Source organism: Lissotriton helveticus, chromosome 3_1, assembly GCF_964261635.1.
Source record: "Lissotriton helveticus chromosome 3_1, aLisHel1.1, whole genome shotgun sequence".
Taxonomy (NCBI): domain Eukaryota; kingdom Metazoa; phylum Chordata; class Amphibia; order Caudata; family Salamandridae; genus Lissotriton; species Lissotriton helveticus.
In genome coordinates, this window is record NC_136061.1 from 396,394,335 (window position 1) to 396,682,692 (window position 288,358).

At 45.3% G+C, this 288,358-nt stretch overlaps 1 protein-coding gene across 2 annotated transcripts; it reads right to left on the reverse strand.

Annotated features, from left to right (window-relative positions):
- Positions 1–200: 200 nt before the first annotated feature.
- SERPINF2 (serpin family F member 2) lies at positions 201–204,139 on the reverse strand. Of its 2 annotated transcripts, none has more exons than XM_078680150.1 (10): positions 204,105–204,139; positions 156,170–156,236; positions 124,126–124,188; positions 102,594–102,665; positions 56,372–56,828; positions 55,490–55,633; positions 38,985–39,188; positions 38,325–38,467; positions 34,867–35,071; positions 201–2,017 (listed from the first exon to the last, which is right to left on the reverse strand). In XM_078680150.1, the coding sequence occupies exons 1-10, from the start codon at positions 204,122–204,124 to the stop codon at positions 1,692–1,694; spliced, it is 1,701 nt and encodes a 566-aa protein (XP_078536276.1). In that variant the 5' UTR covers positions 204,125–204,139; the 3' UTR covers positions 201–1,691. The 2 variants fall into 2 exon arrangements, with proteins under 2 accessions (XP_078536276.1, XP_078536277.1); XM_078680151.1 differs by lacking the exon at positions 204,105–204,139 and adding an exon at positions 203,721–203,950.
- Positions 204,140–288,358: the final 84,219 nt, after the last annotated feature.

Below are 288,358 nucleotides of genomic sequence, written 5' to 3' on the forward strand. Positions count from 1 at the left end.
TCTTACACGAGGGTGTTTATGTGGTTTTATTAATGTTTACCAAAGCTAAGAAGATCAAAACACACACACACACACACACACCTCTAGACCTACCCGTCTCCCCATCTCCCGGCCCCTTAGGTGGCATGGCCTGCTGGATACAAAAGGCTAAAGCTACACATCAAAGCCATGAAAAGCAAAGCCTGCTGTATTGACATCAATTCATCCCATGAAAAGGCACAGCTTTATTTATTAGAAAACATTTTTACAAAACCTCCAAAAACTTAAAATGTGAGCATGAATGGGAAATATTCTGAGTCATAATGCAAGGCATGAACAGAAAACAAACAAATGCATAACATAGCTAACGTTGATGCTGGAACAGGCTCATGCTTTTAATGAAAAAATTAACCGCTGAAACTTGGACTACTCAGGAGAGATTGAATAAAAGAGCATGACAATCACTGTGGGGCCAGAAAGAGAGGGTGGTAGAGTGGTAACATTAGCCTAGCAGATATCCCTAAAAAAGAGAGAAGAATATATTTGTACTGCAACAAAGTCTACGGTCCAGCAAACAATTAGGAAAGTATGAGATAGAGACTAGGGTCCTGCAAAGGTTTAGGGAAAGATAAGACAGAACCTAGCGTTTAGGAAAAGCCTTATACAGGGTGGGAAAGACTCTAGGATTCAGCAAAGGTTAGGCAAGAAAGAAATAGAGCCTACGTTACGGTGAACCACCTGTAAAGGAAAACATAATTTGTGGGTCCAGCGAGTGCAAAGAAAGTATCCTTCTATTGAAATTCCAGGAACGTCTTAGATAACCTTGGATCCTATTGACAGGTCAGGTTCTTTAACGCCAGATCCCAGAAGAGAAAATGAGTGTGAAGCCTAGTGAGGTGTAACAGAAGAAGGAGACAGAGCATGAGGACAGAGAATAGGAAACACTATGGAGACAAGTGAAGAGCCACAAAACGAGGTGGCAGAGTCCACAGGCCATAACAGGGTTAGGGAACTAGGGTACAGATCCTGGTCTGAAAGGGGAAAGGCACGGTTGGCGGCCAGTGATTGGCCAATAGAGGATGAGACAGGATGAGGACCACAGTGAAAGGACCAGGAAGGAGGAAACAGGATCTTGGACCCAGTTACGGCCCAGGAAAGGGCAGCCCTCTTGACTTTTAAGGGTGGGCCACCAGAAAATAACATACAGCTAAAAAGCAACGTTGGTCTCCAGTGGGGAGTCAAGAGACACATAACGAAAGAGTGTTAGGGGTCGGTAAAGAAAAGCAGAGAGTTTGAGGCTCAGAGAAAATCTAGAAACGAAGAAGAGACAAATATTAGTGATTACGTGGACGCTTAGCCAAGAGTGGAGGCAACAACGTGGAAAACACGTGGAACATAATAGGGAAATCAGAGGAGGCAGAGCAAGGAAGACAGCAGAGTCACAGCAAAGAGCAGAAGTTGAGCAGACAGTATGTAAAAGATAGGATATCTCACAGTTGGGTCAAGCGGAACAAAGACGCTGGCCTCAACGAACTGAGACAGAGTTGAGAAAGGGATTTCAGTGCCAGACACCTTGTGCTACACTTGGCCCAATCAGGTCTTCTGACTATGATTCCATGTCTGTCCGTGCATTACCTTTCTGTAAAATGTTCTTCACCCCTCTCTAAACCCCAGCAGCATGGAGGGTGGTCTTTTCAGGCCCACATTTCATATTATTTTGGGTCATATCCCTTCATTACGAATTTGGTGTCTGGAGAGTCGTTCTGGGTTCTATTCAGCACCGGGGCACTTGGGTTGGGGTTCCCTACTTTGCCCAGAAACAGTGGCATCCTTGTGAGGTCATCCATGACAAAGAAGATGAAGGGACGGTTGACCGAGAAGGAAGTGTAGGAGCGTGATATCTGGATTGACGTAGCGGCCGAGGCCTCCACTCCCTCTTCATTTAGTTGCAGCGTGGACTGATGTTGGATGCTCGACACCGCCAGAGGCTCTTCAGATATTCCGTGCAGATCTGGGCTTGAAAAGAGCTCCCCAAGACCTGCAAACAAATCAGAAATTTAGTGAAGGTATGAGAAAAAGCGCACACTCTGGAATAAATGATCATCCAATGCTGCTAGTTTAGCTCACTAATTGCAGAGCCAAAGCGAAGTCACCTGGGCGAGTCACTCATATGTACAGGAGAGAAGTGAAACAGGACTGTAAGTCAAGCTGGACCATCTTTGTCTGATAAATTCAAATCTGCGGGTCACTTGGTACCGCAACCTTACCCCAACTGGTTCCCTCTGTTTACGATGGTCTAGCTCACAGAAATATAAAGCTTAAGGTTGCAGATCACTCCTATTGTGACTTTCCAGACTTTCTGCACCATAGAAAAGTTAAACTTTCAACATTTTATGGAGAGTAAGGGCCATGAAGAATAAGTTATTTACCTTTGGTAACGCCTTATCTGGTAGAGACAGGATCTAGCTGCAGATTCCGGACTGGATCTGGATTTATTTTTACAGCAATACCCCTGCACGTCAGTAGAGGGCATCGAGCGACTCCATAGCGACATCATCCACTGGATATGACAATGGCGGAGTCCATATAAGCCCTCCACTGACACGCTGATGTCGGTTTCTTCAGTGACTATTTCCCGCACCAAAAACAGGAAGCCACTCATAGAAACTGTCTATGGAAACAGTGCAGCCTATAAAGAGGCATCATTATGTCAAACAATTAAAAAGTTCAATTTAAAGGCATTAAAATACCCAGAAGGGATCTTGTAGGCGAAAGGAACAACCAGTTCACAGAACGGGGAGGATGGGAGAGTCTGTAAGGAATCTGCGGCTAGATCCTGTCTCTACCAGATAAGGCATTACTGAACGTAAGTAACTTATCCATCTGATAGAGAAGAGACATCTAGCTGCAGATTCCTTACCTTTGAGTTAGATACCCAAGCAATACCATCCCCAAAGGAAGGTCTGCGAAATAGTCACACTAAAGATCCCTGAATAGACCAACCCAGCTGTAATAAGTGCCAGGCTGTCTAGGAATGTAGCTGATGAACAGAGACGTTCCACCAGAAGGACTGTGGAAACCCCATAGGGATCTGAAATCTGTAAGCCATGGAAAATCATGGTGATACGTCACCCATGGCAGTGGAATAAAGAAATGTTGGAAAAGAACACTTCATAGAAGCATAATACTACGTAGCTCACCCAATGGTATCCGGACCATTAGTGGACAGCAATTATTGACATACTCGTGGTTAGAGAAAACACTTCTAGAGAGACAGGAGCCCTCTGGGACTATCTAACATAGAAGCCACAGAGGAGGAAGGATAAGGAAACGCATATGCAACAACTAAGCGAAGGGACACAAGGAAAGGCGCAGCTACGTAAGCATAAACGTACACCCTCCAGAATGACTTGCAGCACATACACATATACAAACAGATGCATAAAATATATATATATGTATGAATAGGTATAGGTATATCTGTGTTCTACATATATATACATACATATGTATATATGTATTTATATATATATATATATATATATGTAGAACACAGATATCAGCAATTCATATAGAAAGGTATATATAATTATACACAAACATCGGTTATGGACGGAAGATGTAACAACGACGAAGTAAATGTTATAGATATATTAGGAATGAACTGACAATGAGCAACATGGTACCGTGTAAGAGGATTGAGGGAGTGGAAGATATCACACACACCAGAAAAATAATGGCAGTCGAACATAAAACAACACTACTGACTGAATGGCTACAATCAGGCAGCCAGGGAAAAACTGAAAAAGAAAACAGCAGGTTTGAAAAACCACTATCTGGGTCTGTAAAAAGATCAAGTTCAACAAAGGCCAACAAACTGAAGGCCTATACAGTTAACCAGCTCCACCGCAATAAAAAGAAAATCAGACAGAAAAGGGAAGCATCCTTTACCTCACAGTCAGAACAATGATCTGCCTTTACAACGCAGTCACTACCCCAACTGCAACAATGCCACACGTTTGGGGTAAATGCATGTGGTGATCCGTCATACAATTGGCAGAAAAGGAATCTGGCTAAAGCAACGGATAAAAGTAAACAGACATGTAAAGACCAAGTGCCAAGAAGTGGAGGTCTGAGAACAAAAGATCAGTATGAAAAAACTGAAGTAACAGATGGAGTTGCAGTGCATAAAAGCACACGTGTTGAGGCCAGGAAGAAATGTCTTTACAGGAGACAGGGCCCATAAAATGATTGGAAGGTATAATTTAATGCACAGCAAAAAATCTTTATTGTACCGTGACTATGGTGGAGAAAAGACCCCACATCTTCCAAAGGAAGATAAGGGAGAGAAAGAAAAAAAACACAAGCAAAAGGAATCTCCAAATAAGGAGTAAGTGGCATAACGAATCCCAAGAGTTGAAACGTTATCACAGCCTGTGAGGATTGAGAGAAACTCTCAGGAAAAAAATCCGAAAGGATCACCAAACCTCTTACGAACCCAAGAGAGATGGTGGTCTAGGAACACATGTTCGAGAAGAAAACATAAATGAAAAACAGCCATGAATCCTGAAAAAAGAAGAAAGCGACATCTGAAGAACAACCAGTTCAGTAACTAAGTGTCGCGGTTGGTATCCGAACTGTCAAAGGAGTATTTCCTGTAGGAACAAAGGTACAAGGCAGTACCCAAAGCGAAAAGCAAATAACAGCTTAATGCAGGTTAAATACAGCAAAGGCGGTGGCACAGGAAAGAAAGGATCGGAAGAGTAATCCACTCATAGCCAAGATATGGACAAGATACTCCAAGAAGGAACCTTGAGAAATAGAGAAGTGGCAGGAGTCCTTTTTGCCAATGCATAGCGAGAGCGGGCATGAAAAGAAGCCCCCAATCCCTGAAAAAGAATGCAAGAGGGAACACTGCCTAAACCTAGAGCAGACAATATACCGTAGGCCAAGGACTACGCCCCCTGTCCACCCGCATCTGCTAGAGAAGGCAGGGTGCCAGGTAGAGTGTAATGGAAAAAAACAGGGTGAGGAACAATACAAAACAGGGAAGGAGTTGGGGGTACAGGTGCAAAGCAGAAACCCCCCTGAATTATCTCATGAAACGCACATAATTTAAAGTCCCGTATAGGGGTACTAAAGTGCTAGAAACATATGTAGGAATGCCTAGAAGGCATACAGACAATGTTCCCTGTGGGACAGGGACTGAAGACTGAATCCCACAACGTGTGAGAAAACCGGCTAAGAACATAAGTGGTATTAAGTGACCTCAAGGATGAATTGGTTGCAGAAAAAATATGCCAATCAAAAGTATCGAGACTCCTGGACTCCGTGTCAGGAGGGGCGTTAGAAAGGGCGCTGATGTCAGGGGAGGCTGTAGCATTCTATACCACAAAAGTGCATGGAGTAGGTTGCCGGAGTAGGCAGGCTGGGTCCCCGGGGGCAGGACTATGTCTATGTACTGTAGACCGGTCCACTGGTGCCCCATTAGTGGGCTTAGCCCAAGATCCCAGCATAATATCATCTAGGGGTTTACTGTAGGGGAGCACAGGCTCAACTCCTGTTTGGCCCTGATGAAGCACATCAATTAATGGGTCAATGGCCACTTCCACAGAAGGCAGCTATTGTAGCTCCAGAACCACAGCTGCCCTCCTCAAAATCTCAGTAAAGGCAGGACTTACCTCTTTAGCGAGGTCAGAGGAGAGAAGGGGCTTGAGGATAGGGAGGAGTCAAGGCCAGTAGTCTTATCCAGCTCAGTTATCCAACTAACCTCCAGAGGAGGCAGGACAGTGTCAGTCATTGGATGAATAAACCCCATTTCCGCTTCTTCTTCACCAAAAACCTGTGCTCCCAGCAGAAAAACAACAAGGTTCTCCTCAGAAGGAGGAAGGGTGCAAAAGGCGAACTGCACCATCGACTCTGCGACCCGACACCGGTTGACGTCAATGTGGGGACACCATTGATGTGGTAAAGCCTCAGAGGAGAGATGACGTAGTGTTGATCCGCGCAACCAAGGTCGCCAACGGTACCGGCTGATCAGGCATCGCAGGTGAGAACCCAGAAGGGCTGTGCACCTGAGCCGACATGGATCCGACTACAGATCCAGGGGGCCTAACTGAAGTCAAGGGAGCCCCCCAGCATGGATTCAGTCAAGGCTCCTCTGACCTCCTTGGGACTGAAAAGGGCATCAGAAGGAGGTGGAGACCCAAAGACGCCATGAAGGGAGGAACAGTACTCCTGCATCTGCTCTAGAGTCGCCCTGGCTCCAGGTAATACTGGGAGGCGTGGGGTAGATTTTTGCCCGACTCCTCAATTGGAGGATGAAGAGGGGCATCCGAGACATTGCGCGTGCGAGCCAAAGTCAGGGAATGCTGTGACTTTGGCCGCTTATGTCGCAATTTATCTTAGGATGTCAAGATGTCCTGATGAGACACAGGTATCACATTAAGGGTCGAAACATTGTTGACAAATGCTGACTGACACACAATTTCATTTTTGATATTCTTCCCTACTATCTCATTCTATTGAGTCTTCATTTGTTCATTTTTGTAGAAAGAAGGATACTTGTCCGTCAACTAGTAGAGTGTGTTCTGGTATTACAGATCCCTGACCATATTCTGGTAAAAACTACTGTTGACCAAAAAAAGTGTAAAAAATATTGGTCAATATTTTTTGAGTATTTATGTATATATATATATATATATATATATATATATATATATATATACACACCAATATATGTGTATATATACATATATATATATATATATATTTATTTTGTTTTTCAAGTATTCATTAAAATAGGTATTTTACATTATCTAAAATTTGTTTTAATTCTTTTTGATGTAATACTATAACAGAAAGGAAAGTGCTGGACTACGGAGGGATTACATTTAATATTCCACCTCCAGTCTAATCAACAGCAGGAAAAACAATAGACTTCAGAGGGATTAAATTTACTATTCCCATTCCAAACAGCACAACAATATGGAAAGTGTTGGAACTCGGGGGAGTTAAATTTCCTATTCTTAATCCCACTTCAGTCACCGCACCAGTAGGGAAAGTCCTGGAATTCAAAAAGGTTACATTTACTACTCCCACTTCAGTGTAAGCAACAGTAGGGAAAGAGTTAGACTTGGAGGGGTTAAATTTCCTATTCAGACTACAGTCAGCGCAACAGTAGGGAAAGGGTTGGATTTTAGAGTGGTTACATTGCTATTACCACTTAAAAAAGTGTAACAGTAGAGAAAGTGTTGAACTTTGGACAAGTTAGATTCATTATTCCTACCCCAGTCTAAGCAACAGTAAGGAAAGTAGTTTTTCAAACGCATTACACATCACCCTATTAATGTAGAAAAAATATTAAACTCTTAATGTAAACATTATTAATTAACATTAACATAAATATAATATATATAAATGTACATAAATATATTTATGTGTATGTGTAAATATATGTATATTAAAAAATTACATATATAAATGAAAAGGGAAAAAATCTAAGTACATATGATACATTCAAATTCCTTATCTACCAAAAAGATGATAAAATAATTAATAATAGAGTTCATTTCAATTAATACATAAAAACAATCCAGTGAGACACAGACGCACTGCATTGAGCCCCGGACGGGAGCCTTACAAGGAGGACATTGTCTCCCTCAGCACGGAACCTTTGTTACTCCTGTGGGTGCCGGGGAACTACAGCGACCCGAGGGCTGAGAGGCTGAGAGATACAGCCGCACTGCATTGAGCCCCGGGTGTGAGCTTTAAAAGGAGGACATTGTCTTCCGCAGCGCAAGACTCACCCAGGCCTGGGCAAGGCCAAGGGAAGCCCATAACCCTCGGACTCCCCCATACCGTGGGAAGTATTTACCTCAAGACAAGTACCCCTGTCATCCCAATATACTTAGCCAACAAGGTTGTATTTGTTGTGGTGGTTGTTGGCCGCAGTTTTATTGGGATCATAAATCATATCTGGGTCATATACACGTCAACACCATAGCCAATAAATCATATCTGGGTCATAAACATGACATCCTCATAATCATAAATCATATCTGGGTCATAAATCATACATGCCATCGCCATAGTCATAGATCATATCTGGGTCATAAACATGTCATCATCATATTCATAAATCATATCTGGGTCATAAATCATGCATGTCCTAACCCTAGTCATAAATCATATCTAGGTCATAAACATGTCATCATCATCGTCATAAATCATATCTGGGTCATAAACATGTAATCATCATCGTCATAAATTATATCTGGGTCATAAACATGTCAATCATCATATTGTGCAGATCATATCGTGGTACATTCAGTTCGTAGATGGCACGCCTACCAAAACAGTTCTTTTGTTAGTCCTTGGTAGTCCTCTTTGTCATGTTACCTCTGGGACCACCATTTGGCTGGTCACCCACGCCCTTTGCGTGTAGGGAGGGGTAGCTTCTCCAAGGAGTTAGGCCCAACTCGCTACCTTTTTGTGCCCTGCCGTCCGGCCAGGTCTGGGCCGCGAGCGCCGCCTCCGTTTGCTACTCCCCTCCTTGGCCCGGCCACCTCACCCTGCCGTGCGGCATCCCAAAATGAGTGGCCTACTTCTACACACCGCCCTGTTGGTGTGTCTCCTTACCCATCCGTTGTAACAATTTCTCCCCCCAGCTCTCGTGATTTTTTTTTTTTTGTTGTGGCCTGCCTGCGCCATTGTGGCACCGAAAGGCATTCCACCGCCTCTCATCCTTCCTTCTGCCAGCTAGACTCCGTCGTGGCCGAATGGCTCTGGGCGATCAGGGCAAATCCAAGGCGAACCCCGCCTGACGTATTCTGTGCCGGACTTGTGAACCTATGTGCGGCTGTGCTCTTTTCTTATTCGCGAGGCAGGCCCAATACCCACACCAGGGTGGGCGCGGGATCTGCGCTCGGGGCCACTCGCACCCAGAGCAACCATCATTCCCCTTGGCCAGGGGGACCAAGTGATTTGCCCAGAATCACAGGATGTTTGAGCCTCCCTGTCGAGGCTGGAACGTGGTCTAGGGTCTATCTGGTGTTCGCAGGACTGTGCCTGCGTGTGAAATCGCTTACCTTCGCCGCGCGGTTACTAACTCATTCCCCTTTTTTCTGCTCACCTTCTGACTGGCATGCGCGGGATTTCGCCTCCCACTGAAACATTTGCTGTCAATTGCCGGGAACCTGGGTGCCGGCCCTGATGGATACTTGCTTTGCCTGCTAAGTTTCTTTGGGCTTGGCTCCCCAGAACTGGGGAACACCCCCGCGCTGGCTGTCGGTGCCTTAGCGCCCTGCCCCAAAATTCCACTGGGTGCGTGCGGCGGGGTCAACCTCCTGCGGTTGCCTTATGCCGGCGTCCTGTAACCGGGGGTCCTAGCCCTGACTCGTTGCCGTAAACTGACGTTACTCCCTTTTTTTTGTTTTTTGTATACTTCTGAAGTTTCTCACTATGTCCACCAGCATCCGCTGCATGTGGGCTGGTCGCCTAGCGACCTGATCCAGACGGCTGTCTCCCTGTTAGCTACAGGTCATTGGGGCTGGTCTGGGTTGTATTGATCTGACTTATCAAAAAGGAATGGTTTTATCAATGCTTGTTTAAGCTTTTTTCCACCCTTTGACCGGCCGATACCCGACTGCCCGGGCTCCCGGCCGTTTTTTGCATGCCCCCGTATCTGAATGTTCGGTATCCCGTATCCGCGCTGTTTCCTGGGAGGAGCGAGCTAGGGGGGAGAGGATCTTGGAGCAGATTAGGGAGGCCAGGCGGGCTGAACAGTCCGGGGCCGGGGTGAGTGCGATCTGGCACCGTGAGTATGATGAGTGCCCCTCCCCGACCTCTGAGGAGGAACGGGAGGCTGAGAAAGAGGAGGAACTCAGGAGGGTTAGGGCCAGGAGGTCTGTAGAGCCCGTGGGTGCCTGGCGGAGCGCAAGACGGCTCCGAAACGCAGGACTGAAGTAGCAGGGCAGTCTGCGGCGGCTGTCCCTCCACCGAGGGCTCGGGCCCCTGTGGCGCGCGTGGATGTGGCTGTGCAAGTTCGGAAGGGTGTGCAGAAAGGTGTGAAGAGAGCGGTGAAGGAGGTTGAGACTGTGCGTGTGGATCAGGAACCGGTGCTTGAGTTGGATTATGGCACGGAGAGTGATGATTTGGAGGAAGGGGAGGTGCGGGATGACTTGGTAGGCTTAGGGAGCGCTGCGGACAACGGCGACCTTGGTGTTTTACAGGCCCCGGCGTCGACGCGGACGAAGACTCGGACGACGGTGGCCCAGGTGCCGGTGCCCAGAGGTCGGCCCGAGGGACGGACGGAGACACTCACAGGTGAGGGTGCATGGTGGGCTGCCTGGGGTGATGGTCCCCGGAGCGGGGAGGGGCGCAAGAGGCCTTGCAGGTCTGTGGGGGTTGGTGATGGGTCTGTGCGGGGGGGGGGAGAAGCCATCGGGCAGTCCTCCTGCGGAGGGTAAACAGGTGGACGGTAAGTTGGTGACGTTGGGGGTGCAGACGGACAAGGCGGGGGAGAAGGAGGACAAAGGGGTGAAGGTCCCGAAAAAGCTGCCACACATGGGGCTGGCTATGCCGCTGGGGTCGCACATCTCGGAGAAGTTGAAGGAGAAGATTTGGAAGCATGAGTTTGTGGACGTTTTTAAGTTGCTCCATAGGGAGGTGCAGGCGAAGGAGGGGTCCAAAGAGGAGGAGTGGGAGCTGACTCGGCGCCCTAGGGTGCCGGTGACGATGGAGAATTGGACGTCGGCTTTTTTGATCTTTGCCAGTGTCTATTGTCAGAAGTATTTGGACAGGGCGATTGCGCTGTTCAAGTACATGGATGTAGTTCGTAAGGCCCAGATGCAGTTCGGGGGGTTTGCGTGGCTTAGCTACGATGAGGAGTTTCGGGCCAGGGTGAGTGCGAATCCGGAGAAGTGCTGGGGGGAAGTGGACCAGGAGCTTTGGATGCAGTGGATGGCGTCGTCGCATCCACGGCGTCCACACATACGGCCAGTGGTCTGCCGGTGGTGTATCGGTCCTTTCAGCCGCGTCCCGCCCAGGGTGGGGGGGGGGAGGCTCTGTGCCCAGCACCATCGTCTCTGGGCAACAGTCCAAGCCGGGAGGTGTTTCCTCGGGAGTCTGTTGGAGCTACAGCAGAGGGTATTGTTCCCGGTACCCCTGTAAATTCAAACATGAGTGCTCCAAATGCGGGGGGAAGCATTCCCTTACCCAGTGTCTTACCCTTACCACGCCCTCGGAGCAGTGGAGGAACGCTAGGGGGCGTGGGCACCCTGGACAGAAGGGCGCCTACTCCGGTTAGGGTGGAGGCGATGGCCCCTTGGCTCTCTTGTTACCCGGATCGGGAGGCTGCTGCGCGGCTTTTCTGGGGGTTCACGGAGGGTTTTAGAGTGGGCTATCAGGGTCCTATGGAGCGACGTTGGGCCGACAATTTGAGATCAGCGAAGGAATTGCCGAGTGTTGTGGCTGAGAAACTGCGGAAGGAGGTGTTGGAGGGCAGGGTGGCTGGCCCGCTTCCTGACTGGCCTTTGAGCGATCTGATCGTCGTCCTTCGTGCATTGGGCATCCAAATATGCGGAGCGACAGGTTTACGGCCGTAACCTGGGACTAAAAGGACATTTGCACGAGGTACAATGGTGGGGCAAGGGTGGCATGCGATGGGGGGCACTACTGCCCTGGCTCGCGAAGATGGTCCCACAGAGGGGATGCCCTGATTTGTTGATCATACATCTGGGGGAGAACGACCTTGTGCAGCTGTCCGGTTTGGCTCTTTTGCAACTCATGCAACGGGATCTGGATGTGTTGAAAAGCAGGCTTGCAGGGACCTGCATTGCCTGGACGGAGTTGGTCCCCAGAAAAGTGTGGAGAGGGGCTATGAAGCATGGGGCGATCGAGAAGGCTCGAAGGAAGCTCAACAGGGCCATGAGACTTTACTGTGGTGACAAGGACATTAAAGTAATTGCGCATGAAGGGATTCGACTTGCGGAGCCGTTAGTTTTTAGGGACGACGGGGTGCACTTGTCACAGTTGGGCAATGCTTACTACATGATGGAGATGAGGGATGTGGTGAGCAAGTTGTGGAACGAGGCTATCTGGTGTCCCAGAGTGTGACTGCTGGCGTGCGTGGCGGACCGGGACCCCTTGGAGGGGGGGGGTGGGGCAGTGAACTGCCCTACAGGGGGTTCACTGGTTGGCGGTACTTGAAGGGACAAGGGGGTCAAGAGCGGGCACACCCATCCCTTGGGGGGGAGTTCTTAGGGGGGATAGAAGCGTGAATGGCAGGACGCAATGAGTGGGCTGGATGACAAAGGATTGAGGGGCAGGAAGAAAGCATGGTATGGAGCCTCTAGGGCTTTGTGATGAGGTGGAACGAGTGAAACGAGTGAGAGGGGAGTGTGAGTGGGGGTTTTGATGTTATTACCTGTTTATGTTTACTGTTTTGTACAGATTACGCAGTTTCTGGTCTAATAAAATGGCCTTTTACGCTGACACTGCGTGGTCTGTTTATTGCGCGATGCCGGGCCCCGGGGGAAGCGAAGTCGCAGACTAGTCTTCCCCCGGGGTCATTCGCGCTGATAGGCCAGGTAGGGGAAAGGGAGGAGTTAGGGGTTGGGGATATAGGCGCAGGGGAGGAAGGGAACTTCCTCTTCCTGCGCCTGGCACCATCGGGAGGGTCACAAAAGGCCGCCCACCCACCCGGCAGTTGGAGGTGGTTTGTTGGGCTGGTCGTTTGGCGTTGCCAGTTTAGGCCAGAGCTGCGTTAGGCGGTACTTGAAGGGACAAGGGGGTCAAGAGCGGGCACACCCATCCCTTGGGGGGGAGTTCTTAGGGGGGATAGAAGCGTGAATGGCAGGACGCAATGAGTGGGCTGGATGACAAAGGATTGAGGGGCAGGAAGAAAGCATGGTATGGAGCCTCTAGGGCTTTGTGATGAGGTGGAACGAGTGAAACGAGTGAGAGGGGAGTGTGAGTGGGGGTTTTGATGTTATTACCTGTTTATGTTTACTGTTTTGTACAGATTACGCAGTTTCTGGTCTAATAAAATGGCCTTTTACGCTGACACTGCGTGGTCTGTTTATTGCGCGAAGAGTGCATGCACTCAAAGTTGTTCAAACGAGGGTGGCTTCAAAGTATGTCCCGCCCAGGGGCCCGTAAATTCGACCGATATCTGATGATATCTCGGATGAGAGCCGGTGCCGTCTCTAGTCCCGTGAGGGGCTCGCCCGTGGGCGTCTCTTGATTTTGTGGCCAAAATCTCGCTATTGCAGCCGCTTGCAGTGTTTCTTACTTAGAGAGTTGTTCGGAGCACCGTGAAACACGGTCGCGCTTCTGATCTGCCTCCCTGTCATGAAATTTGGTTGAATGCCACCGCGCTGAGCAGCGGCCTAACCTCTTACATTCGCTATGCTTCTCCAATCCAGGGAAAGCGAATATTCAAGAACCCTTTTGCGGTTGTACGATTAGTGGCCCCTGTCCCCTGTTATGACCGCATTGCCAACTTCAAAATGATGACCGCTCCCGAAACCTTCAAGGGTGGTGTCTTCGCTGCCTTGCTCTCTCTCTAATGATTAAAAAAAGGGGGTGGTGATGAACAGAGTGCCTGAATTAAGCAGACCACTCTTACCCAGTCCAAAGATCAGGGCTTGATCCATCACCGTTTTTTAGCTCAGTGCACCATCCCAGCTCAGAACTTGGCTATATGCAAATTAGTCTGTTCCTGTCCCAGTGCATGATGGGAACAGGGCAAACCAAACTACCAAGCCAATTCTTATACTGGGAAGGAAACAAGCTACCGGGGACCGGTTTCTGGCATTTCAGCCTCGTCGGCCCGGCTTGCTTGAATCCTGATGGTGCAATGAGCAAGGGACTCACATCTGAGTATACCCTTCCACGCTTATGGTGGACAAAATGATTAAAAAAAGGGGGTGGTGATGAACAGAGTGCCTGAATTAAGCAGACCACTCTTACCCAGTCCAAAGATCAGGGCTTGATCCATCACCGTTTTTTAGCTCAGTGCACCATCCCAGCTCAGAACTTGGCTATATGCAAATTAGTCTGTTCCTGTCCCAGTGCATGATGGGAACAGGGCAAACCAAACTACCAAGCCAATTCTTATAATGGGAAGGAAACAAGCTACCGGGGACCGGTTTCTGGCATTTCAGCCTCGTCGGCCCGGCTTGCTTGAATCCTGATGGTGCAATGAGCAAGGGACTCACATCTGAGTATACCCTTCCACGCTTATGGTGGACAAAATGATTAAAAAAAGGGGGTGGTGATGAACAGAGTGCCTGAATTAAGCAGACCACTCTTACCCAGTCCAAAGATCAGGGCTTGATCCATCACCGTTTTTTAGCTCAGTGCACCATCCCAGCTCAGAACTTGGCTATATGCAAATTAGTCTGTTCCTGTCCCAGTGCATGATGGGAACAGGGCAAACCAAACTACCAAGCCAATTCTTATACTGGGAAGGAAACAAGCTACCGGGGACCGGTTTCTGGCATTTCAGCCTCGTCGGCCCGGCTTGCTTGAATCCTGATGGTGCAATGAGCAAGGGACTCACATCTGAGTATACCCTTCCACGCTTATGGTGGACAAAATGATTAAAAAAAGGGGGTGGTGATGAACAGAGTGCCTGAATTAAGCAGACCACTCTTACCCAGTCCAAAGATCAGGGCTTGATCCATCACCGTTTTTTAGCTCAGTGCACCATCCCAGCTCAGAACTTGGCTATATGCAAATTAGTCTGTTCCTGTCCCAGTGCATGATGGGAACAGGGCAAACCAAACTACCAAGCCAATTCTTATACTGGGAAGGAAACAAGCTACCGGGGACCGGTTTCTGGCATTTCAGCCTCGTCGGCCCGGCTTGCTTGAATCCTGATGGTGCAATGAGCAAGGGACTCACATCTGAGTATACCCTTCCACGCTTATGGTGGACAAAATGATTAAAAAAAGGGGGTGGTGATGAACAGAGTGCCTGAATTAAGCAGACCACTCTTACCCAGTCCAAAGATCAGGGCTTGATCCATCACCGTTTTTTAGCTCAGTGCACCATCCCAGCTCAGAACTTGGCTATATGCAAATTAGTCTGTTCCTGTCCCAGTGCATGATGGGAACAGGGCAAACCAAACTACCAAGCCAATTCTTATACTGGGAAGGAAACAAGCTACCGGGGACCGGTTTCTGGCATTTCAGCCTCGTCGGCCCAGCTTGCTTGAATCCTGATGGTGCAATGAGCAAGGGACTCACATCTGAGTATACCCTTCCACGCTTATGGTGGACAAAATGATTAAAAAAAGGGGGTGGTGATGAACAGAGTGCCTGAATTAAGCAGACCACTCTTACCCAGTCCAAAGATCAGGGCTTGATCCATCACCGTTTTTTAGCTCAGTGCACCATCCCAGCTCAGAACTTGGCTATATGCAAATTAGTCTGTTCCTGTCCCAGTGCATGATGGGAACAGGGCAAACCAAAGTCCCTTGCTCACTGCTCCATCAGGATTCAAGCAAGCCGGGCCGACGAGGCTGAAATGCCAGAAACCGGTCCCCGGTAGCTTGTATCCTTTCTGGTGAAGAATTGGCTTGGTAGTTTGGTCTGCCCTGTTCCCATGATGCACTGGGCCAGGGACAGACTAATTTGCATATAGCCAGGTTCTGAGCTGGGATGGGGCAGTGAGCTAAATAACGGTGATGGATCAAGCCCTGATCTTTGGACTGGGTAAGAGTGGTCTGCTTAATTCAGACACTCTGTTCATCACCACCCCCTTTTCTGAATCATTGCTCTCTCTCTAACCGCTATTGTTCCATGCTTATTTTACTGAAGAATTTGACCAAGCAGTAAGCCTGTACTTAATGAGTCCAAACGTGTAACTGCCGATGCGCAGAAATGCCGTACGTTAAAGCCATAACAGTTGACTTTGCCAATGCACGTTTGTTAAATTTGGGGGGGGGGCACGGTTGTTGGTGGTCAGTACCCATGAATGGATTCCCCACTTGTCAACAGGCATCCACCATCACACAAAAGAAATGCCTTACTCAAGACCGGTGTTGCACCTCTTTCGAAAGAAATGCGCACCAAGTCGTTCATTTGGTCTACCCCTGGCTCGATGGGAGTTTGCAACAGTGGAAGCTCATCTCCCAACAGTGTTTACTTATGGCCAGGCGCGTGCTCCGGCTTCACCAACAGTGCTTCACCGGTTACCATGCCAGTGGGCCTTTCACTTACATTGCCGAAAGGCAGTGCATGCTTGGCACGCCAAAGTTGTGGGCCGGCTCACTGGCACACAAGTCGAGTTTACTCCGTACAGAGAGACGGCAACCGGGAACTATAGGAGGAGGGATTCCATAACAGAGGTAAGCGGCAACTATCTCCCGTGATCACCCCCATTTGATGTGAAGCCCAGAGTACTGGGCTTTTAGAGCTAACCCGCGCTCTTGTTTCCCGTTTTTTAGCGCATCGCCCTGTTGAGAGACACACTCGTCTCGAGCCAGTCCAGTAATAGACGGATCCCCTCCCGGCTTATCTCCTGACACACCAGGAGTCAGGTATTTTCTTAATTCAGTCCTAGAGATCTTATCTCTTTCCAAGGAGCAATATGTCCTCATATAAGAATACGCTATTATGCGTGTTAAATGTCCAATACCTAACACACCAGGAGTCTAGTATTTTCTCCTTAACGGAATGCTCTATAGACCCATAATTATTTCGAAAAGAAACAATGCAATATGTCCTTTTGTTAAACGTGGCGCTAACTCGCGCATTAATTTGACTCTTTTTCTGTATTCTTCTTTCTGTGATCCCCGTTTACACAGAGTGGATAAATACGAAGATTTTGGCCTTTCTTGAATACAGAATACCAAGTAATTAGTACCTTCCTACGTGACTATCATAAAGGGACAGACCGTTTCTTTCTAGTCACATTTAGACTCGTGGTAAGAATACCGCACTTTTTGTTCGCCGTCTATTCAACTGAGTAGATGTCCTTTTTCCCCTACCTTAGAATGCTTCTTCTAATGATTCCTTTTTGCATATACTCTCTCCTCTAGTCTCTCTCCGGCAAGTACCGTCCAGTACTCGGATATTAGCCCAGACCTATTACCAAACACCACGAACGTATTATTCCTCAAGGTAAACAATCCATAATGGCGAGAGACAGTGACTTGTCCTATCCTATCCAATCACACGTTCTTAAGGGGCGCAATAACAGAACTCCCTGAGTACCCCTAAACAACACGGATAAAGACAACACCGGCCAACCACGTCATGTTACTGTTATGGTCCCTCACCCACACCTCCTCACACAGGCTCACTTAGTTTTATTCGGATTAATCCACAACTGCATGAACCCTCGAAATGCAAGATCTCTGTGTATGTGTTAAACACGATCACACACTAAAGCGTTATGTCACGAAATTTCATGTCTATGCACCACCACCCGAGGGCTACCACTCACAGCCTTTGAGTGACACATGTACTAATGTGTTGATGTCACCACTACACAACACTATCACGTGCGAACCCATACGTACGGCACCACTGCATGTTGGCTGCAGTTTGTCACCATTTGCAGTATTTAACAACGGCAGTACTGACTTGATGTATGTTATTCTTGTATCATCAGCCCTGAAGAGTCGTGTTGACTCAACTGTACACGACGAAACACGTGTCGGCTTTTCATTACATCTCTTGAGTCTGGAGAGAATAAATCATCTTTTTGCTGTATCAAGAACACACCAAAGATTCTGCTTCTGTTTCCTTATATATGTTCCAGTCATTGCACTGTTTGTGATACTTTGTTGTAGTAGCGAGAGCACACTTGTATATACATTGTTTAGTCCCTTGACTTTTTAGACGGTTAAGGGTGTTTTTCCGCCTGCTCTTTACGCACTACATGTCTGATTGTCAATCAATACCCTGTAACGTATATCCTAGGCAGTGCGCCAGAGTAATCTGATTTTCTAAAAACCCCACTGAAGTGTTTCTTGAGTTTGCAGATTGGGCGCCTCCACGTTACATTTTTGAACCACTAGACCTTATCTCAGGCTTCTTACTGTCCACCACACTATGGACAGGGCTAAAGCGGCAGCAGATCTTTTTGAGAATCTGGCCAAGGGCATGCCCACACACCAGGCATCAGCCACGGCAGGTCCTGCACGTATAGAGGGTTTAAGAGACAAGTTCTTCAAACTTGAAAAACTAAAGAAACAAGAAAACTCCCGTTGGTGGGACGGAGCAACTTTGAAACACTACCTGAAACTCAAACTAGTTCCTAGAGGACTACGGTCCAACATCTTCCCGACCTATGACGATCTAGACCGGGATCTCATGAGTAAATGGGAAGACTCTCTGAACCTAAACTCGATCACACTGATAGACATTCTCATTGAGAGTGCTGATCGGAAGACTGCCCTACTACAATCTGAAATCTCTGTGGTAGAACAAGAGATCAAAGATCTGAACAAACCTGAGGCCACTGTTAAAAATTACACCATTCTGGACGAAATTCTTTTGAAACACCAATCCGAAATCCAGAGCAGAAAGGCACGTCAAATCAAAAGGGATGAGGCAGACTATAAAAATGGCAGGATATACACTTTTGATCGCAAGTATGACTCCTTAATCCCGAAACCTAAGGCAGGCTCACAAACCGGCAGGTCTACCATCACCAACTCTGCTAGTTCTAGCACCACCTCTCTGAGTTCTACTGGACTCAGCGACATAGAGAATGAAATTCTGGCCAATTCAGAACCTCATAATTCAACCTTTTTTTTAGAGATGCAACGAGTAAGGAGAGGCAACAGAACTCAGCCACCCAGGGCCGCTACAGACCCAGAACCCACAGGGGGAAACGTAGGGACAAGCGAGGAATATCGCAGGAAATTGAGGTCAGGCACACAGAGGAACCAACCACACTAGGTGATACAGTTCAAGTCATAAACCTTTCCTCATTTCCTCTAACGTCCGAGATGACATCCTTACTTGGCAGAGGCTTGAATTTCAATCCCTATTCCACCGGCGATATATGTCAAACCAAGATTGATATCTTCAAGTTCATACGCAATCTCAAACTCAAGAAACATTTTGCTGGATCACAAGATGTGCCGAAACAACCTAGACACATCCCGACTGTATTTGTCAATGTACCTTTGACCATTAAAGATGTGCAAGCTACACACCTGCTTCTTTCTTTGACAGATAGGGAAGATAGCCCACTTGAAATGGAAAGACTCCTTGAAGAGTTGGATGTCGAGACCGATTACAGTATTACGAGTGGCCTTAAGAGTAGATCCAAATGGACTCCTACACTAGCAGGGGGCAACAATATTGACAAATTTTACAGACACGTCCTTGAGGATCTTAACAGCACTAACATTAAGAACCTTGACACGAAATTTAGATATAGAGACAATTTGACCAAGGGTGAACGGTCAGCACTCTCTATTCTTAGCGACAACCACAATATTATCATCAGGGAAGCGGACAAAGGGGGGAATGTGGTGGTCATGGATCTCAATGACTACAACAATGAGGTCCTTGGCCAACTGAGTGATGACTCTTGTTATGAGCGTATTGACTATAACCCTATGGGACCATTAACAACACTACTTAATGGACTCCTACTGAATTGGAAGCAACCTGGTCTACTTGATGACAATGAATATTTGTATCTTAAAGTCTTCAGACCCACATATCCGTGGCTGTATACCCTACCCAAAGTCCACAAGGACTTACCTTTCCCACCAGGCAGACCGATAGTATCGGGGATTGGGGGCCCCACCGAAAGAATCGCAGAGTATGTGGATCTTTTTCTGGGACCTCTAGTCAAGAACGTTCCATCTTTTATACAAGATTCAAAACACATACTGAACATCATGTCAGACCTGGAGTGGCAGCAAGGGACTAGACTAGTAACTTTGGATGTGGTGTCCCTATACACCAGCATTAATCCTGAAATAGGTATCAGTGCTATTACCAAACTTCTTTCTAATAGACCTGCTTCGCTATGGGCACACACCAACATGCTGCTACACATGATGAAGATCATCCTGGACAATAACTTTTTCATTTTTAATCGTAATTGGTACAGACAGAAGAAGGGAGTAGCCATGGGCTCGAAATTTTCACCATCCTTCGCAAATCTCTTTATGGGGGCCTTGGAAACTGACCTAATCTGGGGTATCAAAGGCAAACCATACATTGACGCCATAGTCTACTGGGGGCGGTACATTGACGACTGTTTTCTCTTATGGTCAGGATCCGAGGAACTTCTCCAATCCTTCTTTGAATATCTAAACGATAACCTATGGGAAATCAACTTCACTATGCGCCACAGCCTCACCAACATTGAATTTCTAGATCTAGAATTCTATGTTAAGAATAACCAATTGCATTCTAAACTATTCAGGAAACCTACCTCCTGCAATTCCATTCTTCACGCTTCGAGCTTTCACCCTGAACATCAGTTGCGGTCCATCCCGTATGGAGAGTTCCTTAGGGCTAAACGCAACTGCAGTGAAGCAATGGAATTCGATAACTGTATCATGACCATGAAAAACAGATTTCAAAAGAGAGGTTATTCGAGCTCATCGCTTCTGAAAGCAGAACGTAAATCCAGAGTCATCTCTAGACCAGATTGTCTGAAAGCACGTACGGAGGTTGAGTCCTCCAAACAACCAATCAGACTGATTACTGAATTCAATGCACTCAACTATCATGTCAAGAAGAGCTTCAACAAACACTGGAAAATCTTAACAGATGACCCTGTTCTTAAAGAGTTTCTTCCAAATAGACCTTCCATCACATACAGAAAGGGCTTTACACTGAGAAACAAATTAAGCCCTACAGTCCCCCACAACACACTGGCTCAAGACTGGCTATCCACACGAGGTCTGGGTTTCCACAAATGTGGGTTTTGTTCCATGTGCATTTGGGGCAAACATGGTACCAAGACTTTCGAAGGCCCTGATGGAGCCGTCTACAAAATTAGACACAACATCACGTGTTTGACTAAATTTGTGGTATACATAATTGAATGCCAGTGTGGAAAAATCTATGTGGGCAGTACCATCAGGGCTTTCAAGGAAAGAATTTCCGAACATATAAGAGCCATACAGAGGAGAGACCCCAAATACCCTGTGGCTCTACACGTTGCTGAATGTCAACCATTGGTAGATGATATCAAAGTACGTGTTTTCGGCATAGATGTAATTCCCCTCGACATTAGAGGGGGCAACCGCGAATTGAAGCTCAGACGTAGGGAGGCGACCTGGATCATGCGTCTTAGATGCGTGGAACAGGGGCTCAACTACGATCCTGAGCTTCAATTCTTCTTAGGCGACTAGGCAGCCGTCTGGGGGACCCTTCTTCTACAGAGACCTACTGAAACTTTTAATGCATGATCAGCAAGGAACTCATAGTGTCAAATATAGACATTTCTAGAGATACCTACCATGTACTATAATATCAAAGAAGATAACTATTATGTATAGTATGGAAATACATGATCTCATTAGTGATTGTACCATGTGATATCTCTGACCAATACCTAGGTCCAATATTGTATTATGATCATAATGTCTTAGTAACCAATTGCAATATGTTTTGAACTTGTTGATTTAAATGTTATGTCCACTAATGAGAGGTGCGGGGGGGCACTTTCACACATAATTACTTAGGTCACTGAGCTTTACGAGTTTTGCCTCGATTGTGTCGTGGAACCCCAACACTCTCTTGCGCACCAACCACCTTCACGCGCCTCTAATCTATTACTATGCGAGCCTCCTCTTTGTATGCAGGCCAAGACATCAAGAGTTCCTTTTTGAAACGTTTTTTTCGCTCATCCGAATCAAAACTACTTTTGCACAGAACTGAGTGCATATATATTTTTTGATATATTCTCTGATGCACTCAGGCCATTCAAAGATGGCGAATCCTCTCGTCCTCAACACTGACAACGGGGACATCTTCGATCTCTACCTTTGTCTATAAGACAATCCCTCCCACCAGGTCACGTGTCCGTACAGAGAGACGGCAACCGGGAACTATAGGAGGAGGGATTCCATAACAGAGGTAAGCGGCAACTATCTCCCGTGATCACCCCCATTTGATGTGAAGCCCAGAGTACTGGGCTTTTAGAGCTAACCCGCGCTCTTGTTTCCCGTTTTTTAGCGCATCGCCCTGTTGAGAGACACACTCGTCTCGAGCCAGTCCAGTAATAGACGGATCCCCTCCCGGCTTATCTCCTGACACACCAGGAGTCAGGTATTTTCTTAATTCAGTCCTAGAGATCTTATCTCTTTCCAAGGAGCAATATGTCCTCATATAAGAATACGCTATTATGCGTGTTAAATGTCCAATACCTAACACACCAGGAGTCTAGTATTTTCTCCTTAACGGAATGCTCTATAGACCCATAATTATTTCGAAAAGAAACAATGCAATATGTCCTTTTGTTAAACGTGGCGCTAACTCGCGCATTAATTTGACTCTTTTTCTGTATTCTTCTTTCTGTGATCCCCGTTTACACAGAGTGGATAAATACGAAGATTTTGGCCTTTCTTGAATACAGAATACCAAGTAATTAGTACCTTCCTACGTGACTATCATAAAGGGACAGACCGTTTCTTTCTAGTCACATTTAGACTCGTGGTAAGAATACCGCACTTTTTGTTCGCCGTCTATTCAACTGAGTAGATGTCCTTTTTCCCCTACCTTAGAATGCTTCTTCTAATGATTCCTTTTTGCATATACTCTCTCCTCTAGTCTCTCTCCGGCAAGTACCGTCCAGTACTCGGATATTAGCCCAGACCTATTACCAAACACCACGAACGTATTATTCCTCAAGGTAAATAATCCATAATGGCGAGAGACAGTGACTTGTCCTATCCTATCCAATCACACGTTCTTAAGGGGCGCAATAACAGAACTCCCTGAGTACCCCTAAACAACACGGATAAAGACAACACCGGCCAACCACGTCATGTTACTGTTATGGTCCCTCACCCACACCTCCTCACACAGGCTCACTTAGTTTTATTCGGATTAATCCACAACTGCATGAACCCTCGAAATGCAAGATCTCTGTGTATGTGTTAAACACGATCACACACTAAAGCGTTATGTCACGAAATTTCATGTCTATGCACCACCACCCGAGGGCTACCACTCACAGCCTTTGAGTGACACATGTACTAATGTGTTGATGTCACCACTACACAACACTATCACGTGCGAACCCATACGTACGGCACCACTGCATGTTGGCTGCAGTTTGTCACCATTTGCAGTATTTAACAACGGCAGTACTGACTTGATGTATGTTATTCTTGTATCATCAGCCCTGAAGAGTCGCGTTGACTCAACTGTACACGACGAAACACGTGTCGGCTTTTCATTACATCTCTTGAGTCTGGAGAGAATAAATCATCTTTTTGCTGTATCAAGAACACACCAAAGATTCTGCTTCTGTTTCCTTATATATGTTCCAGTCATTGCACTGTTTGTGATACTTTGTTGTAGTAGCGAGAGCACACTTGTATATACATTGTTTAGTCCCTTGACTTTTTAGACGGTTAAGGGTGTTTTTCCGCCTGCTCTTTACGCACTACATGTCTGATTGTCAATCAATACCCTGTAACGTATATCCTAGGCAGTGCGCCAGAGTAATCTGATTTTCTAAAAACCCCACTGAAGTGTTTCTCAAGTCGAGTTTACCGACGGACATAGGACTGTCTTGTGGATGTGTTACCCTTTATATCGAGTCTCGTTTCTTTAATACACCGTTAAGGTTTATGCTTTTTAAGACCTGTGTCGTGCGGATTGTTGCCTTATGTTCTAGTAACGTACCGGTGGAAATTTACGGCTCTCATCTCATGCGACACACACCTCCTCCGGACCCTCATTAGGCCCCATTTGATGCGACGCGAATTGGCCGCATGTGTGCCGCGTATATGAGAGACTCCAAAAGCATCACTTTACGACCACGTCATTTGACACGGGTTTGCTCGTAAGGCAGCGCAGGGGGGGTTAAGTCAGATTTGCGAGTAATTTTAAGGGTACGGTTTAAATTTCTGAATTGCAAAGGGTTCCTGCACTTTGTTTTTAAGTTCGAATAATAAGAACCGCTGAGGTCGATTATGCTATCCGTGTGAAAGTGGCAAGAGAAATAATCCATTTGTGGCCCCAGTTCTGGAAATGGCTAGTATTATTAAAACTCTCGGACAGATTTATCTCCGTTGGTCTTAACTATAACGATGTATGGCCTTTTATAAATACTGCACTCTGGGAGTTCGAAGGTCATCGCCTTCCATTCGTAGACATTTTCCTTATACATGTATTGACGTCAGTGCACTTTGTGATGATTCAATAACCAGTTGTTAATGACTGTGGTTAGACAGGATTGAGAGTCCTTGTGTGTGAAGTTCAGTCTGCTGGCAAGGTTGCTCAGTGGATCAATGCGCTTGCTGAGCAGAGCTGCAGGTCATAGATACAGCTTTTGAACTGGTTGTCTGGGCCAGTGGCGGTGCCAAGCTGCACCGGTACCCAACTGCCTTACCGAGGTTCAGTGTATGTAATCCGATTCTTTGGCCTTGGGGACTCTGAACGCAACGTGACCATCGTGGTACATTGGTGCTTCTCATTCATTTCTATGCCCTTGCCTTATGTAGCAGTTGCCCTATCCCGCGCAAATTATTGCGCGGTGCCCTGCGAGGTTATGCCAGGTCAGTGTTTCTGCCTGCCCGGCCTAACGTGCCTGTCCGACCATCCAATCTATCGTATGTGCCTCTACGATACATCTAGCATGATAACCTGGATTCCTTCCCTACCTACTTGCGATCAAACACGGCCCTATAGCGGGTCTTAATTACCTATTGAATTAACGCGACAGTTTTTTTTTTTTTTTTTTTTTTTTAAATATGAAAGTGTTTCCTGCCGGTTCCGAACCGGGGACCTTTCGCGTGTGGGGCGAACGTGCTAACCACTACGCCTCTTCTGTACTGTCGGGCTTGCTGTTATGCGTTCTGCTTAAAACTTACTCCCTCGCAATTGTAGCCCAAAGCTGGCCCCTTGCGGCGCCGGGATCTGGACCCGCATCCACAGAGACTGGGGCTTTACACGAGCTCCATGGACCGCACGGCCACGCTACCCGGGCGGGCTTGGCCTTGGATCCGTCAACAACTTTCTTGTTATAGCAGCGCCATTCCCCCCACGCTGACGAGCGGTGACACCTATTTCGCTTGTGAGCGGGTAAACACACTAGGCACCTATCGCTAGTAGTTTTTTTTTTTTTTTTTACTGCAACCTTTGGAACTCAAAAAACCTTTACTCACACGGCATCGCTTGCCTCCTTGCGATACCGACTTGGGCCTTCCCCTGGCACACCGCAACGCAGCTGCTTCACCCTCGGTCGGAGCTACCGCTTACCAGTATGAGCTCGCATTCGAGCATCGCAGCCTCGGGGCCAATTTCTGGCCTTCCCCCACGACTTGTTCGCAGCGTCTTGCTCCGTATGGCCGCTCACCCCTGGGTCCTGCTATTCAGTCGGTCAGGTCCGTCTTCTCTCTCCTTACGCCTCATGCGAGAAGGAGATCGAGTTCTCCCGACCCCGGCCGTTCTGGCTCTAGGTGCTTCGCTAGCAGTTCGGGTTCCCCTCGATCGCCCTGCTGCCCAGCTGCACGTCGGTCCCGACCTCCCAGGTTCTGGTTCCAGCGGGCGAGGAGCAGGCGCACCTCCATTGCTTTTTCCGGATTTTCTTGGGCCTCTGACTGGCAGGGGTTCGCCTCCTCGTCTTTTCTTCCTTCTCCTCCGGCAGCGCTTCGCGCTTTCCTCCTTCTCCTCCGGCGGAGCTTGCCTCGTACCAACAAACAAGGTACCGTCTTCCAAAAATTCAGGTGCGCCGCTTCCCCCGCTCCACGAAATTAGGAGCTATCTGGGGGAGCGGCGGCTTATATCCCCCCTTCTGCTCGTCCACTACGCACAGCTGCCCCCCCATTGGGGGGTTCGTACCAAGCGGTCCCCCCTATTGGCTAGGGGGTTCCTTGGTGCCAACCGGATGTTCCCTTGGGAGGTGTTGATCCTTCCTGCCGCTTCTGGGCGCCCAGAACCGGTTCTTCCACTGGGGCTCGGCGTGGGTTATGGCGCCAGCCCTTGAGCCTCCCCCCCCCCCCCTTCGGGGGGGGGGGTGCGGCGGCCTCTGCAATACATGCCGGTTGGAGCCTAGGCTGGGCTATCCCTCTTGGCCCCTTCATGAAGGAAGTGTGGATTCTGGTTGGGACATTATTTGAAGTTAGATTTCTTTTGCCATCTAGTTTCTGATCACCCCACTTGAAGCTAACCCTTGTCTGTGCTTTATCTTCCTGGGGTGTTAGGTCGCTCACTTACTTCACTTTGCAATGTTAAAGAAAAAAACACTGGGATCCAAATGGCATCCACCCCACCAGTGAAAAGTATTTCAATCGATTGTATGCTGGAAAAGGCCAGGGAGTAATAAGCACGGACATTGTGCTCACAAAGAGGAGGCTTTAGTTGTTACTGTCACAGAGGGGAACTTAGGATATTCCCTTCTTGTGGTTTCGGGGAATAGTCCGCTCAGTAATGGTGCAAGTGGCGGTAAAGCATCTTCCGTCTCTGTTGGTACCTCTGATACTACCAATTTATTCCCAGACGAAGCATCTAGTTCCCCTCTTCCAGCCAATATGAGAACAAAAGCGAGTAATCCATAAACAAAATACATTACCAGCTACAGCAACACAGGCCAGTCAAACTGAGGGTGATGATGCAGTCCCTTTTAGAAACTTACTTTCCACTGCGTTTTCTCCCCTGATAGGGGCTTTGGGGTCCACTGCTTCAGGTCAACATTGTGCTGAAAGGGTCATGGACATTTAGGGGTCTATTATCATATCGGGCGGATCGCCACAGCACGTATGGCAGTGGCGATCATCCCGCCATTTTCCACCGCCCGCTTCCCATTCCCCCCCGCCATGTTAAAATGGCGGGGGGGACCCCGGCGGACGGAAGGACCGTTCGCCACTTTTCCGCCCGTCGTCGAGTCGACCGGGCGGAAAAGGGGCTGAATATGGTGGCGGTGTCTGCAAGACACCGCCATCCATATTACAATACAGGCGGAGAAGTGCCTTTACATGGCGGCGTTGCCGCCATGGAAAGGCATGCAGTTTCTGAACGGGCCCCCATGGTGTTGGAGGATGGGGGTGCACATGGGCATTTCCATGCACAACGTGGCAGGCACCGCGCGGTGCCTGCCACGTTGTGCATGCAAATGCACAATATGCCTTTTTTGCATTGTGGCGGGTGCTGCTGAAAGCACCGCCCGCCGCAATGTAAAAAATGCGGGATGCACCCGCCAAAGTGGCGGCGCATCCTAATTTGCCTCACGGGACCGCCGCACATATGGAGGGCGGTCCCTTTTGCCGATAGGGTGGCATCGAAATAGACCCCTTAGTGTTATAAAATCTAGGAGCTTCGCATGGTGGCATTTTCCCCTCTTATTGAGCAGCTGAAATCTGTTGAGTTACAAATTGCACCTTGGTCTGACAAATACAGTGAAGCGGAGTTTGGCAGCCACAGGACACATTTTCATAAGTCTTTTTCTATACCTCAGCTCTTACATGGCAGGTCTGGGATTCTGCCCACTCCAAAAGCATCTGAAGGGACTTCTTCTGTTTGGCCTGCCAACAGTCTGCCTACCGTGAAGCCAAGGGATATTGCCTACTTGGGGCTATGATCTCATGCATCAGGCAGGCCTAGAACAAACTTAATGGGGAGTGGTGTTTCAGCAAGTACGTGTTTGCAGGGGGATTCGCGTAATGAGTTGCAACCAGGTGCAAATCATCCCAAAATTTTTCTCCCACAAGCAGCGTACGCCAATGTGGCTATTCTGACCGGAGCACACTATTGTGTAGGGGACAGACTTAGTCCAACGAAGGGAGTATCTCACTTTCTTTGTACCTGAGGCGTCAGTAAATTATTTTTCATTTCCGTCCTCTTCAATGGGAGAGATCTTTATTGTTTCATTTTACGCACAGTGGTGTGGCTTTTGAACTTCCCAGGTACTGGTGGCTCCTCAGGGTCAACGATACCGGGTTGTCCCTGTGATGGACTATCTGACCAGGCCATAATGCATTTCTTTTTGCCAATTTTATAACATATATTTTCTTCTCTTTATTAAGCCAATTTTAAAATTGCTAAGACTATGCTAGTGCAGGAATGCTTTGTATTTCCTTCAATTTTTAAATGTCTTGATAAGTTTTACAGTGTTTACTCATTTTTAAAGCAGCGGTAAGGTGCAGGAAGTAGATGGATTGCTATGTGCAATAAGACTTTTTTCCTTTTTAGGGCCAGATTATGAGTTTCATGGTGTTGGAGTGGGCCGCCATGCCACCACCCCGCTTCCACACCACCAAACTCATTTGCACACCGATCGCCAGATTACGAGTTAATTCATGGTTTGGTGCGCGGTGCTTTTGACAGTCCCAAGCTGGTGCCTGCTTCAAAGGCACTGCAATGGGAGTGCCAAAGCACGTTCCTGCATGGCATGGATTATGTAGTCCATGCCATGCAGGAACTGTGGGTGCATGCAGACAGGGGGCACATCATGTCAACCCCTGTATGCATTCCCTGGCCCAGAGGCAACGAAGGGCCCTGCAGGACCCCTTTAGTTTTCGCACAGCCATGAAAACTGTGGCTGCGAGGAAACACATAATATGCTTGGTGGTGCCGCAGCAGTGTCACCAGGATATTGCTGGGGCAGCCCACCGCACAACAGCTGAGGGATCAAGAATACCCAGTGGTTGCGGCGGTCCTGTGGCGGTGGGAACACTGCATTCGTAATGCGACTGTCGGAGTGCCAGTGCAGCGGTTCCTGCCACGCCACTGTGAGTTTGGCTGTCCGATGGCCCGCCAAACTCGTAATCAGCCCCTTAGTCTTAAATGATATCAAATGTGGGAGGTGCTTTGAGAAGCTATGTTTATTCTGGGGGGATTGGGGCAGGACAAGTAGCCAGTTTAGTGTATATGGTGGATTTTTATTGCTGTTTTTTATTGTTGATTGGTTATTTTATATATGATCATATGTGAATGTATTATATGAACGTTTTTATTTATGAATAATGTCTGGCCTGTTTTTTTTGCTTAATTTCAATTAATACATAAAAAACAAATTAAATAACAAATATAGGACAGATACCATAAAATAAATGTTAAAAAAATAAAATAAAAAAATATATACATTACCAATTAATAAATTACTTTTGATTATAAATTATAATTAAAAAAATATATATATATATTTTCTTCCAAAGCAACCCACCCCAAAAACGTAGCACAGCAATTAAAAATACTTATGTAATATGCATAACGTACATGTTACAGTAGAACAATTGCACAATTATTGATAACGTAATTCATTTACAGTAAGCAATCAAATAACAATGTAACACAAAAAATCAACATTAAACACAGCAGCCCATACTTAAAATATAACAAAAATAAATCAGTATTAAACATTTTACATAATTGATAATCAATTAGGTAATTAACAATTAATAAATAATAGTACATTATTACTTAATTACCTTGCCAACCTTTGCCTGTATAAACCCAATAGCCCGCACCTAAAATATAGCTAAAATAAATCAGTATTGTTTCATAATTAATAATACAATAAATATTTATTTAACAATAATAAATTGTTAATTATGACTTAACATCCCACCCCATACCTATACGAACCCAGCAGCCCACGCCTAAAATATAATAAAAATAAATCAGTGCTAAAAATTTACTTAATTAATAAATTCAATTATTCATTAATAATTATTCATTCTTAATTAATTACTTAATTAACTTCCCATCCTATACCCTTACAAACAGTAGCCCGCATCTAAAATATAGCAAAAATAAATCAGTATTAAACTACTTAGACAATTAATAATCAATGACATAATTAACAATTAATAATTGTTAATTATTACTTAATTAACTTCCCACCCTATGCCTGTACAAACCCAGCAGCCAGCACCTAATATATAACAAAAATAAATCAGTGCTAAGCAATTTACATAATTAATACATTAAATAATTAATTAACAATTGTTAATTATTACTTAATTAAATTCCCACCCTATCCACCTACAAACCCAACACAACACTATAAATTACTTATAATGAATAAAAACTTCTAATCACTTAAAATTACAAACTTATATAAAAATAATAATAACATTATACAAACAGTAGTAATACATAAAATAAATATATTAACTAAAACAAAATAAAATAATTAAATAAAAAACGTTATTTTTTCAGATATATTACTGAAAACGATCTCAAAAACAATATTCTTAATTACAAACAATGTAACTCGCCCAAAATAAAAGTCTTGACTAAAATATTTTTGCATTACAATATTTTTGAATCATGATATTTTCCTTTCAATTTTCTATCTTCTGAATTTTTTATCTCGATATTTTGTCTAAATATTAGTATTACAGAACTAGGGCTGCCTCCTAGTTGGGGCTGGGGGAAGAGGTTGAAAAGGAGGAGGGAGGAAGAGGAAGGGCTTGTGTTCTTCCCGATTACTGCCTCTTTGCTGTCTCTAGAGTGGATCAGACTGTACGTGCGGCTGCAGGTTGTATTCCTGTGCACCTCGAAAAGAAGACTCACGGCTGAAGCCTTGAAATATTCTGTATTGTCTGTAATTTTTCAGTTGAGTTTGAAATCCTTAGGATCTAGCTGCTGCTTCACTGTTCTGAAATTTTTCAAGAGCCGAGTCAGCCTTCTCACCAAAAAGGCGGGAACCATCAAAAAGAAGGTCAATTTCAGTAGATTGGACATCCTAGGTGGAGTTCCTGAACCAAGCATGTTGACAAATTGATACAGATGTATCCATATCTCTGGCTATCGAACTGTCTGTAAAAAAGTCTGATTGGATAATGTGCTTGTCCGCATGTAACCAACTCTGAAAAGTGTACTCTAAGATCTTCCTAGAGTTTAGGAGGGACTATGTGGGCAACATGTAATCATCCACAAGCTTATCTTCCGAGTAAGTGGCGTTGAGAGATTTTTTTTTTTTCAAAACTGTAGGCGTTGAGAGATTTTAATGCAATGCTGCCTGCTGAGAAGGTTTCTTTGTGAAATGCTACATCTTTTTAGCACCCTGACGTGGTAGACAGAAATTACCATGAGGTCATTTTCGATGAGCAGGAGGCCTGAACCACAATACTTTCGGGAGATGGATGGGCTGATAGGAAGGTAGGTTTAAGTATTCTTCCAACTAATCTAGAGACTGCTGTAGAGGTGGTTGGTTTCTCCCAGACCGCCATAATAGGTTCAGTGAGTGTCTCTTTGAATGGGAGAAGAGGGTCTGTAATGGACATTTGGCCCTCACAATCTCTGCATGGTTTGAACCCGGATTTTTTCGGTTGAGACATTTTGACGAGAACTGCACCTAAATGTGAATAAAGTCAGAGAAATCATCGAATAACAGTTCCTTTTCCTGATGAGAGTTAGTCCGGAATGCGTTAATTGCGTGGAAAAAAAGGAATCAGAGGTCAGCATGCCAAGGGGGTGCTTTATGGCTCGGCTGATGTCATGTGGTGCCTCGTGCACAGCCAACCTGGAACAGGCACCCCCTACCTGCGTGGGAGACCTATTGGAAATAAGGTTCTGGATCAGGTCAGGTACCAGGGATATTCAAAATGTGAGGCGTATGCAGATAGATTTATGCATCAGAAATTTATTTATATTGACCCCTGAGATCCACTGTTGAAATACGAAATTACCCAAGTTCAATATCTAAGGCATATGGGTTGCTCTTGTTGTATGAGTATAAGTAGTAGGCAGGAAGGCATAGTCTAGGGTGACTGTGGAAGCTATAGGTTGCTCTTGTTGTGCAAGTAGCAGGCAAAATTGCACAGTCTAGGGTAACAATGGAAGCTATGGGTCACTAGGCAGTCTAGAGTGACATAAGTACTATGTCTCAGTCTAGGGTGGCCTTTGAAATTATAGTCCTCTCAGCAGGCTAGAGTGACAATGCAGCAGGTATTCTCTTTAGGATGTTCATGGGGGTATGAAACTCTGGTTGTCACAGTCTGGCGTGACTATGGAGCTATTTGGCAGGCTATATTGTAGGATAAACAAGGGACTACGGAAAGTCAATACCAATAATTTCTCGTCCAGATGCATCTTCTTGTTATTCTCAGCCCATTGGTCAACTTGATGTCCCATTTGCTAAGAATGTCTGCACTGAAAGCTATGCAGTCCACTTTGTAATATGCATTGCAGAAATGCAGACAAACTCAAACAAGTATAGGGCAATACCATGGTGTATCCTTTAATATACTTTCATACACACACCTTCACATATATATGCTGTAAGAAATTGGATTATTATTTGCAATAGGTGGCTACCTGTCTCAAGGAATAATCCCAACCCTTGTCACAGTGCACCCTTAAAGTTACTAAAATAACCTGAACTCAAACTCCTAGTAGCTATGGCACACAGAAGACAGGCTAAACTTAGGGCAATGTGTTAAGTATTTATGCAGAGCCAAAACAGTGATGAAAAAAACAATAAACATCCCAAATTAAATTAGAAAAAAAGAGTAAAAATCAAGTACACAAAATAACACCAAATTTACAAAAATCCAAGGGAAACCAAAGATAAGATAAGATATGATTGTTTTACTGTTTTTAAGTCAGAATAACACCAGGTAACACAACTGCCAATGACAGTCAATGGTTGCAGTAGACTGAGACCTAGGCACAATTTGGCACCAACCGCCATGAAGCACGGGTGGGATACACCAACCGTGCTTGTCCTGGTTAAAGTTTTACTTTCTGACCCAGTCCACCACAGGAGTCCACTTCTGAAGCCCCCAAGAACCTAGGCGAGGCACTTAGAGACCCACAACATGTCATGCAAAGGCCAACAGCAGGGTCCCGTCGATTAGTAGGCCAGCTTTATGACTCATGGAGTCCTTGTCTATGTCCGGGGTAATACAGAGAGCAGGTCCAGTCATTCAGGGCTCCTCTCAGGTCACAGAAAGCAGGTCCAGTCCTCTTTTGATTTTCAACAAGTCCAGGAAGTGTACTGAAGTGGGTGCCCGGAGATGCCACATTTATGTCTGGCATAAGCTAGTCTGTAAGAATGACTCCTGGGCATGCCCTAACCATTATGGAAAAAGTGCACAGGGCTAACCCTACCCACTTTGGGCATTTTCAAGATGGCAAAAGTCGTCGGCCACGCCAGATCTTGGCTCTGAGGGCTAAGCATGTGTGGGTGGGAAGTGTACTATGGTAATCCTAGGGTCCTCCCACATTTAACACCAAAATCCAGTTTAATGCAGATCTTTACCCCCCCAAAAACCCAGAAACATAAGTCTGATTGAACAAAAGCAGGGTTTTCCAACATCCAGACAGTGGATAAGCACGAATCATCTTGGCATCCTATTCCTGTGCTTTTCAAGTGCGCCCCTGGTGTTATATATAAAACCAGCTGACCTGGAGTGCAGGATTTCACACTGAAGCACAATTTGACACTGTCCATCAGAAAGAATGCTCACAGCCCACACCCTTCTGCTGACCTCAAAGGAGTCATCCCTCCCAATCACAGTGACCTATTGTGTTGCTCCTGTGAGGAATTTCACACTTCATTCACACCAATTCAGATGCTAGTTACTGCCTGGAAGAAGTTGGAGAGCAAAGGAAAATTAGTCTCAAGGAACTTCAGCCAGGGAAAAGGCATTTTTCTAAAAGTTATATCCTTAATAGTTATAATAAATTCAACTTCAACTTTGAATTAGATTTATAACAACTATTAAAGATGACAAGTGACATTTAACTTACAAGCCCTGGATACATTTTGTACCATATACTAGGAACTTATAGGTAAGTTAAATATACCAATTAATAATATGCCAATTCAACCATGCTTAACCCCTTCGACGCTCATGATGAGCTCAGCTCGTCATGAGGTACACCTCTCGTACGCTCATGACGAGCTGAGCTCATCATGAACCGCGGGTTTTTTAAAACTTCAACGCACAGCGGGAAAATGAGCCGCACGCATGGAGTTAAACAAGGAGCACAGCACTTTACTACTGGTTAGCAGAGTTAAAGTGCACAGACTTCTAAAGCCAGCAAAAATATAGGGTCCAGGTAAAGGCAAAAAATACGGAGTGACCACACAAAAAAGGTTGATTTCCTACACATTCACACAATATGCTATCTCATACACACTCCTATATACATTCTCCATACAGCTTCATTTATAGCTTCAGACCTTATCACACTAACACACTTCTATACACACAAATAGTGCTTACTTGGTCAAATAAGTGCTTTGGTGCAAACGTTGGCTCAAAGGCCATGACCGACATTATTGAAAGTTGGGAGTCCAAATATCAATGCTGCGTAGTCTTAAATCCACTTCATGACTCTTTAATCTACTACCCTGCACTCCCTGTCCATTTATCTCACTCTTGCAGGTTCTTTTTCACCCCTGCTTTCCTCTTTTGTCACAGGTTTACTTATTTTTCTCTTCTTTCTCTCCCACCCTTTTGTGTTTTTATTTCCTTTGCTTTGGATTAAAGTCTATTGAGGAAAAATAAGTGCCCGTGGACCCTACCTGCAACCACCAACTCAAATGAAGCACTGCACACGGGCCAATACACAACACTTCACACACCCACATTCTTCACTGCCCACAGGCCTTTCACAACATCTCACACACCCACATTCTTCTATACAGAGACTGCCTGCAAGTACTCAATCTCTCTTTCGCTCACACACACACACATGGGCGCAATTAACATGCTAACCCACCTACACAAATACTACACACATTAGCTCTGACACATGGCTTTACCTAGTCTGGTGAGTGCTTGGGTCAACTCTAGCTTGAAGTCCAGTAGGAGTCGAGGGACCTTCAGCAGAGTTGGGGTCTCCCTTCCGAAGAGGCTGTACAGCTCTGTTTGGTTGAATTCATCAAGAAACTTGGAGATTTGCAAATCAAAACTGTTCGGCAGGATGACAATAAGGCTCATGTTCCCTTTGAAGGGCAAGCGGGCAACCTGGAAAAGCACAAGATGAGAAAGGTTATCTTCATCTACTTTGTCTGAAAGTATAAATACCCAGTCAATGTCCACATGTGGAGCTATGATTTAAATAATGAACTGCATTTTAGTGGGTATCACCAACTGCACTGCATGTCATGGGTATTTAATTCTAAGATTCGTGTGAATGGATTTCTCCATAAGCACCTTGTGCAAAGCGGTATCTGCACCATAACTGCAGATAAAGGGGGCTCTGAATTGCATATGACAAGATAAATAAGTCAAAACTGAATTACACCACCTCCCAAAATGCAACAGAGAAGCTCAGATCCAAGCATTGGTATGAGACACGAAGTTGAAGGAATGGACATCTCACCCCAACCAGAAGGCCACGTCATTTGGGTTTCCACTTGACGTTGAACTTGTCTTCAAGACACACATTGGCAGGAAAACCCAGCATTTCACAACAGTAGAACAATAGACCCTTCCTCTATGAATCTGACTCTTTAAAGTGACTGTTGAAGCCATGGTACTCTCCTACCAGAATGGGGAACATGGTGCCACCTGATACATCAACTATGACTACATTCCTCCTACCATGAAGGATACTACTGATTGTGTTACTTCTGACAATGATGGCAACAGGCAATAGTTAAAATGTTGAGGTTTGAAGATGCCTGGAAACAGTCTCAGCGAATGGGGTACAGCGCCCTATGTTGGATACAGGGAAAGGGGCCGTTCGCAATGCCTTTGCCCTCTCTTGAGCTGCTGTTTACATTGAGACAAAGACAGACACCTTGCACAACCACCATTCTCCCGTCATGAGTTGATGTTTATAGCAAGATGCAGTGAGGAGCCTTGTACACCTGCCATGCATCCTTTTGAGTAGCTGTCAAAAGCAAGACACAAAGACAAGGACCTTGTGCAACCTTCTTTGCCTCCTTTGAAGCCCCTGTTTACAGCGAGATACAATCTTGGATTGTATTAATAACAACACTCAGAGACAGGGACCTCACACTATGATCATGCTCTCTCTTGACTCTCAGTCTAGAGTTCCTGCTAAAACGATGATTGATGCTTTAATCAAGCCTCACTGTATATAATATGTCCTCTAGCATGGCGGTCATTTGGATTAAATAATATATGTAAATAATACTTTTTAGGTCTCGCCTGTCAATGCGCATGCGCATTGAGCGGAGCGAGACTATAGTGGCTTAAACAGATTTTAACTAGACTGGCGATTTGATGCTGTGCCCGTGCGCTTTTAGGTCAATGCGCAAGCGCATTGAGCTAAAATGCGCGTGCACAGCATCAAATCGCCAGCCATCTGTTCCCGAGCTTGGCGCCTCTGCTCCTGCTCTCTCCTGGCTGCTCCTCCCCTAATTATTCACGGCCGGCCGGCCGGCCGTACTTTCACTGGCCGCGTCTCTCGTTTCTGCCACGCTGCGCATTGGGTCACATGTTCGTTCCTTGTCTGAAACCATTTACCACACTGACCATGTTGTACATCTCTCCCCACCAACTGCGTTCCTGCAGCCCTTCCACTGGCTGACAGGCTTTTTTCTCCATTCAGTGGCTCAATTGTCTAACTTATCTTGTACCCCGGTTTCGTTTTGTTTTGCTTGAGAACATTGGCTCAGACCTCCTCTTTGCCTTGATCCCTCGTCTGAGACATCCTCCGGCCCTCCCAGCTCCCTCCCACTCAGCACTTACACCCCCCCCGATCACGCCCATTCCCACACGTCATAACCATTCTTCTCCACTCCCACCGCCGTGCCAAACGCGGAAGTCGTTTCCAGCCCGATTAGCTGCTGGGATCGCATACTGGATTCACTCCATACAGTGACAACTATTGAACCAGGTATGCTTAATGCACCCCCTTTGCCCACCAACCCTACTCGTACCGCTCCGTTTTCCCTCGTACACTAATCACCCCCTGTCTTCCACCCGCAGGTCCTGTTCGCTCAACTCCACGATCAACCCGATCGCCATCGTATTCAGAGACGTCCGAATCCGGCGCTCCGATCTACATACCCATAAGTTAGTACCCCTGCCGCGACCCCTGCGCCCCACTCCCTGCCCCACTCTTCGTACTTTTTGCCGACCAGCACCTTTCTCATTCCAGATCTCCCCAGGAAGACGCTTGCTCGCTTCCCTTTTTCGGATCCATTTTGCCGATCCACTACCCCGCATTGACTTCCTACCTCCAGGTATGATAGTTCCCGCATCCCTTCAAACCCTTCCCTGCCGTCCCGCTTTCTCATCCGTTGCTACTGACCGATCACGTACACGGCACCCCTCGGTCTCTTAATCTGCCAGCCTGCCTCCCTCCTCCACCCATTTGCACGCACGCCACCTCACTGCCCTCCAGCCTCCTTGCCTGCCGCACCATCACTTCACCCAGTAGCCTCCTTGTATAGATGACACGCCACCCATACTCCATTAGCAGCCCCCTAGCACTTGGCATTTTGTCACCCCGTTGCCCCTGTGCGCTACCCCCTTGCGCCATCTGCTCCCTTCCACCTCTCTCGCCCCACTCTCCCAGTCCATCTCTGCTTCTGCTCTCCCGGGGATTGCTCCAGATTCCCCCCCCACCCCCTTCCGGGCATAGCCATCATTTATCCCCAACCCAAACGGCCTCAGAAGGATGAAAGGCCCCTGCTGCGACCACCCCCTTAATGCAATGTCTCTCCCCTCCTGTACCCATCCCCTTTTCACCTCCTCCCAAGCCATGTGACCCCCCACCTCCCTCACCCATCCAAACTGCGAGCCCAACTCCGCCCCACTGAAACCTCAGGCCCTTTCCCCACTCTCACCAATTAGCCCCCCACAATGCCAAAAGCTTGTTTTTAGTGGGTGGCAAAAATGCAGCTCGTCCCCTGCTGCTTTGACTGTTGTCACACAGCTCTTCTCTCTTAGCACGGTGGCTCCTTAACTCAGTTCCTTGGCTGCTCCACCTTTACAGACACCAACCCTGCTTGCCATTGTACCTCTCGGCAAATGACGAGCGCTGTCAAAGGCAGTAGGGTCTGGATTGTATGTATCGTTGACATTACAAATGCTAAAGGTGTCACATTTGAAAAAGTATAAAGTATTGCCATTGTAAATGACAAAGCTATTACTTTTGCACGTTTCAAGACCCACACATTAAAATAAATTTGTCAATTACAAAACCAATAGCTCCAACTTTTCTATTGCGAGACCTATTGCATTTCCAATGCTTGTTCTTGTTTGTTTCCTTCACCCTTGCCCAAGTCCCCAACTCAGTTACCTGAGCATCCGCATGATCCCATTCGAAGTAGCTGAGCGGATACTTTGAGGCTCTCATCATCTGCACCGGGACCATTAATTGGTCACTGAGGTAGAATCTCTCCTCAGAGGTCTGATTGGGGTCAAATTTGTTGATCCAAAACCCTATGAAGAGAAAGTCAAAGAAAGTTATTTACATAACTACTGCTCACAATATGGAAGCCCAGGAATGGCCATGCATATACATATCCCATTTTCTATTTCTGCACACATTGCACTTCATACTTAAAGACCGGGGTAGACAACCTTATTTCACAAGTGCCGCATTAATACTGGATTTTCAGCCTATAGAATATTTTTATGTCCCATTAATCAAAATTGAAATAATTTTACATAATCAGTGTTTATCCTGAAAATCGTTGGCCCCTGGTTCACTTTTGTCTTATTTTCTGTCCACTGTTCTTTTTACTCTGCCCTTATCTGAGCCCTGGCTCCGGCTACTAACCTCTTCCATATTTCACCTTCTGCCACATTGTTTCCTTTCCTTTACTTCAAAACACCAAAAGGTGCTCAGGTCTGATTTCGGATCACTTCTGCGTGACCTTGCTCCAAATCGACAGGCTGGATGAGTGAGGGACCAATGAGAAGAATAAATACAATTTCCTGAGCAGACATTACGTACCCTTGAAGTGCATAGCATTGAGGAGCAGCAGCACCAAATCCTCTGGGACCTGTGAGAGGAAGTTTGGGATCTGGCCTTCTGTCACTTCCTTCACCCAGCCATTGATCATGTTAAGATTATCTTCGGAGTTTAGACCAAGCGTCACTGGCTTTGCCCCGTAGAAATAATTGGAGCGTTTCTGGAACCCTTCCTTCACCTGGAAACCTTTGGACAAAACATATCTGTTAGCAGACCTTTCATGTGCCACAAGATTTGCCGAGCATCAACAATTTGCTGAGAGGCTCAACCATATGTTCACAAATTAAGACTTGTTTCCTGTAATCTCATTCTCAGAAAAAAAGGTGCAATGTGTAATGTGTTCAAGTCGCATACATCCCTGTCGATTTGGCCGACATTTTCTAATGTGATTTGCCCCTGGGGAATGCTTGCTAAATCACTTGCCAAGGGATTCGAAGATTTAACAACCCCCTTGGAGCCACAAATACTGTATTTCATCAGCCATGTACCAATGTCTTCCTCTTTGAAAATGGAAGAGGGATGCTGCGCAGCAATATTTTCGAAATTATAGAAATCTCTTTCACAGTGCATTGGAGATATCATTCAGGTTACACAATTGTCCTTTAAACCAAAACTCTGTTGCATGCGTGTGCATTATTGTTGATTAGTTGTTGGCTCTTAACTTTGTCCCACACCTTGTAATGCCTGTCTTTACACTAAGAAGGATTAGTAAAGCCAATAAATTCAGCTTTTGCCAAGATTGGAGAGACGCAAACAAACCGGTACACCTACAAGCACCCATTGTCATGAATTCTAACAAGCATCCATGGACAATGATCAACATACTTGCAGGCATCAGTGCTTGTAGACGAACAGTCATACACAAACCTACTCATCAGGAAGTATCAGTGGAGCACAGGATGAAGTGCCGGAAGAAGTGTAATGTGATGTGTATAAGGGGCACATGATACTATATCAAGAGGGGGGGGGGGCACAAGAGGAGCACACGAGATGCACCTGAGAAACACTAGCAGGGCACATCAGAGAAGTCCTAGGTGATAAGCCTCGGGTTAGGGCTCAGTGATGTACCTCCTGAGAGCACTTGGCAATGTGTACCGTGTGAATATTGATGTTGTGCATCAAATGAGCCCTGGGTTTTGTGCATGAGGTGAGCACAGGGTGTTGTGCATCAGGGGAGTACTGGGTAATATGTAATTCATGGGCAAAGAGCTGTGCACATTATGGCAGAGTGGTGCTATGTTCATCTGGAGCACAGGTGCAAGTACAATAGGGGCACATGGTGTTGTTCAATGGGGATACGTTGCACAGCAGGTGGACACAGTGATATCAGAGATTTCTCATGTTGTATTTGAACACAGTGATATTAAAGAAGTCTCAAGTTGTAGGTGGGTACAGGTGTATCAGAGAATTCTCATGCTGTAGGTGGGCACAGTGGTATCAGAGAATACTCATGTTGTGGTTGGACACAAAGATATCAGAGAATTATTATGTTCTCAGTACGCACAGTGGTATCAGAGAATTCTCATGTTGTAGTTGGACACAGTGATATTGAAGAAGCCTCATGTTGTAGGTGGGCACAGTGATATTAGAGAATTCCCGTGTTGTCGGTGGGCACAGTGGTATCAGATAATTCTCATGTTGTAGGTGGGCACAGTGATCAGAGAATTATCATGTTTTAAGTGGGCACAGTGGTATCAAATAATTCTCATGTAGTAGTTGGACACATTGATATTAAAGAAATTTTGTGTTGTAGGTGGGCACAGTGATATCAGGGAATCCTCATGGTGTCGGTGGGCACAGTGGTATCAGAGAATTCTCATGTTGTAGGTGAGCACAGTGCTATCAGAGAATTCTCATGTTGTAGGTGAGCACAGCAGTATCAGAGAATTCTCACGTTGTAGATGGGCACAGTGATATTAAAGAAGTCTCATGTTGTAGATGAGTACAGTGGTACAGAGGATTCTCCTGTTGTAGGTGGGCACAGTGATATTGAAGAAGTCTCATGTTCTAGGTGGGCACAGTGGTATAAGATAATTCTCATGTTGTAGGGGAGTACAGTGGTATCAGAGGATTCTCCTGTTGTAGATGGACACAGTGATATTGAAGAGGTCTCAAGTTCTAGGTGGGCACAGTGGTATATGAGAAGTCTCATGTTGAAAGTGGACACACTGATATCAAAGAATTCTCATGTTGAAAGTGGATACAGTGATATTAGAGAAGTCTCAAGTTGTAGGTGGACAAATTGATATAGTGAGAAGTCTCAGGTTGTTCCATTTCTGGCATAAGCAAGTCATTCAATTGTGTTTTCAAATTATTAATGCAGAACTACAAGGATGAGATTAAAAAGAAAATCAAGACGGGCTAAGCTACTCATGCCTGATATCACCGCATCCAAATATTGCACATTGAGAGAGACCCTTACTGAACATCACCATGTGTCCCAATTGTTAAAGAAAAATAAGCGCATCTTCAGACTATTTGTAAAGCATTTGCGTGATCCCTTTAGAGCGTAGAAGTCTATTGGGGGGGATATCAGATCAAGGGCCAGATGTACAACCATTCAGTTAAGCGAGTTGCAAATTGTGCAGAATTGCGACTCACAATTTGCGACTCGCTAAGCTGAATGTACAACAGTGTCTCAGAAACTGTTTGCGATTCCCAATGGGGTCAAAAATTGCATGCCTCATCAATATTCACGAGGAAAGCCCAATTTGCGACTCCATTGAGAACGGCTGGCACTCACAGGGATGGTGGCCTGCTGGGGTCGGCAGACCACAATGTCTGTGACTGCTTTTGACTGCTTTTCAATAAAGACGTTTTTTTTTAAATGCAACCCGTTTTCCTTAAAGGAAAACGGGAGGCATTTAAAAAAGAAAAATGTAACTTTTCAGTTTCATTTTTTAAGGGCTGGCGGTGGTCCTTGGGACCACGGCATACTCTTAAAAAATATTTTCACACCCATTCAAAAAGAGTATAGGGTCCCCTGGGGACCCTTCCCGTTTGCGAGGGGTTTAACACCTACTATTAGGAAGGGACGCCCTTGGCACGCCCCTTCCTAATACTGAGTGGCAAACCATATTTTGAGAGTCCCTAATAGGTTAACGACTCGCAAAATCTGGTTGGTGCATGAGGCAGACCAATTTCGCAGTCGCAAACTGGCCGAATTCCCGTTTGCAACCGCAAAAAACGGTTGTACATCTGCCCCTTAAAGCCAATACACCTTGGTATATATATTTAAGACACAAGCTTTTTAGAAGCACTCACAGTCACTGGATGAAGTCATCACTGATGTCATCAGTAATGTCATTTGTGATGTCATGAGTGATGTCACTAACTATGTCATGAACGATGTAATATGGGAGGTCATAAGCAGTGCACTGCGGGGGTGCCAGTTATAGTTAACTCAGGTAACTATGAAGGCAGAATTTCTCTGTTTTTGTATGAGTAAAATCTGACCCTAACTATAACGTCGTGTAACCTTTGTTTTTTTTTTGTGAATTTCTAAGTTTTTTTTTAAATTTGTTTGTTAACTATAACGTCCTTGTAACCTTTGTTTTTTTCAGTGAATTTCAAATGTTTTTTAAATGCTAATTCCTCACTATAACGTCCCTGTAACCTTTTGTTTTTTGGGTGAATTTATAAGGTTTTTTACTTAGCAGTCATGTTTACAGAGTGGTGGAGAAAGAGGGCTGGGCCTCTAACCAGCTCTCAGGAATTACGCTGTGTAGGACTTACAAGGGGTACCAGGAGGGCTTCTTGGACTTCAAGGTCCCTCTGAAGCCAAAGGGATTTTATCTCCCAACTAGTAGTAGGCTGGGAGGCACATTTGCAGAGTGGTGAAGAATGGGGGGTGGGAGGGGGTTGACCTCTGATAACTTCTCAGCAATCCTGCTGTGTGGGACTTACTGAAGGAAACAGGAGGGGTAGTTGGCCGTCTGAAATCTGATAGCTGCCACGCTCCCTTTCTCCACCACTCTGCAAACACACCTCCTGATGAACTACTAGTGGGGGGATGAGGTCCCCTTGGCTATTGAGGGTCCTTGGGGGCCCACTACCCCTCCTGTTACCTCCAGCAAGTCCCACACAGTAGGTTTACAGAGAGGTTTACGGTGGCCACGCCTTCTTTCTCCTCCACTCTGCAAACGCGCCTACTGGTGCACTGTTAATTGGGGGATGCAGTCCGCTTGGCTCTTGAGGGTCCTTGAGGGCAAACTAGCCCTCCTGTTCCCTCCAGTAAGCCCCACACAGCTAGATTGCTGAGAGGTGGTCAGAGGCTACGCTCCCTTTCTCCACCACTCTGCAAACGCACCTCCTGGCGCACTGCTGCTTTGGGGATGAAGTCCACTTCAGTCCTGAGGCCCTCAGGAGGAAAGGGGACCTCATCCCCCCACCAGCAGTGCACTGAGAGGCGCGTTTGCAGAGTGGTGGAGAAAGGGGTGTGGCCTGAGGAGGGCGGGTCACATGTGAATCTGTGAAAGATGCCAATACTGGGGAACTACAGTAACAGGTAAGTAATTTATTTTAATCTCCAGTGTTGGACCTTTCTTAGATTCACATGCTTGAACCAGAATAGTTAACAGTTAGAACACATGCACAGTAACATAACATAACGTGTATTTGAAAAAGCACATGTTCACCACGAAGGCTATCTTGGCCCTGAATAACAGATGTTTATTGTCATACATGATTGTGGTATCATCTCTGGCTTTCGCAATAATTTCTCTCCAGTCTTGAGGAATATTCATGTTTGCAAACTCATTATATTCAGGAGCCAGGCCAACAAATGCAAGGATGTCAGATCCAGATGGAGTACTTGGTTGTGGTCCATTGGCAGCAATGTAGGTAGAAGTTTCCGCTGAATGTGAGTCTTCTCTGATAGGAGTAGTAGTTTGGTGAACCAATGCTGTCTGCCTCATCTTTGGGCAATTAGAATTATTCGGCATGGTTTCCTCTACATTTTGCTGAGAAGCCTTGAAAGTAACGAGATCAAGGGAAAAGAGTAAGCAAAGATCTCTGACCATATGATCGAAAATGCATTCCCTCACAATCCCTGCTGTGGTGTCAACTTGCGTAAAACCGGCATTTTCGGTGTTCCTGCATCACAAACAGATCTTGATTTGACAGCTGTTACTGGTTCTGCTCAATGCATCTGCCAGAACATTGCTTGTCCCTGGTACATGTTCCATACTGATTGTTATTGGTTGTTATAGAGCCTACTCCCAAAGTTATTGCGCTAGAGATTTTGTGCCCCTAGCTTGTTTATACAATACATACTGGTGGTGGTGTCCGTATGAATCTATACTGACAGAGCTTTTATCCTTGGTATGAATGATTGTTAGAGTTCAAAGCCATAGCATTGAGTCTGCAAATTTATATGCAGTTTCATTTGACAAGGAGTCAATTACACACTTATTCTTTAATCATATAGGTTAACGCCCCACCCCTCTAGGGAAACACCTGTGGTAATAACAAATTCAGGGATCTGTGGTAGAAAAGTTAATCCTGTCGACAGTTTAGCATCTTTTGTCTACCAAGGGAAAGATGCTGTCATTTTCGGAGTGATTTGGATTACGTCATCGAATGATCCTTGAGTCTGAAGTCATTCCTTGTCTAACTCTTCCGTAAATGCTGCATTCTCAGGCAGCAAAACAGCAATAAAGAAAAGGCTGAGAACATCATCCCCAGAAGTGACGTGAACAGGCAAACTGCAAAGGACTTTTTCAGTAAACTTTACACCAAGAATTCTGTCTTGAATTGTATCCAGAACTGCTCCCAGGAACATTATTTTCATTGAAAGATTGATCAACAATTTCTGTTGATTGATGTCAAGACCTAGGTTATTGAAAAGTGTTAGTCTGGCTCTATTTGCTTTCACTGCCTGATGAGAAGCTGGTACCTTTATCATCCAACCGTAAAGGTATGGGAATAACTTAATACCTATTTGTCTCAAATGATCTATTACCACAGCTAAACATTTTATAAAAATACAGGAAGTTGATTTCAGCCCAAAAGAGAGAACCCTGAGTTGGTAATGAGTGCCGGAGACTCAGTCTCAAGAACTTGAGATGTTTTGGGTGAATCGGGATATGAAAGTAGGCATTCTGTAAATCTAAGGTTGACATGTAATCCCCGTGATGGAGAAGATGCAGGATGTCTCGAAGAGTAACCATGCAAAAAGATTGTTTTCTTAGGTATTTTTTAGCTTCCACAGATCCAAAATGGTTTGCCATTCTCCTGTTTTCTTTCTTTTAAAAAATAATAGAAATCCACTACTTTCTGGGAGGGAGGTACTCTTTCTATTGCTCCTTTGCTAAGCATGGTTAGTATTTCCTGCTGGAACAGATGTAGATGAGTCAAGGGTGCTCTCTTTGGAGGAGCATTTAGTGGTTTTTGAGTAAATTCCAAGGTATAAGCGTAGGTGATTAAATCTAAAACCCACCTGTCTGATGTTTTTCGTTTCCATTGATGTAAATAATTTGAGATTATGGCTCCATTTGGTTGGTGGGGTAGCGAGGGTGTAACCAGCACCATCAATTCATCGCTGTTTTTGACCAGTGTGACTTCCTTGAGACATTTGCTTCCCTCTCTGTGCTTTTTTGTTATAAGCTGCTGTTGATGGTTGTCTTAATTGTTGTTGAGGATATGAAGACTGACACTTCTGTTGAAAGGGCTGCTATTAATGATATGTATATGGTTGATACCCTCCTCTACACGAAAATAACTCTGTTCCTCTTGCTGCTCGAAAATTTATTTTTCTCATCTTCAAGGTACCTAAGGATTTTGTGGTATCCATGTCCCCCTTAATGGCATGTAAGGGATCGTCCACTGACTTGCCAAACAATGCTTCCCCATCATATGTTATGGCCAGAATGTTCCTCTAAATTTTTATTTTTTTTGCAGAGTTTTATATAGCGCGAACTAGAACCGAACCAAATCAGTTATCAGAGCGCTTTACATAGCACCAGTTACGTTACATGAGGACACACTTTCATTTTAGGAACGGGGAGATTAAGTGATTTGCCCAGAATCACAGGGGGTTTTTGGCGTCGTTACCGAGACTCGAACCGAGTTCCCCAGGTCCGAGGTCGAGCGCCTTAGCCGTTAGGCCAACCCCTCTCAAATTTCCAAACTGAACGATGTAGCTTTTAACCCTCCTTGCCTTTTGTGAACAGCAGCTTCTACTAGCTCACAAAACCTTCTTGCACGATCTTTTTTGCTTTTCCTCTTATGTCTTCCAACAATAGATCTATGTAGGCAGCGATGTCTGACCACATTTGCCTGTCATAATGGCCAAGAACAGCTAATTAATTGGCAACTCGAACAGTAGTTGCTGATATAGTGAAAAAGCATTTCCCTATGTCATCTAATCACCAACCTTCTCTATCGGGTGATGTTGAGAATGGTGTGGACAGATTCTTGGATCGACGTTGGGCTGCTTGTGTTATTACATAATCTGGATTTGGCTGATCAATCAAGCATGCCGGTGAGTTTTCTGGTGCTTTATATTTTTTATCTAATCTAGGTAAATGCTTAGTGACTGTGGCTGGATTCTTCATTATTTTAACAACTTCCTCCCAAATAAAATCTACTTTAGGGATTGCCTTCACTGATTTTGTTAACAGGTCCCTTAAAATCATATAAAAAACAAATTGTTTGATAGTCAATGTAATTGAAACTTTTCATGGTTCTTTCCATCAAATTATGAAATCCTGTGATGTCATCAGGTGGAGAATCCACCGGTTGTAGTGCCGGCAGAGATGGTGCTGAAATTTGGTAATCATCCCACTCATTGGGTGTGGATTGATTGTCAGGGATTTTCCTTTCTTCTCTATCCTCATCCAAGGAAACTTCCTCATCTGTAGGCAGCACTGCAATGTTCAAAGTTGGTGTTCTCTTAGGTGTCAGAGTCGTAGGAAAAGCACACTCAGTGGGGGGTTTGTATTTGAGGGGATTTCGGCGGTCACATTAGCTGTGATGGAGGTGAAGCCTTTGTAGATTCCAGAAACCTCCTAAAGTTATCTCACAGCAAGCCTTGGAGGTCTTGTACTAAAGTAATTTGCACCTGAACCATGCCCTCTTGAAGTTGATGGTGAGCATAATGTTGGAATTGATATTGAGAATGGGCCATCACAAATGGTCCTTCATCATCCGAATCCTCTTCATCTAATAAGTGGCTTGGCACGAGAGAAGAAACTTTTCTTGGGGAGGTATGCGCCGCCCTTAAAGTATCCAATTGTATTTTTTTCTCTCTAAGTTCCACTTGCAACCTTAATTATTAGCAGAGACCTCTTTCCCGTCGCCAAGAATGTCATCAATAGTTTTTTCATCAACAGTGCTACCATCGTCCACGGTGCTATCATCTACATCTCTGTCGTCGACGGTATCATGGTCATCAATGTAGTAGTCGTTGTCTCTGCGGATGTCGACTTCGTCATTGGTGTTAATGTCGACAACAATGTTGATGTTGATTTGCCAATTCCTGTCGCCGGCAGTGAGGAGAGGTTTTTGCAATGTTCTGCCAAACTAGGGGAGGGAGTGGTAGGCTCAGATTTTATTTTTTTCTGAGGAAACTGTCTCTTTTTTCCGTTTGTGAGAGTACTCTCCCGATGTCCTTTGCTCACTTGAAGACTCATGATGGGTCTTTTTTAATGCTTTTTTGGTGACTATGAACACCTCTGATCAAGTGATCTTTATTTTTCGTAAGCTCATTTCTGTTTTTGACGAATCCTCACTATACTCCTCTGAAATCAAAGCCTCTCTAGATTTAAATTTTTTGAGCCATACAAGAAGCCTTCCCTCTCTAGCTTTAATATTCTTGGAAGATAACATATGTCATATTTGAAAATCCTTTACGTTGTATGAAGGATATAGACAATACATACACTCCTTATGTGGGTTTTCTGAGTGAAGTCTTTTCTTCCCACAGAGTCTGAAAAGTCCTTTCTTTGTTGTGTCTGACATTGTAAGTAGTCAGATCTTGGCAGGTGCAAGTGTGAACTGTCTTTCCTGATGAATAACCCTCTATAATGAGATAAAACTGGTAATAAACTGAGCAGAGCTTAGGGAGACTCTCATCACAAGACATGCTGTAGAAGGAATGAAGCCTCTGTGGGGAGTGTTCTAGAGGGTGCTGTTGTCTGATTGACTGAAGTTTGGTTCTTAATAAATGAATGTGGATAAGTTACTAAAGTGAATGTTTTCTAGCCATTGCAGGCTATGTGTATTATACTGTACTGCTTTATAACTATACTGTAGCAATCCATCATAGACGATGGGGAATTGTTCAATACAGGAAAGACCCAATACTGGAGAACTACTTTTTAGGTCTCGCCTACGCAGCACGCATGCGCTGCATAGGTAAATTACCTTTTCCTCTCGCCATGGCTTTTCAGCCTAAGATGTGCGCGCATTCCATTGCCTTCAATGGCAGCACGTTCACGTGTGGAGATTCACTTGCAGTAGCGCGCACCACCATATGGTAGCAATTATTGCTCCCGCAAGTGAATTGCACAAACCCTCCTCCCACCTGCTGCGGCGCGAGGCGCGCGTGCGTGCTCGTTACAGGTCTGTTACTGCTGTTCTCTTAATGAAAAGCAAAGTGTCACTCACGCTTCAATCCTTTTATCTGCTTTTCTGTACCGTTGACATTGCAGTCCAGCTGGCACTCGATTCTCAATCCCAACCCGCTAAAAGATTCCTACTTCGCCGCGTTCCTTTGGCTCCGCCTTCTACCGAGTAAGCTTCGCCATCTCCAGGCAACCGATACGAAATCCCACCAACCGCAGTGCTCGTTTTTCCTGGCATGCCACGGGTGGGACTTCCGGCGTACACTGGTTGCTAGGTGAGAGTTTACTAAAATTGGCAATCCCAGCAGATTGTGCAAACTGTGAGTAAAGCAAGTGGGGTTACATTTATCAGACACAGCTACAACCATGCGGGAACTTTCATTATTAGACATTGAGCATATATTTCACCCATGCACTAAGTTAAGCCCACCGGACTCGCTCCTCCAGGGAGTGGCGCACAGATACTGCAAATGCCTACACATTACCAAACCGACTCTCCCGTACGCCCCAGGACTGGCACTGTGGGGCACTCCTAGGACAGCAAGCTTGACAACGACAGCAGAACTAGAAGCATGGCATGCAGCGGGAATAAGTAACTTTGGCGACTTATACAGGGCGCGTTAGCACCTTTTGACAGCCTAATGGAAGAGGATGAATTACCTTAGGGTCAGTTTTTACTCCAGCAGTCACTGCTAGGTGCATTACGGAAGCCATTGGCGGACAAGACATCTGCACCTCATGATTAAGTACTTGCAGGTGATGGGATGGGGTAGGCACCTTACGCTGGTTTCTTGACTCCATGTGTTATACACACTACCTTACAACTTCTCACCCTGCGGACTTGTTTTTAGGTGGCTTAGCTTCAACCATTTTTTGGCGTGCACGTTAAACTTTAAATGTGATTTTTTTCAGTGCCTACATTTTTTGTTACATTGCGCTCACTTTTCTCACATCGTCAGTTTTTTTGACTGCTGTGTTTTATACATTGTACGCGTATCTTCCTTCTGTGCGCGCATTGTATATGCATTGTACAACATATTTGTATATATTGTTCTATATATGTGCCTCACCACTAATCTGTGTCTTTCCAACATCAAACATGTATCCTCTTACAAACTTAGCTTTTACGCCCACCTATATGTAATCCAAACGGCCATATGTGCTTTGTATATCCTTTTACATTCTATTGGTCATGAGCGCATTTTACTTCACATATGATGCATATGTGTTCAGTTAGCTGCAGTTTATTTTTCTTTGTTGTCTATCAGTTAAAGTACATAAAAACGTGAGTCTATTACTATTTGCGTGTATATTAATTTGAACGGCAACTTCCCACTCAGTGCACGTAGTCTAGGCAGCTGCAGTTACTTTAGTGGTGCCCTTTGTTGCCTTAACGATCTCAGCGTCCGGCTGCCATTATTTGCATCCCACAGATGAATGCTGCAGACAAATAGATTCCTATCTTTCTCGGTTGGCTTGGCTTGGCTTGGTTGGCTTGGCTTGGCTTGTTTACGCTTAATTAGCCCGGCCTGGTTTCCTTTTTCAAGTGTCAGGAATATCACAGCGCACACCAACACGGAGCTAAGAGGGATTTACAGACCTAGGTCGCCCTCCACTCAAGAAGTCACAACTACAATAGTGACCTAGGTCCAGGGCATTCAATTTCAGTCGAGCTGGGGTATCACATGTCGTAATCCATTACAAACAACCTCCCAATCCTTATAAATGTAGGGTAGGGTGTACACCAGTCGATAGCCCACCTTTAAAAAGCCCGTCCCCTTATCTAGACAGAGGAGAAACCCACACCAACATGTGGTTTAGAAAAAATGTGTGCAGTAGCAAGATAGCACCTCACGGGCGCACCACCAATGGGACCTGGTAGGTACTCACCAGGACGGCCCTATTATCATCATTGGTGCCATCGAGCTTGAAGAAAAGTGTCCAAGTGAGAACGACTGTGTTATCAGTGATAAGTGCAGTGGAGACGAAACAAGTAACATATAAAGTGATGTCACACAACATACAACATAAACCCACGCAAACAGCACGAACAGATAACTTTATTCTTGTTCTTTTATGCTGGTTGCGTATATTAAAAAAGTGAATATGGCCACTACCTATAGAGCCATGTTCTACTTGCCAACATGTTTCATTGCCATGGTACTTGTCAGGCAATTTCTTCAGGGCATATACTTTTTACGCCACTGCATTGGACACCAGGGTTTCAAAAACTGTCACAAAACAAAATAAAATAAAATCGAGTTTTACTTCATTGCCAAACGTGTATACTCTAGTATGCCACTCCGAGAGCCAAATAAACATTGCCATATTTACCCTTTAACGGCACATATCTCTCATACCGGCCGAGAGGTCGTAAAAACAGGTTAACTCCTTATGTGAGTCCCGTGACACCTCCTTCCGTTATTCTTAACTGTAAAACATCATCACAAGTCTATGAGTACTTCTCCCTTACCTTGTCCCTTTGTCTAAATATCTACTCCTCTTAGACCCGTTTCGTTAGCCCCTCTTACTCTACTTTACCGATATTTGGAGTGTTGTCGGCCTTCTCTCGTACCTCGAACACAGTCCCCATCGGTTTCTCTGTATTTACGTATTTCCGAACTTGGATAATCCCCCCGGACAGGCTTGGCTACTCTCGCGCTATTTGGCGGCCATCTTGGATAGGCATAAACCACATTGAGCAATGATGAGGCTGTGGTGTATTATGATCTTATCGCGAGGGTTTATGTTGTATGTTGTGTGACATCACTTTATATGTTACTTGTTTCGTCTCCACTGCACTTATCACTGATAACACAGTCGTTCTCACTTGGACACTTTTCTTCAAGCTCGATGGCACCAATGATGATAATAGGGCAGTCCTGGTGAGTACCTACCAGGGGTCCCATTGGTGGTGCGCCCGTGAGGAGCTATGTTGCTTCTGCACACATTTTTTCTAAACCACATGTTGGTGTGGGTTTCTCCTCTGTCTAGATAAGGGGACGGGCTTTTTAAAGGTGGGCTATTGACTGGTGAAACACCCTACCCTACATTTATAAGGATTGGGAGGTTGTTTGTAATGGATTACGACATGTGATACCCCAGCTCGACTGAAATTGAATGCCCTGGACCTAGGTCACTATTGTAGTTGTGTCAGGAATTTCACAGCCTTTTGCTCAGACTCCTGCTGTCCCCTGTGTTCATGGGACTTAAGATGTAGCACAATTATTTATATATTGTTTTCATTGTAAGCTTAGTCGCTTCTATGCGCTCGGTTTTTTTGTCCACGTGTACAGTTTATTTATAGCACATGAAGGTAATATAAACTGTCTACGCTGCGGGGTCCCCGCACCGCCTGTCTTTGTGCCACAGGTCCTCATCCTGTTTACGTTTTAACAGTCCAGTGTCTCTAAAAGTGGGTCACGTTCTTCACCCGGTGTATATGCTTAGAACTCCTCACCCGGTCTGTAACCATGCCTCGTGCTCGCTTCTCTTTTTATGTATACCTGAGGCGCCTCACCCTATCCGTCTGTGCCTAAAGCACCTCACCCTTTCTGTACACACCTCAAACTTCTAACCCACCAGTCTATATGCCTCAGGCTCCTCACTCTGTGTATATATCCCGCATACCTCCTCATCCTCTCTTTGTATAACCCGGCTGTGCTCGAGCTCCTCACCTCTCGGCATATACCTCAAGCGCTTCCTCACCCTGTGTACATGCCTCGAGTTCCAGCTCACCCTGTGTATATATTCCTCAAACTGATCCTTATTGTATAAACCAGCTGCAGCTGCCTGAAGCTCCTCACCCTGTATATATGCCTCGAGCTCCTAACTTGTACCACCACCACCAGTACCACAACCACCACCACTAGTACCAGAACCACCAGTACCAGTACCACCACCACCAGGACCACCACCAGTACCACCACCAGTACCACCAGAACCACCAGCACCAATACCAGTACCAAAACCACCACCAGTAACATCACCGCCACCAGTACCATCACCAGTACCAACAGCACCAATACCAGTACCAGGACCACCACCAGTACCATCACTGCCACCAGTACCACCAACACCACCAGTACCAACTCCACCGGTACCAGCAGTACCAATACTACCAACAGTACCAGTACCACAACTAATACCACCACAAATACCACCAGTACCACCAATACCACCCGTACCACTATCACCACCAAAAGTACCACCAGCAGCAGTACCACCACCAATACCACCTTTACCATCACCACCAGTACCACCACCACCACCAGTACCACCAGCAACACCACCAGTACCACCAACACTACCACCACCAATACCACCAGTACCACCAGCAGTACCACCACCGAATCTACCACCACCAGTACCACCACTAAAATCACCAGTACCACTACAAGTTCCACCACCACCACACCAGTACTACCACCAGTACACCACCAGTACCAACACCAACACCAGTACCACCACCACCACCACCACCAGTACTACCACTACCAGTACCACCACACCACCACCACCACTACCACCAGTACCACCACCAATAACACCACCACTACCACCACCAGTACAAACACCATCACCCGTACCACCAATACCACCACCAGTACCATCACCAGTACCACACCACCTGTACCACACCACCAGTACCAGTACCACCACCAGTCCACCACCACCACCAGTACCAACACCACCACCAATACCACCAGTATCAATACTACCACCAGTACCACCACCAATAACACCACCACTACCACCACCAGTACAAACACCATCACCCGTACCACCAATACCAGTACCATCACCAGTACCACACCACCTGTACCACACCACCAGTACCAGTACCACCACCAGTCCACCACCACCACCAGTACCAACACCACCACCAATACCACCAGTATCAATACTACCACCAGTACCACCACCATCACCACTAGCAGTACCACCACCACCAATAACACCACCACCACCAGTACCACCAGTACCACCACCTCCAGATCATACGTAACTCTCACTTCACACTTTATGTCTGTGTAATTTACAACACTTACACATCATATTCACTGCACTATTTTCACTATTTTGAAAATGCCGCAAGCCTGTCTCTTCCTCTGATATTTACAATCTAACAAGCGGTCAAGAAGGCCCTTTATTGCAATGCAATAAGTCTTGCATTTGGAAAAGTTTAGGTATTATTATTGTAAATAACAATGCATTTTGTTTATGTTTTAGAACACAAAACATAAATAAAAGGCATTGTCATTTGCAATGGCAATAGCTCAAACTCGCGTAAATGCGAGACCTATTGCATTGCAAATGCTTGTGTTGTTGAAGCACTACATGAGAGTGCAGATGATTTCCTGCTCTATCCATTGTGTGCTTGTATCCTCCCTCGCTCTCTGTCTCCTACCACGCACACTTGTAGTGCCCTCTCGCCCTTGTGCTTCTGCCCCTGCACCTCATGTTGCTCTGGCACTGTGTGTTTCTGTCCCCACACTCCATGTTACATTCTTTCATCGTGGGCTTCTGACCCCCACACTTCACGTTGTTCTCCTTTGACGAATTCTCTTCTACCTGTTGCTTCTCCCCAACCGCCGTGTTACTTCACCCCATCCCACTCTTGTAACCAGCTCATCTGTTATATATATATATTTTTTTTTTAAGCACTATGAACTCAATTTTAAAACAGCATTTTTGTGGTACTCTTTTTGTATTTACCGATCCATCTTGGATCTGTAAATAAAAAGACAAAACAGTGCCCTTCGTAAGTTGGGCATATGTGTTGCCTACAAAATGATGACAGTTTTGTCATTAGGTATTATTTTCACCCTGGTGTGCAGCAGACGTAATGCTGTTTAGCATGGCTAAAAACATTAACAAAGCCAATAGGTCTTATAGGTAAGACCTATTTGCTTTGCCAATGCTTGTTTTGCTGTGCCACGGTCTGGCCGCTGGCACGCCCCGGCCTATTTAGAGTACTGCTAATACCCATTCACTCACACACCATCATAGATCACAGTGAGACCCAATGTGACTTTGATTATTCTAACTCTCTGACACTGACACTCATACTAAGGCTCACGCACCGACTCCTTCACACACATACTCACTGACTAATGTTATGTCCTGCAAGACACGTTCTAGTGTCTCGAGAGACACAGAGTTAGTAGCCACTCCCCTATGGGAGTGGGCACACTTACACCCCCACACGCATCCCTCACAGGCGTCACGAGTGACGTGAGCCTGTCAATAAAAGGGCCTGGGTGCATCATCGGATTGGTAGCGCGGGCACTCGGGCAATGCCCGAGGGGCCGGTATCGGAATTCCACCTGTGGCCTGACTTGTGGAGCTGCCTAGGGGCCAATTTGGGCGGTTTCCGCTTTGTTCGATGCCGCCAGCGGCCCAGTAGGAATCAAAGTGGCCTTTCTGGAGGAAGATGGGCGTCCATTACCTCCCTTTTATCAAGGGTAGAGGTGTCACTCTCTTTCTCTCGCTGGGCCGGCCCATTAATATATGCATATTGAGCGGGGGCAGGGGGCCTGAGCAAAAGTGGCTTCACTTGTTTTCAGGTGTGTTTCACCAGTGTAAACTAATCTGTGTAATTTTTTTTACCCCACCCCTTTTTTTTTTTTTTTAAATAAAATTTCGCCGAAGCAGTGTTTTGCAGAGAGGCAATATGCAAATATGGGCCACTTTTTTTGCGTGCCCGGGCCGATTTTTAATCCCAATCCAACCCTGCCCGGGTGCACATGCTCGTGGCCAGTTGAATAACCATAACCATAACCACCGTGTCTGTGTCAGTCCTTACCAGCATGTAGGCCTAGAGCCCACAACATAACAACTAACACACGTTCATACTTCAACTCACTGAGATGAAGGACCCTGCTCGGGTGAGCTCGGCGCACAACCAATGGGCCTCACCTTTCCCGATGTACATGCGCGTGGCAAGACGAAGCAGTCGCGAGCCCAGCTCCTTGCGCACAGTTTTCAGTGTGCGGTGGAGACATTTAGCCGACTCCACGTTAAGGGTCCGTAAGAGCTTCTTCTCAGTCTCAGATCCTGCCCCTGTGAGGCAAAGAATAGACAGTGGTTGACACACTCTAAAACAACAATTCCCAATCTCACATAACTTTCCAAGGATTAAGATTTACACAAGCTTTAGTCACACAAATGTACTATTTATAAATGGCTGTTGACTTCTGAACACATTCCGAAAAGACAATGCACGTGCACACAAAACCATTTTCCAGTCTCACAGTGCTTTAGAGTATTTGCAATTGTGTGCTTCTAGTGAGTGTATGTGAGTGTGTTTATGAAAGAGTACAGGTAAGTGTATGAATAGTAACTTATATACTTGTATCTGGGGTGTGTGTATAATTGCATGTGAGTATAATCAAGGAATGAAATGAATGTGTTTATTTAAGACTGTGGTGGTGTGTTTGAACCACTCGTGTATATACGTATGTAAAGGAGTGTGTACATAATTGTGCATTTACCAATGGAAAGTAGTGTGTGTGTGGGGGGGTGGTACATTTGTGGGCATATAACCTTACAGTGCCAGTGGAGCCCTCTACCTTCTTACCCTCTTTCACAGGATTCCATCACCGACCAGAGTCTGTTGTTTGTGAGCTGTAATATGCATATATTAATGGGAATATAGTTGATATTGTGTTGTTGATAATTTGATGAGTTGTAAGTATGTAGTGTGCAGCAATAGTTGTTGTCAAGATGTGTGCACTAGCTATTTGGCATGTGTATTGCGTGTAAAAGTATTTATAAGTGCTTGCAGGAAAGCCACCTGACCTAGTGCGAGCTGAGAGAGTCCCAGAGAAATGCTGAGCGGGGACAGCACTATGTTGGGCTCCTTGGAGTCCTGGTCCACCAGCTTGAAAAGGTCAACACTGAAGGCCATCATGCTCTCAGAGAGCCTGCGCATGCCTTCCAGGGAAGCATCCTGATCACAGCTGTCCTCTTCCCCGTCCACCTCACCAGACCTGGAGGGGTCTCCTTCCAGCTCGAGCTCTTCCTTGGAGCTGGTGGGGGTCTGACTGTGTCCTTGGTCAGCACCAGTGACCTCCGGTGGTGGTGCTGTGCTTGAATGGGGGGTGAGGTTGACTGTTTCCGGCTCTGGTTGAGGCACCTCCGATTGTTCCGAGACAACATCTGTGGCCTCTGGGTGCTCTTCGACGGTGGTAGTGATAAATGTTGATTCGTACACTGGTTCTTCGACGGATTCAGCCTTTTCAGCTTCTTCTGGGCTCTGTTAAAGTACAGGACAGACAGGAAATAATGAAAACCTAGGCGGACTGAGTATCAATACCAAGCTTCCTCAGAGACTGCAATAAATAAATGTACTCATCTCACCAGGGTGCGACGAGTATGAGTACTTGTTTGTTGCAAGGTACAGTGTGAACCCCTGTTCAGCTATCACACAGAGTCAGCTGAGTAGGATTATTCACTTCCCACAGATCACAATGAGCAACAATGCTCAGGTCTCACAAGACACGAAGGGGCATATTTACAAGCCCTTTTCACCACCACAACGTCACTTTTCACGACGTCGTGGTAGCGATAGGGGCTTTGCATTATTTACAAGACAGCGTTAAGCCACTTAAGGTAACTTAACACTGCCTTGTAAATAAGGCACCCTTTCACGCTATACTTAGCGTGAAAGGGGAGGGCAATGGTTGTTGCATGGGGCGTTATACCACAACACCCATTGATTTTCACGCTGCCCCATATTTACAAAGGTGGCAGAAAAATGGGGCAGCGCCAAAATTAAGACCAGTGAAAACCTGGTCTTACCCTGGCGCAAAGGGGAGAAATTTTCAATTTCTCCTCGTTTTTGCTGTTTCCATGTGTGGGCATTGTGCAGCACACATTGAAACAGCAAAATGCCATTGATTGTTTATGTACAGGAAGGTGACCCTTCCTGCACTTAAACAATCATTTAAAAAATAATGTTTGGCAACCTCTATGTAAGCTGCGTTATGCAGCACACATAGAAGTTACAAATCGCCATTTAAAGATTGTTTATGTGCAGGAATGGACACCAGGAAGGGACACCTTCCTGGACATAAACAATCTTCTCCTGCAATTCATACACCCTTGCATTATGGAGGAAAAGTGACTGCATTGGCGCTAGGCACCTAAATTTAGCACCAGCACAGGGGGAAATGCAGGGCTGTACCATATTGTTGCAAATATGGTGCAGCCCTGCGTTTCAGAAGTGGCCGAATGCGGCTTTAAGTCAAGAAGGCTAACGCCGCGCTTTGTCACTTCTATTGCAAATATGCCCCAAAATGTGTCAGTAGTCCCCTCTTACACAGTGAAAAGGATTATCAGTACTATCCACATACACGAATAAGCTAGTATCAGTGCTTGCCTGTCACCCGGGGGAATTGCAATTAGGGGTCAATTTACATAGAGCACCTGAGAATCAACACTTCCCTCAAAGAGTGGACAAGGATTATCAGTAATACTCCAGCACATGGAGAAACAAGCATAAAGATTAGCCTTTCATACAGGGCCATGAATGTCAGTATACCCTCTTCTTACACAATCGCAATGAGTATAAGCGCTCATCTTAGGTACCTGTATTCTCATCTAAAAGAGAGTGACTATGCCTTAATCCTCAAGTCACATACAGTGCAGTGGGAATACATACCCACTTCTTACATGATGGGCAAGTCAGGGTTGTATGTCAGAAAACTACGTTTTTTATATCAACCTTCAAAAATATTGAGTCCAGAATATCAGTTCAGTTTCTGTTCAGAAAGATTTTATTAAGTTTTAAGACAAAATGAAAAAGAACAAATACAATACAAAAAAGAGGAAGGAAGTTACAAGCATAAGCGATCAAATAATCAATATGAAATGCATTAAACCAAAATACGCAATATTAACATAGAATAATAAAAGAGAATCTCAATTAAAGAGGAATGGAAAGGAGGAAAGGGAGGGAGAGGGGAAGGAAAGAACATGTCATAGGACCATAAATGCATAAACTACAGAGTTACAATTAAAGTGTAATGTAAAAATAGAACATAAGAAAATGTATAACAATATCATTGCAAAACATATGAATCAATAGGAGACCAAAACGACTGAAATGATTGTGAATTATGAGTAACGCCTTTAAGAGATAGCTGCGCACCTCTTCTCGTAAAGGTAATCCATGACCACCAAGCATGGACTGAAAGAGAAGAAGCATCTTTCCAACAGAAAGTAATGGATTTTAAGGCAGCTGTGATTAGAAAATTAAACAATTTTGCCTCTGACTCAGAAAGGGGATATGTTAGGGCAATCGGTTTGCAAATTAATAAATTAAAGGAAAAATCATCTTGTAAAGGTAAAATTTTCAAAATTACACTCCATACTTCCAACCAAAATTTCATAATAACAGGACAGTCAAACAACATATGGCGAAGTGAACCAGGGCTAGCATTGCAGTGCAAACAAACATCAGAAAATAACAGTTTTGCACGAAATAGACGTGATGGAGTCCACAAAGTATTAAATAAAATATAGGCATTGGTTTGATAAAGGGATACTGGGAGCCAGCCCGAGATACTGTCAAGCCATATAGAGGACCATAAGTCATCTGACAGGGAGATGGAAAGTTCATTGTTCCAGAACGACGAAATAATCTGAACATTGGAGCCCAGTGAGGTGGAATTTTTTTTATAAAAAACAGAGACAGCTTTAGGGGATGATGTTGCAGCTGTGAGGTAAATTAATAGGTCATTTGTGGTGGAAGAGGGAATACCATTGGGAAAGGAATCCAAAATAGAGTTACACAAGAATTGATATTTTAAAAGGTCAGTAGCTGGGAGACCAAACTTTAACTGTAGCTGTTCAAAAGGAATAAATGCATTACCATTAAAGACATCTTTAAGATATAAAATTCCTTTTGAAATCCAGGAGGACCAGAAGGTAATGTTTCTGTTCAATTTAAGTAGTGCACTATGCCATAAAGACAAGTGGACTGTGGAGAGAAGGGGCAATTCAAAATTAGAATCTAAATCATTAATTATCAATCTGGAGGACTTAATGATAGAGGAAAGATGAACAACCTTCGCTGTGGATGACATTGACATCAATGAAGGTAAAGAAAAGGGCCGTATAATGGACGCTTCAATATCCAACCAAATTGGAGGTTTTACCATATGTGAAGTATTAAACCAAAGGGTGCTCTGCTTTAAGATAAAAGCTTTATGGTAAAGGTGAAAGTCTGGCAGGGAAAAACCAGCCTGTGCCTTAGGAATTTTTAACTTTTTGTAAGCAATACGAGGGACTTTGTTAGACCAAAGGAATTTAGATAAGAGTGTGTCAATAGTTTTATAAAAACTGAGAGGAAATGGGGTGGGGATCATAGCTAAAGAGTAAAAAACTTTAGGCGCTATATTCATTTTTATAGATTCCATTCGTCCCCACCAAGTGAGATGAAGGGCAGACCATTTGGACGTTTTGTTTTTAATGTAGTCAATTATGAAATCAGAGTTAAGTTTTAATGTAGCTGGCAGCGATGATGCAAATAGAATACTCAAATACTTAAGTTTGGTGGTTTGCCAAAGAATATCTTTGTTTGGGAGCATCTCTGAGGTACAAAACACATTCAAAGGAAAAAATTCAGTTTTGCTTACATTCAATTTGTAACCTGAAACCATAGAGTATTGAGCAATAATGTCTAATAAGGAAGGAACAGAAGAAAGAGGGTTATTAATAAATAATAAAACATCATCTGCATAGGCTAAAGTTTTAACAGTTACATCATTGATCATAATACCCTGAATGTCATCACAAAGGTGAATATAATTAAGAAAAGGTTCAATACCTAAGAGAAATAACAGTGGAGAAAGGGGACAACCTTGCCTAGTTCCTCTAAAGAGCGGAAATTGACTAGAAATTTGACCATTAATAAACAAACGGGCAGTAGGGGCAAAATATAAAGCAGAAATCATACGAATAAAAGGGGCACCAAAATCAAAGGACAATAAAGTTTTAAATAAAAATTGCCAGTGAATCTTTTCAAATGCTTTTTCTGCATCTAATGCCATCACTCCTGCAGGGGAAGTAAGTTGAGAACTTTGTTCAATAATATGTAGTAGAGTTCTAGTGTTATTAGCAGAATATCTATTTTTCATGAAACCAGATTGATCTGGATGAATAATGGAATGGAGTACAGGAGCTAGTCTAGTAGCTAGGATTTTCGCATAGAGCTTACAATCCTGGTTTATTAGGGAAATGGGGCGATAATTAGAGACCAAGGTAGGATCTTTATCAGGCTTAGACAGTTCAATAATTAAGGCGTCCGTAAAAGAGCCCGAGATAGTACCTGAGGAGCCAAAATGAGAAAAAAGGGTGTTCAAATAAGGGAGGAGATGGGATTGAAATTCTTTATAAAATTCAGCTGGGATACCATCCGGACCTGGGGATTTATTCTTGGGAAGTGACTTAATGGCAAGCAAAATTTCTTCAGATGTAATTGGTGAATCTAAACCTGTTCTATCTGATAAGGAAATATGGGGTAAATTGCACTTATTTAAAAAGGAATCAATTAAAGAGTCAGGGCAGGCGTCAGGTTTACTATAAAGGGTAGAATAAAAACGTAAAAATTCTTGCACAATATCGTTATGAGAAATAGCCACTTTGCCTTGAGATCCTCGTATAGAGGTAATCTGAGTCTTATCTCTTTTAATTCGTAAGTAATTAGCAAGGAGTTTTCCCGATCTGTTGGTGTTAAAAGAAATTTAGCATTGGACTTTGAAAGTTGGACTCCTGCTCTGTGACTAAGAATGGCATTAAATTCATAGCGGAGTTTTTGAAGTGTAAATTTGTACTGGGGGTCATTGGAAGAGATAAACAAACGCTCAAATTTAGCAATTTGCTTTTCCAAGTGCTTAATGTTAGCGTTAAATTGTTTGTTCTCATGAGCCATAATAGAAATAGTGGTACCTCTAATGTAGGCCTTAAATGCATCCCATCTGGTGACAATTGATGTGGAATCTTCAGGGTTGAATAAAAAATAATCTTTTATAGCCTGCAATAGTTTAGGTTTATGCTTATCAGTAAGGACAATGTTGGAATTCATACGCCACCTATGTTGTTTAGTAAAAGTAGAAGAGATATTTAAGACAAATGAAATTAAAGCATGGTCTGAAATGTCTATAGTGCCTATAACAGGATTAGTAGCTGACTGAAGTAGGGAAGGTGAAACCAAAAAATAATCAATCTTGAATGAGAATTATGGGGATTAGAGAAAAAAGAAAACCATTTTTCAGTGGGAAAGTGTAGTCTCCATACATCAGCCAATTTAGTAGTACTAAGGAAAGATTTAAAAGCATGAAAAACTTTAGGGGGTCTAAACTTGGTAGTAGAAAGTCTATCTAGTAATGGATCAATAATCACATTAAAATCCCCTCCAACAATCAAAGGAACTTGTCCCAACTTTAGAACTTCTGTAGATAAGTTAGACCAAAACGAAGGATCATCGGCTGTGGGGCCATAGATATTTAGCAAAAAGAAGGTGGAGTCATGAATTTTAACTTTAACAACAATAAATCTACCTTCTGTATCTGTGAATTTATTAATAATCTGACAGTGTAATCGCTTTGCAAAGAAAATCGCAACCCCATTTTTCTTACCAAGGGCAGGTGACGAAACAATAGTGTCCACCCACTTTTTGTTCATATATTGTAAAATGTTGTCATCAACATGTGTTTCTTGAAGAAAACATATATCAGCTTTAGAAGCCCCCAAGTAGTCTAGAATTTTCGTTCGTTTAACTGGATGTCGCAGACCTTTAACATTAAGAGAAACAATTTTAACATCATGTGTAGTAGCCATGAAGAAGTAAAATGAGGATGAAGAGAGGAGTTAAAGAAAGAGAAGAGGGAGAACAGCCATGGAAGTAAAGTAACTCTACGTAGAAAGCTAGAAAAGGCAGGGAAAGACACAAAAGGAAGAAACAGAAAAGGAAGAAAAAGGTACAAACAAGGCACATAAATAAGGACATAGAGTCGCACACCCGTTCCACAAGCATGGCCAGAGACCGTTGGAGCCCATGAAGAAAGAAGAATCGCCAGGAATGCTCAAATTAAATGCGATCAAGTAATAGGAGCTTGAGTCTCCATTGATGACGAAGCTTGTTGGTCCAGAAAGAGTCGTAAGTCTGCAGGACGATGAAAAGATTTTGAGAAGGTGTCTTTCCAAACTCGCATTGTAGACGGATCAAATAGACCATACTTAAAACCAAGGCTTTTCAGATGTGGACGCATAGAAGAAAATTCCTTGCGAATAGCAACCGTTTCCTTAGCAAAGTCTTGATGGATAAATATTTTGGAGCCATTTACCAGAAGTGAAGGAATGTCTCTGACAGCTTTCCTTATGAGAACCAAGTGATGGTGACGCAAGACCTCAAAAATCACCTGCCTGGGTTTTGTATGGCGTGGATTCCTGTGTGAGGGAATTCTATGCGCTTTGTCCACCTCAAATTCTTCTGGAAATTTGATATTTAGAAGACCAGGCAGCAAAGATTCCAGGTACAAGCGACAGTCGGAACCCTCAACTTCTTCAGGCAAATTGAAAATGCGGAGATTATATTGTCTATTACGGTTCTCCAATTCCAATAATTGGGTATGCATTGGTACTATCTGAGCCATCAAAGGTGTAAAAGCATCGAGCTTGGTTTTATTGTCCTGAATTTTAATAGAATTGTCAGAAACTTTCATGGACATTGACGCCATATCTTTACGAACATTTTTTACTTCATTTGCAATAGTGTCAGTATTCATGCGCAGCGCTTTTATTTCTTCCAGTATCAGAGTAAGTGAAGGTTCAGAAGTTTCAACCACTTTCGATTTATTTGGGGGAGGAGACACCTGCTGCTTCCTTTTGTTGTTAGCAAAATTTTTGTTATCCATCTTGAGGAGAAAAAACAACTTTTTGCGTCAGGAAAATGTAGAAATACCAATTCCACCTCAAAATGTAATAAATATGAGGGAAAAGGGTATTAAAAGCTCCCAAAGTACTTGAGTAAAAGGCAGTGCAAGAGTTAATGTGAGCCGTGGGAGTGGCTAGGCCCAAGCCAGGCCCTTTCTTCAGAAATGCACCGCCCCCTGAGCTGAGGCAATCGGTAGAAACCTGAGCAGAGGCTGGGGAGAGGAGCCAGGAAGCAGACAGAGGGAGCCCCACGCGATGAAAACGCCCAAAATTCACAGCAAAGGTAGGGGGCCGGCATAGGAGGCAAGCGCTAGCAAAAACGAGCAAACCTTGTGGTTAAAATCGTCGTTAATCAGCTCATTAGGCTGATGAAATTACGGAGCTCCGGAGGCGACGGCCATCGCGACTCCATATCAGTTCAGTTTCAGTATGAAAACCTTTGTTCGAATTTAAGGAAACTCATAAAAGTGCATTTACAAAAAAATCATACATAAAACAATATCATAACATACCAGGGAACATGATAAAATGCATATGCAATCTACAGTTCTAAAGTGTGGAATGCATTGTAATAGATAACAACTACACAAAAGACAACATAACCTGCCAACAACCAGTAATTCTAATATCAAAAACCTCTATGGGTCCGCTAAGAACAGAATTATAAAAAGAAAAAAAAAACATGCGGAAAGATAGTCTGACTAAACAGACATAAGCATTAAAATACAAGACTGAAGACCAATATTCCTTCCATAGATATATGTTCTTTAACCGCCGGTTTCAAATAGGAACTGCTCAGAATATTAAATACCACTATAAAGCAAGGTAAATTTATATAGGTAAGTATAGATTTAGTATGTTTAACACCATATCAAAGTACTTTAACAATACACACACACACACACACACACGCACGCACGCACGCACACACACACACACACACACACACACACACACACACACACACACACACACACATATATATGACAGGATCTCCATTCGTGTTCAAAGCAGAAGCCGCCCTGCAGGGTTGGGGGCCCCTTTGATGGAGTGTTTGCTGCAACATGGTGACATATTTTCGGGGGCATCATCATGGTCTGTTTGCCCCATACCAGACTAAATGGATTTGCCTGGGATTTCTGGAGACGAGGTAAGAAAGGGAGAAAGGGAAAGGTAACAACCTCTCTTGGACAATTCCGTATTTTTAGTGTGACAAGACATATGTGCTATTTGAAATTAACATGCACGTGGGCACTTTAATTTTAAGAGACAAGATGCATCAATAATACTGTAATCCATACTGTGGTAATTCAGATGCTTTATAGCAGGATATACGTGGCACCTTATGTATGGACATTTAAAGAACAATACTAATGCACCTTGGGATCTGTAGGATCATGACATTAACCACGTGTGTGTATGGAAAAAGCACCTTCCTGTGATTGCAACTGTACTCACCTGTGATCAAGGCCTAACGTCCGAAACGCGTAAGGACATGAGGACATAAAGTTGCAGCCACTTTCACTTGGAAAATAAACGCACCATTTTTCTCCGGAATCAGACTCGATATATATGGTTTTCAAACTTCAGATATCCAGATACTGCGCACAGTTTATGAATTGGGTAGAACACAAATTGATAACAGCCAAGAACTTACCAAATATCAAGGGACGCAAGATTTCCTCAAGGAGGCCAATATAAAACAGAAAGGAGCAGGTAAGAGCCCTTTTAAAACTAAATCTACATTTATCCCGAATATGCCTAAAGATGCCATTGACATTTTCCATGAAGTTGTCACAGAAAAAATGAAGTAAAGTAAAGTCCACATTTTGTAAAGCGCACAATCACCCGTAAGGGTCTCTAGGCGCTGGGGGCCGTCGGGAAGATTAAGCGAGCTATTGCCCAGAGTCACATGGTGCTGGGCTAACCTGCCGCCGGAGCCGGGGATCGAACCGTGGTCGCCAGATTCCAGCGTCAGTCGCCCTGGCCGCGGCGCCACACCTCTCCCATGAAGAAGTTGTACCATCAAGTGAAACACAAGAAACGTGCTAAATCCCATCAAGAAAAGCAATTTGCCACCCTGGTACAAAAACTAAGCACAAATCAAGAAATTGTGATTTCCAAATCAGACAAGGGAGGAAATATCATCATATGGCCACGATTGGACTATATTACGGAAGCACTCAGGCACCTTCAGGATTTGACCTGCTATGAGAGGGTTGATTATGATCACTACAATCGGGCCAAAGATACCTTGAACAACTTGCTGGCAAAATGGAAAAGAGATGAAATGATATCTAACGAGGAATTCAAATTTATGAAAGTAGAATGTCCAACAGTTCCTAGGATATATTTCATTCCGAAGGTCCACAAAAACTGCACTCCAATACCGTGCAGGCCCATTATTTCCGCCATTGGCAGCATGGGATAACACGTCACTGAATATGTGGACTTTTTCCTACAAGGGTTTGTGAAAGATTTACCCACTTATGTCAAAGACACAGGGGACTTTTTAACAAAAGTGAGCGACATAGTCTGGGGTGATGATCTTATTTTTATCACCTTAGACATAGAATCGCTGTATACCAGCATAGAACATCAGGCGGGTATTAATGCTGTCGAATTTTTCTTAAATTAAAGAACGGCGGAATGTTATGCACACAATAAGATGCTCATTGAGGCTATTACATGGTGCCTTTACAATAACTTTTTTGTCTTCAAGGAAGAAATGTATGTTAAAAAAAGAGGTGTGGCGATGGGGGTCTGCTTCTCTGCCAGCTACGCGTGTTTACGCGTTGGCTGGTGGGAGGAGCAGGTCCTAAAATGCTTGCATGCACATATGTACAATCAAGTGCTTTATTGGCTTAGGTACATCAATGACATTTTTATTGAATGGCGGGGATACACTAAGAGCGCTACAGATTTCATTGCTAGCATAAATCAAAATTCAGTCAATCTAACATTCACATCTCACATGGATAGAAATAGCATTGAATTTCTGGATGAGATCTAGAGAATCCCTTTTGCCTAAAGCAGATGCCAACATTGAATCAGAAAATGCGCAGAAGATACGCCTAGATTAATAACTACGTATAGCAGGCATGAAAGGAAAATCAGGTCAATTCTTTCATAAAAGAAGGGAAAATAGCCACTACCCTTTATAGAAAAGCCACTACTGGCGATTCCATCCCATACGCCAGCAGTGCGCACCCCAAGTATCTTATTAACAATATCCCCTTTGGTGAATTACTTAGATTCAAGAGAATCTGTAGTGATCAAAAAGAATTTGATGCTTGTGCCCATGAAGCCCTCAACAGATTTCACGCCAGGGGGTACGATGAAAAATGTCTCCAGGAAGTTTTGAGAAAAGCTGATATGAGATCTAGAGAATCCCTTTTGCCTAAAGCAGATGCCAACATTGAATCAGAAAATGCGCAGAAGATACGCCTAGATTAATAACTACGTATAGCAGGCAAGAAAGGAAAATCAGGTCAATTGTGAAACAAAATTGGCCAATAGTTTTGACTGATGGGGTACTTGCTCCGAGACTACCTCAAGCACCTGCGATCACCTTTAGGAAGGGACCTTCCATGCAATCACAAATGCTGAAGAATAGTCCTGAAATCACTACCTCAAACACGTGGCTCTCTTCTAGGAAGGGGATCTATAAGTGCAGCTCCTGCAGGGCCTGCAAGTTTGGTATTAACACCACCCACTATAAGACTCCCTAAAGTCCGACTGCGGTTGCAATTGATGGTAATTTCAATTGCAGAACAGACTTTGAGGTCTATGTTCTGACATGCACCTGTGGCTTAAGATACGTTGGTAGTACTAAGTTGCAGGTGCACGTCAGAATCCTACAGCACTTGAGTGCTATCGTCAATAGTGACTCCCAATGCCCAGTCGCGAGACACTTCAAAAGTGAACATAACAATGAGTTAAAGTGTCTACAGTACTACGTTATAAAAGCAGTACCTAAACAGAAGAGAGGTGGTGACAGAGAAAGAAAGTTACGCCAATTGGAATCTAAAACCATAATAGAGTTAGACAGCAAGGTTCCAAATAACACAGAGGACTTACATTATTGTTTGTAATTACCATTTGCCGTAAGAGCCATCAGGTTTCGCTATAAGAGAGGATGTTTTATCGACACAAGTTCTCACAGTTTATCAGCTCCAACTCTTTCTAACTCAGTACTTTGAATCAGATTTGTGTGTACCTCCCTTCAATATATAAGGAATAGTTACTTTAGGCAACATATTGTAGAAGGTAATATCAAGCTAAATTTGCACGTTTCCTTGATTTGGGTTTTATTATGACACAATACTTTTTTATCATGGCGTTTTACGATTTAGAAGTTCTTTTAAAGAGGAAGAAAATACAGGGAGTAAAATATAATTTAGCAGCACTTGCACTTTCATGAGATTAGGATTTCCGGCTGGAAATTAATCCCTTTCTCTTATTTTTCTATTAGCACGAACACTTTCTAGTCGCAGTATTTGCACACTCATATTACGTTTTTACAATGTGGTTGGCACTGAACTACAACAGAGTGGTTCTGATTTGCGCTATTTGCACAGGAGGATAAGAGGATTCATCATCAGCAGTCAAACTATTGCACATGTTAATGGTTTACAATATGCGATATTTTGCACATGTAAATAGGGGTTAAGATTGGCCTATGACTAAGGATTTATCCTGTGAATTGTCTTCAGCCTTATTCTTATTTGGTGCTATGTTTTTATATAGTTATTAGCGGATGGCTTTTAACTAGAACAGTACCTTACCTCTATCAATGAATTTTTATATGTCTATATATTTCTATGTACGATACATTTTATAGTCTACCATGCATTTTATGATGATGTCCACCCATGCACTAGCGTTCAAACTAAATTACATTGATGCTGATATTGCCATGTTATCTATGTAAAAAGAAAACAGACTACTATGAGCTGCAACTATAATGAACTTTGAAAGTGTTTTCTTTATATTTATACAACACGTGGTGTCTTTTCAAAAAAATATATTTAAAAATCATGGCGAAATGCATTCCAACATATGTGAGCAAGGACTATAGCAGTCCAAAACGCGTCATATCATGAGAGAATAAAGGAATAATTAAGCCTTATCTGCGGTTCGTGTCCCTCTCTTTGCCGTCAGGAAATTGGAGTGGATCTGGTTGCGTTTTTATATATATATATATCAACAAAGTTGCCTGCTGTTAGAAAGAGCCTCACGACAGGATAAGTATCTGCCACATTTATTTGATGGAGGGAAAGCGTGAGTAAAGGCTTGCTGCAACCAAAATAAATCCGAAGTGCCTGACGCGTTTCGTGGATACACCACTTCCTCAGAGGCAACGGACATGAAGAAAGCAGGGACACAGCCATTTGTAGACACCACTCGCCTCAGTGGGCGTGGCCGCTCCCAAGGCATGATGGTCTTAGTAGTGTCTCTGTATTGCTTCCGTGAGCTGGCGTGCCCTTGTGCATGTTTATTCAAATCCTTCCACAGTGGGTGTTGTCGAAAGGCTCCAACTCACTGCTTACACTCTGTTTCTCCATCTAACCGGCACCTGTCCCATTGGCAGCGGCGTCGTTGCTGGAGTGCTGTGAGGCACCGGAGCTCTTTCCGCGGCTCAGGCGGGCCGCAAGAAATACCAACAAAGTTGCCTGCTGTTAGAAAGAGCGATGGAGAAACAGAGTGTAAGCAGTGAGTTGGAGCCTTTCGACAACACCCACTGTGGAAGGATTTGAATAAACATGCACAAGGGCACGGAGTTCACGGAAGCAATACAGAGACACTACTAAGACCATCATGCCTTGGGAGCGGCCACGCCCACTGAGGCGAGTGGTGTCTACAAATGGCTGTGTCCCTGCTTTCTTCATGTCCGTTGCCTCTGAGGAAGTGGTGTATCCACGAAACGCGTCAGGCACTTCGGATTTATTTTGGTTGCAGCAAGCCTTCACTCACGCTTTCCCTCCATCAAATAAATGTGGCAGATACTTATCCTGTCGTGAGGCTCTTTCTAACAGCAGGCAACTTTGTTGGTATTTCTTGCGGCCCGCCTGAGCCGCGGAAAGAGCTCCGGTGCCTCACAGCACTCCAGCAACGACGCCAAACGACGCCGCTGCCAATGGGACAGGTGCCGGTTAGATGGAGAAACAGAGTGTAAGCAGTGAGTTGGAGCCTTTCAACAACACCCATTGTGGAAGGATTTGAATAAACATGCACAAGGGCACGCCAGCTCACGGAAGCAATACAGAGACACTACTAAGACCATCATGCCTTGGTAGCGGCCACACCCACTGAGGGGAGTGGTGTCTACAAATGGCTGTGTCCCTGCTTTCTTCATGTCCGTTGCCTCTGAGGAAGGGGTGTATCCACGAAACGCGTCAGGCACTTCAGATTTATTTTGGTTGCAGCAAGCCTTCACTCACGCTTTCCCTCCATCAAATAAATGTGGCAGATACTTATCCTGTCGTGAGGCTCTTTCTAACAGCAGGCAACTTTGTTGGTATATATATATATATATATATATATATATATATATATACTAGGAGTTGAAAACAGCACATCCATCCTTACCTATATACTTAACATTAACATATATAGTCAATATTCTGAATTAAATATTTTTGTGTAGAATATTGACCTGTAGGAATTATCAGTACTTACATAACGTAGAAGTGGCAATTTACTTAAGTAATTGTCTCTAATCCCAGTAAGAAATGGGTATTAGTTCTCGCCTGTCACACAAGGGACAATAGGTCCATGTACTCACCTCTCAAATCAGGCACCACGTGAATTAGTGTTCATCATTCATATTGTGATACTAAAGTAAGCAAGGTGTCGAAACAATATCGGCTCTATCTCTACATGTGTAGACATTCTGCCAGAGCAGTCTATATGAAAAACATCTGCTCCAACATTGTGTTTAAAAAGGTAGCTGTTCTCCAATTACATCTGAGAAATATTTGAACCTTGCAAGTGAGGAATGTTGTCTCTAGCACTTTTTGTGAGGAAAATCCGTCATATTTCTGTATTTTAATAAGACCATTTGTATTCCTGCCTGAGCTGCTCCATCACTGCAAAGTCATCTGTCAAGATAGAGAGGCTTAGGATAAAACCTAGGTGCAGGAACCATGCTTTTATGCTAAAGGTTCTACCATGTATAACGCATGGGTTGAAAATCCTAATTAATGGGAGAAAGGAAGGTTGCACCGAACAGAGGCCTGAATGGGACACAGGATTGCATTTTTAATGGTAATGGTTACAGAACAGCTGCAGAGGTGTGGAAGGAGAACTGAAGATGTGTGCAGAAGAAGAACTGAAGATGTGTGTGTAATGGGAAATGATGATACAAGGCATGACCTGAAGGTTGCTGGCATAAACTGAAGATGTGTGGGACATGACACATGAAGTGAGGGATTCAAAACAAAGGTATGAGGCATGAACTGAAGCCACATGCAGAATACCTTGAGGATGCTTTCAACTATTTTGAATTGGTCTTCGTATACTAATGTTCAAGAAATTCTAAATTTCCTTGAATTTGCAAATTTTTTACCATCTGTCTATTAACAGTTTTGCACAGATAATCAGTGACATTAGCCATGATTTGGAAAAGGAAAATATGAAGAGAAGCTAGGATGAATAAACTAAAAGAGCAGATGGGGGCATTCCGCTACAAGAACAAGATGATGGACAGAAATACAGTGTCTTGCATTTATTCCATCTTTTGTCACTGTCTGAAAAGAACTATGCAGTGATTGAGAGAGAACGTTTAGCCATGAAGAGGACTTGTGCTGAATGGAGTCATCTTTTGATAGGTACTGTCAAACCATTTGAAATTTTGATCCGACCATTGTACATCGCAGTGTTTATGAAATCTTCAATCAAGGAATAGTTGCCAAGCTAGAAGGCCATTTTTCTTAGCACAGTATGATTTCACTATTACTTATATTCCTGATGCAAACTTTTTTCGGTGGAAGCTGTATCTTTGTTATCCTGTGTCATCACTTACTTATGACCAGCCTGTAATTGTCTCACAAGTGTGTGGTTGGAATAGTTCAGGCACTTTAGACAAAGTTAAGATGGCTTGAGAACAAATTGATCGAACAGAAACAGAAGATTTGTTTCCAAAAACTCCTTAGTTTGACAAAATGAGTTTCATTTCAGCCAACTAGTTATCTTTATGCTGGCCCCAGAACTGCAGTTGGATATAATAAGACTGGGTCATTACTGCCAACTATGGTCACATAGAAGCTAATACTACAAGGGAATTAGTTTTACGCTTTTCTGGTGGCCAGCTTTTTATTCCAATGTTCAAGAATATGTTTGTGCATGTTCTATTTGTATCCAACATAAATCATTGCATAGTAAGTCTTTTGGACATTTAAACCCTTTAGTGCTGCCGTCGGCCGTTGGACGTTGCGAGCACTACCTCCATAGTGCTGCGCACGTCCAACGGCCGACGCGGCCCCACCCGTTTCTTGGAACGTTCAGCACTGGCACTGAACGTTCGACGCAAGAAACGGGTTAAATCTGTTACCAGTGGCTCCCGAATCTGGTTACATGATTTTTACACACTTTATAATCAGTGGCGGCTCCTCGAGGGAGTGCTGCAGGAAGGTTCATTATGCCTATTGCTGTAGCACTTCTCACGCAGTTAAGTGTCCTCACCATCTAAACCACACTGGCGCTGCAGTTACCCAAAGTTACCCAAAGGGGTGTTCCAAGAGCCTCATGGAGTGTCAGTCGAAAAGGGCAGCAGCAGGACTGTGGAGTATAGCAATAGACAAAAGACGTTAAGCTTCTTAGCGTGCCAAACAGATGCTATAAGTTTCAGGAAAGGAGAGAGGGCAAGACTTACAAACAGCAACAGATGGTGGTCGGTTCAGAGAATAATAAATCAGGTTCACAATCCAAGATAAAGTAAAGTCTTTTCCTGTGATGGATGCATCACAATACATTTGTCCCCTTATTTTTTGTGACGCTCTTCACCCGCTTATTCCTATTTTTGTTCCTGATTTTCACTTCTTGCAGTAGGAACGTCGGCTAAATCTTCTTATCAATCAAGACTTATAAAGGAGGGTTAAGCACCCAAGAGGGTATCCAGGAACTGAGAACCCTACTGTTGGTGGGGTGGGAGGGTAGTTGAACAGCCAGGTCTAGAGTCATTTCCTGAATCCCAGCAGAGAGGATGAGGTATGGATGTGAAGGGGGAGGTTGTTCCAGGACTTTGCATCAAGGTAGGAGAAGGAGCATCCTCCACTGTTGCTTTGGTAGATGTGTGGGGGGGCTGAGCGAGGGAGAGGGAGGCAGAATGCAGGTATCTTGAGGGATGGTGGAAGTTCAGGTGGTGGTTGATACATGCTAGTCCTTGACTGTGAAGGGCTTTGTAGGTGTGTATCCTCATCTTCATTTGATATCTCTTCTGAATGGGGAGCCAGTAGAGCTTCTTGGGGTGGGGGGTGATGTTGGTTCGCTTCGGGAGGTCGAGTATCAAGTCTGGTAGGTGAACTCTGTATAGTCCGTAGTCTTTTCATGAGGTGTGAGTGGAATCATATGTAGAGCACGTTGCTGTAGTCCAGCTGGCAGATGACTAGGGCTTGAGTGACAATTGGTCTAGTGTTGACGAGCAGCCATTTGAAGATCTTATGGAGCATGAAAAGGGTGAGGAAGCAGGCAGTGAAGACGGTGTTGATCTGGTGAGCTTGCTGTCCAGGATGATGCTAAGGTTATGGGCATGGTCCGACGAAGTGGGAGAGGGTCGCTCCACGGGCAGGTGATGCTCACGAAGATTAGTATATCTGTTCTGTCTGTGTTGAGTTTTAGACAGTAGTCCTTCATCCATTTGGCGAACTTATCATGCATCTGTGGAAGTTGGTCATTGTGGTGAATGGGTCTTCTGATAGCAAGAGGATGAGCTGGTCGTTGGTGGCGTTGGATATATTTAGTTCATGGGTTCTGACAATGTTGGCCAATGGAGTTATGTAGTTGTTGAACAGTGTACAGCTGAGGGAAGAGCCTTGAGGAAAGCTGCAGATGATGTTCTTATGTTCTGAGGTGAAAGGAGGTAAGCGGATTCTCTGAGTTCTGCCAGATAGGAAGGAGGCAATCCATTTGAGGGCGTCTCTCTAGATTACAATGCGAGCATGGCGGATTCGGTGCCAAAGTTGATGTGGAATCTGGACTGGGAGGTGCCCAGAATATTGTTGTTCTCCTGCTGTTCCATGAGCAGGCGGTTCATAGCCTTTTCAAACACTTTGGCTGCTATGAACTACAGTGCATGCTTACCTCTGCATACCAGTCTTGCATGGAGATGCTTTACTCTGAGCCTTCCACACATACATGTCTGTGGGAGAAGAAGAGGCTGACGGTCTATGCAGAGTGTGGGCATCTCCTAGAAAGAGGCTTCGCGTCACCAATGGAATACAGACAAAAAGGATTACATGATCTATTGAGCCGCAGGATGCTCACAAAACTTGCAATGGTGGAGATCAGCGTGAGCATTTATAGTATAACTTCCTTGTGGTCAGCAGCCTCCTTGCTAGGCAATTGGATACATTGCTGTTACAGATGGGCACTTTTGTAAGAATTCTGAAACCATAGAGACTGTTATTGCTTGGAAGCTGATGAAAGACTGAATTGGATTCAGAAAAGTATTATTGCACAGCTCTAATGATTAGGGACATAGACTTTGTGCTTGACAAGAATTTCAGGTGTCATCCATTAACTCAATAAGTGCAGAGAATGGACTACCCATTGACGTCCTCCACGCTACCTCGGCAGTGCGGAGGATGTCAATGGGTCATTTTCGTATGGGATGCTTTCCCCCATGTTGGCACCTGTGATGGCTGGCGCAGAATTGCTCCTGCGTTAGCCACCACTCCTCCTCTGACCCATCAGTGAAGTCAGTGCACCTCACAGCGAGCTGACATTACAGACCCTACCACACAGCTCCAGCAGGAGTAGGTGGGTGCAACTTTGCACGTGTGCAGTGGGATTTCTCTTGGCAGCCACTATCTCTAAGTTTGGGAAAGGCAATAATGGAAACGGGCGAGTCTCCCCTTTTCAGCAATACCGTATTCAAATAGATCCTGGCTCATGGATCACAGGTGTACCATGATCCACAAGCAGGGATCCCTCTAGAAACTAGATTTTTTTTTCATGTGTGGTTCAGCCCCCTCTGGCATTCATTAACATCACTGGGGGGGGGGGGGGGGGAATAATGCATGTTGATTTTCCATTCCTTGGTGTATTCGTGACGTTTTGGCAGCTATTTTATTTTTACTTCTATTGCCCGGAATCTTTCTGGCATTACCCCCAGGCAGCATAATAAACAACATAAAAAGAGTGGGTCATGGCACCCGAGTAATATCTTGTGGTGGGTTGACATACAATGCAAATGGCACAATAAAATCATTACCTGAAGTGGGCTCACCCATTTCCAAGTGATATATGTTGCGGTGGGTGGAAGTAAAATTAAAATGGCACAATTACTGATCAGTGGCTGAAGCAGGCTTACAAACTGCCTTTTGCTGTGCTGGGTGGAAGCAAAATGTGAATGGCCGAATGAGTGATCAGTGGATAAAGTGTGTTCATCCATTGCACCATAGTGTATGCCATGCTGAGTAGAAGTAAGGTATTAATGGCACAGTAGCTGATCAATTGCTGAAGTGTGCTCACTCATTTCCCCAATGATATGTGCTGTGCTGGGTGGAAGTACCATGTGAATAGCACAATACCTGATCAATGGCTGAAGTAGGTTCACCCATTTCCACATGGTATATGTTGCAGTGGGTGGAAGTAAAACGTTAAAGGGATAATAACTGATCAATTGCTGAGCGACCTCTGACCCTGCTCGCAGGCAGGTCGCTCCCCACGCTGCTTCACGGCTGTGCCTGCATTGTTTTTGCCTAATCTTGTCTTTTTCCCCTGTGCCTAACTTGCTTTCTTGACCAGACTTGTTTTTACCCCTGTGCCTGTACCTGCTTTCTTGCCCAGACTTGGTTTTATTCCCCTGTGCCTGTACTTGCTTTCTTGCCCAGACTTGTTTTCATTCCCCTGTGCCTGTACTAGCTTTCTTGCCCAGTCTTGTTTTTATTCCTCTGTGCCTGTACTTGCTTTCTTGCCTAAACTTGTTTTTCCGTACTGTGCCCAGTTCCACCGCAGCCCCGCCCGTTTTTCCCGCTGCTGCGTTCCTGGGGCCCGCCCCCCCTGCAATCCCACTCGCCGCCTCGCTACCGCCTCTCAGCTGCTGCTCCCTCCCACATTCCCTCATATGCAAGCCGCACAGCGGGCGCGCCTAAGGCAAGCCCGTCTGCGCCCGTGTGCGCCTGGACCGCGCCCAGCGCCAGGAACCCTTGACCCCCCGAACGCCATGATGCCCGACACCTCTACGATGTCAGAACCCTCCATGCACTCAAAACCGGACGAGCACACACCTGTTTCCTGGCCGCCGAAGCGCACCCACGGAGCTTTCACCTGCCAGAACTGCAGCTTCACAAGCATCCGCCCCACCATGCTGCCGGCCAGGAAATACCCCAAACACCTCAGATGCATCCTTCTCAACACCGCTCCGCCCGCAAACACGCCGTTGAACTCTGGGACCTACTCGACTCAACCTCCCCAGACGTCGCCTGCCTGACGGAGACCTGGCTGAACTCCGCCTCGGCACCCGACATAGCGATAGCCGTCCCGGAAGGCTACAAGAACACCCGAAGGGACCGCACAAACGGAGCAGGAGGAGGAATAGCCATCGTCCAAAGGAACACTCTCAGAGTCTCAACCAACACCGACGACACCCTCAGCACCGCCGAACACCTGCACTTCCAGATCCACACCGACCCCAACACCACCCTCAGAGGAACCCTCATCTACAGACCCCATGGATCCCGACCACAGTTCAGCGACTCTATCGCCGACTTCGTCAGCACACACACCCTCGCCTCCACGGACTACATCTTCCTTGGGGACCTGAACTTCCACCTCGAGAACAACAACTACACCAACTCCACCACCCTGATCGACAACCTAGCCACCCTCAGACTCAGACAACTCGTCACAACACCCACCCACTCTGCCAGTCACACGCTTGACCCCATCTTCTCCGCAAGCCCCCACGTCTCCTTCAACCACACCACCGTACTCCACTGGACCGACCATCACTGAATCCACTTCATCTTCAAGAAACCCACCACGCACCACCGCACCCAACAGATGCCTCGCCGCTGCTGGAGCAAAATCACCGAAGACCAGCTAACCACCACCCTCTCCCAGAGTCCATCCGCCGACCCCACCGACACCGACAACGCTGCCCGCAACCTCAGACAGTGGATCAACGACTGCGCCAACACCCTCGCCCCGATCAAGAAACCCTCCAACAGTCACACCAACAAGAAAGCCAGTCGGTTCACTGAAGACCTCCGGGTCTCCAAGCAAACCTGCCGAAAGCTGGAGAAGATCTGGCTCCGTGAACGAACACCGGACAGCCACGCAGCCCACAAGAACGCCACCCACAGACACCATAACCTCACCAGATCCGCCAAAAGGGCCTCCTTCAAAAAGCGCCTAGACAACAACGTGCACAACAGCAAAGACCTCTTCAACATCGTGAAGGAACTTTCGAACCCCAGCTCCAACACCAACGACGTACCACCCGCGCAAGACCTGTGCAACTCGCTGGCCACCTACTTCCACTGCAAGATCGCAGACATCCACGTCAGCTTCAACACCACGACCGCCCGACAACCACTGAGACCTCTGCCCCCACGACCACCATTCGCACCAACTGCCTACTCTCCAGGACCAACATCAACGACCACGACACCAGCAAGATCATGAATACCATCCACTCCGGATCTCCGTCGGACCCATGCCCACACCACATCTTCAACAAAGCCAGCACATCCATCGCACCCCATTTCCGGAAATTCATCAACACCTCCTTCGAGACAGCAACCTTCCCAGAGAGCTGGAAGCACACCGAGATCAACGCCTTACTCAAGAAACCCAAGGCGGACCCGAAGGACCTCAAGAACTTCCGGCCCATCTCCCTGCTCCCGTTCCCGGCAAAGGTCATCGAGAAGACCGTCAATGAACAACTGACCCGCTACCTCGAGAACAACATCCTGGACCCTTCCCAGTCTGGGTTCCGCAGCAACCACAGCACGAGGCTGCCCTCATCGCCGCCACGATGACATCCAGTCCCTGCTGGACAACGGAGAAACGGCGGCCCTCATACTCCTGGACCTGTCACGGTCTGCCACCACACACTACAAACACACCTCCACAACGCCGGGATCCAAGAGAAGGCCCTGGACTGGACCACCTCCTTCCTCCCTGGCAGAACACAGAGCGTCCGCCTTCCCCCCTTCCGCTCCGAAGCCACCGAGATCATCTGCGGCGTACCCCAGGGGTCATCCCTCAGCCCAACTCTGTTTAACATCTACATGGCACTGCTGGCCCACGTCACCAGTCGGCACCTCCTACGCCGATGACACCTAGCTGATCCTTTCCCTCACCAAGGACCCCCACACCTCCAAAACCAACCTTCACAAAGGAATGAAGGCCCTCGCTGAATGGATGAGGAACAGCTGACTCAAGATGAACTCGGACAAGACGGAGGTCCTCATCCTCGGATCCACCCTTTAGGCCTGGGACAACTCCTGGTGGCCGACCGCACTGGGAACCGCTCCAACGCCCACTGACCACGCACGCAACCTAGCGGTCATCCTCGACTCCACCCTCTCCATGACTAAACAGGTCAACGCCGTCTCCTCCTCCTGCTTCAACACCCTCCGCATGCTCCGCAGTATCTACAAGTGGATCCCCCCTGAAACGAGAAGAACGGTCACCCAGGCCCTCGTCAGCAGCAGGTTGGACTACGGAAACGCCCTCTACGCAAGAGTCTCGGCCAAACTCCTGAGACAGCTCCAACGCATCCAGAACGCCTCTGCACGCCTGATCCTCGACATCCCTCGCTGCAGCCACATCACACCCCACCTGAGAGACCTGCACTGGTTCCTGGTCAACAAGAGGATAACCTTCAAACTCCTCACTCATGCACACAAGGCACTCCACAACACCAGACCAACGTATCTCAACAGACGACTCAGCTTCTACACCCCCACCCGCCAGCTCGGCTCCGCCGACTTCGCCCTCGCCACAGTCCCCCGGTTCCGAAGAGCGACCTCCGGCAGCAGACCATTCTCCCACCTCGCCGCCAAGACCTGGAATACCCTCCCCATCCACCTACGGCAGACCCAAGACCTGCTGACCTTCAGAACACTCCTCAAGACCTGGCTTTTCGAGCAGTAGCAGCATTCCCCACCCCAGCGCCTTGAGACCCTCACGGGTGAGTAGTGCGCTTTACAAATGATATGATTGATTGATTGATTGAAGTGTGCTCACCCCTTTCCTCAACGATATGTGCTATCCTGGTGTAAGTAAAATGTGAATGGCTGAAATACTGATCAGTGGTTGAAGTGGATTCACTCATTGCCCCTGGAAGTATACTGTGCTGAGTGTAAGTAAAATGTGAATGGCATGGTTACTGATCATGAGGGATGACACAGTGCTCTATGCTGTGGTGGATGGAAACAGAGGGCCACAAGGTGCACATGGCTAACTTCATTGTGAGTCACTGCATTTTGTTTTTGCAGCAGACACACATCTCACAAAGAGGGTTCTCCTGGAGTCGTTGACAAATTTGGTACAATGTGCTTTTTCTTCACTGAGTGTGCTGCAACTTGAACTATTTATTTTTCAAGTTTTTTTCTGAGCATTTTTTTATAAATTCTTTGCAGCATCAATCTTCTTTGGGGATGTTCTTTGCAACGTTGAGTCAGACAAGTGCCTTTTGCCGTTTGAGACTGTTATTGTGATCACACGGTTTTCATCCTTTACAACGCAACTTTTACCACGCAGTGCCTTTACGACGCAACTTTTACAACGCAAACCATTACAACGCATTGCGCTGGGGGGCGCTCTAGGATAGGGAATAGATTTAATTTACTATCCAAAACCTTCCCTACTATCCACGGGGACTGGAGTTGGAATAGTAAATTAAACTATTCACTATCTAGCGCCCCAAAGCACTATGCGTTGTAAAGGTATTCGCTGTAAATACCGCGTTGTAAAGGCATGCGTGGTAAAAGTATGCGTTGTAACGTCATACATTCGATCACACTTTACTACATTGTCACTCTCACAGCATTGTGCTCCATTCTTTCAGTTCATAGCATTACTTTCTATGAGTAGCTCTGCATTCTACCAAGGCCAGAAGGTTTTTAATAGAAAACAGAGATGGCATCTCGCTGGATGGCTGCTTCCAAGGGTCTAATGGAGGGCGGCTCTGAGGCAGGGTCTGATACTGTGACATCATCTAAGGGAGAGGGTCACAGAGCAGAATCTAGGAGCGTTTTTTCGATTGAAGTTGCTTCTGATGGCAGCTTATTTTACAGTGATTCTGAGGAATACGCCCATGGCAGTCGTGATGACCGTTTGCAAGCGCATTCTGTGCAACAGTGCAGGTAGATATCTCACAGAGCACAGTGCTCACTTGACAGACTACTAATTTAGTTCAATCACAAATTCCCCCATTCACTGCAGATGCTAAATATAATGTTAATACTGAAAATGCTTTACCTATTGGCTACTTCCATATTTTTCTGGATGAAGACTTCCTTGAGGGGACTGAACAGCAAACAAATGTGGGTGTTAAACAGTTTCTGAGGGAGCATGGAGGCACTCAGGGGCACATTTGTGGACTTCCACTTCACTTGGGGAGTTGTAAACCTTACTGGGCCAAACGCTGAACATGGGAATAGTGCACGACCTAATCATAATATCCTACTGGTCTACCTGTACAGTTTTGGTAAAACCCAGCTTCGCACTACTCATGAGCAGAAACAGGTTTTTGATTTTGCAGCGTATGCTGCATTTCAATGATAATCCTGCACCATTGCCCCGGAACCACCCAGACCACGACAGGTTGTTTAAAATGTAGCCTGTTGTGGAACATTTGTCAGCCAACTTTCCAGAGATTTATACTCATAGAAAGAATATAGTGGTCGATGAGTCCCTGATCTTGTACAAAAGGGGACTGCTGTTACATCATCAAGATGTACATGATGTGCGAGAACTCTACTGTTTATGTGTACAGCCTCAGAGTAAATACACGGAAGGACGCTCCAATAAATTCTTCAGGTTGTCCTTCCCAGTGAGTAGTATGTGAAAAGACTGCATAGTTATAACCTTTATGTAGATAACTTCTATGCAGGAACTGTACAAAGAAACCACTGTGGCTTGTGGCACAATTAGAAAGCACCACAAATAATTCCCTCAGGAGCTTGTCTGGAGGCAGCTCCAACAAGGCCAGAGCCATGCATTGCGTTGCACCGAACTGCGCTCTGTCAAATTCCCAGACAGGTGGGCGGTATATGTGCTCACTATACTTCACGATTAGAGCACTTCTCTAGTCACTATTTGGGGTCAGTCGGCAGAAATCCACAAGCCCAACGGTATACTTGATCATAATAAATAGATGGGTGGAGTGTGTAAAAATTACTAGGTTCTTCAACCATATAATGTGCGAATCATAAAACTCGCACAGGAAAAGGAGAAGTTGGCTACTCATCTGATTAAGTTGGTGGCAGACAATGCATATGTTGTCTGTCGGTGGACCACCACAGGAAGACTGATGTCCTTCCTTGGCTTTTATTAAAAACGTTACTGATGTAAAAGCAGTAGCCCCTACTTTATCTGTTGTGGAAGACATTGTAAGTCTGCAGGACTTACACTTGCTGATCGCATTCCTGAAACAGAACAAAAAGAGTCGCCGATATCTCCAGTACAGTTTATGTTCTGCAAGGAAAGAAGCAAGAGAATAGATATTACTGTTTCGAGAGCCCATATCAGCCTGGCTTGTGATTTCCGACATGCTTCACTTTGTACTACACAACAGTGAAGTTTTGGGAAAATGATTCAAGTGGAGCACACATATTAAAAGTTACTATCTGTCCAAAATGGCTGTTCATAGATACGTGCCTTCCATGGCCCATTACTTGCACAGTTGTGTAGCTTTGTAAATTCTTTAATCTAATTTGGAAAGAATGACTCTAATCCAAGTTTTTAGTGTCTTTACTGATGCCAGTTAAGAGGAACACAATGGTGTTGCTTTAGGCTGCTTTCCACCTTCATAGTCTGTCAAAATGTAACTGGTGTCCTTTCCACCATATTACAAGGGCAATACACTCAATTCACTGCACATAACGGTGGACAGGTCATAAGCCATGTTTTGGCTGAGTGCCCTGACCACCCTACCCTAAGGCCCTTTGTCGTTCAAGTAGTGCTCTTTCGGGATCTTCGTAGTTTCTGCCTCAGCATGTTTATAACAGTTTTCAAAGGTAGATTTGCTCACAATGATTGAGGAATGGGCCCTAAGTATATCCTCAGATACCTGCAACTTACACCCACATTCTGGGAAAAGTTGGATTTAGAGCAATGAGTGCACTGAAGGAGCATAAAAGGAAAGTCTCCCTGAGCCTAATCACGTGGTCACTGTGAATAGTTAGTAAAGGTGCATATTAGAACCCTTGTGGTATTAGGATTCTGGATGAGACAGATATGAACAGGTAGTCAAAGCTTAGAATAGGGTGTTTCTGTATGTATGAAACTTTTGAAGGTAGAAGGCTGATGGTCAAGGTTGAAGTGAATCTCAGGCCGAGGCACAATACCCCCCTAGTGGATGGTGGTATGTGTGTAGTGGCAACTGTGTGACTGTTAGGTTACAGAATATTCTGAAACCGTTATTACTATTTACTCTTTGATCCTACTGCTACCAGTAGTGCCAAAACCAACGAGTATAAGACTGCACTTCAGTGGTGGATGGCCTCCAAAGCAACAAAAAATCCCCTCACATTTTTGAAAACTGAACACCCATTGGAGTCCGGAGTGGTGTAACTTGCATGGATCGTACTCACCCACAATGCAAGCCTCAAACTTTGCCTAAATGGCTAAAATCATGCTTTTCCTCACATGACTGTGATGGAAACTTCCAGAATCTGTGGGTTGCCACAAGATTCCCACTATCCAATGTTTTATCACTTCTCTTGATAGAAATATTACCCCACTAGTATGGCTCGGCTTAGAGACAGTGACACAAAAGACCCCAAAATGCAATTGGAGATAACGAGGATGGAGGTAGCTGTGGTATTTGCAGGGTCATTGTCCCTGGTCTGATCTATTCATGTTGCTGACAATAGGCCCTGCAAAACAAATAGGGTAACATTTTTATAAGCGTGGGAACACTGGGTGGTAGTAATTCTGTGTATCCATGCAGATTCTGGATTACACGAGAGTAAAATTATAGTTTCACCACGTTAGTAAACCTAGAACAGGACTGGATGTACTTCATGAACACAGTAGAGGAAAGAAGCGCCATTCACGCTTATTATTACATGAAGTTTTCGTTGAGACCAAGCTGATCTTGCACTTATGCCTTCTGTACATATTTTGAGCAGTAATGCCCATTATCAACTAACCACAAAGGAAAACGCAGTGTGCAGACTGTGACCATTTGTAGTTTGTTACGTGACCAAGTCTTAAACGCTTCCACATGACACAATTGACAAAACTCAGCGGCCACGTTGCCAAATACTACATTGCAGCGAGCTTCTTGGCTGAACCCACTCTGGGGTTCTTCAAGCATGTGTTTCTTAAGAAGATAACAACTAATTGCGTGTTTCCTACGGCACTGTTGCAGTGGTATGAAATATGTCCATGTGTTATCCATTTATAAGTCACTCCCACACTATATATAACGTTTGGGCTTTGCCTAAGGGCATGTGTGCCACTTCACTACAGACCATGGAGAACGTATTTCAAGACTAAAACGACATTAGAGAGGTATGAACTTATTGTTTTCAGCACGGTTTGTCTAACTCGTTCAACTGAAGCAAAGCAATAATAGACCTGTGTTCAAGTTTCCAGATACCATTCACGAGTAGCTTATCAAATCCAAAATCTTTCTTTGCCTTCTGGTAGTAATAGTTCTCGATTTATAGTGTGGAAAGGAGTAAAAAGGCAAATAAAAACGCCATTGCATGAACCATTTCGAACACTCAGAACACCATTTAAATGAAATCTGAGGACTAGAAAAGAGATGCCATGCTTACATTCGCCTGCAGATATTTTCACAGCCACTAAATTATTTCTGGCTGCAGAGCACACAGTTTCAAGCAAACCTCAGCAGCATACAATCTCATACTCAAATCATGAGGGAGACATGGGAATGCACACCATCATGGTCCTTAGTTATGGGTGTACTTAATGTGTAGTGGGTTTCTTTCTTTTCATATGCATACGATTTAATTTTGTCGTTGAATTTTGCCTTGCTTTTAAGCAAAATAATTTGCGCTTTATAGCTGACCACCCTCCAGGTCACTGCAGACGCTGTTTCCAGCCCTAGAATACTCTGCGATAATCTAATGCATTCTAGATAATATAGTCTGATATTTGTTCTTTTTTAAATGTAGGAATATTTAAGAATTTTGGACGGCAATCACAAAGGCATTTAGGATTACCTAAGAGTGCTCCTGTAGTACTTTTTAGGTACTCCTTCAAGCCTTTGTGAATTGGCCCCAAAGCATTTGAAATGGAAATTAAAATGGGACTTTTTAAGTCATCTTTATGTACATTTGCATAAATGGAAAGGACTAGGAACACTTCGTACTTTTAGTAATGGGGAGTTGGACTTTTCCGACAGATTGACAAAGGCATGTATTACTCTGTAGAAAAAGTACTTCCGTATTATTACTACTTCATGTACCCATAAATGTTTACTTAAACTGGCCTCTCTACTGCAAGTTAATGCCTTCCCTGGCACTAACACCCTTGACAACTAGCCAAGAAACTGTGATGTTTGCCTCTTCCCCTTTAATGCACAATGTTCTCTACCCACATTCTAAGTTCTGAGAATGTTCTTGTCTGGAAATTCTCACCATGGCAGTTACTCTTGGCTGTTCATGGGATGAGGTTTTATTAAACCCACCTAATATCTAATCTTAAGATTCCTCGTTTTATTTAATACATTTAACTAATTTTACACTGGCGACGATTGGACACCTCAACCTGAACAACTTAACAAAGAAAAGTACCTCGCTTTCTCCTCCAGCGGCAGAAAAACGAAAAGAGAAGCGTCGACTTCCCAGCGGCTGATTTTTCACACTGATAACGTGGTGAGGAGAGCGGGAGGACTATTATTGGCATAAAAAGCTCAAGGGTTTCTAGTGGAGCCAAAATATTGAAAGGAATAGTTTTCTTTTATTTAATGCGCAATATCAACATTCTTTGGTGTTGCTCGCCTCGCGCTACACTCTAAACTGATCTGCGCGCATGTACGTCAGACGCTGAAGTGAAATGGTTGTGCGCTGCGTTTCAATGTCATAGCTGCGATGCGTTCCAGCGCAGAGCGGTCCATTTCCGCAAGCACGTAGTATCTCTGCACGTCATATTGAGCGCATGGAAAATCAGCATCTGAACATTTTCTGTTGTGGCATTTCTACACGCCATAAAAGCTCATTGGAAAACGGCATGTGAACAGTTTCTGTTCAATACAAGAAAGGAATATAAAGTACATTAACCAAAAGACTATTCTAAAATACAAGAAAGGAATATAAAGTACATTAACCAAAAGACTATTCTAAAATAAGACTACTCTGAAATTTGAATTAGTCTTTTATTGAAGTGCTCCACTCCCTGAATTGGCTTACAAAAAAAAAAAAAAGGTGAAATACTATGTTCTCATAGACAAAAGAATAAATAACACTTGAATATACAGTCTACATCTTCTATTAATCTATAAAGACTGAAAATTGGTTAGTCTTACATAAGAAAGTGAAAAGAGAAAGATTATCTAAAAAAAAAAAAAAAAAAAAAAATTTTTTAGCGTTAGTAAACAAAGTATTTATAACTTACCTGGAAATTATATTATATAAGTACACAAAATGCAAAATGTTACGCAGCCAGCGTTTTTTTTGGTAGGTCCTGGTGAACCGAATGTGAAATGGAAAAAGTGGAAAAAGATTTTTGCAAACTATGCAAGAGTATGTGGAACAAATCTCAGTGCCGAGAGAAAGCACTCACTTTTATTACATTGCCTAGGAGGAGAAGGGCAAGACGTTCTTGAGCATTTACCTGACCTTACGGCTGCAGAGCAGAGAAATCTAAATGAATATGAGATTGCTATAGTACAACTAGATAGGCATTACTTACCTAGACTCAGCACAATAATGGAAAGGTACCATTTTGGCCTAAGGGAACAAAAAAGAGATGAGTCCGTCGAGGACTATGTATCGTCCTTAAGGAAACTTGCTTCCTCTTGTAATTTTGGTCAATCACTTGATGAGAGGATTCGTGATCAGTTTGTCTTAAGGTGTGCTCATGATGATATAAGAAAAGAACTTTGGTTAAAAGATGAGCCACCTCTTGAAGAAGTACTCGAGATTGCTAAACAAGTTGAACACATGACGAAATGTGTTGGTGAACTTAAAAAGGAGAAAGATAAACCCTCTGTTTCTGACTCTAAAGAAGAAGTAAAGGTTGAAGAAACGATTTGTCAAGTTAAAAAAACTGATGGAGCAAATCCTGATGAAAGAACATTTAGACAAATGAACTCTTCGAATGTTAAGTTTCTTGTTTTAGATGTGGTCAAATTAATCATTTGGCTAATTCTCCTACTTGTCCTGCTCTGAGAACAACGTGTAACTTATGTAATAAAAGGGGTCATTATGCTAAATTTTGCAGGTCAAAGCCACAAAGCTATGATAATCCTAGGAGAAGATGGTCACAGCCTCATGTAAGATCAATTTGTTTTGAGGTGAATGATGGTGAGTCAGATCATCCTTCATTTCTGGTCAAAGTAGAGAATAACATGTTAAACTTAAAATTTGATTCGTGCTCTAAAATAACCATAATAAATGAGGAAATGTTTAATAATTTATTTGCAGGAAATGTAAAAATGTTTAAATGTGATATCGTCCCTTTAGGTTATAGTGAAAAACCAATCTCTATGTTGGGATACTTTTTGGCTGAAATTGAACTGGGCTCTCGTATAATTGTAGGAAAAGTGTATATTTCAAAAAGAGGGGATGCATTGTTGGGTTGGTTACATCAACGACAGTTAGGTGTCACACTTGATCCCAATGCTTCTCCTCAAGTTCAGATTCAAGAAATATCTGATTCTCCTAGTACCACAAGTAATGTAAATTTGTCTGTTGCTTTAGCAAAAAAATTTCCAAATGTGTTTAAAAATGAGCTAGGATGTTTACGTGGGTATAAACATTTGATTAAATTGAAAAGTGATGCTATCCCTGTTGTAGCTAAAGTTAGGAGAATTCCCCTCTCAGAACAGGCTAAAGTACAAGATGAATTAGATAAACTTATAAATAACAACATCATTGTCCCAGTTGAAGCTACAGAATGGCTTGCTCCTGTTGTCATAGCGAAGAAATCCACAGGTGATATTCGCCTTTGCATTGATTTGAGGTCATTAAATAAGGAGGTGGTAGTCGATAGGTTCCCACTTCCTAACATCGATGAAATGATTTGCACATTAGAAGGAGCGAGATATTTTACTACCCTTGATCTCGCTTCTGCCTACCATCAGGTAGAATTAGATGATTCATGCCAGGACTTAACTGCCTTTATTACACCGATGGGTACCTTTAAGTTCAAAAGAATGCAGTTTGGCCTGGTTTCTGCGGCCTCAGTTTTTCAGAGGATCATGTCAAGAATTTTGCGAGGGCTAATTGGTGTAAAGTGCTACCAAGATGATCTATTAATATATGGTAGCAGTGCTGATGAGCATGATACTCGAGTTTCTATGGTCTTGAAGAGGTTAGAAGGTGCTGGCATGACATTAAAAAGGGAGAAGTGCAAATTTGGTGTGCAAGAGGTTAATTATCTGGGACATGGTATCACGTGTAATGGAGTTTTCCCAAAAATGGAATTAGTGGAAACCATTGATAAAGTGAAGGAACCCACTTGCAAAGAAGAACTTCTTTCTTTTTTGGGTATGGTAGAATTTTATGGAAAATTCATTTTTAATTTTGCAGAGAAAACACATAACTTAAGAAAATTAATAGTGAAAAATTCTGTTTTTAGTTGGTCACCTGATTGCAAATCAGAGTTTTTAAACTTAAAGAAAGAATTGAATAAGGCACCATCACGTCATGCCTTTGTCCCTGGTCTGCCTGCCATGTTGTTCACTGACGCAAGTGACAAGGGACTTGGTGCAGTCCTAGTACAAAAGAAAAATGGAAAAGATTCTTTGATATGTTGTTCTTCGCGTTGTCTTAGAGGATCGGAGTTGAATTACTCTGTAATAGAAAAGGAGTCTTTAGCAATTTTTTGGGCATTAAGAAAGTTAAAAAATTTGATCTGGGGGACAAAGATCTGTGTTTTATCTGACCATAAACCGTTAAAGGAGGTTTTTTCAAAAAAGGGTTTAGATGCAATCTCTTCTAGGATAAGAAGATGGATTGTTTCCTTACAAGAATTTGATTTTGAAGTCGAATATATTCCTGGAGTTGCAAATAAATCAGCAGATTGCTTATCTAGGTTGGTTGACCATGAAAATTTAGAGCAAGATGAAGTGTATGATTCAGAAGATATTGTAAACGTGTGTGAGGTGACTGACGGTGCCATTATTGAGTCTGAATGGAGGTCTGAGTTGGAAAAGGATGAAGATATTTCAAAAGTTATTCTTTCTTTGAAGAATAATTCTCGTTTGGACAAGCCTTGGTTGTTGGTTGCAGATGAGTTATCGGTGAGTGATGGTCTGTTAACTCGTGGGACTAAATTAGTTCCTCCTTATTCATTAAGGAATAAATTGCTGTCACATGCTCACTGTGGTCATTTGGGCATAGTCAAGACTAAGGAGTTTCTTCGAATGCAGTTCTGGTGGCCTGGTATGGACTTAGAAATAGAGAGATTGGTCCGTGAATGTCCTGAATGCTGCTCTAGTGACAAAATTTTAAAGACAAGACAAATGCCAATGGTGAAGAGGGCGTTACCTGCTCATCCATGGGATGAGGTTGCAATTGACATTCTTGGTCCTCTCTCTGGGGTTTCTGATACTCCTTATCTTATTGTCTTGATTGACTTATACTCAAGATGGATTGAAGTCTCTGCAGTCAGGGAAATCACTTCTAATTCTGTTATCAAATTCTTGGAGTCTATATTTAATAAGGAAAGTTTTCCTAACAGTCTGCTATCTGACAATGGTCCTCAATTGTGTTCTTCCATATTTACTGACTATCTGAAGAAATGTGGTATCAACCACAAAAGATGTTCTCTTTATCATCCCGAAACAAATGGTGCTGTGGAGAGAGTTAATAGGACTCTGAAAGAGTCTATACAGCTTGCTCGTTCCTCTGGGTTAGATTGGAAGTCTACTTTACAAGACAGGATTAATGTTTATCGTTTTGCTCCCCACTCTACAACTGGCAGGTCTCCATTTGAACTGTTCAAAGGGAGAGTTCCCAACACGTTGTTGTGTCCTGGGTGGATGTGTATTAACAAGGGTCTTGTTGATAATGATGTTAGTGATTGGAGAACTAAGGAAATTCTCAAACAAGATGCTAGAAAAATTAACTTTGATCTCAGGAAACGTGTATCTTCATGTGAGGTCAAGGTGGGTGATTTAGTAAAAATAAAAACCCCGGTAGGACGTAAACCTTGGTCCAAGTACACTGACATTAGGTCTGTTGTCAAGATTTTTAAAAATGCTGTCAAAACTGATGATGGTAGAATCTGGAATAAGAGTCGAATTGTTGTTGTTAATGCTGATGTTTCTCCTTTTGATGATTATCAGTGTTTTGGTACTCGTTTAAGCACTAACTTTCCTTCTCACAGGTTTAGGTTTCCTTCCAGGAGAAGTCTAAGAGCACGAAAAGCACCATCTTATTTGAAAGATTATATTTAAGTTTGAGTTCTATTTGAGAAGCTGTTTTCCGTTGCTTCCCTGATGTGTTATTGTTTTTGTATAAGAAAGAGCTCTGATGTTTTAATTTTCTTTTCTGTATAAGAGGGAGGTGTGTGATGTTTGCCTCTTCCCCTTTAATGCACAATGTTCTCTACCCACATTCTAAGTTCTGAGAATGTTCTTGTCTGGAAATTCTCACCATGGCAGTTACTCTTGGCTGTTCATGGGATGAGGTTTTATTAAACCCACCTAATATCTAATCTTAAGATTCCTCGTTTTATTTAGGACGAGTGTGAGAATTCAGTCCAATCTCCTAGTCTCAAAGTGAGGGAAGTGGGAGGAGGATGGGGCAATTGTTCACATTACTATCTAAATAATACTAAATGACAGGAGGGACGGAGTCTCGCTATTTGTGGAAAAATTAATGTATTTTGTTCTAAACAACGACCCCGCTGACCATGCTCTCAAACCAGCGACTCGAGAGCGAAACTTCCCAACTATGAAGGCGGGAGGGGCTTCACACCCAACAATCACTGCCCCCCCTCCCCTGGCACAACCAACGTGCAGAGTTCATGGCTCCTCTAGTACACTACAGTCGAGAGAGAGAGAGCCGTTGGACACTACCATTCATTCATTAGGAGGGGAGGCGCTCCTGTTACTTTAGCACGCACGAGTGCTACCATTTCATGCTATGCAAAGGGTCACAATAGTAGCAGAGACTAAAAATTGAGGATTTTGTGACCTTTCAAACGCATGCGAGTCACAGAGACCCCCTTTGACAGGGATGGTATACTCCTGTTGCTGCACAAATGTCAGAAGGGGAGACGGGGCAGGACAGGACACGGGTTTTCTGACTGGTTCTCTTCAGTCTGCGGCTTGAGGTAGGCGGAGAGAGGTTGATACTTAGGCAGGTAAAGCGTATGACTGTGACAGTAAAACTTACCTCGCACGCCCCAAATGTAATGAGGCAGAAGCCAGCTAGTAGGGAAAATGAAGTTACAAGGCATATAACAGACCTCCCCCTGCTGTGCATGGACAGGTCCTGTACATGCAACTGCTGTGGAAGCACAAACATACAAAGGGGGCCCAAACTAACTTCTGTAAAGATGTTTAATATGAAGCAGAACCGAGCCCTCTCCATTAATACTATTTGCTGAAACTTTTTTTTTGTGAATGCATAAGCTCTGGCACAGAAAGTCGCAAGTACTAAGATAGAATGGGGTGCGGGCTTAGCACATTTGGTCAGAGGTCAGACATTGTTACTGGAATGGTTAGTGTTCAGTGCGATAAAACGTGCTGTTGAATGCTGAAATCTCCACGGTGAGGACAGAGTGAGCCCCTGATGGTAGGAGCAGATAGGTTGCATTGGGACAGTGTTGCTTGCACCTTTTTTGTGTGTTCCTGGGTACAGGTTTCGGTGTTTTGCCTATTTCTGTGCTCTTTTTGTTCTGTATCCTTGCAGTCAGCCTGAAAGATCATATATTGAGTTATCTAGCCACACTGTTTTGGTGAGAGTTTCTTTAGTTGGAGAACAAACTGAAAAGCGAGCTACTGTTTGCTAGTGGAGCACCCTGTGACTTCTAATTCTATGTCAAGAGTGGGGGCGAGGATTATTCTCTACTTTCTCCACTTTATTTAACTACCATTCCCATGAACCAACGGGAAAAGGAATAGAAAACATTCTCACCAATCAAAGAGTACAATGTCTCATAAGAGACTGTCTTGGTCTAAACCAGTGGCGGCTCCTCCGCTATGGCGTAAGAGCGTCGCCTCACTGCTTTCTACCAGTGCGAGAAGAAGACACATAGAATTATAATAACATAATTTATAAGTTATGTTATTATCATTTTATGTTTGTGCTGCTTTGCGGGCGGGTGGGCAGTGCTGCTCTGCTCTAGGGGCAGGGGAGGAGTGGTTTGCCCACTCAAAAGTGTGCAATTACTGTTTGGTCGGCCCTATCGGGCCACCCAAACAAGTCATGCGCACTTTCCCCGTTCTCCATGCAGGCTGCATTACAGCCTGCGTGGAGAACATACCCATGCCCCTATTCCCTGGCTGAGTGTCCAACCAGGCTGCTCAGACCAAACAACGCTGCACTGCAGAATTGTGATTGGTCAGGAAGCCTGGGTGTTTACCAGTCACAATGCTGCATTGCAGCATTGTGATTTGTCAGGGGGGCCTGCTTACTGTTCCTTGAGTTGCAGGAGAGCAGGAGCAGAGATGCAGGACCCGGCAGCATGGGAAGTTATTCAAAATAAATGTTTTTTCCCTCTTTCTTCTCGGCTCCAGCACCCCACAGATGAGTGTCTTTTGTCCTCTTATTGGTACTAGAGTAGTGCAGCTTATTGTTTGTGCTTTAATGTACTTTTCATTGACAGGCTATGTCCGCAGAAACGAATCTCAGCGCTCCTTTTGCGGTGCTGGTGAAAATTTGAATGGAGCACCCTAAGCGCGTGGAGCTCTTTGCCTTATAGAGGGTGCTCAAGTTCCTCACTGCTGTGTAGACTTGCGACGCGCATCCTGCTGCTCTGCGGTCAGCACACTGGCATGGAGATTATCGAGTCCCGGTGCGATCGCGGAGCCCTCTGCCCTTCCTGTCTGGCCTGGAAGCCTCTACACCCCACGGGGGTCTGTATTCTCACATGCAGCAGTGCCTATGCCTGACGTGGTCAGGCAAATCACTTTTTTCCCCTCTCCTCCCAATTCTCCTTGGCACACAGTGCTTGGCGCTGCAGGGACAGGGCCCAGGCCGATACCCTACTCCTCCTAACTATGGGGTGTAATTGTCCCATGGCATGACCCACCTCATGTCTTTCGAGCACCCAAAATACTCAGCTGGTTTTGCTCCAGCACCACAGTAGGAGCCTCTCCCACCTACATGGACTCTGATAAAGATCCTTCTGGAAGATCATGCAGGAGATGGAAGGGGATTGCATTGAAAAAGAGTCAGGGTCAATCCTCCGATTACATGACGAATTCTGTGAGATGGTCGACACCTCCATACACCAAGCTGTGGCCTTGGCATATGTGTATCCAGGACACTTCCACCTGGGTATAGAACATCCTCGGGCCTCCTGCAATTTACGGGCAAAAAAGCTGCTACCCTGGTAAATCGGGGGTCAGCCTGACTGCCTTTTAGAAGCTAGAGAAGGCTTTCTTGTCACGCTCATCCCCTAATTTGGGGGGAGGAGAGCCGGCGGAGGCTTCACTGCTCTACCTCGAGGACCATGTCTCTTCATCCTATAGCCTTGATGGGGATGGTGACGATTCCCACAGTGATTCCAATGATGAAGCTGGCCCTTCTAGGCCGTGGCACCCTTCTCCGGCTGCCCTTCCCCAGGTGCCTCAATCTACCCCTCAGAAAGCGAGGGCTGCGGCCTCTGACATGCTGGACCCTGAAGATCTCATGCACCCTCTTTCTGCTGAGTGGTCACCGACCGAGAAGATGCCAAACTACATGGCCGACCGCCTTCGTAAGCGTAAGAAGTAGGTGAAAGCTCTTCTTCAAGCGAAATGCCAACGTCCATCCTTGGCGGGGAAAGTTGCACTTACCCCTGAGATCGACACTAGGATGGCCACCTTCCTAAGGAAATAAGTCTGCTACCTAAAAAAAAGGCATCAACTGATCCTGGCGGTCCTGTCAGGATAAACCTCACGATGTCACATACCCCCTCACAAAATACTAGACATGGCGAAGGAGGCTAAACAGTCCAGAACCCTCATACCTCAGGATGTTCTGTCAGGGCGGGCTTAAAGAGCCATCATATCTCTGGGACACACAAACTGCGCTCTTTCGACGGAGATGCGTCGCTCCCTCCTTATAAAGGTGGACCTCAAATTGGGAGACCTGGCCTCATCCAAAGCGGATGCAGTGGCAGAAGGGGAGTTGTTTGGAGAACTGTTCATTAAAGAACTGGGGAAGTTTGTATCTCGTTTCACCTCGCTGGACAAGGCACAGGCTTCCCTGAAGCTTCATTCTCAGAGAGCGCTTTGCAACTGTGGAGCTCACCATGCGTGGCTGACCTGCAACCAGCAGGCGGGGGTGCTCACTAAGCAGATAAACGAGGTGATGGAACAGATTGGACTCCTATAACACAGAGTGGAGGACGCGGAGTAGGACACCCTGGAACAATATCCATCTCGTGGGTCTCCCAGAAAGAATGGAGGGACATTATATGGTTAAATTCCTGGCAGGCTGGCTGTACACAGAAGTGGCGCCTGAGGGCCTCTCCCCTATCTTCGCACTTGAACCAACGCATAGGGTGGAGACGAAATCCCCACCACCAGGTGCCCAACCATGAACGGTGGTAGCCTGGTTACTACACTACTGAAATAGGGAAAATATCCTCAAAATTTCCGGAGAGCACCATGCGACTCTGGGCAATAGCTTGCTTAATCTTCCCGACGGCCCCCAGCGCCGGGATGCCTTCGAGTAGCTGGTCGCGCTTTACAAATACTGGATTTACATTTAGGGGTAAAATATGCTATGCTTTTTCTGGCCAAACTGAAGATACTAGGGGATAACGAAGTGCAATTTTTCACAGATCCAAACTATGTTTGAACGTGGTTCAAGGCTCATCCGAAGAACTCAGAAGTGCTTGGAGCGACTAGCCGTTCCCCGACATGACAGCGAGAGGACTTGCCCTGGCACTGCGTCTCCCCACTGCTCCTACTGGGAAGAGGCTCTGGAGTGCTGCCTAAATGCAGTAGCAGCTGTAGCAAACCTTGGAGGGACCAGCTTAGATCTCAGCTCCCTGGATGACAGAGCAGGTGCACATGTCTCAGACTGGGACATGCTGTCTGATTCCACGTTGCACGTACCCTCTGATCTTGAGCTGCCAAGAATCACCCCTTGTGCGGCGGAATTGCTGGGCTGAGTGCACCATAGAAACTGTGGACACTGCTGTTGTGTTAAGTGTACTGGGAGGGGAGATTGCATTCACAGTCTGGTTCCTCACTGTTTGATGGGCGAGATGTATTTGTTTTAGCTGGAGTGGTGCGCAAGAGCCCCGGGGTTTCCTTTCATCGGAGACCTCCACAATCCCACAACTGCTCACTGTGTGATTTGTGCATGGCTTCTTTGTTTTCTGGTATTTTGGTTTGATAGAATTTGGATGGTGGGACTGTTGCCTGTCTGCCTGGGGAGGGGAACTAGCTGCCTGTGTCTGTGGGTGCATTTGAAAGCATGTTGAAGCAGGACACGGTGGCCATGGGAGGCCCCATTTTCGAGATGTGTCTCATGGGTTTGTAGTTTTCACTGGCCTGCGACTTAGGCACACTGACCTTGGCTGACTGTAATTTGATCTCCTGGAATGTTCAGGGGCTTAATAGCATGACCAAACAATGTCCAGGCCTATCTTAAGAGAGGGGAAACCCTTATTGCTCTCCCCCAGAAGACACACATCACTGCCACCGAGGGAGGGGCACTGCAGAACCGCTGGCGGGGACACTTAACATGTCCTGGCGGGGACACCTAATATGCACTACATCCTCTGCTTTTGCATGGGGATGCTTACATGGCTCCACAAAGGGTGACAGTTCCAGGTGCTGGAGGAGGAGGTGGACAAAGGATCGCCATGCGATGCTGAGTGGACGCTTAGGTGGGAATCACTTAAGGTTACTTAATATTAGGGCTCCCAGTTTTCCGTTTTTACTGATTTTTAAATACAGAAAAATATGGAAAATACTGTCAATCATGAGTGCCAGGTCAGTAGGTGTACAGATTGAGAGGTAGAAGAGATGAAAAAAGACAATACATTTCCTAATTAAGCTTAATTACATGCAGATCAACTGTTATTTATGCTATTCCATAATGCAAGAGTTTTCAAATGCTATTGCACTGTATACTGCTGAAACCTTTTGAACACTAAAATGCTAGTATGCATTTATCAGTTAAATAAATGTGGAAAAATACCCATTGCAGCCTAATTAATGCAGAAAACACAGAATAAAAATGGATATATACAGAAAAAATTAGCACAAAATAAATATGAAGGAAATGTCAAAAAAATAAGTACCATAAAACCAGGAGCCCTACTTAATATTTACACCCTGAACACTGATCAGATAAAATTCTTATAAGAGATGTTGAAGGTCATGACGCCCTTCCTCACTAGCCCCATCTTTAGTGGGGTGGATTTTAATTGTGTGGCAGACACTTCCTTAGACAGGTCCCACCCACCCCTGAGGGACTCCCTAGTCCAATGAACTGGTCAGAAGACAGTTGAGTGGATACAGATATGGGGATTAGTGGCACTTGGCGTGTGCACCCACCCACAGAATGGGTTTATTATTTTTAATCACACTTACATGATCTCCATGTGAGTTTAGATACATTTCTTTGATCCACGAGTGTCAATACAAAGTACGGCACTCGCAGTATTTGCTCCGGGCGCTGTCCGATCATAACCTACTCATGGTAATCTTGGCCTGGGTGCCAGCCCACACTTGCACACCCAGTTGGCGCCTTCGCTGCACAAACTTGGAGGACCAGGTGTTCCTAGAGATTTTGTGGGAGTATATTCATAACAACTTCATTGATAAGGAGGGATCCAGGACATCAGCCTTAATCAAGTGGGTGACTTTTAAAACGGTTATGCAAGAGAGTTGTGTTGCTTGGACTGGAGGGGTGCAAATAACACTATGGGAAGAGGCACGAGCACAGGAGGTCATGTTGCCACCATACTGACCCATCTGTGCACCACACGTTATTGCAAGAAAAGTAGAATCTGGCGGCCCTAGTCAAATGGCTCAGCTGTTTTGATTATTAGAAATATGTGGTTAGGGTCCATTCGGAGCGGGACAAAGCTGCAATATTGCTCGCCTGGCTAGCAAATCCCATTAAGCAAGGTTCACCCATATCGGAGATCCTAGGTAAGGCACGCAGCTCTATGACCCAGTTCATATAAACGAGCTCCTCAGTGCATATTACACAAAGTTGTATGCTAGCCGACCCCGCCTTCCCAAGATCGATTCCTTGGCCTATTGCTCCTGCCCCTCTGGAAGCCGGAGACCGCGGAGAAGTTAGGAGCAGATATCTCAGCAGAAGAGGTTACTGCTGCAGTTCGGGCCATGACGCGGGTTAGGGTACCGGGCTCGGACGGATTGCCAGTCGAGTTCTATGCTTCTTACATTACTCAATTCAATTGGCCCATCAAGTGGTTGAGATGTACAAATCGGCACGCTACACCCGACTGCTGCCCCCCACGTCAAAGGAAGCCTTTGCCCTGCTTAAACCGGGCGCCCTTCGCAGGAGTTGCCATCATAACGGCCCCTCTCCATGCTCAATGTTCACTATAAAGTATTGAGTCAGTTGCTGGCAACGCAACTCTTACTCCATCTGCTGAAATTTACACCCACTGACTAGACTGGTTTCATCCCTGGGAGGTGCACAGTGTTCAATATCTGCACTGTTACTTGCTCTTGATGAGAGCGGTCCTGACAGTTGACATCGAGAAAGCGCTTGATAGCCTGGGTTGGCACTACCTACATGCTGTGCATCACGTCATGGGGCCTGGGGGATGGGTTCCTAACTTGGGTGCTGCTGTTATACGTGGCACCCACTGTGAGGGTTAGAATGAGAGGAGTGGTTTCGGACTCATATGAAGTGGGACAGGATATCCATTAGACCTGCCCCTTGTCCCTGTTGTTATTCACCCTAGCTTTGGAGCCGTTGGTGAGTAGAGCGCGAGAAGATATATATCATACCGGCATTATGCATCTGGGTGTTCTGCACCATATTGCATTATATGACAATGACATGTTGTTATTCTTTTGAGGTTAAGGGACGAGACTCCTAGAGGAGTTTCGTGCTCTATTGGGCCTACGCGTGAACTGGCAGAAAAACAATCAGTATCCACTGCAGGAGACCTCAGAAGTCCCACCCTTGCTTGGGGAGTTACAATGAGAGACCACCACCTTTAGATAGCTGGTTATGCAGCTGTACCAAAGCGAGACTGCCTTACTGGACATTAACCTTGGCAGGGCAATGTCGGCGCTCCGTGTTCGATGCACTTAGGAACAACTCTCCCTATCTCGGTGGCAGGGCAAATAGCAATCGTCAAGATGATTGCGCTGCCTCAGCTCTTATACTATTTTGCCACGCTCCCTGTTGTGATCATCCGTTTCAAATTCTTGCTTGTGGATCTCATCTGGGGAATGGGCCGCCCTAGAAGCTTCAGAGTGAAGTTCAGAATAGAGGGCAGCTGATCCCGATTTTGAAGCATACTATGTGGTGGCCCAGCCACAGTGGGTGTCCAGGTGGGTAGATGCTGAACTATGGGGCGGCATGCCAGCACTGCCTTGGTTAAAACAGCTCTTGCTGGAGCCGGAAAAGGACTGGCCCTGTATGCTGCAGCCAGTGGCAAAGCATTGCTGGGTGCGGTGCTTACAGAAAGCGGGTATGACTGTCCTCAATACCCCAGGTTGCCCCTCCGGTGACTAGCATGCTTTCTACTGGTGGAGGTGTCTCACAGATTGGGAGAGTGGGTGGCTATGGGGTTGATGACACTCGGCGATATGTATATGACTCCAGGATTTTGCGTCCCTTGGAGGACCTGCAGAAGACTTATGATTTGCCACGGGTCACTTCCTCTATCATGACACGGCCACTGCGCTGCTACAGCGACAATGGCAACGGGGGAGGAAGAGCACCCTCTCTACAGGGCTGCCATGTCTTGTGCGGATCCTCGGGCAGACAAAAAGCGGTCATAAGCCTGTATGCGGCCTTCTGGGCAGACACAGACATTTCTCTTACCGCCCTCAAAGACACCTGGGCAGCAGATACTTGAACTCCTGTCGCGGGCATGGACTGGGTTAAAATCTAAGCCGAAATATCCCCGAGTTTCCTGATATGCTCTTTTCAAATTAGTTATTTTTTATTACCTGCATAGAATGTACCTCACCCCTGCAAGTATTAACACATTTTTCCCTGGAGCTGGCTTGCGGTGCCCTTGGAGCAACCTGGCGGACGTTGACATATACCATATGGTGTGGAGCTGTCCTCTGGTCAAGGAGCTCTGGATTGGGCTATGGCCCTGATTACAGAAATCACGGAGATCGCACTACCTGTGGAGCTTTCGGCCCTCCTCTTGGGGATGGTACAGAGGCCGGCTAACAGAACGGTACCACAAGGTTTATAGACCTAGGGCCTTATTTATGAAGGCCTTGCGCCGCCGGTGCGTCACTTTTTCCCATTTTAAAAGTGGCGCACCTGCGGCGCAAGGCCTTCATAAATAAAGCCCCTAGAGTTGATTCTAGCGAAACGACACATCAATTAATTGAAAAAACGTGCTGGGCTCGCACGTTTCCAAATGGACAGGGGGGCTGCGGAAATGGGTAGAGTGTGAGGGTGCGACCTTGCTCCGCGAGGCCAAGAGGGGACAATGCTCACAGGAGGTAGCCCGTGCATGGGATGCATTAATAGAGGAGCTGCAACCTGGGGCAGAGGGTTCAGAATCTGCTTCCACTGCAAATGCCCAGGGAGATGACGGGACATAATTACCTCTCTCTTGCTTCCCTTACTTAACAGTGCCATCTCCAGAGACGAATGACCCATGCAGCTGCTCACTTTTGAGTACATCATAGGAACGCTACCTTCAGACCAAACTTTGGGGTGTGGGAGGGGATGGTTGTGCTGACTGGTTGTTCTGTAGTGTGCTTTACAGAGTATGCTACATCACCATTATGCCTTGTAATATGACTGACCTCCTTTGTGAGTTCGGAATATTTATCCCACTGATTTTGAATGCCAGGAAACTGCCAATAAAATATGAACCCAAGAAAAAAAAGATGGGTGTATTGGTGTCTGTAAAAAGGTGTGGATCTTCTGGGGTCCGATATTGTCCACGTCATGACCTTCTTATCTTCCTTAGCATCAGAAGGCCTGGCATTTAGGACAATTAACTCCTTCAGGTCAGCCATTTAAGCAGGTCATACCCCTTTGGAGGGCTATTCGGTGATGAGTAAATGAATGAATGGTATCTGACTGTCTCTTCACCCAGAGACAAAATACTTCTCCTTATGGGACAGCAATAGAGTTCTGAATTTGTTTCTATTGTGGCAGAATAATTAGTATCTATCTCGCAAGGAACTGTCAGGTAAGATGGCTGTGCTGTTATGTCTAATTTTATGCCGCAGAGTCTCAGATGTTCGCGGTTTGGACATCTGAGGTAGAGTATTTATCCCAGAATGGGTTACATTCCTCATTTCCAGAAGGACGAAGTCTAACTCCAAGGTGGTTTCTTACCCCGCTTGTGACAAGATGCCTGTAACAGGATTACAATTGACCCAGACCAGATGGATGTCATAGGACAAGGTTTATTGTCACATTAACAGTGGAGGTAATATTTGGCCTAACAGAGCTAGGGAATGTTGTGGCCAACGTCACGCTCTTGTTTCGCCTCCTGGTTGGTTACTGGTGGATGGCGTCTTCTCCTTCCTGATACTCCTGGTTGGGTCATCTGGGAAAACATACACAGGAGAGACCATTAGATAACAGGCCTCTTATGGTTCACATAACTGCCACCACACCGTGCAGGTTATCTGGAAGATTTTGTGGGTATAGTGCAGAGGTCGCTCACTTCTCTACTTTTTCTCTCTCAAGTAGATCAGGCATAAAGAATAGGATGAAAAAGGAGCCTTCCTTGCCTTGCCAGTCTGAATACTCATTTACCCGTGCTCCCCTAACTCATTTAGAAGCATTGGGCTCACTGAGTCTGAGCGGACTGGTGCAGACAATCTCTCGCCTTTGTGACTCCCTTCCCACCATCAAAACCACATTAGTGCACTCCACGCCTGTGCCCAGGAGACCGGTGAGGGCCCTTTCCCAGTACTAGTCTGACACCCTGACTTGGTTCATGACTCACGGCAGTCTCGTCCTCATTGCCTTTCCCTGGGGTCTGGTCGAGTTCCTCTTTCCACTGCCGCTGTTCTGTTTCGGGTTTTTCAGCCGCTCCGTCCATCTCTTTGAGACTCGTGTCTTCTTCCTCCTTGCTCCTCATTCTGCCTTCGGGCATCCTGTTCCGCTTGTTCTCCCTGCGCTTATTCTCCTCTCCGTCTCTAGCCGCTTCTGTCCTTGCTTCCAGGTTGCGATAACCTTGTACCTCCTGGGCGTGTTTTCTTCCACCACTATGGCTGCCTGGTGTAGACTTGTGTCCCCGGGGTCCCGATTCAGGTTACTATTGCCTGCGTCCTCTAACGACTGGTCACAATTTCCAAATTGTGGGGCATATTACCAAGGGCATTATCGCCGCATTAGCGGGATTTTTCCCGCTAATGCGGCGATAATTTTATTGCCCTATTACCAAGCTGTCGCTAACACCAGTTAGCGACAGCTTGTAGGCGATAGCGGGCATTTAGGGGCCCACTTTGCATGTCAGCGATAATTATCGCTAATGACATGCAAAGTGGGCGTGCCAAGATGTTAGCGACTGGAAACCGTTGCTAACATCTCTAACTCCTATTAACAACTTTTGGAAATATTCGCGCTAAGCGCGAATATCTCCAAAAGCTAACGCCTGCTAAAAGCAGTTCTTAGCCATGTTATCCAATGGAAGGTGGATAACATGGCTAAGAGCATTGTCACGATAATGCATGAATATCGCTGATTTTTCAGCGATATTCATGCATTTCGCAGGATTTTTACCGCTTTTGAGATAAACCTTGATAATATCAAAGTATCTCAGCGGTAAAAATCCTCGGTGCTCGGCAATATTTTTTTCCCGCTAACCAAGCAATAGCAATAATTTTCGCTATTGCTTGGTAATATGCCCCTGTGTTTATTGAGCTGCCTTAAGGCTTATGAAAATATGACTGATGAGTTACGGCCTCCAAGGGAGCGTTAACTCCTTATATCCCTTAGGAAACCTTTTAAAGGTAGTTTCCTCTCCAACCATTGCTAGGTAGGTCCGATGGACAATGCAGGAAACAGGCATGAATGTGCCACAGTTAAGAGTCCACTGTGTAAGAGGGGCCATGGCGTCTAAAGCCTTCTCTTTAGGCGCAAGGTTGTAAGACATTATCAATGTGGCGGACTGGACTTCAGAATCCATGTTTAAGATGTTTACTTGAAGCTATTCCTGGATATGACACCTCGGGTGGTAGATAAGGTTTAAACGAGCATAATCCTCGCCTCCGGTTCTCACATAGAATGCAAAAAGTCCTAGGGGCATATTATCAAGGGGGTTTAACACCAGTTAGCGACAGCTAATAGGAGATAGCGACCATCTTGGGCCCCACTTTGCATGTCAGTGATATTTATCACTAATGACATGCAAAGTGGGCGTGCCAAGATGTTAGCGACTGGAAACAGTCGCTAACATCGCTATCTCCTATTACCAACTTTTGGAGATATTCGCGCTAAGCGCGAATATCTCCAAAAGCTAACACCTGCCCTGAGCAGTTCTTAGCCATGTTATCCAATGGGAGGTGGATAAACATGGCTAAGAGCATTAGCTCGGTAATGCATGAATATCGCTGACTTTTCAGCGATATTCATGCATTGCGGCCGTTTTTTATCGCATTTGCGATAAACCTTGGTAATACCAAGGTTTATCTACGATAAAAATCGCCGCAGCTCAGCGGTAAATTTTTGTCTCTAACCAAGCAATAGCGATAATTAGCGCTATTGCTTGGTAATATGCCCCCTAGTTTTAGTAACAGAAAGTTTCAATTCTATTAAGAACATAGAGGTGAGGACTAGTCCCATCCGATGTTTTAAGAGACCATTCCCTACCCTTGACTTTATAGGGGCTATGTGAATATAATATTTAGTATACTGAGAGAAATTTTCCGTAATCTATGTACTGGTGTTTCTTCTTGGTTACGATATGTTAAGCTTAAACTGTGCCATTAATTAAGATTGCATAATCAGGAATTGATGCAGAATAATCCTTGCCTCCATGTCTTTAGTATAACTGAAACTTCCTATTACGAAAGCTAGGACATTTTGCATTCATTTATATTTGACTCAAGCTTAATAAATAAGCTTCCTATGATTAATGCTTAATTCTCTCCTTGCTGATGCCTTTTAAAGGGACAATCACAAAAATGTGATTAATTCCACCCTGTTTCCTTCTTCTTAATTACCTGGTTCTGCGGGAAACTTGGCTCCAGTTTTGTCATAGGTATCACCTTTTCCACTTCAGTAATTCCTCCCACCTATGAGTAAAAGCACAAAGTGAGAAATTGGCAATTTTTTGGGATTTTTCAATATAAATACTTATCTAAAATAAATAAAGCAATTGTTTCTGTTGGAGATCATATCAGGATCATCATCATGTCATCTTACCCTCATATCGTATATGGGAGGGGGTACGGACGTGCAAACCATGTTCAAAGAATAGTCAATTTCTGTGCCATTAGAGGTGGGAAATGTGATAAAGTGATAAAGCAGCAACCCCATGAAAGATTCTGACTAAATTCTAATGCCTCTGGTTTCAAACTGGCAAGGTTCCGAAAATTATTTTCTTTTCTGGGGGGTGGGAACAGCAATTTAGCGTTGCAGTCAAGAAGCCTGAAAGATGAACCTTCACTGCCAGGGCAGGGATAGTCTTTAACTCATTAAAACAGAAGAGGCATATGAGTTCTTCCCTTTTAATTCCAGCCCATGCCCCTGTCCGCTGTAGAACATTTACATGACCAAATCAAACGCTCAGATACGAACGCCTTGTTTCAGGGTAAATAGCCATATGTAAATATCTTGGGAGCTCCTTTGAGATATATTGGAAAATATATACAGCATTCAGCTGTTTTTCCTTTCTTACCTGCTCAGCCCACATACGTATGACAATATTTGCATCATGTTTAGTCTTACTCTTCAATCGATTTGTGAAAACTAGGGATTTATGCATATGTCTTTACTTTTTACCGCTTATCCCACTCTCTACAGAACAACACTTATTGATATGTTGTTCTTGATGACATAGTTGAAAGGGTTCTTTTCCCAGCAGTGTCAGGGGCTCCATAATCTTTGAATAGCAGTACAAAGAATAGAACTGCCAGGCCAGGTCCTCCATGAATCAGAACACAAGCAACCTAGGACAGGGTTCAGCCTTGTTATGGGCTCATTAGCCAGGTATAGCTTGATTCCAGTGGCACAGTGAGCATGGGACCCATGCTGTGGCATACCCGTGATACAAGGAACGTTTATATTAATCTCAGCCACTGGCAATTACTCGGGCCACATCCCAATCCATCATTTTTCACTCACCATGCCCATTCAGTTTGGACCCAGCCATATCCAAATAAGCGTTGGCCCTGGTCCAATGGGAGCAGTCCAGGCCAAACTGCCAGACCAGGTCTTCACTGAACCAGAACACAAGCAACCGAGGACCGGTTTCGTCCTTCTGAGCTCTTCAGCCAGGTGTAGCTTGATTTCAGTGGGACAGTGAGCACGGCAAAATCGGTCTTGCATTACTTGTGTTCCTGTTATTCACTTGAAAAAGTTAGTCTGAAGATGCAACCTCCTACTTAGTTTTGTCAGATAATGGACCTAGTCACTGAAATATAGGTCTTGGAGCAGTGTTTTCCAAATTGTGGGTCAGACGCGTCGCAGGCTGATTTTTTGGGGGATCGTGAAAGTCCAAGCAATAAATAAAGATGTCTTTAAATGCTATATTTATCTTGTCACATTTGCTGTACTTCAAAGACACAGAGGTCAATTGTCAGGCTATGTTTTGTGACAAACTGCTGCTTATATTTTTAAAATGGGCATTGGTGTTTACTTACTCCTCTCACATTGCAGTCAGAGAAGAAAAAGTAAAGTGAATTATCTGACAATATTGCTGGGGTACATAGACTGTGAAAGGAAAGGCTGCATTATGTAATTTTTTGTAACACAACAAAATGTAAATACCTAGGGGGCTTGGCCAGGTGCGGAACATGGCGGACTCTTGATTCCACTGCCCTGGCTAGGGAGCCCTATTTACCCCATCCTGGTGCACTTGGACCCGTTCTGATGTGAAATTGGGCCCGCACATACAGCTGGAGACGTCCAAGACAGCGGGACAAGCAGTATCCACTGCCTTCAGTGGTGTTGAGGTGCGGCCTGGTCAGAGCCTTCTGGTGCGGTGGCTGTGGGGTGCACAGAGGAGCCAACCGAGGGGTGCCACAGTACCACAGAGTGGGGTTACCCACCAGGATCTGCCTCGGGTGCCCCAGTAAGCAGAGCAGGAGTGCAGGAAGTGACAGAGCTGCGGCTTGGGAGGGGGGTCGGCGAACCGGAGCAGTGTGAGCCCAACCCTCCATTAACTACAGCACCGCGGGCCAGCAAAAGCTTCTGGCTGGCATCCAGTGCTTAATTTGAGCAGGTGCTTTCAGGTGCTCAGCACCTGCACTTCTTTTACAGGCCGGGGCTACAATTTTTGAACCTGCAAGTGGTGGTCTCAAAATTAATTGTTCAAATTCAAAATAAAAAGAATAACATTGCATGGTGACTGGCTGGTAAATGTTCATACTGAGAGGAAGGGGTCCCAGCTTAAGTGTAGCAAAGTGCAAGTAATTCGAAAATTATTAAAGAAACACTGAATGTGTCCACATTGTTTTATTCACACTGGGACTCAGTATATTAGATATACTATACAATGATTACATATCATAATCGGTTGTGCAGTGCCCCAGGAGGAAGGAGGAAGTGATTAGGTGAGGATGGTGTGATGGAAGGGAATTTTGTGACAGTAAAATCGACCAATTATCAAAAATGCATTGGTGAATTAATTATTATACACAAAAATATAAGACCGATGGTTTAATGCATAAATAAACAAATATCATACTTCACTAAACACATTAAATGTCAAAATATTGGCGTGAAGTTGGCAATAAGAAAGGACTGTTGTCGACGTTTCGACCCTCGAACATTCGCAGGAATTAGTAGTGACCTTGCTGTGGGGTCTTCATCAGGACGGAGTGCGGGGCAGGCAACAATGGAGTTGTTATGTAGAGCGGAAGGAGCTTCAAAGTGGCCCGGGGGCGGTGGATATGGCAGAATCTGAGGCGTCAGTCGGATTTGCAGCGGGTCTGAAAATATTGTTAGGGCAAAGGATCACTCCACGGTGTCCAGAGTGGAGATTGCATCGGCTCAAGGTCCGAAAGTCTTATTAATTACACAGAACGGTCGTTGAGGAGTATCCAGAGTGGAAGTTATTTATGATAATCGTCAGGTCCGCGGGTATTATTAAATTCTCTCCGTGGTACCGTAAGCTGATTCGATCTAGCGCTGAACGCCGCTCGTGTTTGCAATGTTCATAGGCAGGCCGGCATACGCCTGTCCAGGCAGGCATGATTGTGTATCACCACGTTAGTGATGATGTCATCACGCTGATCACAAATCCAAGAAATCATCGACAAAGTATGGCTTGCATTCTATTCCCCAAGTCTGCTGCAACCTGCCACTGCCTGAGCCTAAACCTCCCATTGGATAATTGTAGCTGGGGGCTGGCTCATGACGGAGTTGAGGCAAGGAAGCTGCAAGAGCACATTTGGAACTCGGGAGTGAGGGCTCTTGAGGAAGAATACATGAAAGTAAGTGTGGACTTTCCACTTGTTGCGGAGCCAGAGTAGCATTTCCGGTAGCCCTGCATTGCTGCTATCGTCAATGTGCTCAATGCGGCTGTGGCCCAACACAACTTTTGTGCACCATGGCGTCACCTGTAGAATCTGTGCGCTGCACCCCAGCATGGTAATTGCTGAGCGTGAGTGAGTCCATTAGGCACCACAGCCATACTTACTGGCTTTGGCAGCATTACTGCTGGGCACAATGCCTGTGCTAGCAGGCAGGGACACAGCAAGCTGAGCAGTGGATATCGATGCCGTCGCCATCCCTGGACCTAATAATTACAGGCAGCACTAGCAGTGACATGACCTGCTGTGCTCAAGCAGCCGCCTGTTCCGCAATAACCCCAGTCATACTACATTGATTAATATATGCAAAAAGGCAGTTTCATTTGGTGTACATTTTGTTTTTGCACTGGGTGTAGGTAAGAAAGTAGAACACGTCATCTTCCGCTTCTTTAGGAACAACAACAGGAAAACGCAGAGTTCAAAATAGCAGGAACATGTACAGGCTGACGACAGGGGTCACAGGCAGCAGCAGTGTTAGAGATGAGAGACAGCAAGAGTAAAGAGGAGAAGAAACAACAAGAGAGGAGAGAGACATAACGAAGTAAAGTAGAAGAAAAGGATGAGAGCAAATCAGATACAAAGAGAAAGCAGCCATGATGTGAAGAAGAAAGCATTAAGAAGAGAGAAGATAGAATGAAAGGATGTGGAGGACAGGACAGAGGAAAAAAGCAGACAAATGATAAAATAGAGACACAGCTAATCCCTGCTAGAGAGTGATAGTAAAGAGCCAAGATCGAGGGGAGAGAGAGCAGAGCATATATACAAGTGAAGAGAAAAAAGAGCAGGGCTAAAATGAATAGAGGGCAAATCAGAAATACAGGGTGTGACAAAGATGATAGAAAACAATTAGAGAGGTGAGAGGATAGATCCCTAGAGCAAAGACTTAAGGGACAGACAATAGATCAAGGTTAGAAGATAAAAACTGAGGCAGTGAGAGTGTTGAAAGTGGGGCTCACCGGAGGAAGACATGAGCAGTGGCTTCCTTGGCAAAATGTTCAGCACCTGCACTTCTTTTTTTACAAATTAAGCACTGCTGGCATCAGACCAGAGAAGGATGTCGGACTGTGCAGGGCTGGGACTTTCCAGTCGTGGAGACCCAAACGACCACTTCCTGAAGACCCAGCCTGACCACGTGGTAGGGATTTTATGCAAGGCCAGTGTGAAAGTGTGCTGCGTACGGGAGCCGACCGGAGCAGCTGGCAGTATATTTGAGCACCCAGGGGCTGAGCAGTGGCAGTGTGAGCCGGCCTGGGGAGACTGGGAACTCGGGCTTGGGGGTACTGACCACCTTGTCGCAGAATAGTGCCCTCAGCCGAGATGCGCCCCGGGGGCATTGGCGGGACCCATTGCAGGAGAGCACAGACTGCATCCTTTCTACTGAGTGGGGGAAAGGGACTCACCCCCATTGGACTTTAAGTCAGTGGGTGGACCCCCGTGTTGCGGTCTCGCTCGCTGCCTGGAGGGATGAGTTCACTGAATAGCTCGGCACAACTCCTCTCAGATTCCTGACACTTGTGGACGGCCCGGGGATTCCTATTCTGGGGCTTCCTTGCAACTAGGAAACCACTACATGAATTGCCCCTTGCAAGTCGAGCCATAACAGGGGCAAGAGGTAAGAAGGCCAGCTCCATACAAAGTATATTTCAGCATGCTGCTCTGTTCAAGACTCTGAGCCACTAAGCGGAACCAGGAAACATAACACAGGCGTGGCAGACCACAGATAAATGTGTCACTAGGGACTTCTTTCTTGCAGCTTTTCAGGACCTCAAGGATGAGAACCTTGATATCAAATCAGACTTACGTTGTGATCTTCAGGAGCTGCGCAGGGAGAAATTGGAACTGGGCTCCAGGGTTGAGAAGGGCCTCTATGATCAGGTGGATGATTACGACAAACTCCAACAACAAATGCTAGGCCCAGAACAGCAATATGCAATACTCACAGGCAAGTGCGAAGACCTAAAGAAAAGGTCACAATGGAACAATGCCCACATTAGAGGAGTCCCATCAGAGGTCCACCCTGAGGACTTCACCTCATATACCCAGGACCAATTCTCAGCTATATTGAAGGACCTGGACTACCCTCCTGTCCGACTCGATAGAAAGCATAGGGTCACCACTGGATGATCTACGAGAGGCGTGCCCCCAGATGTCCTCACATGGGTGTACTCTTCTTTGAGGATGAGGAAGCTGTTATGGCTAAGACAAGGGTCAGAGGTAGGATATCTTACAAGGGACTCTCGCTCTCCCTCTTCCAGGATTTGTCTCAGCTCACCCTGGCAAAATGCAAATCCTTCAGAACCATCACAGACTTCCTAAGAGCAAGAGAGATCAAGTACTGATGGGGCACCCCTTCAGGATAATCCTTCAGCAGGAAGGGAAAGCTAAATCCCTCATGTCATTGGAAGTAGCCTGGAGGCTGTTCTGCCTGTCCTTCTTGGCGGGGTGCTCCAGGGATGCTGGAGACCTCTGAGGCGAGACTGAGGGCTGCGGAGTGGACCACAGTGCACAAAAGGCGCAGGGGCAAAAAGCCAGATGACAAAGAGATCGGAGCAGATAAACAAAGGCTCCTCTCTCAGCTGCGACACGCTGCTGGGGAGGTCCCAGGACCCTCCTTCTTGGTAGATAATGAGGCAGTGCCACAGAGGTGGGTGGAGCACCCCTGATAGGCAGATTTCCTGACTCAAGATGACCTGGAATTGATGTCTCCCTCTCCTGCCATTGTGTTTAGGGGTCTTGTGAGGGGTGGTGAGGCTGTACAATTCCCCTGGAAATGCTGGAGCTATTCTCCTTTGCGAGGTATAGGCCGATGGGACACTGGACCTTTGTCGGACACCTTTACCTCGATTTATTGCACGTAGGTTCCCTTAGTTGTTTTGCTGGTTACCTTGTTTTAGTTGGGGAATACAAGGAGGTAAGCCATCACCCACTTTTATCCTAGCCCAGGCAGTGTCCCAGCTCACTAATCATAGAGAGAGTCAGAGCAGGCACCTATCCTATGATACTCCCCATGCAGGCACCACATACACTAGGGTTGTGACATCTAATGTCCGGGCCTCAATAACCACACAAAATGCCTGAATATTCTGGGTGAAATAAAACGTTCGGATGGATGTACGCCTACTGCAGGAGACCCACCTGCTTAAAGGGGATATACAACTACTTTGCTCCAGAGCCTTTCCACTCCAGTACCACACCTCTGCCCCACCTGAGAAGGCAGGAGTCACGATTCTCATTATGATCACCACAAAGTTTTGTGAGCAACAGGTCCTGGTAGATGAGCAAGGCCGCTGGCTGGTGGTGATGGGAAATGGCAGGGAACACAAATAGCGATAGGTACTGTTTATTGCCCACATACCGGGTAGAATGCATTTCTACTCCATGTCAACCAAAAGCTTGCGGGAGTCAGACAATCCCCTACTGATCGGAGGTGACCTTACTAGTGTTATGTACTCCACATTGAACAAATCCCAACAGAGGGTAGGGGGCACACCTACACTGTCACCAATGGCCCAAGCTCTCCTCTTGGACCTGGGCCTGACCAACACCTGGCACTATCGACACCCACTGATGTCTGAATATTTGCACTTCTCCTCTACATACAACACCTATGCTAGAATCGACTACCTTCTTGTAGGTCAGCCGTTACTCTGCTGGGTCGAGGATGTTTCTCAGGGATCGATCACGAGATCCACCTACATGCCACGGGTTAGTGGGGCTCCGTTGGAGTGGGGCCTCCCGGACCCCCTGTTGGGGTAACGGGGGAGCCCCCACAGTGACGGATACTTCAAGTTCCTCGAGGTATGGGCATGGGGGAGGGGGTCAGGGATGTTCACGTTATATGGTTTATGTATGTTAAGAGCTGGACACGGGCATGAGTACCTACCTGCTTCCACGCATCACATTCATGTGCACTGCCACTCCCCAAGATTTATTAATGGCAGATACACAGACAACTCGCTCTGCTGAGGTCCACATAATGACCTGGAATGTTTGGGGGTGCTAGATAAAATCAAACGGGGAGCGGTGTTGAAACAAGCCAAAAGACTTGGAGTAGATATGCTGCTGCTGCAAGAGACCTATATGATGGGTAATAAAACCCCCTGCCTGGCACCTTATGGATTACACCAAATATACCACTCTGGATTTACCCGGGGGTCATAGGGTACAGACATTCTTATTCGTCACAGTATTCTCTTTAGGTGCCCCCAGACATGGCTAGATCCGGGCAGGAGATACACCATTGTCGCTGGTACATTATATGGAGAACCCTTGGTTATAGGCCGTTTGTATGCCCCTCCCCTCCCTACTGGGACATACATTCACCGACAAAGTCATAAGTCTGTGGCGGACCTTGCCTGACGGTCTGTCCTTGATGGGAGGAGACTGGAACGACACTATGCAGCATATCGACAGGTAGCTTCCTAGGGACTGTGATCAGGTCACAAGTGAATCCAAGCTATGTCTCCTTGCAGCATCTCTGGGGTGGTCCGATGTGTGGAGGACATACCATCCAACCGACACTGAGTACACATTCTTTTCACATACCCACGGATCTCTATCCCGGCTTGATTACATGTTTCTCCCATTGCCGTTTGTCCACAGGGTCACATCTACCTCTATACTCCCAGGGGGCCTCGCGGACCACTCGCCTGTGACACTTACACTACAAATAGGAGCTCAGCGATTCCAATACTTCTGGTGAATGTCCGCATGGCATCTAAGAGGCCCAAATTATGCTCAGACCCTACACCAGGCTGTATCAGACTACTAAGTGTTAAACACGAAATCCTCCCCCCACCTATAATGTTGTGGGAGGCCCTCAAACCTATGCTACGGGGTGTCAACATCAACTAACGGGCTGCGGTGAGGCAGAGAGGCCTTGCACACTTTGTTGACTTGGAATCTCGCCGGCGGGCTCTAGAGGGCGAGATGCAGCTGGGGTGTGGAGCAGGCCAGTCGCCATCTCCTTTTTTCGCAACAATAAATGTACCAATTACTCACTAATGAAGCTCAACAAGCGTGGCAGGCAACATAATATTGAATATATCAGTGGGGGGACAAGTCGAGTAAGACACCACATCACCTGTGTCAAGCAATACATGCACAGGCCCCATACCAATACTCCAAGGAATGGATGGCACTATCTGCACCACTCCTCAAGCGGTGGCCCACGCCTTTGCCGCATATTACATTGATTCATAACAAAAAAGGAAACATCTACCCCCAGATTCCATACAAGAATTTCTACGTGACATACCACCGAAGCAATTGCGTGAGCAATTGGACGCTGGAGGAGCTCACACCGCCCTCCACGCCATGTGCCTGGGCCGGGCCCCGGGACCCAACGGGTTCCCCAGTGAGGTTTTTCGGGATGTTTCTCTTAGACGGGTTCCCATCTCCTGGATGCACTACAGGGGTCACTTGAGCTGGGGATGCTCCCGCCCGATTGGCGACACACTGAAATTGTAATATTTCTTAAACTGGGGTGCCCCCAGGATGATCCGTCGTCTTTTCGTCCCATCTCGTTACTTAACTTCGAAGCAAAACTCTTGGGTAAGATCCTTGCCAATCTCCTACTGTATATAGCGGACCTGGTCCATCCAGACCAATCTGGCTTCATGCCACAATGGTCTACATGCCACAACATCAGGCGAGTTCATAATGCCCTGGCTATGATACCAATGCTGGGATGTCCTGCAGAGGTCCTTTGGCTATACAGGTCGTAATGCTGCCGCAATCCCTACCTGCCCCGGTCGACAGGGTCACCCTTGAAGCATGGGACTATCTAGATACGGAGGAGTTACTAGATACTCGTCCCTGTTCACTCCAATCCATGGGAACAGAGATTTCACCCGGGTGTGGAGAGATCACAATTTCAAACAGGGATAGAAACTATTGGCTGTTACTGGATCTGTAACATGTTCTAGAATGGCAGCATCCAGCCCTTTGAGGACATCAAACTCACGTATCACATCCCGGAGCAAGAGAGATTCCATTACTGTAAAATTCGGCATTAGGTTCTACAACCCTCATTAAAAGCGGCAGCCACGAGACCTCTCACAGATTTCAAGATGTTCCTACAGAACCTCTCCACACCTTGAGACTTAGTTATGTAAATTTACACTGTTTTGCTCCTTATCACCCCTCATGCGTGGCCTGCGTACAAATTAGGTTGGAGGAGGACCTGGGCATTGCACTATATGATAAACAATGAGGGGCCATACATATACGCAAAACCAATTTCGTGAGACATGCACAGGGTAGGAAATTACTGTAGAAGATCTTGTATATATGGTGCTACACCCCCACAAAAATTCATGGGTGGGACAACACCTGACCGGGAGACTGTTGGAGGGGAAGTAGAGGCACAGGGACCCTATATCTGCAGACCTGCCCCTAGTTGGACTGGTTATGGAGGGAGGTCCTGGAACCCACTGCAAATATTCAGTGAAGATCCCTGGTTAGTAACCCCGCCTCCTTCCTACTGGGGCTGCCCCAGAAGTATTCCTACCTACTAATTGACCCTAAGGAGAAAGAGATATTCCACATTCTATTGGCGGCAAAAAAACCATCCTGGGCGTCTGGGGAAGAGACGCTATTCCGAATAACTCTATGTGGCTGCAGAGAATTGGCAGCTCTTAGCCAATGAGAAAATAGTATATGACATGCAGGATGCCTCCGACAAATTCACCAAGAGGTCGTATCCTATCTTAGAGTATTTCACATGAACTCACATGTTTGGGCCGCCTTAGAGTATCAAGCCTACTGTCTCACTGTAGGTGGCAAAACTACAACGACGCATGATTGTAATGGGGCTGGATACACTAAGCTACTGTTTCTTTCGCTCACTACAAAAGCATGGTAGTGGCATGGGGGGGGGGGGGTAAAACATGTTGGGGATCAGTTATATACCGCCAGACGGAGACCTGTTTGGTTCTGCAGGTGGGTATGCCCACCTTACTGTTGTGTATGAAAAACACACTAAAAATGATCGAGAAAAAAATTATTGCAAATACTTACAAATTAATGTACATATTCAGCAGTTAGGAAAGAAAAATTAAAACACATTTTTTGTAACTCTGAAGTGTTATAGAAACAAATATTGTAATCGGATCAAAACAAATTAAGAGGAGCTGGCCTAACGGCTAGGGCGCTCGACCTCGGACCTTGGGACCTGGGTTCGAGTCTCGGTAATGACGCTAAAAACATCCTGTGTTTGTGGCCAAATCACTTAATCTCCCCGTGCCTAACAAAAATTAATGTGTGTCCTCATGTAACGTAAGTGGTGCTATGTAAAGGGCTCTGATACCCGATTTGGGTCAAGTTCGCAAATGAAACACTGCAAAAAAAAAAAGACCAGGACCTAGTGATGCCCAAATTATAAATATTCACTTAAACTTGATTTCCGCACATTATTATCTGTGTGCAATACTGTTTTTATCAGTAGAGCTGCATGTTTGTGTAAATCTAGTGGCCATTTCAATAGAAAATGTGTTGTCTGTAAATTAAAGTGTGCTATCACATGATGCTTTAGTTGGATGTATGACATTACAACGCATGCTTTTATCACGCATGCTTTTACATCGCAAGTTTTACAACGCATGCCTTTACAACGCATAGTGCTTTGGGGCGCTGGATAGTGAATTATTTAATTTACTATTCCAACTCCAGTCCCCGTGGATAGTAGGGAAGGTGTTGGATAGTAAATTAAATATATTCCCTATCCTAGAGCGCCCCCCAGCGCAATGCGTTGTAATGGTTTGCGTTGTAAAAGTTGCGATGTAAAAGCATTGCGTGGTAAAAGTTGCGTTGTAAGTGATGTTTACCCTTTAGTTTCATAAACAAATTGCCTGGCTCATGTCCACTAAAGGTAAATAGGTTGAAATACTTTGTTGTTCTAAAAAGAGAAGTGTGGTTCTAAAACGTATGGGAAGCACTGTCTTAGGGCATTAGACCAATGCACAGTACAGTGGTCCTGACTTCCCCCCAAGCATCATTTTTAAATATTGCTCCTTTTTTCTCAATGAAATGCTGCTTTTCTCTTGATAGTGAATGATGACCTTGTCTCTTCAGCAAATCATGGGCCTAACTATAAGGTTTTGTACAGGGGTAAAAAATAGAATGAATCTGATTTGTACCATTTTTGCTGCTTAGAACATACAGCTCAAACTAAATGTTGTTGCACTTTCCAGATGTGAAAAAGGATTAATTTGATGCAGGATCGCTTTGTTACGTTCTTGCGTCTAATATTGTCAGTTCTAAGTTTTTCAGTGATGGGTCAAAATGTTTGCCGTTTCTACAGTGTCTCTCCTTAAATATTGTGATAGAACTAACATTAATAGTTCTAGAAGGTGATACCTTGTTTTGAACCATTTTTATTATCTCTTACTTTATGGCAAAGTGATGAAGCTTAGCTAAGATGTCTCTAGGCTACTTTTCGAACAGTGGTCTGCAGAGCCCAACTTTGAGAGGCTATATCGGTTTTCAGCAGGCCCCTATCGTCTCAGGATAATGGAGAACATGCCCTTTAACAAAACCCTCTAGGTCAGGTCCTTCTGCTCCATCCTGTAGCCCTATGATGTAGATTTTCTTTCTGCAGGAGTGATTCTCTAACTCCTCACACTTAGCCTGGGAATGCACAGCTCCAGTTGGTGCTTTATTGCGCCATGTCCCGAGTAGTTGCTTCCTCTGTATCCATTTTAGTTTCGAGAGCTGTTGTTCAGGTCCCTAGGGATTCAAGCTCTGCCCTCAGTGTGTCCAATTTGGGTAGTTTAAGCTCTTTACGCAGTGTACCTAGGCTATCTAAAAGGTTTGCTTTCATGAGCACCATTGCCCCCGCTGGTGAGTTGTGGTAAGGTTCAACTTGTGGTGACAGCTGTACAAGCAAGGTCCGCAGGACGATCCGGAGGTCCTTTTGCACCGTTTGTTTCAGTAGCATTCGGTGTAGTATCTCTTTTTGGGGTAGATAATATTGATTAAAGTTCCAGGTTTGAAAGTCTATGTGTGTGTATAAGAGTCAGTGCATGCTATGGGCAGTAGTCACAAGTCGGTGCCTATTTGATCCCTCTTCTGTTGCGCAGGTCTACAATCTCGGAGTTGGCATACCCACGTCCCATGCTCACAATGAAAACAGAGTCAATTTGATGGGTCTGGAATTGTCATCAATATTTTGGGGTTCAGACTATTGAGGTGGTAGTAGCAGAAAGGGGGCTATGGTATGCCATTCTGTGCACACTGCGTGTTCTTTTTGTCTCCTGCAAGGGGCCAGTGATTGTCATCAGGGCCTGATGTAAGGCCCAACAGTCTCTAGCAGAGACCCACCGCTGAGATATTCGGAACCTTTGCTGCCCTGGGATTTTCTCTCGCTCTCAGAGATGTCGTTGCAAGGCGAATCAAGGGTCTGCCCACCAACACCAGTCAGGCCTCTGTGTTAGTGTGCAGCCCACCACTCGATTTTCCTATTGGAGTGTTCTTATCCTCAGAAGGGGGCTCACCCGCTCGCTCCACATCATCAATCTGTGTCTGTCCCCATGCATGCCGATCTGGTGCTGTGTTGGCAATCATCCCCCGGCATGCACAGAAAAAGAAACGCTATTGGTCAGCTGCAATAATCCGGCAGCAACAATCCGCTGGAGTAATTGGATCAACAAATGTGAAATTTAGTTAGAGCCATTGCAGCGACTCACCGATGCACTAACCATCCACATGCAATCCACTCTCGACCAGCTCAGCACGGTGCTCCTTCAATCCACCTCGGCCACTATTTGGCCCGCAGCCTCAACAGAACAGTCGCTAGGGCTCCAGGACCTGTACTGTAAAGTGTGTGGCGTTTCACAGGGGTTTGGTAATGTTGCCCGAGTTCTCTGTCAGCAATAAGGGAGGGGAAAACAAGTAATCTGGTGCCTCTTAAGATCTCATTTAAGGCAGCTGGTGAGGAGCAAGCGTAAGACGTAAACTCACAGCACCATCTTGTCTCTGACTCATCATAGCTTTTTTAATGGAAAGAAGTGCTGCATAAATGTTGCATAGTTAAGTCATACTTGCTGCGTAATTTGGTCCTCCATTTACACATACTTCCATTGGCAGCGCTTATAGCTAGCTCATGTTGAACCAATAGTGGAAATGGACTCTATTGCAAAATTCTAAATTTGATAATGCAGGGCAGGCCCACACATGCTTTTTTAAGTGACAACTACTAGAAAAAAATAGGGGTTATGCCCAAATCACCCTCCCATACCTGAGCACGGGACATCAATTGATGTAAATAAAGAAGAAATTGGTACAGAGGGATCAATTCAACATTTAATTTGCAAACAAGATATAATTAATTACCCTGTTGGTCACAAATATTTTTTGAAATCATTAATGTTCACAAGTTATAAAAACATATATTCGTGTCAAATGATAAGGTGCCGCACAAGAAAAAATTAAATAATATAAACAGTTGCTACCATAAAGGGAGGAGGAACCCGGCAGAGCGCCGGGAGACATACATACCTGCCGCCACGCCGAGAGTCACTTGCTGGCACTTACCTGTTCCGCACCTGGGGAGAAACTGCTGCCGCCACCGCCGAGAGTCATTCCAGGCAAAAAAAGAACTTACCTGTGCTGACGCTTTGGCCGCCACCGCCGAGAGTCAATCCCTGGCATTGGAAACCGCGCCGCCGCTCCGGGGGGACTTCAACTCCCGGCAGGCCACGCGGCGGCGCGAGGAGGTGACGCAGCACGCGCCAGCGAGCGCGAAAGGCACCATAAAGGGAGGAGGAACCCGGCAGAGCGCCGGGAGACATACATACCTGCCGCCACCGCCGAGAGTCACTTGCTGGCACTTACCTGTTCCGCACCTGGGGAGAAACTGCTGCCGCCACCGCCGAGAGTCATTCCAGGCAAAAAAAGAACTTACCTGTGCTGACGCTTTGGCCGCCACCGCCGAGAGTCAATCCCTGGCATTGGAAACCGCGCCGCCGCTCCGGGGGGACTTCAACTCCCGGCAGGCCACGCGGCGGCGCGAGGAGGTGACGCAGCACGCGCCAGCGAGCGCGAAAGGCACCATAAAGGGAGGAGGAACCCGGCAGAGCGCCGGGAGACATACATACCTGCCGCCACCGCCGAGAGTCACTTGCTGGCACTTACCTGTTCCGCACCTGGGGAGAAACTGCTGCCGCCACCGCCGAGAGTCATTCCAGGCAAAAAAAGAACTTACCTGTGCTGACGCTTTGGCCGCCACCGCCGAGAGTCAATCCCTGGCATTGGAAACCGCGCCGCCGCTCCGGGGGGACTTCAACTCCCGGCAGGCCACGCGGCGGCGCGAGGAGGTGACGCAGCACGCGCCAGCGAGCGCGAAAGGCACCATAAAGGGAGGAGGAACCCCGCGTCGCGGGACGCGAGCGGGACGCCCGGGGCTAAGCCCGGGCAAAGGGCGGGCCCTCTACGGCCCTCATCGGCACTAGGAGGCAGGGCAGGGCCAGAAACTCTGCAGGTCTAACACTCAAGTAAGCAACATTGATGCATACTAAACTATACTAAGTATTTTAAGTTATTTTAACGCTGGCTGTGAGCACATTGAGAAATATGCCTGTGAAAACAAAGGAACCCCCACAGAACACACTCGATAATTACCTTGTCCAGACAGTTAGGAAAATTAATACTCAAAGGAGAGACTCTCTTGGGTTAAGTCAATCTCCAGACCTTCGCTGTTTGTCACCTACTGCTTCTACTATGATTGATGACACTATTTTGCAGGAAACTAGTCAGGAGAATGCAATTGGCGGTCCCATTCTCCTAGATTTAAGTAGTGCTCCGGATAATGCAGTTATGACTAATGAGACCTCTAACATACAGGTAGAGGGTGGTATTGATATTGACACTGACTCTGATCAAGAGAGACATGCACAAGCTGCACCCGAGGAGGTGACACCAAAAGGGCGTGCAACAAGGCCAAAACGTTTATGCACTAAAAATCCTCCTAAGCTGAGTGGCCCGCGTATAGGGGCAAGAAAGAAAAGGGTCACTACTCCAAAGACTAAACAAGCAAATGTCGTGGAGGACAATCAGAGTCACATCTTCGAGGATGCTTTTTTCGTAAGGATCTCTGACTTTCTGGAACAAAAAATCAATGCCATTGTTAAACCCCTAATATCTAAATTGGACAAGCTGCAAGCAGAGGTTAAGAGGTTGGGTGGCTTAAGTACTTTGGTTGTAGATGGGGTGGAAAATATCACCAAGCTGGTCACAAATTTGCCCAATAACATAGGGGGAGATGTGATTAACGAAGTTTTTTGTGATAATGAAGGGACTCAGTTACCTGTTGAAAACTTATTGCCCCAGCCATTAATACCTTTGTCTACCACCACTGAGGGCCCTCTCTTAGTTACCATCCCAACAGATGATCTCCCTTCTGTCAGACCACCCCCAGCAACCACTCACACTATGGCCCCCCTCCAATTCTTAGTCGAGGCCACCCCAGTGGTCTTGGTGCTTGCAAATGTACCCCCCTTGGAAGGGGGAACAGTTGAAAGCCCTACTTCCCTAACAAGTAAGGCTCTGCACTGGCTAACTAACAATATGCGGTTAGCACCAGGGGGGAAACAGCATTTGGCAAACGTCATTAAGTCAGCGTCAAGGGTCCCTTGGCTGGGAAACCGCCCGAAAAAGTTTAAAGGGGACTGTGTGGCAGTGACCCTTTCGAATCAAGATGTTCTCCCTAACATACTGGCCAATCTATTCCCCCCCAACGCAGACAAGGCACTGTTGTTCCTCTAACTCTGAAGTTCTTTTATGGGGAGCAACATAATGTTACTTATCCAAGGACTCCAGCGTTGGGGTGGGATAGACCTTGGGATTTTAATTCTAGACGGGGGCAGGATATAAGGCATAACTCTGTAGCCCAATATCCTCTATTACCACAGCATAACTCTTTTGCTGAACCTCTCCAGTTATTCAATCGCTTTGCCCCATTGTCCTTCATGGATCAGAATGACTGACTCACTCCTCCAGAAGAAACCAACAACGAGGGTTTCTTACCTGTTTCTTTATCTGTCCCTGTACTTTCAGATTTAAAAATTATAAGTAACAGGGTTTGTTCCATCTTGAGCTGGAATGTTGCTGGTATTAGTTCTAAAATTAGTAATAAGAACTGGTTGGAAATGGTTAAATCATATGACATTCTTGTACTCCAGGAGACCTGGGAGACGTCTGACGGATTTGCCCTAGACGGCTTTTCCCAGTTCTCTGTACCTGCTGTTTCTAGCACATCTGGAAGGGCCAAGGGAGGCTTGGCTATATATATTTCCTTAAATGTTCAGGGAAAGCCAAGACAAATTAAAACTAACTCATCAAATATATTAGCGGTCGAATTAACTACATTTAACTCACAGCCTATTTTATTAGTTAATTTTTATAATTCTCCTGTCAGTCAATTGTTTAACGAGCATTTGGTAACTTTAGAGGATTTCCTGTCCACCCACAGCGAGAATAGTGCCCACGGCTTTGATGTGATTCTCATGGGAGATTATAATATCCACCCATGTAATATGGATTGCCGTGAGGAATATGAAGATTTTCCTCCCTTCCTTTGTATTCCGCACTTTGAACACTCACCGCGAGGGGAGGCATTGGAATCACTCCTAGCTACTTTTAATCTGTATGAATTTTCTAGTAGTAGCAGAGACTTGAGGCTACCAACATTTGTGGGTAACAACTCCGGCACAATAGTAGATTACATTTTCCTGTCGTTTAGTATTTTGTCTGAGGTTTCAACCTATAAGGTAGTAACCTCAGTCTTCAGTGATCACAACCCAGTAATTTTAGAGATTTTATCCCAGGGAGTTTTTGGAAAAAGAGAGGCTGTAGTCTCATGTGCGACTAACTTAGTCCTGGGAGACCAAAACCGTAGGCTGAAGTGGGATCAAGTCACCCCGATCACTTTTATACAGGACACTTTGTCCAAGGTTGAGGGCGAGGTTGCAATCTGCCTGGATAATAATAATCTGCCCACTACCTTGATAGAAGCATTTAACATCATCTGTAATCAGGTTGATCTAGATCTGACTGTAAGGAATAAGGCCCGGACATCTAGGGCCAAAAAATGGTTTAACTCAGATTGTTCAAAGGCCCACTCAACTCTCCTAAAGGCTTTAAAAGCTGAGCCAAGAGACAAAGCACAGATAGCGTTGTTAAGGAAAAATTATAATGACGCTATCAGGAAGAGAAAATCAGAGATTAAACTTGAGGCCTGGAACGACTTGTTGTCGCCCGATATTCAGAGAGATAGCTCAAAATTCTGGGCGATAATAAATCACCCCTTTTTTGTCGATCTAGATAAGCAGAGAGCAGATTGCATTATACCGGATGATCAGTGGGTCACACACTTCAGTAATATCTACAGTTGTCCTGATAATATCTCAGGCGGTGGATCGCAATCCACACAAACAGCCCCTCTTATTCCCCTTTTTACCATAGAAGAGGTAAAAAAAGCTATCAGCGACACACATTCTAAAAAGGCCCCGGGCCCCGATGGGGTTCCCGCTGACTTTTTTAAGAGCGCCCCTGAACTAAGCGCCAAAATTCTTACCAACATTTTTAATGCCACAAGAGATTTTGTTTTTCCTATTAGCTGGTCGAAGTCTACCATTATACCAATTTTTAAAAAAGGACAAAGAACAGACCCAGCCTGTTATAGGCCAATCTCCCTAATCGATTCAAGTGTCAAGATTTTGGGAAGAGTCCTTTTAGGAAGACTGACTCAGCTCTTAGAAGGGAAGGGCATTTTATCAAATGCACAATATGGCTTTAGAGCCAAAAGGGGAACCTTAGATCAGTGTCTAAATTTAGAACTGATCATAAGTAAATATGTGGCTGCCAAGGGGGGCTCTCTGTACATGGCCTTTATGGACCTCTCCTCAGCTTTTGACCTGGTTAACAGGGCTAAGTTGTGGGGGGTCCTTTTGGCCATGGGCTTTGACGCCCCTTTGGTGGGATACTTGGCAGAGTTACATAGAGACCTCAAGACGTCGGTCAGAGTGACCAGGGAAGGAAGATGTACCTGTCATTTTGAATCAGAGAGAGGGGTTAGGCAGGGATGTATCCTTGCACCCCTTCTCTTTACACTTTATATTAATGGCCTTGAGGCAGTCTTGGCAGGGTCCCATATTGATATTCCGCGCGCAGGAGAAATAAAGATACCTGTCCTCCTGTACGCGGATGACGCTGTCCTTTTAGCTCGCTCTGGAGTGGCACTGAACAAACTACTCTCAGCCTTTGGGGATTTCATGTCCTCGTTGGACATGAAAACAAATGTAGAAAAATCCCATGTAATGATAGCAGGACCTGCAGGCAGGAAAAGAAAGTTTAAAACTTTCTTTTGTTCGGGGAAGGAGGTTAGGAGAGTCCCGTCTTTTCCCTATTTAGGCGTGATCTTTGACGAAAAAGGCAAGTGGGGCCCCCAGCTTATGGCCAAAAGCAGCGCAGTAGCTAGAGCGGCAGCTGGGCTGCTTAGTTTTGCTAAAAAGCTCGGTGCTCGCCCCATGGAAAGCATTATAAAGGTCTATAAATCCAAATGTTTATCGGTTGCCCAATACGGCTCTGTTATCTGGGGGTACACTAATCATGAGTATGATAAAATTCAGAAAGTTGAAAATAAATTTTTGAGAACTCTGCTTTCCGTCCCCCAGTCAACTTCTACATACATAACACATACAGAGCTCGGTCTGGGCTATATTACCGATATCTTAAAGGCAGCCCCAGTTATTGGTTGGTTGAAAGTGTGGCTTAACCAGGAGCTCACTCTAAACCATCATATTCTTAAAGATTGTTTAGCCTTGGATAATGTACATAACATTCCTTGGTTAAAATATGTCAAGACGCAGTTAACTCTAGTTGGCCGATCTGAACTTTTTTCCTCCCCACATTTGATAATTTTAGAAGACGTAAAGACAGTCAAAAATCTTTTGACTGATCACTATGTCTTGGAGAGGGAAGCCACAGAGTTGAATAAACACACAGTTAGGAAACATTGTACGATAACATCTGTCCTAGGTATGGAACCATACCTTTTTTCGATACACAAACCATACCATCGTTTTCTCCTAACAAGATTCCGTCTTGATTTAATTCCTTTTATTCTGGGCAATTTTAAAAAATGGACTAGACCTGAAAATGCTGATCTTTGCGATTGCGATTATTTTTCTATTCAAGACACGACGCACTTTATCCTGTTCTGTGGCCATTATAATGAGAGTAGAAATTTTTTTTTGCTGCCAATACTGTGCAATATGGGTTTTACACAGGTAAAGCCAGCTATGCTATTCCTGCAACTCTTACCCAATTTAAAAGTGGCATTTCATGTTGCTAGTTTTTTGGTTGCTGGCGCACGCATAAATAAGCATCGCTTTAGCACTAGGCACTCTGTCTCTGATTAATGATTACCCTCTATATTTTACTGATTTTATTGGTATAATTTTATTCGCGTATAATGTGTTTTTAGGGTTTTTTATACATTTTTATAAATTGTTATAAATTTTAATAGATTTTTTGAAATGCATTACTGTGTGTCATGATGAAATGTTACCATGTATTGCTCGTTCTTTTATGATTTTAATTAATCGAATAAAGAAATTTTGACTGACTGACTGACTGACAGTTGCTACATATAAACTAAAGACTGTACAACCATGTAAACAGCCTAGCTAGCATTCATCTCTATATAAAATACAGTATACTAAATATGTACATCACATCTACAATATATACACTACATACACAAAACATATATACCCTAAAGAAACATACAAAATTCTAACGGTATCCACTCTTAACTCAGAGTGCTAGACATCAAAGGAAGTCCAAAAAGCGCCAGAGGTATAACTTCTCTGAAAATTATTAATCAGTGCGCTTGTAATATAATATACATTAATTTAAACATATGTAAGGACTCCTTATCAAAAAGTGTCAAGGCTGAGACACATAGGGCTCAATGTGGCAAACTTTTGTGCCAGGCTCTAAGCTTGTTGTCATTTGTAGCATCCCCACTAGACTCATTGAAGCGGTTGTTGTTTTAGGAACACGAGAGTGATGTAAAGGGGCATATTTTACATGGATGGCAATTGCAGAAAGAAGTTGCTCCCCTGGTTTGCCTTTGCTAAATGTGATATTGGCCTGGTTACCTCTTATGAGATGCACGAAAGCAGCAGCAGAAACAGAACCTAAACAGGATTTTAAGGGAACGATTTAATTTCTGTAATTTACACTGCTTGGCCTTCTGCTAACACATCAGAGGAAGCAACCAAAAGGTTTTGATTGGCTAAAGATGGGTCATGGGTTTAAGCATGCGATGTTAGTAAATGGTTAAAGGTTGTGCATCATCACCTCTGCTACCCCTGACATTTTAATGACTAGCTTTCCATGATACTATAACCCAGATATATAGCACGCTTTTTATATATCCAGACAGTAACGCCTCTTCCATAACATCACCAATCTGTCTATTGGCCCCTGGAAGCCCATGGCTTTGAACACTGTAGCCTCCACAACCAACTGAAAGAATATTGATGTTAAAATATCGAACGATAAGTGCATTTAAGGACATTAGATTTACTTACCTTAAAGATATATACATCACATAGGCACATGTATGTGGATTAGGTAAAGAAAATATAGACTTATATTTCTGTATTTTTTTTATTTTCGATATCCTGTTCCATTGATTTTTTTGATTCGATATTGAGGGGGCGCGACCATTATACCCACCTCTCCTGGAGTGCCCGTCCACACCCTTCCTCAATAGGAGCATGTAGGAAATTGCTTCTGTGCCCAACGTAGGGGTAGTAGGCGCTATATAAATGTGGCAATACAATACAACAAACCCTATGCAGCCAAAATATGGACAGATCTCAAGCTTCCCAGTGGGGCCAGTTCACACAGTTTTCGCCCTTCCACCCTTTGGCAAGACCACCACCTCCCCCAATGGCAATCATGCGCACCAGCAAAACGTAGTGCTCACCTCTGTGGCGTTCTCCTCAGCCTCGCCAGTATTGACGACGTCATCAACATCCAGTCCCAAAGCCTGCAAGGAAAAGTGAGCTGTAAAAGTTGGCATGTGTCTGATTCGAACAGATAGCTGCACATGACTTGGAGCAAGGATCTGTTATCTAACCCCTGTACCTCGACTGCCACTACTGCTTGCATACCCGTCTACACAGAATGTTTCTATGTGCGCTCGCTACAACATATACCTGTCAATGTATAATCTTGCAAAGACCAAACTCCACAGACTGATTGTATGCTACAGCCTTTTGTAGTACATACTAATGTTCATGGGATCAGTCTACTTCCTTTACTACACCTTTCCCATTAAAAGGTTTGCCCTCTGTGTGTTTTTTTATTTTACTCAGAGTCTTGTTATTGTATTTCAAAAATGCAAATCATACACATCATGGTGTCAGCGTTGGTGCATAGGAACAATATGTAGTTCTGTCGGAGTAACACATTAGCATAAGTCAAATCTGCATAAGTAGGTGTGCATCAATAAAATAGCCCAGATATGTACAAGATACAATAGATCACGATGAAATAGCATCTAATAAATGTACAATAGACCATCTAGCGATACCTCAGAAATGAATATTCTGAAAGGTGCAAACAAGAGGAAAGACAAAAAAATGCTTATAAACTTAAAGGGGTCATAACAAGTAAAGTAAGTACAGGTCGGTGTTCGATGCAGTGAGGGCATGAGGAGAGGCGATGGCATCCTGCGTAGAGGACGGGGCCATGGCACTCCCCTCCATCTAGTATTGGCCAATACACTGATATGGGATGCACAGGCCGGCTTTAGACAACAAGCATTTGCAATGCAATAGGTCTCGCATTAGGAAAGTTTGAGTTACTTGTCTTATACATGACAAATTTGTTATTTATGTGTTCTTTTTGAAAATTGTGAAATTAATAGCTTTGTCATTCTCAAAGCTAATACTTTTATTGTTTGACAATGTGACACCTATAGCATTTTTAATGCAACATGTTTTGTATTTACGTGACTTAGAAGTATTGATTTTACAAATAACAATGTTTTAAAAAAAAATAATTAATACCTAAATAAAAGTCATTGTAATTTATAATGGCAATAGCTTAAACTTTTGTAATTAACTTTTGTGAAGATTATGTTCAGTGTATTTTATTGTGACTAAAATATAAGAACAGAAGGGAAATGTCAACATTTTTTTGTGACATTTGTAATAAAGCTTGAAACATTGAGAGAACATATTTGAAACAGTTGTTGTTGAATGTTTGCACAGATTGATACTGTGGTGGCGACAAGTGATGCTGTGGCGTTCAGTGATGCTGTGGTAGCGCATAGTGAAGTTGTGATGCCCCTGAGTGATGTTGTGGTGCCCCTGAGTGATGTTGTGGTGCCCCTGAGTGATGGTGTGGTGCCCCTGAGTGATGGTGTGGTGCCCCTGAGTGATGCTGTGGTGCCCATGAGTGATTTGAAAATGTGCCAGAAATATAGGGCAAAACCATTTGGTATTCCCTTACAATATTGACTTTAATACGCATCTTGTCAGAATATTGTAACTAAATAACTATCAGAATATCGTGAAGGTAAATAAAGACAGATAAGTATCGTTTTACTATGCTTGCCTCCACGTCTACCCTGACAACATAAACATATTATGTATATGTATATATTTATATAAGTATCCTAAAAGTGTGCAGGTATGTCAAGAATAGTACATCGATATCTATCAATCTATCTATCTATACATATACACACACACACACACACACTTACCTTCGCATTATTATGCTAGTCGATATTTTGGTCACAATATTCTGGTAGGTCGCTATTTTGTCACTCATTGCTGTGACACACAACCATCTATTTGTTCTGTTTGTGTAGCTTGTCACCAGAGCAAACATGGCGCAAGCTGATTTCACATTATTTTCCCTGAGTTTACTTATAAAAAGCGGAGAAAGTAGATTGTCTCCAATTTTCAAAAGTTAAGGACGATGTAAACATCTGGGTGCTCCAGTTTTTATTACATAAACAGCAACAACAGCGCAAAAGGGAGTTTTTCTCACTTTTTAAACAAAGAGTAACATATGGACTATGATAAATCTCTACAATTGCTCATGCAACGCGCACCTTATGTCCGCAATCATTGTACAGAAAATAAGTTAGGACTGTCTCCAGTGCAAATATGCACGAGTAAAACAAGCAGGATACTTAAAAGCGGCCGCGAAATGAAAAGCGGCCGCGAAATTAAATTAAAAGCTGCCGGGAAATGCTCTCGGCATTACGGGGGCGGGCGCATTCCTTTGAAGTGTGAAGCAGGGGGCGGGTCTAATGCAATTCTGAGAGGCAGGTGCTTGGGGAGCAAATGGCAAGCTCGTGCACGTGCACATGCACTCGGCATAATCCGCCTGGTTTAGCTTTTGTGTTTCACCTCTATATGTCTCGACATCATTTGTACTGAAATTGTAAGGATTACGGACTGGCAGCAGCCTGCCTCTGAAATGTCATAGCTGAGGCAGGTTTTCTTCTACTTTTGCATTTAGCCATCCTGATTTGGGTGATGATTGGTCCAGGCTTATCTTTAACCTACAAGATTCTGAGTTGACAAAGCTCTCTGATACCCGATTTCTCGGGTCTAGTTCGCGCTATTTTAAACAAAAAAAAAAAAATGGAATCAGAGGGTGGCCAACTCGACTTTTTATCCAACCAATGTTGATGCAACATTGCCACTGATTACCATTTGAGTAGTATTGATGCATAATATCTGCATTGTCTAGGAAGTATAAAGGTGGTATATAGCACTAGATAATATACGAGTTATTATTAAGAACATAAATTGGAAAGCAGCGGAATTGTGTATTGGTGGAAAATATTCTGCAAACAAAGTCAGAAGATTTTAGTCAAATTCAATATATGACACGCGTTAATTCACCTAAAATCAATAATACATGAAAAATTGATCTTTGCTAATGATAGTTTAAAGAGGAAAGCTCGCACTACCCCTAGAGGCGACAGCAGAATAATAAGCAAATACAATACAGACGAGTTATACAGAAGAGTTATTAAAGTTGATGCTACATGCCGATGTTCAGAAAAGAGACTATTGGAATTACGTATATGCAAGCTGATAATGGATTAGGTATTCTCGAAGCGTTTCCCTTTAACATTTACACGATTTTGTGCAAAAAGATTTCTTCTGCTTTAATAGCTCGCTGGCAGACTGTTTAACGCAAAGTACGGAACCTCCGTTATTACTGGAAGTGAAGCTGAGCATGTTGTCATGTAAAAAAATAAACATAATACAATATGGTGGGAAAACAGTGCCTTTGAAAGCCTACACACGTGAAAGCTTGCGTGTCTGCCACCGTTTATTGTTATCCTGCTGGCTAGGGCCCGATTACGAGACATGAATAACCTCTGTGTGCACAGAATCAACAGCTTGAAGAGGCGGCTCGCAGAAAAAGCCTGTGTTTATATCTGAGGCTAATGAAGTGAAATTATCATAGCGGACAGGCTCTGGCTCTGTAATCCTGAGACGGGGGTCGGGCCGAGCGGGTCTGCGCACAGGAAGGCAGCCGGTGTGTTGGAAGGGCTGTTCTCCTTGTCTCCATTGTAGCAGACGTGGGCAAACCTATGTATTTCTTTTTAACAGCTACACAGTGTAGAGAGTGTTGTTCAGGGCAACCGCTTCAATCTCATGAGATTAATATCCAACCGAATGAAGTGTTACCAATGTGTGTCTTATCCATTGATTGAAAGCAATGACAGCTCTTCAGTATTTTCTAGGAAGTCGAGTTAAAAAACAAGTGGTGTGTGCAGCCGCCAGTGCTGAAGCGCGGGGTGCCGGGCGGTTTGAGAAACAAGTTTATAAAAAAAGTTAAAATAAAACGAGACACGGCCTGGCGGCCGTGAAAGTGAAAGTATGGCCGGCCGGCCGTGAATAATTAGGGGAGGAGAAATGCCTGAGGCAGAGCGCACGCTGGGAGATGCCTGTGGGAGGGCAGCTGGTGGCTTTGATGCGTGCACGCGCTTTTCACGGGCACTGCATGAAATCGCCCGTTTGGTTAAGCCCCTATATCTCTCACCAGCAATGCGCAAGCGCATTAGCAGGCGAGACTTAAAAAGCTGGAGCATCCGGAGTTTCACGGGGCTGAAGCAGGTGAATTCTATATGCATGAGATGGTTTTTTAGGGGCTTCCATAGGTGTTGGAACTTTGTCTCTGTCCTAGCCAGGTTGTGTGATATCCGTTCCATTGCTAAGATATGCCTAACGCGACCAAACCATTGCGATATTGAGGGAGAGGCTGTCTGCTTCGACATGGGTGCAATAAGTTGCCGCGCCGCTAAGAGCTGATAGGAAAGGCACGTATGGCGGGGCATCGGACCCCCCCTTCCCCTGCACCCTCGGGGGTGGGGCAGGCCCCTTCGCCGTGTCTTGATGACGCGGTGGGCGCGCCCCACCCCCGATTGGTGCCGGCTCCCGTGTTTGACCCGGAAGAATTCGGATTGCTTCCGGGTCAAAGGGGGGGAGTTAGGGAGGGCGGACCAGTGGGAATTGGTCTGCCCCCCATTGGGGTTTAAATGGCCGGGAGAGCGCGGGAGGCGCCCTCTTGTTCCCGTGCTCCCCCAGGCCTGCACCGTGCCCCGGAGGGCTCAATAATCTTTCTCTTTCTTCTATTGCAGAAAAAAGTTTGTGCTTCGAGGAGCGGTATAGCTGAGGTAGTAGGACATCGAGAGCAGCGAGGGCGACACAGCGTTCAAATCGTGGGGCCCGCAGAGTTTCTTTTCCCGTCGGGAGAGGATCGGCGCTTTGCCTGGGGCTAATTTGGCGGTAACAGGCTGCGGGTGGAGCGAGTTTTGAGACGGTGAGGCAGCGGGGGGGCCTTCCCGGGCATCGTAGCGGGCGAGAATGTGCGGGGCTGCAGGCAGTCTGCTCAATTTAGTGCGCGAAGCAGAGGCAGCCTTGGCAGCACTTGGAGGGGAGACCGAGTAGCACATATTCAGCAGTTATTCTGAAATCGGGTGTTTTTCATAGTGTGCAAATCCCTCCATCAGCCCAGTGAGTGGCTAGAACGTCCTAACTGATTGTTTTGGGGGCATTAAGGCTGTAGCCAACATGAAGAGCACTGAAAGGGGGCTGTGATTTGAAACAATTCAGGCAGAAGATAAACTGGAAAGGCTCATTCCATCACTCATTGGGGCTGTGGCTGGCCAAGTGGTGGGGTAAAGAGACAAGCATGTGCGCACTGATGAAACAGTATTGTGCCATATTCGCTATTGCGCCACCCCAATTCTTAGCGCTTATACTGATTATTATATCGGGGATCTACGAAATTTAGCAAAGTTATTTCGCAGGTCTCTCAGGTCCACGGCTACATTGCGGATGTACATGGTTACTTGGAGTATGTGCTAATTCTTTTTTCTTCGCAGAATCACTGTGTGGGTGGCCTCGTTTACAGGCGGGGGACGGCTGGCGGTGAACCGGTGGACGAAGGCTGACAGAGGACACAGACAGGCCTGCATTTCACTGCTTCTGGAGGGCCGCCGGGCTAGAGTGCGCTCGCCCAACACCCAGGTTAGCTGGTGTGTTTCGCGGTCACAGTTGCGTGGGGCTTACGGCTGGCCTGTGTTTCCTCCAGCTTGAACAGGTACAAGAGCACATTGTGCTCATAAGTGTGGCATATGACTAGGCTGTTTACTAGGCTAAACAGAAAAGGGGAATGGCTACTGGTCGCGGCGCTAAGCGTTCCCGCATGGAGTTTATGCTGCAGAGCATGATGCGCAGGATGACAGATATGGACAGGAGACTGGGGAGAGCTGATCAGTTGGGTAAGAGCATGGCGGAGCTCTCACGGAGGTTAGATGACCAGGTGGGGCCATCGGGGAGACCCAAGCAGGTAATAGTGCCCCCGCAGCCCAGGGGGGAGTTGGATGCGTTACCTAAGCGGGTCAGGGCAAAAAGGAGTAGTGGTCGGTGCGCAAAGCCACAGGTAGCAGGGGGGTCACCAGGAACAGTACCCGAGGGTGGGCCCCCGCTGCCGGTTGCACCCATACCTACGCCACTAATCCCTACAAGTGTACCGGTGATACCGGCTCCGGCCACACCGGCCCTAGCCCCATACATAGCGCCTTTGGTGGTCCCAACAGTAACTCCAACGGGGCCAGCGGTGATGCCGGCTCCTTCCCTGGTACACGACATGGGATCCCCCACCCCAGTTAGTGCACTCCTGGGGGTGGGGCAGGTGCCCCCTGAGCTGGCAGCACAGATAGCGGCAGTGCTCCCCTGGCTGGCGATAGGGGGGATGTTACCGTAATCGGTGGGTGCCAAGGAGGCTGGGGATCCCCTCCGCAGAGGCTCAAAAAATGGTAGCGAAGATTTTGATTGCGAGGGCTGGCTGGGCGGGGAAGGGTGGGGGGGGGGGTGCCAAGCGGGCCAGTCTCTCCTCAAACAACAAGTTCGGACAGCGGCGCTGGAAAAGACAAGAGTATTGAAACAACGCGGGTGGCAGAAAATGGTAAGGAGGTGGCATTGCCGGTGCTAGGGGAAGGGACAATACCCTCCAGGAGGGAGAGTCTGGGCCAGCTTGTTCCACAAGGAGTGAAGGAATTGATTTGGGCGGGCAAATATGTCTATATTTTTTCCTTGCTAGTTGATCACAGGGAAATGGAGCATGTTAAGTCTCAGAAGGACAGGATGCTACCTAGCGAATGGCGGAGCCAAATGGCAAGATTCAGGGTGGAGGAGTCACTGATAAATTGGATTAGAGCCTTTTCTGTGTTTATGGCGATCACAGCAGAACGTTCCCCTAATTTGCAGGCAGAGATGGCTTGTTACCAGAGTAGAATTACTACGTTCAGTGACAAATATGGAGGGGATGGGTGGAAGGAGTATGACACAACCTTCAGGAAAGCGAAAGAATTTGACCAAACTTTATCCTGGGATAGGGTGGATTCTGTCTCATGGTATGGCCAGTTTGCGTCCGGGAACCAGTGGGTGCGGGTCCAAGCTGGACCAAAGGTTACCCGTTCAAAACCCAGCAGCCCTTTCGGCCAGCACAAGGGGGAGACACCACAGGTAGAGCGCGGGGCAGTGTGGACTGAAAAGGGGTGAAGTGGGACTTTAACAAACGTACATGTACTAGGGCAGCAGGCACATGTAAGTTCAGGCATGCATGTTCCCTATGTGGCCACCCTTCCCATCCAGAGACAACATGCCGCACAAAGGGTAACGCCTCCGGTAACAGGGGAAGAAGGAAACATGATTAGGGAGGGAGTCCAGCGCGTGGCGCATTCACCCATTGACATTCTGGCTATGACTCCTTGGCTGAACAGGTACCCAGACCACGCCTCCGCGAGTATGTTGCAGGAATGTTTTTCACACGGCTTTAGGATCCCAGCAGGGGGATATACGGGGACACCAAAATGTAGGAATCCACTGTCAGTTAGGCACAACCCAGTGGTAGTGGCAACAAAGATCGCTAAAGAGCTGCGCATGGGGAGGATAGCGGGTCCTTTTAATGACATCCCTGCTACTAACTTTGTCTGCTCGCCCCTCGGCGTGGTACCAAAGAAGGAGAAGGGTGAGTACAGGCTCATCCATAACTTGTCAGCACCTAGGGGCGCATCATTGAATGATGCTATTTATGGGGACATTTGTAGTGTTAAGTATGCGTCCTTTGACCAAGCAGTGGACATGTTGAGGGTGCTCGGGCCCGGGGCGCTGATGGCCAAATCAGACATCGAATCTGCTTTCTGGCTTCTGCCAGTACATCCCCTAGATCAGCATCTGCTGGGTTTCGCATTTCAGGGAAAATTCTACATGGATATGTGTATGCCAATGGGTTGCTCTGTCTCATGGGCTTATTTTGAAAAGTTCAGCTCTTTTCTGGAATGGGTTCTGAGGCAAACAACGGGACACCATCATGTCATGCATTATTTAGATGACTTTCTTATTCTGGGCACAGCGGGATCACAAGAGTGTGCATGGGCATTGTAGGAATTTTGCGTCCTCATGCGTGCTTTCGGGGTCCCGCTAGCACCTGGGAAAACGGTAGGGCCAGCGACATGCTTGGAATTTCTAGGCATAGAATTGGACTCAGTGGAGGGCTGTTTTAGGTTACCCAAAGAGAAAATCAGAAAGTTCAGAACAGCTTTACAGCACTGCTTGTTAAAAGAAAAGGTGACACTACAACAGCTACAGCAGGTTGTGTGGCAGCTCAATTTTGCCCTAAGGGTAATACCCATGGCACGCCCCTTCTCCCGCTCAATCTCACAGGCCATGACGGGCCTGCGGGAGCAACACCATTGCACTAGGTTGTCGTCCGAGGTTCGCCAGGACATGCGTATCTAGATGGCATTCCTGGAGGATTTCAACGGCAGAGTGGTGTGGTGCGGTCCACCCACAACGTCCGCTGAGTTAGGTCTATGGACTGATGAGGCAGGAAGTGTGGGGTTTGGCGCCATACTTGGAAACAAGTGGGTGGCCCAACAGTGGCCGGTGTGGTGGGAGGAGTGTGGCTTGACAGCTATCATCAGATTTCTGGAGCTGTTCCCCATACTGGTTGCATTGACAGTTTGGCCTGAAGAGTTGTGTAACCAATCAGTGATCTTCTGGTACGATAACATGACCGAAGTTGAATGTATCAACCAGCAGGCGGCACGGTGTACGTTTATACTCCGCCTCATGAAAGAAATTGTGTTGATTTGCATGAAATGGAATGTCCAGTTTAGGGCCAAACATATCCCAGGGGTGCTGAATAACGCGTCTGATGCACTCTCTCGTTTTAAGATGCAGGTATTCAGGGAGCACCTACCATCCGCGGAGGCAACATCGGCACACTTCACAGCAACACTCTGGCAAATTGGTGCCTCCAGTTACAGGACCTCGTGGCAGCTAGCCTAGCGCCCAGGACTAGGACGGCTTATGAAGGGGTGTTCATGTCTTATTGCTCCTATTTGGGTCAGGACTGGGTGGGGAAGTGGGATCAGGAGGAGAACTTTACCCAGTACATGAATACACTATATAAGGGAGGGCGCTAGGCAGCGACAGCTAGCAGACACAGGGCAGCCGTTTCTTTCTTTGCGCAGCTAAAAGGGGCCAGGGACCCCACAAACAGTTTCATAGAGGGCACTGAGAGGGTGGCGGCGCCTAAAAACAACTGCCACTGATCCCAGTCAAACGATAGGTTTAGAACGATTGGGATCATTATTGTATGCCTAGTCTGACATCTGTAGTTCGGCAGGGGAGGTACTTTTATTCAGACCCGCCTTTTCGTTGGCCTTCAATGGGGCTTTACGGATGAGCGAATTGGTGGCTAGCAGTAAGCAGGACACGCTGGGGGGTTTGCGGCTGGAACATACAAGGATACTGGATGATACGCTGTTCCCCATATGCAAATAAAACTGACCAGGAGGCCCGGGGGATAGCTTGGTACTCCACCGGGCATGGAATAATCCTTGCTTCCCAGTTTTCCATGTAGAGTCCTTCATCAAGCAACGAGTAGGAATGACGGGGGAGTATTGTTAATGCATGCAGATGGTACCCCATTGACCAGGTTTCAGTTCCAAAGAGTGTTAACAATGACAATTGGCAAAGCTGGCTTAAATCCTAAAGACTTTGGGACGCATTCATTTAGAATAGGAGCGGCCACTGAAGCATTGGCTAGAGGGTTGAATGCTAATAGTGTAAAAAGGATTGGAAGGTTGTCTTCCGACTGTTATAAACGTTATGTGCGATTGCACATGTTGTGAGTTAACATATAAGTTACGCTGACGCCTGTCGTGTGTTTGTTTGTATTTTTAGTTTCCCAAGCCTGTCACGCAGGGCAGAAACTATTGCCGGGCCAGCAACATCAAGTATCCTCTTCACGACTGACACAAGAACAAAAGATGGAGACAAAAGTGGTATGGGTGGTTGGTCACTCGTACGTGAAACGCGGGAAACATTTTTCTTTTCAGGCGATTGTGGACGGAGGGCAGAACAAAGAGGTTTTAAGGTTTCCTTTCATGGTAAGGGGGGCCTCTGCTTGGGTCAGCTATGGGGATTCCTTACAGAATTACTGGATAGACACGCCCCACCACCTTCGGTGGTTATCTTACACGTGGGTGGCAACAATTTGGTTCAACTGGGCAGGAGGGTACTGATGGAAGAGATAATCTCAGCAGTGGGCTGGTTAGCAAAAGTACGCCCAAGCTGCATCATAGGCTGGTCTCAGAGTATTCCTAGGCTGCAATGGAGGGGAGGGGACTCTCTCAGGGCATTGAATCACTCGGTAAAGAGGATCAATAACAAGGTAGAGAAGCTATTTCGGTCACCTCAATTACAGAATATCCCTCATGGGTGCATCTGCGGCAAACACTTCTATTTACAGGACGGGGTTCACCTTACTAGGGCAGGCAACAAATTACTGGCAAAGAATATTTTGGCATGGCTGGGTGGTTTGCCCAGGGAGGCATGACCTTTTCGTGTAGGTTTTGGGGGGGCAGATAGTCGGTCAACTATGCTGGCCTGTGGCGGTACGGTCATGATCGGTGAGCAGTTAATTTAAGGTCCTTAGGGGGCTTCACCATTCTTGAAATGGGGTCGCCCAGGGGGAGGGGCCAATGGCCTCCCCAGAACTTCAGGGGCAGGATATCCGCTTGGTTGGATGGGTGCGGGGGAAGGGGGAGTCACGCTTTTTTGGGCTGGTTAGCCAACCCGCACGTACTCTATGACGTCATGAAATGGCGCAGTGTGAAAGGGCCCTCTTTGAGTAATGGAGTCGATGGAGCGTACGGGGGTAACCGGGAGAGGGGGGAAGTACTATCCCAGTAAACGGGCCCTCTGCGCATGCGCACTCGGACGTGACTGCGTAGCTGGTTAATAAGGATCTGACACCGGTTAGTGACCTTGCCGTAGGCCCAAAAACTAGTATATGCAAAAATTCATACGTAGGATGTTAGATTCGGTTAGGAAAACACGGTGTATTAGACATTTGTTAAGGTTAGCCCTTTGATACCTGTCTACATTGCTTGTAATCTAATGTCAAATTTTTGCATACTAATGTTTGTAAATATTGTTTATTTCAACAATTTTTAATTCGTTTTCATGTTTTAATAAATACGGCCAGGGGGTCGAGAGACCCCCTGCCTTCCAAAGAAACTCCTCGCATCTCTAATTGCTTAATGGTGTGGTGTTGGTGGTGCACAAGGCAGGGAGGGGGTGGTCGGTAGTCCCTGACGATAAGGGAAGGGCGTGGGCCGCTCGCCCCCCGCACGTATCACGGGGCACCGGACCCCCCCTTCCCCTGCTCCCTCGAGGGGTGGGGCGGGCCCCTTCGCCGCGGCTTGATGGTGCGGCGGGAGTGCCCCACCCCCGATTGGTGCCGGCTCCCGTGTTTGACCTGGAAGCAATCGGATTGCTTCCGGGTCAATGGGGGGGGATTTAGGGGGGGCGGACCAGTGGGGTTTAAATGGCCGGGAGAGCGCGGGAGGCGCCCTCTTGTTCCCGCGCTCCCCCAGGCCTGCACCGTGCCCCGGAGGGCTCAATAATCTTTCCCACCCACCAGCCCCTGAAGCGAATGTGTTCTTTTATGTGTTGATTGGTCTTCCAATTTGGTTCGGTTTTACTGTAAATATTGTATGGGTGACTTCTGTCCTTAGGCCTTTTTTCCCGTTTACCGGATTGTAAATATTGGTGGGTAGCATCTGGTGCACATTGTAGCTGGATGTACATTTTTTCCTTAGGCCTTTTTCCCGTTTACAGGTACCATATTGTCGTATTTATTGAAGTATTAGGTCAGGCGATAAGCTCATGATCGGTGAGCAGTTAATTTAAGGTCCTTAGGGGGGCGTCACCATTCTTGAAATGGGGTCGCCAGGGGAAGGTGCCAATGGTCTCTCCCAGAACTCCAGGGGCAGGATATCCGCTTGGTTGGATGGGTGCGGGGGAAGGGGGAGTCACGCTTTCTTTGGGCTGGTTAGCCACCCCGCACGTACTCTATGACGTCATTAAACGGCGCAGAGTGAAAGGGTCCTCTTTGAGTAATGGAGTTCATGGAGCGTATGGGGGTAACCGGGAGAGGGGGAAGTACTCTCCCGGTAAACGGGCCCTCTGCGCATGCGCACTCGGACGTGAGTGCGTAGCTGGTTTATAAGGATCTGACACCGGTTAGCGACCTTGCCGTAGGCCCAACAACTAGTATATGCAAAAATTCATATGTAGGATGTTAGATTCGGTTAGGTAAACTCGCTGTATTAGACATTTGTTAACCCTTTCCATGCTGATGACGGAACCGCTCCGTCATCAGCTGCGGTTGGGCTGTGCTGATGATGGAGAGTTACGTCATGGCCCCGCCGCCGCGTCTGCGCGGTGCTGATTTCGCGCCTGCGCGGCGCGTTCTATTGAGCGGGCGGGGCCATGACAGAACCGCTCCGTCATGAGCACAGCCCAACCGCGGCTGATGACGGAGCTGTTCCGTCACCAGCATGCGGCTGCCGCGCGGCCGCCCCGCCCCCTTAGCGCTGCGGCGGAATAGCCACCGCAGCGATGCGGTTAAGGTTAGCCCTTTGATACCTGTCTACATTGCTTGTAATCTAATGTCAAATTTTTGCATATTAATGGTTGTAAATATTGTTCATTTCAACAATTTTTAATTTGTTTTCATGTTTTAATAAATACGGTTGGGGGGTCGCGAGACCCCCTGCCATCCAAAGAAACTCCTTGCATCTCTAATTGCTTAATGGTGTGGTGTTGGTGGTGCACAAGACAGGGAGTCCCTGACCATAAGCTGATAAGCTTCCAGTCTGCATGTGTCATTGCGGGTAAGGCCCGGAGGTCTGACGCCCAAGATGATCATGAGATACGAGTCAGGGACTGGGTAGCCTGCAATGTCTTTAACATGGCGCAGTATCTCTTTCCAATATGTATTAATTACTTTGCACGACCACCAGATATGGCGTAAGTCCCTCTGTCCTCCTTACGACACCAGCAGAGAGGAGGAGAGGGGTAGAACCCTGGTATATAGTGGCGAGACGGGCTGGTGTGTGATACCATTGAAACATTAATTTATCCATTACCACTCCTGCTCCTTTCCCTGGGTTTACAGAAAGCAGGCTTCGACACTGCTGAAGCTGGTTTCAATACGTTTTATTTCTTTAGGGAAGCAGCGAAAGATGCGTTTCGGCGGTCACTGCCACCTTGCTCACATTAATTTATATGTTTCCCATTGTTTGGGTGTGATATCTTCCTGTGAAGTATTGTGCCATGTTGACTGGTAGGCATGGCTGCGCGGTGGTGAGTGCTGAAGCGTATGGTAAGTATTGGATATGAGGCCTCTCGAGCATTATTGGCTCAGTTCATCTTCTGTTATGTTATGTTATGTTATGTTATGTTAAGGCCCTATTTTTTGAGCGCACGGCTGCCCAAGGGGGCGTCCCGGCGCTTTTGCAAAGAGGCCTAAGATCTACAGACACATAGAGGAGCAGCACAGTTGTCAAAAGAATTACGCAGAAAAGAGGAGAGTCTTCAACTCTTTCCTAAACGCCAGGAGGTTCGTAGCTTTGCGTAGAGGGAGAGGGAGCTCATTCCAACATCGGGCTGCCACAAATTGAAAGGCTCGTTCTCCCATCCGAACACGCTTAGCCGGAGGCACCTCCAATTTAGCCAGATCGGCAGATCGTAACACCCTCCGAGGCACATAGAAAGCAATCCGCTTCCTAATATAATTAGGACCGATGGAATGAAGGGCTTTGAAGGCCAGCGTCAGAATTTTAAATCTAATTCTTTTCGAAATAGGCAGCCAGTGCAGCCTATTCAAAAGCAGTTGTGCGCTTGTTCTCCTTGGCAGGCCGAAGATAGCTCTGGCCGCCGAATTTTGCACAACTTGCAGTCTGGCCAGAAGATACTTGGGCAGACCTGCAAAGAGTGCATTGGCGTAATCTAGTCTAGATCCCACCAACGCCTGCACTACTGTCTTCCGATATTGTACGGACAGCAGAGGAAGAAACTTCCTCAACATCTTGAGGATGCCAAAACATTTCCCAGATAGCCCCATAACATGGGGACTAAACGAGAGCGCATCATCAAGCAGCACTCCCAGATTTTTTGCTTGGGAAGATGATTGCTCAGGGGGAAACATGTCCTGGGGCCACCAGGACTTCCAGTCCGGATCAGGAGCACAGCCGAAGAAAAGCAACTCAGACTTATCTGAGTTGCACTTCAGGCTGTGCCTCAGAAACCACGCGAATACTGCACTCAAACAGCGCTTTATCCTGTCGCCATCAAAAGCCTCACCTTTGCTGCAAGTGAACAAAAGCTGGGTGTCATCAGCATATGAGATGACCCGGGCCCCATAAGTCTCCGCTACAAGCGCCAGAGGAGCCATATAGATATTAAATATGGTGGGGCTCAGAATGGACCCTTGAGGAACCCCAACCTCTAGCGCTTGCATTTCAGCGGAGAACGGAGGAGCCCAGATCACCTGCCGGCGGCCCGATAGGAAAGACTTAAACCAGTCCAACACCGTCCCCCGCAGGCCGATCTCCCTGAGTCTTAAAAGGAGACCCGCATGAGGGACGGTGTCAAAGGCCGCCGACAAGTCCAACAGGGCTAACATAGCCTTCCCCCCCCGGTCGAGCGTCTCCCTGATGGCGTCGGTTACCTCCACGAGGGCCGTCTCCGTGCTGTAATTCGCACGGAAACCAGATTGAGAATCATGCAGAATATTATTCTTCTCAATAAAGGTGGTAAGAGTGAGTTGTACATGCTTCTCAACTACCTTCGCCAGAGCAGGGAGGAGGGAAATCGGTCTATAGTTAGTCCATTGCAGCGGATCTAACTGAGGCTTTTTGATAAGCGGCAGAATGAGTGCATGTTTCCACTCCCGCGGCACCGCTCCAGAACTCAAAGATAGGTTAAGCAGGGGGTTCAGCAAGTTGTTAAGTGCCGGAGCCACCCTGCCTAGACACCTCGCTGGACACACGTCCAACGGTGAGCCCGATTGAAGCCGTGTCAGTAGCTCCAGGGAGGTTGTGCAAGTCATTTGCGGAAAGACCGATAGTGTGGGTTGACTTTCGGCCTCTGAGGCTGGTACCAGTCCATTCTGGACCAGAGCATCAGCTACCCCAGATACATCCACAGGGGGAAAGGAGTCCTGAATGGTGTGAATCTTAGTGACAAAAAAGTCAGCAAGCTGTCGAATCCACCCTTCGGTGTGAGATTGAGGGGAAGCTCCTACAGCAGGATCTGTAAACTCCTTAACAATTCTAAAGAGTTCCCTGCTAGTATTGTCCGCACGATCGATCCTCCGCTCAAGGTATTCCTTTTTGGCTTCCGCAATCTTTTTATGGTAGCCTTTAATGGTGTAGGGATGAATGGCTACAGGGTAAACTGAGGGGTGTAAGGCCCAGTGCCGCAGTTGGCAATATTGAAGCTGTGAGGCATCCTTTAGTTGATAGTCCGCTCGGCACTGCTCAATGGACTTCATAACGTCTCCCGCAAAGAGATCACAAAGTGTCTGACATTCCCCGTCGCGCCATAGGTTGAATGAAAGGGGTGAGAGCGCTGGAGGGAAGTCCGAGTTACACGCAATCGGCGTGTTTAGGGAGGGCAAGGAGGTCAGACCTTTCTTAAGGGCCACTTCCTCCCAGATGTCAAGGACCATCGAAGTGGGGATTACAATGTAAGCACTACGCGGCCGGGCATGCTTGTGCAGCCAGGCCAGGTCCCACAAGGGCCGGCATGCTACCGCTAGGTCCATGTGGAACCAGTGCTTCTCACTCTCTTGGACCACCCACTCAGAAATGTAACGCAGGTGGGCTGCCCAACAATTCTCAAGAAGATTAGGGCATGCTAAGCCTCCTCTATCCCATGGGAGCATCAACAGTGAATTAGCTAGTCGTGCTTGTTTCCCGTTCCAAATAAAGGTTTGGATGTCCTGTTGTAGGCATAGGATATTATCCTGCGGAATCGACGTGGGCAGGGTCTGGAAGAGATAAAGGACCTGTGGGAGCACATTCGTTTTTACAACATTCACACACCCCATCCAGGAGATGTGAAGGGGCTTCCACCTCTGAGAGTCATCCAGAATGGAGCGGCAGAGGTGGGCCAGTTAGCACGAGTTCAGGAGGAAAGCGTGATGCTGAGACCCAGGTACCTAATGGCTTCCTGGGACTACTTAAAAGGCGCAAGGTCCTGCATAGCTGGAAGAGTCTGATCTCGGATAGTCAAGTTAAGTACAGATGACTTGACCATATTGATTTGGAAGCCCAAGACTGCCTCATAGGCATGTAGGTAGGTCACAACGCTTGTTAGGGAGACTTTGAGTTGAGAGTGTGTGAGAAGGAGATCATCAGCAAAGAGGCTAATCTTGTGGGTTTGGCCACCAAAGGGAATGCCTTTCACCGTGTCCGTGTTACGGATTGCAAGGGGTTAGACTGCTAGGGCAAATAATAAAGGTGATAGTGGGCACCCAGACGCATTCCTTGAATAATTTTTGCAGGCCTCATGATTTGTCCTTTTACCCATAACGTGGCTACAGGTGCCACATGAGGCAATTATCGTAGAGCGCAAACCCGGCCCCAGCCCACTCTTTACTAACACAGCATGGAGGAAGGACCAGTTTACCCTATCAAATGCCTTCTCTGCTTCCAATGAGAGAAGGCATGCTAGAATATCTTAACTTTGGGATTTTTAAACTAAGTGGGCTATACGGCGTACGATGTCCGCACCCTGTCTATAATGAACAAAGCCAACCTGATCCAGGCTGACAAGGCCTGGGAGATAGGGTTCAAGTCTCGAGGCCAGGATTTTGGTAAACAGCTTTGCGTCAGTGTTGAGTACGGCAATGAGGCAATAAGATGAGCACAAGGTCGGGTCTTTGCCTGCCTTGGGTATAGGAGAAATTTTGGCAGAGGCCATCGTGGGCATGAGACCTGTTTCATGTGTGAAGGAATTAAATAGCCGCACCAGGTGGTCTTGTAGGTCAAATAAAAATAGTTGATAAAAACAAGCTGGGAGGCCGTCAGGCCCCGAGGTTTTACCCAGGAGTAGAGCCCAGACCACCACATGGAGTTCCTCAGGAATAATCGTTTTATTAAGGAGATCCGCATTGTGTGGATGTAAAGGTTCCCATTCGCAGGTGTCCTAATATGCTACAATCTGCTCTAGGGGTATATCTTCCACGGAGTATAAAATTTGATAATAATCGTGAAAGGCTTGGAGTGTGGATAGTTCTGTTATCGCCCATTCCTTCTCCCCCGTCTGCAACTTTGCAATATGTGTCTTGGCACATGCCTGACAAAGCCTATGAGGTAGGAGTTTGCCCACCTTGTTGCCTCCCTCATAATAATGTTGTTTCAGCGCCAGGAGTGCACGTTCAGCTTTCCTGTTCAGTGTGTGTTAAGCTGGCCACTTAGCACAGCAAGCTGCCGTTTGGTGCGACATGAGGGTGTGGTTTTGCCCAATTGCTCAAATTGTTTAATTTCCACTGTTATGTGAGACTCTACAATAGGCATGGGTGGTAAAGTATTTTCTGCTTGCGGAATTTGGGTCATTTTGTGTTCCGCGGAGAACGCGGAATTGGCAAAAATTCCACGATCCAATGCTTGTTCACGCTTTCAAAATTCGTGTTCACAAGATATTTCTGCCCGAGCACGCAAACATCGTTCACGAACAGGAAAAAAGCATTGTGAACGGGCGGAACAAGCAATTCCGCGTGTTTGCGGAACTTTTGCGTGCTCGCAGAGATTTTTTACGGTTTCAACTACGCAAATTCTGCCCACCCCTACTCTACAAGTCTGGCCTTCCGTCCCCAGGCAATAGCGATAGATGTGAATGTAGCCTGAATGGTTGCTTTAAATCCATCCCAAAGTGTGTGTAGGACTGAAGCGGGGATAAGTAAGCATGGGCTGAAATTTTTGGGCAATTTCGCGGTCCGCGAATTGCGCTAAATTGCCAAACAATCTGAAATTTGCAAGTTCGCAAATTTTTTTTGCTTGTTCGCGCTTCAAAAACACAATCTCGCGCGCGCTGCGTTGACTTACCTTGATTCTGAGTTTGCCGAGTTGTTTTCCTCCCGCGAACAAGATGGCCGCGCCCAAAAACGACCGCATGGGTAAGTTCGGGGTAGCCGCGCTGAAAAAAAAACCCGCGAACATGTAAAAATAAAAAAATCCGCAAGTTTGCGGATTTTGCGGACCGCAAATTCGCTTTCACACGAATTCGCGTACCGCGAATTTGCAAATTTCGCCCATACTTACATACAGATTTCAGATTTTGATTATAAGGGATGTTGCTATCGTAATAATAGTATCTATCCAACAGGCCATTGACGGGGCAGCTACTCCGTCACTAGATGTTATCTTTGGGCGACCGGCACTCTGCGAGTTGAGGAAGTGGGTGGTTCAAATTCCAAAAAGCAGTATAGCAGGTGGGGGGAGTTACAGGTTTCATGGTTTAGGTTAATGGTTACCAAGGCTTCACAGAAGTCCCCCTTTTGTGGGTATGTATATGAGAGGAGGGTGGCTTCCAGCACACAGTTCCCCACTGGGTGGTGTGGGGGGGGTGACACTGATACCAAACAGCAATCAAGGACGCACATTTTAGCTGGCAAAGATGACAAACACACGTGAGGCCTCTCAAGGGTTAAAAGTATGGTCCTGGAATGTTAACAAGCTGGGGAGTAGCATTAAAGTTCATTGGTCTTGCAGCATCTGAGACGCCACAGTCCTGATGTAGTACTTCTGCAAGAGACAAATCTCCGGAGTCATCACTATAAAGCCTTAGATAGAATATGGTACGTCCTGAAGGCCCATGCAGGATAGACATCCGACTCACGGGCAATGGGAATCCTGATCAAGAAAACACTACCTTTCATCTCTCGAAGAGTGTGAAGGCATGATCACGGACGATACGTAGCCCTTAATGGGACATGGAGCGGGACTCATCTAAATATTTGCTGAGTCTGTGCTCCGCCTCAACTCTTGGCAATGACTCTGCCCAATCTGGGGGACCTATTGTTGGAACTTTCCCCGGGAATTCTGTTGATGGGTGGGGACTTTAACGCGGTCTTTGTCACAAATATGGACAGGACTGGTGCCGCAGCCGTGGAAAGGAGCGGGGGGCAGGCCCCCAACCTCAGGTTGCCTCAGCTATAGAGCTGGTGGATCTCTGGCGGCACTTTAACCCTAACAGTTGACAATACACATACTTCTCGGCACATCATCGTAGTTTTTGCAGAATTGATTACATACGAACCCTCCGATCTCAGCTGCCGCGATCTGCGGCAGCAGTGCAATTGGTGACAGGAATATCAGATCACTCCTCAGTGGAGGTCCAGCTGTCAGGCCCGATTGTGGATTACCAAAGACCGCCTAGGTAGGAGGCCTGGTATCTGAAAGAAAAGGAAACTAAAGACAAGATACAGGGATGCACAGACTTATACTTCAAGGAAAATCAGGGGTCTGTTGATTCGCCTCTGACCCTGTGGTAGGCATTTAAAACCGCGATAGGGGGAGGCGCCCAGGAAATAATAGGGGGTAGGAAAGAAGAATCCAGGTGACAATGGGAGGCCCTGGAGAGGAAAATATTAGAGATTGAAAGGGATGCAAAGGTCGCAGGACGGGAAATAGACAGACACCAATTGTTGCTCTGTCAAGAAGATTTGAAAGCTGTGACATTGGGTATAAGGCAGCCAAATTGCTTGCATGGCTGGAAGCCCATGACAGAGCGGGGTCATGGGTACTTGAGGTGAAAGATGAGAAGGGGGATACTCATACAACTAACGCCAATAGCTGAAGCCTTCACCTCTTATTATGAGGCTTTGTGTGCCTCCCGAACTTCCATGACAGAAGCTGACTGTATGGACTTTCTTCAAAATGTGACCCTGCAGACACTAATGAGGGAAGAACGGGAAGCCTTGGAGGCTGATCTGACTAAGGAAGAACTACAGCAGGCATTGCGGGAGCGACAGTCGGGCAATGCACAAGGGTCTAATGGTCTATCAGTTTAATTATATAAAGGGTTAGCAGGGGTGGTGGCAATCCGATGCTGGCAATGTATTAAGAGGCTCTCTCTCTGGGTTGCCTCCCTGCTTATCAGAGGATGGCAACAATAGTGTTCATACCAAATGAAGGGAAGCCCCTAGCTGTGTGCAGCTCATATAGACCGTTTTCCTTTCTCAATGAGAAAGCAAAAGTATTGGCCAAATCCTTAGCAACTAGATTGAGGGCGGTTTTACCCTCGATAATACACCTTGACCAGTTGGGATGTATTCCCGGTAGGAGCATACGGCTCAATCTGAAGCGTGTCTCTGGGGTACTTCACTTGACTGAATTGTGTTGAGAAACACAGACTGTATTGCCTTAGACGCGAGGATGGCTTTCGACTCGGTAGAGTGGAACTGCATGTTTGTGGTGTTGGAAAGGCTCAGCTTCAGTCCCAAATCCAGAGCATGTGTCAAATTACTTTACCGGGTCCCCATGGCCAAAGACAAGGTGAATGGGACAACCATGCATAGCTTTGAGCTCTGGAGAGGCACCCACCAAGGATGCCAGCTATCCCCCATGATGTTCGCCCTGGCTCTTAAACCACTACCAGCGAGGGTCCGCCGTGACCCCCTGATTTGGGGTGTACTGGTGCTGGGAGGTTGGGAAGAAAAAATCTCCCTTTACGCAGATGATGTGTTACTATACATTGCTCGCCCCCAAAGCTCCATAGTTAGAGTGATACAGGTGTTCCGAATATTTGAGGAGCACTCTGGATACACAATTAACTGGACTAAGGTATAGATGCATCAAAGGAAAAACCGGTCGCAAAGGGGCAGATTCTCAGAATCTGCCCCTTTGCGACCAGTATTTTTGCATTTGGGATGCATCTTCCCAAATGCAAAAATCGCAATTTAAGAAATCGCAAAATTGCGATTACTTAAATTGCGATTGCATTTAAGGAATCTCACATTGAGATTCCTTAAAGGCAATGCATCAGAGTGAAAAAATGTGCGATTTCCCTAATAGGGGGAGCAAATTACCATGAAGTTGAACTTCATGGTAATTTGCAAAAACTTTGAAAAATGCACTAAAGTGCATTTTTCAAAGTTCCATTTTACACACACACATACCCTTGGGGCATGTGTGTGTGCAAGATGTTCTCATATGCAACGGAATATGCATATGCATATGGAAACGGAATGGCACCAAGGACTTCGCCTTGGCCTTCTGAATTGCAGATCTTTAGTAAAACACGCCCACGAAACCAACATTCTCGTCCAGGACTTGATGCTAGATGTTTTGTTTCTGACTGAAACATGGCTGACCCCGCACAGTGACTTTGACATGGTCAATGCAACACCCCCCGGCTACCAAATTTGCAGCCTGAATAGACCAATCGGGAGAGGTGGTGGCCTAGCCATACTCCACAAAAACCATCTTAAGTGTAGAACGGAATGTGGAACTGTAAAAAACTGTGAAAACTGTAATTTCACTATTCAGATCTCTCCATCAACCTCTCTCTCGGGACTTTTAGTGTACCGTCCGCCAGGCTCACTGGGAGAATTCGCCAGTACCCTGATGGACTACATCTCACTAAAGACTATCTCAGTCTCTAACTTTCTCCTTCTAGGGGACTTCAACCTGCACTTTCTGGACCCCGCGGACAATGCCGCAGCTAATTTACTTGCTGATCTCACGACAGCCGATCTCCATCTTCGAAATGCGAAAGCCACCCATGAGAAAGGACAACTCTTAGATCCAATTTTCACCAACATTAAGAACCTGAATACCCAGGACCCAACCCCTCTACCTTGGACAGACCACATGCTGATCCCTATGCACTGGTCACTCAAAACCACCACTGCACTCAAACAGAAAACAAGGATACGTACTAGACGGTGGTATAAGCTAGTACCAGAGGAATGGGAAGCTAAATTACATGAAACCGCTGGCCCCCTATCCACGGACCCGAACACCGCGGACAGAGAATTCAATGATTGGCTAGCCCATCCCCTAGACAGTCTTATTCCTCTTACCAGCACTTTAAAACACGTTAAAAGAATCAATCCCGCTCCCTGGTACACACCCGCCCTCAACGCCCTTAAGAAGGAGTGCAAAAAGTCAGAACGCTCTTGGAGGAAAAACAAGCTAACTTCAGAGAAAAACGCTTACCAATCCTCCATGAAAGCGTATAAACGAGCCCTTCACGATGCAAAAAGTGCCTTTTACGAGGAAAAAATAAAAAGCTCCTCCTGTTCAGCCAAGGAGACCTTCTCCATCCTTAAAGAGCTTCTCCATGTCCCTGACCCCCCACAGAAACCCTTGGACCCCAAAGCAGCGGAGGAAAAATGCGTCAATCTGGCCACTTTTTTTGACGAAAAAGTCAAAAAAATCCTCACCTCCCTCCCTGCCGCTAATCCTGACATCACAAAGAGAGCTAAGGAGTCGTCGACCCCACCCGATAAGCCGTATCTAGCTGCGCTCGGCCCAGTTACAGAAGAGGAAGTGATGGCCACACTCATTTCAACTAAGAGCGGAGCCCCTAGTGATCCAGTTCCCATACGGTTCGTCAAAAACATCCCCCAGACCATAGTCCCCCAATTGACGGCCCTCATTAACATCTCGCTGGCACGAGGAGAAGTCCCTTCAAACTGGAAGGAGGCCGTCGTAAAAGGGCTTCTCAAAAAACTATCGCTAGATCCTGCAGACCTATCCAACTACAGACCTATCTCACTCCTCCCTTGGATAGGCAAGGTCGCTGAAAAACTAACGAATAAAAAACTGTCACACTTTTTGGAGTCAAACCATCTCCTCAATGACTCACAGACAGGCTTTAGACCAGGTCAGGGTACGGACACCGCCCTCCTAGCAGCAGTAGAAAAGACCAGGGAAATTATCGACACAGGAGGATCAGTGGCAGTGGTCCTCCTAGACCTGAGTGCGGCCTTTGACACGGTCAGTCACCAGGTCTTAATCCAACGTCTCGATAATGTCGGGGTGAAAGACAGGGCGCTAAAATGGCTCTCGTCCTTCCTCTCCCGACGCTCCTTCCAAGTATGGGAAGGTGAAAGCCGCTCCCCCTCCATCCCCCTCCAGTGTGGTGTGCCACAGGGCTCATCCTTAAGCCCCACGTTATTCAACCTGTATATGGCCCCACTGGAGGAATTGGTGTCACCCTTTGGAGTCTCTATAGTCAGCTACGCCGACGATACACAGTTGGTGGTAACGCTCTCCCACCCCAAGCTAGAACCCTCCAATCTCCACGACTGCCTCTCCTACGTACATCAGTGGATGAGTGACTCTGCCCTGAAATTAAACGGCTCCAAAACAGAAATCCTGCTCCTAGGGCATAACGCCACGAATCTCCCCCCTAACATCTGGCCCGCCTGCATGGGTGAACCCCCCACCCCCAAGACGGAGGTCAAGAGTCTCGGAGTATGGCTGGAGACTGATCTCACCTTCAGGACACAGGCAAGAAAGACGGCCGGCATTTGCTACGGACTACTGAGATCGTGCAGGAAGGTAATTCCTCTACTGCCTTTCCAGTCGCGTCTCCTGCTGATCCAAGGCCTAATTTTATCCAGGCTGGACTACAGCAACGCCATTTACCTGGGCTCTCCAGAATCCACTCTCCAGACCCTGCAAAAAGCCCAAAATGCCGCAGCCCGACTCCTAACGAACACCCCGGCTAGAACATCTGCCAAGCCCGCACTTAGGATGCTGCATTGGCTCCCTATTAGGGAAAGGGTTACTTTCAAGGCCCTCTGTCTGGCCCACAAGGTACTGCACAAGACTGGCCCTCCAATCCTTAATAACTGGATTACACCTTACAGACCCACGAGAGCGCTTCGCTCCGAACATGGAAACTTCATCACGATCCCCAAGGTGAAGAAGGCCCGGATAGGTGGCCGTCGCTTTTCGGTCAATACGGGTAAAAAATGGAACACACTCCCCCTGAGCCTCAGATCAGAACCAAACCTCCTACGGTTCAGGAAATCCCTCAAAACCCTACTCTTCCCCTGAGCCACTATCATTTCCGACTATTTCCCCTTGTGAGTAATAGGTTCAGCGCTGGGATACCCTCCGGGTGACTACGCGCTCTAGAAAACTTTTAAATAAATAAATAAATAAATAAATATGCAGATTTCAGGGGTGCAACAGGGTGTCCCTTTGACACCCTGCCACCATTGAAATTGCATTCTCAATTTGCGATTCTCTAATTGAGAATTGCAAATTGAGAATGTCTTCCCATTCATTCCTATGGGCCTGTAGCCCCATAGGAATGAATGGGAAGGTATTCCTTAATTAGGAGTCGCAGTTTACGAGTCGCAATTAAGGAATGTTTAGAAATCGCACATTTATTTGCGATTTCTACATGCATAGCCTTTTGCTATTCCTTATTAGCGAATCCTTATTTTTCGCTAATAAGGAATCGCAAATGGCATTGTTAATGCATCTGTACCTTAGTCAGGAATATACCCCCTGTCGGGTGAGGCCCCCGCCTGCCTCATGACTGTCTGGCCCTGGTGAGCCCAAAAGGGTTCTGATATCTAGGGATCTATCTGGCAGATGCATCAATGTAGCCTTTTGCTATTCCTAAATAGCGATTTTTAAGGAATCGTATTTAGGAATAGCAAAAGCCTATGCATGTAGGAATCGCTATTAAAACAGCGATTCCTAAGCATTCCTTAATTGCTAGTCGCAATTAAGGAATGCTGTACCATTCATTCCTATGGGCCTACAGGCCCATAGGAATGAATTGGAGATTGCATGAGCAATTTGCGAGTACCAGTAGGTACTCGTAAATTGCTCATGCAATTTCAAGGGTGCAAGGGTGTCAAAATGACACCCTGTTGCACCCCTAAAATTGATTTCTGCACATATGTTATACACACACATGCCCTAAGGGCATGTGTGTGCGCAACATGAAACTTTGAAAAATGCACAAAACTGCTTTTTTCAAAGTTTTAGCAAATTACCATGAAGTTCAACTTCATGGTAATTTGCAACTCCTACTAGCGAATTCGCTATTTTTTTTACTTTCATGCATTGCATTTAAGGAATCTCAATTTGGGATTCCTTAAATGCAATCGCAATTTAAGGAATCTCAATTTAGAGATTCCTTAAATTGCGATTTTTGCATTTGGGATGATACATCCCAAATGCAAAAATACCGGTCGCAAAGGGGCAGATTCTGAGAATCTGCCCATTTGCGACCGGTATTTACTTTGATGCATATGCCTGTAAATTAGGAGACCCACAAGAGTTTCAGAGACGAAATATTAAGCCACAGCTGGAAAGACTAAAAGGGGATGTGACACACTGGGAATCCCTGTCACTGATGCTGGTTGGTAGAGCGGCCCTCTACAAGATGATGACCCTCCCGAGGCTGCTTTACATGATGCAAAACACGCCCTACAAGATTCCAGCAGCAGTGTTGAGGGGTATCGACCAGGAAGTCTGCAGACTGCTGTGGAAAGAGGGTGCCCAGAGAATTACCCTAGCCAAACTACAGTGGGAGGTATATGACGGGGGACTGGCAGTCCTGTACGTCCTAAAATACAATTGGGCTTCACAATAGCTTGTAGTTAATGACTGGGCATTCGTAGACCATCATGACCCAGCATACAGGGTGGACAGAGGATGCATGTGTCAGGTAGGGAATGAGGGTATGAGCCCGGGTGCACACACACACACAGACAGCCCTTTGAGCACAATGGCGTTGCGCGCCTGCCTTCAAGCCGTCACTGCGAGGGCCAAGGCTCCTGTTTGGGTGGGCCAGGCTCATGTTTGGGTGGGCCTGGCCCAACCGACCCACCCGCTAGAACCAGGCCGGTTTGTGGGTAACAGGCTTAAATTTTCGCAAGGAAAGCAAAATGGAAGCATTTTTTCGTAATTGCGAAGTGTGATGGAAACACAGATTTTAATAGGATCAAAACAATAAAGATGATGTTGCACAAATAAAAAATATTCACTGAAACCCCGATTTCCACATATTATCATTTGCACCTTCAATACAGTTTTATCAGTAAAACTGTTTGTCTGTGGAAATGCAATTGATGGTGGGAGAGGCTGTCTGCATATCAGAGCCAGATGGCGGAGTGTTGCTGTGTGACCTCTCATTTGCAAAGGGCAACTTGGTTGGAAATATTACTTACGGCGGCCCGGCCGTCGAGAGGAGCACCGTCACCAGATAAGACAGAACCCCTTGCTAGCTGGGAGAGCCAGGTTCTGAACATTCGGAACCCGAAGGGCGCAACATTCCAATGCGTGAGGAGCCAGCTTTTCAAAACGTCGCCTACCAAGGTTTTAAAATGCTTAAATTTGTCTTCACTTTGAAACTTACTAAAGTGGAAAATGTTAATTCGCACCGATGACTACATGCCCCATAATGCACGATGGACTTAGCAGTGACCGACGCCCATTGGGGGTCATGAAAATGAAGGAAGTCAGTTAATGGTAAAATGCGAAGCTTTAATGTGGTGATTGGCAGCCCGAGAAGAAGAGGCTTTCTGCCTTGAAACGCGTTGGCGAGTGAAATGCAATTGATGTTGGGAGAGGCTGTCTGCATATCAGAGCCAGATGGCGGAGTGTTGCTGTGTGACCTCTCATTTGCAAAGGGCAACTTGGTTGGAAATATATATATATATATATATATATACATAGATATAGATATACATAGATATAGATATAGATAGATATACATATATATAGATATATATATATATATATATATATTTCCAAACACACAGTCCAGACTCCTTCGGACCGCTCCTCAATTAAGGGCACTCCAAGCCGTATCACATAGTTTTCATTGCCATATTTATTATTAGCGCTGCAAAATCAAGTCAAACAAACGCGTTTCGGCGTAGCCGCCTTCATCAGTGTCGACTGATTTCAAACTTGGCATGTTTAAATAAAGTTAAATTATGACATTCCGTCATGTGATTAAAAACAAACAGAAAAAAAGGCACATTCAATTCATTTCATTAATGTGGCGGCCATCTTGTAGTGTCTAAGTGTTTTTTCAATGTGACTAATTTATCCCCATTAATCAATGTTACACACTCTTTAGAAACAATGCAAGTATAGATCACTTTATAATATTGTTTCAAACCATGATCACGTTGATATCAGAACATTTCAATTTTTAAATATTTCAATTTCATTATTTCGCCCTGAATGGGCTATTTCTTGTTATTATCACAAGATTGCTTAAGTCAGCACTACAGTCCTAACTTTATGGCCTATTTACAAGTGCCTGCTGTATCAAACTTGATATTCCCCATCCTGCCTTGGATAGGCAATCTTCCTATTTTTACACAAGCATGATAATTCTGATGATTTCGTTCTCAGATCGGAAGGGAGAAAGGAGGTAAAGGAGAGAAAGGGAAAGATAAAGAGGTAAGCAGAGGAGAAAGTGGAATTGGGGAAGGGGAAAGAAAGATAAATCCGGTGGCGATTGACCCTCTTCTTATACGGAAATGTATCTACTCCAAATCAGATACCCATCTACCCTATGTGCACCCACATCTCCTCCTCATTGTTCAGACCCATCGGATTTTTTGTTTGGAGCATTATAATGTATCTTGATTCTAAGCTTCGGAGTTTCCTGACCCAGTCACCCCCTCGCTCAGTTTGTGTGAGCTGGTCCAAAATGAAGAAAGTTAACAGATTACTGTTACTTTTATGCACTTTTTCATAGTGTCTGGCCACTGGATAACTCTGATCTTTTGTGTTGATGGCTCTCATATGTTCCAGAATTCTCAGTTTGGTCTGTTTTGTGGTACTTCCCACGTATTTCTTACCTCATGGGCATACCAAATAATATACAGTGAATTCTGAATTGCAGTTCAGTTGCTTAGAAATGCTGCTTTTTTGGGTCTCCCTGGTACCTCAAACTCCTTCACTTTGTGTGAATTCTAGCATGCTTTGCATTTCATACAAGGGTAAAATTCCGGGGTAAGGGCCTTCTTTTTTCGCTTGGGTTCGTAATGGCTTTTCACTAAAAGATCTCTCAGACAATTCCCCTTTTGATATGTGACTAGTGGGTAGTCTGTCATAAGTTTTCCCACCACACTATCCGACTTTAGTATGTTCCAATTTCTCTTCAGAATTTGGAACATATCGGGAGATTTTTCTGTGAAATTAGTAATTAATCTCACTTTCATGTCTTTAGTTTTAGTGTTGTCAATTAATAATTTATTCCTTGTTTTGATGTTACTTTTTGATTCTGCCTCATTAAGAACACCTTTGCAATACCCCCTTTGTTCGAATCTCTTTCTGGACTCCGTTCTGGCTTTAACAAATTCCTCCTCTGTGGAGCAATTTCGCTTCATCCTTAGGAATTCCCCCAGGGGGATGTTATTCACTACACTGCGTGGGTGGCAGCTTCCTGCATGCAGGATTGTATTTCCTGCCGTTGGCTTTCTATACAGGGCTGTTTGAATACAGCCGTCCTGTACATATACTCTTAGATCCAAATAGTATACCTCCTTTTTGCTGATACTGCTGGTGAATCTCAGGTTTTGTTCATTGGTATTAAGGACCGTAATGTATTCTTCGGCCTCGCTTTGTGTGCCCCGCCACACGATGAATAAATCATCTATGTAGCGCGTCCACAACGCTATCTTCTCCACCCACTTTTCATTGGAACCTGCCCAGGCCACGTGCTCCTCCCACCAGCCCACGAATAAATTCGCGTAGCTGGGGGAGAAGCACGTGCCCATCGCGGTCCCCTGTAGTTGTAAATACAATTGGCCTGAGAACAGAAAAATGTTGGTTTTTAGGCAAAATTCTGTGAGTTCAATCAACATATGATTATGTGTTCTGAACCTTAGTGCCCTTCTATCCAAAAAGAAACTCATGGCCTTCAGGCCATCCTCATGTCTGATCGAGGTGTAGAGGCTGGTAATGTCCAATGTTATTAGAACATAGTCCTTCACCAATGGTGCAATAAAGTTATCAACGTAAACAGAAGTTTTCTCCAAAAGGCTTTCCTTGGCTGACACAATTGGTCGTCCAGGCGGCCATATCTTACTTTTATGCACTATGGGTAAGTGATAAAATGTCGCCAGTTGTGGATGTTCACATTTTAAATTCGGCCAGTCCTTTACGTCCAATATACCCTTATCTTTCCATTCCAGAATAAGGGTATTACACTTCTGTACACTGTCCATAAACTTATCTCTCTTGATGGGGGCATAGTGTTCTGTTTTCTTTAACTGGGAGAATGCCTCATCCTCATATTGCTGTTTGTTGAGGATCACTACGTTCCCCCCTTTGTCACTTGGCTTTATGACTATGTTGTCATCTTCTTTCAAGTTTTTAATTAATTCCCATTCCATTTTGTTCAAATTCCTTTTAGCATCATTGATTTTTTTCTCTTGTAGCTTCTTCATTTCTCCAATGACCACTTCTTGAAATGTGTCTATTGCATCATGGGCAGCTTTCAGGATGAACTTGGATTTTATCGTCATCTTGCTCTTGCATCCTTGTTGGATAATACCTCCTTCTTCCAACATTTATGTTGGTGTTAATATTGTATCTCTCTGGGAGTCTATTTCTACTGATAGCTCCCGTGTTAGAGTAAAGGCTTCCATGTCTCTTCCCGTTAATGCATCAAATCTCGTGACTTCCTCCGTTGATATTGGAGCATCCCCTTTGGGGTGGAAAGTATGTATTTTCAACAGTTTGACTTTTCTCACAAATTTATAGAGATCAATTTGCGTTTGTGTATAATTGAAAGCGGGTGTTGGACAGAATGTAAGTCCTAGTTGTAATAGTCTTTGTTCCTTGTCAGACAGCGTTCTACTCGACAGGTTTATTATTGTATTCTCTGTCGCTTTTTCCATCATGTTAATGTCTTTTAGTTCCATTTGCCCCCTCGTTTGCTGCGAGTCATTATCGGGGTAAAACGGCCCGTTTTTCCCTTTTTTCCCCCTCCTCGTCTTCCTCTTGCGGCCTCTGAGGGATGTGTCCTTGCAGCAGGTCTCTGTCTTAGACCTCGTATCAGCTCGTATTCTTGAAAAAAAGGTGAGGAGGTTGATGGTTGTTCGTCCCTGCTGTCGTTTTTATCTGCTCCCAATGCTTGTTTGTCTCCACGAATAGATTCGTCTTCTGAAACTTCTGATTCTTCTGTGCTTGGCTGGGATGCCACTTGCGCCTTTCCTAACTGTTGATTCTTCCGGGGAATGTCATATTTTTTTGCAAAGGTTAGAATTCGACCGTTTGCATAGTCTTTCTCGTCCCTAATGAACTTAGCTTGTTTCCTTGTTTTGATTACGGTTTCATAATCAATGAGACGTTGTTTCATCAGTTTGCGCAAGTCTTCACTCGTTTTAGTGTCTTTATCTCCGCTAATTTTCTTTTCTATTTCTTTGATCTATTCCTGTAATTTTGTTTAATCTCTCCATGCACGCTTTACTAGGATTTTTAGCATTTCATGCGTTATTCCAGTCATGAACTCCGACCATTCCTGAAGGAGTTCCGTGTTCGGATTCTCATAAGATGGTACAATGAAAATTCTTAGTCCTCGAGGGACCCGACCAACTTCCAGGTACTTTTGTAAACTTGTGGCCTCCCACCATTTACGAATTTCTTTTTCGTAAGTTTTTTCCAACGTGGTGAAGAGATCCTTAAGTGTGCCCGGTACCGATTTTTCTTGTATTTTCTCTTTGTTCCTTGTTCCTGTTTTCAATACGAACAGGCTCCCTGCAGCTTCCTCCCTCTCAGCATCTGAGAACATCATCTATTGCAGCGCTTAATTTCTATCTGGCAAAATCTCGGTTTTTCAGCTATACGAGGTCAGCCGATAGAATCGTCGCAGATGTCCACTCACCCGTTCCACAGCCTCCAGGTCTCAGGATTCCTCCATTGTCCCGGTCCTGTCTTCCCGGTGAGTGGATCGGCTTTCTTGCTCCGTCACATTTGTGCGCAGTGCCTTCCTTCCCGGCACGCTCGATACCGGCGGGGCAGACGGTAAATTAAATCCGTTTCTCTCTTTCCACCAACCGTCGCTCCTCCTTACACTTCGGGTGCCTCCTTACCGCACAGTGGGGTGCGGTAAGGAGGCACCCGAGGTGTAAGGAGGAGCGACGGTTGGTGGAAAGAGAGAAAAAGATATATATATATATATATATATATATATATATATATATATATATATATATATATATATATATATATATATATATATATATATATATATTATATATACAATTTTTTAATTTTAATGGAAAGGTTTTAGCTTTTCTTAATTCATTTGGCCACTCATAATCCATACAATATCATCTTTGATGCACTTGCACTGCTCCTACGTATCAATCTGAGGCTACCAACTTAGTTTTTTGCTCCAATTTTACATTTTGCTTCTTTATTCATGTGCACTTTAAAAATGTGTTAATATTATTTGTCCCTCCTGAGTAGACTCTGCTGACCCCAAGGGGTCCCCGGACCACAAGTTAAGAACCACTGCTCTATTACATGCTGCATTCAGACTGTCAATGTACCTACTTCACCACCTAGCCATCTTTGCATCTAGTCATTCCCCGGTGGGGGTCAGGCCACTATGTTTGTACCTTTCTATGCACCTACTCACCTTCAGCTGTAGGTTGAACTGATGTGTGTACTTGCCCTTTGCATCCATGGGCCCGTTAGTGGTCAGAATATCTGGGGTGTACCTAGCCCTGGAAGTCAGACTACAATATGTGTAGCTAGCCAATTACCTATACCCCCTTCATGCTGGATGTCGCATAGCTGTAGGTGTGTACTCTGTCCTCCATCTGTAACCCTAGATATGAGCTTGCTTTATGTGCATCTGGACGCTGTTTTCATAAATCCATTCTTCCAGCTGCAGATGCAAGCCCAAATGTTGTGTGTGCACTTTCACGTCACCTGTACCGAATCTGGATGAGATAACTTTATTCATGGATAGACTGCTGAATTTACGACTTTCCTGCTGGCTGTAGGTCAGACTACTGTGGATGTACCTAACCCTCATTTTCCGTCCCCTGCTGGCTGAAGGTCAATATGTGTAACCACAGTTCCCATCCATGCTCAGACTTACCCCTGGTGGACTGTACAGAGTTGACACAAATAGCATCAGCAGGACAAGGAAGGTTTTCTCCATTGTTCTGAAATAGAAGACAGTGTGGTTTAGTACTTGCCACCTGAAAATATAATTTCAAAACCCCAGTATCATAGACTGAGTTTAAAAAGTACCACAAGGTTGAAGAAGGAACACGTTTTGAAAAGGACACTAAATTCTGCTTACATTTTGTTATAGGTAAAAAAAAAAAACCTTGAAACATTTAAGGGGCCCAGGCACTGTGGGTCCTAAGCCCTTCTCAGGACGTACCCGAGATAAGACACGTCGGGGTCATGAAGGCAGCAGCTTCCGCTCCTTGCCCCCACCCCAGCCTTTCAGAAGCAAACAGGAGGAAGTGGAAGCACAAAGGAGTTCATTCTGGTGAAATCATCTTCAGCCAAAAGCTGCATTGTATCACTACTGCCACCCCTCCATTTTGATAAATAGATGTCAATCCCCCAGATGCATCAAACACCCATTTTGCTATTCCTTATTAGCGAAAAATAAGGATTCGCTAATAAGGAATAGCAAAATGCTATGCATGAAGAAATCACTAAAAAATTAGCGATTTCTTAAAATTCCTTAATTGCGACTCGCAAATTGCAAGTCGCAATTAAGGAATACCTCCCCATTCATTCCTATAGGCCTAGAGGCCCATAGGAATGAATGGGAAGACAATCTCAATTTGCGATTCTCAATTAGAGAATCACAAATCGAGATTGCAATTTCAAGGGTGCCAGGGTGTCAAAAGGACACCCTGTTGCACCCTTGAAATCTGCATATGGGTACATTTTGCACACACACATGCCCTAAGGGCATGTCTGTGTGTAAAATGGAACTTTGAAAAATGCACTTTAGTGCGTTTTTCAAAGTTTTTTCAAATTACCATGAAGTTCAACTTCATGGTAATTTGCGCCCCCTATCAGCGAAATCGCTAATTTTTTTACTTTAATGCATTGCATTTAAGGAATCTCAATTTGAAATTCCTTAAATGCAATAGCAATTTAAGTAATCGCAATTTTGCGATTTCTTAAATTGCGATTTTTGCATTTGGGATGATGCATTCCAAATGCAAAAGTACCAGTCGCAAAGCGGTTTTTAGCTTCACGCATCTTGGCCTATGTCTCTAATCTTGAATAAGCGGAGCCTCTTCTCCCTGGGATCCCCAGGAGCCTAATGCAATGAATGCTCATCAAGAAGATCAATCCCACATTTGGGCTCATTCAGGGAAGGCAATACAACACCACCTATCCTATTACCTATCCTATTTCCTCTACCTTTCTTCTCTGAACCCGTCCTACAATCCGCCATTTGCATGATTATAGTGAGCATCTAGCTCAGGAAACAGCAGAACACTGTTTTCTTGGTCAGACCATGGGTAGAAAGACATGGGCGATCCTTGGTCACAGGATGTTTATGCTCTTCCCTCACCAAAACCCGTATCTTGGCGATTCTGAGTTATACAGGGGCTCCCTGACTCAGTATCTCACAAGACGTTCCCACCTCTATCCAGACTCAATCTTCACACACTTTTTCTCTTTGTCTGGTAAAACACGCTGAGGTAGCCTATTTTTGCTGTGCCAGGATGTGCCACACAAAAACCGCATGCTCAGTTGAGGAGGGGCTCTGACAGAAGAACCAGCAGACAGTGAAGGGGAGTGGCAGGCAAGGGGTTGATTGAGAGAAGAGGATTTTTATCCAAAGGAGTACAGGCTCATTATAGTTAAGGGACCTCCAGGAGTTCTGAGGCTGGAGGAGTCCTTTATTGTTCTCCTTTGTTAGTGAGATGGCATCCTCCTACTAGGAAGATGGCCTTTTTGAGTAAGTGAGGGTTAAACAGTCTCCACACTCAAGGGCCTGGACCAAGAGAGAAAATGAGGAATAACCTTGCAATGAGCATACTCAGCGAGAGAGGGAGAAAGAAAGAAAGAGAGAAAGAGCAAGAGAGGGGGGACCTTACAGTGATCTTAAGAGATCTTACCACAGTTGGACGAGGGCCTGGATCTTCACCGTATTTGAGCGAGTAGTATAGCGCACACTGTAGGAGAGTAGGGTCTGCTACCTATGGTCACCCCCACCTTTTGCTGTAATTCTCTGGTTTTTCGACTTTAGTGTGGCTGTGGGCCTGCTAATCAGACCCACAGCCCAGCTGTTCTCTCTCTAAATTGATACCATGTAATTTAGGTACATACCAGATTGGTTACTGGGTCACCCTTGTGAGCCCCTGTATAGTGTACCATAGGTACCCAGGGCATAGACGCACCCTAGGCCTACCAGGGGCTGCAGAATGTATTGTGCCACCCCTGGTTTGCCTTCCAAACTGACACCACAGGTCTGTTTACACAGCCTGGGTAAGGTGGTGTAAGCACCCCTTACTTAGATATAGTATACCTATATCTACCTTTATATATAGACACATATACACCTATAAGACACACCTATGGTAGGCCTCGACAATACTGGAGGCAGAGCGCTTGGTTTTATGTGAGAGGGTGCCCTAGCATGAGCTGAGCCCCTCTGCAGCTTTCGTAACCATCTCCTTATAGCTGTTCTATGATATAGCCATACCATATACTCTTAAAAGCATTATAATCCTCGCGGTTAATGCTAACTTTGGTTTGGCTTTATCAAAACATGTCGTGTAAGGTGTCAAACACTTTGGAATACTACCCCCCCTGCCACATCTGGTGGCAGGGGTAGCATTCCACCCTTCTAGAAGGAAAAGACATGTAAGTTACTGCTTTTGTAGTGTAGCTCCTATTTTCCCAATAGGCTCTGCGCATTGGAAAAGTACCTACAGCAGTAAAGGCCTAGGCCAGACGTTAACTAGGTCTACTACTGTCGATACTAGACTTAATTTTTGGGTTTGCCAGCTAAGCTCAGAGTTCGCTAGAAACTTTCTCGAATGTTCAAGGAAGGAATTAACTCCCCTGATTAGACAAGAAGGGATTTAGTTTCTGACAACCATAGAACATGACAACTTTGCTCTCCCCTAATCAAGAGTCAATCTCGAGAGTCGTGTGAGCACAAGGCAATTATTTTACTCAGTCAGTACGTGCATTCTTAGTCTCATCAGAATGTAGAGAAAAGGAAGAGACGGGCGTGTTCAATAAAAAGGTGTTATTTATTGATCAGTCTCTTTTCTCATACATGAGAAATGGATCGATATTATTGCAATACTTATAGTTAAGTAAAGTGCATACATTAAAAGCAATAGTATAAAATAATACTGTGAAAACATTGATATGGTTTCTGAGCCATATGATGTTTAAAATGATTAAAATATATTTACATACACATATACATTTGACTAAACGTACTCAACTGGTGTTTCTAAATACGCCTACCCCGTGTACCTGACCTAAGTCTAATGCGTGGGCGGGAATAGAAAGTTACAGTTTAAGTTAAGTTTGTTTTTGCCAAGTGAATAACTAAAGAATTCTCTGTGAGGGGTTATTCAGTTCTGTACCTGGAAGTTAGGATGGATGAGGAATGGTATCTCTTTCTCTGCTCTCGATATTCCAGGCTGCCTGCGAGGGCTGCCCGAAAGCGCCGGTGCTGGGTCTCTCGGCTTGAGATAGCAGCGCGTCTCTCAGCGCGTCAGGAAGGCGGGGCTGCTTCTGCTCTCGGCTTCGGCAAGTATGGCTGCTCCGTCTTGTCACCACGCGTGTGTTTGCATAGGGCAAGATCGGCAATATTTATACCTTTAAGGTGCCGAGATTGACGTAAGGATGGACATAGATACGTCAATAAAGATGTCATACGACTTGCTCGTTAGCACATTCTTTACTAAAGTTCTCTGTGAAATCAAAACAATGGCCGCACGGATTTTCCAGGTTGTCATAGGTTTGATTTGTTATGAGAACGTCGTATGCCTTATCAGGGGCTGGAGGAATGTCGCTTGTCTAATTAGATCTCAAGCGTTATGACCTAATCAGATAACACGTTCCTGTGCCGTAGTGTGACTGCGTCAGATAACGGTATCTGCATCATGGGGGCTGTTCTTGCCTCATGGGCTGATTGTTAGTTAACCTGATAGTTAGTTTAACCAGAATAGGGTCAGGAATAGGGGGACTGATTCAGAACCTATAGAAATACACGACACCCACTCCACGCTAACTATGGTCATATCTACTAATCTATGCATAGTATAACATAGTACAACATACTATAGAGTATAGTGTATACCTTACCACCCCAAAATACATAAATGCATTTCGAAATTTTCAAATATACTGAAAAATTGCAGTCATATATATTGTATGCACTTAAGCTATGAATTAAATGCAAAAGAAAACACGCATGTTTATGCATTATTGCTTATTGGTATATGAGAAATACACATGAAATGGCTCTTAATATGGCTATACAGAAAGGAAGTTCGAGACCATTTCATCACATAATAAAATATTTGTGAACATCCCAGTGGGCAACTAAAGTTTATAGAGTATCTAAAAATAGAAATCTTAGTTCTCTAGGAATAGTTTCTTACTTTAAGCAGAAGATAAGTGTCCCGAAAAATTTGTGAAAAATAATTTGGGGCTGCTAAAAAATCGTTGTCCGTGAACTGGTGGGAAGAATTGTTCATGTGACTTTATTTTTAAAGTTGAAGGCCGAATTCAGGGAACGCCGTGTGCGAAATCGCTCAAAAGTCTCTATTTCTGTTCTGGAGAGAACATCATATCATTCAGGCTTTCGAAAAAACTGTCAACAGCTTCATGGGAAAGTTCCACTAAGTCGGAAATAGGTGTAACCATGCATTCGTGCGCATGATTGTCTGCATTGGCATTCTGTATCGCATTGCTGACAGAAGGTCGTACCTGTTCGATGCTGCTTTCATCTTGAACTTCACTACTCTTCAATCGCAGTGGTGAAGATTCCAGGAATGCCGTCATCAGGATTGGCAGCCTTTGAGGGCAGCACAAAGCGTGAACCTTGGTAGGAACCAACAGTGTATCTGCATCCACTGGCGCATCCGATTGTAGCGTCAGACAGGTGTCTAACACGCATTCTTCTCCGCATAGCAGACACCTTAGTACAGGTAAAACACACCTTTGCCACATTGGTCGAAATGATAGAAACCAAGTCATGTTTAGGTCTCTAAGCCGGGAGAGTCCCAGGATTTTTGATATCCGGTCCCGGTATCCAATGGCTAGGATCGTATCTTCCATTGTCGCGAGAGTTTGATCTGTGACATGGGTTGCCATAACGAAAAATAAGGACTAAGAATAGGATTCCTGCAATTAGTCCCAGGATCAGGGGAAGTCCGCCAAAAATCGAATGGACGAAATCTGGAAAAATACCCAGTATGGCTTTGAATGGTGTTAATGCCATCGAAAATACTGTCTTAAATACCTTTGAGACCCCAGTGGTATCAGAAATATTTAAGATTTCGCTCAGGATTTCCGCGAAATGTACGGGGGAATTAGTTGATAATAATGTATGTATCTCTGCAGTCGTCCTTGCGACTTGTAGATCATACGTTTCTTTTGATGACGTGAGCCTTGTAGGCGTCTGAAGAAGCACTGTTTTCATTCTGCTTAAAGTATCTATTCGAATAGAAGTAATTTTCAAATTGGGCCATGCCCTTGCCTCCCTGTCTGGAAAGGAGCTGGGGAATAAAGAACGTCCACAGCACTTGACCTTCGCCGTTGTAGTTACTAGATAAGGAGTCCCGGGCATAAGACTACAACATCTGCGGTCTACAATAAGAATGTAACTCCCATTATAGAGTCTTTGAAAGAATGGTTCTATTTCAGTTGCAGGTGCGCCTTGCTGGTGACATGAAAGGTTGTATGAATTCCCTTCACAGGCTCCATGCAAACTAATTCCGTTACACAGAAGCGTGCCGCTTAGTGACATAGCACAATTGTTGCCACTAAGAAACACTTTCTGTCCTTTATTACTGACACATGCATGTGAATAGGGCAGGTTCCAAGTTGTTTTAAGGTACCCCTTTCCCAATTTCTCGTACATGCCAGCCTGTATATATTTTTGGCAGTATTGAAACCTGAAGGTTGAGATTGGAATATTTATGATTCCGTGGATTATCCATTCACTGACAGGTCGTTCTGACATTGTCATTGGTAATCTTTCTAGTTTTTCAATGCTCAAGATTGTATAATCAGCACCCTTTTGCGCCATACCGATTTGTCTATCAGTAAGGTTAAAGATTTGGAATAGTGACGTTGTGTTGATTAAACGCCAAGGCACATAGCCTGAACGCAGATTTTGTAACGTCCAGCCAAGCTGGACAATGGAACGCAATTGTGACTGACCATGTTGTAATAACAGTAAGTCTTGCGATAATATATCGATTGCTGAAGACACAATGCTGTCCAATGAAAAAATTCTGGAGGACAGAGTCATTAACCCATTGTCCACTACAGAAAGTGATTTTTCCAAATTGATACGGTCAATTTCCCGTATTCTCTCTGCTGTCTCAATTTGAGTAACCTTCCAGGCCTCATTGTATGCTGCATATACAGAGGCTGCTATGAAACGCTTTTGATGCTGTTTGCGTGGTCCCAGTATGAAATCACGCAAGTCAGCACCATCAGTAAGTAAAGTTAGGTGTTGCTTAATTTCAGGCAGTGTGGAAGTTTGTAGCCATTGAAGGCATAATTTGCCCACACTGTAGGTTGTTATTATCCCTGGGTGATGTCTTTGGGGATATCTAGGGTCTGGCCTGGTCATTTTGAAACCCTGTGTTTTATTCAGGAATCTATCTTGACAGTAATTTGTATCTGTGGGCCAGATCAACCATTGTTTCCAATCAGGATGTGTTCTGTTTTGGTTTAGTATATGGTTTACGTCTATTTCTTCATCTGTATCAGAGCTATTGCTAAACATTGTTGGCTTTGGAATAGACGGTTTAATTAAATCTTTGATTTTGGCTAAGCCAAGACAGGTGGTTTGTTGAACAGTGTCATTTAAAAATATCATTTGTTCTGGGATCCTGCAGGCTCTAAACAAAGCTTCTAAACCCTGTACTTGCCATTCTTTTGTACCCCAAACACTTTTCAAATCAACATTTTTGTCCCAATAATCAAATCCAAATGTATTCATTTTTTCAAAGAATGAATCTGAATATATCAATTTTGTGTTGGTTATCATGGTTTTCATCCCTGTCTTGTTTGACAACTTAAAATAAAATGTTTCAGCATTACTTATGTTAAAACCTGAAAAATATGAATATTTGTCATATACGGTTCTAGAGCTTCCTTTTGGAGGTGTAGCACAATGTTCCCATTGATTATAACTTAAAACATTTCTAGGTTGTGCAGATTTATGTAAAAAATGGTTACCATAATGGTTATAGCAATACATACTATCATAATTTGTAGAACCTTGCAAATAATCATGTTTTGTAAATTTAGCAGACATTACTAAGTCAGACATCATGTTGTTAATACTTTCGAAGTCCCAATCATCAGCAAATGAGTTTGGTTTTGCAAAGTCACTCAAGGAGATCTTGATTTGGTGTGGATATTTCAGGATCTCGACCGGACCATAAATTTCATAGTCAGTGTTGTCCCAGGCTACCCCACCAGGTATAGGATTGGCTGTGAAGTTGGCTGAAGAAAGTTCTGAAGAAAGTTCTCTTTTCTCGACGTGTGAAGATGGGTGTGGTTTGAGGATCAAGTTGATGTTCTGACTTGCTGTGTCCATTTTAGCATATTTTCCCTCAATGAAGCGTCCCAAAGTAAATACCATGATGAGCCAAAGTATGAGGATAAATGCACCAAAACCCACCCAAAATTCAATCCATGGAGAAACCAGATATGTTTCTTTCAGTTGTTTCAAAAGTTCCTTAGCTTTGTCTTTAAAGGATTTTGATGATGACTGTGTCTTTGATTCACTGAAGCCGTCAGAGGAATCATCGAAGTTGATGAAGTAACCGGATGCAGTTCTGTCAATTGTTCCAATTGGTTCAGCATTTCTGTTTTTTGCATTTTCACTTGGTACTTCAGTATAGATTGGTGTGTCTCTGCTAAATGTCTTTATTTGGGTTTTCAGAGGTCTGAGTTCTATTGCATTGTTGCATAGTCCTTCTTGTTCTTCTTTAGGCGTTTCGAATGTGATGAGCCTTTTTGTTAGGACCTCTGTGCTGGTAGCAAACCTTGGTGTTCTGCTACTTATTGGGAGTCCACTTGGCCTACTGTTTGTTATCGGCCACATGTTGTGGTTTTACCAGGTCGATGGATACAACTCGGTTCTCCTTTTTACCAGCAAGTGGCGGTAGTACAACTGATCTTGTCCCGTTGACAGACAAGACAGGAACTGCTTTTCTGTAAGAAGGCCCAAATTCCTTCTTTACCGCGATCTTCTCCCTGACTAGATCCCCGACTTTTGGAATCCAGACAGGTCTTGCTGGGACAGGTGGTGATTCTTCAGTGGTCGTTGGCTGTTGTTTCAACTGTATGTTGCTCAGGTCTTTTCTTGTTTTGTTTAAGTCCTGCAAAATAGCCAAACGGTCTTTGACATCAAAGGTTTTTTCTATTACCACTGAAGTCTGACTATCAAGGTCAGAGATCAACATCCTAGTTCCGAATAATAATTCGTACGGACTGAATCCCTTCAGAGAATTTCTTGGCAAGTTATTTAGACTACGTTGGACACTTATTAGATGTTTGACCCACCCAGCTCCCGAACCTAATATCCTTTCTATTATAGATTGCTTTCTGCCTTGGTTTTTTCTTTACACCATCCCGTACCCTCAGGAAGGAAGTGAGAAGATTCCCGCTGGGCTGTGCTCATTTGGCCATGTTTCCCCCCCAGGCTGGATTGCCTGAGTGAAAACAATGGTCAAACGTAACATGCTCTTAGCGTATATCCCATTTAGACTCGCAAATCTTGTATAATAGTCCGGACGTCAGCCGAGTGCTGGTGATCTACATTATAAGTGGAAACTAGCCTGTATATGTTAATCGCAAGCCATTCTTTTTGCTGGTAATATTATCTGCCTTGATACGACGAGGTATTAAACTGCTTCTCTCCCCACTGCGATCTCTATTGCAGTTTGGGCAGTTTTTTACAAACATGGTGTAGTGCAGGCTCATGCCTGGCCACCAGTACCGTGATTGTAATTCTTCCAGAGAATCTTTTAATTTAAGGTGTCTGAGACCCTCGCCCATGTGTGCGTCTGCGATTAACAAGTTTCTCCTGTCCATGTTTGGAATCACTCTATCCCCCACTCCAGGGATTCGAGCAAAAGGGACGGAGTTTGCATCGATTATGTATGTATAATTGAGTGGATAGTTGATCGGTAGTGCTGAGCAGACGCCTTTTGATGACGTTTTCACCGCCAGCAATGTTTCACCGTCAATGTATTTTAATGTACGCTTTTTTCGATCTACGGGAGCCGGTTTAGTGGCTGCCGCTGCGGCTGCTTCAGCCAATGAATTCCCCACAACGTGAACGCCATCACGTTGATGACTCAGTGAGTGAGTCACGTGAGTCTTTGGTAGTTCTTTTTTCAAAAGAGCTACTTGTTCCCAGAGCAGTTTCTGCTTTATTGGTGCATCTATGTCATCTTTGTAACCGTTCTGAATCCATGTCTGCAAATCCTTGTTATATGCTTTGACGCAGTAATATGAATCTGACACTATAAGTGTCGGGAATTCGCGATCCGCATTATCCAGCGCCATTTTTAATGCTATTATTTCAGTTTGTAGTTCTGAATTAGTTTCTACTGAGTGTGATTTTGTTAATAGAGGTCTTAGTTTACCTCCCCGCCACACTTCTTTTGTAATCTCACATGTGGGGTTGTATGCTTGTTCTCCCCAAACGGAGGGTTGAGCATGTCCGTCTGTATAGATTACACAGGCGTAATGTCGTAGAGGAAGAATGTCGATTGGCAGAGGATACGTCTTTTCATATTTTAGATTTTTTAATTCTTCTATCTCTTAGAAAATTGTCAACCAGGCTATACTTGATAATTCATATCCTACATATAAGACTGTCAGATGGGCAATTCTTGACTTTTTAAAGTTGAATTTGTAACCCTCTGCAGCGAACCCAAGTATTATGGTGTTCACCCTTTTCAAGTGAGTCTCCAAGTCATCATCTGTTAAGTAAATGTCATCGACATAAGATAATGCTTCATCATCATATAGTTGTAGTAATTCTGTTACTCTCGCTGAGAATACCCCCGGGCTGTTCTTGTACCCCTGGGCTAACCGACAGAATTGTTTTTGAGTGCCATTTACTGAGAATGCAGTTAAATATCTGCTCTCTGGTGCTATGTTTTGACAAAAGAATCCATTGGAGATGTCCAAGGTTGTTTTGTATTTTTTGCGCACTATGTTATTCATTAGTGCAGCACTGTGTGAGTTTTGCACTGCAAAGGTTTTGCAACATGTGTTAAGGTGTCGGTAATCCAAAACTAGACGATATGAATTGTCTGGTTTGGAGACCGGAAACAAAGGATTGTTCATTTGTGAGGTGCAAGTTTCAATCACCCCGTGGTATTCTAGCTGATCTAGTATTTCATTTACTTGTTTTTTAGCTTCTTGCTTAATTTGGTACTGCCTTTGTGCAGTAGGTTGTGATTTTAACTGGATTTTGTGAGGAGGAGAATCCTCATCCCATCCTACATGATTTTTATATAAAGCAGGTGCTAAGGCCACTGCCCACTTTCTAGCAAGTGTGTATTTTTTATGAATCGGGATTTGATTCGAGAAGGCAGGCATAATTACTTCTTCGCCATGAGGGCACTCCCTGACAAATTCTGGTGGCCAGTCTTTTTCAGCTAGAAGGATATCATAGCCCTTGGAGAGATTATCCCAAAATAGTCCCCTTATTTTCCTAGTCTTATCTCCCTCTATACGTAATGTTATCTCGTATATCTTGTGGGGCTTGCTAACTCTGGTGTCTGCAGTTTCCACTTGAAGGTATTCATTCGTGTCCACTGTCTCCAGATGATTCATAAGGACTTTGCGAGCTATGCTCACCTCTGCTGCGCTGTCTAGCATTGTCTGAGCCCACTCTCCGTTTTTCAGTTGTGTCCTCAGTATTCTCGGCATTGTTAACTACCTTGATACTGGCTACCTTCTTTTTTGGAAATTGTAATTTCTTTTTTTGTTGAGCAGGTTCCTTGTCTTTGGACATGGCGTGCTCTTCTGATCGTCCTCTTCTTTCCGATTTCTGCGAGGAATTCTGAAAAGATTGAGAGGGACGTGTATCAATGTCTTGATATCTATCAGGTTTTTTAATATTATCCCTATTTCTAAGGTTATATCTATTCCCCGAGGGGTCACTCTGCGGTGACCTCTGTCTTTGGTTTGGAGATTTCTCTCTTCGCCTAGGAGACCTTCCTCGGGACTGGAATTTCTTTTTTTTAGGATTGGATTGTTTGTTTCCATCCCAGTTCTTTTTTGGTGAATTATTATTATTAAAAAATATTTTTTCTGGACTTGTAGTCAGTTGCGGTTTTACTGGTATTCCACCTAGACTATCTCTGCCTAGTTCTTCATAGGATTTTTCTATGATTCTGGCAATTTCAGCTGGTTGGTCTGCTATATCTGTCTCTTTTAACCTCTGGCGGATCGCCATGTTTGCTGCCTCACTTTTTATGTTGGCTAATAATATAGCCGAGACCTGCTTGAAGTCTTTTAGTAATTTCATACCAAGAGTTAAAGCAGGTTCTGGACCGTATTCATCTTGAATTTGTTTTAGCACATCTGGTATTACCGAAATGGATGGAACACCGTGCGTTTTTGTGTAGATGGAAGCAAAGACTGTACCCCAAGTGTCACAGTCCTCAATGTGTGGTGCGATTCCCATTGGGAGACATATAGTCAGAATCCTGTGTTTTTCTAATGGGGTGGTGCCAGGAAACACCGCCTCTATTTGGGTAATTTTCTGTGCCAACCAGAATGGTATCTGTTCCCGTTTAGCTGGAACTTTACCTAGGCAGGATTGGATGTTCTGTGGTGTAATTTTATTTGTGTTCCCCTGGTGAGGGGTCAGCTGTGGAAGTTTAATCGCTGGCTGAATTGTTGAAGTCCGCATTACATACTGAACTAATTGTCAATGAATTTTTAGTAGTTGTTTTAGCTGTATTAACAGCTCTGCTGCAGGCATTCTTTCGATGTCTGGATGTGGTGTGTATCCGGCTAAGACCGGCCACGTTGCTCCTGGTCTTCCTAAAGGACCGAGCCTGGTAATGTGATTGTTATGTTTTAGGGCGCCATCAAATAAGAGCAAATGCTCTTGGAATTTGAGTGGTACTTCCACCTCCTCGAAAGGAGTGTATGTTTCAGGAGGTTCCTCTACTTTGTAATAGTGGAAGTACTTTGTTACAGCATTTGCTGCCGGAAAATGTATCCATGAATAGTATACCTCTGTCTGCCGATATTCGTGTGCCTCAATTACGAATATGACTGTGCCACCTCTAGGTGTCAGTCCATTTTCTATAAGTTTTAAGGTTATAGATCTCCTTTTAATGACCGGAATGAGTGTTATATTCGGGTCTGCTGCTTGCATGGTAGCATCAGCATCTGCGAGTTCAGTTGCTAATCTAACTGCCTCTCTTTCTTCATCACTGTCTCCCATTTTACAGACAGGATGGTATTATGTCTATTTGCAGATCAGGTTTCTTTATGGAACAAAGATTAGATGCACAATATTTTGGAACTGTTTATCCTTCAACGTTGACTTGACCAAGAACCATACATAGGAGTTCCCTCCTGCGAGGTTTTGGAGGATATTACCTTTCACCCACTCCAGACGTCTTTGGAGTATAATGGGAAAAGGGGTCTGAGTGAGAAAGCACGACTGAGTTACTCTAAATGTCTTACGTTAGTTTTATCGCCCTTTCCAAACGCGTTGGGCGCCATGTAGTGTAGCTCCTATTTTCCCAATAGGCTCTGCGCATTGGAATAGTACCTACAGCAGTAAAGGCCTAGGCCAGACGTTAACTAGGTCTACTACTGTCGATACTAGACTTAATTTTTGGGTTTGCCAGCTAAGCTCAGAGTTCGCTAGAAACTTTCTCGAATGTTCAAGGAAGGAATTAACTCCCCTGATTAGACAAGAAGGGATTTAGTTTCTGACAACCATAGAACATGACAACTTTGCTCTCCCCTAATCAAGAGTCAATCTCGAGAGTCGTGTGAGCACAAGGCAATTATTTTACTCAGTCAGTACGTGCATTCTTAGTCTCATCAGAATGTAGAGAAAAGGAAGAGACGGGCGTGTTCAATAAAAAGGTGTTATTTATTGATCAGTCTCTTTTCTCATACATGAGAAATGGATCGATATTATTGCAATACTTATAGTTAAGTAAAGTGCATACATTAAAAGCAATAGTATAAAATAATACTGTGAAAACATTGATATGGTTTCTGAGCCATATGATGTTTAAAATGATTAAAATATATTTACATACACATATACATTTGACTAAACGTACTCAACTGGTGTTTCTAAATACGCCTACCCCGTGTACCTGACCTAAGTCTAATGCGTGGGCGGGAATAGAAAGTTACAGTTTAAGTTAAGTTTGTTTTTGCCAAGTGAATAACTAAAGAATTCTCTGTGAGGGGTTATTCAGTTCTGTACCTGGAAGTTAGGATGGATGAGGAATGGTATCTCTTTCTCTGCTCTCGATATTCCAGGCTGCCTGCGAGGGCTGCCCGAAAGCGCCGGTGCTGGGTCTCTCGGCTTGAGATAGCAGCGCGTCTCTCAGCGCGTCAGGAAGGCGGGGCTGCTTCTGCTCTCGGCTTCGGCAAGTATGGCTGCTCCGTCTTGTCACCACGTGTGTGTTTGCATAGGGCAAGATCGGCAATATTTATACCTTAAAGGTGCCGAGATTGACGTAAGGATGGACATAGATACGTCAATAAAGATGTCATACGACTTGCTCGTTAGCACATTCTTTACTAAAGTTCTCTGTGAAATCAAAACAATGGCCGCACGGATTTTCCAGGTTGTCATAGGTTTGATTTGTTATGAGAACGTCGTATGCCTTATCAGGGGCTGGAGGAATGTCGCTTGTCTAATTAGATCTCAAGCGTTATGACCTAATCAGATAACACGTTCCTGTGCCGTAGTGTGACTGCGTCAGATAACGGTATCTGCATCATGGGGGCTGTTCTTGCCTCATGGGCTGATTGTTAGTTAACCTGATAGTTAGTTTAACCAGAATAGGGTCAGGAATAGGGGGACTGATTCAGAACCTATAGAAATACACGACACTTTACTCGGTTAAAGTTAAGCAGAGCCTCAGCATCAAAAAATGGATGCTGCTGCCACAGACACGAGTTTGACCTCCTGTTGCTGGACGAAACTCCGGCAGGGGAGGCCTGGACAATAGGTTTCCTGTCCAGGGAGGTGCCAGCACCTCCCCAGACAGGGGTTTTGTGTATTGGGGCAGGGAGGGCTGCATTCAGTGAATGCATCTAGACACTGCCTGGGGCACACAAGGTGCTCCATGCATAGCCCGGTTCAAACCAGTTGCTGGGGCACTCCAGCCCCAGCTCTGGCGTGAAACTGGACAAAGGGAAAGGGGTGTAACCACCCACTTGTCAGGTCCACCCATAGGAGGGACCTAGTCAGGTAATCCAGCCCGCATCCTTAGTATAAGTATAGGAGCTGTGTGCCCAGGACTTTAGATTATCCTGGATGAATCTTTGAAAGACATATCTTGGACCTTCGACATTCCATTCTGACGGGAAGACGGAAGACATCTCCCTTGTGGTCAAGGAGTCACCACCCTGTGCAAACAGGCACCAACAGCAATTTTGCTGGTCTGCAGTTTCAAGGCTCCCGTCAGAACTCGAAGACTCTGCGACTCAAGAGCAGGACCTCCAGACTTTTCTGACCCCGATCCACATCCACAGCAAAGCTGAGACCCGTGGCGGACACGAGAGACGTGGGACCGGACATCTTGGGCATCCTGCATTTTGCTACCTGCACTCCTTTCCTGAAGCCTCAGTAAGTTGTGTATTGGGGTACAAGAAGCCCCAGCCCCAAGCACCATTTGCATCGAAGCTCAGGCCCCCACACTCCGCGAGTGTCCCGTGGGCCCCGCCTTTGCATTTGAGCTTGACGCGTCTTCCTGGTTCCTTGCCCGTGGGTTAGTGAGCCCCCTGAAGACGCCATATTGAATTTACTTTGCTTTCCTGGTTGCTCCAGGCTGGCTCCAGCTTCCCTGAAAAGGAGAAGTGCCACAAACCTTGCTGGTCTGCAACAGAGCCAATCTTGACATCCTGCATGGGTTGCGGTTGCCAAGGCTTGTTGGGTCCAATCTGGATACCGACACCGCAGTCATCTAGATCCATTGTGGGACAGCTCGAATCCAGTGCCTGGTCATCGTCGATGCCTCTTGGACCTCGTGGCTGAAGAGACAAACTCACCTTCTTCACCTTAAAGCACCCAACATTGCCTGGTTCCTTCCTGGTTCCTTCCTGGTCACTGGCTAGTGACCCAGACTCTGTCCCCTCTGCTTTCAGGTTCTTCACATCACCGATCCACCCTTGGATCCACCCGGACACTCTTCCTCTGATCGCCTGCAGCACTTCTTTGCAGCTCTCCATAGAAAACGACGACGAAACCCGACACGAAAAGACACCTATGCACCCAGCTTCCCTTGGTGAGGTAACACGAGTACACCGGTGCTCCCGTGGGTCTTGACTCTCGAAGTGTCCTAGTTTAAAGGGTTCCATCCTAGTCCATCCGGAAGTGTCCTTAAATTGTAACTTTGTATCTTTTACGATCTCCTTAGAAAGTCAATGGGAACCCGCGCCTGTGTTTAGACACTGCACGCGTCTCCCGTGGGCCTCCTACTTTCTAACCTTTGGTTGTTTAGTGTAGCCCCAGCGATTCCACAGGCCCCAGGCCTGCTTTCTAACTTTCACATAGTACTTCTACCATTTTCTTAGTATATGGTTTATGAGGCCCCTAGGGCATAACGTATACTGTGCAACTTATCGTATATTAACTGTGTAACTTGTATTGTATTTTGAACTCTGACCTCATAAAGAGTGCAGAGGGGTTGTGTGTAGATTAAATACATATATATTTGATATATACCTTGTGTGGTGTCCTTTCATTTGGTATTCAAGGGATTATATATGGTAAAACAACTTGCTTAACTCGCCTACTGAAGTCTTAGCCTGAAGACTGCTGGTTCATGCTACCACTAGGATAGCTTTCTATAAGGTTGACGTTACAACCACCATCAATAAGGGTCGATTAGACTGCTACAAGGTGCCCACTGGAACTAGTGGACATCATATGCCAGGCTAACTTCTCACACACACTAGCATCTCACACTAGACAATTAAGGGGGTATGGAGAGTGCTCTTGGCAACAAATAATGCATGTTGATGGCAAACAATGTTTTAGGGTAGATAGTCATTTTGTTGTATAAGGGTTAAAAATGGTAGTGTGTTTCTTTATAAAGGCAGGGCACTCTTCAAAACAGCAGGTGTTGGACTTTTTCTCCAGGTTACGGGGTTTTCAGGGAGCACAGAACAGTATCAAAGATGAAGCTGACAGTTCCTCTCACTGGACTGGCGTACAGACACAAATGCTCCAATGGTTAGTACAGACTCCTAGGTTCCTACTCTCCAGTAACAGTGGAAGAGCATCTCATAGTTACTAAGAGTAGGTTGGGTGAAGGTTGCTTTCAAGTTAGGTACAATGTAACACAAGATATCACATTTTATAAAGGCCAGTGCCTACTCAAAAGTATTACTAATGGTGACCGCATCCTCAAAAATATTTTCCATAGTATAACACAATATAAAATGGCATCTACTGTGCATGGAGCTGTTTTAGTCACTCAGCAGCGAGCGTGCTGCTCACTATGTGAAGCCCCTTAGCTTCGAGTGTTTAGGAAGTCACTCCTTCAATTTCTAGATCTACCCTCAATGGTCCCATTGTACTGTGTGTAAGCCCACCTTCCCTATAGGTATACAGGAATGTGCATTGGAAAGCTTGAGGACTGCCGTAGATGCTGGTTTTGATCAGCACTGGGATTAGCACATTTGGAGGCCTGGGAGGAAACTAACAGTGTATCTCCTCAAGGGAGGAAGGAAAATGCTAGAGGTAATTTGATCTTGTATATCTGGGAGCTGTTATGTTGTCTGATTGGCTGACTACATGTGGTTTAGTAGATCATTCAAGAAGTGCATTCAGTTAGTTGAGAGTTGGTCTCTGAAAAGAGCGAAGCGGCTCACTCAGGCAGTGCCCTTGAGCCAGCCTGGGGGTCGCAGCCCTGCTTCAGCCCTTCCCTCTTTGAGTTGCCTGGACCTAAGCTAGCCCCTTCATCGAGGGATGACCCAGGTTGAAAGAAAGGTGAGGCCCAGAGGGCCCAAGGGCCAGATGACCAGGATCAACGAACCACCAGCAGACAGATTGCTTGGATCTCTATATGTGTCATCAATCCTATCTTCACCAGAGGGCAGAGAGGAGCTGTCAGCCCTGCAGTTCCTTGATGGGTAGGAAGTGGGTGCCAGGAGGCAGATTTGGAGATAGGGTTTACCCATGATGCCTTGATGGACATGGTGGTGCCATACTCAAAAGCCTGCCCATCCAAAGTTTATTTCTTGGGCTGAAAGGATGTAGATGTGCATAGTGGTGATGCAGTCTGACGACGCCCGACCACAGTTCTTGGGAAGCCTTGAACTCTCGCTGATTGGGTACAACTTTCCTCCTGTGCCACAACGTCTTTACTAGGCTGTTCTTTTCTGACTATGATTTTGTTATAAACTATACAGCAGATCCCGATAATGGTAATACTTTGTTTACTATAGAAATATTGTTGACAAAAGTATGCATAGAAACTCATTCCATTGATAAACAGACTTGGTTGAAATATCAAGAAGGTGGATATGAAAAAGGTGGAATTATTGTGTAAATGAAGAAGCCCTGTATTGTACGGGAACCAACCATCACAACGCATTTTTCACAACACACTACCATTCAACGCATGCTATTACAACACTGATGCTATTACAACGCATGCCATTACAACGTAACTATGGGTAAGTATTTAATTTAAATATTAATCTTTTAATTTAATAAAATTAATTTAATTATTTTAAATATTTAAAAAAAAATTTTTTTTATATTTTTGGGAAATTTAAATCAATTTATTTAAAATAATTATAATATTTTAATTAAATTAAATATTTTTTAAATTATAATTTAATTTACTTTAATACTTTTAAATATTTTGATTACATGTCATTTTAATTTAATTTATTTAAATTAAACCCCTGGAGTTAGAATAGTATTTTTAACCCCTACACTATCCAACACTTACCCTACTATTACACCCCCCTGGAGTTAGAATAGTAATTTTAACCCCTACACTATCCAACACTTACCCTACTATTACACCCCCCTGGAGTTAGAATAGTAATTTTAACCCCATACACTATCCAACATTTACCCTACTATTGCACCCCCTTGGAGCTAGAATAGTAATTTTAACCCCTACACTATCCAACACTTGCCCTACTATTACACCCCCTGGAGTTAGAATAGTAATTTTAACCCCTACACTATCCAATACTTACACTACTATTACACCCCCCTGGAGTTAGAATAGTAATTTTAACCCCTACACTATCCAACATTTACCCTACTATTACACCGCCCTGGAGTTAGAATAGTAAATTAAAATATATTAAATAAAAATAAAAATGAATTTAAATAAATTAATAAACAATTTTTCTAATTTAATTGCAATTAAATTAATATTAATACAATTAAATACTTACCTATACTTACGTTGTAATGGCATGCGTTGTAATAGCATCTGCGTTGTAATGGCATGCATTGTAATGGATGTAGCATTGTAATGGACGTTGCGTTGTAAAAGTTCAGTTGTGATGGCATGCATTGTGAATGTATGCGTTGTAACGTCATACATTCGTATTTTACATCAGTCAATTAAGTCAACAGGCTATAAATTGGCTTCATGACTCCAAGTTTCCTGGACATAAGTACGAAGATAGCTTTGGTGGTTAAATATCTTCACCAATATTTAAAGTTATTATAAACATGTTGTACTTGGCCCAGATTAGAACCTCTCATGGTAAACCTGTGGTTTTATTAGGACCATTGCATGTCCTACCTAGACCTTGGCATATAGTGTCAGTGGATTTCATTGTACAATTACCCAAAGTCAAGGTTGTACAGTAATTCTGGTAGATGTGGGTCATTTGTCTAAGACAGGTCATTTTATATCTATTGCCAGGGTTGTCCACTACTAAAGAGCTGGCATGGGTTCTTACATAAAACATAGACAGTTTACTTCAAGATTTTGATCTGCATTGTGTAAGAAACTAGATATGGAAGTCCACCTGTCCAACTGTTCTCAGCCTTGGGCAGAAGGAGAGACTGAGAGCTTGAATTTGTGATGTATTGAACAGTATTGGCGACATCAAGCCTTGCGACAAGGAATGGAGTAAGACATTGTGAGTAGCAGTACTAACATACATGGCCTTCACTCATGTATATTACCTTCGGATCAGCCCTTATGTACGCCAGTTACTTAGGCACAATAACACTTGAGTGAATTAACGCAGGTACAGAAGTCAGCAGAGGAAGCATTGGAGAAACCTAAATCTACTTACAAATTCTGTGTTGGTTGTAAGAGATTTTCAGCCCCCCAAAATGTTATTGGTAAGAAAGTCTGGGTACTCACAGTGGAAGAAAATCACATCGGAAGAAAACTTCCAATCTGCAGCCTAAATTTGTTACATGAATTCTCTGGAAGATATAGTGACATACCAGGATTTCCGCCTCCAAAATGGCAGGCTTTAGGGGGTTGCATTGCCAGGATTCAGATGGAGGGACAGGGCATTCAGATGGATACTCAGTAGGTGCGGGCGCCACACTTCAGACCTCCCTATGCAGAGTTTATTTTATGGGTGGGATGGCTGGCGGAGTACCCAAAGATTCAGCACAGCCTGGTGTAAGGCTTCATGACCCTGAAGAATGCTCTACCAATCAATGGCAGACTACTAGGTTGCTGCAGCCAGGTCTTGATGCATGGATTTGTGATTTGTTTTGGAAAAACAATCTTGATCTTGGAGAGTGGCCTAAAAGGCATTCTTGCTTCAGAGAAATATTCTGGATATCAAGTTAAGTAGGAACATGATTTTGAACTGTTTTTTTACTGGGACTTAAATGGCCCAACACTTTGAGACTATTACTTTGGAATTTTAAATTATTTTTTAAAGGAACAGAGTAATTCTCTCGTCGGCTATTACTAGTTTTGAAGCGTATATCTTATGTGTATTCAAGTACAATTTGCATTTAGCAAACAATAGATGCGTGGCCTGATTAGGAATCACAGTGTTAACAAATGGTAAATATTTTTCAGTGGTGTTAAACATAACAAAGTCACTTAACACCGGAAGTTACAATCATATGAAGTTGGCGGTAGTTATCTTGACATTGGGAGGGATATTACTGAGCATTTCAATAATCACATATGTCTCCATATTTTCGGTTTCAGGAAAGTCAGCTTCATATAAAGGATCCACAGATTATTAAAGATTTCTTATTTTGTATTTAAATATCCATTCCAACCAGCAGATGTCAGTGCCCATCAGAAATGTGTATATCCAATGCACTACCCTATTTTTCATCCTGTACCTCTATCAATATCTTTAATCTACATATACTTCCTTCCTTTATGCAGCGATATACTTTCAATGGACTTATGGATCTATATATTTATCACTTTCTTCTAATTTGGCATTTACAATGCACTACCCTATTTCTCAGCCTATACTTCTCTCAATATATCTTCTAGCCCAACTTTCTGACTCAGCTCAAACTTTTTTCTACTACTCTTTCCAATGCACTCCCCTATTTCTCACACTATACATCTATCAATATATCCTCTACATCCACTCTCTCATTTATCCCAAACTCCATGCAACTACTATGATCCCCAAAATAACCCTTTCAAGACTCTCCCCTACTCTACCCCTCCTTGCATCATCTGACACCTCTTTTTACTTTACCGATCCCCCAAAACAAACCTTTCTAAACTCTTCCCTCTGACTCTTCCCTCTGACTTTTCCCCTCCAAAACCCCTTTTTACTCAAAAATAAATCCAAATCCTTCACTCTTCTATCCCTCCACTATCCTTTTCAATCAAAATAAGAAACTAACATGTTCACTTCTCAATTTCCATATTTCACTGTACTAATTCACCACTAATCCTTTATGGGTTCCAGAGTAGCGTGTTACTCGCCAATAAAGCGTTTCATCTCCCCATCAGGGTTACAAGTGCTATATAAATGCAAACCTTTTTCCCTTTTCTACCCCTCCCCAACCCTTCTCAATGCAAATAATTGAATAACATATCCACCACTCAAATTACTTTCATGTTTCACCATACTAATTCAACACCAATCCTTATGGGTACCAGAGTATCGTGCTACTCACCAAAAAAAGTGCTTCAAAACCCTTTTAGGGGTAGAAAGCGCTATATAAATACAAACCACTTTGCCTCTTCAATCCCGCCGCCTACCCTTCTCTATCCAGATAACTGAATAACATATTCACCAATCAAATTACTTCATATTTCACTATACTAATTTTCAACACTAATCCTTTATGGGTTCTGGAGTAGCATGCTACTCACCAGAAAAGCACTTCAACAAACATCAGGAGTAACAAGCACTTTATAAATACAAACCTTTTTTCCTCTTGTATCCTTCTGCTATCCTTCCGAATCCAAATAACTGCCTAACCTATCAAACACTTAAAATTACTTTCATATTTCACTATACTAATTCAACATTAATCCTCTATGGGTCCCGGAGTAGCGTGCTACTGGCCGAAAAAGCGCTTTGACGCCTCGTCATGGGTAGTAAGAGGAAGATCAGGGTCTTCTGGATTCAGCAAACAAGCTAACATTTCATTTATGTTAGTACTATGCTGGTTGGAAATCAGAGGGGACCTAGAATATATATTCAGACACTCACAGCAATCCAGAAGTGGCAAGGGCCTCAGTTGAAACTCAGCACGGTGGAAGGTGTGTACTGTGGTAAGAGAGCCACTAAATGTTGTTTATAGGGAATACAATGTTTTCTATTGGTTCTGATGAATCTACTAAGCTGGTTGGTTCACCAGCAGTTTGTCATGATTGTCTTTCTTTAATCTAGTCCACTGAATTTTCTGCGTCACTATCACCCAGTCTCAGGGTCAGAGCAGGAAGGTGGGTCCTGCAGCATAATTGGATATCCTTTCCTGTTGAGGGAGGCTCAAGTATGTACACAGCCTTTTCAACAGGCAGGTACAGTAGATCCAAGCTAAAACAAGAGCTCTCTTAAAGCGTGTTCCATGTATAGTGGAACAAGCAACACATGGCTCAAGAATCTTGAAGGCTCTCTCGGATGCATGGAGGATTTTGAGGTTTCTGCTCTTCTAAATAACAGATCATGGGTTCCAGAAGGAATCTGGTTTCAGGGATACTGTGCAGAGGGTCAGATAAATTTAAAAAAGAAGCTTGTTATTAAAAAAATAGATGGTTAGCTAACCAGGGGGGAGGCCAATTTGTGGTCTTTCTCTGCCGGGACGTCGTTTGAGTAGCAAGGTGATTTTCATTTAAGTCCTTAAAAGAGACGTCTCAAAAACAACTCATATTAAGGTAAACCACCTACAGATCTTTGGTCCAGAGATATTAGGAGGATCACGTACACATGGTGGCCTTCTGGAGAGGAAACACACCCTTGGTAGTAGACTGGATGAGCAGGAACAACCTCAAACTCACCCTCGACAACACCGGAGCTAGGACCCACTCTCCCTGTAATGCTGCCAGGAACTTGGACATTGTGATCAAGAGATGAATCTCCATATCCAACAAGGTCAACTCAATCGCATCTACCTGTTTCCACAGCCTCAAACTGCTCAGGAGAAATCATCAGATGGTTTCCTCTGGACACCTGAGGATCCATTAAGCAAGCCCTTGTTACCAGCAGGGTCAACTCCTGCAACACTCTCTACAAAAGCATTGCTGCCCAACTCACCAAAAGACTCCAAATAGTACATAATGCAGCTGCCAGAGTCACAGTCAACCTACCTCACCACTCTCAAATATCCAAACACCTCAAAGACTCCCACTGGCTCCTAATAAACAAGTGCTTTCTTTTCCTACTCCTCACACATACAAAGCTCTTTACAACCAAGGTCCAGCCTATCTCAACAACCACATCCTTTTTCACACCCATCCAGATACCTCTGCCTGGCTAGCCTTCCTCTCATCTATGTAACCCACATACAGAAAGCCAAGCCGGAGGTCAATCTCTCTCCTACACCGTCCCCAAAACCTAGAACGAGGTCCCTCTCCACACCAGAGCAGTCAGATCTGTCCTCGATTTCTGCACAGACCTGACAACTGGGCTCTTCTAATTGTCCATCTAAGAGAGGCCAGATGATCTCCTCATGCTCCAGGATACATAAATCAGATTTGCAATCTATTCTTAGCCACAGCAGAAGTCCCCCCACCTGGAATCTTGCAGTTGTTAAACCTCTTTAAAAAAAGCCCTAGCATACCCAACCTCCCTTACAACACCAGTCTAATTTCCCTTCTCCCAATACAAACAAAAGTGCTAAAAAACCTAGTAAACCATCAACTCATTACATTTATGGGAAAGTCCAGTGCACTCCATTTTTGTTAGTCTGGTTTTAGATCAAAGCATTCCACTGAGACAGCTATATTGGAGGTCTCCGAAACAAAAAAGATGACCTTAGATGCAGGCAATAATGTAGTGTTGATATTGTTGGATCTCTCTGCAGCATTCAACACCCACTTCCATAAAATTCTCCTAGAGTGAATTGAAGATATTGAAATCTCGCATAAGGCATTAGCCTGGATTAAGTCATTTTTGACGGACAGAAGACAAATAATCACATTGGACAATTTTTTTCAATAGAAAGATCAGTCACCATGTGAGTGCCACAGGGATCCTCTTTAAGTCCCACCCTTTTTAATATCTATATGGATCCTTTTATTCCCCTGGTTACATCTTATGGCATTAAGACCAGCGCCTAAACTGATAACACACAGCTGGCTCTCTCGTTTGACAAAAAAATCTTTGACATTTGACAAAACTGTCTCTCTGAAATCGTTTGTTGGATGTAAAACAATCATCTTAGATTCAATATTGACAAAACTGAAATGTTATTTGTCTGTAAATCTAATTCTTTTTCCCTGCACAATGGTGGCACAGCTCTGCCTCCCCTCCACCCCACCTAGCCCTCCCCGGCCACTGTTGAATTAGCAAAGAAACTGCGGGTAAAATTCGACACTGTCCTCTCATTTTACCCTCAAGCAATAGCTGTGGTGGGCATGTGTTTTAATCTAGTTAAATCCTTAAAAAAATATTTTACTTCCCCTTCCTGCCAGAAAATCGGTTGCATTTGCCATAATCTCTTCCAGACTGGATTACTGTAACAGCCTCTAATGCTGGGTGCTCTAAATGAACAATACACAAGGTCGGGATGGTTCAACATGCCACAGCACGACTAGTGTTGCAACTCCCTAAACAGAGCTCTGCTTCAAGCAGCCTTGACGAAATTGTATTGGCCGCCCACCCACAAAAGGATTCTTTTCAAAACCTTATTAGTTTTCAGAGCTTTTAACAATTCTAGACCAAAATATGTTACAGACCGGTTCTGCCACTATAAGACACATAGAACAGTGTAATCCTCTGACACCAACCATCTGATGCCCCCCTCATTTAGTCTTAAAACTCTGGGAGGTAAATTCTTCGTGGTGTTGGAGTCCAAAGCCTGGAATTTACTTCCTTCCCCTCGCTGCTTCATTGAAACAGAAGTGAAATTCAAAAAATGCCTAAAAAAGTGACTTTTTCTTGCCCCATATGGACTTTGTTTGCTCCTCATTTAATCCCATTGCCCTTTTTGTTTTAGATTCAAAGATTGTTATTTAGGTATCTATGTTTTGCCCACCATAGCTCCAGGATGATTAACTGTGACTGACAGTTGCTCTCTACAAGTAAAAAATTTATTAATTCTAGCAGCAGCCGCGATGGCCGCCTGATTCCTCGGCTCCGCCGACCTTCTCGCTTTCCTCCCGTCTCCTGCCCTATCCTGCTCGTGATCCTGCATCTGACCGGCGCTACCGGAGTCGGGAGACGAACCCGGTTCTAGGGATGTGCTTACCTTCGCGTTCTGGGCTGTAACAGTGACGGAGCGCCCTCGCCCTTCCCTGACGCCTCGCGGCTGAGCCCGGTTCTTTGTTCTGCTTGTGTGGCTGATCCTGTGAACAACTACAGCGGCCATCTCGAGCTGGGCGGCGCTGATTGTTGCGAACGACTGCTGCCTTTGATTCCTCTCGGCAGCTTATCCTGTTTTGTTGCCCCTCACGCTGCTTCCAGGCTGAAACCGCTACATTCTATCTTCGCCCCGGCCTTGGACGGCTACATTTGTTTCCCCCAGCGCGGTGACCGCCATTTTAGATAGCTCACACTCGCTATAGGGGAGAAATTGCCCAGGGCACTGCTGGAGCCCGTTTGAAGTTGCTTTGCCCTGACATCGTGTGTGATACAGAAATGGATTGGATTACTCCTGTACCCCCAGTTTGGCTGTGTTGTGGTGATAGCCGGCGGGGAACCTGGCTACCAGTGCAAGGTGATGGCGTCCGACATCGGGACTCGATATGCGACTGTGAGCGGTGTGTGCAGTGGCAACTCGAGGATCGCCTGGTCCCTTGGGACGACGACGTTCATTCTCGAGCGCCGATTTCTGCTGGTATGCCCGACGCACCGGGACTTCTTACACCTTTATTCCCTGAGACGCCCCTGCGGATTGTTGACGTTTTGGAAGCCCTGGGTGAGCTACGTGTTGCCCTCCGCACTGCTGTTCAGGACCTGGGGGACCGCCTGGACGCTATTTCATCCAGTCTGATGCCGACCAACCAAGCTGGCCTGCGAGTGCAGGGCACTGCGCCACATCCTATGCCCTACTACGGCGGATTGTCTACCCCGATGACTACGGTTGCGCTGCCGGCGCACGATCCTGCTCCCACCGTGTCGCTACATGTACTAGCCTGGAAGTCATCTGCTGCTCATGGCCTTATGCGGCGGAGTGGGCACTCTCTACAAGAGCCATGTCTGGCAGCCTTATTGGTGACTACTGTTGGAACTCGTCATCTTCCCCTGGAACTGATTCTACTGCTTGGGCTGACTTTTCTTTGTTATCTACTGCTGTGTGGTCTCTCTCCTATTGTGCTCGTGCCGTCCTGGGCTTTGTGTTGGACAGTTTATGGCGGCCAGCTTCCTACCCTGTTGAGGTCGTCTCGTCTGCTTGCCCCGCCAGTGATGAATATCGCGAAGATGGACTCTATTGGCACATTGGACCGTAAGGGGCTGGGTTGAGGCTGTTTCTTTTCTTCTTTGCCTGTTGAAGTTCTTAGCGTTGGGACTATAATCCACATGCCGGGTAGTGGGGTATTGGTTCTGTATTGGTCTTGGGGTTCGGGGTTGGGCGATTGTGGTAGCGCACGTTGATTGCTTTACTTTCCCTGCCTACGATTTATTTGTAATTTCCGGTCCTTCTTCTTCCTGATGTATCGGCGGGGGGTTGTGTTCCGGCCCAAAGTTCTGGGTGTAACAGATTCTGTTTCCCTTTTTGTTTCATGTCTTCCTAATTTGCTGCTGCAAGTGGCGTAGATGGTGTATTTGGCCGGGATGTCCGGGAGATCCTGATATTGGGTGGGCTCCTCCTCACCTTTCCTTTTTCGGGGAGTAGTGGATTAGTTTATTCTTTTCTCGCTCCCTTCTCTCTGCTGTTAGGGCTGTTTCTTCTTTTTCTTCCATTTTTCCTTTTTTCTCTCTTCTTTCTTGTCTATATTTCGGGTTCCTTAGTGGGCGACAGACACTCTGCTGGGGGGGGGGTAGGCCGTAGCCTCCGCATTGCTGTAGGGTGGGGGGTGGGTTTTAGTTTTTGCCATTTAGTTTCTATGGGCCTTATTTTCTATTTCTCTGCGCTTTCTTTACCTGTTTCTTTTCTGGGTCCGCGATAGGGGTTAGTGGGGGGGGCGGCGCTGTTGGGGGTACGTGAATCCTGGTTGCTGCTCTTGTGATTTTCTTTGTACCGCCATTTTGTTCGATGTATTCTCCTCTATTGTTGTTTTTAGTATCGATGCCGCCTGCTCATGTGGTGAACGATTGTACGGGCTCATTATTTCTTTGTTCTTATTCTTTATTGCATTTCTTTCGTTCAGAAAACTTTGAAAAAGTAACCTTCATTGCTCCTTCTCCCCGGCGCTGAGCGTCTTTTCGCTGCAAGGTCTGTTGACTGCTGCTAATTTATCTGATGCCGCTGGGGGTCTGGTTTGCTTGCATTTGTGCGTTAGTGTATCGTGCCCGACCTGACGGTTGTGGGCCCGTATTTGTTCTTTCTATGCACAATAAAGGTTTTAAAAAAAAAAAAAAAAAAAAAAAAAAAAAAAATGTATTAATTCATTGGTACTTTACTGAGTGATAGGCGCACCTTACTGGTCTGTAGAACATAAACACAGTACCGAGCTATTTTACCCTCCAGTAGTCGTTACAGGCATGCACTGAATAGTTTTATCATGCACACTCTGATGAAAGGAGGATGTGTGTCATGGGAAAAACTGGGGGCCATATTATCAATCAAGCAGGAAACTGCCGCTAACGCGGCGATAAGGGGCTTGATAATAGGCCCTTGTGAATTCCCATAGAAGCCCATGTTGTGATGTTAACATGGGTTTCTATGGGAATTCACAAGGGCATATTATCAAGCCCATTATCGCCGTTTTAGCGGCAGTTTCCTGCCGCTAAAGCAGCAATAATTTTATGACCGGTCTTGATAATATGGCCCTGGATTTTACTAAAGACTTGCAAACATCACCCCCAGGTGTAGAGCAAACAGTGTATCTTTCAGTACACCTCTTCTTGGTAGCAATCTAAAGCTGGTGCCTGTGTGACCTTTGGGTCCAGAGTCCGCTGGATGAAAACAGGAGGGAATTTTACTATAAAACTGAAAAATACAGGATCGGAGAGTTGCAACAAATGGCTCTGACTTTCGCCCATACTGCTGTGCACTTGGAAGAGATTTATCTCTTCAGAAGAGCATGATTCTTGCCTGAAGAATCATAGGGGCATATTATCAAGACAGGCGATAAAATTATCGCTGTTTTAGCGGCAGAAAACTGCCGCTACAACGGCGATAATGGGCTTGATAATATGCTCTATGGCATTCCAATTGAAGCCCATGTTAAAAGTGAAGGACATCTAACATGGGCTTCTATTGGAATTCCATAGAGCATATTATCAAGCCCATTATCGCCGTTTTGATAATATGCCCCATAGTTTCTTTAGAGAACACAGCTTTCTTTAACGTCAGGGATCTGCACAGAAGAACTGGCTCTACTCCAAAAGTCAGTCTCTCTGATATAGTGGATGTTATGTTGCAAAAACCTGTATTGTGTGCATTCTGCCATTAGAGCTGCCTTGCATTGTTGTAGGTTTTGGGTTACCTTCACGACCTGGTCTCAAGGATTCCAGCATAGACCACAATCTGATTTCCGGTTGTTTCAGTAGGTTAACCTGTAGTGTCTATGTAAACAATATGCTGCTTACTTATACATGCATGTGATGGTGAGAAAAGAAGAGGGCACTCTACAGAAGGGGCAAATTCTCGTTTGGAAGACAAGACTCTAGCAAAAGGGGAAGTTCTGACACTGCAAGACTATCTTCAATTAAAACTGGTCACGCTTCTGTAGGGCATGAGATGGGACTTCTTTTTTTAAAGAGGGGCTAGTCTTTCCAAGTTTCGTAAAGCTCCTTTTGGGATGGTTGAATCCTCCGGAGAAAGGTAGATATCTTTTCAGAAGGTGGTAGTTATTTTTGTAGGATAGGGATCATTTTTGAATGAGATAGGTTATCAAGTGATTTAAGATTTCTCGATGCAGCCAATTTTCCAGTCATGTGCCTCTAGGTGGTTGTTGGAGGTAAAGATATGGATCACATTGTTAAGTATCATCTGCAGTGGCATACTTACTCAGAAGGCATTCAACTTATCATTATGGTTTGAGATTCTTTTAGTTGGCATGGAGTATATTAAAGTTTGGTTCTTTTCATAGTTGGTTGGCTCTAGCATTGAGGCCCAAGACTGATTTAATTTTGTTTGGAACCCAAGTTTGGATAAAGGTTTACCTTCTTTCCCTCCTCTGTTACTCTTTGGTCATGCTCTTGTGGTTACATTTGAGGCTATAAAACAGAGTGTTTATGATTACAGACGGAGAAGAGCCTTAATCAACGTCTTCAAAAACCTTAGGTTGTCTAAGAAAGATTATAGACTCCGTTCTTCTAAACCACCATACCCTCCTCGTCAATGCCACGGTAAACTCACAACTCAAGTACTTTAAGGAATGTCATTCAGAGAAAAGTTGGATCTAAAAATTTCAGGAAGCCAAAAATGCTGGAGTTTATTTTGATCAAGGAATAAATTAACGAAGACGTTACAACAGCCAGGAAGACTTATATTGATTTCATGGTGATGACAAAATTGAGTTAAAGGTTCTCTCCCTATTACATAAGAACCTTTGTAGAGGTGCTCCCAAATATTTCCTGTAACGAATAATTTATCATAATCTATCCTGCCGGTTCCAGTTGGGCAGCTATATTTTGCTGACTCAGACCTCTTTTCAGCAGACCACCATGGGTGAACTTCATGTGGGCTGATTGGCATTAGCCTTTATAGTACTCTTCCCAATACACCCCACCTCAATCCACCAGTCTTTGCTTCATGTTTAGGAACTAGCTGTTTTCTAATCCTGAGGCATATAATGCAGACCAGCACCTTAAAAATAAACGTATGGTTGTATAGGTGCAATCTTTAATTGTTCCACCTCATTTTCTTCTGATATGTTCGACTCTCAGATGGGGTGGGGTCTCCTCATAAGAGAAGTAGTTTCTTCATAGGAGTGGAGATCTCTACAGAAAGCCAAGGATTATCTCTGATGGGCACTGCTTTCCTCAGAAAGACAGGACTTGTGCAAAAGGATAGGGTTATCCCAGAGGAAATTGGATCTCTCCAGAAAGTTCCCTTGAGTCTGAATGTCCCTCTCAACCAGTGCCAGGCTATTTTTAGAGGGGCAGATTTCTCCTCGAAAGGGCTTGTGCCTCGTCACAAGGGAAGCATCTCTCAAAGGGGGTAGAGATATCTCCAGCCGGACTAGGTGCACTTCCGAGAAGTAAGTCGCTCCTCTAAAGGAATTGGCTATCATCAGAAGGCTAAAGCTCTTAAACCCAACCTGTGTAATCAATACACTTGCGACATATTTTACCCACAAAGAGTGTCACTGTCTTTATGATGTTGCATGCATTGTATTGTTATAATTTTAAGGGTCCTCGCATCCTCAAAGGGCTAGGGGTAGCAATGCTATGATGCAGACCAGCACCTTGCGAAATATTTTTGGTGTAGAAGTGCGTTCTTTAATTTGGGATCTCTCAGATAGCAGGAATCTCTTCAGAAGGAGTGTCCTTTCTCAATGTGAGTGGAGATTTCCTCAGAAGATAATTACTTCGAGGCAAAATGATATTTTGCAGTTGGTGGACTCCTACTCTCCAGGTAGCACGTCAGTGTAATGACCGTTCATGGAATCTGATGGCCTCTGAGGTGTCACTGTGCATCAGTTCTAGAAGGCCGCCTTAGCACAGTTTCCTAGCACCAAGGCTATTCACGTCTATGGCTCATAATGTGAGTAAGCAGCATGGTAATCTGTGGGCCTTCAGCACCTAAACTGAGCAGTGTGTTTATTTGATGATCAGACAGGAGAGTGCATGAGTGTGACGTGTCTGTGTGTGACTGGGATTGCAGGACATGGAGAAGAGAGGGTCAGAGTGCTAGCAGAGTCTCAGTTGCACTCCAGCCCGCATCTTGGTGCCACCATTCCAGCTTACAGTCGGTCTCACACACTTGTGTGAATTACTTTGGAATATTTGACACAGATTTACGTGAACTCTCCATAGAGGGCACTTTGCGATCCTAGGTGTGGTTCATCTCCAGCTAATTCCACTTAAGGATTCTTAGAGCCTGCCTTTGTTAAGATAGCGGCTTGGGCGGAGAGACATTTGACGCCCTTGCTGATGCTAGCGAATTAAATGAGGCAGCAGGGGGGCCCTTTCACGGGTCAGGTCCTGGCAGAGCAGTGACTGACCCCTGAACACAAACAGCTCCAGACATCCCCAGCGCACCTCAATTACCGAAAGCGGAGCTGTCTCATGATGATGGTGGTTTTCCTGGTATGTGTCAACAAGGGTGAGGCGGGACGGGAGAGCAACAGGGGAGGGGGCAATTGGGAGGAGGGTAATGGGGTGTAAAAAAAAGAGTGCCCATGGTGTGATAATGAAGGATTAAAACCACTTTAACTTGGCTAACCAGACACAAACAAGCATTCAGGGACAAGGCTGGAGCCAGATGACAGGGGTGCTGCTGTTGGCATTAACTTAATGCACCCAGTTCCGGGCGCCCCTTAGAATCTTGGCGCCCTGAACCTTGGCCTAGTGCACCGATGCTTAAGGCCGCACTGAGCATATGGTTCTATGCGGAATTGGAAATAAAGGATTAATATAACGAAACAAGTCTACATTAAATAAACTACACATTCGATGCAAACTCTAAGCTATGAAGGCACTGAGTGAAATTACTGATAACAGCCATTGTCAAAATATCGACTATTTAGCCAGCCCAAGCAAGGCCTATGAATATCTGTGAGAAATGATAGGATCGGGTTCCCATAAGCACAGTCTCTGGGGGGTGGGGAGCGGCATCCTTTTTATGTCTCGCCTAGCGTTGCAGAGCATGTGTTGCTCGCTTGGCGACACTTAAAGTGAGAGAGGAGATTTGAGAAGGGGACTTGAAGCCCCGCCTATCATTTTCATTGGGTCGCATTAGAGTTTATGCTAAACGCTGGCTTCCCATTGAAAAGGATGCTTTTGGGCTGCTGCCCTTGCTCCCTTTTGGACAGCCCATCCGGACTGGGTCATCTGCTTCACGACTGTCGTGAAGCACTTTCTTATCTTTAAGGGGGTATCTGCTAATTAGAAACAGATGGCCCTCCCTAAAGATAAGAAAGCGTGCAGGCACTACCCTGCACACTGAGGTCTCCTCGCTTCAGCCCCCCATCAGGTTTGAGTCTCTGCATCAACTCAACATCCTGTGATTTTGCACTTAATCTCCCATGCCTATAAACAATGCATGTGTCTATGTTAGGGTGACCGGACTTTGAGAAGCAAAAACCGGGACAAGCCATATATATATATATTTTTTTTTTCCCGCAAAATTGAGCCGCACACAACAGTACTTCTTTTTGCAAGATTTTATTTGCCAAACAGAGCCAGTCTGTCCACCGACGCGTTTCGGCTTTGCAGCCTTTGTCACGGTAAGGAGACACTACTATCATCATCCATTTAAGCATTTCCTGTTTAAAAACAACCCGATTGCATTATGGGAGTAGTAGTGCAAATTCATTATCCCCAACGACAGACAACATAATTTAACGTTTTTTTGTGTGTGTGTGTGTGGCTACATTGTGTAATAACATAATCTTATCTTATCTGATTTGGCACAACTATGGGCAAAAAGAAAATGCATTGCTATTATTGCACATTCGATTTGCATTCATCATATGATTCGTATCGACGAAATTCAGTTGTTTCTAAGCCTTAAGAGATTCTTATTTAGTATAGCTCCCTTTAGTTCATTAACAGTTTCATGCATTGATTTTAAGGCATTTAGTGTTGTTTAAGATTTCTTTAAATTGTGTGTTTAGTACACATTTTCTACTAATCAGTGTGCCATTTCAGCTTTCCTGTTTAGTTGGTATAGTACCCGTTTTACACAATGTTATTCACTTGTTAGGATATTTGGATATCCACTAGGTGGAAGGTCAATTTTAATGTTTTTTGATTTTTAGTTCTTATCTTCTTTCTCCAAACTGTGATTTAAAGATGAGTGTACATTTCCTCATCGTTATTCAATCCTCTCGGAGCCTTGGATCGCAGCCTTATAATGAATCTAGATTCCATTTGGCGGAGTTTTCGTTTTCGCTCACCCAGTCTTTCATTGTGTGTCACTGCATCCACACCGAAGAATTCAATTTTTCTCCAATCATTATTTTGGCGCATGCCCATGTGTTTTGCTGTTGCATAATTGGTATCTTTGTTTTTGGCCACTCTTATATGTTCTAAGATTCGCTTTTTGAGCATGCAGGTTGTGCTTCCAATATATCTTTTTCCACATGCACACTGTATTACATATACTACATATTGTGTAGTGCTTGTGATCTTCTTATTGATTTTGATTGTTTTTCCTTCAAAATCCACTATGCCCTTTTTGTTGGTCGCAATTTTGCATGCTTTGCAGTTTAGACATTTTTTGAATCCCATTTGTTGCTGGGTGAGCCTTGTTTGTTTGACTTCTGTTTGGAAGTGACTCTTCACCAGATTGTCTTTTAAAGATCTTGCCTTACGATAGGTTATCAGTGGTCCTGTTCCAATTGTTTTTCCGATGTCAAGAACCTTTGTTAAGAAATGCCAATGTTTTTGAATGACCTTTTTTATTTTCTCATGTTCTTTACTGAATGTTAAAATCAGTCGGGGTTTTGTATCCTGTGATTTTACCATTGTTATCGATATTTCTCCATTCTTTTCCCCATTTATATTTGGTTCTTCTTCTTTTTCGTCTTTTCCTTTTCTTTTTGACATCAAAATTTAATTGTGAGTTTTCCATGCCACTTTCTTTTTGCTTTTATTTAGGACTCTTGGCTTGTATCCTCTGTCTTTTAATCTTCCGGCACTGGCTTCTATTTGATTGGTTGCATCAGTATCTTTTGAACAATTTCTTTTAATTCTTATAAATTCTCCATACGGGATGCTATTTAGGAGTGATTGCGGGTGGAAGCTATTTGCGTGCAAGATGCTGTTTGTGGCTGTTTTTTTTGCGATATAACGTTGTTTGTATCTTCCCTTGGTCAATGTACACTGTGGTGTCCAGCAAATTAAGTTTTTTTTTTTTTGTTTCGCAGGTAAATGATAGTCCGATTTTGTTGTTGTTGAGACCATCAAAATATTTCATAAAATCTTCTTTTTTGCCGTCCCAGACTATAAATAAGTCGTCAATGAATCTTACCCATAGCTCTATTTTATCCAAAGCTGACTGATTGTCTGGGCCCCAGGCTATTTCCTTCTCCCACCATCCCATCGTTAGATTTGAAAAATTCGGGGAGAAGGAATTGCCCATGGCTGTGCCACATAGTTGATGATACAGCTGATGATTAAAAAGGAATACGTTATTACTTGGACAGATTTTAATCATAGACAGTAACATAGCTGAGTGGTGTAGTTTCGTTATTTTTCTCTGTCTAAGAAAGTAAGCGCAAGCTTCCAATCCCACATTATGTTCAATCGAGGTGTATAGTGATACCACATCAATCGTTGCCATCAGAAAATTTTGATTCCATGTAATATTTGACAAGATTCTTAAAAAGTCACCCGTGTCCTGTATGTATATATATTCCTGAATTTCCTTTGCGTTCCATGCAGGATTCTTTTTGCAGCGAAAGTCACGGCACCACAGCAGAGGTAATGATTTTAAAGATTATTTATTTCACAGACCATAGTGCAAACGAACAAACAGGACGGTCTACTTGTTTCGGCTTCCAATAGCCTTCTACTAGACCATCGAGTCCTTCGTGTCTAGACTGTATTTCTAAAGTGCTCAGTGCTTAACCCCTTGTTCCTGTTTACTATTGTTCAACAGCTAGACTGCTGATCCTCTTTGGCAAACATGGATTGATTCATTTAGACATTGCTAGTAAAGTGCATTCAGTGCCAAACAACTGCAGGTGCAGGATAGAAATTCATATATATATATATATTTAAAACACAGAGTTGTCATTTCATTTCATGTTAGAAACTCAATATCGACCGGAGAACTTTTGTCCCATCATTATTCTTATCCAATTCCCCATGTATTTTCAGTGCGCCTAGGGTCATATTTGCAATTACACAAGCATGGGCTATATGTTTATTCATTATAGTTTGCCTTTCATTAAATCATGTAATAGTTAATGATTCCATCAACATTAATCAGTAAGATCTATAAAATGTAAAGTACAAATTAAGATCAAGTTCAATTCAAAACTTCATTAATGTAGCCTTCTATTTAGATATAATTTTCATGAGTCCACCAGTTGCTAAATTGGGGGAGATGGAAAAATCAAAGTCCATGGGACTATGGTATATATAAATATATATATATATTTTTTTTTTTTTCAAACAACAGCGCGGTCCTTCCGGGATGCTCTCTCCCCAGTCAGGTGGCGTCTCAAAGTTCGGCGGACCACACCGACCGAAATTAATTATAATCCACAGTTTTGCTACAAAGCAAGGAGACGCACTCAGGAATACTCAGCATAAGTTTATTGCCCAGTTGACACGCTACGCGTTTCGACAATGAATCTTGAGATTCATTGTCGAAACGCGTAGCGTGTCAACTGGGCAATAAACTTATGCTGAGTATTCCTGAGTGCGTCTCCTTGCTTTGTAGCAAAACTGTGGATTATATATATATATATATATATATATATATATATATATATTCTCCCCACCACCGCTGGTTAGGAGATAAGCTGGCGTGGGCGGTCCCGTTGCAGCCACCAGCTGGCTGTATCAATTCACTCCACCAAACATCAAAGATTTTCGATGAAAACGGGACACCCAGGGCTGCAGTGTACAAAAAGTTTATTCAGCAGATGAGGAAAGTACAGCGACGCGTTTCGCCATTACGGCTTGGTCACGCTCGTCTCATGGCGTTCATCACCGTTATTTAAACACCACCCTAGTGCACATAATTAACATTCTGTGAAATGGCGGCGGCCATTTTGTAACATGCACAAAACCATCATATAAGTATAATCTTTAGAGTTTCCACTTATATTGTAAAGTTTGGTTGTGTATCCTGTTGTTAAATAAGAATTAAATCATGTAATAACGTACATTCTGTAATTTACAATGGGTGACCACAACAACCACAAGTGTGCGTATATTGTGTTACAATGTACCATTTTGTACCCAATTCTTTTGTACAATGTTATGTTCGTATATACGTAAACCCTATGACACGAGTATGAGACTTGAAATCGCTTTGAATTTAATTTTGAAATTTATGTCCACAAGGACTGTTCGAGCATTTCTATCTGTGTGCCCACTGGGGCGATATGATTTATGTTGATTTAGGCCGGCATAGAGAAAAAGTGTTCTTTGGCCACATACCAGCATAGACTGGGAGACGTATGATTGAGATGCAATGTAAACAATCTATGACGCCTGGGTAGGCGGACCAATCATGATACAGCCCATGTTTGGATATTTGATACATGATCCTGGTTTTTTATATAACAAAAGGACTGGGGTTTACGTATATACGAACATAACATTGTACAAAAGAATTGGGTACAAAATGGTACATTGTAACACAATATACGCACACTTGTGGTTGTTGTGGTCACCCATTGTAAATTACAGAATGTACGTTATTACATGATTTAATTCTTATTTAACAACAGGATACACAACCAAACTTTACAATATAAGTGGAAACTCTAAAGATTATACTTATATGATGGTTTTGTGCATGTTACAAAATGGCCGCCGCCATTTCACAGATTGTTAATTATGTGCACTAGGGTGGTGTTTAAATAACGGTGATGAACGCCATGAGACGAGCGTGACCAAGCCGTAATGGCGAAACGCGTCGCTGTACTTTCCTCATCTGCTGAATAAACTTTTTGTACACTGCAGCCCTGGGTGTCCCGTTTTCATCGAAAACCTTTGATGTTTGGTGGAGTGAATATATATATATATATATATATATATATATATAGATAGATAGATAGATAGATAGATAGATAGATAGATAGATAGATAGATAGATATATTTATATATTTTTTTGAAAATTGATAACACACTCAGCAAAGGATGTTTCATCAGAAACTTTACTTTCAAACCGGCAATTCATTCCAAACATTTTCCATAGCCTGATGCATTTCAGAGCTCCAGCTCTTTCATCAGAGGCTTGCTAACAGTCCACAGAAGTAGTAACACACTCTCTTCTCCCCTCTGCATGCTAGTAGGTAATTGCTCTCAGGTGGGCCTCCCAAGTGAGTTCCAGTGTTCGTGCATGCTGAGAGGTGTGGTGTGTTGTGCACCATTAATTCACTTTTATCCTCCAAATAAAGAATTCAGCTGAATTTAACTGCTGTGAGTGCGTCCTTGAAAGCAGGACAACATGGGGACATATATATATATATATATATATATATTTGTCAGTGACAGCATTAACGTTTTGAACTAAAAAAAACACTGCAATTCACCAGTTATAGTTAGCAGCGCTACCTAAACTTGCCCCCCGCCATGCACTGCTTATGACCTCATATATGGCATCACTCATGGCATGTTATGTGACATCACTGATGACATCTCAAATGACATCATTGATGACATCATCCAAGCTTCGCTTCCCTCATATTTCTATATAAATTACTGTGGCATTAGAGGTATGACAGTATAAAACAGCTCAAGAGAGGATAAGGCATCCATACTACCAGCACAAAAACAACTCCCTTAGGTGTTGAAATCCGACACACACCAGCCCTACATTAAGAAATTAAGTTATCAGTAAAGAACTGAGGGGCATATTACCAAGCAATAGCGATAATTATCGCTATTGCTTGGTTAGAGACAAAAATTTACCGCTGAGCTGTGGCGATTTTTATCGCAGATAAACCTTGGTATTACCAAGGTTTATCGCAAATGTGATAAAAATCGGCCGCAATGCATGAATATCGCTGAAAAGTCAGCGATATTCATGCATTACCGAGCTAATGCTCTTAGCCATGTTATCCACCTCCCATTGGATAACATGGCTAAGAACTGCTCAGGGCAGGTGTTAGCTTTTGGAGATATTCGCGCTTAGCGCGAATATCTCCAAAAGTTGGTAATAGAAGATAGCGATGTTAGCGACTGTTTCCAGTCGCTAACATCTTGGCACGCCCACTTTGCATGTCATTAGTGATAAATATCACTGACATGCAAAGTGGGGCCCAAGATGGTCGCTATATCCTACTAGCTGTCGCTAACTGGTGTTAGCGACAGCTAGGTAATAGGGAGATAATTTTATCTCCGCTTTCTTGGCTTTTAAAGCCAAAAAAGCGGAGATAGACCCCCTTGATAATATGCCCCTGAGTACTGTACACAGTGTTTACTCTTTGGAGAAAGCTCAGTCTGTACCACTCTGTTTGCAAACACTGAAACTCTCATGAGGCCCTGCCGCCAACACCTCCCCATAACTACAACCCCAAATGAGCAATTTATTGTGAGAGGGACAGGCGGCCCTCACGGGCCGATTTCGGGCCCAGGAACCTCATCCATGGGGCCAGCAGCAATTTTTATGCAGGGGAGCATGTGTTCTCATCCCCCAGTGCAGGTTTGAAGGGGGGAACACGACCTCCTCTCCAGGCTGATTTAGGATCTGGGGACATCATCTCCCGGGGTCCCGAAAAACTTTTATGGGGGGGCATGCGGCCCCCTTACCCAGGCCGATTTCTACCCTGGGGACCGCACCCCCCCTGGGACCCGGCAACATATCGAAGTGGGAGAGGGGGCATGCGAACCCCCTACCCTGGGGACCGCACCCCTCCTGGGAACCGGCATCATATCGGAGGGGGAGAGGGGGCATCCGAACCCCCCTCCCCGTGTCTATTTCGACCCTGGACCCTATATCCGGAGCCTGGCACCATATTCAAGGTGGAGAGGCATACATGCCCCTCCCCTTCTCAGGCCAATTTCGGCCCCAGGGCCTGGCACCATATTGAAGGGGGAGGGGAGACAAGGCCCCCCCCTCCATGGGCTGATTTCGGACCCTGGAACCCCATTCTCTGGAGGCCAGCAAACATATGGTCGGTGCCCGGGTACCCACCAAGGGCACCCACCACACTGTTGTTGGAGGCCAAAGGAAGGAGCCCCAAGGCTCCCAAGGCTCTAGCCTGCTCCCCGCATCCAGACGGGTGCTACACTTTGATCTGGATAATTAGATCTAAAGTCCGCTACCAGCGAGCAGGAGCATTTGTGAAGCAGACTTGATGTTTTCTCCCGCTTGTCGAAGATTTAAAAATGCTCCCGCTAAGCAAGAGAAAACAGAGGTATACCTGCCCGCGCTGGTATGAGCAGGGAAATCGCTATGTCCTGGGAGAGGGCACCCATTCTGTGAAGGTTCAACCTAGAAGATTGCTGTACCTTTTGTTGTTAAGTGGAGAAGATTTGTTTGTCCTTTAAACAAGTTCCTGTGATGTATCCAAGCTCCCCCCTGAGTTTTTGAGTGGTAGAGAAATAATGCCTTAAATCACTGATGAAAAGGCTGAGCATGAGGTGAACTCTTCAATAGAGCATCCTTTAAAACTGACCATCATAAGGGCTCTTCCTGTGGTTGTTTGTGGTCGAATATTATCAGCCCCTAGGCATCATTTTCATTGATGATTTGATCACTATCAAAGATCATGAACAATATAAGATATTTTGCTAATATAATGCAAAGATTTACGAATCTCTGGTTAAGATGCATATGAACTTCATACACTCTCTGTCTCTCTCTCGTTCGTTCAAAAAATATTTTTCAAAACCTACGATTTCAGTGAGCTGATGTCACTGTTCACTACCAACAATTGGAATTTTTTTCCAGCACCACTGCTTGCCCTGAGGGTCTTCATGTTTGGACAGGGAACAATCTGAAGAAAGAGGTTCAGGCCTCGTGCATCAACAGGCATGGTGATTACCCAGCTGTTATGGTAGTCCTTTGCAGTGTGCAGTTTTGGGTATGTTAATATAATTTTATGTTAATATAATTTATAATGCACATGAATTACTCCAGAAGGGTATCTCAGCGCAGCGGGGCGCCACAGGCAAGCAGCATTAGTATCTGAAAAGTTCAGTTTTGAGAAGCTTCCTAAAATGAAAGTGGTAAATACACTTCCGTAGATGAGAGGGTGGTTCCAATATAAAGGGGCCAGATAGGAGAAAGCTTTCCCCTCAGAGCATGTTTTCCTAATGCAGGGAATAGTTCAATGATTTTTGCACTATGCAACAGATCTTGACTATAATTCTCTTGCGTATGGGAATACAGTGGAGTAAGCTTAAGAGGGGGAGAGAGGCTGGTCTGGCTTGCAAATTCTGAATGAGGCGAGCCGCTGTGTTTTGGACAACTTGGAGTTTGTTTAATAGAGACTCGCTATTTGCAGCCATAGCAGCATTACAGTAGTCGAGGTAGCTGATCACCAGTGTCTGTAGTAGTAGTTTCCGCAGAGAAATTGGAGGTAAAGTGAATATTCTGTGCAACAAACTCATCATATGAAAGCAGGCGCCAGGGGTAGCCACTACCTAATCTTTCATAGTGAAAGACTGGTCTAGGCAAATGCCAGATTTTAAACTGAAAACTTGGTGGTAGGTGCTATACCCGAGTCAGTTGGCCACCAATCTGGGGACCAAAGCAGTTGGGCTTCACCAAAGAGCATAATCACCATCTTGCTTGTATTCAGCTGGAGAAAATTCTCAGTCATCCAGATCGAGAGGGCTTTCATACCCTCAGAGAAGCGTGCTTCGGTAGTATGTAGATCGTTATTGAAGGAGATGAGAACTTGGGTGTCATCCGCAATGAAAGGGGAGTGAATTCAGTGGATCTGATGGTTTTGGCAAGGGGGGCCACATAGATGTTAAATAATGTGGGACTCAGACAAGAGCCCTAAGGCACCCTCTTGTTGAGCTCTATGGTGCAGGATCTGAAAGGGCCTAAATTGAGGGTCTGGGTTTGATGAAAACTCACGAACCATTGTAGGGCAACGCCCTGAATACTCATCTCTTTTAATTTCTGGAGCAGTCTATGGTGGGACACTGTATAGAAGGCTGCCAACAAATTAAGCAGCACTAACAGAGCAGGCTGATTTGTATCTTGGGAACTTCTGATGTAATCTGTTACTGCTAAGAGAGCACTTTCTGTGCTATGCATGGGTCTATAGCCGGATTGGGAAGAATGTAGGAACCTGTTGGATTCTAAGTGCTCCATAAGTTTTTTATTAAGGTGTCCTTCCATCAGTTTACTAATCAGGGGGAGAAGCGAGATAGGGCGGAAATTCGATAAATCAGAGCCAGGGAAAGTGACCTTCTTATTAATGGGAATGACCTGTTTAGCCTTCCAATCTAGTGTAAGCCTACCTGAGCTCATAGAAAGGTTTAATCAAGAGCAGATGGTAGGGACAAGCTGATTGGCCAACATTGCTGAGATCTTGGCTGGCGCTATGTCCAGGTGCGGTCCAGGCGCCCGTCCGTGCCTCGACCGCGCCCAGCGCCAGATCCCCTGGACCCCGATGCCACCACAACAACAGACTGCACTACCACTCCAGCACCCTCCACGCCCTCAAACCCGGACGAGACCACCCCTGCTACCAGGCCATCCCGAAACACACCCAAGGGCCCTTCACCTGCCGGAACTGCAGCTTCACCAGCATCCAGCCCGCAAAACCGCCAACCAAAGAACCCAACCTCCTCCGTTGTATCCTCAACACCCGCTCCGCTCGCAAGCACGCCATCGAACTTTGGGACCTCCTCGACTCCACCGCCCCCGACGTCGCCTTCCTGACGGAAACCTGTGCCACCTCGGCACCAGACATCGCCATAGCCATCTCACAGGGCTACAAGATCCCCCGTAAAGACCGCACCAACTGAGTCGGAGGGGGAATCGCCATCATCCACAAAGACACCCTCAGAGTCTCGACCAACACCGACAAAACCCTCACCACCGCCGAGCACATGCACTTCCAGATCCATACCGACCCCAACACGACCCTCAGGGGAACACTCGTCTACAGACTACCCGGACCCGACCACAGTTCAGTGACACCATCGCCGACCTAGTCAGCAACCACGCCCTCGCCTCCAAGGACTACATCCTCCTCGGGGACCTGAACTTCCACCTCGAGAACAACAACAACGCCAACTCCACCGCCCTGATCGACAACCTCACCAACCTCGGACTCAAACAGCTCGTGACAACACCCACCCACGCCGCTGGACACACACTGGACCCCATCTTCTCTGCAAGCCCCCACGTCTCCTTCCACCACACCACCGAACCCCACTGGACCGACCGCAGATGCGTCCACTTCACCTTCAGGAAACCCACCACACACCACCGCACCCAACAGCTGCGACGCCGCTGCTGGGGCAAGGTCACCAAGGAGCAACTGACCACCACACTCGCCCTGAGACCACCCGCCGACCCCATCGACCCCATACACCGCCGCTACCAACCTCAAACAGTGGATCAACGACTGCGCCAACACCCTCGCCCCTCTCAAGACCTCCACCACCAACCACACAAACAAGAGAGCTGCCTGGTTCACCGAAGACCTCCGAACCTCCAAGCACACCTGTCGAAAACTTGAGAAGAAATGGCTCCGCGACCAAACACCAGAAAGCCACACAGCCCACAAGAACGCCACCCGCAGGCACCACCAACTCATCAGGACCGCCAAGAGGACCGCCTTCAAGGACCGCCTCGACAACAACACACACAACACCAAAGGGCTCTTCAGCATCGTTAAAGAACTCTCCAACCCCAGCTCCAACACCAACGACATACCACCAAGACCTGTGCAACTCACTGGCCACCTTCTTTCACCGCAAGATCACCGAGATCCACGACAGCTTCAACTCCGACACCCCTGCACCCACCGCTGAGACCACTACCCCTGCGACCTACACCCGCACCAGTCACCTGACCACCTGGTCCAACGTCAGCGACGAAGACACCATCAAAACCATGAACTCCATCTACTCCGGATCCCCATCCGACCCCTGCCCTCATCACCTGTTCAACAAAGCCAGCCCAACCATCGCGCCCCACCTCCGGAAAACAATCAACATCTCCTTCGAGACAGCAACCTTCCCGGAAAGCTGGAAGCACGCCGAGATCAACGCCCTACTAAAGAAACCCAAGGCGGACCCCAAGGACCTCAAGAACTTTCGGCCCATCTCCCTGCTCCCGTATCTGGCGAAAGTAACAGAGAAGATTGTCAACAAACAGCTAACCCGCTACCTCGAAGACAACAACGTCCTGGAACCCTCCCAGTCCGGCTTCCGCAGCAACAACAGCACCGAGACCGCCCTCATCGCCGCCACCGATGACATCAGAATCCTGATAGACAAAGGAGAAACAGCCGCCCTCCTCCTCCTGGACCTATCAGCAGCCTTTGACACGGTCTGCCACCGCATCCTATCAGCACGCCTCCATGACGCCGGAATCCAAGGAAAGGCCCTCGCCTGGACCACATCCTTCCGCTCCGGCAGAACCCAGAGCATCCGCCTCCCACCCTTCTGCTCTAAAACTACCGAGATCATCTGCGGCGTCCCACAGGGATCCTCCCTCAGCCCGACGCTGTTCAATATCTACATGGCACCCCTCGCCCACGTCGCACGACAACATAACCTCAACATCATCTCCTACGCCGACGACACCCAGCTGATCATATCCCTCACCGAAGACCCCCACACCGCCAAAGCCAACCTCCACAGAGGAATGAAGGCCGGCGCCAAATGGATGAAGGACAGCAGACTGAAGCTAAATTCAGACAAAACGGAGGTCCTCATCCTCGGGCCCACCCCATCAGCCTGGGATGACTCCTGGTGGCCCACATTGCTGGGCACAGCCCCGGAACCCACCGACCACGCCCGCAAACTGGGGGTCATCCTCGACTCCACCCTCTCCATGACAAAGCAAGTCAACGCCGTCTCCGCGCCCTGCTTCAACACCCTCCGAATGCTCCACAGGATCTTCAAATGGATCCCCCCTGACACGAGAAAAGCCGTCACCCAGGCCCTCGTCACCAGCAGGCTCGACTACGGGAACGCCCTCTACTCAGGAACAACAACCAAGCTCCTGAGACGACTACAACGAATCCAGAACGCCTCGGCATGACTAATCCTCGACATCCCCTGACGCAGCCACATCACACCCCACCTGAGAGGCCTGCACTGGCTCCCAGTCAACAAGAGGATCACCATCAAACTCCTCATCCACGCACACAAAACCCTTCACCACGCCGGACCAGCATACCTCAACGACCGACTCAGCTTCTATACCCCCACCCGCTGCCTCCGCTCTGCCAACCTCACCCTCGCCACAGTTCCCCGTATCCGTAAAGCCACCGCCGGCGGCAGATCCTTCTCCTACCTCGCCGCCAAGACATGGAACACCCTCCCTACATACCTATGACAGACCCAGGACCTGCTGGCCTTCAGAAGACTCCTCAAGACCTGGCTCTTCGACCAGTAGCAGCCCCCCCCCCTCCAGCGCCTTGAGACCCTCACAGGTATTTAGCGCGCTTTACTGATTGATTGATTGATTTGGCAGTCTTCAGCATTTCACAGACGGAGTCAGCTTTAAGGGGTACAAAGTTCTCTAGTATTGCTGAACTATCAACTTTAGAGAGGAAGCACTGGGATTCTACTCCCAATTGGTCACTTGCTTCAGGAAATTTGTCTAGATCAAATTAACTTTTTCTTCGAAATGGTTTGCAATGGCATCACATAAATCTTGCGAGGGGGGGTATCTGTGTTCCAATCGGAGGGATGTCATGAAGCATGTACGTGTCATGGGGATTTCCACCAGTTCAGATGAGAGAAATCATTTGTTTGGGGGCTGAGCTGACAACACCATGCTCCTGGTGGGGTGGGGTGGGGAAGCTTCACGAATATCTTGAAATGTAACCTGAATAAACCTTCTTAAACTCGCATCTATGCTTGGACTAGCCATCACCTTAGCCATCCTAAGACCAGCATACTTGGAGACGAAGCTTAGACCTCATAAGTTCTTATATGTGAAGTTTAGTTATGGCGCAATATGTTTGCACAATGCGTACACCCGGAAATGTCCTCATGCACTGATTTTAGATTATTCTGTTTTTTTCACAGTGTTTGTTTGTTCGCACTCTTCACGAGCACCTTGTGGATTACAAACTATGATGTACTGACCATTGATAATTACTATCTGTATAAATATTGTTACTTTTCCCCCCGTTGTTGCTGGTCCACCTCTAGTCCCTTAGTTTGGTGCCTGCCACCTGTTTGTTCCTGCATTTATTGTCCCTTAGCATGTGCCTTTTCTAAGTGAACATCAAAGGAACCCTTGTTGTCAAAGGCATTGATCCTTAGAGGTGTCAGTTATGAGATGCAGCTGTAGCGACAGTTATGTCACTGTCTTGTAACTGCAGTCACCTCTTGTAGCCTAGTGCCTCGTGCTCTCCTGCCTGCCCCTTTAACCTGCACTGCTCACTCCCTCTCTACCTGCTGGTTAGGCACCTGAGATCATCTGCGTCACACGGTGAGGTTCTAGCATTTTGAGACAGACCACTTCATGCACACGGGCCCTCAACCATTCAGTCCATCTGTTCGTTCTTTTGCCCCCTCTTGGGTTCTGATTTCCCTTGCTGCTGCCCTTCTCAGCGCTTTAAGGAGATTCTAAGGTTGCATATATAGGGATATAAAAAGACTACATAATATAACATTGCCTTTTGCTGGGTTTGATCATAACCATGATATGGGATATTTTACACAGGGTCAAGGACTCTATGCATGCGTGCTTGATGACAGCGCCTGTCCCCCTGATAGGAATGTCTGCCCGTGGCTAACTACTCAAGGAAGCTTCCTTGTTAACAGACACTTCACCCAACCTGAAAATATATCAATAGAAGAACACTCGACTGTCCCACACCTGCAAAGTGCTGGCTGAGAGGCTCAGTCAACTCGTAGTCACCTGGAAAAAGGTGCCCTTTGCCTTGATAGGGGCTCAGTCCACTGATATGCTGCTGGTGGGGGCTGTGCTGGGCCTGTATGCGCTCAGTCCACAGGGCGACACCGGCCATTTCCACACCTGAAACACTTGGTCTTGTGCTTGGAGATTCAGCCACAATTTGATGCACACCTAGAAGATCCAGTACTTGCCCAGTGCCTAATAATCTACCCTCTCTGAGGAAACTGCAAGGAAAACTTCTGATACACTTGAGACCACTTAGAAATGGAGGCTGGGTCGTAATGGAAACCATTGTCTGTCTTGGCAAAAATGTTCAAACCAGCCCCTTATTGCAGGGGACCACAACTAGAGCGGGGTATGGACATGCTGTTGGGTCGTGACAGACCATTCTGCTCTGAACCTAACCCCATCACCTGCACCCCACCAGGAATATATCAAAGTGGCAGAATAGCAAGCCTGGGTTTGAAAGGTGGGGTGGAGTCTTAGCCCTCTCAGGTTCCATGCCTTCTCCTTGACCTTACAAATTCCAACTTTCACACGCTTATAGTGAGTGAGTCAGATAAAAACCATTTCAGTATGATTTAAATGTAACAATTCTAGGTGGAGTATAATGCTTATAAGAACTGTGGACAGTACTTGGTACTGTTTTAGAGAGTTGTGCTCCCTGACACTCACTTCATCAACTTCCATCTGGGTGGATCTCAGTTTCATTAAAATCAACGAGAATCTTCCCAACCCAATGTGCACCAAATACAAAAAACACACATTACATAGTCCTGGCTTTGCCATCCGTCACACCCAGCAATATTCCAAAGTCCGCAGTGCACCAGACACAACAATGCACAGTGATCCTGACTTGATCGGTAAGAAAGCCCAGAACTTTCCACAGTGCTAAGAAGCAATATTAATATCAGAAATGCGCTATTCGATTGCTGATAGCATTTGAATATTGTTTTTAGCTATACAATTGCACTTCTCTTGGGTTCAGCAGAGGATATGCTAAGCTGTGTCTGATTTTGAGGTAAACCCCGAATTTGAATCTTCTTATGGGGATCAGGGAACCAACCCACCACCCAGGACCCTTTTGCAGTTAAGTTCTGATTGGACCCTCCTTAAAGTCTTTTGGGGCTCCGATAGGACCTTCTTGGAACTTTCTTTTGGGAGGACAGAAAAAGGCTCCTTTGAGCGAGAGCTGCATTTGTGCGGTGAATAGGAACTGGTTGGGGTTTTATTTTTTAAGTTTCAAGATCTCGCCATGTAAACAGGACACAGTGCTTCCAGTCCTCGAGGAGAGGGTCTCCGTTCATTTCCACTAACAGAGTCGAAATAACTCAAATGGAAAGATTGACTTGTAAAATAACTCTCCAGGACTTGCCACGTGTTCTGCTGACCTGAGTCGGTTAGCAGCTCTCGCTGGATCAGCTCCCCCTAGGCGCTAGGCCTTGCTTTCAGACAAGACCGTTCTGAGGAGCCTGCAGCTCCGAGCTCAACTCCCCTTCGCCAAGCTCGGTGTGTACGAGTCCTAGCTGCTCGAGACGAGGCGCCCAGAGGCAGCACCTTCTTTCCGAGTACACATCAGAGAGAGAGAGCAAAATATACCCCTCCCTCCCCCCTCCGAAGCCTCCGCGCGCCTCTCACCTGTGTCCCAGGGATTGTGTCCTTCTCGGGCAGCAGACAGGGACTCCGAGGCACAGGACAGGCCCTGGGCACGACGCTGCACGGCGACCTCCCTCTGTCCAGGTGAGCGACGAGAGAGGGAAGGCACTTTACTCCTGTCAGTAAATATTGACCTGCACTACGTCCGGTTAAACATTGGATGTGATCGGGAACATGCTGCTCTGTCCACCCGCTGAATCTCACACCCGCCCCTCTTCCCTTCTCTTTTCCTGGTTTATCACCCCCGGCGTCAAACTCCTCATGAGCAGTGTCTGACACCTACGGAGTTTATCATGAACATTTACTGAAGAATCTGTCCAACCCACCCTACTCATTCCATTTATTTCAATGTGTCCCATTGCTTACCTGTAACTTCTGATGTTCATTGATTCACCAAACGTTTTGCAATCGCATGCTTTTCTCACATGTTCTCACAAAAAACACTCTAAAGTAAACTGGAGAACGTCCAGGTCTACTTCACAGGAAGTCACACAGTATTGGCCATTACTTCCCTGAAACAATTTAAAGAGACACAGCGTTCTGGATCTTCAGCAGCTGTGACTCTGCCCGAGATCAGTGGAAGACCATCACGCCCACCTAAGAGACCATCAACATAAACCACCAATGTGCCATACGGCTAGCGGACCACAAGCGTACCATGTGATGAGCATGCTGAAAATGATTCTTACTTGGAGATCACCAGTATGTCCTCAGATCAGCAGATCATCAAAACATTCTCAGTAGCAGACTAGTAAAGGGCTCTTGACTGGTCGGGCAGGAATATGCCAGCGGTCACCAATAAACTACCATTATGTCTGCTGACAAGCAGGCCCCTAATTTGTCCAGCAACGAGTAGATCATTACTGTGCTCTTTGCCAATTGGTGAGTACAGTGCTTATGACCAATAGACAATTAATGACCTGTTAGGAGACCAATATTAGGCTACCTGACTCCAGAGATCACTATATACCACCAGTGACCGGCAGACCACCAATCCCCCCCTTGCTAGCTGCACAATATGTTTGCTAAGTGGCAGATCACCATCACATTTCCTGAGTAGATTAACACCACTGTTATCCCCGACAGGCATCCTTTCAGAACATCATCATGTCACTTGACCTATGGACAAGCAACTACCCCTTGACCTGCAAAGAACCAACATGCAGCCAAAGCAGTAAACCATCAATATGATACCTGACCAGCGACAGACCAATGTGCTCCTTGACCAGGAGATCGCCAACTTGGCAGCTGATCACCACACTACCAAAAGCCACCTGATAGTCTGGCAACTCTTATACCAACTGACCCTCTGATCTGCTGAACACCAAGATGCCCCATAACCAAAATACCAATGTGCACCCTGACCTTTAGATTGCCAACGTACCACATGACTAGCTGGGCAGAGTCATTTTGGGGAGATTAACATCTTGGTTGGAGGGCAGGGGAATTCTTTCAAACGCTCAATATGGCTTTAGGGCTAAAAGAAGCACATTGGATCAGTGTCTAAACTTATACCTGATAACTACTAAATACACCCTAGTTAAAAAAGGAGCCTTATACATGGCTTTCATGGACCTCTCCTCAGCCTTTGACCTGGTTAACAGGTCAAGGCTGTGGGGGGTCCTCTTGGACATAGGTATTGAAAAATCTTTAGTTGGGTTTCTGGCTGACCTACATCAGGGGCTGGAGGCCTCAGTTAGAGTGACCAGGGACGGTAGATGCACCAAATCCTTCAGCTCCGAGAGAGGAGTGAGGCAAGGATGCATCCTTGCCCCTCTCCTCTTCACTTTGTACATAAACACCTTGGAGCCGGTACTTAACGCCCTGGGCACCGACGTCCCGCGTGCAGGAGAGACTAATATTCCGGTCCTCCTGTACGCGGACGATGCGGTTCTCCTGGCAAGAACTGGCGTTGCCCTGAATAAACTTTTGGCCTCTTTTGGGGATTTCATGACCTCTTTAGACCTAAAAGTAAACACACAAAAATCCCATGTTATGATCATGGGTCACAAAGGGAAAAGAAGGAAACCCATAACCCTGGTCTGCACAGGAAAGGAGGTTCAGAGGGTTCCCTCTTTCACCTACTTGGGCGTCCTATTTGACGACAAAGGCACGTGGTGTCCCCAGTATAAGGCCAAATCCAACGCTCTGAGTAGATCGGCAGGAGCCATCCTGAATTTTGCTAGAAAACTGGGTTCAAGACCGACGAGCGCGATTCTCAAAGTATATAATGCTAAGAGCATCGCAATCGCCAACTACGGGGCCTCAATTCGGGGATACATAGAGCCCGTCCTCATTCAAAGGGCAGAGAACAGGTTTTTAAGATCATTACTTTCTGTTCCCCAGTCCACCCCCACTTTCACTATTCACTCAGAACTGGGGGTTGGGTACGTCTCTGACGTCATAAAATCTGCCCCTGTTATTTTTTGGTTAAAAACCTGGCTAAATGAAGAGATTACTCTAAATCACAAAATTCTAGAAGATTGTTTAAATATGGATGGAGTACTTAAGATCCCATGGATGTTGTATGTGAAAAACATGTTAGCACAGGTGGGACGCATCGACCTTTTTAATTCCCCAGAGAGCATAAGGAAGGAGGATGTTAAAATAATCAAGGAATCACTGATTAACCTTTTTATCACAGAGCGAGAGGAAATTGAACTTAAGAAAATTACAGTGAGAAGGAATTTTACACTCAAAACTGTTCCAGGGGGGAGGAGCCAAGATGGCGAACGGGACGGTTGCGTAGGCTCCCGGCTCCGCGGATCTCCAGGCCCCGCACGGATATCCTGCACACAATCCTGTGACTACGCTGTGGGTTTATGCGTCTGAATGCGGCCTGATGTCGATCGTGTGCTCCCGAGATCTCTGCCAGCCCCACAGCCGGAGAAACGTGATCCGGAAAGTCGCGGCCCTGGTGACCCTGGAACCGGGACCTCGAGTGAGCTACGTGGCCGGGCGCTGAATTGACAACAGCGGTCACCCTTACCTGGGTGGAGTCGATCTGCCGGAGTGTAGTGGCTGTTGGCCTGAACTTCATTGTGCACGCTCCCTGGACTAATTGTGGTGCTCGGGGAGAGTCCCTGCTGTGACGGACTGCGGGCAAGCCTGAAAACAGTCGGCTTATCGAGGGTGGGCTACTCCAAAACGGGCTGCAAACCCGCCTGGTTTTCGCGGACCGCTCCAGAACTTCCCGTTGTCGCTTAGTCGGAGCGGGGATGGACACACTCAGAGACCGCTTTTCAGATTTTTCAGATGCCGGCTCATACTGTTACCGCGCATCAGAAGGTGGTCCGATTAGATTGCAATCGCCCATGGCTGGCTCCCATTCTCCTCTCACGTTGGGGACGCCCGATGGCTGCCTGGATGGGATGGAGTGTGTTGTCCCGACTATTGTGGTACAGCTAGGTGGGGAGTGTGCGACGTCAAGCGGAGTGTCGACACAGGAGATGGGAGCTACGCTATCATATGGTGATATTTTTGCCGCTCTGGGGGACTTTCGGTCTGCCTGGGAACATGGCTCCCTAGCGTTGGGGAGGAAGCTCGACGAGATTGTGCACACGTTGGAGACATCACGATCGGATGGGTCCCGGCTGATCGCAGTCCTGCCCCTCACTATCTCTACTGGTGGTGTTGTGGCCGCTGGGGTGTACGGAGGGGGGCTGGTGCCCCCGGATTCTGTCGTGACCCATGGGCAGCCTTCCGTGTGTGTGGATTATTCTGGCGGATCCTTTTCTGGACAACAGACGGCGGCTTGGTCTTTTGTACTGTCTCGACCACCTCAGGAAGTGTTTAATCGACGGCTGGCTCATGTATCTTCCCCCTCCTTTCTCGCCATTGCTTCCCTGCTGTGGAGTGCGAGTCCCGGGACTGTTGGTGGAGAGATGGCTGCGAGTTGTGACGGCTTTGTTGGTGGCTGGCGACGTCCATTTTGTCTTTGTCTGCTGATCTCCGGCCTTGCTTGGACGTTTTGTGCTATTACCTCTGATGCTGAGCGAATAAATGGACGATCTGTACCAGGGAGACCTGTAAGGACAGGCCAGGGTTAATGTGTTCTTCCAAATGATATCAATATGGCTGGGAGAGTATTCTGTGCCATGAAAATTTCCTGCAACCCTAAGGTGGCGGCGGCTCGAGAGAACTGGAAGTGAATCTAGCCCTGTGTCAACCCCAGCCGAGACGGATGTGGCTATCTTCGTGCGCCATTGTGACTTCTCCTACGTCTGTAGGATTACACCTTTGCCTCTTTTCGTGAGTGATCGAAACCGCTTTGCTGATTCATTGATGGTGGGCAGTGACTTGCTTTGACTTTTGGACTCTGTGGTCGCTTATCCTGTTTTCCCTCCTTTCGAATTGACGTTGACACTCTACTATTTTCGGTTATCTTTGTGGTGCTGGCGGTTCGGATTGACAGAGCCCGCGTGGAGAATCGCAATGAGCTATTTGTACTGTACGGGGTCTTCGTGATGGAACGTGAGGGTTTGGGCTGAACTTGATTGGACTTTTGATGCCATGTTTCTTTTGTCTTTGTTGGGTTGTATCTGTGGGAACGAGGGCCAGACGTGAATCTGAGTGTTTGATTGTTATTTGTCTGATGTGCTCGGGGCGGGATTTGTGGCCTCTGTGGTGCCGGGGGTCGGGCAGAATGGTCCTTTTACTGATTGCGGCTCCCCTACGGACTGTCCCTTGATTTGCTATAACTTGCTTAACACTACGGTACGGGGTGTCTGCTTCTGGCGGGGGGATGGGAGTCCGGGAGCTCGTATCGTCTTGTAATATTCTCCTCCTCCAACTTTTTCCCTTCCTTGGGGTGTAGTTTAGGGGGCGACAGACACGCTGCTAGTGGGGTTAGGTCGTAGCCATCTGCAGGGGTGTAGGGTGGGGGGTTGCGGGTTTTTTTAAAATTTTTCCTTTGTTATTTTCTATGACCATTCTATGTCCCTTTTCCCTTCTTCACAAGAGATGTGGCGTATTTTCCTGATTTTTTCCTAAACGTATCTGGGTGTCACATGTTTGCTTCGTATATCCTGTACTCCTGGTGGGCGGGTGCTGTTGAGGGGTGCTTGCGGTCATTGCTATCCAATTGTTTTGCTTCTGTTTTACGCTGTATTGCTCTTTCTGCTGCTTGTGACTGTACAGTATTTTGTCACTTCATCTGCCCGTCCACAGCTGTGCTGTATTTCGTTTAATGACACCCGATATGTATATTTTTCCTCTTGTGTTATAATAATAAACAGTTAAAAAAAAAAAAAAAACTGTTCCAGGCCCAGAACCTTACCTGGTATTTGTAAATAACTCATTCCACCGCTTTCTTTTAATTAGATTTTGTTTGAATTTAATTCACTTTTTATTGGGCACATACTATAGATGGGATACCCCTGATAACAACAAACCTTGTGATTGTGACAATTTTTCACCACAGGACACTTTACATTTTATCATGTTCTGTGAACATTATGATAAAATCAGGAGGAAATATCTTGTCCCCATCCTTAGAGAGGCCCGTTTCTCACAAGTGAGGCCTGCACTTCTATTCCTGCAACTTTTGCACAATGCACATGTCACTTTCCATGTTGCAAATTTTTTAGCAGCAGGAGTACGCATTAATAAGAAGCGCAGTAAAAGCAATAGTGGATTGATTATAAACGAAATTTCTTAAATGTAACCTCTATATGAATATAGATATATTGATGTCTCAAATGTTTTTAAATGTATTTTTTAATCTTTTTGATTGTATATATAAATTGTTTACGCACATGCCACTTTACATTACCTTGATGTTATGATCGATGAACTATTACGTATATATATTATGTAAATATTCTTCTAGTGATCATTTAATTTTCTGTATGTGTAATTCTGAAATGTATCCTGTGTCTTTTTATGATTTTTTTAAAATCGAATAAAAGTGATTGACTGACTGACTGACTAGCTGCGAGCAAAGCTGCTCCCAAGCAAACACACATACGCATAAAATATGACCAACTCTCACCCCTTTATGGGGTTGGAACTTCTATCCTCCAGTTTGGGTTGGCAAATATTTATTGGAGAGATCTCGATTCACACTATTCCATTATATATGATACCCCCATTTCTTTAATTCCTATACTTTTTTTAAAATATGTGTTTAATATACATCAGATTAAATAATTCATTTATTTCAATGGTTCCTTATTTATTGGGGATTGGATTACAAACATTATTGTCTTCAAAGAAACACATGCGACAAGTACAACCTTTCCATTGCACAATCTCTCATTCACAACCATTTCCAGTCTCATATGCCTCTTTTGAGAGCGCCACTTGCATGCAAAAGTGTTATGCGGTTAATATATTTCTCCACAGTTCAGTGTTTAGTCACGCCTTTCTCGAATGTTCTGATAACAGTTTTAGTTCAGAATGACTCCAAGCCAGCGGCCGTAGCTTGAGCCCGCAGAGAAGGTTCTGCCGCAAGTAAAGTCACTAGCCCAGGTCTGCTGTCGTCCTGCCACCTGACTCGAGAGACTGATGGACCCTGTGGTATCCAGTTAACTGTTTGTTTTATCCCCACAAGTTGGACTAACACTTTGTTTGTTCCTCAATAAAGTTGGGGAGGAATGTAGTATCTTGCGAGACACGTTCTAGTGTACCGCAGGAAGTTGTCATGCCAGCCACTCCCTCGAGGGCTGGGCACACTGCACCCTCACACCCATCCATCACGGGTGTCACGAGTGACTTGACCCCGCTAATAAAAGGGCCCGGGTTCATGTGCTCGAGGCCAGTTACAGTCCAGTACCACCCTGTGTCTGCGTCAGTTATTTGCCACCATGTGGGCCTGAAGCCCAACACTACACAGCCCTGCAGACACATTCGAATGAAAGAAACTATGCCACGTACTCTCATGGACTTCTTTACTTTTTCTTTTGTCCTGGCCGCCATTTTGCTGCAGCTCTCTCCGCTTTTCTCTGGACCCTGACCCGCCATCTTGTCCATTCCCTCGTCCTTTACCCTTTTCCCTCGTTTCCCCCTTGACGATCCTCAAATGTTTCTTCCCTTTTCTGATTTGCCTTTTCTCAATACCCTTGTATCCCTCCCCCCTCCCTTTGGGTCTTGACCTGAGAAAATCTACTATGTGTATATATGTATATAGAGACTAGCAGCCCGTCCCGACGTTGTCCGGGTATGAAATAGAATGTGTGTAATGTGTGTATTCAGATACGGTCATTCGCGTGTTCCCCCGCTTGAGGCCCAGCTGCAGCCCTGGTTGATGTTAGCAGGTGCGTGTCCCCCCGCTTGAGGCCCAGCTGCAGCCCTGGTTCATGTTAGCAGGCGCATGTAATTAGTGTAGTGATCCGCCGCCTGAGCCCGGCTACAGCCCTCCGCTTGAGGCCCTGCTGCAGCCCTGGTTCATGATAGCAGGCGCATGTAATTAGTGTAGTGATCCGCCGCCTGAGCAGGCGCGTGTAATTTGGTTTAATGTGATAGTTCAGTAACAGCGTGCATGAGAGGCAGCAGTAATTGTCCCCGCAAACACGCTCAGTCGCGTGTGCCCCTGCTTGAGGGCCAGCGGCGACCGTCTAACAATTAGAATTGTGTGAGTCTTGAATGATTGTTTCCCGCTGGTCTTATTTTTTTATGACCCACACCGACGCTCTTCGGCCCGAGTGCTTTTTAGACGCGCCCAGGCCAAGCCACACACTGCGTTCGGCCCTTTCAGACGCACCCAGGCCAAGGCACACACTGTATTTGGCACCCCCAGTATGTGTGAGACAAGGGCAGTCCCCCAAGGGAGTCTTGCGAATGGTTATTTACCACGCTTCGAGGTGAACGCCTTTGCGACGCCCCTAGCACACAGCCACAGCAGACGATCTGATTAATGTACGACCCAGATGGCATGAAGTGCGGAATGTAGCACACGCCCCCAGCGTTTGTCACGGCCCCAGCGTGCCCCTTGATGCAGCGCAATTGCGTAATTGGCGCTTCACATGGCATGAAGGGCGGACACACGCCCACAGCGCGGACACACGCCCACAGCGTTTGTCATGGCCCCAGCGTGTCACACCCCCAGCGTGCACCTTGATGCGACGCAATTACGACTCACATGGCATGAAGGGTGGAACTTACCACATGCCCCCAGCGTTTGTCACGCCCCCAGCACACGCCCACAGCAGAACGCAGACACGCCCACAAGGGACTACTTTGCTGGCACGGTTCTTTTACTTTTTAAATGTATATGGTGGCCGTCTGCATAGCCTATGTCCATCTGCTGCAACTGCCCTTTCCAATGCTGTATTGGGTGTTGTGATTGGTGCTGTGGTTACTGAGATTACCCACCTCAAAGGTTTGGGCTCTCTCTTTATAATATTAGTATGGATATATATATATATACTAGCAGCCCGCCCCGACGTTGTCCGGGGCAGAAGGGGGCTGGGGGCAGCACCGCTGCAGGAGACGTGCAGCAGAGCGGCCATCAGCGGGAGCAGCAGAGTGAACTTACCAGCTTCCGCGCCGCCGCTCCTCCCCACATGTCGGGTGTGTGTCCCTTGCTCCTTCCTGCGCTCCCACCAGCATCGCCGCTGCTCCCCGCGCTGGGCACTCGTTGTCCGGGGCAGAAGGGGGCTGGGGGCAGCACCGCTGCAGGAGACGTGCAGCAGAGCGGCCATCAGCGGGAGCAGCAGAGCGTACTTACCAGCTCCCGCGCCGCCGCTCCTCCCCGCATGTCGGGTGTGTGTCCCTTGCTCCTTCCTGCGCTCCCACCAGCATTGCCGCTCCTCCCCGCGCTGGGCACTCCAATGTTGTGTGTCGGTCCCGCACCACCGCTCCTCCCCGCATGTCGTGTTTTGTTCCCTTGCTCCTTCCTGCGCTCCGGTCCGGACAGCGAACGTCGCGTTGACGTGATGTCACGCCCACACGCCATTGCGCCTCTCGCAAGCGTTGTGACGCCGCCGAACGCCGTGTGCAATCACTGTATCCATACGCCCATACGGACTACTTTTCCCCTAACGTCCCCCCGCCCCCTAATGTATATGGTGTGGTTTTCTATAGCCTATGTCCATCTCCTGGACCTCCCCTTTCCAACGCTGTATTGGGTGTTGTGATTGGTGGTGTACTTTTCGAGTTTACCTGGCTCAAAGGACACAGTTCTCTCTTTATAATAGTAGTATAGATATTGATACCCCTCGGTTCCTTTTCGCCAGAATTTGCAGCGCTCTCTCGCCGGTTCGTAAATCCCCGAGGCAGAACCACGCCGCATTTAAATCCACAATCAATTCCCCCAGCTGGGAGAAAAACGGGACGAACTCGCGTTTGTCTTCACTTATGTGCTTTTTTATTTAATCCTCACAGCATGGAGTTCCTCAAGCAGGCAGGCACAAATCTACGCGTTTCGGGATAGCATATCCCTTGTTCACGATCAATTTGGCTCCTGGCTCTCAGTCTCAATATAGTGAGTCACATTATTACATCATTTCCTGTTTGATGTTATTTTAGCCCTCGGCCTTCTGGATGATGTCGTTTTTTGCAATTTTTTTAATAAATTTTTTAATCCGTCTGCATGGCCTATGTCCTTCTGCTGCAAATGCACTTTCCAACGCTGTATTGGGTGTTGTGATTGGTGCTGTGGTTACTGAGATTACCCGCCTCAAAGGTTTGGGCTCTCTCTTTATAATATTAGTATGGATAACTCTAATCACTAGTATATGCAGTAGACCTTTGTACTCTCTACCATTCCTATGTGACTCTTAGAGTATATCCATTTGTATCTCTTCCTTGAGTGACTTTACTATTTGTACATTTGCAATTTTTCTTTCTGTTTGTATCTCTTCCTTGTGTGTCTTTACATCTTGTACATTTGCAATTTTTTCTGCTTGTATCTTTCATGTAACGCATGTAATCCTAAATCCTTATGTTTTGCAACTGTTCTTATGTAAAGCGCTCTGACACCTTCGGGTAAAGTTTGCGCTATATAAAATCGCATTAAATAAATAAAAAAATAATAATAATAAAGGTCAATTAATCTTAAAGTCTCGTTCTTAGTTTTGGGAGTTTTATGCCTTTTGCGGGATAATTAAAAGTTACCTTGTATGCATAGTGCATGAAAGATGTCTTTTTTTCTTTTCCTTAGGATGTCACAGCAAGTTGGATTCCGGTTCCAGGCGAGATGAAGACCAGAAATCAAATCCAGATGAGGTGACGATGGGAACGAAGCGTGTCTTCTTGCTGGTTCTTTAAGGCAAAGCATGTGCTGTTACTTGAGCGCGTTTTAAATAGGGCCGCGTCCAAATGGCCGCCGAAATTTTCTGAAATCTCGCTGAACTTAACCAAATCTCACAGCATCTCCCCAGAAAGCGGTAAAAGTACAGCATGTCTGCTACAACTAACAGGTGACCCCAAAATGCAGTGGGAGCTTCAGAAAAAGCACCGGGGGTGGGGCGAGATATGTAATGTGATGGTGTTGTAGGGCTGAGATAAATTAACCCTGGTATCGTGAGCTGAGGGAAGTGTTACTGAACCATGTCATGGTGCTGTGGGGCTGAGATACATTACAAGAGATTTTTCATAACTATACCAGGAATGGCGATATGCTAATTATTTCTGTTCGTGACTTCTGCCTAACTGTCTTCATGGCTGCAGATGGGAAACATCCTTTACCACGCAACTTTTACCACGCAGTGCCTTTACAACGCAGGTTTTACAACGAAAACCATTACAACACATTGCACTGGGGGGCGCTCTAGGATAGGGAATAGTTTTAATTTACTATCCAACACCTTCCCTACTATCCACGGGGACTGGAGTTGGAATAGTAAATTAAACTATTCACTATCCAGCACCCACCAAAGCAATGCTTTGTAATGGCTTGCGTTGTAAAACGTGCGTTGTAACATCATGCGTGGTAAAAGCATGCGTTGTAACAATGTACATCCCTGCAGACTCCTACAGTACCTGGATCCCTGACAAGTACATAGTAGGTGCTTACTCTTCTAAGGGAATTTGAGTGTCTTGAGGGAGTGGACCTGCATGAGAAGTTGTGCATACGAATGAAGACTTATGTGCCAGGGACTTTCCCACCCATGTGTGCTTCATTGCTACTCGCAAAGTGATCAGTACAGGGTGAAGGCTGTGCATAGGAGGGCCTTCACCACCTAATGGGCTTTGGTGTACAGAGGAAGTGGACTCTCTGTGGAGGGGTTCTGTGCAGGGCTCAGTATGTTTGCAGTAGGTACTTTACTACCCATGAATGGTTCTTTGCCCATGAGAGGTTGGCTATCCATGAAGGGTTCTGTACAAGGCAGAGGTTGTATGTAATATAGGCTTGGCCACATAATGGGGTTTGAGGTTCTGGAGGGAGTGGGTGCCCAAAGAAGAGGTGTTCACTGGGTGCAGACCATGTGCAGCAGGGGCCTGCCCGTCTGTGTCTGGTTGATTGCCCACATGAAGTCAGCAATCCACAAATTGTTCGGTACAGGGTGAAGGTTGTACGCAGAAGGAGCCTGGTTCACCTAAGTGGCTTGTGTGTCTGAAGGGTCATTTATGCTTTATATGATTCTGTGCAATTTAGTAATTTCTTTCATATATGAAATGCTGTACTGGTTTATAGGGCAATTTGAAAAGCAGTGTGCTGGATGATGTCATCAATGATGTCATTGAACATGTCACATGTGATGTAATATGTGAGGTTATAAGCAGTGCATGGCAGGGGGAAAGTTGTAGTTAGGTCAGCAAACTATAACTGGTGTATTAAAAAAATTTTTAACAATAGTTTTTAGATTATTACAAGGCACTTTAGCCTTTTGTTGTTTTATTGAATGTCTAGATTTTTTTCCTGTAAAGTTAGACATTTTTACCATACCTAACTATGCCGTCACAATAACCGTTGTTTTAAAAAAAATAATGAAATACTGGGGTTTTTTGATTTACAAAACATAGGATCTTGAGGTTTTTGTTAATATAAAGTACGATTTTATTGCCATACATAACTATAATGTCACTTTAACCTTTATTGTTTGCATGAATTTCTATGGTTCTTTGATCATATTCACCCAGTAACCTCATTGACAATACCTTTTGACTGTTCAGTGTGTGGGGTTTACCATAGGGCCTGGCTTTAGGCCAGGTCCATGGTTCATACCACACAGGTGGCCAGACTCCCCCACTGTGCACTGCCTGACTGTTCGAGAACAGCACAGAATTCGCTGCACGGCTTGGCCTGTGTCCAGGCCCCAGGCCCCCACATCCACCCACGTGCAGCCAACTCCCTTGCCGTACAGGCCTACATATCTTTCAGATCCTTCAGTACCAAGGGACCAGTCCGGTCCTGTGGTACTGAATAGGTTGATAGGATAGGAAACAAGCATTGGCATAGCCAATAGGTCTCGCCTCTGGGACCTTATAAGTGTTTAGCAATGCAACACACTATCCTGAGTGCTGTACTGCCAGGGATTTAAGATCTATACAATTACTACACACTTCCCCGATAACTGGAGGCGGGCAGAGGTCAAACCCCTCCTCAAGAAGCCCACGGCTGACCTGACAGACCTGAAAAACTATCGGCCCATCTCTCTCCTCCCCTTCGCTGCCAAAGTCACAGAGAGACTCGAAAACACCCAGCTGACCGGCTTCATCGAAGAGAACTCCATCCTAGATGCCTCCCAGTCCAGATTCCGCGGCAACCACAGCAGTAAGACGGCCCCCCTCGCTGCCACCGATGACATCCCATGCTACTAGACCAGGGACACACTGCAGCCCTCATCCTACAAGACCTCTCTGCAGCTTTCGACCCTGTCTCACATCGCAGTCTCGCAGCCAGACTCCACGACGCTGGGATACAAGGAACCACCCTCTCCTGGATCCGATCTGTTCTCTCCGGCAGAACCCAGAGGATCAGACTCCCTCCATTCCTCTCCGAACCCACACAGATCAACTGCAGAGTTCCCCAAAGATCATCGCTCAGCCCCACGCCCTTCAACTCGGAGAAGACCAAGGTCCTCATCCTAGGACCCTCCACCTCTGCCTGGGACCACATAGAGCACATTCACTGGGTCTTGGTTAGCAGAGTCTCAATGCACAGTCAAAATACAGCAGCATCAGTCCAACAAAATGTCGGTGATCATGCAAACAGAGGCACTTTCCTACAGTAAATGTTTGATCTGGTCAAGAAAAGCTCTCAATATGTACATTCCAAGGTTTGGTCCACAGGCAAATTTACTCCAGTATTACTTACGTTTTTTTAATACCATATTATTTTGTATATGCACCTTGCATTTTAATTCTGCTTTTCTGCTTTACTAATACAACATTAACAACTTTGAACCTTCCTCTATGTATATTGTATGTTTGTTTTGGCATGTGTTTTAAAAAATGTTTTAATTGCTTTAAACTGTTGATCCCTTGGATCAAACATTCAAGCGGCTACACATTTTAGACTTAAAAAGCTTGCAAATATCAGCACCTAAATATATAAGCATCAAGATGTGGGCAATATCATATCTTAAATCTTTATTTTTAAATGTCCTCTGAAATGTAATGGCCACTCGTGTACCACTCATTTGGGACTAGTTGGAGAATTTGAACTCCTACGCCACTGCCTTTTGTCTAGTTGTCCATGGACGCTGGTCATGTTTCAGATAGATTTGCAATTCCTCCTTTATTGACTGTTTTTCCACAGCTGTTGTTTTTTTTAACAAAAATGAATTTAAGAAACAAAGGTGATATTTACATACCACTCAAACTTATAACACTAACAAAACTCCTTCCTTAGCATTATGGTGTGAGCTGCCGTCGCAGCCATCCTGTCCTACATCGATGAGCCTGTCAACCTGGCTACCATATTTCCTCGTCTGTAATTCACCACCAGACTGTTTTCTGAACGAGATCTCTTGACTATGGTGGATTGTAACAATAGTAGTTCATTTTGGAAATAAATTGTTTTCCTGTTTTATGGGTCTCGCAGTTGGACTTTACAGACCCACTTTTTGGGGGGTTTGGGATCAATCATTTGGTATTGAAATTGTGTATATAAATAAGTAAATCATTGTCAAAAAACAAATATTGACTAGTTATATACTCCGAATCCCTCTCTCTTTCCAAGCTTTGGTCACACTCACTGACACTATGCAAATTGAATGTGAGCCCAGGTAATGTGTAGGTACCTGGCTGTGCAATCATTTGCCCCTGGTTTCTGCCAAGTGGTGTAATCTGGGTCTGGTAATAAAGGCTCGGGTAACAAAATGACCTAGAACTGATTGCTATTCAGGGGGACGGACATCTTGCTCAAGAGGATCGCTTACATTGTTGAGTCAAGCTATACTCAGCACTTGCGGTTGCTCCATATGATGGTTATCTTTAAGCCTACCTGTCCTTCTGGGCGCTTTGATGTATCACATTATGAAATCTGCTGGCAACAAGCATCCTTCCTGGGAATCCGTCAGGCAGATGCAGCCTCCATTTGCTAAACTTAGTCTGGGAGAGCTGCAACAGGAATTTGAGCTTAGCACTTTTTTTGGACTTCCCCTGATGCATCTCCCTTCTTGTAGAGACTCTTCCAAAGTCTAATTCTGGCTTCTGCAATTGACTCCCGCTTCTGTTCAGTGACCCAGTTTGTTGAGAAGGGAATTATTATTGAAAAATATACTATATTGTAGAAGAAAGAAATCAAGTCATTACTACCCCTGTGCTTAAAGGGCACTGACTTCAGCTTTGTGCGCCCCTTTGGTTCACCAACCTGTGAAGTCGTTTTGGACATAGGGAGTACTAGACACAGAAATAAGTGACACTGTCTTTCTTGCTGCCATTTCATATATTAAAGAAGCAAGCTCCAGTGCATTCTGAGGCTTTAAGCCATCTGCACCAGTTGTTACCAGCAGCCCACCTCCTCCAGATTCCATAGTTTTAGAGCGCCCCTCTGGGAAGGAAGACTCCTGATAGACAGGTCTGATTCTCCAGTCACATCATGAACAGATTAGAACTTAATTTAGTGTAAGCTAAGGAAAACAAACGCCAACAGTTAGTGTTTTTTTAGTTACGGGTAGAGGCCCCGGAATGCTCTTCCATAAGAGCTTTTAAGTCATCAATCCATGTTTTTTTCTTTGTGTACAACTGAAAAGCTGTCTGTCTCATCTTGTGTCTAATTCTTCTCAGTATGACTGGTTTGTAAGTGCTTTTGCATGACGAATAGGAGAGAGCTAGTAAACTGCACCACTGTCCCTCAAAGTTAGCTCTGGCTCACTTATAGGTTGCTTGCCTGGATCAGGTGATTAGCATTCAACTTAAAACGCTCAACTTTAAAAGGAGGTGCAGGGTACTTATTGTAGCTCTGTTTAGGATAAAAAATAAACATATCACAACTTACTTGGAAGATATATTGGCATTTTGTGTTTTTCTATTCTACGTGTCCGGGGGTTGCCTCTAGGAGGTGTTTGCATTAATGGAGAACGCTTTGAGGCAGAACCTCTTTCATACTTCCTGTCAGTTGGCGTCTCTAGTTGGTCCACATACCTGATGCACCATTTATTAAGGAGGGGAGTGTAGGCCTAGATAAACCCTTCTACAGCACTGCAACGGTAAACATCGTTTACAACGATGTTTTCACAACGCGGTACCTTTACACCGCGGCTGTGACAACGCAAGTCGTTACCACGACTTGCGCTGGAGGGCGCTCAAGGTCTAAAAATAGTTAATTTACTATCCTAACACCTTCCCTAGGGTCCACGGGGACTGGTGTTAGAATAGTAAATTAAACTATTCGAAATCCGCGCCCCCCCAACGCAAGTCGTGGTAACGACTTGCGTTGTCACGGCCGCGTTGTAAAGGTATGCGTTGTGACGGTACGCGTTGTACCGTCATATATCCCACTGCAACACATGTCCAGGAGGACTGGATCTATGCCAGATCACTATGATAACCACTTAAAATTACATTTACAGGCAGAGATTCTGAATGGAATTGTGTTACTCAGTGGGTGTGTATCCCGAATATCTGGCATGTATGCTCCAGCCTATGTGTTTAAAATAAAAAGTTGTTTCTAGCAACTTGGTTGATATTGTTGATGCGCTTAGCCTGGATGTACATTTTTGAGGCATTAGGTGTGGTACAAAAACCCTTACTATTCCTTTCACAAAATGAGTGTTTTATATCTATGTTCCAGCTAACTGCAGTTTGCTGTGAGTGAACATGGCATCAAGGTTTGAAGTGTGTGCTTCTCGTGCTCGTACTGTGTGCATTTTTGTGATGGTAACAGCCTGATGTTCTGGACATAACGATGCTGGCTAAAAGCCCTCCCTACTTTTGGTAACCGTGTATGGCTTTTTTCTGTGTGTGTTTTTAAATTTCACTAAGAAATAATGGCAGCAGCGTGGCTGACATTTGCGAGTATTTAACAAATGCACACATGATTTACAGCCATGGCACAATAGAACTAAGTGGTGAGAGGTGTGAAGTAGTGCAATACTGCATTACGTGGCAGTGTTTGTGAAGAACTGCAAAACTGCAGGCTTTCGTCAACATTCTCTGCACAGACGCTCTTTAACCTACATTAGAACAAGTTGACAAGGGAGAGACAGGCAGAGACAGGCAGCGGAAGAGAAAGCGTGCACGGCCAAGCTAATTACAAATAGATGGCCCCTGCACGCCGCTGCTCGCTCCCGCAAGGTGGATGCCGCTATATGCACAAGTGTGTGGAAAAGAGCAGACCAATTTCTGAAGGTCATCTCCTAGGCAGCGCATGCGTGCTGCGCTAGGCTCGACCTAAAAAGCCCTCTTGCTGATCAGATCACTCCAGTTTTTTAATTTATGGTACTGCAGGAGTCCTGTGGCATTCCTGCGGACCCAACTGTCAATATATCACTAACTTTTGAATGTTAATTTCTCCAAACCCCTGAATGGATTCACACCAAATCACAAAAGGCACGCCTTCTGAGTAAAGATCTAGCCTTCTGCTAAATTTGTTGTAATTCTGTTTTGTCTTTTTTTCTAAAACGCTGTCTAAAATACGTACAGGCAATTGCATGGGGAAAGCACATTTTGGTATCCCTTATTTAGGGAGATGAGGTGGATTTACTTTTTTTTCAAAAATGTTAAGTAGTCAAAAGGTGCCAAAGTTATTAACAGAACAAAAATTCTCATCTTATGCAAAGTCTGACCTAACTACAACTACAACCACACAGTGTGTTATATAGGAATTTTTTATGTCCAAAAGGTATTTTTAACTGTCATGTGTCACTGCAGTGCATTTACACTGCAGCTGAGCCAGAGCATGATTTTGCTTCTGGCAGGCATATGTTTTGTCATGTATGTGGATGGTGTATATAGAAACTGTAGTCCATCTATGACATTTAGTTTTCCATGCTACAATTTTGGTACCAAATTATAGTGGACTTATAGGTACGTTAAATACGCTCAATACTCGAGAACCCAGGGGCTCTGTCAACAGACTGCCAGCTTCCCCCAGGCCTAAACATCTGATCTTTAATCCTGAATACCAATCGAGGGGGGCCCATGATATTCTAAACAGGGGCAATATCATTCTTCTTCTACAATCAATCCCGAACTTACAGTATATAAGATCAGCCGACATCCTGACTATTGAATTTGTAGAGCCAAGAAGAAAGCACGAATCAGAATCTACTCAGGTTTCATTTCTCTCTTCCAGATGGGTGGAAACGATCTTGGCCAACTCTACAGTCTCAGAAAGTTGGGGCATAACAATCGATTGAACAAGGGACAAAGGATATCCAACAGTGCTTCTATCCAAACACAACTCCCCGATCCAATCTATATTAAAATGCGCACATGGTCCCCAAGGCTCAAAAATATCTGCCATGTTCACCCGTATTATCTCTCAGAGGAAATGCCCAGCTGGAAATGAAAAACAACAATGGAGACATGACTCTAGAAAGACTGGGTCTAGTTACCCCAACTGGGGTTGGCTGCCATCCGCTCTTCAAGCAAGAAGTGTAGTATGGTTTAGGGCCTATTTTTGCATGCATGTTATTTCTGATAGATACATCTGCCGTGTGGATTCCTCACCTTGTGAATATCCCCTTGCGTCAGCAACATTCGGAAATTCTTTTTGTAGCTTCGCGCCGACGTGGATCCGGACGTCACAGAGGCACGGCATCGCACGCGACCCCGCTGACGTCACCGTCGCCTATAATAGGCCCACGCCGGCGTGATGACATCAGTTCCCTTTTTTTCGCGTCATCGACGCTAACGGTTTTCAGGGATCGTACTGTAGCTTACAGTAACTTTGTTACTATTTTCATACTATTGTGTCTATCTTTATACTCTTCGAAATGTCGTCGAAGAAGACTGGATTTAAAGCTTGCGGCGAATGTGGCAAGACTATGTCTATCACCGATCCTCACGAATGCTGTGTCTGGTGTTTAAGCTCCGACCATGATGTCGAGGACTGTCCTTGCTGCAAGAAGATGACTCCGAAGGCTTTAAGAGAGAGAGAGACGAAACTCCTCGTGGCAAAACTTAAAAATAAGAAAGTTAAGAAATCTTCGAAGTCTCAATCTCGTCGGTCGAGGTCGAGGTCTCGTTCGAGGTCACACTCGGAGTCGTCTTCAGCTCACGCTTCGAAGTCTTCGAGAAAGAAACACAAGAAGAGGAGCCATGAGTCACGTCATCTCTCTGGGAAGGACTCCAGCTCAAGACCGAAGTCCCAGGTCAAGCTTCTGAGTAAGGAAGTGGAGATTTCGGAGTCGGAACATGATGAGGCTTCACATCCGGATTCACCCAAATCTCAGAAACAGGTCCATTCTCCGATTCCATCCAATCCTTCTGGTCAGGAGGATGAAGGTGAGGAGCAAGGTGGTGAAGTCGAGGTTCCGGTACCTGCGGGTTCGTCGACCCCGGTTCCTAGACTCGATGAAGAGGTCGACGTCGTATCGACTCCGCCTCCTCAGGAACAACCAAGAGGTCCATATCCTGAATTTCCGACTCCAGGTCAGGATCCTTCTCAGTTCCTGAACGCCATGTTTGGTGTCTATTCCAGGGCAATGTTCCCGTCTGGTGCACCTGTTGGTCCCACGGGTCCTATGGCCTTTAACTTAGGTGTTCCCCAGGCTTACGCCCCTGCACCCTTCATGCCTTTTATGCCGGCTGTACCACCGCATTGGCATTTTCCGACACCACCGGTGTCGTCGACGCCGAAGCGCACTACGCCGGTTCCGTCGACGCCGATCCCATCGACGCCGATGCCTACGACTCCGAGGCAGGATTCTGCCCGACCTCGTATTGAAAGACCTCGTCCGACTTCGGGTTCAACGCCGGCTCCGACCCCGTCGGAGTCGATTCCGAATCCATTGGCTTCGGTTATGAAGGAAAGATCTCGGAGAAAGGCCCAGAGACTTCTGGAAGAAGAAAGATAGCGGTATTCAGATACTGAAGAAGGAGAGTTACAGGATTCTGAGGATCCTTTTGAAGACTTGTGTGAGGCCAGTGGGCTTGAACTATCGCCTGAATGGGAATTGGCTTCGGTGTCAAATGTTCCATCAAAGGATGTGGTGCCTTATCACACTGTCATTAAAAAAGCAGCGAGCTTATTGAATATTACTCTACCCACTGCTGATTATAAGCCTAATATTTTGACTGAGGTGCTTCATTCACCCTCATCTATTATTGAACCTATGTTACCCTTCAACGAGGCCTTGTCTGAGCCCATCTATGAGGTTTGGAAGAAACCTTTATCTGCTCCTGCAGTTTCTAGAACAGTGGCGAGGAGATATAGAGTTGCACCTGAGGACCCTGCATTTTTATCAACACATCCTCTACCTGAGAGTTTGGTGGTGCAGGCTGCCTGCTCAAAGAAATCTGCTGGTGCTTTTCCACAGGTTCCTGGAGATAAAGAATCCAGAAAGCAGGACCAAAGTGCCAAGAAGGTTTTCTCATCAGCCAGTATATCATTAAAGTCAACCAACGCTACGTGTCTGATGGGAAGGTATATCCATGCTTTGATGGATTCTGTCAAGCAGTTGATTCCGAAGATTCCTGAAGATGACAGGAAGGATTTTCAGGAAGTGGTATCGGACACTCAAGCAGCTGCGAGACAGGTCATTCAGAGTGGTCTGGACACTGCTGATTCAGTGGCGAGGGTCATGGGCTCCTCCGTGGCCACTAGGAGGGCTGCCTGGCTTAAATCATCAGAGTTCTCTGCAGACGTCCAGTCTGTTTTGATGGACTTGCCTTTTGATGGATCAGGGTTGTTTGGCAAGAAGGCTGATACTGCCTTGGAACGTTTTAAGGACAGTAGGGCCACTGCAAAATCTTTGGGTCTTCAGTCCAGGGGTACTACTGGAAGACGCTTCAGGGGGTTTGGAAGGTCTTCCTTTCGTTCTTACAGACCATCCCAGCAGCAGCCTCAGCAGCAGCAGAATACACTGTACAAGTCGTACAGGGGCAGACAAAGATCCCGCCCTAGAGGTCGTCAAGCTTCCTCCTCCTCCTCCTCCTCTCCTTCCCAACCCCCTGCCAACGCAGCAAAGCAGCCCTAGATCCGCCATTCCGGATCATGTGGGCCCAGTGGGGGGTCGGCTTACACATTTTCTACAAGATTGGGAATTAATAACATCGGATCTTTGGGTTCTCAATCTTGTAGAGAATGGGTATGCACTTCCTTTCCAGGAATTCCCTCCCAATTACCCTCCTTGCCAGGGTTATTGTTCGGAGGACCACCTGCTTCTCCTGCAGGAAGAAGTCCTGGCTCTGTTCCGAAAAGGTGCGATAGAGGTGGTTCCAGAGCAGGAAAGGGGTCAGGGGTGCTACTCCCGGTATTTCCTGATCCCCGAGAAAGATGGCAGGCTTCGGCCAATCCTGGACCTCAGGATCTTGAACCTTTACCTGAAACAGGAAAAGTTCAAGATGCTCACTCTTGCGCAGGTTCTTCAAGCGCTGTTAGAAGAAGACTGGATGGTGTCGATCGACTTGCAGGATGCGTATTTTCATATTCCCATCTTGAAGTCGCACAGAAAGTATCTCCGTTTTACGGTTGGGTCACAACACTACCAGTTTGTGGTCCTTCCGTTTGGTCTTACTACTGCGCCTCGAGTCTTCACCAAGGTGATGGCAGTGGTGGCAGCTCATCTCAGGAGAACGGGGGTACATGTGTTTCCGTATCTAGACGACTGGCTGATCAAAGCGTAGTCGCCGGAGAAGGTGCTCCATCATCTGCAAGAGACAACTCAGTTGTTGCACAGGTTGGGTTTTTCGATAAATGTACCCAAGTCTCACCTGGTGCCCTCACAGCGCAACCTGTTCATAGGTGCGGTACTGGACACTACTGTGTGTCGTGCATTCCCTCCTCCTCAAAGGATTCGCGACATACAGGAGATGATTCCTTTGTTTTACAATGGAGCGGTCGTTCCAGTCCTGAAGGTTCTTCCCCTGCTCGGTCTGATGGCTTCATGCATTCTGTTGGTCAACCATGCACGCTGGCATATGAGGGCGCTCCAGTGGTGTCTCCGCAGGCAGTGGTATCAGCACAACGGAGATCTCAGGGAGTCAGTGAAGATCTCCAGAGAAACTGCAGCGGATCTGTCTTGGTGGAGCGTGGAAGGCAATCTGTCTCAAGGGAAGCCTTTTCAGATTCCTCCATCGGTTGCCACAGTGATATCGGATGCGTCCACTCTCGGGTGGGGTGCTCATCTGGGGGACCTGGAGGTCAAAGGTCTTTGGTCTCCAGAGGAAAGGTTGCTTCACATCAACCTTCTAGAATTGCGGGCGATACGTCTGGCGCTCAAGGCCTTCCTCCCTTCCCTTCGCGGTCAGTCTGTTCAGGTCCTGACGGACAATACGACCGCGATGTGGTACATCAACAAGCAGGGAGGGGTAGGGTCGCAGTGTCTCTGCGGAGAGGCTCTGCGTCTCTGGTCCTGGGTTCAGGACCATCAGATTTGTCTGATGGCAAATCATCTGGCCGGGGTTCAGAACGTTCGTGCAGACAGTCTCAGTCGGCAGTTCTCTGCCGATCACGAGTGGAGGCTCCATCCAGAGGTAGTTCGCGACATCTTTCAGATGTGGGGGACTCCTCGGGTGGACCTGTTCGCCACTTACGAGAATGCTCACTGCCTGTCATTCTGAAGTCTCCAGTATCCGATACAAGGAGCCTTGGGGGACGCGTTTCAGTTGAGTTGGAACTCGCAACTCCTTTACGCGTTTCCTCCCATACCATTGATTCCTCGGGTTCTGAGGAAAATTCGCCAAGAGCGGGTCCAAGTCATATTGATCGCCCCGGATTGGCCAAGAAGGGTGTGGTATTCAGACCTTCTCCACCTCTCCTCTCACCCACCGCTCCGTCTCCCTCACAGGGCAGACCTCCTCTCTCAGATGGAGGGGCAGGTTCTACACCCCCACCTCCAGACCTTACACCTTCATGCCTGGAGATTGAACGGGGCAACCTGATTTCTTTTTCTCTCCCTCACGATGTGGTGGATGTCATTTTGTCAGCCAGGCGTGACTCCACTAAGTCCATCTATTCTTATAGGTGGTCTAAATTTGTTGCTTGGTGCAGGGAGAAGTCTATAGACCCTTTGAGGGCCCATTTATCTGATGTGCTCCAGTTTGCCCTTTCTCTGGCTCAGCAGGGGCTTGCTGTTGCCACGGTGAAGGGTTATCTTTCTGCGCTGTCGGCTTTTATCTGTTTGCCTGACCAGCCTTCTCTTTTGAAGTCTCCTATTGTTTTAAGGTTTTTGAAGGGCCTCACTAATAAGTTCCCTCCTACCCCTTTTATTGTGCCTCAGTGGGATTTGAATCTAGTTTTGACATTTTTAATGGGTGCTCCTTTTGAGCCTCTTCACAAATGTCACATGAGGCTTCTGACTTTCAAAACGGTTTTCCTCGTTGCAATAACCTCGGCAAGGAGGGTAAGTGAGATTCAAGCTCTTAGTTCCAAGCCCCCATTCCTGACCATTCATGCTGAACGAATGGTTCTTAGGACCAGGGCTGCTTTTCTGCCAAAGGTGGTGACTCCTTTCCACCTTAGTCAATCCATTACCCTTCCTACTTTTTATCCTCCCCCTCACCCTTCCAAGGAGGAGGAGAGATTACACCGTCTTGACCCCAAGAAGGCCGTGTCTTTTTACTTGGACAGGACTAAAGACTGTCGAGTGGACGACCAGCTCTTCATTGGTTTTGCTGGCTGCAAGAAAGGAAGAGCGGTCCATAAGAGGACTTTGTCGAGATGGATCGTCCTCTGCATTAAGATCTGCTACTCTTTGGCCGGTAAGGACCCACCAGAGGGTATAAGGGCTCATTCTACTAGAGCTAAGTCTTCGACCTCTGCATTGGCTAGAGGTGTGCCTGTAGAGGATATTTGTAGAGCGGCAACTTGGTCTTCCCTCCACACTTTCGCGAAGCATTACGGCTTGGATTCCGAAGTGAGGAGGGACGGTCTTTTTGCGCGCTCTGTCCTTCAGGATTTCCTGGTCTAGAAGAGTGGACACCCTCCTCCGGGAGTGGGGACTGCTGTGGGACTCTATTCACAAGGTGAGGAATCCACACGGCAGATGTATCTATCAGAAGAACAAGTTACTTACCTTCGGTAACGCTTTTTCTGGTAGATACTATATCTGCCTGTGGATTCCTCACTGACCCACCCGCCTCCCCGTTGTCCACTCTTCTATGCCAGAGGTTTATATAATGTATTATTTTATGGTCAAGGATTTGTTTATTTCAAATGTTTTATTGCATTTGCTTCACACTGTGTGTGTTACCTTGATTTCTATACTGCGTATACTGTGTATATGTCTACTGTCATCGGTCCGTCTGTGTGCCTCGAAGGCACGGAAAAAAGGGCGGAACTGATGTCATCACGCCGGCGTGGGCCTATTATAGGCGTCGGTGACGTCAGCGGGGTCGCGTGCGATGCCGTGCCTCTGTGACGTCCGGATCCACGTCGGCGCGAAGCTACAAAAAGAATTTCCGAATGTTGCTGACGCAAGGGGATATTCACAAGGTGAGGAATCCACAGGCAGATTTAGTATCTACCAGAAAAAGCGTTTCCGAAGGTAAGTAACTTGTTCGTTAGAATGGCTTATTAGAAGTTTAAACACCATTTTACCTTTTGCTGCTTTTGCACACAACACTGCACAGCTGTTTTTGTACGTTAGCCTTCACGAAGGTCTACACATGAGAAAAGGTTTGTTTTTCGACATCTCTAGACATACATCGTGCCCCTAGTCTGAACAGTGAGTGCTGAGCCGTCAAGGTTATCATAACATGTGAGCCTGTTTATCGGCATGTCCGTGTAACACATTCTAGACACAATATTTTGGAAGCTGTGAGCCAAGTAAGATTCTGCCGCCTTTATCATAGCACACATGCCATGATTTCACACACTTGGAAGATTCCTTTTCCAGGGATGCAGAGAGCCTTGCTGATCCAGATGTAATTTACTCCATCTGAGCGGAAAGGTAATGGGGTCCCCCAAACCAAGCCCAACAGACCTTCTTTAGTTTATAATACATAGTTCCGCTATAGGACCTGTTTTCACAAGGAATTAGTTACTTACCTGTACACTATAGTTCTCCAGTATTATCTTTCATAGATTCACATGCTTGTATCTTCCCCGTCGTCATGGTGGGAGTCTCACGGTAACAGAATGACCAAGCAGTATCATAGAGAAGAAAAACTGCATAGAAAATCCCCATAGGGGCTGTATTATTTGGTAACCAGACCATATCTTTGTTTGGACCAAAAGCCAGCCAATCAGCATTGCTGCCCTGCCCTCACACTCCCCAGCAGAAGCTTCCTGCCTCAGATTTCCGTCCCCGAGTGAGAGACATGGATAAATACCGAGAAACAGGATCTGCCTGAGAAACGGGGAGGTGGGCGGGCGCATGTGAATCTATGAAAGATAATACTGGAGAACTATAGTGTACAGGTAAGTAACTAATTCCTTCTCCAGTATTACATCTTTCATAGATTCACATGCTTGTATCAGAGTAGTAAGCAGTGCTCACCAAATTTGTAGCGTTTCCAGGACAGAACTAAAAAGGAAGCTCTGCCGTAAGACAAAGGTATAACAATACACATCAGTATATAAGAAATACGATAAATGCATGTTGACACATAAATCAAAGTATTGCATAGACAACAAATCATGCCATTATGTCATACCTTACTGAAAAAGACGTTTCAGAACAGCTTGTCCCACTGCCGTGTCCTCTTTCCACGCAGTGTCCAGACAGTAGTGTCTCGTAAATGAGTGCACGCTCTTCCACGTTGCTGCTCTGCAGATGTCAGGCAGCGCCACTCCTGCAAACAAGGCCATCGAAGTTGCCATCTTCCTTGTGGAATGTGCATGTACCTTAGAATCTAGCGGCTTCCCCGCTTTTTCATGACATTTCAGGATAGCTGAGGAGATCCATCTGGCAATACTCAGTCTTGACAAAGGAAGACCCTTCCTTTGCCCTTCAAAAGCAATGAACAATTGCTTGGACCTGCGGAACGTTTTTGTCCTTTCAATGTAGAACTTTAGGCATCTGGAAATGTCTAAAGAGTGTAAGGCTCTTTCTGCCTCCGATGAAGGATTGCTGAAAAAAGTAGGCAAAATAATGGGTTCATTGAGGTGAAAAGATGTTGCCACCTTGGGAATAAAGGTAGGATTTGTCCTTAGTATAACCCTGTCTTGACGAAATTGTAAGAAGGGTTCCTCCACTGAAAAGGCCTGGATTTCACTAACCCTCCTTGCTGATGTTAAGGCGAGAAGGAGGGCCGTTTTCCATGACAGGAACTGCAAATCTGACTTGTGAATAGGCTCGAAAGGAGGCCTCATAAGCTGCGATAGTACTGTGTTGAGGTGCCACGGCACAGGAGGGCGTTGGATGGGTGGATAAACCCTAAAAAGTCCCTTGATAAACTCCTTTATTATTCTGGAGGACCAGAGAGATGGTTCATTTGGCTTCCGCCGGAAGCGCGATATTGCTGCCAAGTGTACCTTGACCGAGGCATGCGACAGACCTGCCTTAGATAGCGACAGCAGGTAAGGAAGGATACCTTCAGGTTGTACTTCAAACGGATGCAAGTTTTGTCTGCTGCACCAATGGCAAAAACGGGACCATTTCGCTGCATATGTTTTGTTTGTTGATACAGCTCTAGCTTGTGAGAGAACATGTCTGCATTCTTGCGAAATATCTAGATTTTGAAACTCCCGCTCGTGAGGTTCCATGCTGACAATTTTAGAGATTGCAGATTCGGATGCAGAATTTGCCCTTCTTTCATGGAGATGAGGTCTTGAAATGTCGGGAGCTGGATTTTTTCGCCCCTCGACAAAAGAAGTAGGTCTGAAAACCACGCCTGTCTCGGCCAGGCTGGTGCTATCAATATGATCCGGCACGGTTCCAATCTCATCTTGCGCAGTATCCGCGGTATCAACGGGAAGGGAGGGAACGCGTATGCAAACCTTCCTGTCCAATCCATGTGGAATGCATTTCCCTTGGAGCCCTGTTGATGGTATCTGGACGCAAATTGAACGAACTTTGAGTTGTTTTGCGTTGCGAACAAATCTAATGTGGGAGTGCCCCACCTTTGAAACAGGACGCGAATCTGAGTGTGGTGTAGTTCCCACTCGTGTGTCGCCTTGGTAGTACGGCTCAGGGCGTCCGCCCGTGTGTTGAGGACTCCCTGGATATGCTGAACCTGAATTGAAATTCCGTTGGTTATGAGCCATTTCCAGATTCTTTGCGCCAATGCCGACAGTTGTTTGGATCTCGTTCCGCCCTGCTTTAGCAGGTAAAACATGGTAGTGGTGCTGTCCGTTTGGATCAGTACTGACGATTGGCGTATTCTGGGAAGAAATGCTTGAAGGCCTAGGAACACCGCTTTGAGCTCCAACATGTTTATGTGAAGCTGGGCTTCCCAGTCTGACCAAGGGCCCTGAATTTCCAGCTCCTGAAGATGCGCACCCCATCCTTTCAGCGAAGCGTCCGTTGTCATCACGAAGTCGTGATCTAGAGGAATGAAGCTCAAGCCTTGATCCAGGTTCTTTCGAATCTTCCACCATGACATTGCCACCTTCATATGGCTCGTGATGGTAATGCGATCCTCGAAGGTACCTTTGGCCTGGACCCACTGCTCGTCCAGTTGTTCCTGCAAAGGCCTCATTCGAAGCCGACAGTTTGGCACCAGTGGGATGCAGGATGACATCATCCCCAACATGGATTTGTATATCCTCACTGAAGTGGACCTTTTTGCTTGAAGAGCTGCCGTTAGCCTCATGATCTTTCCCATTCGTTCTTCGGAAGGGTAGGCTTTCCCTGCACTGGTGCATATCCATGCCCCCAGGAACTGGATGCCCTTGGCCGGAGTCAGCGAGGATTTCTCTAAGTTGGTCTTCAGGCCCAATCGCTGAAACAGCCGGATGCAGCTCTGAAGAGATGTTGCTGCATCCCTGAAAGATGGACCTGTCACCAGCCAGTCGTCCAGATATGGGTAAACGTAATGCCCTTGCAGTCGTAAATGGGCTGCCACCGGGGCCATGCATTTGGTGAATACCCTCGGGGCTGACTTGAGTCCGAATGGCAGGACCTTGAACTGGAAGTGGCGACTCTCCACGACAAATCTGAGATACTTCCTGTGCTTCCGAAGAATTGGAATATGGAAGTACGCATCCATGAGATCTAAGAAGGCCATGTAGTCGTTTTCTTTTATCAGTAGAAGAATTTCTTGTAACGATAACATTCTGAAGGGTATCTTTTTTATGTATCGATTTAGATCCCTTAAGTCCAATACCTGTCTCCATTTCCGGGTTTGTTTCTTTTTGATGAGGAAGAAATGCGAGTAAAAGCCTCTCCCTCTGAGATGTTGCGGCACTTCCTCTATGGCTCCCTTTTGCAGAAGCGAGAGAACTTCCATCTGCATTTCCTGGCGATGTTTGTTGAGCCTGAGTACTGGGGGTTGATCCGGAGGTATTTCCACAAATTCCAGAATGTGGCCCCTGCTTATGACATCTAAAACCCATTTGTCCGATGTAATGGACATCCAGTTGTTGTAAAATTGAGACAGATAGTGGTCTTTGTCGTGGATCCGTTGTGTGGGGAGCGCCGGCCTGAAATCATTGACGTCTATTAGACTGCTGAGGTTTCCCCCTGGCGTTAGATTTGCCTCTGGACTGTTGTTGGTAAGAGGAGTTGGAGGACCTGAATTGGTTGTTAGTGTTATACTGTCGATATCCTTGCTGATTATACGGCTGATATCGGTTGGATTGAAAAGAGGATCTTTGATTAAATTGACCTCTTGAACCTCTCTTCCGAAAGGACTGAAACCTTCCTTGCTGAAGCGATCCCAGCGCTCGAGCTGTATCCGTGTCCGACTTTATGCCTTGCAACGCCTCATCGATATGCTTTCCAAATAAGTTTTCACCGTCAAAAGGCATATCAACGATTTTCGCCTGAACCTCTGGACGAAAAGACGTCGCCTTGAGCCAGCCCTGTCTGCGAAGCGAAACCGCTCCAGCCATCTGCCTGAAGGCCATGGACGAAACATCCATGGCGATGTCGATAGATTCGGCAGCAGATTTAGATCCTTCCTTAAGTATGGCTGCCGCTTCCTCCTTTCTATCCTCTGGGAGAGCAGAAAGTATGGGTGCAATATCAGACCACATTTGCCTGTTGTATCGTCCAAGCAGTGCCATAGCATTTGCCGCTTTGATGGTAGAGGCAGCCATGACCGCAAACCTCTTACCTGCCCCATCCATTCTCCTTCCCTCCTTGTCAGGTGGCACTAGGGAAGTAGCCACCGGGTTCTTAGAATTTCTTTGTGCCGCCTGCGTCACAACTGATTCAGGCCTGGGGTGCCCAATGAGGCAGGCTTTTGTGGACTCTGGGGCTCTGTATTTCTTGTCAATGCGGGGAACTGAAACCGCTATAGACGCAGGTGTTTTCAAAATCTTCAGTCCCTCCTCCCAGATGTGAGGGATAATTGGAATAGAGCGAAGCGACCTCTTGTTTTCATCTTTGAAGTCATACAAGAAACAATCCGTCTGTTGTACCTCCACATCCAGATTGAATCTTTTGGCCGCCCTTTCCATGAGATCATGAAAACCTCCGATATCTTGAGGAGGGGAGGTAGATTTGAGTGGTTCAGGCGATGCAGTCGATGGTAAAATGTATTCGTCCCATTCCTGTCCCGAAGCATCCTGAACGAGTTCTCCCTCTTCGGGCTGCTCATCCTCGTCGGATTCCGTTAGGTCGTCCCTTATAGTAACAACCTGCGGCGATCTCACCCCCTGTTCTTGGTGAGCAGGTGCTTCAGGTGTCGGAGAGGAAGGCGTCTGCCTAGCTGGTTGCGAGGAATTCGCCTCTGGGAAGCGACGGTAGTAGTCGTTCAACATCAACCTAAGATCAGAGACAAGGTTGAGGGGTATAGACATCGTCTCCTGATGATCTTCCTCCCTCGAGTCCTCATGCTGCTCCTCCTCTTCTTCATCGTAATCACCAGATTCCTGAAATGACTCATATCTGGAAGATTGTGGTCTGTCCTTGAAGGAATAAACCTCCTCTTCATCCGTGTCTTGGCTCTTTATCTGCAGCTGAGAAGGACTGTAGGCGGCACCTGAGGACTCCTCGCCATCTGAGTCCTGCTCTAGCAATGAGGACGGCGGCAAAGGTGAAATCTTTGTCCATGAGGTGAACTCTGCAGCTTCACTGATGGTAGATGAACCTCTTGTAGACTGAAAAGACCGGATCGAGATCATGGTCTTCGACTGCGGTGATTTGAATGCTTTTGCGGACGATAGCACGATTTTCGTCGACGGAACCGTCGTCGACGGGACTTTCGTCGACGGAACCATCGTCGACGGGACTTTCGTCGACGGAACCATCGTCGACGGAACCATCGTCGACGGGACCTTCGTCGACGGGACCTTCGTCGACGGAACCATCGTCGACGGGACCTTCGTCGACGGGACCTTCGTCGACGGGACCTTCGTCGACGGGACCTTCGTCGACGGGGCCCCCGTCGACATCTTCGACGTCGAACCTGTCGTCGACGGAGTCGTCGTGGTCGTCGTCGACGGCCTGTTCGTCGACATTGAGATTTTACTCGTCGATGTTGTAAGCGTAGACGTCGCAGTCGTCGACGTAGCTTTAGACCTTATCGTCGACGAAGCCATAGTCGTCGACGAAGTCGTCGTCGACGGAGCCGAAGTCTTCACCACAGGCCTTGGAGCAGAAGCCAGCGAGCTGGTAGAGGGTGCAGACCCAGGTTCCTTAAGACTGGACTGTTTCACCACAGGAGTAATAGGAAGAGATGAGGTTACTTTCTCCTTAGGCTTACTCTTTTTAGACTCCACTCTCTCCACAGAAACAGAAGCCTTTCTTTTCTTGGGAGTTGAATGAGAAGATTCCCCCTCAGAATCTGAGCCTGATGTGGCCTTCTTTTTCTGAAGCCATAACAGTAGTCTAGCCTCTCTGTCTCTTTTAGTTTTGTCAGAAAATTTTCTACAAAGCTTACAGTCTTTCACCAGGTGTTTAGGGTAGAGACAGTAAAGGCAGTCCTCATGTGGGTCCTCAGAGAAAAGTCTGGCCTTCCCACAGGACCTGCATGGCCTGAACAGCCTCTTTTTAGAGCCGTCAGCCATTATAAGAGAAATAAGTACACACAATACCTCAATGTAGTAGACAGGAAACAAGATTCCAAAGGGTCAAAAGTTCACTCAGGAACAGAAAGAAAACTGAGCAGAGCTCAGGGAGACTCCTTATCACACGAAGGCGGTTGGAAATCTGAGGCAGGAAGCTTCTGCTGGGGAGTGTGAGGGCAGGGCAGCAATGCTGATTGGCTGGCTTTTGGTCCAAACAAAGATATGGTCTGGTTACCAAATAATACAGCCCCTATGGGGATTTTCTATGCAGTTTTTCTTCTCTATGATACTGCTTGGTCATTCTGTTACCGTGAGACTCCCACCATGACGACGGGGAAGATACAAGCATGTGAATCTATGAAAGATGTAATACTGGAGAATCATTGTAATATGATTCCTCCTTTTGTATTTTATGGAACTGTAACCATGCTGACCATATTATTCTTAACCCCTTCGATGCTCATGACGGAACGGTTCCGTCATGAGCGTCGGTTGATCTGTGCTAATGACGGAACCGTTCCGTCATGAGCCCGTTGGCTCATTAGAACCTTCAGCACAGCGCGAAAATTCGCGCCGCGCTGAAGGTGTTAATCATATGTCTGCTTATGTTGGCTAAAATACTGCACATGAAATCACATCGTTAAAAAATAAATGTTTTAACCTTACCGTGACTCTTATTTACTCCTGTTGTAGACTGGTATAGTAGTATAACAAAAGAGTGTTCTCACTTCCCACCATTCCTGAGATGGTCCTAAGTCGCATTTTCTAGGTTGTCTAATCATTAGTTACTTTGCTATAGGACGAAGAGCTAATGGGACACTGATGCTAGCTGGTTGGGGTTTTCTAGGTACTGATGTGAGTTTCTGGTACACCACAATTCACTAATGTCCTAGGTCTCTGTGCACAGTTCTGTGTATGATCAGAAATCCTTGCAACAGAAGCACCCCATGACAAAGCAATCCAAGTCAGGAAGGACGGTCCCTGAGTAGAAACAACTTCAGCTTATGCTCCTGGAATATACACTGGCTTTTACAAAAGCTTGAAAATGACGAACCCGGACTGCTTTGGAAAGAATTCGACCTCCCTTTAACCGACTACGTTGAGATCCAGAAACGAGCTATAAAAGCTAACAAGCACGGTCGAACAATTGGCGGCCTTTCCATCTACATTTCAACATCACAGCACCATACAGCAGTAGAGATTGCACTGAAAGCACTTTGGGCCCAAACAATTCATCTCAACCTCTCTCAACACAGAAGAGTCCACTCATTTCCGATCATTAATATTTACATTAATCCATTTACACCAAGGAAGAAGGACACACTGACAAACCTGGTGTCAATACTAACTGTCCTAAAACTAAAATATTCTTCTGGTAACATTCAACTATCCGGCGACTTTAATAACAATCTTTTTGGGTGAACAATTGCCAGTAAGGTCAAAAGCCTGGAACTTGAGTATGACCTTCCAGCGCAAAACCATCCTCCAGCTATTCGCTGGAACACTTTTGCAGAATTCTTTCTGAATGAATGCGACTCATCAGCCTCAGGCTCGTTAATGGTTGCTACAGTAGTGACACACCACCTGGCTGAACTAGAACTGTGGGCAAGTCCATCTCCTACATAGATTACAGCCTTGGTACGGAGGGACTCTTCAAATATATCGGAGACTTCTCCTTAGGTGCACGCCATGACAGTGACCGTAAGCCATAATATATCAACTTCACCATCAGCCATCTAAAAAAGGAGGCAGCACCAGTCACCAGTATTGGCGTACGACAGAAAACCTATAAAGGCTGAAATGGGACAATAAAATCAGCCAGGGAGCCATGTCAAGGATAAAAATTAAACGCAATAAGGTTACAGCCCAATGCCACTCCCCCATCAGACAATGGACCTGCTTTGTCGAACAAATCCTGCAGGAATTTCAAACTAAACCAACATCATGTGTCAAGTCTCGCGACGTGCCTCTACGAAACTCAAAATGACAGAAGATCTGAAATTGCTGAAATGAGATGTCAATCGCAAACTGAGAGCTCTCATCAAGCAACCCTCCTCAATAGCTGAAATACAGTCTGAGTACATAAAGATCCCAATTTTGGACAGCAATCTGGCGTGCCAAAAGAGAATAAAACAAGGACTTCTGGCTCCAGCAGCTAGTCCCAAGCAAGGAAAGGAACACAAAACGTTTCTGGTCTCTGATCAACAAAGTACAGTAGGCACCAGGAGAGGTACCCAAGCAAACATCTCCGAACAAGCGTGGGTCTAATTTTTGGAGTCCATTTTTCATCGCAACTCGAATGCTTCACCATCTTCAGTACCTTGCTGAGGAAACCGCTTCCACTCCAGAAGGTGGTGATATGTCAGATGTCTCAAATCCTCCCTATATATGCATCCAAACGAAGGAACGTTTCATGCTAAAACTGACAAGGCTGTGAAAAGACGAAACCCAAGGCCCCAACGAGCTACCCACTGCTTTATTTGCTTCTGATCCTGCTTTCTGGTCTGAGGTCCTAACACCATTGTTTATATATTGTCTAGCTGCCAATTCCATCCCTGATTCTTGGCGAGGATCCATCATACAACTAGTCTTCAGAGGTGGCTCAAAATCTGACCCTCACCACTATTGGCTCATTGCCTTAATTGACAACGACGCCAACATTTACGCCAGCCTTATACTTGATGACCTCAGAGATTGACCAGAAGACAAAAAGAATGTACCAAAGAACCAATGTGGCTTTAAAGACAAATGCAGCACTTCCTCTAACCTCTTGTCTCTGGCCCTTATGTGCAACAAAGCAATCAGAGGCAAAAGGGCACTTTAATCTTGCTTTATGGACTTTAAAGCTGCATTCGACAGCATACTGAGAGGGCCTCTCTGATGTAAATTGCGGTACTGGGGCCAGCCAGACGCCCTGCTGAGAGCAATAGTGCAGCTGCACACAAACACCTGGGTGCAGATCAAACTAGGAGTAGACCAATGCATCTCAAGGATGATCCCCACCAACTCTGGGGTGAAGTAAGGCTGTGTGCTTGCCCCACTGCTTTTTAATCTATACATAGCCAACTTCTCAACATTTTTAGACAATGCAAACTGCCATCCACAGAAATTAGGAGGCGAAAGAATGACACACTTACTTTGTGCAGATGATCTGGTGCTCCTCAGTCAAATAAATATCGGCCTTCAACGGTTAATGAACACTCTACATGATTATACAGTTAAAAATATGCTAGAGATCAATCTAGCAAAAACCAAGACGGTCACACTTAGTTTAAAACCAAACATGGTCAACAGGAGGCATCTCAAAGGCACCAGGTTCTATCATAGCAAGGACTATAAATATCTGGGAATCCTTCTGGGTGGCAAATGGGCATTTACCCCTCATGTACGCTCTGTAGTCAAGAATGGCACCAGCCTAATGTTCTCTCTCATATCCATCACCTCAAAGCTACAAGACCCAAGCCTCAATCTCCTCCAGATAATGGGAGCAAAAATCAGTCCAACATTAACATACAGGAGTGAATTCACCCTAGGAAGGGAAGTCGGGTCAGTGGACAAACTGGTCACCAAAATTCACACAACCATCTTGTGCCTTCCAAAGAGAGCGTCACTGACACAAGTGGGACTCGAGTATAACTTCATGAAACAGTACTGGGACAGAGGCAGACGCTTTCTGAATTTCTGTCATAGGCTCAGACTCTCACCTCTCGATTACATTCATGACCTAAACTGGTGCGAACTTGAGTGACCCGACCAGAGATCGACAACATCTTGAGGATAAACTAAGGGAGTTTTCATTGTCTGAAGCCTGGAGCAAACACATCTCCCAATACACCTTCCAGAAATGAACATCTCACTCACGGACAAAAAAAATTCAAAACTGGAAGACCAGACAGTCTTATCCAAGTGCTCACTCGTTTGGTCAGTCATAAGTTCATACTCCACAATCAAGCAGCAGAGCTAGATCACCTGCACTTACTCAATATGGATTTAAGCCCAACTTGTGGCTCTAAGACTTAACAAGTGTAATTTCCGTGGTCACCTTTCGTCCTGGCGCAGCCCAGCCATTCATTTCTTCAGCTGTCGCCTATATGGACTAGGAAAAGAAACCCTAATTCACGTCTTAAGTCTCTGCCCCCTCTACAACAAATGAGAACCCATCTACGTGTCGACTTCATTCGGCTAGAAGTGCATAGCCGCCAGCAGGCAGTAATCGCCAGTCTAAATCCACTAAATTCAATACTCAACATTAAAACTATCAGATTCCTCTGGATGGCAGTGATTAAATTGGACTCAGCCAACGACTCAAGTACAGCTGCAACACACCGTTAAATACTGTTCCCAGTACCTCCGGCGCTCTCTATTTTCAACTGCACACAAGGGATTGGCAGAACCGCAATAACAGCAACACGTTTAGCTGGCCACTGTTCACGGATTTTGATTTCAGAATGTTTATTTACACTTCCTGCACTGATATCTTCCACAATGCACTGTCCGGACTACACCAGGACACTTTTCGAATAAGAGTCCTTCAACTCTCTGTGAAATTTTGTGCATCGCTAGCAGTGGTGTAACACAGGCTCCCGCAGACCCTGCGATGCGGGGGGGGGGGGGCCCAAGCTCAAGAGGGCACCCTGGGCACAGTACTCTTACTGGAGAGCTCCTGATTGAGTCCAGAGGAGGCCCCTCCACATACCTTGCAGGGGGGGCCTCAAGTTTCGTTAAGCCAGTGATCGCTAGTAAGGCCTTCACTCAAATTGGCCCGCTTTTTGTCTACTGTCTGATAGCTCTCTTTGCACTGATCCACACGAAAGTATTTTGATATGGACTGTATCAGGTCAAGTTCTTGAGCAAGAGATCTCTTGTTACCTGTTCTTGTTTAGCTGACTGGCTCACACCTAGGCCTGTGTTTTGCGAAGTTTGCACATTGTTTATAAAACTTTGCGTTAAGCTGGTTTCTTTTTATGCATCACTTGCTGGTTTTAATATTTGTACCTCTCCATAAAGATCTACCTTGTTATGTGCTCTCTGTGTTTTTCCCCACTAGAGAAGCAAAACTGATTTGTGTCTCCACCCTAGGTATCCAGCATGTTTTGTTACACTGTTTTTTTATTGAACGATCCACACACTCGTACTTTTATACTATTTGTAAAGATTGTTTATTAACCATACAATAAAATGGACTTGCCTAAGTTAAATAGGCTCAACAGGGAGTTCCAATGCCCAGCACATGGGGAAGCACCGGCACTTTTCAACTAGTTAGTAGTGGCAAAAGTGCATATACCGGCACATGCATCAACAATGCCATTTGTGATTCCTTATTAGCGAAAAATAAGGATTTGCTAATAAGGAATAGCAAAAGGCTATGCATGTAGAAATCGCTTAAAAAAATAGCAATTTCTAAACATTCCTTAATTGGGACTCGCAAATTGCGAGTCGCAATTAAGGAATACCTCCCCATTAATTCCTAACGGCCCATAGGAATGAATGGGAAGACATTCTCAATTTGCGATTCTCAATTAGAGAATCGCAAACTGAGAATGCAATTTCAAGGGTGCCAGGGTGTCAAAAGGACACCCTGTTGCACCCCTGAAATCTGCATATGAGTACATCTTGCACACACACATGCCCCAAGGGCATGTGTGTGTGTAAAATGGAACTTTAAAAAATACACCTTAGTGCATTCTTCAAAGTTTTTTGCAAATTCCCATGAAGTTCAACTTCACGGTAATTTTCTCCCCCTACTAGCGAATTCGCACATTTTTTTACTTTAATGCATTTCATTTAAGGAATCTCAATTTTAGATTCCTTAAATGCAATCGCAATTTAAGTAATTGCAATTTAGAGATTACTTAAACTGCGATTTTTGCATTTAGGATAATGCATCCCAAATGCAAAAATACTGGTCACAAAGGGGCAGATTCTGAGAATCTGCCCGCTTGCGACCGGTTTTTGCTTTGATGCATGTGGGCCATAGTCCTTAAGCAGCAAAAATAGGTTCTAATAAATGCAAAAACTCTGGGGTGGCTATACAGAACAGGGATATGCAACAGGCCTGTAAGGCTGTATGAACACAATTGGGTCAGGAAATTAGGCTTTGATTTCGATCAATAATGTAGCCTACTGCCAAGGAGTATACCTGTTATTGAGTACATACCTGAGCCGCAGGGACGGGCCTAAAAGAGGATTGAGGTAATTCAACAAGTAATATAGCCAGAAGAAAAAGGCCTACTTCATTCCATTCTCATTCCTTTATATGCAGAATATAATGTTCATAATTTAACGGAGAAAAAAGAATTCAAGCAATTGCATTTTGAAGGTGGTAGTCTATATTAGTCATTATTTACCCACTGCTGTTCACTGTCTCACATAACACTATATAAATGCATTAACGTCACTGAAATAGTTTCTAGACATTGATGCACAGGTCAATTTATTTGGAAGAGGGTGGTAGATTTTTGTTTCTAATTAAAACAAAGGAAGGGAATTCTACGCTGCTTGAAGAGACGAGCAGCATTGGACCAGGCACCTACAGCATACAGAGATATAACCGGAGAGATGTGAATTTGATGAAGAGATTTCATCAGTATTCTGGCAGCTGCATCTCGAAGGGAATGAAGTATCTCACTACGTAGTCCTGGATGCCAAAGTATCTAACATGGTCAGAATGTATCATTTTTTTTTTTTCATCTGTTTTTATTGTTTTCACTCATAACTTCGGCAAAAATAAAATGACAATCATAACCGCATGTTACAATTAGTTTGCAGAGCCATTGATATATATCCATGTACAACCCCTCATGCGATTGGACATCATCAATCATAACCTTAGGCAGTATGTTTATCACTGTCACTCAACTCATCCCCAGGTTCCTCATCTGAACTGTCCACATCAGAGGCAGGCATCGGATCACATATGTCTCTCCGGTATGCATTCCATGCTGCCCATATTTTTGTCCATTTCCGAGGACATTTCCGATTTATGTAGACTGTCCTCTCCGCTAGCATATTGAGGTCCATATCCCTACACCAGGTCGCTAGCGAAGGTAGCTACACCGCCCACCAGCAGAATTAATCTTTAGTGATTCTAGGAAGATTGTAGTCTGGCCTCTGCAAACAGACTACGTTCGTAAAAACGCTGTTTGTGTGGTGGGTCACCTCCATTGTCTACCTAGACATCACGATTCATGACCACTAAGGGCCATATGTAGGAAGCCTAATTGCGCTCGAAAATGATGTAATTCGTAGAATTTCAGCATTTGCAATCGCAATTAGGGCAGTGTGCTATGTAGCACACAAAAACCCACATGCAAATTAAGGAATCGCACAATTTGCGACTCCTTATTTTGCTATTGCATCTAAGGAATCGCAAATTGCGATACCTTAAATGCAATGTAGGACGCACCCAAGTTGTGCGCTTTTGGCTTAAGGAATCGCAAAATACCACTTCAGGTTGGTGGTATTTTGCGGTTTCTTTGAAAAATGCACTTTTTGGCATTTTTCAAAGTGCCATGTGGGTCTCATGCCTATAGAGCATAGCATGTATGTGGGCCACATGTGCACACATGTCAATTTCAGGGGTGCAAAGGGGTGTCCTATTAACACCCTTACAACCCTGAAATTGCATTCTCAATTTGCGATTGTATAATTGAGAATCGCAAATTGAGAATGTCTTCCCACTCATTCCTATGGGCCTTCTTGCCCATAGGAATGAATGAATGAGAAGGTATTCCTTATTTGTGAATCAAAATGTGCGATTCGCAAATAAGGAATAAGTGGGATTTGCAATAAAATTTGCTAATCCTACCTACATTTCGTTTTGCGATTCTCTAATTGCGATTCCCTACAAAAATCGCAATTTGAGAATCGCAAGATGAAAATTACCTACATATGCCCCCTAGTCTGCTAGCCACAACAGCACTGTTTTCGCAAAATAAGTTGCAATCAGACACTGTTGAATTAAACAACAATAGGATGTGATTCATTCAGTGCATCAAGGCCAAAAAGTTGTCTGGAAATGGGATTGCAGGCAGGAAAGTTTGCTCAGGCCAAAGTTCTAAGATTGTTTGGACAGAGTTAGCACAGTTCAAAGTGCATTCTCAAAACAGAAGAACAAGATTCCTGGAGCAAGGCGGCAGACATAAATAAGTAGGGACAAGGCAGAACTCGATGCAACTCCACAATAAGACATGTGAGACTCTGAATGCAAGATACAAAGGGAGCCCATTTAGGCATGACTAGTCAAAAGATAGGAAACAAATTCAGAGCCAGACATCTGTCTCTGATACTTCAAAGTATTGACATAAGGATGTTCTGATTGAATTTCTGACACTGATACTTCAAATCCTTGGTAGACGTACGCTGTAATTGGCACTGTAGAATACTTCTGACAGATCCAAAAGAACAAAAATACTTACATTTTGTATCACCACCTGAACCCATTTTAAGCAGAATCCTGCTTAAAATGGGTTCAGGATATCATGAGCAAAAACATTAGCTTGCAATTGCTAAACCCCTACATATTCCAACACTTTAGATGGATAAGGTAAGTTGGGGATAGGGAGGTAGTGACACACGGAAGTTAGCTTCTTCAGCCTGCTTTAATTTCATATGGAACTGGACCCTGGGATAGGATGCCAGAAAGGAACATTTTAAAAGATATCAAACAATATAAGGAGGAAATTGTTGTAAAACAGAGTATGATAGAAAGTTAAAGCGAGCGAAAGAAGAGAAAATATATAATTACAAATTGTAAAACAACAGTATATCATTATTAACAAGTTACGGTGGTTTGGGGACTTCTTCCGACGAAGGATGATGATGGTTAGATTTCTGTGCAGAGGCGTCTCAGAAAATAGTCACAGGAGACCATATGCGTTTTCTTTTCAGGAGTAGAGACATAGGAGAAACATAGGCACGATCTAATCGATGGTTATAACATAGACTGTACCACCAAGATTGAAAGGAAAGTTGTGTGGAATGTTCCCAATTTTTTGTCATTTGTTGGAAAGCAATAGCAATCAATAAATCCACAATGTCCATGTTGTGAGAGAGGATTTGCCAATGATCAGATAATGTGTCTAGAAATACAGCTTCAGGGGAGAAATGGAAAGGGGTATGGCAAATGGTGTTAATTTGAGACCATACTTTTAACCAAAACTGATGTGTATAGGGACAGGAAAAGAGCATCTTGGATCCTTTTTAATGTGGTCAATGTCATAGTATATAAGCAGTTCCGCCACCGGGTACAAAAAGCCCTTATTATATATTCCTCTTGTGTTGCAGAATCCTTTATTCAACTGTTGTTGTTCTGCTGCCGATATACCTTTTTCTACACCAGCATACTAGTCAATCAAATTAATTTACGACAAAGCCTGTTTTGCAGGTGCTAGATGTGTAGATTTTCAATTTTTCCTTTTGGTAGGGGAAAGAATATTCCTCACAACATGCCGCACCACCAAAGTTATAATCAGGCACTTACTGTTATTGCAAGTCTTACGTTTCATAAAAGGAAAGTAACCATTGTTGCTTTTTTCCACTTTATTTTCTGTTTGCCAGTATTCTTCATGTAGCTGTGTAATAATTGATCATTCAGTGATTGCGATTTCCTATATGTAATGTCAGTTTTTCCCCTATCAGATTGTGGATAAAGTTGTCTGGAAAAAAAACAGCTCACTGTTCTTGAATAATTTTATTAATATGTTTTATGTCTCAATTGTACTCAACTATTAACCCCTTCAGTGCTAATGACAAGGGTAACTCGTCATGGAGTTTCCATTGATTTCAATGGAAAGTGCATGCGGAGCCATAAAACACCTTAGCATCCAAGTGGTTAATATCGTAGGGGCCAAGTTCTGGTTATCGTCCCTCAGCCTGACTCTCTTCAACATCTACTTGGCACCGCTCGCCAACATTCTCCGATCGCACGACCTCAACATCATCTCATATGCCGACGACACACAGCTGATCCTCTCCCTCACCAAGGCCCCCACCACCGCCAAAACCAACCTCCACGAAGGAATGAAGGCCATCGCCGAATGGATGAAGAACAGTCGCCTGAAACTGAACTCAGACAAGACGGAGGTCCTCATCCTCGGCTCCACCCCCTCCGCCTGGGATGACTCCTGGTGGCCGGCCGCGCTGGGAGCTGCACCGACGTACACAGACCACGCACGCAATCTGGGGTTCATCCTGGACTCATCGCTGTCAATGACCCAGCAAGTCAACGCCATCTCCTCCTCATGCTTCAACACCCTCCGCATGCTCCGCATCTACAGATGGATCCCCACCGAAACCAGAAGGACAGTCACCCAGGCCCTCATCAGCAGCAGACTGGACTACCACAACGCCCTCTACGCGGGAACCTCGGCCAAACTCCAGAAACGACTACAACGCATACAGAACGCCTCTGCACGCCTCATCCTCGACATCCCCCGCCACAGCCACATCAATTCCCACCTGAGAGACCTGCACTGGTTCCCCGTTAACGAGAGGATCACCTTCAAGTTCCTCCCCCACGCTCACAAAGCACTCCACAACACCGGACCAGCATACCTCAACGAACGACTCACCTTCTACACCCCAAACCGCCAGTTTCGCTGCGCTGACCTTGCCCTCGCCACCGTCCCCCGCATCAGATGAGCGACCACCGGCGGCAGATCATTCTCCCACCTTGCTGCCAAGACATGGAACAACCTCCCCATCCACCTGCTGCAGACCCAGGACCTGCTGACCGTCAAGAGACTCCAAAACAACAATAGAGGAAGTTTAGAGGTAATGATAGAATCACCCTCCTAACTGATCTATATAAACAAAAGGATTCTATCAATGTGTAATGGTGACTAATTTTTGTATTTATGGTGAATATCGAATATATAAATGTGGAACTAGGCTCTCTCTTAAAGTGACAAGACGAGGGCACAACATGCTTTTAAAATACCCCTCACACACTAAGAATCCCTTAGTGTCATGCTTCATCATGGGGGTCTTCCCGTCCCTCTACCGGGCGGGGCGTGCTACGACCTACGAACTACGTGGGAGCACTGATTTTGTTGGGACAAAAGGCTATGTGTTGGTGCAGTGTAAGTGTTATCAGTGAAGTGTAGGGACCTAAATCTGTGAGTGCAATATAAAAAATATAAACATTTCCTGGCTAGTAGAAAAAATATATTTTATTGACTTCTCTGGCTGGGAACGTTAAAAAAAGGGGTTTTGTGGTAGAGCTATTAGCTTGCTACCTGGTCGACATGTTTCATAAGCAGCCCCCTACTGCTTATTCATCAGGACTTCTAGTGGTCCCTACAAAATAATACTCAGTTCTAAAATAGTATGCCTAAAGTCCTACAAACTGGTAGCAAAAATCGGCCACCTGTTTGAGCTACGGGGCATGAGTTGGCCCTCCATGAAGCGTGAAAAATATTGACCTATTGTGGTCTTCGTTCGACAAATGTTACGTGCCCCATGAGCTGGCAGGCGAAGGGTATTCCACGCGGTAAAGTTACCGGATTTGTGCAATGCCTTAATCCTACCCTTGTGCCGCTCCGAGGAATGGTTCCGCTCCGAGGAATGGTGTTCATGTGGGTAAACGTGCATAAATCACACATGTCACATGAAAAGCCCTGTGCAACAGTACTTGAGTCTGTGAATGCAACAATGTCAACATTGTCCACATGACAGGATGTGTTGTGATGCTGGCTCTTGTGGGCACACTGCTAAGGATTTCATTGGTCTGCTGTATGTGATCTGTGACAACTTCTGTCATGTCCATGTTGATGTTATTAGGGGGATGGGAGCATACTGCTTCACCTCCCAGCACAGTTCATCCCTTAGCATTCTGGTAAATGCATTTCAGTCATAATGCTTACTTGTCATGGGACTAAAGTGCATCACCTGAGTTGGGCAGTGAGAGGCACAGAGACCTGCGTGGATTGTGGTAGCTTCCTCAGCAGACACTGATCAAAATGTATCACTAATGTGTTATGATAACGCGACACACGTCTAGAGAATCACAGCACTGACCCTTCACCAACCTTGCTGACACACGACAACGGTGACACAAGTGCGCATTTCAGCTGAACTGCATTTACCAGGATGCTAAGGGGTGAACTGTGTGGAGAGGTGTAGTGGTGTGCTCCAGTCCCCCTACTGTCCATGTTGATGGTGTTGGCCAGTGTTATCTGGAAGGCATATTGTACAGTGTTGCCTAGTGGTGTGCTTTTGCCGCTATTTCATAATATGTCAACGCACTGTTATTTCCTTGTGTCTTTCCAGGTTCCTCCACTCTCTCAATGGATTTTCACTTTTACATATTCAGATACATTGCAATGTGAGTTAACATGCTATTTACTGTAATGAAAATGCTCTTGACACAAAGGCATACTGTTGTGAGTTGTGTTTATTTAACAATGAGTAACAGGTGAATTTGAAAGTGATAGTACACGGATAGTTAGGGTAGAACACGCAATAGTAGAGTTCTAAAGCCCAACAGAACACTCCCATCTTTGTGGCAATGTGGGTTCTGATTTATAACAAAGTCAATGCTCGGTGTTACAGTGATGACATCAGTGGTTGCTCCATGAACTGGTACGGCACAGTGTTGTGCCACGTGATCCTACCTGAGACTTTTTCGGACGCCCCCTACACCGTTTGGCCTGGGGAGAACCTGCTGCATGCTCGGAGGTGTCTGAGGATTCGCTGTGATGTGACTCATCCCTCCCTGTGTCAGCTGCTGAGGTGGTGTGACTATCATCCAGCTGGGCACAGGGGGAGAGGTGGCCAGATATTTGTGCTGCTTGCATGTCCCTCAGGACACCCACAAGCTGGTCAAATGTACTCGGCAATTTGTCCCAAACGAGTGTTCATGGACCTCTGCAGCAGGTGGAGTTCACGCATTTCGTCAAGGACCTGGCCCATCTGTCCCTGGTTCTGCTGGTATGCCCCAATGACAGTTTGCACGTTGACCTGGGCCTGTGTCTCATTGTGCTCCTGTGACTGTCCCCCAGTTGTCCTCTCACATGCCCTGCTGCCATGGAGCAGTGGCAGCACCTGGCGCTGCCGCCGCACACTGTCCCCAGCACCCCGAGGCTGTCTGGTGGTATTGACTACAACTGGCACAGGGATAGTGTTGGAGGCAGCGGTGGTGATGGTGGAGGTGGCTGCCACACAGGTTGGTGCTGCAGGAGCAGTGCTGTTGTTGCAGCTGTTGTGGGAGTGGTGGTTGTAGTGGTGGGGACAGTGAGGTCAGAGACTGTGCTTGCCTGGGCACGCCGGAGGGGCCAGGTCGGTCCTCCTTATCCGTAAAAACCAGCGAGTCTGCATCCGAGGGTTAAGCTTCTTGGGGGAGGAGACTGGCTGGGCTATTCCATGGAATGGGTGCTTGCTGTAGGAGAGTCACCTGTTGAACAGAGGTTGGATTGTCAGCATGTTCAGTAAACAGCACAACTTTGATGTTCATATTTGGCACATTTTGATTGAGACAACATGACTTTTCATCTTGGCATTACTTGTCATTCATGACAGTTTGTCAGTAGTGGGACATGATGTGAAGGTAAATACATTGCTCGTAAGCGATGTGACATGACTGTAGCAACAATTTCATATGTACAGATATTGTATTTCCAAGTACATGTCCTCTGGTACCAACTTGTTGTTCATCCACTTCTGTTCATGCTAGGATATTTGTGGCTTTGCTATGACTGTTTGTTCACTATGTCACAACTTCCTGATTTCTGTTGTGCTTTTTGTGCTGTCCCCGTGTGGTTTGTGATGTTTAACTGAGTCTACATGCATGTGTTGTATTGATTTGAGCCTTTATGCTTTGGGATAATGGTACTTGCACATTGGGCTTTGGCCACTGCGTTCTTGGTTTTTCCTTTGCAGTTACATGTGACTTCATCAATACCATTGTGATTCATGTAAACTCTCAATGGTATTTTCTGTGTGTGCACTGGCTGCAACTTATGCAGCTTGACAGAGTTGGCTCACAAGTGCGGGATGTGGTGGTCTGATAGCTCCCTGCTACTTTGGCAGGTAGGACAGAGGGCCTTGCAGGAGTTGTGGTCTTGCTGTCTTGTCCCGACAACCCCCTCCAGAGTAAGATGGCTACCTACCTGTTAAGCGAAGCAGAGGAAGGAAATGCTAGCCTTGTGAGACATTCATGTTGACAGCGTACAATGTACATGAGTTTGATTTTGTCTGGCAATTGAGGCTCATTTGTTGTGCACAACAGTACATTACAGCGGGATGTGATCATTTTGTTTTTACTTACCAGCCTCTACTCCCCCCTCGATTCCTGTGCCTGAATGGCATCCGCGCTGCACCCAGAGATTCACCTACAGCTGGTTGAAAACGTGGGCCCGCTTCCATAGCCTGCCAACGCTGAAGAAGGAGAGGTGCGGGTTTAGCCCCCCTGTGTTCTGCCAGGTACAGCTCCGCAAACTAACAGGCAGAACTGGTGAGCTGGTAGTTAGGTCTCCCCGCTGAAACTGGCAGTGTGCGTGTCCCCTGTTGGGACGCACTTTGGGGGCATCATTTTTCTCTGTTACCATTACTGATTCCCCCGGTTTGGCCTGGATTACCACATCATGACAACTAGGCACAAAGGTGCTCCCACCGCCTAGCCTAGATTATAAACTGTTTATTGAGGAGGTTCCCCCATCTACTGTAATACTGCTGGTAGTAGCGCAGAAGCTCTGGGCTGGTAAACAGCGCTTACAATGAATCCTTCTCTCTGCATGTAATTACAATGCAGTCGTTACAATGACCATGTTGTAACAACGCATACCATTACCCCGAAAGTCGTAACAACGACTTGCAGGGGGCAGAAGGTGTTGGATTTAAAAGCCAACACCTTCCCTACTATTGCACAGACTGGAGTTGGAATAGTAAATAATACTATTCCAACATCCAGAGCCCCCTCTAGAGCAAATTGTTGTTATGACTTGCAGTGTAATGGTATGCGTTGTTACAACGCGGTCGTTATAACGACTGTGTTGCAATTGCATGCAGAGAAAAGGCATGTGTTCTAATGAGGCAAATTCCTCTTTGCCCTATGTTTTGTGGTTACATGTGGATTTCATGTGGTGGTCTCTAAACAAGACTGAATGGCCTGCAAATTATTTATGGTTTTAGGGTGATATATGATGATTTATGTGTTTTGCCTGTAACCTAACTGCTGCATTTCATGCACTGATGTTATAATGTGCATCGTTTTAATTTTTGCATTGTCAGAATAACAAGTTCTATCTCTGGATTTGCATAATATGCACAGTATTAATGATTCATGTCAAGACTATCTTGTGTTATGTATAATAGTCCATATATATTTTTTACATAATTATGTGTGGAGACTCTATTGTGGTGTGTTCACTGTGTTCCTTTGTTAGTGTGTTGCACAAACGCTTAACACACTGCCTCTGATGAAAAGCCTGATGGCTCTGCGCCAAGCTACCAAGGGTGAGCACAGGTTATCTTTGGTGTGTAACTTACTTGCCCTGACTAGAGTGGTGGGTTCTACATCAATCAATCATAGCATGTGTAAAGCGCAATACATACCCACGAGGGTCTCAAGGCGCTAGGGGGGGGGGGGGAGCTGCTACTGCTCGAAGAGGCCGGTCTTGAGAAGTCTCCTGAAGGTCAGAAGGTCTTCGGTCTGCCGTAGGTGGATGGGGAGGGTGTTCCATGTCTTGGCGAGGTGGGAGAAAGATCTGCCGCCGGTGGTCACTCTTCGGATGCGGGGGACGGTGGCGAGGGTGCGTTCTGCGGAGCGGTGCTGGCGGGTGGCGGTGTAGAGTCCTGAGTCGGCTGTTGAGGTATGCTGGTCCGGTGTTGTGAAGTGCCTTGTGTGCGTGGGTGAGGAGTTTGAAGGTTATCCTCTTGTTGACAGGGAGCCAGTGCAGGTCTCTCAGGTGGGGTGTGATGTGGCTGCAGCAGGGATGTCGAGGGTCAGGCGTGCGGAGACGTTCTGGATGCGTTGGAGCCGTTTCAGGAGTTTGGCCGGGGCTCCTGCGTAGAGTGCGTTTCCGTTGTCCAGTCTACTGCTGACGAGGGCCTGGGTGACCGTCCTTCTCGTTTCGGTGGGGATCCACTTGAAGATCCCACGAAGCATGCGGAGGGTGTTGAAGCAGGACGAGGAGATGGCGTTGATCTGCTTCGTCATGAAGAGGGTAGAGTCGAGGATGACCCCTAGGTTGTGTGCGTGGTCGGTGAGTGTTGGGAGTGATCCTAGTGCAATCGGCCACCAGGAGCCGTCCCAGGCCGAGGGGGTGGATCCGAGGATGAGGACCTCCGTCTTGTCCGAGTTCAGCTTCAATCGGCTGTTCCTCATCCAGTCGGCGACGGCCTTCATTCCTTCATGGAGGTTGGTTTTTGGCAGTGTGGTGGTCTTTGGTGAGGGAGAGGATCAGCTGGGTGTCATCGGTGTAGATGATGTTGAGGTCATGCCGTCGTGCGACATGGGCGAGTGGTGCCATGTAGACTTTGGGCTGAGAGATGAGCCTTGGGGTACGCTGCAGATGATCCCGGTGGCTTTAGAGCGGAAGGGGGGGGGGCTGACGCTCTGTGTTCTGCCGGAGAGGAAGGAGGAGGTCCAGTCCAGGGCCTTTTCTTGTATTCCGGCGTCATAGAGGCATGTATGAAGTGTGCGGTGGCAGACCGTGTCGAAGGCGGCTGACAGGTCCAGGAGGATGAGGGCTGCGGTTTCTCCGTTGTCTAGCAGGGTCCTGATGTCATCGGTGGCTGTGATGAGGGCGGTTTTGGTGCTGTGGTTGCTGCGGAACCCGGACTGGCGCGGATCCAGGATGCTGTTCTCCTCGAGGAAGCTGGTCAGTCGTTTGTTGACGGCGTTTTTGATGACCGTCGCTGGGAACGGGAGCAGGGTGATGGGTCGGAAGTTCATTGCTTAGGTGCAGTACCCTAGCCAACCAGAAACACCATTTCTAACAGTGAGCACAGCTTATCTTTCAGTGTGTACTTTGTGTACTCTGACAAGAGTGGTGGTTTCTTCCTGGCCTGGGTGCGTATTTTGGTTCAAAGGCACTGCTGGAATCTACCCCTTCCAGCTGGAGCAGGGGAGTAAACGATGTGCCTGATGACAAACATTGCCCTTATCCTGTAAGCCCTGATGTTTGGTTTCTTTTATTTGTCTGACAGACTTGGAGGGCATTAAAGGAAGTTGAGCCTCCTCGATGTGAACCACGCGAAATCAGTGCTTTAGTGCGAGTGACTGTATAAAAACGTATGAACTATTTTAGCCCTCCTTTTTGTAAATAAGGCTCACCAAGGTGAGCAGGGTGGGCTTGTCAAGAATTACTCCAGCAGCCCTGCAAGGTAACCCTTCAGAGCCATCGGCGGCTTCACCACAATGGCAGAGGAACGTCGCCCCCAACCTGCAGAGGAAAATGAAAAATAAAATGATAATAAAATGGCAGTTTTGCGCTATACAAGTTCTTTTCCATTCCATTCCATTTATTTTTCTTCATGGCGGGTGCTGAGACTTGGGAGTGGGGCCATCATGATGAGAGCAGCAGGGAGGAGAGGTGGACACTGCGGTCAGTGAGCATGTCAGTTTGGCGGCCTTCTTAGGTCGACAAAACCAACATGTGCACTGACATCTCTCCAACCCGGCTGCATTGCTGGGGGGAGAACAACAGCAGGCACAGGATCCCAGCCCCAAAAGGAGTGCAAAACCAGCCTGCTTTGTCCAGTTCTGACGCTGCCCTCATGGCTATTACCTCCATAAGAGCAGCGTCTGGATTAGCTGAAGGGGAGCCTCAGCCTGTGACCAGAGTAGTAGAAGAGCAGAAAAGCAGCAGGCACGTTTTTTTTGTTTTTTTTTACTGGCCCCCAGGGCCGGACTGGGAACCAAAACCGGCCCTGGCAAAGTGCTCGGCGGGCCCCCCTCCTCCCCCTGGGGGAGGGGGGGGATGCCACCGAGCTCTTTACCAGGGCCGCTTTTCCGCCGAATTTGTTACAGGGCCGATTTTGCAGCTATGCTGCAAAAACGTCCCTGTAACAAAAACGGCCCCCTTGGGCCCAAAAACAGCCCCCACCCTTGCGGCCGACCGGGGGATTGCCCGGTGCCCTCAACGGCCAGTCCAGGCCTGCTGGCCCCCCTCCCCGCGCTGCCCCAGAACTTTTCTCTGACACCACCACTAGTGCTCACAGCCACTTATCACTACTCCCAAATATAAATATTCACAATAGTCAGCCTAAGAATACATTAAAGACTAGGTGGTGGTAATCTGGCTGTGTAAAACACAAAAATTATTTGCCCTAATCGCAGAGGAGTGAAATCAGCAATCTACACTGCGGATGCTTCAACCTGTACTAGTACCACGGATACCATACCCAACCATGATCCATTGCATATCAGCAAATAGTAAACCGTAGGTGCCAGAAATACCACGGCACTGCCAACATTGCACTGTAATCTACCATACTGTAATTGTGTCTATATAGTGCATACTACTACTGACGAGGTGTCAAAGTGCTTTCCGGTGAGTAGCACACTACTACGGAATCCAAAAAGGATTAGTGGTGGATTAGTATAGTGAAATTTAAGCTAATGTGAGCGGTGGGCATGTGCGTCTGTTAGTTGGATTGAAAAGGAGAATGGGGGATAGAAGAGGGTCGAGTCTAGAAAGTGTTTATTGGGAGACCATAGTTTTAAAATGAGGTTTGGATGAGTATAAGGAGGGATGGAGGAGGGAAGAATCTCTAGAAATGGATTAGAGATAAAGTTGTAAAATGAGTTTTGGGATGAGTCAAAGGGGGGATAGGTAATGGAAGAATTTAGAAGGGTTGTTTGGGAGATCATAGTATTAAAATGAGGTTTGGGTGATCCAAGGAGGGATAGAGGAAGGAATGGTCTAGAAAGGGTTATTTTGGAGATCATAGTAGTAGAATGAGGTTTGGGATTAGTCAGAGAGTGGAGGTAGAGGTTATATTGAGCGAGGCAGAGGCTGAAATATACACAGGACCACTGGAAGTATGCAATTCTGCTTCGGTGGTCATTTTCACATTATTCAGATTTTGCAGCAGGGATCGCATAATGGGCCATTGAGCATTCAAGTGTATGCCCCCACCTCATTCCCTACAAGGCGTGCTTACAATACAAATCTGCCAAGAGACCGTTTTGTTTCCTCTTGTCCTGCTGTAAAAACCAGGCGAGCTGTAAATGATTACTCCACCCGCAGCTTCTCTGCTCTCTCCTTACAGTAACATGCTGGCAAATGCTATAGAGTAGGTAAAACGAAAAAACCGGACTATATTATTTGTACAAAGTTACATTACTCCATGTTCTGGAGAAGGCGTGGCTTACCTGTCACCCCAGTGGTTCTATCGCAAAACATACATTCCTACCAGAATTGGCGGACACCAGCTATGGGGCTGCCCAACTTCCCCTGATTTATTACTCAGAAAACGATGGGGATCTCAAGCACTGACCAGCAAGGAAGACAGTGGTGATTTGTGCTACCTTAGAATTACACCCCAAGCACGCTATCTGTGGCACCAGAAGGGTATGTAAGGATTTAAGGTGTTTGCGACATACCAAATCAGCAAGACCTGGCAAGTGATTCGTCCACTGCTTTAGGCCTACACGTTTTCTAAGTAATATATGAAGACATTTTAAAGTTTCATCTATTAGTTATCCTGATGTGTGCCCCTCAAACTTCATTTCAAATTAAACAAAGGTGTCCCAAATCATCTTTGGCATTCCTTATGAGGCTTCACAAAGCTATCCCTGAGATCGAAACATCACCAATATTATTGTACTCAGACTTCGTCTTTGAATGCCGTCTTTGGAGAAGGCATTCGACAGGGTTTCCTGGCCATACATGTGGGAGGTTTTAAGACTGAAGGGATTTGGCCCTACATTTCGGCAGGCGCTGAAGACCTTATATTTGCTCCCAGTTGCTTGTATTCGAATAGCTGGCCAAGAGTCGGATTTGTTCTCAATTAGTCGTGGTACATGGCAACGATGCCCCTGCTCACCCTTATTATTTGCTTTATATATAGATTTTTTTTTAATAAGCTAAATCAGGCGATTGACATCAAACCTGTCCAGTTGCGGCACATAGATTATAGAGCTCTGGCTTATGCGGCCGACACTGTTGTAGTTACTAAGGATATTGTCGCCGCATTAACAGCAATAGACGAAATGGCATCTAAGTTTGGGTTCTTTTCGGGGTATAAGCTAAATTTTTCCAAAACACAGATCCTTCTTATTGGTGGGGAACCTCCCGACGATATAATAACTGTCTCAGAAGTTACTTATCTGGGAACTAAAAATTCTTTACCCATTAGTAAGATCCCAGAGCTAAACATGAATCCTGTGCTCACCAAAGTAACCTCCATGCTGGAGAGACTGGATCACTTACACTTATCTCTCTATGGAAGGTCTAACATTTTAAAAATGATAGTATTACCTAAGTTTCCATACATGTTTAGAACAATTCAACTTGAATTTCCAGTCTCATGTTTTAAGAGGTTGGAAAGGATTAGTTCTAGATTCTTGTGGGGTTATAGGCGGCAGAGGAGGGCCTATAAAAAGATGGTACTTCCGAAAAACTGTGGTGGCTGGGGTATGCCTTACTTTGTGTTTTATTACTGGGCAGCGGCTCTGCAATTTATTAGTCCTTTGGTAGTGGGGGATAGAGCTAGAATCTTGCCTTGTCATAGTCCTCCCATCTATGAGTTTGGGTTGGGGAATGAGGCCAACGGTTGTCTGGTCAAAATACTAGAACCCAGCTACTTCAAGAAAACTAAATTTAAAAATCTTAAAGCAGCACACTCTGTTTGGAGACTAGTCAAGCGACAACTTGGGGTTCCGAATCTAAATGCTTATACCCCATTTGCAGCAGCTGGGCTACTCCCAGTGATCTTCCGTGACCAAACTGCTAATAGATCGCGTTTAAAGGGAATTCAATGCTTAGGGGACTTGTGTGATGATGGACAGCTATTATCATTTATTGAGTTACAAACAAAATCTGGTTTGGCCAAACACAAATTTTTTGAATACCTCCAAATTCGTAGCTATTTGAACACGCTTGGCCCTGGTGTGGAATATCAATTGAGAAAGTTCCCCCTTATTGAAAGAATGCTGAAAAAAACGCCTATTGTTCAATTTTATTCTCAATTGATTGAAATACTTCCAGATGATCTCGAGATATGTCAAGATAAGTGGGCATTGAAGCTAGGTCAAGAGGGCATTAACATTACAGAGTCTTTAAGTCTTGCGAATCATGTTCTGATTACTGGGAGGATGTGTACCCAGCACTATGTGGCCATATATGATTTGTACTATACCCCAAGAAAGATCTCTAAATGGGGGACATCTGTTGGGACTAAATGTAACAGATGTGGCTTATTCGCTGCGTACGCAGTTCATATGTATTTTCTTGTCCCAAACTAGCTGAATTATTTTCTTCTATTGAACGATTCTTAGGATTAATAATGGGATCATCAGTGTGTATAACCGGGGAACTGGTCCTGATTGGGGTTAATTCAGATACCTCTGCTCGTACAAGACCCAATGCAATGATATCTTTTCTGTTTATCTGTATGGCAGTGGTGCATGCATGTATTATGAAGGATTGGATTAACCCTGATCCTCTGTCATTTTCGAGCTGGCGGGCAAAATTACTTGCTATGTGTTGTATTCTTATTTATAGATATTTCCCTTTTAATATAATATTCCATCCCTGTATATATTTCCCTTTTAATAGAATGTATCTTCATTGCTGCACATGCACACTGTGTAATGGATTCCATTTAGAATTGTTATGATCTGAAATTTAAAGGGTTAAGAAAGCTACATGTAACCTGGAGAGTGGGAGTACTGTGCTGCAACTAAATAAACCTTGGACTTTTTACCTGGATTTATCACTTCTTTTTTACAAATTTGGCGACGAGGATGGGATACGAACCCACGCGATATTTACACTTTAGCAAAATAATCTCTTACAAGAAATTATATATACATAATTGCATTGAAGATCATTCTCCGACAAATCACACAATTCATAAATATAACTTGTTGCTGATCACTTGTGAAAATTAGAAACCAACCCCCAAACTTGGAAGCAAGTGTTATTGAAACTACGAAGTTCCTGAGTTTCTACTCAAAAGATTCATAATATTTCAAGCATTTAAGCAAATGTTTACCTTCAATTCTTGTTTCAACGGATGAATTTCACACACGCGACGAACGAAGTCTGTCCATGCGACAGAGTCTCCGTGCGCTTGGTTGAAACGCGTAGTTGCCATAGTTTCTGTTGTATCTGCCAAGTATGATGCTGCACGCATAGAACGTCACGTCGCATAACGTGAAAGCGGCCATATTTGTTTACATCGGTACCGGCGTTTTTTCTCTTCAACAGCTTCCGTGACTCTAATGCGCTTTTGAAATAAAGGTACTGTTTTTATACATTTCCAAGATAAAACTAAACTAATTAATTAAATGACAAAATATGGCTCGACGATCTTTGCAACGATCTAATTGAACGCTATTAGAAGATCGTGTTCATTGTTATTGGAACATTTGTATCGGTGCTCACCAATTGTGGATTTTATTTCATGAGTCCAACATCTACAACTACCTTATGGGACATAACATCGCTGATGTACACAGCTGGTGTACTCAAGGATTGTTTTCATTGTGAATTCTAGGTGGATATTTATTTAATTTTTGTGTTTTCTTTTCTTTCAGCTGTTATTGATACCATTTTGCACTATTTTGTTCTGTACCTATTTTGTGCAATTATTTTACATTTTCACACCATGCAGTTTGACCCTCCTTCGAAATTTTTACAGTGTAAAGGTGATCCTCCCATTCCCTGGATAGATGGAAAGAGGAGTTCCTGACTTGTTTAAAAGCTATTGATGGGGAAAGAATGGGAAATGAAAGAAAGAAAAATATTTTTCTGCACTGTTTAGGATCCGAGGGGCAAGCTATATTTAGAAATTTACCACCTGTGCCTGGTGACTCTGGTGTGTTTGATGAAGCCATGCTTCGTGTAGAAACGCGTTTCAAACCCACAACCAGCATTGCTCTAAATCGTTATAAATTTTATACAAGAGCACAGAAGGAAAACAAATCTTTTGATGATTTTTTTACGGGTTTGAGAGCTTTAGTGGTTTCATGTAATTTTGGAGCAATGACAGATGAAATGATTAGGGATCAGATAATTGTTAATGTTAAAAGCAAGAAAACCCAAGAACAGTTGTGGATTTTAGGTAATCCTACTTTGTTAGAAAGCATTTCCACTGCTAAAGCTTTTGAACAATCTAACAAGTGGATGAAAACTATCGAAGAAACGAGCAGTAGAAGTGGCAAGAATGATAAACTAAGTGAAGAAGTATGTGCGATGAACAATATTACTAAAGGTTTTCAAAATTATAGAAATGTATCGCGAAATCGCATTGTATGTTTTAGATGTGGGAGTTACAATCATGTAGCTTCCTTCAAGTTTTGTCCTGCTTTGGGAAAAGAGTGCAACAAGTGTGGCAGAATTGGTCACTTTTCCAAATCCTGCAGAGAAGACAAGAAGAAAATTGGGGACAAAAGTAATTATTTTAAAAAAGGGGAAGTCTCTTGTGTGAGAGATGACACAGATTTTGGGTCTAGTTTATCAAGGTGTGAGCATGTCGTGTCTGATGAATCTCTTAAGGAAAGAGGAATGATTGTGTCATTAGTGAGTTTAGGGTCACTTGAGGAAGATGTTTTAAACTCTCCTAAACATGTAGTTAGATTTAAGGATGTTGAACTAGAGCTTATGGCTGATTCCGGGTCTCCTTGGACCATTATAACGGAAGAATATGTTGATGAGAAGTATGAATCTAAAATTGCTAAAAGTGATTTATGCTCTCCAGATGTAATGGCACAAGGTTTCAATGGTTCAAACATTGATTTCATTGGTTACATTGCTTCCACCATTTATTTTAAGGATCAATCTGCTTACATCAAATTATATGTTGTAGTAAAGGGTGTGAATGTTCTGGGCTGGCGTGATCAATTCAAACTTAACATCATGTTGAATCCACGCAGCAAAGATCCGGTTATGGTGTTGCAAGATGAGTGTGTTTCAGATAAAAGAGTTATGTTTGTGGAGGAGGGTAAAGCTTGGAAGTTACTATCCAGTGAGTTTTCTGGAGTTTTTTCAGATAGATTAGGTAGGCTAAGCGGTTTCACTCACGTTATCAAGCTCAAACAACGAGCGGAAGCAGTTGTGTAAAAACGTAGACCTGTACCACTAAATGTTAGAGAAGAGTTAAGTGATGCACTAAATGATATGTTAAAAAATGACGTCATAGAGAAATAGAATCCTCAGAATGGGTTTCGCCAGTAGTTTTGGCACGCAAACCTGATAAGTCCTTGAGACTCTGCATAGTTTTGAGGGCTTTGAATGCGAACATAGTAGTAGATTGTCATCCGCTGCCGAATATCAACGAAGTGGTGAGTATGCTTGGTGAGGCTGTTGTTTTTTCTACTTTGGATCTGAGGTCTGCGTACCACCAGGTGGTGTTGGCAGAAGAATCACGCCATCTCACAGCATTTATCACGCCTCAGGGGTTGTATCAATTCAAACGGATGCCTTTTGGTCTAGCATCGGCAGCCTCAGTTTTTCAGAGGTCGATGTATCATATTTTTAAGGACATGAGTAACTATGTAAAGTGTTTTCAGGATGACATCCTGGTGTTTTCTAAAAGTGATGAAATACACATGGAACATCTTAGAAATGTGTGTAAAATGTTGGGTAAGTTTGGTCTTACCATTAAGAGTAAAAAGTGTAAGTTGTTTAAAAAAACTGTAGAATATTTAGGACATACTGTGTCTGGGAATGGTGTTGCTCCAAAGAGGTCGTTGGTTGATGCGATTCTGAAAGCTCCCGCACCTGATTGCAAAGATAGGTTGTTATCATTTTAAGGACTCTGTGAATATTATAGTAAGTTTATAGTTGGTTTTGCAACTAAAATGGAGCCGTTAAGAGAATTAACCAGGAAAGATGTAGAATTTGTGTGGAGTACTAAACAAAAAAATGCTTTTGACAGTATTAAACTTGACATGGTGTCAGCTCCTACACTTAAGCCTTTTTGTTTGAACAAACTTTGTGTTTTGACAGTAGATGCTAGTCTTTATGGTCTGGGTTGTGTGCTTTCACAACGTTCGGGTAAAGAAGATTGGAATGTTGCATTCGCATCTAGGTCTTTAAACCTCACTGAAAGACGGTATGCCGTGATCGAAAAGGAATTGTTAGGATGTGTCCGGGCTGTTGAGCACTTCTGGAATTATATTTGGGGTGCAAGATTTTTGATACATAGAGATCATAAACCGTTGGTAGGTATTCTTTCACCTGGTGGAGGTTTAAGTGCGACTGCTCGAATTGCTAGATTGATGTCGCGGTTGCAAGAATACAGTTTTGACATAGAATATGTACCTGGTAAACTCAATGTGACTGCAGATTGTTTGTCAAGATTACCATGTCCCAGTGTAAATGGTGATGAAGATGTAGAAGTAGTGGTCAGTATTTCTGAATTGTTGTCTGAGAAATTCAGTGTTATTTCAGAAGATTTGTGGATGAAAAGCGTGAGTGAGGATGATATCTTATGTAAGGTGAGAGAATATGTCAATTTGGGTTGGCCTTCTAAGGAGTTGATTCCTGCAGAAGTTATGCCTTTCTACAATGTTGCTGATGAGTTGGCCATCGAGGGAAATGTGTTATTCAGAGCTGTAAAATGTATTCCACCTTTTGCAGTAAGGAATGTTATTTTACAAATGAGTTATGAGTGCCACATGGGAATGTCGTCCATGAAAAGATTAATTAGATCAAATTTCTGGTGTCCAGGAGTTGATAAGTTTGTAGATAGGTTTGTTAGAGAATGTCCCGAGTGCATTGAAAGTGATAAAACATGTAAATGTAATCCGGCACCTTTGACTCCTGTGAAGTGGCCAGATCATCCGTGGCAGAAATTAGGGATTGATATTGCTGGTCCATTTAATTTTTTGCCGCAAGAGTGTAGATTTGCAATTGTTACTGTTGATTATCACTCCAAGTGGCCTGAGGTCAAACTTGTACCTCATCCTAACACTGAAAGTGTTATTTTGTTTTTGAGAGAGATTTTTTCAAGAGAAGGATTCCCAGAAAGTATAGTATCTGATAACGGAGTACAGTTCAAACCTTTAGAGATGTTGGAGTTTTTGCGCACTTATGGTATAAAACATTGTACTACTGCTTTCTATGAACCACAAGGAAATGGACTAGTTGAGAGATATAACAGGGTTCTCAAACAAGATATCTTATGGGCACGGAAGTTTGGGGGAATGTGGAAAGAGAAATTGAGAGAAAAATTATGGTTGTACCGGATAACACCTCATGCTACAACAGAAGTTTCACCTTTCAGCCTACTAAAAGGTAGAGATCCTGTATCTAATTTGTGCCCTTGGTGGTTTAAGAAGAGTGTTGGTTATCACATGGTTGATGTGAATGTCAAGGACGTGGCTGAGAAAGTGGAACTTAAACAAAGTAAATACAAATGTGATTATGATTCTAGAATGAAAGTCAAACAACCTGCATTTATGGTAGGTGATGTTGTTAGGATTCGTAAACCTGGTTATGTTACCAAAGGTGAGACAAAGTTTGGTAAGCCTATGAAGGTTGTGAAAGTTTATCACAGCAGCATAGTTACACAAGATGGCAAGAGATGGAATGTTAGAAGGGTATCTAAGTGTATATCTTAATATCTTAATATTCCTATTGTGTTCTGTTGTGTACCTTTTATATGAGTTTGATTTTTGAAATGTTTAAGTTGTCCCTCAATTTTCTTTAGGGGGAAAATGTGTTGTATTCTTATTTATAGATATTTCCCTTTTAATATAATATTCCATCCCTGTATATATTTCCCTTTTAATAGAATGTATCTTCATTGCTGCACATGCACACTGTGTAATGGATTCCATTTAGAATTGTTATGATCTGAAATTTAAAGGGTTAAGAAAGCTACATGTAACCTGGAGAGTGGGAGTACTGTGCTGCAACTAAATAAACCTTGGACTTTTTACCTGGATTTATCACTTCTTTTTTACAAATTGTATAACTTGGAATTAGCTATATATAAGACCAAGGGGAGCAGGAAGAGCGCAATGGGAGCCAAGATCTGGCCCGCTGTTACTGACTGGATCTAATGCCTAACAGGGGACAGATTGACTTTCTGGTAGAAACTCTCTTTATTCATTATATGTTTATATAATTTGGGTCACGACAAGTGTATACTTATTGACTGGTTTGCTGATGCCTGTTTTTTGCTGTTTTATTTGTATTATATTTGCTGACTTTCTCTTCTTTTTTTTCTGTGCTAGTGTAAGTCATACTATACATTCCTTGCATAAAAAGATAAAAAAACAATAAAAAAATGAATGCCATCTTTGGTGTTTGCTGTGAACTGCTACATTCTACGTCACTCACATTTAATGATCAGACCAGAGTCGTTTATTGTATTTAACACACCGAGAGAGGTCTCCTTTCTCTGTGATTACTAGGGGGCCCTGGGAACGTTGTTGCTGTTTGCTTCTACATGAATTGATATCCTTTGCTCGTATTTCTTTACATACAGTGGCTAAGTCAGTGTCTTTTCTGCCTACTTAACAGTTGGATAGTAATTTATTTACTATTTCCATCCAGATTTTCTATTGAATGAGCGCCTGGTGAACTACAGTTTTGCACTACTCTTCCTCTTTGCACTTCGATTAGTCGTATTTATTTCTGTTGATATTTTCTCTCAAGCACTGTTATATGTATCACAGTGTTGTTTTTTTGTACAGGGCCTCAGTTGAGTTGCATTCTAAAATTATAAATAAAAGCAGAATGATTATATAGATATATAAAGTTTATTTTATGGTTTAAATCTTTTTATTGAGAACATTGTCAAAACATATTCAGCGTTTCAAAGGCAGTACTATAGCCGTGAGCACACGGCCAGAGCATACCATGTCAAGGATATCAGTGCGATTAAGCACCTACAGCAGTTAGGTAAATATGACATGACTTACAAAGGATACTAAATGTCCAAGTGAAACCACCTGGTCTTTGCGCACTTTTGCCTATACCTTTTGGTATTATCTTAAAAACCAAATTGAATAATAATGTGAATAAACTTATCCATGAACATCAACAACGTTTCTGTTTCAAATAATCATTACATGTATTTCATTCAAAATCAAGAAATTCTTTTGAATCTGTGGTTTACAGTACAATAAACAAAAGATTACAATCTTTTCTTTGCTGAAGTTGCCCAATGCATTTCGGGCGCTTTGCCCTTCCTCAGGGTCTTTATCCATGAATGTAAATATAAAGATTTTTTTTTAATATTTAATAAGAACATTCGTTCAAAGCGTGTAGCTTTTGTTTACAACTATCAATTTCATCCCTTGTGAAGTCAGTTAATATGAAGTTAGTGAAAACCTGCTCATTAAACTGCTGCCAGATCAGTGTCATCAGAATATGTTGTCAAAAAAAAAGTCTCAGGCGAACACAACTCTAGTAAAATAACTAACAGTGCATAAAAAGTCATATACATTTAATGTCCCACATATCTACCTTGGCAAGGTAATCGCACGTGTGCCACTTCAGAAAGATTTCTGTTCCATAGCTGAGCGTTCCGTAATTTGCTAAGTCATCTAAACAAAACGACACTCGTGAGTGAAAGCTTAATCACTAGTTCTACGATACGAACAGTGTCGGGGCAATAACGCTAAACTGACCTGCGCCTTCAAAACTTGGTCAGGGCTACGCATTCAACTTCCAATCAGCTGGCCACAAATACGTCTTTCTGTGAAAATAGAGGCGTTTTACATATTTAGTTAAACATCTATCAGATGACCCTAGTGGCCCTATCCTATAAGTTTACCAAGTCCATTACTGACCGTCAGTTCAAAATCCGCGCTTGGTGATGCAAACCCGGTTCTTGTGTTGCCGGCGTTGTGAAAACGCCACACATGCGTGCTAGATTAAATGCTTCTACATCGAAATCGTCGACGGACTTTACCGATGTACGCTGGACGCTGGACTAGCCAGCCTCACTGTGTCTGTGAATACAGACTTCTACAAACCTCTCCGTATGCAAATACGTGACTCAATAGTCTGAAAACAACGTCTGGGCCAAAGCGCCCTTTATCAATCATGAGAATAACGTCTTATCCTACCGATCACCATAATCCCATGAAGTTAGTCATTGGTTAGTATCTAAAAAGTGTTAGGGATGTTACATAATGCATGTTTTTTACACCAAAGAACAATAAAAAAATCACAAGTTGCGTTAATATCATGAAAATATCATAGTTAATGTTGAGAGAACACTCTTGACAACTGCTCTGATCTTAGACTAAACTGCTGGTACATACTATTATGAATTGCTGGTGTATTTAAATTACGAAGGGGTGCTTTCTTTTTACTGAGTTGTTCCTTCGCCTATTTATACTCTACAATGGATGCTATTCATAGAAAACATCCTAGATCAATCTTGTCGTTAATCCCTTTGGGATCTTGTGTGTTGAGATATCTGATCCAATGTATTTCTTGTTGTAATAAAACCTTAGCAGAATCTTTTCCGGGTGTGGGCTTCATTATCTCCAATACTTGGAACTTCAGTTGTGCTATTGTGTGTCGATGATTTAGCGTCCAATGGACTGCCAGACTGCTGTGAATGTTTTTATTCCTGATTGTACTTTTATGCTCGGAGATACGAGTCTTTATCTTTCTTTCAGTTTATATAACGACAATACATGAGTACATTGTTGGTCCATTCAGTGTCGTTGAACAAAAAGGATTCTTCAAATTTAGCCATATATGTATTGGCATACGCAAAGCCCTTCGAGGTTCCTTTCAACTGTAAATAAAAATGATCGTTCCATTCAAAATAACTGTGGTGTAAACAAAAATGAAACAGTTCCAATAAGAAAACTTTGTCGGCTCCTATTGTTCCTTGTCTCAGTAGTGCCCACTCTACTGCTTCCATGCCTCCTAGGTGGGGGATTGAAGTGTAGAGTGCCTTAACGTCTAAAGTGCATACAATGATATTGGCATTGAGTTGGATGGAATTCAATCTTTGTAAAAAATGTGTGGTATCTTTAATATATGTTATGTTATGTTAAATGGAATTTGTAAAGCGCGCTGACACCATGGGTTTCCTGGCGCTGTAGGACAGAGGTGGGGCTGAGGACGGAAGAAGCGGAGTTAGCAGGATGGGGGGAAGAGAAAGGTTTTGAGCAGCTTCCTGAAATGAAGGAGGGAGCTACTGGATTTGAGGGTCAGGGGAAGAGGATTCCAGAATTTGGGGGCCAGGAGGGCGAACCGACGGCCACCAAATTTGTTGGTTTTGGTTTTGGGGACAGCAAGCATGTTGAGGTGAGCTGAGCGGAGATTGCGAGTTGGGCGGTGTGGGTTGACGAGTGTAGTCAGGAAAGCGGGGCTAGTGCAGTGGAGGGATTTGAACGTGAGGCAGCCCAGCTTAAAGGCCGCCCTTTGTTCTATAGGTAGCCAGTGCAGCTTGTGCAGCAGGGGTTTAGCCGACTGCCATTTGGGGTTTTTGTAGATAAGACGGGCTGCTTGGTTCTGCACGACCTGGAGGCAATGAAGTAGTGATTTTGGGAGTCCGTGATACAGGGAATTGGAGAAGTCCAGGCGGGATCGTACCAGGGAGATGATTACCTGGATCAGAGCGGCTGGTGGTAGTAAATGACTGACTTTGCGGATTTTACGGACCTGGAACGTACATGATGAGATCACGGTGCCAACTTGAGGTCTGAGGGAGAGTTCGGCGTCGATGGTCACACCGAGACTCTTTCCTGATTTCGCAGGGATCGGGAGGGGCCTAGTTTGTTGGGCCAGAACTGCGAGCCCCAGTGGGAGGAGCTGGATCCAGGGAGAAGGAGCTCAGTTTTTCCAGGATTTAATTTTAGTTGATTGCAGTTCATTCACTCCTGGATGTGTATCATGACGGAATGGAAATTGTCCACAGCGTTCGGGGAGTTGAGTGGAAAGATGATCTGCAGATCGTCAGCGTAGTTGTACACTGTGATGTCCCAGTTTTGGAGAGAGTGGATCAGTGGCCGAAGGTAGAGGTTGAATAGTAGGGGTGACAGAGAGGAGCCCTGAGGGACTCCACAGGTCGTGGGAGTTTTGGGCGCTGTGTAGGGGCCCAAGCGGACGGCTTGTGTTCTGCCGGTCAGAAAGGACTGAGTCCATTTGAGGGCAGGACCCTGGATGCCAGCCTGTTCGACACGGTGAAGAAGGATGTTGTGGTCAACCCTGTCGAACGCGGCCGACAGATCCAGGAGTACGAAAGCCTGGGGGATCCCTGTATCAGCGTTCTTCCTCAGAGTGTCAAGGACTGCTAGAATGACGGCCTCGGTGGAGTGGGCTGGCCTGACACCGGGTGACGTGGGCCTCCATTAGTTTGGAAAAGTATGGCAAGAGCGATATGGGACGGTATGGGACGGTAGTTGGAGAGTTCCACCGGGTCTGCACCAGGTTTCTTCAGGAGAGGCACTAAGATGGCCTCTTTGAAGGTGCTGGGGACAGTACCCGTGCTGAGGGAACCATTCAGCAGAGGTAAAATGCAGTCGGGTAAATTGAGACAGATGTTCCGTAAGACCGAGGGGGGGGCAGCAGTCATTCGGAGAGCCTAATTTTACCCGGGTCGCGAGTTCAGCTAGTGAGTTGGGTTGAGGGTAGGGAAGTGGGTGAAGATCGATGAGTTGTTCAGAGGAGTGCCTGGGGGGAGTGTCTGAGGGAGGGGGGGGATGAAGTCCTTGATTTTAATGATTTTCTCAATAAAAAAAAGATTGAGAGCATCGCAGGTCTCTTGGGTGGGGGTCTGACCTGGGAGAGTATATATATATATGATGGCCAAGCCTGAATGAATGGTTGCAAAAAGTAATCAATATAGTGTCCTATGGGCTCGAAGATAGTCCCACAACCCGTCACTATAGGCCGAACGGTGGGTTTCTCAAATCTTTATGGATCTTCGGTAGCATGTATAGACTCGGCTTTTTGGGGTTTAAAACTTTAAGGTACAACCTTGTGTTGGATGTGATCCATTCCATGTTCGATGCTTTTTAGGTCGAGGTAATATTCGGTCTGCCGAAGGCAGAACCGGAAGTACCGAGATCTTATGTTGCTTAGATGGTTATTTCTCCCGCCTCCTCTTTTTGCCTCTCCTCTATTGGCTGGCTCCCTAAACGGAGGCCAGCCATTGGAGGAGAGAGCCGTCCCTCCAAATAGGCTCCGTCTTTTTCAGATTCGGGGGCGTATTCCTTGCTGTTCTTTCCACTTTTTTTCCACGCCTCTTTTGAACAGCAGAACACGCCCTCGAAGCTGAAAAACCTTTGAAGCTTCCATCCGCCATTTTTTATGTATCGTCTGGCCGTGAAGATCTGCTTGCTATTTTGCGTCGAGGACATGAGGAACAAATCTTATAGGTAAGGCATTTTGTCTGTTTTTTTGTACTAATGGGTCTGTTTTTTTAGGTCTCGGCCTAGTTCCATTCCGCAGGAATGGAATAGGACGAGTCTATAGCAGTGAAACCAAGAGTTTCACCATGAGCCCAAAAAAGAGGTTTTTCACGAGTGCATGTGCTCTCGTGCACGAGCTTGCCCGAGCCTTCTGCCTGCCTCCTGCCTTGAAGGCAATCTGCTTCTCCGCACCCTGCTGTTCCCTCCCACTCGCTCGCACATCAAAGGCTGCTCACTGAAACACCATATGCCTGCTCCCCACCCCCGCCCCCCACCAGACTTCATTGGAATGTGCTACGTGCATTCTCCCCTCCCTTTCAGCCCTTTTAGCCTCTTTCCCAGCTCCCAGCCGGACCCTCCTTTCGTCTATCTCGTTATCTTCTCCACTCTTGCCTCATTTTTTCTATATATGCCCCCTCCCCCATGCACTAAATCGCACTTTTCTTTTGATCCACATACTTGAGTCACTTACGCGCTGCCCTGCACTAGTGAGCTGTGTTGCGTCCAGAACTGGAGCAGCTGTTGCCCTGGAGCTGCTGTTGCCCTGGTCCCGCCTAGTCCCGTTGCTAGGGAGCAAGTTGAAAAGTGTGCCAGGGCGTCGCTCAATCACCAGTGTCACTAGTTTCAGCTTCCGCTCGGCGGCAGCGTCCCCCATGGCGCGGCGGTGTGCAGTGTCATAGGCACAGGATACACTAGGCACAATGACACAACAGAAGGGGGCGGGGCTATCTATGATCTCAAAGAGGGTATGGGAGTGTGCAGAGGAGGCCATGTGAATGGCTCTGTTTCTGATCGTTTCTACTTTCTATTACTCCTCCAATCCAAGCTTGCCAGGCATGTTTTTGGTTCATGGTGACGACATGTGGGGAAACAATACTGTCAGCAGTCTTTGACCCCTTTAAGTGACCGGAGTATTCTTACCTCATTGTGAATTTTATTTAGCTACTTGTTTCATAGTTTTATTAATCGCCTTTCGCTTACTTTATAGGGCATGTATAAAGCGGAATGGAAGAAAGCATTGACAAGCAAAATAGTCCTTCTGGCGTGGTAGAAATATCTGGGTCCTATCACGATTCCCCCACCACTCCTTCACTCCTCAGCGCGGAGCAGAGCCCCCACTTGTTGTTAAATTGTAGCGATTCTACAAGCACCAGTTACGTTACACAATGATTGACTGTTTCATATTTTTTGTAGACACAGGGAGATTAATGGGCAGCTCAGGAAATGTCTTTAACAGACCAGCCGATTAATCTACCATTAATCTTGACATCGTTAGCACAGCATTTCCCGTTCCATGTGATTCAGAACTTCTCGGACTTTGTAATTTTTAATGCGCTTTGTAATGCGTGCGTTTTCGTGTTGGACTTTGCTTTTATTTTCGATAGCAGGGCATTTCTTTGTAATGCATGCGTTTTCCTGTTAGACTTTGCTGTGTCTAGTGATGTTTGAGTTATTAATGTGTTATATTGCTTTTGAGTCAAACGTTTCATGTTTAGAAAGTACTAACTGAAAACTATACTTCTTATCGTATGCTTCCTTAATACACTAAAACAACTTTTTTGTTGTACTTCTTATTGTGTGCTTCCTATGCACACTAAAACAACTTTTTGGTTGTAGTGTTACCTGTTAGTGGAAGTCTACTCGGTCTCAGTGTTATGTAGGGGCATCACTATGGTTTCACGTTTGCTTATAAATAGCCGCAAACAACGACTTCGGTGGTCTCCTTTTAAGTGTATGCTTTTATCCGGCAAACGCTGATATTATCTAAAGTTGCATCTTAGCTTGGTGTTAAAGCCGCACCCCCGTCATTCACATTTCTTCCTCACATCGCAGAACAATGCAAAGAGCTTCAGGGTAGTTGCTTAGACATCCCAGTCATCTTGGAGCCGCAGTTAAGTTTTTCACACCTTCCCAAAACAGCATGCATATGTTGGAAAGGCTGTATTGCTTCCTGTTGGTGCACGGCTGGGCTGTCTCTGTCTTATGTTAGGGCATTACTGTGGCAAGCTTATCTTCACGGGTCAGTGCGTGACACTTTTACAAGGCGGGCTCTCGCTGCTCTCAGCACTAGGGCAGAGTGAAAGTTAGAAATCAAGAAAACAGAGGAGTACCGTCATTCTTCAAAGACCAGCAGTGCACTCTTAAATCATAGTTAGCACTTGCGGGCAGGACAGCTCTATGTAATCTTCCTTCACGAGTCAGTGAGTGTGTGCTTTTAATACGATGGCAGCGCTATCTTTTATATTTACAGCCTGTGCCAATAGCATGCTTTACAATTACAAGTAAAAACAAGCACTGGCGTTGCCAATAGGTTTCGCATTTGGAAAGTTGGAGCTATTGGTTTTGTAAATGACATTTTATATTTATATATTGTTATTGACAATGCCAATAACGATATATAAATATAAAATGTCATTTACAAAACCAATAGCTCCAACTTTCCTACTGCGAGACCTATTGGCAACGCCAGTGCTTGTTATACTTTGTAGGTGTGCCCCATGTCCTGGCTTGTACGTTCCTGCATGGACCGCTTTGCCCGTCGTACGTTCCTGCATGGACCCCTTTGTGCGTCGTGGCAGGTAACTTATTTATTTTATTTTTTTTCTTCTGTGTCTGCTAATTTTGTGTTCGTATCGTCTGCTCCTGAGGATCGTCTTGCTGTTGTGCGCGGACCGCTTTGCCCGTCGTGGCGTTGACAGGTAACTTATTTTATTTGTCTTCTGTGTCCGCCATTTCTGTGTTCGTCTTGTGTGTTCGGAGGATCGTATTGCTGGTGTGCGTGGACCGCTTTGCCCGTCGTGGCGTTGACAGGTAACTTATTTTATTTTTCTTTTGTGTCCGCTATTTCTTTGTTCGTCTCGTGTGTTCTGAAGCTCGTATTGATGGTGTGCGTCAAGGGCATGACGAAACATTCTTTTAGGTAAGGCATTTTGTATTATTTTGTACTAATGTGTATTTTATTTTAATTTGTAGGTGTGCCCCGTGTCCTGGCTTGTACGTTCCTGCATGTACCGCTTTGCTTGTCGTGGCGTTTACAGGTAACTTATTTTATTTTTCTTCTGTGTCCACCATTTCTGTGTTCGTCTTGTGTGTTCGGAGGATCGTATGGCTGGTGTGCGTCGAGGGCATGACGAAACAATCTTCTAGGTAAGGTATTTTGTCTGTTTTGGTAGTAATGTTTTTTTTTCCACTTCATAGATGTGCCCCGTGTCCTGGCGTATACGTTTCTGCACGGACCGCTTTGCTCGCCTTCAATTTTCAGGTAACCCTTTTAGACTTTTTTTAGGTGTCCACCATTTCTTTGTTTGTCTCGTCTAATTGTGAGGGTCGTCTTGGTTTTGTGCGTAAGCTATTTTGTCTTCACATTTTTTTATGTAGCTTTTTATGATATTTCAGATGTGCATCTGGTGCTGTGATTGTAGAATACACGTCCGTCTACCCGGTCATTCAGGTAAGTTTAAAAAAAACTAGTTACAGTAGTGGTTTGTTTTATTTTACTAAGTTTTTTCTGTTCTTAAAAAATATTTGTTAGAAAAAATAAATAGTTAACATTTGTTAGCATTTTTTGGGTTTGGGTCGAATGTGCTTTTCAATGCCTTGAATTGTTTAGATTTTTGTCGAATGTGCTTTTCACTGCCTTTAATGAATTGGATACGTCAGGGTGGGGCACGTTTTCCATGTAAACGGCAGTTTGGGGAGATCTTCACGGAAGGGAAACAAGTAAGTCCGACATATGGTGAAGTTATTTATGATGTTTTGGGGTTTTAATGTAAATGATGTTTGTTTTAAAAAGTTTTCTTCGTTTTTGTGTACCTTCCGTGTTATTTCGCAACTTTACCGTCCCGTCGGACATAGACTGCTTTTCCCGGTATCTTCTCTTTCATTGCAGGTAACTTGTTTTTGTTTACTTTTCTCTGTCCACCATTTCTGTGTTCGTATCGTGTGCTTCTGAGGATCGTCTTGCTCTTCTGCGTCGAGGACATTAGGAAACACTATTCTAGGTAAGCCATTTTGTTTGAATTTGTACTAATGTGTATTTTTTTTGCCTTTGTAGGTGTGCCCCGTGTCTTGCCAATGTAATTGATTTTTCTTTCAAACTGTTTTCTTCGTTTTTGTGTACCTTCCGTGTTATTTTCCAACTTCATTGTCCCGTCAGACATAGACTGCTTTGCCCGGTAAATTTTCTTTGATTGCAGGTAAAAAAAAAAAAAAAAAATCTCTGTCTGCCATTTCTGTGTTAGTATCGTGTGCTCCTGAGGATCGTCTAGCTCTTGTGCGTCGAGAAATGTGAAATGCATTACAATTTTTTTTTTACAGATTTTTCGCTACTCGTGTCTCCTGGGTACAGCGGATGCTGTTTGCTCCATTCAATTAAGCAATCTTGTGTGGTAGATAGGGTACTAAAACATGTAATGGTTATTAAATGTATTTATTTGTTTTTTTACCGCTTTGTTTTTCAGCTCTTCCCAGCCTGGTGGCCATCTTATGTTTTCTCCATGCAGCGCATGCTGTGCGTCCGAAAAAGGTAAGCCATCTTGACTTTTACCCTCTACTAATGTATTTTGCAGGTTTATTTGGCATTGTGCCCTGTCCATGGAAAACAAACTTAGTTACATGCTTTTAAAATGTACTTTTACGTTTGAGTACTCGCGCCTCCTGTTTACTAGGTACAGCGGATGCTGTTTGCTTACATTATGTTACCAATCTCGTGTTTAGGCGTCTTGTAATGTGAATTTGTTTATTAATACTATTAACATATACTTTTGTTTCTTTTACAGGTTATCACATAGTCTTTACTTTGCATTTCTTTCATTGATATTCTTTTTTTGCTTTTGAAGGTCCATCTCGGGTCGTGGCATCTCCATAGAAAAGCTCATATGGTAAATGTTTTTTTATTTAATGTACTTTTGCGTTTCTTTTACAGATCTATCACAGCCCGTGTTTCCTTTGTACAGTACATGCTGTTTTCTGGATACTCTGGTAAGACAGTTTGTGTTTACTCGTTTGGTTGTGTATTGCTTTGTTTTTGGGCCACTTTATTTTTCAGATCTTCCCCGGCCTGTGTCACTCTCTCACTACATCACTCTCTATCCCACAACATCACAACTTCACTCTCTCAATCTATAACTCACTACATCACTCACTTTCTATCTCTCTACCTCACTCTTTCTATCTCACTAACTCACTTTCACTGTCTCTTTCACTACCTCTCTCTCTATCTCACTACATCACAACATCACTCTCTACTTACATCTGACTACCTCACAACATCCCTCCCCCTCACTACATCAGTTTCACTCTCACTACCTCACTCTCTATCTACCTCACTCTCTCACTACCTCACTCTATATCTCACTACCTCACTCTCTCTCTGCTAATGCAATAGGTATCACATGTGCAAAATATTAGGCTAATGACAACAGAAATGACAATGCCATTTTTTTAAAGATAAAAAAATAACACAATACCAATAGCTCTACCTATACCATTGCCGAGACCATTGCATTGTAAATGCTTGTTCCAAACTACTTTCTAGAGTCTGCATCACTTCCCTTATGGGATCTTCGTCTAGTTGTAAATAAGTACTTTCGTCTGTTAAGTGCTCTTTAACTTTGTTTATGTAGAATTCTTGGTCCATAACAACTATAGCTCCGCCTTTGTCTGCTCTTTGAATTATGATCCTTGTGTCAGTTGATATTGATTTCAGGGTTTGTTTTTCTTGTTTAGACAGATTCGATGGTGTTGATTTTCAAGTGTTTATTTTATCCAGGTCTTTTTTTACCAAATTCTCGAAGGCGTCTAAGACTTTATGAGATGTTGGAGCCTGAAAGGTTGATTTGCTTTTAAACTCAATGAATTCTGTTTCTGGCCGTTCTGTATTCGTTGTGTCCATGGTTGAGAAGAAATTTCTTAGTTTATTCATTTGTTCGATTTTGATGTCCAATAGTTCCTTGCTGTTCGTCCACTTCAAAAAAATGTTGTCTACATAACGCCAATACAGGAGTACATTGTTGGTCCATTCAGTGTCGTTGAACAAAAAGGATTCTTCAAATTTAGCCATATACGTATTGGCATACGCCGGTGTCCCGGCAAAGCCCATCGAGGTTCCTTTCAACTGTAAATAAAAATTATCGTTCCATTAAAAATAATTGTGGTGTAAACAAAACTGAAGCAGTTGCAATAAGAAACTTTGTCGGCTCCTATTGTTCCTTGTCTCAGTAGTGCTTCCATGCCTCCTAGGTGGGGGATTGAAGTGTAGAGTGCCTTAACGTCTAAAGTGCATAGAATGATATTGGCATTGTGCTGGATGGAATTCAATCTTTGTAACAAATGTGTGGTATCTTTAATATATGATGGCCAAGCCTGAATGAATGGTTGCAAAAAGTAATCAATATAGTGTCCTTTGGGCACGAAGATAGTCCCACAACCCGTCACTATAGGCCGAAAGGGTGGGTTTCTCAAATCTTTATGGATCTTTGGTAGCATGTATAGAACCGGCTTTTTGGGGTTTAAAACTTTAAGGTACAACCTTGTGTTGGATGTGATCCATTCCATGGTAGATGCTTTTTTGCATCAGTTCCTTTGTGGGATCTTCGTCTAGTTGTAAATAAGTACTTTCGTCTGTTAAGTGCTCCTTAACTTTGTTTATGTAGAATTCTTGGTCCATAACAACTATAGCTCCGCCTTTGTCTGCTCTTTGAATTATGATCCTTGTGTCAGTTGATATTGATTTCAGGGTTTGTTTTTCTTGTTTAGACAGATTCGATGGTGTTGATTTTCGAGTGTTTATTTTATCCAGGTCTTTTTTTACCAAATTCTCGAAGGCGTCTAAGACTTTATGAGATGTTGGAGCCTGAAAGGTTGATTTGCTTTTAAACTCAATGAATTCTGTTTCTGGCCGTTCTGTATTCGTTGTGTCCATGTCCAGACACAGTGAGGCTGGCTAGTCCAGCGTACATCGGTAAAGTCCGTCGACGATTTCGATGTAGAAGCATTTAATCTAGCACGCATGCGTGGAGTTTTCACAACGCCGGCAACACGAGAACCGGGTTTGCATCACCAAGCGCGGATTTTGAACTGACGGTCAGTAATGGACTCGGTAAACTTCTAGGATAGGGCCACTAGGGTCATCTGATAGATGTTTAACTAAATATGTGAAACGCTTCTATTTTCACAGAAAACACGTATTCGTGGCCAGCTGATTGAAAGTTGAATGCGTAGCCCTGACCAAGTTTTGAAGACGCAAGTCAGTTTAGCGTTATTGCCCCGACACTGTTCGTATCGGAGAACTAGTGATTAAGCTTTCACTCACAAGTGTCGTTTTGTTTAGATGACTTAGCAAATTACGGAACGCTCAGCTATGGAACAGAAATCTTTCTGAAGTGGCAAACGTGCGATTACCTTGCCAAGGTAGATATGAAGGGACATTAAATGTATATGACTTTTTTATGCACTGTTAGTTATTTTACTAGAGTTGTGTTCGCATGAGACGTTTGTTTTGACAACATATTCTGATGACACTGATCTGTCAGCAGTTTAATGAGCAGGTTTTCAATAACTTCATATTATCTGACTTCACAAGGGATGAAATTGAAAGTTGTAAACAAAAGCTACACGCTTTGAACGAATGTTCTTACTAAATATTAAAAAAACGTCTTTATGTTTACATTCATAGATAAAGCCCCTGAGGAAGGGCAAACCGCCCGAAATGCATTGGGCAACTTCAGCAAAGAAAAGATTGTAATCTTTTGTTTATTGTACTGTAAACCACAGATCAAAAAGAATGTCTTGATTTTGAATGAAATAAATGTAATGATTATTTGAAACAGAACGTTGTTGATGTTCATGGATAAGTTCATTAACATTATTATTCAATTTGGTTTTTAAGATAATACCAAAAGGTATAGGCAAAAGTGCGCAAAGACCAGGTGGTTCCACTTGGAGATTTAGTATTCATGAAGCACATGAGGGACAATGTGCTACACTATGCAGCACACCTGATTATTAGTGTAAAAAGTGATTAACATATAGGATACAAACAAATAGGAGTGCTCCTCCACCAACACTATTTCGTTTAGATTGTCCTCATTCGAGGAAGCACCCAGGATGTCATTTGACGCAATAACCAACCTTACAGAAAATCGAGCAAGTACGCTTGCGTATACGAACGATCAAGCCTCGGAAATCTATTCTTTAATACAAGATGTAAGAACATTCAATGTCCAAGGCAGTAGCCTTCAACAACAACTGAAACAACTTGAGTTTTTAACAAGTAGACGGTTGAACCAACGCCTACACGCCTCTACACTGGTGCAATACCACCGTGCTAAAAGGATACCTAGAGGACTAAGGATGTCAATTAAACCAATGTTATTCAGGTTTCATTGAAAAAAGACTTTATGGATCGATGGTATGCTGTCTTGAATAAATGCTCCCTAGATCTCATCCTTCTATTAATAGAAGATCTGGCAGTTGTGATCAAAGAAATCAGTGAAGAAATCTCAGTTATACAATCTGACTTAGAAGCACGTATGGACTCTACAGAATGGAATAAAGTTTTGGAGGAAATGAACACCAAACTTGAGGGATATTCAAAAGATCTACAAGAAGGAAAACTCAGGAAATACAAAAGAGATACGCTGGACTACAAGCTAAACGAAGTCTACACATGGGCCGAAGTATATGCTCAAAGAAGAGCTTATTTTAAGAAAAGTACTAATACTTCCTCAGAAGAAAGTGTAGTCTCTATAACAGGCACAACAACCAGTAGAGTTCCACCCAGAATTGACATAAGTGAAAAGACAAGCAGTACTGCGAGTAGACCAAACATCCAATCATCTACCACCTCCAAATCTTTTTTTCACAGGACAACGATGTCACCCAACCACCCGGCAAAGAAGTCGCAAAACAAGGAGAAGTCAAAGAAAAAGGACGACAACATCTGAGGAGTCAGAAGTAACAATAATAGTTAATATTTCATCAATTGAATTAACTCCTCAACAAATTAATACCTTGAATAAAGATTTGGGCTTTGTGCCCACATACCATACAAATCCTTTAGAGAATGAAGTGGCTTTCTTTAAATTTATGAGAGTTCTTAAACTAAGCTATTTCTTCTCAACCATGGACACAATGAATACAGAACGGCCAGAAACAGAATTCATTGAGTTTAAAAGCAAATCAACCTTTCAGGCTCCAACATCTCATAAAGTCTTAGACGCCTTCGAGAATTTGGTAAAAAAAGACCTCGAAAATCAACACCATCGAATCTGTCTAAACAAGAAAAACAAACCCTGAAATCAATATCAACTGACACAAGGATCATAATTCAAAGAGTAGACAAAGGCGGAGCTATAGTTGTTATTGACCAAGAATTCTACATAAACAAAGTTAAGGAGCACTTAACAGACGAAAGTACTTATTTACAACTAGACGAAGATCCCACAAGGGAACTGATGCAGACTCTATAAAGTATTTAGGAAAAAGCATCTAACATGGAATGGATCACATCCAACACAAGGTTGTACCTTAAAGTTTTAAACCCCAAAAAGCCGGTTCTATACATGCTACCAAAGATCCATAAAGATTTGAGAAACCCACCCTTTCGGCCTATAGTGACGGGTTGTGGGGCTATCTTCGTGCCCAAAGGACACTATATTGATTACTTTTTGCAACCATTCATTCAGGTTGGCCATCATATATTAAAGATACCACACATTTGTTACAAAGATTGAATTCCATCCAGCACAATGCCAATATCATTCTATGCACTTTAGACGTTAAGGCACTCTACACTTCAATCCCCCACCTAGGAGGCATGGAAGCACTACTGAGACAAGGAACAATAGGAGCCGACAAAGTTTCCTATTGCAACTGCTTCATTTTTATTTACACCACAATTTCTTTTTTTTATTGGACCTTTATTATTCAACAAGGAAATACAAACATGAGCCTACAACCAGTCAGGCCGGCCGCTAAACAAGTCAGAATAGAGCAATACATTACAGAAAAAGACAGTGGCACGGAAATCAGGGTCTGAAAAGCGTTCAGGATAGAACACAAGTGTAAATTTAGGCTATGAGAACAAGGATCCAAGAAGGTCCATTTTACAACAGTAAAGTAATGTACAGTCAGACATGCTTATACGATAGCAAACAAAAAGCGGAAAACCCGCCAGCGGTGTAAATATATTCGAAGTAATGGGGGACAGGGCCTTTGGGTCAGGATAGTTATAAAAACACATACAGTGCAGTGCGAGCTATGCCCTATCCCCAAAACGCAACACATTGTAGGAAACATAAAAGACGACGACATCGAAAAGAGAAAGACAAAGGGCCATAAAGACAAAGAAAGGACAAATCAACAATCCCATCCCCCTACCCCCCACCCTGCACCCCTGCAGAAGGTTACGGCCTACCCCCCCCAGCAGCGTGCCTGTCGCCCTAATTAAGAAACCCGAAATATAGAGAAGAAGAGAGAAAAAAGAAGAAAAAAATAAGGTGGAGGAGGACCATCGACCCGGTCACCCGGCCCCCTCCCACAACGCATGCAATAATCGTCAGACCGCAATGGTAGAAGGACTACGAAAAAACGAAAAAGTAATCATGTATAGCACAATCAATGATATCCCCGCCGAGTGTCCCTTAATTCACCATCAAACAATAATAAGTCCCACCATGTCCCAAATGATCTCACCCTTGGCCTCTTCTATCCATAGTACCAATGTACCTTTCGCTATCAAGCGGCATACAAAAGAGCATGAGGGGTTCAAATGTTCCAGGAGAATCGGGAAGTGTCGTCGCTCCATCGGGCGTCAGCCACCAGTACCCCGCCAAAGACGCATGGCGGAAATCTGCCTGTATCAACACCAACACCGATAACAACCTCCAGTCCGAACACAGTTTTGCCAGCCATGGAAAAGGAATCACTCGATGCGGCAAGCACTGAAACACTGCCGGGGCCGCCCAAAACACGGATCGACGCTGTTCTGTCACTCGCCGAGCAGACAAGGGCCCCAATGAGTCCATCACCTGTGCAACTGGTGTATCCACAGCAGTCTCATGAACCAAGGCTAACCGTGACTCCACAGATTTAAGCGTAGCGGAGGCATCCGTCAGTGACATAGAGGCAGGCAGAGCGGGGCCTACACAGGCAGGAACCAAGCCTACGTAGAACGGCGGACCAACAATGGCGTCCATCCGTCTTCCCAGTTCCCGGGCCTCCCGGATCAGGGTCAATTGCAGGGTTGTTAATGCAGCCAGGACATCTCTGGACGTGGGCCCTTTCTCATGATGCCAGCCCCCGGGACTCTCTTGTGCAGCGGTTTCTCCATCCGGGTGGAGGGGGCGGATAAGGGTGCCATCCGCCATCTTAGCCGTTACGGCCTCCTCCTTCTCTATCTCACCTCAGGACCGGGCCCCACACCAGGATGCAACAGGATTCACTGGCGGACCCCAAAAATTAAGGCAGGCATCTCAACGGAGGGTCACCAAAGGGCTAAACAAATTCTCTGCCGCTCCCCGGGAGGCACCCGTCAGTCCGGGGAGAAGCTGTTAATGCCCTGGCATCACACTGAGGGGGGGTCGAATATCGTGGTTTCCCTCCGGTCCTGAGGTATCGCACTTCCAGCAGAGCGATCTGCTATTCGGAGGAGGTCGGCACTGTCGTCGTTGGCCGGCAGTTCTCAGATTCCCGCTGACCGACTCCCCTCCGCAGCCAGAGGCCGCTGTTGTTGCAGTCGCGGCCGGATACTCCTCCCACTCGAGATCCCGGTCTCGGCACAGTAGAGGCCGCCAAACAATCGGGTCTTTTACTCCGGGTCTACCGCACGGAGAAACACCAGGAGCAGACGGTAAGTGAACGGTGTCCTTCGCCTACTTAGATATGCAAGAATTGCATCGGATAAGTGCCAGGATATATGTGCGGGGTGAGAGGGCTCACGGAGCCGAGCGTTTATGGAGCCATCTCGATCGCCATCTTGGCTCCTCCCCCACAATTATTTTTAATGGAACGATAATTTTTATTTACAGTTGAAAGGAACCTCGATGGGCTTTGCCGGGACACCGGCGTATGCCAATACTTATATGGCTAAATTTGAAGAATCCTTTTTGTTCAACGACACTGAATGGACCAACAATGTACTCCTGTATTGGCGTTATGTAGACAACATTTTTTTGATGTGGACGAACAGCAAGGAACTATTGGACATCAAAATCGAACAAATGAATGACTGTGATGAAAATTTGCAATTGACGAAAACATTAAGTAATGATTCCATTCCTTTTTTGGATGTGTTAATCAGGATTAACAATGGAAGCATTGAAACAGAAGTCTATCACAAACCTACAGACAAGAACACGGCTTTACTCCATTTAAGGTTCCATCCATACAACTTGATCAAGAATTTACCGTTCTCTCAAATGTTGCGAGCCAAACGGATATGTTCTGAAGAAGCTACATTAGAGAAAAATTTGACAGAAGTATGTTTCAAATGGGTACCCTCAAACATCATTAGAACAAACAATAGATAAAGTAAGGAACCGACAAAGGAAGGATTTACTGGAATCAAGAACAAAAATTCAAGATAACAGATAAGTATTTGTATCAACTTATTCAACAAGTTCAAGACAAATAAAAAGAATCATCAACCAACGGTGGGAAATATTGAGTAACGAAACAGATTTCAAAGATTTAATAAAAAAGAAACCAATTTTTGCTTACCGGAGATCCAAGAATCTAAAAGAATTAATAAAACCACAAAGTCACAAATCAGTGGAAACGTTTAAAGGAATGCGCAAATGTCAAAATTGCATACTCTGCAATAACGTAATGTGTAGCAACGTGATTCAGCATCCTCAAACAGGGAAGACAATCACCATCAATGTGAATGCAGATTGTAACTCATCAAATTTAATTTACGCAATTAAATGTCCATGCGGCCTACTATACATAGGCAAAACTGAAAGAAAGATAAAGACTCGTATCTCCGAGCATAAAAGTACAATCAGGAATAAAAACATTCACAGCAGTCTGGCAGTCCATTGGACGCTAAATTGACACACAGTAGCACAACTGAAGTTCCAAGTATTGGAGATAATGAAGCCCACCCCCGGAAAGATTCTGCTAAGGTTTTATTACAACGAGAAATACATTGGATCAGATATCTCAACACACAAGATCCCAAAGGGATTAACGACAAGATTGATCTAGGATGTTTTCTATGAATAGCATCCACTGTAGATTATAAATAGGCGAAGGAACAACTCAGTAAATAGAAAGCACCCCTTCGTAATTTAAATACACCAGCAATTCATAATAGTATGTACCAGTAGTTTAGTCTAAGATCAGAGCAGTTGTCAAGAGTGTTCTCTCAACATTAATTATGATATTTTCATGATATTTTTTTAAATGCAACTTGTGATTTTTTTATTGTTCTTTGGTGTAAAAAACATGCAATATGTAACATCCCTAACACTTTTTAGATACTAACCAATGACTAACTTCAGGGGATTATGGTGATTGGTAGGATAAAACGTTATTCTCGTGATTGATAAAGGGCGCTTTGGCCCAGACGTTGTTTTCGGACTATTGAGTCACGTATTCGCATACGGAGAGGTTTGTAGAAGTCCGTTGTTTGTATTCACAGACACAGTGCGGCTGGCTAGTCCAGCGTACATCGGTAAAGTCCGTCGACGATTTCTATGTAGAAGCATTTAATCTAGCACGCATGCGTGGCGTTTTCACAACGCCGGCCACATGAGAACCGGGTTTGCATCACCAAGCGCGGATTTTGAACTGACGGTCAGTAATGGACTCGGTAAACTTCTAGGATAGGGCCACTAGGGTCATCTGATAGATGTTTAACTAAATATGTGAAACGCTTCTGTTTTCACAGAAATACGTATTTGTGGCCAGCTGATTGGAAGTTGAATGCGTAGCCCTGACCAAGTTTTGAAGACGCAGGTCAGTTTAGCGTTATTGCCCCGACACTGTTTGTATCGGAGAACTAGTGATTAAGCTTTCACTCACGAGTGTCGTTTTGTTTAGATGACTTAGCAAATTACGGAACGCTCAGCTATGGAACAGAAATCTTTCTGAAGTGGCACACGTGCGATTACCTTGCCAAGGTAGATATGATGGGACATTAAATGTATATGACTTTTTTATGCACTGTTAGTTATTTTACTAGAGTTGTGTTCGCATGAGATGGTTTTTTTTACAACATATTCTGATGACACTGATCTGGCAGCAGTTTAATGAGCAGGTTTTCACTAACTTCATATTAATTGACTTCACAAGGGATGAAATTGAAAGTTGTAAACAAAAGCTACACGCTTTGAACAAATGTTCTTACTAAATATTTAAAAAAAATCTTTATGTTTACATTCATAGATAAAGCCCCTGAGGAAGGGCAAACCGCCTGAAATGCATTGGGCAACTTCAGCAAAGAAAAGATTGTAATCTTTTGTTTACTGTACTGAAAATCACAGATCTAAAAGAATTTCTTGATTTTGAATGAAATAAATGTAATGATTATTTGAAACAGAACATTGTTGATGTTCATGGATAAGTTTATTCACATTATTATTCAATTTGGTCTTTAAGATAATACCAAAAGGTATAGGCATAAGTGCGCAAAGACCAGGTGGTGCCACTTGGAGATTTAGTATTCATGAAGCACATGAGGGACAATGTGCTACACTATGCAGCACGCCTGATTATTAGTGTAAAAAGTGATTAACATATAGGATACAAATAAATAGGAGTGCTCCTCCATCAACACTATTTAGTTTAGATTGAATGACTTACAAAGGAACCTTATTCTACCCCCCGCCCACCCACCGCCCCTTGTCCACTGAAAGAGAAAAACATAATGAAAGGAACATTGCCTACGTTTAATCATGCAAAACAAGACGTCATGACCCTGCCTGTTGCTAGTCAGAGAGTCGCAGCAGGCGAAGATACCTGGGACAAGTGACTTCCCTGAATTCAGAAGAGTGGAGGGACAGGAATGGTTGCCATAGCTTGTTGACTGTGAATACCCTCCCCGTTACGGTCAGAGTTAGCTTCTCCATACCCAGCATATGCCAAAGGCGGTATAGCCAACCTTTGAAGGTAGGGATCTGGGGAGTGCGCCAGTATGTCTGAATGTTTTGGACTGCTGTTCCCAGCGCTATTGCGATCAGGCGGCCTCTGCGAGACTTTAATGGATAGGTCATTGGGTTTGGGAGGCCCAAGAGAACGTATGCAGGGAAGCGCAGAATTTGTGTGTCAAGGTGTTTATCCACTTCATCAAGTACTTGGGCCCAGTAAGCCTGGAGATGGTTGCATTCCCGCAGCAAGAGTACAAGGGTACCTCATTCCCCGCATCCACGCCAGCATCCTGCCCCCTGGGAAGGATCCATTGAGAGTAGGCGGTCAGGGGTGTAATACTAATAGTTGGCTAGTTTAGTGAGAGTTTCGGTCAATCCCATGTGATATGCTAAATGTCGGGCTCTGTAATACATCCCCTCCCATTCCTTGTGGGTTAGTGTTCTGCCTAGGTCTCTTTCCCATCTTTCGCTGCGTCATGTGTGTGTTCCTATGGAGCAGCATCTTGTATAGATCTGAGATGAGTTTTTTGTCCAAAGTACCGGTGATAAGCCTTTTCTCATATACGGAGAGGTGTCTACTTGCAGAGACCAAACCTGCTTGTGTAAGGTCCAATGCCTAAGTTGAAAGTACCAAAGCTGTTCGGTTTCGGGTAACCCGTAGTCCGACTTGAGCTGCTGGAATGGTATGATCCAGTCTTTGTCAAACAAGTGGCCAAGGGATCGGCACTCTGTGTACCTCCACCATGTGAATACCGCGCTGTCTAGGCCTGGTTGAAAGTCGGGGTTGTCGAATAGGGGAGTAAGCGGCAAAGGAAAGGTAGTTAGTTTATGTTTGGTGTTGGTGCAGTCACACGTTTCGAGGGTGGCCTGATTGATAGAAAACATGTAGAGGTTGAGTGGTCTATGCACCTTCCTAAGGAAGGGCACCCCCTGTAGGGGCCTGGCGGCTACTGCTTGGTTTTAGAACAACCAGTGTTTTTCTGACTCCAATCCTCTCCACTCCACTCCACCAAGTGATTCAGTTGTTCCACCTGAAAATACAGCTGGATATCAGGGACGCCAAGGCCCCCCTCTTCAGGGGGAGGCATCGTCAAAGCTTGTTTCATCCGCGGCTTACGACCGTTCCAGGTTAAATGTGCCAGATCAGACGGAGTTTGTTGAATCCACCCCTGCGGAGGTCGGAGAGGCAGGATTTGGAATAAATACAGGATCTGAGGTAATATGGTCATTTTGACTGCTGCTATTTTACCAAGCCAAGACAGCGGGTAGTGCTTCCATTGGCTCAGTTCCTGGCGCAGCTTCACCCGTAATTGTGTGTAATTAATAGTCACTATGGACAGCAGTGAGGGAGCTAGCTGGATCCCGATACAAGGAACAGAACTGGATGCCCATTGCATGGGGAGATGTTCCTGGAGGTGTGCACAGGAGGAAGACGATAAGGAGAGATCTAGCGCCACCGATTTTTCAATATTCACTTTGAACCCCAAAATTTGTGCAAAAGTCTCTAGTTCTGTGAGGCATGCTGGCAGTGCGAGGACCGGATTCAACAACGAGATCAGAACGTCATCTGCATATACACTAATTGCGTGGGTGTCCCTGCCAAATTTAATCGCCGTTTTCTCTGGGTTATGTCGAAAATGGGAGGCCAGGGGCTCCATTTAAAACGCAAAGTGAAGGGGTGACAAGGGGCCCCCCTGCCTCATGCCCCTCTCTATAGGAAACTGGGATGATGTATGGTCATTTACACACACCGTGGCCGTTGGGAACCGGTAGCAGTTGAAGATGCGTGTACGGAACTCCCCTATCCCCACCCGTTCAAGAATCTGTTCTAGGTATGGCCAGTGGACCCTGTCAAAGGCCTATCTTTACCCGGTTTTGGGATGACCACTATAGAGGCCTCCAGCATGTCTCCCGGGATCGCCCAGGGTTCCGTGAATGAGTTAAAAAGTTTGGTGAATATCGGGCCACCAGCACGCAGAAGGTTTTGTAAAATGCGGCCGAAAAGCTGTCTAGTCCGGGGGCTTTGGCAGGTTTAAGGCGTGAGATTGCTGCAATAACCTCCTCTATTCTTATGTCGCTTTCTAAAAGATCAGTACGAGTAGACAGGTCAGTGGCTGGAAGATAAATCGGCCCGTCTGTGGAAGACAGGGGCGCGCTAGCATATAAGCGGGTGTAAAAGTGGCAAAACACCTCGGCTATGTCAGAGTCTTTCAAGACTCGAAAACCACCCCCATCTCGGATCTACTGAACCCCCTGTGTCTGTCGGGTCTCACGTAGTTTGTGGGCAAGGAGACGACCGCATCTGTAACCCCCGGTGCAGTAAGCATGGCGCACCTGAAGGCTGCGTACTCTGCTCTTTCTTGGTCAAGTGCTGCTAGCTGTTGCCGCACTTCCTTCAGTTGACACCAAACCTGTGGTGCCCCTGTCCGTTGCTGCATCTGTTCAAGCTCCTTCGTTTTTTGGGTGAAGTCTTCTCTCTTATGCTCCCGGTCTGCATTTTCTGCTGCTGAGATGGCCAGTATTTCCCCACGGAGGACCGCTTGGAGTGCTTTCCATTGGGTGGCCAGGGACGTGTCTTTGTTATCATTGTGGGAGAGATAATCTTTTATTGTGCGTTGTAACTGTTCTACCACTGTTGCATGGTGTAATAGGGTGTCGCGGAGGCACCATTGATGCGTGGGTCGCTGTATGGGGGGGAAGAGTGAAGGTGGCTAGAACTAGTACATGATAAAGAGGCTACACCTATTTCTACATTTGTCACAAGCGCGTGTAAGGGAGTCGAGGTCAGCAGGTAATCCAGTCTAGCGCATGTTTTGTGCGCATTAGAAGAGTAAGAGTATTCCCTGAAATTGGGGTGGAAACTACGCCATAAGTCTTTGAGGCCTAAGTCTCGTAAACGCATCAGCCCCGCCGTCGATAGTGCCCCAGTCTTCCCTATGCGTTGGCAAGATTTGTTCGTTCATTGTCAAAGACCAGGTTCAGGTCTCCCCCCAAGTGGATCCATTGTTCCGTCATGGCTGTCGCTTCCGTGAGTGCTGTGTGTAAAAGCTTTTCCTGTCCCTCATTAGGGGCGTACACGGAGCCCACCGTGAATGTGAGGCCTCCTAAAATGAAGCGATATGTAAGTAATCTCCCCTTGATCTCGACTTCCCTGTGAAGGATCTTACCCCGAAACGCCTGGGCAACCAATATAGAAACTCCCCCTGTTTTGGTGTGACTGGAGGAGAACAGTTGGGTTGGGAATTTACGAGATTTGAGCCGGTAACAATCTTTGGGTAAGAGATGCATTTCCTGCAAGAGGCATATATCAGCTTTACTGTTTTCGAGACAGGACAAAACGGCCTTGCATTTAATGGGATTGTTGAACCCACTTACATTCAGGGTAAGTATCTTAAGTGTGGTGGGAGCCGTTCCGTCAGGAGGGGATGATGAGGGCCATGTGTGCTGCCTGACGTCCATCTTTGTGCTCTCAGGGAGCGAGTCATGGTGTCAAAAGGATTTACTATTACAGAACTGAGCTACCGATACAAAATGGTGGACAAGGGATCCCAAATCCTTCAAAAAATAACCCCAAACAAATTAAAAAACTGAATTCATCTGCATAGGGCGGAAGTGATAAAGAGACAGAGTGTAACCACTAAGACGTCCGTCATCCTCAGATGAGCGAGTTAGAGTCTTCCTGGGGGAAAAATTGTGACCGGGGGAATTCCAAACTCCCCTGCCAGCGGCCCACTGTTTTAGGAGGCACATATCAAAAAAAGTCAATGGGGCAGATGAGTTCCAGCCAAGCTGCGATTTCGGCATTTCATTGGTCAGGGTCTCCAGTGCTGCTTTTCGTCCCTCTGAGATTTCCGCAGGGTCTGGTCGCTTTGGCCGGTGGTGTCTCTTTTGTTGTTTCCAGCGTGGTCCTGTGTCCTCTGCCCGGGGAGAAGAGTCGTCATTTTCGCTCTCCTCTGCTGGGAGGTCGATACCCACTAGGCGGCAGGCCTCCAATAGGGAGCGAACCTGGAAAAGCTTGCCATCCATCCGGAAGAACAGACGAAATGGCTGACCCCAGCTGTAGGAAATGTTACGTTGGCGGAGATGCGAGGTGACGAGTCTGATGGTTCTCCGTTTTTGCAGAGTGAGGGCTGCCAGGTCTTGGTGCAATACAGGGTTCTGTCTGCGGAATGTCAAGGGGTGCTTCTGTCGGGCTTTCTGAAGAATTTCATACTTGGTTCGGTAGTCCTGAACGCAGACTAAGATGTCTGAGGGTGGGGCTGTAGCAGGGCGTGGTGGTCCCACCCTGTGTGCCCTATCAACCTTAAGCTCAGCATCCGATGTGTTGCCCAAGACATGGTTAAAGAGAGCTCTGGTACATTGGAAAATGTTGTCTGCCTCCTCATTGGTCGTCACCCCCGTATCCTGATGTTATGGCAGCAGGAACGATTCTCCAGGTCCTCTAGGTGGGACTGTAAGTCCACCTGCTGGTCGTGAATGTGTCCCTCTGATTGCTTTTCTCCTCTAGCTCTGCAACCCTCTTGCCAATGCCATCCATTTTGCTTCGAACATCTTTGGTTTCGGCGTGAGGTCCCGCTTGAGTGTCTGTAAGTCTTCACGCAGCGACATAAACAAGGACTCCAGAAAGGCCTTAGTAATGGGTTCTCCACCGTCATTGCTCATTATTGTAGCTGAGTCGGCGGTCTAAGGGTCGTCCTCCGCCCAGCCGCCAGCCTGGGCCTTTGCGAACAGTTCCTTTAGGGTTTTATCTTTCTGTCCTCGGGAGGAGGACATGGTGCGTGGTTGCAGGCAACTGGGCCGGACGCTAGTATGTCCCGCGCAAGTGGAGGCAGGTTGTGGCCCAATGTCGCTTGCTGCCAGTGCTGTCCGGTAACCCCCCTTTGGAGGCACCATGCGCCAAGTCTGCTCTGCCGCCCCGTCTCACAGGTCCCAATCTGACTCTCCAGGTTTGGGAGCTCCCACGTGCCACTCGGTCAGCCACAGCGACAGGGACAGAGAGGACCCCTTCAGCGTGTCTGATGCAGATCTCCTCTTCTCGTGCTAGACCCACAGTGCCTGATGGGTCTGAAAGATTCCGATGCCTCCGGTAAGGGTGCGGACTGCGACCGGTCAGTGCTCCGAGCGAGGTGGCAGCAGCCAGCTCCCTATACTCTGTGTGGCGCGGTGCAGCCCCTTAATGAAACCAGCCTCTTCTACTGCACCTCCAGGGTGCTACAGTGGTCCAGCCCCCCATCAGACCCCAAGTCGAGCCGCTATATGAAGCCCCAGGCCACTGTCGATATTGTCTCAGGCTCAGTCGCTGTAAGTTGTGTTCCGAGTGTGAGCCGTCCTCCCCCACTGCACTCCCCTGGTGGCGAACGTACCTTGCTTCCCGTGTCAGGGAACTTGCCTGAGTCGCGGCGGGGGGATGGCAGCCAGCAGGCCCTCCAATCTGCCCCACTGCTAGGCCGCGTCTCTGAGGACGGGTCTCTCACCTCATCCCTGCAGGTTACTTTGCTGCAGGGCATGTTTGGGATTCGTGTGCTGTGTTGAGCTTTCACAGAACCTCCCACACGGTGTGCCGGTGCCGATGCAAACTTGGTCGCGTTATGTTGAGGACACTCCGCCCGCCGCCATATTTCTCAGGCTTTCGGGGGGGGGGGGACTCACCGCTCCTCTACCCATCCCCCAGCGCTGGGTGTGCACCGCGCAAGCTGTTCCCTAGTTGTGCACTTATCTGAACCACGGTGTGGCGGATGGGGCACCGCGGTCGCAGCCCCAGCGGCTGGTTTCAGTCAATACACCACCGCTTGGCCGCGTTGCAAGATAGCGGGCCTCACTCCGTGCTGTTGTCGGCTTAGGGGTGTGCTAGTCCTCTACCCTGGATGAGGTGTCCAGTACTCCCAGGGCACAGCCCGTAGAGCTGCACCATCCGCTCCTTACTGGCTGCTTTTGGGTGAGAGTTGGAGTGTTTTCAGTCTGTGTCGATGTCGGACTGCTCCTAGGCCGAGCTGCACCTCGGTAGGGCCGCCCGTCTCTGCTATGTTTCGGTGGTCACGGGCGAGGGACTCGACCATCACTCAGTCCGGCGACTGTCCCTGCATCCATTTCGGTGTGCGGGCTCACTGCATCAGGAGTCTGCCTGCTGTGGACGACGAAACGCCGGTGCTGTGCAAGGTCGCCGGCGGGACCGAAGGAGCCACACGTCCTATCTAGTCGCCATCTTGGCCACGCCCCCCATAACGTTTATTTTAGTCATAATAACCTTTGGTTGATCAAGTCAGTTCAAAGAAGTCTAAAAGGCTTGCAGCACAAGTGAAATACGGGACAGCACGGTACTACCATGCAACAGTTACACCTCATGAGCTCTGAGTGAAACCTGAACCAATTGTGCATCATGCATGAAGCACCATACAAAATAATTTACTCAGAGCTCACTGACACAAAATACAGTGCAAGCAGAATGACAAGAGTCCTCTATTGCAAA

Bases quoted from the DNA above. Each gene is read 5' to 3' on its own strand.
- SERPINF2 (XM_078680150.1), bottom strand. From the start codon at position 204,124: ATGAACATCAGAAGTTACAG. The intron at 124,189-156,169 runs GTAAGTCTGAGC...TTTTCCTTGCAG, and splicing joins CTCTGTACAGTCCACCAGGG to GCTTTGGGACTGGATGTTGA. The intron at 38,468-38,984 runs GTACGTAATGTC...TTCTCTTCATAG, and splicing joins CAATGCTATGCACTTCAAGG to GGTTTTGGATCAACAAATTT.